Raw genomic sequence first — 282776 nt, 5'->3', positions numbered from 1 at the left:
ACAGTCTAATGAAGGTTAAGAGATGTAGATTTTTCTGGATATGTAAATTATGTATTTTATCTAAATTTCAGAGAAAATTTCCCAAGGTCATCAAAATCAACCTCTTCAGACTTTCCCATTGTGCGGTATTTACATGGAGAGCCTAGAAATTAAAACAGGGCAGAACGACCAACAGGGTTTTCCATTAGTCCTGAGCTGGGCAGAGAACCTCCACCAGCCTTTAAGAGAAGCAAGACCCTACTAAGCCGATGGGATGGTGGGAGTTACCCAGAACCACACAGGTCCCTGGTTCCTTTATTCAGTGAAGCTAGTGAGAAACTGGGCTAGACTGCCTTCTTAGAAGAGGAAAGCCTCTCCCTGACACCTCAGGATGCCTTCCACCAGCCCTTCCCCAAATGTTTGGTCCCACATCCTAGGGACCAACAGCCCTCCCATGCCTGAAAGGCCCAACTGGCACGGGGAGCATATGGGATGCAGAGAATCTAGGCAGGCAAGAACCGACTCTCCGTTAGATGATCATAGCAAAGCAGAACCCTGCTGGAGCACGCGGCAGGGCTGGTGGTGGAATAGGGGCATCAAATTAAACCTGCTGCAGGACGCCCAATCGTGCTGCCTCCCACAAAGGGCTCGAGCAAGGACCAGTCACCAGCTGAAGTCACCAGCCCGGAGCATCCTAAACCCGCCGGCCAGAGCTCTGAACCCGCACCCACCTGGGGCACACATCTCCAGTAATAGCCCAAGTAGAGGGTGGCGCCAAGGACTAAAAGCAGAGAGAAGGGCTCTGTCCAGGTGACATTCGGAGGGCTCTGGAAGGAGCTCGGCATCCTGGGTGGCTGGGTTCCGACTCCCAAGTTCCTGACTGGCCCCAGCGCCTGGCCCCGCGGGTCACACGCCATTGGGCCGCCTGTGCGGGCCTGGTCCGGGCCCCGCCCACCGCCGCGGCGGGCGTGGCGAGGGCCGCTGCCGGGACCCCGCCGGACGCCGAGCCGAGCCGAGTCACCTGCAAATGGCCACCGCGCCCGTCGCCGCCCGGGTCGCGCGCCCGCGCGCCTCCTGCTTCCGCCTCGCGGTCACCGGCGGTGCCGCCCCCTGCCAGGGCTGGCGGCCTCCCCCGCAGCCGCCATCTTGGTGGGAGGTGCCTCCGCGCCCCTCTCGAGCCCTGCCCCGCCGCGCGGCCTCGGCGGCAACCTGCTCGGGTCCCCCTGCTACCCAGCCACTGGCTCACAGGACGCAGCCACACAGGGCAGCATTCCACACAGAGTCACACACGCAGGGGCACCTGGTGGTTCAGTGGTTGAGCGACTGCCTTCACCTTAGGTCGTGATCCCGGGGTCCTGGGATCAAGTCCTGCATCAGGCTGCCCGAAGGGAGCCTGCTTCTCCCTCTATGTCCCTGCCTCTCTGTCTCTCATTAGTAAATAAATAAAATCTTTAAAAAAAATCAACACGGGTTAGAGTCACTCACACAGTGTCATCCTACACTGTTCCATATAATCCCTGTCAAGTACAACATGTATACTCATCACCCACTTTGTACCAGGCACTTGGGATACCTGGGGGATGCTGTTCCCTGTCATCACTGGAATGTGGAAACAAATATGTAATCGAATAGAGCAGTAGTTCTCAAACTCGGTTGAAGATTAGAATCCTCTGGAGTTTTAAAAACTCCCAGGGCCCAGGCCTCACACACACACACCCACCATAGTTGGTCTGGCAGAGAAGCCTAGGTGTCAATAAAACAGGAGTTCTCTGGAAGATCCCAACAAATAGTCAGGGTCGAATCCCTGCCATAGGGCATGGGGCTAGGTAAGGGAAGTACAGCTGCAGTGGGAGCACTGAGGAGGGTGCCCAAACTCCCTGGGTCAGAGAAAGTGTACCCAGATGTTAGATGATGATACATTTAAGGTGAAATAAAAAAAGGAGTAGAAGTTTCCCAGGCCATGGAGAGGTAGGGAGAGAATAGTTCCAGGAGCAGAAACGGCATAAGCAAAAGCCTGGATATAAGAGGCTTTTTTTTTTTTTTTTAAGATTTTACTTATTTATTCATGAGAGACACACACAGAGAGGCAGAGACACAGGCAGAGGGAGAAGCAGGCTCCATGCAGGAGCCCGATGTGGGACTCGATCCCAGGATCCCAGGATGACAACCTGAGCCCAAGGCAGACGCTCAACTGCTGAGCCACCCAGGCATCCCTATAAGAGTCTTCTTAAAGGAACCAAAAGAAATCTGTTGTGTCTGGAGCATATGAGATGGTCAAGAATCAGGCTGTGAGCAGCTACATAAAGGAAGTTAGAATTTAAACTAGGAGTGGAGGAAAGGCACCAAAGCGTTTTAAGAAAGAGTGGGCAACGTGGCCAGAATTGCATTTCAGAAGAATCATTCAGGCAGTATGGAGAATGGATTGGAGGAGGATGAGAATGGAAACAGGCCAGTTAGGCCTTTTAAGAGAACTTTGGTATGGCAGACGGCTGCCTAGACTAGAGGAAGTTCTAAAGAGGAGTGAAGATCTTTAAGATAGGAGGCAAGATTGATAGGACTTGGTGGTAGGTTGGATGTCAGAGGAGAAGGAGAAGTTGTGAAGGCCTCCCAGGTTTCTGACTGTATGACTCAGGGATGCATGGCAGTGCCAGTTCCTGGGGTAAGGGAACTGGGGAAGCGGAAGGTTTGAGGAGGAGGAGGATATGTTCTGACTTAGCTGCATAGAGGTTAGCGTGCTAGTAGGTGTCCTAATTTGTTTTCTTAGATTATGTATTTGTCTATTTGACATCCATTAATCGCAGGGCCAAACTAACAGCCAAAGTTGACATCTCATTTGCAATCCAGAGCCCATACTCTGAGCCGCTCCTTTGTCTAATTCTCACTCAACAAACCAGTATTTCCCCTGTCCTAAATCAACCCAGATCAGGTATCAGATAACTAGAACAGTCCCTATGTCCCAAAGTCTGCCTGAATGACTCAAACTAGCCAATCCTAAACTGTCTACCTTGCCTTGACTTACCTTTCGCACTTAATAAAGGTTGTGGCCTAAGCCTTTCCTCCTTGTTCCTTTCTTTCTTTGCAATGATTTTATTTATTTATTCATGAGAGACACAGTAGGAGAGGCAGAGGGAGAAGCAGGCTCCCTTTGGGGACCCCAAAGTGAGACATGATCCCAGGACCCAGGATCATGCCTTGAGCCTAAGGCAGACACTCAACCACTAAGCCACCAAGGTGCCGCCCACCCCTACCCCCTTGTTCCTTTCTGCCCACTACCTTGGGCTTCCCCCTGTCATCCTATGTAGTGAGCTGTGTCTCTTATTTCTAGGGGAACTGTAACATTAAAATTTTCTTTCAATGGCATTGGCCTCTCCATGTCGTCACTCAGTCACCTTTATAAATTAAAATCTAGGCACAGGGGGGGGGTCCCTGGGTGGCGCAGCGGTCTGGCGCCTGCCTTTGGCCCAGGGTGCGATCCTGGAGACCCGGGATCGAATCCCACGTCGGGCTCCTGGTGCATGGAGCCTGCTTCTCCCTCTGCCTGTGTCTCTGCCTCTCTCTCTCTCTCTCTCTGTGACTATCATAAATAACTAAGTAAAAAATAAAAAAAAAATCTAGGCACAAATTAGAGGATGTCAATTCCTTAAGTGGTCTGGAGCTTGGAGATTGGAATTTGAGATTTCGTAGTCATCAGCATTTAAATGATATATTAGTTTGCAGTACTGCCATAACCAAGTACTACGTGCTGGCTGTCTTAAACAACAGAAGTTTTATTGTCTTACATTTCTGGAGGCTGGAAGTCCAGAGTTGAGAAAGATCCGTTCCTTTTGACAGCTGTGAGGAAGCATCTGTTCCATGCCTCTTCTCTAGCTTCCGTAGCTTATGGGCGATCTTTGGCATTCCTTGGCATGTAGAAGCTTCATTCCAATCTCTGCCTGCATCTTCGCAGTGTGTGTGTGTACGGACACCAGTCATACCGGAGTGGAGTGGACCAACATGGCCTCATTTTCACTAATTATACCTGCAACAACCCTATTTCACATTCTGAGGTATTGGGGATTAGGATGGCAACATATAATTTTTGAGGGGTTCAATCCCAACCATAACAGATAGTGATGGAAGCTACATGAATAGATGAATATGTGAGCAGATGAGGAGGGAGAAGAGAGCCCAGAGGAACTCTGACACATAACAAAAATGAAGAAGAAATGCCGAGAGAAAGAATGGTGTTGCCGAAACCAGTAGAAACCATAATTCCAAAAGACAGAATCCAGCAGTGTCTACCATAGGAAGGAAGACAGGGTGACCTTGATGAAAGTCTGTTTGTTGTGATAGATGCTGATGGGAAGGAGCTCATGGAGAGGGAGAAGTTGAAGATTCTGGAGAGATAAGTTATTCCTTTAAAGAGCTAAGACCTTGGGCCAGTGGGTGAGGATGTAGTCTGAAGCATCCATAACAAAAACATCACATTGTAACAAAAGTAGATTAGCTCCATTTTGACCGCAAAGCTACACTCCCTGCTAGCAAAGGACCGCCACCATCGCCCTTAAGATGATCCTTTTCCCAGCCCCCTTCCCAACCGTGCCTCATAGGGAGCCACTTCTCAGTGATGCCCGCGGTCACAGCCACACACAATGACACCTTCCCTGGAAGCTGGCAGTCACCACTGTGCCTTGAGCATCACAGACGAGTCAGGAAGAGGTCCACCAGATACCCTGACACGTGTGCCACTCGTTATCCTCTCCTGTCACACACCTAGACAGTCATTCACACACTGGCCATACCCTCTCAAGGCCATCTTGTCGCTCTGGATACAGGGTCCCATACGCCTACTGTCACAAGTGCCTCATAGGACAGCCACAGCCACCCCAGTCACCATCACAGTGAGTTAGCGTGGTCCTGTCCTGCACATCTGGGGGCCAGCAGGCAGCGGCACCGGCAGCGTCACCGCCGCTGGACATGCTTCCCATACACACCAGCGTCACCATCTGCCCGCCGGTCTCTGTGTCTAGGTCTGTCTCTGTCTCTCTCCGCGAGACACACACACACACACACACACACACACACACACACACGCACGCACGCTCACCCCCCGCGCCGGGACCGGGACCGCGGGGACGACGGCCGCCGGGGCTGCGGAAGGCGGCGGCCCTGCCCGCGCCCGCTGGCGCTGCGGACTCTGCCCGGGCCAGGGCGGCGGCCGGCCGGAGGGCGACGTGGAGCGGCCACGTGGAGCGGCCCGCGGGGGGGAGGACCCGGCGGCCGCGGCGAGCCGAGGCGCGGCCAGCGCACAGCCTCAGCCGCCGCGAAGCCAGACCCCAGCCCTCGCCGCGCCGCCGCAGGTGGGTCCGCGCTCCGCCCCGGGGCGGCCGGGCACCGGGCTGGGCGGGCGGGGGGCCGGCGCCGCCACCGGAGCCCGCGGGGACGCGCGGGTCTCGGGGCGGGACCGCGGGGCGGGGGCGCCCTCCCGGCCCCCGGCCCCCGGGCTGCAGAGGCAGGCCCTCTGCGTGCCCCCCTGCGGCGGGAGGAGGTTCCCCTGGAGACCAGGTAGAGGGAGGGGCCGGAGAGAATCCTGAGCTCCCAGGTGTGATGAGGGGGGCTCACAATTGCCCACCCGCCTTTCCCTCCAGGGGCTCCTTTGTCCCTCTGACATCCTGGGAGGGAGGTTGGGGGCCGGCAGGAGTTTCATCCTCATTTGGCAGATGAAGAAAAGGGGGGCTGGGGAGGGGCCCCAGGTTATCGCCCAGCTGGAAGTGGCAGGGTAGAGATCAGCTCTCAGGTGTGGGACCTTTTTGGCTGTAGAAGCTCTCTCTCTTCTTTTTTTTTGGGGGGGGGGGGAGATGGTGTCTTGGGAGGCAGAAGGGGCCACCAGAGGGATAAGTTAAAGGTTAGGATTTGGTTCAAAATAATTTTTGGACAGTTAGACTCAGCGAGAAATGGAGTGGATGCCCTGTGAGGTGCTAGACTCCTGGCCTGGAAAGTTAAGCAAGCCGGAATGGCCATTGATGCTGTGGAAGAAAGTTTTGCACTGGACAGGAAGCTACCCAAGATCAAAGGCCTCTGCTGCATCCTAGATTCTCTGGAAATACTCAAATGCCCGTCATTCAACCTGCATGATCCCATTGCATCTTCCCCAGGCCCTTACAAGACAGATACTGTTACCCCAGGTCCAGAGAGAGTGAGACACCCACCCGGATCACACTTTCAGGACTGGGAGGCAGGATTTGTTCAGAGGTCTCATGCCAGGAGGGCTCTCTTCCCATGTGCTGGTGCACTGGCTTGAAGCAATCCGAGGCCTGAGAGTCACTGCAAATGTGAGTGTATGAATGTGAGTGTGTGTGAAGGATGTGAATAACTATTGAATTACATCATAACTGTTAACTATGACTTGTGGCTTTCAGGTGGTCTGAGGATAAATTACATCTGTGGGCATTACAGTTATAGGAGATGATTAGGAAGTGGTTCATAATGGCTTTATTTCTGCTGCTTACAAAAACTTTTGTAAATGCTGAGAAATGTCTTAAGGGTGAACAAATCATATTACACCAACCTCATTACACATTACTCGAGGTGCCTTTAAGCTTGAATTTCTTTAAACAGTAGAGGTGGATCACCTGTACCAAAAAGGACAGAAGCATAACTTAAGAGAATATTATTTAGATGGCATTAATAGTCCACATACAGTTATTTAAGCTTGTGACATGAACTGTAACCAGAGTGCTCAGGTTGTCAGGAGGGCCCAGGGTATTCCAGGTAGAGGGTAAATCAGCTTGGGCAAGAGCCCTGAAAAGTGAAAGTGAGAAGTATGTTGGGAGACTCCAGTAACCCTTCTGTTTGAAGCCAAGTGTTAATGTAATGGAGCCCTGGAAGATGAATATAAAATGGTAACCTCATAGCTGATTATACAAGGCCTTGAATGCCCAGCTGAGGACTCTGGACTGTAATAGAAATTGGGAGCCATTGAAGATTTTGTGGCAGTGGCATTCTAGCTAAGGAAGATTAATGTGGGGACGGAGGGTTCTTTTTTTTTTTTTAAGATTTATTTATTTATTTGAGAAAGAGAGAGAGAGAGAGCAAAGGGAGGAGCAGAGGGAAAAGGAAAGAGAGAATCTCAGTCTTCATGCTCAGGACACGGGGCTCAATCTCACCACCCCAAGATCATGACCTGATCCAAAACCAATAGCCAGATGCTTAACCAACTGAGCTACCCAGGCACCCCTGAAGGGTTCCTTAAATGGAGAAGCTACCAGAGGCAAGGACAAGAAAGATGCTACTACATTAATTTGTGCAAGAAGGAATTCATTATGTACTTACTATCCATTGTAATTGTGTGAGGTGAGTTCTGTTATTATCTCATTGTGTGGATAAAGTAACCGAAGTTCAATGAGGATAATTAACTTACCCAATTAACAGCCTGTGGTGGGGCTGTCCCAAAGCTCTGTTCTCTCTCCACTATACATACTTTATAGTTGTATACATATGATGGATGCGTTAGGACCAAGAGGAGAATAATGGTAATTCATGTAGGCAGGGTTCAGGATCAGATACACGCTTTCAGGGCCTAGGGCAAGAACAAGATTAAGAATTTCAAGATGGAGGGATCCCTGGGTGGCGCAGCGGTTTGGTGCCTGCCTTTGGCCCAGGGCGCGATCCTGGAGACCCGGGATCGAATCCCATGTCGGGCTCCAGGTGCATGGAGCCTGCTTCTCCCTCTGCCTGTGTCTCTGCCTCTCTCTCTCTCTGTGTGACTATCGTAAATAAAATAAAAAAATTAAAAAAAAAAAAAAGAATTTCAAGATGGAGGAATCCTTGGGTGGCTCAGTGGTTCAGCGCTGCCTTTGGCCCAGGGCATGATTCTGGAGTCCCGGGATCAAGTCCCACATTGGGCTCCCTGCATGGAGCCTGCTTTTCTCTCTGCCTGTGTCTCTGCCTCTCTCTCTCTCTCTCGCTCTCTCCCTTTGTGTCTCTCATGAATAAATAAATAAAATCTTTAAAAAAAAAAAAGAATTTCAAGATGATGGGGTGCCTGGCTGGCTCAGTCGGTAGAACATGAGACTCTCAATGTCAGGGTCATGAGTTCAAGCCCCACACTGTGCGTGGAGCCTACTTAATTAAGAAAAAAAGGAGAAAGAATTTCAAGATGGTGACAGCAGAGCATTACACTAAGCCAAGAACCCCTCTGAGAGGTGGGCTCCGTGTGACTACTGCCCAGTCACACACAGTTCTGATTACTAAGACAACAACCATCTTAAAACTTAGTGGCTGGAAACAATAACATGGATTTGTTCATGAGCGTGCAGTCTTGAAATTCTTTCTCCTTCCAGACTTCTTCCATGGTGGCTCAGGGCTCCAGAGGTGCATACTGGCCTGTGGGGAGATGAGAAAGAAGCAGAGCCAGGTCTATGTCACCTTTTATGACATACACCTGGAAGTCGTGTAGCTGTATTTCAGCTATTCATTAGAAGTGAGTGGCTAAGTCCAGATCGCATACATGGAAAGGCAAATTGGACTTGGTCCTTTGTGGAAAGAAGTGTCAATCAATTTGTAGACCTTTTGCAAACCAGCACATTTGGCCTAATGAGTGAGTGGATTAGTGGGATCTGAGGGGTGCTTCCCCTTTATGCCTGAATTGCTACTACCAGAGAGTCCTCTTTTAAAAGGCACCTGCTAGTGCATGATCACACATGAAGCCCAGATAATAGGTTTTGGCAGCTCTGAGGGATTTAAATTATTCCAGTCCCTCCAGTAGGCGCAGGTCCTGGCAGTGAACAGATGGGGTGGCAGTGCAGAAAATAATCTGAGGGTATCCAGTGGGGAGACCAGGAGGGTGGGTATGTGTGAAGCCACTGCAGAGGAATCCAGGAATATTTCCAGAGGGAAAAAGGCATTATTGGATGACCAGGCACTGTGCAGAATGTGTAGGATGTGTAAAATCGAACCCCACACCCCATGAGAGATGCTCTCGTCTGCCTTAGGTTGCAGATGGAGAACGTGAAGCACAGAAGTCCCACAACTACTGCATTTGAGAGCTGGAGTTTGGATTCAGGTGGCCTGGGGCTTTGGGCCCGGACCTACCCTTCACCTTTGGGCTATGCCACCTCATCCTTAGGAAGTCTGTGTTTCTCTTTCTCCCAATCATTATCTAACATTTGTATCTTTCCTTTATTTTATGTTTGCAAGCTTTAAGGAACTACAAGGATAAGTAATTCTACTTTGTATTATCATCTCACTTATAAGATAGTTCCTCACACATAGTAGGTGCCTGATAGTATTATCTTCATTCTACAAACTTACATCTATACTTGCCTTCCCTATGGATGCTCACCTTCTGGTCTTTGTCAACATAGGTCTTTGACATCTGGTGCTGCCAAGCTACCCCCTGTGGCATCAGTCCCAGGGTCTGTTCTTTCTGGCGTTCTCTGTCTGGCCTCTTCTAGCCAGCTGGCCCTCTCAGCAATTATATGTCTCTTGTTCCACCTTAGAGTCTAAAACCCTCAGCTGAACCCTGCCACCACCACCCCTGAAAACGCCAGCAGCACCCTGGACGAAAAGAACAGCGCCCTCTGACCCATGGACCCATACCCTCCTTCAGCCATTACTTCCTGAACACTCAAGCCCCCTGTGGGCAAGACCTTCTTCCTAATCCTCCTGGCTTAGGCACAGATGTCTTCAGCCTTGCAGCCTTGCAGCCTTGCAGCCTTTCCACTCAGTCAGTCCCCCGTAGGAAATCTCTCTCAGATTTGTCTTTGACCCCCTGTTGGGGTAGGCTGCAGTGAGCTCCCCGCTACAGAGAGAACCCGAGTAGTTTTAAAACCTACTCGCATTCCTCCAGTCCTTTATTCCACCTGTCCTGTTATACTTATGGTGTCTTTCATAATACAGAAGTTTAAAGCTTTTTTAAAATTACTTTTAAAGATTTTATTTATTTGACAGAGAGAGAAAGAGAGAGCACAAGCAGGGGGAGAGACAGAGGAAGAAAGAGAAGCAGCCTCCCTGCTGAGCAGGAAGCCCGACATGGGGCTCAATCCCAGGCCCCTGAGATCATGACCTGAGCTGAAGGCTGACACCTAACTGAGCTATCCAGGCACCCCTAAACCTTTGATATATTCAAATCTATTTTTTGCAATATTTATCATTTTTTAAAAAGTATTTGAAAAAGAGAGAGAGCAGGGGAGGGGCAGAGGGAAAGAAAAAGAAGCAGACGCCCTGATGAATGCAGAGCCCGACATAGGGGTTGGGATTGGTGTGAGAGACCGATTCCAGACCCTGAGACTGTGACCTGGTAGAAACCAAGAGCCCAACTGACTGAGCCCCCAGGTGTTCTGCAAGACTTATTTCTAAATGCTCCCTCATACAATGTGATTTGCTTAGCCATTGCCTAAATGTTAGACATTCAGGTTATGTTTCTTTGACTAATACGTATAACATGGTTATAAGTATCTTTATAATTTTTTTCCCATTTGAGCTCCTCCTTATGTAATCCTCAGGTTGGTATTGTTGGGTCAGAGTTTCATGGCAATCGGTGCACATTTGCAGGCTGCTTTCTAGAAACGTTTCGAGTTTGTAGTCCCTCAAACAATATAGGTTAATCCTCACTGATTCAATTTCTTTAATGGTTATAGGACTATTAAGACTTGCTATTTCTTTCTCCATCAGTCTTGCTATTAGGTTTTTCTAGGAAATTAGGTCTAACCTCTAAGTTCTAATTTCTGCTATTTCTGTAGTTATGTCCCCATGCTCAATGTTAATGTTGTTAAGTTGTGCCTTTTCTCTCTGTTCTTAATGCAAGTTGTCAGAGGCTTGTCTATTTATCAGTGTTTTTTTTGTTTTGTTTTATTTATTTATTTGAGAGAGCACAATCAGCAGGGAAGGGTAGAGGGAAAAGCAGACTCGCTGTCGAGCAGGAAGCCTGATGTGGGACTCGATCCCAGGACCCTGGGATCGTTACCTGAACCAAAGGCAGACGCTTAACTGACTGAGCCACCCAGGCACCCCTATTATATTAGTCCTTTTTATTTTTTATTTTTTTAAAGATTTATTTATTTATTTATTTATTATATAGAGAGGGAGGCAGAGACACAGGCAGAGACACAGGCAGAGGCAGAGGGAGAAGCAGGCTCCGTGCCGGGAGCCCGACGCGGGACTAGATCCCGGGACTCCAGGATCGCACCCTGGGCCAAAGGCAGGCGCTAAACCACTGAGCCACCCAGGGATCCCCTATTAGTCCTTTTTAAAGCAACACCAGGGGCAGCCCTGGTGGTGCAGCGGTTTAGTACCACCTGCAGCCTGGGGTGTGATTCTGGAGACCCAGGATCGAGTCCCATGTCAGGCTCCCTGCATGGAGCCTGCTTCTCCCTCTGCCTGTGTCTCTGCCCCCCCTCAAATAAATAAATAAAACATTAAAAAATTAAAAAAATAATAAAGCAACACCAGTCTCTGGCTTTATTGTTCTTCTCTATCACATTCTTAATTTCTGCCATCTTTTATTTTTCATTTTAAGCTTTTTCTATTTTACTAGCTTATTGAATTGGAAACTTAACTCGTGAACTTTTACCTAATATATGCTTTTAAGTCAACCCACTTTCCCTCTGATACTGCTCTGGCTACCTATCTTGTTTCTTGTCTTTCTATTTTTATTTTTTACTTGTTTATTTGAGAAGAGAGAGAGAGAGAACATGAGTAAGAGAGACAGGCAGAGGGAGAAACAGGCTCCCCACTGAGCAGAGAGGCTGATGTGGGGCTCAATCCCAGGACCCTGAGATCATGACCTGAGCCAAAGGCAGATGTTTAACCAACTGAGCCACCCAGGGGCACCTACCTGTCTTATTTTCATGTATATTTTCCCAGTATTTTTCCCAGTATATTTTCCCAGTATCCAATTCTAAGTATTTAACAGTTTCCATTATGATTTTCTTCTGTAATCCACATGTAAGTGTGCCTTTTAAATTTCCATATATGTGAGATTTCTTGAGATCATTTTTGTTATTGGCTTCTAATGTAATTATATGTTAGTCATATAATATGGTGTGAGACAGATTCTCTGATATGCACTGAGCCATATGCTCTGGCCTACTACTTGACAGTTTTTATAAATATTCCACATGCATTAAGAAGAACATGTATTTGCTAAGAGATTGAAGCGGTAGTCTCCCATTTGCTCATTAGCTCAGGCATATTAAATATTTTATTCAACCCTCTACATTCTTACTAATTTTTAGTCTGCTTATCTTTCAAATACTGAATGAGGTATGTTAAATTCTCCTCCCATGATGGCAGATTAGACTTTTTTCCTTGTAGTTCTGCTGTTTTTTTTTTTTTTAAGATTCTATTTTTTAGAGCAGCTTTAGGTTCACAACAAAATTGAGAAGGAGGTACAGAGATTTCCTATATCTCTTTTGCACACTCTACCCCCATACACACCTCCCCCATTATCAACATCCCAGATCAGCGTACATTCATTATGACTGGATGAACCCACACTGACACATCATCACTCAAAGTCCATAGTTTATGACATGGTTCATTCGTATACATTCTGTGGGTTTAGACAAATGTATAATCCATCATTATAGTATCATAGAGAGTAGTTTCACTGCCCTAAAATCTTCTATGCTCCACCTCTTCATCTTTTCCACCTCAAGCCTTAGCAACCACCAACATTTTGACTGTCTCCATAGTTTTGCCTTTTTAAGAATGTCATATAGTTAGGATCATACAGTGTATTGCCTTTTCAGATTGGCTTCTTTCACTTAGTAATATTCACTTAAATTCTTCTAGGTCTTTTTGTGGCTTGATAGCTCATTTCTTTTTAGCACTAACATTCCATTGTCTGGATATACCACAGTTTATTTCTCCATCCACCTATTGAAGTACATCTTGATGCTTTCAAGTTTTAGCAATTATGAAGAAAGCTGCTATAAACATCTATGTGAAGGTTTTTGTGTGGACATAATTCTTCAGCCCCTTTCAGTATATATGAAGGGGTGCAATTGGTGGATTTGCTAGACTGTATGGTAAGAATATGTTTAGTTTTATACGAAACTGCCTAAAAGTCTTCCAAAGTGGTTGTGCCATTTTGCATTCCCATCAACAATGAATGAGAGTTCCTGCTGCTTCACATCCTCGCCAGCATTTGGAATTGTCAGTGTCCTGGATTTTGGACATGCTAATAGGTGTGTAGTGTTATGTCAGTTTTTATTTTAGATGTTTCGAGCCTATGTTATTAGACATATACAAGTTCAGAACTATGATATCTTCCCAGGGGATTAAATTTTTATGAATTTTAAATGACATTCTTTTATCTATAATAATGCCTTTCACATTAAAATCTAGTCTAAAAATATAGTCTAATGTCAATAAAACCCTACTAGCTTTCTTTTGTCTATTATTGCTTTTTTTTAATTGCTTTATATATACTTCTGTCATCCATTTGCTTTCAACCTGTGTCTATACTTTTTAGGTTCATTTCCTGAAAATTGCATATAACTACTTTTTTTTTAAAGATTTTATTTATGTATTCATAGAGAAGAGACACAGAGAGAGAGAGAGAGGCAGAGACACAGGCAGAGGGAGAAGCAGGCTCCATGCAGGGAGCCCGACGTGGGACTTGATCCCAGGTCTCCAAGATCACGCCCTGGGCTGCAGGCGGCACTAAACCGCTGCGCCACCGGGGCTGCCCCAACTACTTTGTTTTGTATACATTTTGGTAATTTCTATTTCTTAGTTGACGAATTTAAATAATTTATAGTTTTGACTACTGAGAAACTTAGATATATTTTTATCATCTTATTTTATGCTTGCTATTTGCCTTCCCTTTTTTTGTAGTTTCTCTTTTCTCTTTTACAGCCTTCCTTTGAATTGATTTTTTTAAAAAATTTCATTCATTTTTTTTCTCTACTGGTTTATTCCATTTCTGGTTTTTTAGTGGTGATCCTTATGACTCTTGCATGACTATTTAACAAAGTCTATTCTATTTCCAAACAACTGTCCTTACCTTACATCTTAATGTTGTCCGATATTATAACTCAGACCATCTTTTTTGCCCCATATTAAAAAATAATTACCAGTCTATGTTTATTTATATTTTCCCAAATACTTTGTGATTTTTTTTTTCTGCTCACCATTTTTCCTTGCATTTCAAACCCTTCTGGGATCATTTTCCTTGTTCCTGAGATAGATCCCTTAGAATTTCCTTTAATGGAGAAATGTTGGAAAATTCTCTTATTTGTTGTTTAAAAATTTTTTTAAAGATTTTATTTATTTGACAGAAAGAGAGTACAGAAAGAGAGGGAGAGAGAGAAGGAGAAGCAGACTCCTCACTGAGCAGAGAGCCTGATGCAGGGATCAATCCCAGGATCCTGAGATCATGACCAGAGCCCAAGACAGACGTGCAAAACTGACTGAGCCACCCAGGCACTTCTAATTGGTTGTTTATTAAAATTGTTCTTGTTTCACCTTGTTCTTGAAGATAATTTTGCTGAGACTATAACTCTAGAATGGCAATTCTCCCCCATGCCCTCTTAGGGTGTTAAAATCAGTGATGCTGTTGAGAAGTCAGTGGTCCGTCTAATCTTCCTTTTGGGGGATTTGTCTTTTCTTTCTGACTGCTTTCAAGATCTTTTTTTCTTGGTGTTCTGTAGTTTCAGAACAGCCTTGGAGGTGTGTATCCTGCTTATTTAATTGGCCTGGGATTGTTGGGTTTCCTGGATGGAGTATTAGTATTTTGCAATAGATCAGCTGTCATTTCTCAGATAATAGTGCTTAGATCCAATTTTCTCTGTTATTTCCTCCATCTTCCATACTGCTTAACCTCTGTTTTTGACTCTATGAGCTACTTTCTGGATGATTTATTCATTAATTCTCACATCGTCTGAGTCTAACCTAAATTACTCATTGCATTTTAAAATCAGTCTCTTTGTGGGGCACGTGGGTGGCTCAGTCAGTTAAGCATCTGGCTCTTGATATCAGCTCAGGTCTTGATCTCATGGTTGTGAGTTCAAGCTTCACATTGGGCTCCAAGCTAAGTGTGGAACCTACTTTAAAAAAAAAAAGGTGGGGTGCCTGGGTGGTTCAATTAGTTAAGTCGGCTCAGGTCATGATACTAGGGTCCTGGGATCAAGTCCCTTGTCAGGCTTCCTGCTCAATGGGGAACCTGCTTCTTACTCTCCTCCCACTCCATTCACGCTTTCTCTCCCTATCTTGCTCTCAAATAAATAAATAAATAAATAAATAAATAAATAAAATATTTAAAGCAAAATTAAGTCAATCTTTTCATTATATTTCTGTAATTTATATTTAGTTCTTTTTCAAATCTTCTTGGCATTTTTATGCTCATATCCCTCTCCCATAGTTTCAAGTTTCTCTTTAATTTCTTTTTTTTTAAGATTTTATTTATTTATTCATAGAGACACACAGAGAGAGAGAGAGGCAGAGATACGGGCAGAGGGAGAAGCAGGCTCCACGCAGAGAGCCTGACGTGGGACTCGATCCAGGGTCTCCAGGACCGCGCCCTGGGCTGCAGGCGGCGCTAAACCGCTGCACCACCGGGGCTGCCCATCTCTTTAATTTCTTGAAACAAATTAATTATCCTTTATATTCTCTGTACAATAATCCCAATGTCTTTAATTTTTGCAAGTCTGGTTTCACCTGCTATTGGCTAGCTGGCTCTCACTCACAGTGTCTTAGCTTCTTGTATGTTTATGACTTTCTGGCTGGGAGGTCATGCTCCTTAACATGTTACAAAAGGAATTTGAGGCCTGGATTAGGAGCTGTGTTTCTCAGGCAAGGTGTATATATTCCTCTGCTAGTTGATTGGAGGTCGTCTCAAGCAGGTACCACTTAAAATAGAAATGATTTGCTTTAGGTTTTTGAATCACAGAAGTAGCTTAATTCAAGCCTTGAACCCACATTAGAGCAGGCTTGTTGCAAGTCCTCAGGGAAGACTTTATCCCTCCACCCAGCTTTTTAAAAAAATATATTTATTTATTTTTTTGTGAGAGAGAGAGAGAGAGAGAGAGAGAGAGAGAGAGAGGCAGAGGGAGAAGCAGGCTCCATGCAGGGAGCCCGACGTGGGACTCGATCCCGGATCTCCAGGATCAGGGCCTGGGCTGAAGGCAGCGCCTTCACTGCTGAGCCACCCGGGCTGCCCTCTCCACCCAGCTTTGAGGTCAAAATAGGCAAGGTTTATGCTGCCATTCTTTGTGGCACATTTACTTTTGTTCACCCTTATGATTGAGTCGGGCTGTTTGAATCCCAACTTTATGTAGGGAATCTCCTGTTAGTCTCCTCACACTGGGTGGGTCCAGGGCTTATCTCGGGGCTCCTCTATTGCACTAGGCATTCAGGTTGATAATGCAGATTCACCTGGGGTTTGGTTTGACAGACACTCTTAAAGCAAAAGCTGACCTCAAGCTCAGCGCCTCCTCAGAATTACCGTACTCAGAATTTCTTACTTTCTTACCAACTCAATGCATTTGAAAAGGTACTTTCTATTTTTATCCAGCTTCGCAATTACTTTCATTGGGATGTTTATCATCATACTCCCAGACATGGAGGTTTGGATATTTTTCTAAACGACCCTTTCACTGAGATGTGTCCACTGCAGTGGGACCTCGGAGGGCTCCCAGTTGGTGATACAGAGATCTCAGTTCCAATTCCTTCCCTTAGACAGGACTAATACTTGTCTTTACTCTTGGATGCGACAACCGAAGCTCAAGGATCTATATTGCCAACCAGTGTTTGTGAACACCTTTAGAGGAACTGTGGCTTCAGCACCCATTTGGCCATTGGGGATTATGGACACCAATAAACTGTGTAGACTCATGGTATCTGTAGAGGCCGTGTATGCAGAGAAAACTAAAGGCTGTTTCTATGCCTCTCGGTAGCTTCACCTTCTTGTGGACTTCCATGTTTCATAGCTTCTTCCTCAAGGTGACTCCACTTGCACAGCTACAGCTAGGCTCCCACATGTATCTTCCATGGGCCAGGTGCTCCCCAGCTCCACCTCACCTCTCTGAGGCAGTTGATTGCCATCCTTGCGGTCCTTCTGCAACTTGTTACAGTCATGGAGCTCTTTGAGAATCTGGCAAAAGCTACAGACATGTCCCCAGGAGAATTCCATGCCAGTCAGAATGTCGAGGACCATGACAGGGGTTCCTGATCCTCTGCCTAGACCATCAAGCACCTGGTGATTTGTCTTCCTAGAGATGGGGATGGGGTCTCAGGCTTCAGCTGTGGTGGGTGTGTGCTTCCTTAGGAGATCATATGATGTGCACATCCACCTGGGCCTCGTCAGTGAGCTTCATGCTCTGTGCTTCTGATAGATCCTTTCTCTGTTTGTTTTCATATAACCAAGTGCTTGTGTTGCCAATGGGCCTACACAGTGTAGGTCTAAAGGGAAGCTTTTGTTTTTTCCTTTCTACTGGGATTTCCTAACTGCATTCAGTGAACAGGTCCTAGGGCCACCATCGGTTTCACTCTGATTTGTTTCAATCCTTACCTGAGTTTAGACCTGTGTCAAGGAGTCCAAACCTCCGTACTCCTGAGAGGCTCAGAGGTTGAGTGTCTGCCTTTGGCTCAGGGTGTGATCCTGGAGTTCTGGGATTGAGTCCCACATCAGGCTCCCTGTGAGGAGGCTGCTTCTCCCTCTCCCTCTCCCTATGTCTCTGCCTCTCTCTCTATGTGTCTCTCATGAATAAATAAATAAAATCTTTTTTTAAAAAAAGGAGTCTGAACCTTTATGGATTTTTTCTTAGGTGAGTTTTGATAAATACAAGCTAACAATCTGCCTCTGTGTCCGTCTTGGTCTTTTGGCAACTCTGCATTTCTGATTTGGCCTTTTTCTTAACGTCTTTGAGCTAGTTTCCATCTACAAAATGAGGGACTAGACTGGAGTAGATGTACTTAAACCGCACTTCTAGGAGCACCTCAGGGGCTGGTGGGGGTGATGGTAGGGGGATGGGTGTGGGGAATGGGTGGGGCACCTCAGTGGGGGAGCTAAGGGGGGAGAGACCTCTGCCTGCTGAGCCATTTCCACCACAGCAGGTCTGCTTGATCAGCTTTACTCCAGTGGGTCTGGAGTAAGATTTGTTTTGGACAAATTCCACAGGAGATCGCTGAGGTCTGTGTGTGCCTCCTCCCTGAGCAGGAGTCCTGACACCTGGGCTGCAGGTGGAGGCAGGGAGAGAAGGCGCCTCTGACCCACTGATTCCCCCACTCTGTGGCAGATATTCCTTCCCCTTGACTCCCTAACTCTGTTCCTAGTTCCAGTTCCAGCAAGGATGCTGTTACCTTTGCCAGTGAGAATGTTAGTGCTGCTGCTGCCCCTGAGCCAGGCCGCTCCCAAGGATGGAACCGTGAGGTAACGGGCTTCAGAGGGAAGGGCCACAGGCTGGGATGCAGAGAGTCCCTGAAGAATCTGGGCCCCTCTGGGAGGGAGGAGGCTGAGTGTATGCTCCCTGAGCTCTGTATCTGCCCCCTGCCCCCAGCTGCTGCCACCCCTGCCTGTGCCTGTAAGAGCACTCATTGCAGAGTGGGTACCCACCCAGCGCGTATTTGCTGGGATTGATTCATCTGGGATTCAGGCGCTCAGTTCCAATGGGGTGTGAAGCCTGGGAAGAAGCTGCACTCCTCTTCTCAACAACTCATGTGGGAATGCCAGAGCCTTCGAGATCATTAGCATATCAATCCTATTTTGTGTGAACATCCCTCTCAAGGTGTTGGGTGTAAAGACCACATAGTAAGTTCGCTGGGTGGAGCGGAGGGACAGATAAAGGAACAGCAGCAAGGCTGGTGGCTGTGACAAAGGCTGATGCTATGGCTCCTGCCAGCAAACTGGCCTCACGGTCTGGACTGGCCTCACGGGTCTGGACTGATTTGGGCAAACTGGCCTCACGGGTATGGACTGATTTGGGCATAGAGGCAGCCCATCCAGAACTGAGAGCAAATCTCGGGCTTCAAGGACTGAGAAAGAGAGCCCAAGCAGATAGAAACTCTAAAACCAACATCTATGTCCTCACCTTGTGTCATGGGGCAAATCCGGTCTGTGGAAAACTGGGCGGTATCTTTGGGCTGAGCCAGAGACCTACCTGCCCTGGGGCCCCGGCCCTGACATAGAAGGGTGACTAGGATCCACATTGTCTGGCCACCCATTCACTGTTTTCTCGGGTTTCCAACTTGTTTCTACTAAGTGTGGCCTCATTTGGCCTCTGTCTAACCAGATGCTTTATTTGGGTTTTCCCTTAACATCTAAGTTAGGAATCTATAAAAACAGTCTGAGGGAGTAGGTTCTGCTTCTGAGACCAGAAGGGCCTCCTCCCCACAAGGTTTTTGGAAATGTGAGAGAACAACACCCTTTGGGTCTGGGGAACGCTGCCAGGAGCCTGAGGGTGGAAGGCTGGTAGGCTGGATCCTCCAGGAGGCTCTTTGCCAGGCTGGCGCTTCTCTCCCTCCTCCAGGCTGGACCCTGGAGTGCAGCAGCAGCCGCTGCCCAACCCCTTCCAGCCAGGCCAGGAGCAGCTTCGGTGAGTGGGCTGGCCTGGGGGGTAGGCCAGGGTCTGCAGACCAGCCTCTCTGGGGCTTACTTTCCACGTTTCTGCCAGGCTTCTGCGGAACTACCTCCAGGGACTGGAGAAGATGGAGAAGGAGCCAGAACACATGACCCGGGAGCAGGGTGAGGGGCTGGGCCCTGGGGGGTGCCTGGGGCAGCAGAGCCAGGACTGACCCCAGGCTCTCATGTGCCCTTGCCTCTTCCACCTGTTCCCGAGGCCTCTTCTGATCCGGCTTCTCTTCCTTAGTTCTCCTCTACCTCTTTGCCCTCCACGACTATGACCAGAGTGGACAGTTGGATGGCCTGGAGCTGTTGTCCATGCTGACCGAAGCTCTGGCACCTGGAGCTGCTGATTTTCCGATCGCAAACCCGGTAAGCCCTGGGGGCTCGGGTGCCCCTTCTCCCATGAAGGAGACTCCACTTCTTGGGGCTTCAGTCTTTTTCACTGTGACTCTTTCGGTGAATGCACTATAAAATAAGTGCTCTAAGCCTGCTTGGCAGGGCTGTGGAGACATGTGGGGAGGGTCAAGGCTCCTGGGAACATCTCTGTTCACTGCAGACTCCACAGCAACCATGTGCTTCCACAGGTGATCCTGGTAGTGGACGAGGTGCTTGAGATGCAGGACCTGAATGGGGACGGACTCATGACCCCTGCAGAGCTCATCAACTTCCCAGGAGAGGCCCCTCAGCACACGGAGCCCAGAGAGCCCCTGGAGCCACAAGATGTTGGGAGGCAGTCCTTGTTAGCTAAAAGCCCATCAAGGCAAGAGCTGCAGGAAGCCCTGGATCCCAGAGAAGATGGGGGAGGGGTGGAGGCCAAAAGGGAGTCCTCGGAGCCTGTACAGGAGGCTGGAGGACAGGCGGAGGCTGAAAGAGAAGCCCCAGGCCCCGGAGTAGAGGCTGGAGGACAGGTAGAGGCCAGGGACCTTGGAAAGGAAGCAGAGGAGCTTCCAGGGGAAACACTGGAGTCTAGGAACACCCCAAATGAGGTTGAAGGTCACGTTATTCAGCTGGAGAATGATGAGATATGAACCTTGACAACAGAGATTCGCACCCCTAGAAGTCTCAGTACCAGAACACAAGCCCCAAAGAGTGGGGTGTGAATGTTGGGACGAGGACCACCTCTTTGTCCGCTTCCTGGCCCCAGTAGTAGGGGCAGGTCTTTCTGTGCAGCTCAGGTAGACCCTAAGTTGAGGGGGCAGCTTTAGGGCCCAGACAACCAATAAAGAACTGAATGAACTCATCTGCTTGGGCCATCTACTCACTGGTCTGGCCTGCCTGGCCTCAGGGATACAGGGGTTTGGAGGCTGGACAGGCCTCATAGAGGGGCTTCTGCTTTCCCAGTGTTCCCAAATGGTGCTGAGACCCAGCAGAGCACAGCAGGGCACAGCCAGCTGCAGACAAGCCAGGAGAGAGAGCGCAGCCTCTCCCTGGGGCCCAAATGCTCCCCGTGCCCCTCCCATGGTTTTCAGACACCCAGTACCCTCCTGCAGCTCCAAGCCGGTCCTCCCCACCACCCAGTACATGCCCTCCCTCCCCATAATATTAACAAGAACTACCATTTATTGAGAGCCCAGTACACACCAGGCCTCATGCTGGGCATTTTCTATGTTGTCTGATTGTGCCTTTACAATAATTCTAAGACCAGGCCGAATTAGCTCCATTTGACAGATGAGGAAATTGAGGAAGACCGAGTCAGTAACGTACCCAAGATGACACCACTAATGTGGCAGATTTGAATTCACGTGTGTGGGACTGCAGAGACCATGGTTTTAACATACTCTGTGGCCTCTGTGGCCAACTCCCATATGAAAATTAGCTAATTCCAATATGACCTCAGCCCTGGTCTCTCACAGGGAGAGCAACACTGTGTCCTGGGGCACATCTGTGGCTGAAGCACAGCCTTAACTACAAGGCAGCTCCAAGGGTGGGGCTTCAGGCTCTGGGCGGGTCACAGGGGAGATATTTTTGGACTGTGAAGGCACTACCAAACCACAGAGTAGGCTCCCTGCCCATTGGTCTGTCAGGTTGGTTCAGCCATGTGGATGGTCCTGGAACTATGACTGGAGTCTTGTGACAGCCCAGGGGTCCAGAGATTTTTCTCGTAGCTTATTATTTGGAAGGTTCCCTGAGGTACAAGGAGATAAGTGTCCTCCCCAGCCAGGAAGGCTCATGATCTCTACCCATCCCCTGTGGCTCCTCTTCACCAGAACCAGCTGGGCCTCCCCCAAAGGCACAGCTGGTGGCAAGTCTGGGGTACTTCCTACTGCTCTGGTGTAGGCCACCCCTCCTCTGGGCCTACTCAGGGAGGTTAATTTGAAGAATAGAGAAAAAGAGGATGAAAGGCTGTAGTATCAAAGCCTCTGTAATATCCCCAGCCAGAGCAGTTCAGACATCAAGAACAAACAGACTGGCAGAAGGAAGCCAGGTCTGGGGCAGGAGATTTATTTGCTCTGCAGCTCAGTAGCATGAGACACCAGGACACAGGCGGAGCCTCCTCACAGCCCGCATCTGCCCAGAGAGCAGGGCGGTCCAGATGCCCGGCTGGATGGAAGGGAGAAGGTAATGATGGCCAGTGGTGCCAGCCTCCGGGGAGGGGGTGGTGTGAGCCAGCGCCCCCTGCCACAGGGTGTTCACACGATGCCTTCAAAGCCCTGTAGGCCACACTTCTTGCCAGCCACCTGGCACCCAAACCTCAAAGCCTCCTGCATAGTCTTCCCTGTAGGGACAAATAGCTGGATCAGCGTGGTCTCTGGGTAGGGGCAGGCCTCAGGCCCACGCTTCCTGCCGGGGTACTCACCCTGGGACAGGCTGAATATGACTGAGGCGTTGAAGGTGTCTCCGGCCCCCAGAGTATCCACCACCCGGGGTGGAGAGAAAGCATCTGAGTGCAGCAGCCGCCCGTCAGGACCCAGGGCATCAGCGCCTTCCTCAGCCCAGGCGCAGATAAGTGTAGCCCTGCAAGGCCCTCCATTCAGCTGGGCTGTCAGCTCCCACCTGGCCCCCAGTCTCACCCCCTCCCCAGGGCGCCCCCCCCACCCCAGTCTCACCCCCTCCCCAGGGCAGCCCCCCCACCTGGCCCCAGTCTCACCCCCTCCCCAGGGCAGCCCCCCGCACCTGGCCGCCAGTCTCACCCCCTCCCCAGGGCAGCCCCCCTCCACCTGGCCCCCAGTCTCACCCCTTCCCCATGGCAGCCCCCCACCTGGCCCCCAGTCTCACCCCCTCCCCAGGGCAGCCCCCCCCCACCTGGCCCCAGTCTCACCCCCTCCCCAGGGCAGCCCCCCCCACCTGGCCCCAGTCTCACCCCCTCCCCAGGGCAGCCCCCCTCACCTGGCCCCAGTCTCACCCCTTCCCCAGGGCAGCACCCCCCCACCTGGCTCCCAGTCTCACCCCCTCCCCAGGGCAGCCCCCCCACCTGGCCCCCAGTCTCACCCCTTCCCCAGGGCAGCCCCCCACCTGGCCCCCAGTCTCACCCCCTCCCCAGGGCAGCCCCCCCCACCTGGCTCCCAGTCTCACCCCCTCGCCAGGGCAGCCCCCCCACCTGGCCCAGTCTCACCCCTCCCCAGGGCAGCCCCCCTCACCTGGCCCCAGTCTCACCCCTTCCCCAGGGCAGCACCCCCCCCACCTGGCTCCCAGTCTCACCCCCTCCCCAGGGCAGCCCCCCCACCTGGCCCCCAGTCTCACCCCTTCCCCAGGGCAGCCCCCCACCTGGCCCCCAGTCTCACCCCCTCCCTAGGGCAGCCCCCCCACCCCCAGGGCTCACTCATTCTCCAGACCCAAAGCCTCCTCCTGGCTTCCCTTGCTCACCCTTTCCTCACACGACCGTACAAACCCCTCAGGGCCTCCACTGCTGACCGGTACCCTAAGTGCCTGGCCACATCTTTGCTGACAAACACCTGTGGGCAGTGGAAACGAGGCTGTGGGTCACTCTGACCTAGTCCCAGCTCAGTCACCACCAGTGGCCTAGCGCTGCCACTCCTCCAACATGGCGCCTAAATCCCCAACGTAGCATCTCACTGTCCCACAGGAATGCGTTTTCATACTTGCTCAAGATGTGCGGGGATACAGCCCTTTGTAAAATGTGACACAAAGTCCCTGGTTTATTTGGTCTAAGATCAACGAATTTCCTGCAATTGAAAACCCAAAGCGAGCCTTGGGCGCCATCTTGCGGTGAAAGCTACTACTGCCAAGTTACACCTCGGGCTCTCAGGAGCCTTTTGCTTTGTTTTGCTTTCCTAATACAACTCTGCCCTCTGGGTCTAGTTTCCTCACCTTTAAAACAAAGAGGGTGGGGGCTGTAGAGCTTACTCAACACCAGTTACACGTTAAGAGCTGCCAGAGAGAGTTTTGTTAAAAAAATACTTCGGCCAAGCTCCACCGCCAACCATCAAATAAAAACCCAGGGTGTGGCTCAGGCATCCACACCTTCCCGCAGCCACAGTGGAGGCCCAGCCAGCTTGGGCTATGATGCTAGGATTGTCATTCAGATTTCATTTCTATCCCAGCACTACCCAAATTTACCTTATGCGAGTCCCCTTCCTATCCTGCGTCACCCCTCGGTGGCTCCCCCAGGCTGCCGCCCACCCCAGAGCTGGAGGACACCTGAGAGAACTGTCCCATTCCCTCACTTGATGGGGCTTTCGGGGGTGGGAGGTGCGGGGGAGGCGGTGAGGAGGCCCAGGGAGGAGGTACTCCCATGCAGGGTGCTCTGTCCCTGGCTCTAGTAGCCCTCTGGCCATTCTCATACTTATGCGCCCACTGGGATGGAGAAATTTTGCTTCATGGCCACCACAGGAGTCCAAAGCTGGGGTCCTGCCTCTTTACCCCCCACCTGCCAATGCCATCAAGCAATTCCAGGTATGGTAGGCATTCCAGGTAACCAAGGGAATGCTTGGTTCCCTTTAAGACCCAAATGAGCTGGGATGCCTGGGTGGCTTAATGGCTGAGCATCTGCCGGTCATGATTCCAGAGTCCCAGGATGGAGTCCCACATTGGGTTCCCTGCAGGGAGCCTGCTTCTCCTCTGCCTCCTCTCTGCCTCTCCCTGTATTTCTCATGAATAAATAAATAAAATCTTAAAAAAAAAAAAAAGACCCAAATGAGCTGGATGTGGCAAGGGGAAGCTGCAGGGCCACTCACCACATCTCCATAGCCAAACAGCTGGAACAGCTCCTCTCGGGGCTTCTCCACCTCCACAGATACTTGGATTTTCTGACCTGGAGGCTGCGTGGCATTGTGCCGTTCTATCCGCTGCAGCATCTTTACCTGCTCAGATGCGTTCCGGCCCTGGGGGGGGGGGGGCGGCAGAGCAACTCAGGACCTGCAGGGCAGTGCCCAGCTGCTTCTGGCTCCTTCTTCCCTCCCCACTGGAACTCTGGGTGAGGGGGGACAGGAGCAGAGGTAGGCTGGGCTGGAACTCCATTCTAAGTTTCATAATTCTAGGGCAGTCATGGACCTTGGAGACCTTATTGACCGTCTCCCCCCATTTCACCGATGAGGAGACAAAGGAGTAAAAAAGAGACTCTCCTAAGGACCTATGATGAATTAAATGACAAGGCTAGGATTAGAACTCAGGACTTCTCCGAGTGTGGAGGAGGTGGGCAGTCTGTAACATGGAAAGCATGGGTCTTGGCCTGGAGCCAGCATACTGCTCCTGGTGCCTACATCCTGCTGTGTGAACCGGAGTAAGGTGCTTTCTGGGCCTTGATTTCCTAACTGAAAACACAGAAAGATGCAGAGGGAATGGATGGGGGGGGGGGGGGGGCTGTTGCAGGAGTCATTTATCTGGAAAGTACTTCCTGGCTCAAAAAAGTTAAGAAGCCAGAATACATAGAGGGGCTGGCAGGTTGAACCCCTCAAAGCATAGATAGGGTGGCAACTTGCCTCAATGTGGATCCACTTGAACCGGGTCAGATCAACCTTATCAAAATCTGTAGCAGACACATCTGGCAGGTTCCTAAGTCGTGGACAGAAAGCACAGAAAAGAGGCATGGTGAGGCAAGCCAGGGCCAGCATCTCTAACTGGCTGCTGGGGCCCCTATACCTAGTGCTGCCTGCAGCATGGCCAGGAACTGGATCTGCAACACAGCCTTCCGGGGCTCAGCTCCGGGAGAGGCCCTGTTTCAGGCTAAACTCTTGACCATTCCTTGCCCTACCCAGCTCCATCCAGAGAGGGGACTGGAGGCAGTCTGCTAGGGTGCCCTTCGGGTATTGTCCAAGGGTAAACTCAACTGCAGCTTGTGTCAAGAGGCCAGTTGAGTGTGCCTTGGAGACCACATCTCCCAGGAATACTCTAAGAGCACCAGGGACTACAATTCCCAGAATCCCCCCCCTTGCCAGCAGCACACACAGCTCCCAGCATGCAGTGGCCCAGTGAACTACAAAGGCCATGGCTGCTCTGGGTCTGGTCCTGTTCACTTCTGGCGTCTCAGCAGTGATGGCACCGCTGTTCTAGGGTTGGCAGCTCCATGTTGCAACCCTGAGGTCAAGGTTGGTGCTTGAGGTTGAGTTTATGTTTGGCTGACTTAGGTGGAGCCCCAGGAAGCGTCTGCCTTGACCAGAGACCTACACCTAACCTATGCCCTCCCCTCCACATTCTGTAGCTGAATCTAATTAACTAGCTGTGTACCTGGGCCTTTCTGAGGCTGCTTCTCCATTGGTAAGTGGATCCAAACCCACCAGACTGCTGGAGTTAGAGGTAATGTGTGTGGATATGTCTGCACTGAGGCCAGTGGGCAACAAATGTTTCTCCTCTGAGCTCCTCTCCTCTTCCTGTGAATACCATGTGGTGTCCTTGATCAAAGTTGCTACAGATTGATTGTTGCTTAATGGGCAGATGACTAGAATCGCCCAAGGTGAAGGTCACTGCCAGCACATATGCCCACTGACTTATTCACTGGGACACGGGGAGCTCAGAGACACTGGCCATAAGGCTTGTCCTGGGACAGTTGCCCCCTCTCCCCAGGTCCTGGAGTCATGCTGGGCGATAGGGACACCCTAAACCCCAGGGCCGCTGGGTGTGGACCACCACAGCCCTAACACAGTACCTGGAACACACTAGGTTCTTAGTAAACTACATGTCTGAGATTCTTCAGGAGGGAATCTGGGAGAGATGAGAAAAGTGGGGGTCCACAGGGCCTCTCCCTAGTAGCTTGGGACTTTAAACAGATTCCTTCCCCCCAGTTAACATGGCATCTGATGGCCCAATGTTCCCTCTGCCTTGGCAATGGCTGTGAGTTGTATGTGGCATTTGGCCTGGCTTCATTGTGCAGGGACCTTCATGGTGGGCTCATCTCTTCTGACCACCCAAACCCAGCTCTTTGGTGCCATGCTGCAGGCTGGCAACTCTGGGGCTGACCCTGGAAATCCAATGAATGGATCCCCTTTAGGGCTTAAGATGGTTTGAATCACAAAATCACATCTCCCATCCATCCTTCTCTCCTCGGAACAATTTCCCCACACCCACACCCAGCTTCTGATTGACCAATTATGGAGGAATCACATGATGAATTATGTTTTGGACAGGCTTGCCTGCCTGTGGTGTTGACCAAGGCCAAGTCACCAGGCAGAGCAAAGCACATCCCTTCCCACCTCACTTCTCCCTAATTGAAAACAATTGAGAAGTCACAGTTTGGCATGGGGACAATTTCTGGCACAAAGAGAGAGGCGCAGAGAGCTGGCAGTTGGGATGCCCACGTGGCAAGGGAGGGAATTGATTGGTGGGCTGTGCCAGGGTGAGGCCAGGGGGCCTTACGTGTCGTAGAGCACAATGGTGCGGGAGCCATTGGAGTTGTTGACGATGCAGCAAGAACAAGGGGTTTCCCCTTTGCCCTGCCATGCCACCTGAGACACATCCACGCCCCGCTGCCTGAAGTCAGCCACCAGGAAGCTTGGGGTGGAGTCCGAGCCAAGGGGAGGGCAAGGAGACACAGATTAGAGCCTACAAGGGGCCTGGACCTCTTGCAGGGAGGGGCAGGGGTGGTGGAGCACGTGGCCTCCGAGAGAAGAAGGGTCCTGTTCTGGGAGTTAGTGATGGCGGCGGTGGCTGGCAAGGCACAGACAGAGGTACAAACCTGTAGGCATGTAGGATGGTGCGGCTACCACTGGCCTTGTTGATGATGACCGTGGAGATGGGGACAGAGCCCGTGGTCTGAAAGACTGTGTAGTGTAGGTCCACGGAATAGCGGCGGAAGTCATCCAGGACAAAACTGCCAGGACGGAGTATCCCCGGGGGGAGGTACGGTTCGACAAAGGTTTGAGGATCTGAGGGAACGTGGCAGGGGCTGCTAGGGACCCTGGATGCAAGTGGAGGGGGGTAGGAAGGAACTGGAAACCACCACACTGTCCCAGGCTGTGTAAGGGGGCCGGAGAGGCAGGAGAGGGAGGGGTGCAGAGCCTGGAACTCAGTGAGAAAACCACTAAGGGACATTTCTTTTAGATCCTGATTGAAGTAACTTCAAACCCCAAACCTTTCAGTCTGACTCAAGCCAGAAAAGATGTGTTTAAGTTCATAAAACTTAAGTTCATGGGACTCCTGGGTGGCTCAGCGGTTGAGCATCTGCCTTTGGCTCAGGGTGTGATCCCGGAGTCCCGGGATCGAGTCCTGCATCGGGCTCCCTGCATGGAGCCTGCTTCTCCCTCTGCCTACGTCTCTGCCTCTCTCTCTCTCTGTCTCTCATGAATAAATAAATAAAATCTTAAAAAAAATCTTAAGTTCATAAAACTAGATGGGCTAGATCTGAGGCCTAGAGCATGAACCCTGTTTGAACAGAGCAGGTAAGGGCACTGTGGCCTGTCTCATGTAAAGCCCAGGCATAATTAATAATTACCAAGTGGTACTTTGCTCCCCAGCTGCCCTCTACACACTCATCCTCACTCTTCTTTCTGAATTCCCTTGCCCTGCTAATGTGGTTAGACACCCACCTACACCATGCCCAACCAGGAAGTGGTCCTGCCTTGGTGGGCCACTCATTGCCCTCTTCTCTCATGGCAAGGTGAACCCTCCAGCCAGTGAGCTGGCTCTCAGTGTCTGATGCTCCTCAGAGTGGGCCTGAATCCCTTCTGATCAGAGTGAGCAGGAGATAGCCCCTCGGGGATACTGCACACAAAGAACACCCCACATTTTCTGGCCCTCTCTGAAAACAGTGTCCTGTGACCACTAGTCCAGCCACTATCCTGACCTTTCTATGGCTGGGCCCCACTTTTGACAACACCAAAGCTGGACAGTACAAGTTGGGTCATCTCTCCTCATTTTACACCTCGAGGATCCTTTAACCACTAACGTGACCAAAACATGCAAACTGTGGCCTGGTTTTCCAAATGACTTTTTGTACCCACAGTGCCCGGCACATGGTAGGTATTCATTAAATGTTTGTTGAACACAGGGGGAGAATGTGGAATGGTGCACTTCCCAGTATTATTGTTCCATGAAGATGAGCCCACTACCCAAAGCAAGAGCAGCAGTCTTGCCTCTTATGGCCACTGATGAAAGTTAGCAAGTGACCAGCTGTTGGCTTCGGGTCCCTCTGTCCCACCTCACAGGGCAGGCCCTTGCCCCCTGATCTGTTCTGTGCCAGTTCACTGAGAAAGGGAATCTGGCTGCAGCTCAGGGGGCTGGGCTTTGGCGGCAGCCCCTCTGAAACCAGGGTTCAAAGGGCTATGCTTCACAGACCAGCAACCTGGCAGCCTGCCCTACTGCCCACAGTGGGCAAAGTGTGGGCCTCACCTCCCGATAAGTGTTTGCTGAATTGGCAGTGCCAGGGGTCAAAGGGCTTTTGGGTCCCTACAGCAGCTAACACAGAGAAAGTGTGTGGGTCATCATGGGCTGCTGCCTCACAGCTGGTGAGCTGAGGCCTAGGTCTGGGCCCAGCTTTAGCATGTGACTTCGGAGCGGGAGCGTCCTCAGGCAGGGTGTTCTTGTTACTTCAGTTAACAAGAGGGATGCAAGCACAGGCTCTGTCCCCTCAACTGGGAAAGAAACTATGGGCCTGAACCCTAGGACCATGGATGCTGGACATCCTTGAGGGAGGGTGGGTACAGCATGTCCCTGACTGCCTTCTGCTGCCAGCATAGCCAGGACCACAGGGAATCGAGAAGGGCAAGGTCATATCCGCCGCACAGTCTGTCGGAAGCAAGGAAGGTGGGAAGCTGAGCGGGCTCCGGGGATTGGCCAAGGAGAGGCTGTGGAAAGGAAGGCTTTAACAGGAGAGCATTAACACCTGAGCTGCAGATAAGCCACACTCGGGAGGGTCCAGGATGCTGGTGCTCCACTCTGTCACGCTGCCTCCCACCTAGTTCTGGTGGCCACAAACCATTTCTGATAGCCTGCCCCCCCTCCCCCCCAGGGTTAAGACTTCCTTCTTTTCCACCCACCCTCTGGGCAGGCCTTCCGGCTCCCTCCTCCACTCACTCGGCAACATGGCCCGGGGCCATCGAGCCCATGAAGGCACAGGGGGCTCCCAGCAGGGATAGAACAGTGCAGGAGTTGGATGCGTTGCCTCCACGCTGCCATCTCTGGGACAAGCACCTGCAAAACACGTGGAGGGTCCCTGCAGCTCCGGCAGGCTGGCGCCCGGGGCAGCAAAGCCCGCCATGGGGCCCAGGATGGGGAAAAGCTGGCAGATCTTCCTCAGAAAGCGTCTAACCAGCCTTCCCACTTTCACTCATTCAGGTCCATCCCAAAGGAGGGCTCCAGGGTGGGTGACCTCGTTCTCAGTCACAGTGACCCACCCCTCCCAGGAGCCGCTGCGCCCTGATTGCTGGAGAACTTCCAGCACCTCTCCTAAATGTGTCAAATCTGCTAACTACTCTGCCCTTGGGGGAATCCACTTCAATAATAACTCAGGGTAAAATGAGTAAGTCAGGGTGCCAACCTGGACATTGAGGTCATTTAAGTGGGGGCGGGGGGAGTAAACTTATACGACATGAAAGGTTAAAAAGATTATTGGATGAAGACCAGTTTCTCTCCATTTTTGTTTCCCCTTTTAGCTTTATTGAAATATAACTGGCATATAACATTCTGTAACATGATTTGAAATGAGCACATATCACATAATGATTACCACAGTAAGGTTAGTTAACACGGCATCTCATTACATAATTACCTTTTTTTTAAATTACCTTTTTTTAAAAAAATATTTTATTTATTTATTTGACTGAGCGAAAGAACACAAGCAGGGGGAGCGGTAAGCAGAGGGAGAGGGAGAAGCAGGCTCCCCACTGAGCAGGGAGCTGGGGATGTGGGGCTTGATCCCAGGACCCTGGGATCACGACCTGAGCCAAAGGTAGACACTTAACCAATTGAGCAATCCAGGCGCCCCACCTTTTCTCCTTCTTTAGTTTTTCTCCATCTTTACTGAAAATCTAACTAAGGTGTATGCTGAGGAGACTAACTGAAGATGCACTTGCAAGACCACATCGCCATCAACAATGAAGTATCAATGACTTATGCACATCAAACCACTTTAATGATTTCTCCCTGTGCCCCAACAGTGCAGGCTGCTACTTCCATGCTTCCAGTTCCAAAAAGAATAACAGTAGCCGCTTACAATAAGAACCACCAATTAGGGGGATCCCTGGGTGGCTCAACGGTTTGGTGCCTGCCTTTGGCCCAGGGCGCGATCCTGAAGTCCCCGGATCAAGTCCCGGGATCAAGTCCCACATCGGGCTCCCGGCTTGGAGCCCACTTCTCTCTCTGCCTTTCTCTCTCTGTGTGTGTGTGTTTATCATAAATAAATAAATAAATCTTTAAAAAAAAAGACACTAATTAAGAGAAATGAATGACACAGAATGCTTAGGCTAAGGTATATTGGCACACAAAATTTAACCCTGAAGTTCCCTTCAGTCTTGGGAAAAGGGGTCCGTGATCTCATTAGGAAGGATACTACTTTGTAAAGGGTCAAACAGTTCTCAAGCTATGAGCTTTAGAGAAATTTTTGGGCAGATTAGAATGGGGGAGTCTTGTGGGATTTGACTGACTCAGGATCACACCAATAGTTAGTGACAAAGCTGCTATCAGAAACCAGGTGGCCTGACTCCCAAATCACTGCAATGTACTCTGTAGTTTTGAATGGAAGTAATTAGGTGCCAGCTTGGATGAGGTTTTGAAGAAAGGGTATACACTTTTACTTTGTGGAAATCCTTCAAAGTCACACTGATACCCAACTTCCTGTGCAGAAATGCTCTGCTGAGGGACGCCTGGGTGGCTCAGCAGCTGAGCATCTGCCTTTGGCTCAAGGCGTGATCCGGGAATCCTGGGATCAAGTCCGCATCAGGCTCCCTGCAGGGAGCTTACTTCTCCATCTGCCTATGTCCCTGCCTCTCTCTTTCTCTCTCTCTCTCAGGAATAAATAAATAAAATCTTTTTTAAAAGGAAGAAAGAAGAAAGAAAGAAGAAGAAAGAAAGAAGAAAGAAAGAAAGAAAGAAAGAAAGAAAGAAAAGAAAGAAAGAAAGAAAGAAGAAAGAAAGAAAGAAGAAAGAAAGAAAAGCTCTGCTGAGCATGAGGATGCTTTGTGGAAGGCTCTTCTCAGCCTGGACCCTGGGAGGCAGGGACATAATTCAGGGCTCTGGCCAAGTTCCAGGTGGCAGCTCCTGAGGGTCCCCAGATGCCTGTGGAACACAGAGAGCCTGGGACAGGTGGGACTGAAATGCCTGGGAAGGACTGGGACCCCACTTGGGCTTGCTCATCTGGGAGACACAAGCGTCCAGGAGGTGTGTGTCAGGGGTGGGCCCACAAGAGAGAGAAGAGGAGGGAGGGAGACAGAGACAGAGACAGAGAGACTCTATGGACAACCCACACTGCTCTGCAGAGGAGCAAAACCATGGGTCTGGGGAGGAGCACCAGACCAGACCAAGAGAAAGCTACAAGTTCCATGCCACAGAAATGCCCTCCTGGGATTGCAGTGCAGCAGTGAGGTTCTTACCAAAAGCAAATAGAAGAGCCAATGAGCGACTCTTCAACTTCTACCAGACAACCAAGAAGTATGTTGTTTGCTGATTTTTGTAAAAGACTTCTGGTAAACTTTTGGAATTGAGCACCAGGGCAAAGTTGGTCATGGCATAGGCACCAGCTCTATCCATAACCCACAGCATTTCCAAACTTGCCTCTAGTGCCAGCAAGCCCTGAAGCTCAAATACCACTGTTTTAAGTGGTTTTTCTTTAAGATTTTTATTTATTTATTCATGAGAGACAGAGAGAGAGAGAGAGAGGCAGAGACACAGGCAGAGGGAAAAGCAGGCTCCATGCACCGGGAGCCTGACATGGGACTCGATCCCAGGACTCCAGGATCACACCCTGAACTGAAGGCTGCACTAAACTGCTGAGCCACCGGGGCTGCCCTGTTTTAAGTGTTCTTTTTGTTTGTTTGTTTTTTGTTTTAAGTATTCTTACACTCTAACTGCACATACTTATTATTGTAAGCTACCTCAAAATTTATTTTAAAAACAGATGAGATATACGTGGTAGATAAATTAGAAGTAAATGCTGGTGAAAGGCAAGTGCATGGGTCTTTTTGTTAAAAAGAAAGAAGCTGGAGGCGCCTGGGTGGCCCAGTGGGTTGAACGTCTGCCTTTGCCTGGGGTCCTGGGATCCAGCCCCACGTGGGGAAATCCCTGCTCAGCGGGGAGCCTGCTTCTCCCTCTCCCCTCTGGTCTGCTCTCTTTCGCTCTTCCTCTCTCAAATACATAAAATCTTAAAAGAAGAGAGAAGAAAAAAGCTGGCCCTGCACCTTACTAGTTGCATGCCCTTGGATAAATCACTTGATCTCGAAGAGTCTCTAAAGGCGACAATGATTCCTGAAACGGGAATTGGCGAACACAGTGCTATCCAAAGCCGGGTCTTATAATTAACGGCCTCAGTTCTTCCCCTGGGTCCTCCGGGGCGCAGGGCACGGGACACCAGCTCCCGAGGCTGGATTCTCACTGCGGGCCCCTGGCCCCGCGGACCCGGGGTCTTGGCTGCCGGGCTCAAACGCGGGGCCGCAGCGGCCCCTGGGGTCTCCGAGGGGCCCGGGCGCCCCTACCTGCTGTCCGTGTCCTCCTCCGGGTACTTGTCCACCACACTGATGATGTCCAGCACCACCAGCCCCACGCAGAGGATCTGCTTGTCTTCCATGGGGCTGCTCCCGGAGCCTTCTGCCCGCCTGGCCGACTGGGCTCCTCCTGGGCTCTGCCTCTTATCCCGGAGGATCGGGTCCCCTCTCCAGAGGCTGATTTGGCTCCTCCTCTGCGTCCCGAGCTCCTCCCCCAGGGAGCCTCCTGCAGCCAGGCGGGAATGGAGCAGGTCCCTTGCTCCCCACGCCCACCGATTCAATTGGGAGCCTGGGAGCGCAGACCCCGAGGCCTTGGTCCCCGACTTCCCCTTAGCAGGTGGCGTGGCCTTGCAGATGGCAACGCCTCCCACTTCCCGGCCTCAGTTTCCTCACTTGTCAGATAGACTCGGAGCTAATGCAAATCTCTCTGAAGCGTACCTAGCCAATCTTCTGAACGCAAAAGACGTGCAGCACAAAGGCGCCCTGTGCCCCTCCCTCTCCGGCACGGGCGGCTCGCGCTGCAGACCCGCCGCGAGGTTGAGCCGGGCCTCGCCGCTGCGGCCTGAACCCTCAGTCCCTGCAGCGCTCGCGCTGTCGCGGCGGCTGCGCCCGCCCCCGAGGCCCCGCCAATCCCAGCTCGAGGGAGCTGCTGGGCCGCTAGGTGAGCGGCGGGGTCACGTGACGGGAGTGGGGGGGGCGGCTAGCGCCCCCTGGCGGACGGCGGCGGAACCGGGGTTCGGTGGAGGAGCGCGGGGCCGCTGCGCCTCTCTCCGCCGGCGCGTGCCGAGGAAGTGCGCGCGGAGCCCCAGGGCCGGGGGTGGGGGCGACCAGGGTGGCAAACCCAGGGCTCCCCCCTCACCCCGTCCCATCTGTACTTCTGTGTACCCTTGAACACATACTGGAGCAGACGGTTTGTTTTGTTTTGTTTTGTTTTTTAGAAAAACCAAGTGTCTTTATTCCTGAATAGTTTGGTACGGCGGTGGGGGCCAGAGCCCCTCGGGAGAGCCCTGCCTCGGGCTAGGGACCGGCTGGAGGAGCTGCGAGGGTGCGAGGATCGGCTCCCCAGCCGTCTGGGCCCTGCAGGGCGAGCAGGCCAAAAGTCTGGACGTGGGGATCCCAGAGTCTCCGACCCGGGGCGCTCAGGCCGTGGCGAGGAGAGTGCTCTGGGCGCCTGCGCGGCACAGGTACTGGACGGCTCGCCTGGGGCTGGGGGGCCAGGACGGAGCCCCGCCGCCCCCGCTGGCTCTTTGGCCGGCGGCGTAGACACTTCGGGCTGGTCATGCCCAGCCGTCTGTCTACACCTGTTCTAGCTCCAAGTCCCCGTAGAGCAGGGCTCCGCTGAAGATGGTGAGCGGCTCCTCCGAGTGCGCCAGCTGCCCCATGACCAGGTCGATGCAGACCGTGTCTCCAGCCTGCAGCGGCAGGATGAGACTGAAGACGCCCAGGGCTCCGGGGCTCGGCTGGCTCTCTGCTATGGGCTTATTCTCCAGGCCCTCAGGTTCATAGCCACCAGAGTCTATGCGGGCCACGCCCAGGTTGGAGCGGGACAGCACGGCCTCCACTTTCTCGTGCCGGTGCCCAGTTAGCACCGCGCTCAGCAAGTAGCGGCCGGCCAGTGGTGCTGTGAACACGCCTGGGGACGGAGAATGGCAGTCAGGAGGGCCTGGGAGGTGTTAGGGAGCCCATCCAGAACTCCTGGACTAAGCAGAGACCTCCAGGGTCTTTTCACCTGTCTTCCACTAGAATGTAAGTTCCACCAAGAGAATTTGGCGCCTTGTTCATTACAACATCCCCAGGCCCCCAACAAAGAGCTGCTGAACAGAAGAACAGAAGCGCTCCTCCCCCAAAACCCCTTTCCCTTAGCCCAAGCTGTGGTGAGAATGAATAAATGAAGATAAAAGGGGTCTCCCCAAACCAGAGCATGAAAAGATACCCCTTGCCCGAGGGGGCAAGAATGAGAACACGTCACCACATAGCTTTGTGCTGGCTTGCCCTACGGCCCAGCCAGCCTGCTTCCAGGCTTACCAGTCTCTGGATCATAGTAGCCCCCATCGTTGAGTAGGACTCTGTCGAAGGGCACTGTGCCTGGTTCAGACCGTGGCAAACTCAAGGCAGCTGAAAAGGCCACCCGGGGCACAAAGGGTGCTGGTGCCCCCTCCACTCCTGGGTAGGGATAAGGTGGGGGTCAGAGTAGATACTCAGTGCAGAGCTGCCTGGTCCCCATCCCCTCCTGGGTCTCTCCCTCCAGGGCTGCCTGAGGCCTTCTGCCCTCCATCCAACCCCTCATTCAGTTTTCCTTCCTCCGACACCCCAGATGGGGAACTTACCCTGCTCTCCTTGGGGACCTGTGGGAAGAGGAAAGGGAGTGGTGAGATGTGGGGCAGCTCTAAGTCACTCAGCAAATATCAGCTGAGTCTCTTGCTGTCCTAGGTGTCATACAGACTCCAAAGCAGGAATGGGGGTATCAAGAAAAGGAGGAATAAGGTCCTTTCAGTTCAACTCGTCCCCAGCCTTTCACACCCTACATATCCCTGTGAGCTCAGCCTTAGTCTTCAATACAGCAGGAAGGTTACCACATTGAACCGGTCCATATAATGACTGTGCCAGTCCCTCATCACTGTCAGCCACGTAGGACCTCTCACTCCTTGCCCCTTTCCTCCTTTCTCTTTCAAGTTCAGAATGGAACGAATGTCAAGCCTAGGGCTGCTAGAGGTGTGGGGGAGCCCTGACTGCAGTAGGGATCTCAGCCCACATACCTGGTGGCCCGATGGGCCCTCTTTGTCCATCCTTGCCTGGAGGTCCTGAAGGTCCAGCAGGGCCTGGGGGTCCCTGTATCCCAGGAGGCCCTGGGGGCCCGGCCTCACCTGGGGGCCCTACGGTGATAAAATTAAGTTGAAGGGAAGCCATAAAAACAGTTTCCAAAGGACAAAGAAGGTTGTGGCTCCATGGGCAGGTGCATGGGGCCCCTTTGCTGCCCATGCTGGATACCTGGCTGGCAGGGCAGCACCCCACCCCTAACCACTGTCCTGTCTGAGCTGCCAGGGGAGAGTGGGGAGCTAGGAGCTTGGATCATCTCTTGTGGACACACCAACCCCCGGGACAGTGGTGGGCCTGCAATTCATGCTGGGTAGAATAAGGAGAAAGTATATAAGGTTATGGCTGGCTGTTGTGGAGGGGGAGAGGAAAAAGAAAGGACCAGAAAGGGGTCCCCCCACCTCCCACTGCACCAGTGCCCCCTCACCAGTGAGGTCCTTCAGACTGAGCTGGTGAAGCTGGTCCTCCAGGAGCAGCACGGAGCTGTTAAGGGCACTGAGCCGCCTGCCCAGGCCCGCCTGCCCCCCCAGCAGCTTCTCTAGCAAGGCTGCCTGTGTCTGGCTGGTGCTGTTGGTTTCCCGTAGCCCAGCCCAGAGCCCAGCTACATGTCTGGAAAGGCCCTCTCGTAGGCCCTGCAGTCCCCCAGCCACCGTGTCCAACCGCTCACAGACTCCTTCAAGGCGGCCCAATCGCCCCTCTAGGCTGGGGCACTGGCCAGCCTGTGCCTGTCCCTCTTCCAGGCCTCGGAAGCGCTCCTCGCTCTCCGTAGCATGCTCTGTGGCCTCTTGCTGCAGCCTGTTAATCTCCGAGATGATACGGTCCTTGGTGGCTCCAAGGTCAGCCAGGTCGGCACCCTGGCCCTCCACAGTGGTCTGGAGCTCATGCAGTGAGTCATTGAGAGAGCTGAAGGTGAGAATAACCTCAGAGAGCTCTCCTTGCAGGGCCTGTAGGGCTGAGCCAGAGCTCCCCCCAAACACGCTGAAGCCATCCAGAGGCCCTCTGCTTGGTCCCCCAACACCTGGGCCAGCCCCGGGGCCCCGTGGGGGGAGCAGGGGGCAGGAGCAGCGCTCCACACCATCCCGAAGGCGGCCCAGCTCCTCCTGGACACCACCACAGGCCCCACAGCCCTCATCCCCACGGGCCTGCAGTAGTCCCTCCAGTTGGCCCAGCCGTGCTGCTGTGAGATTCAGCTGCAGTGCAAACTCTGCAAGTGTCTCGTCCTGCGCGTCGACACGACCCTGGAGCTGGCCCACGACCCCTTGCAGTCTCTCCAGCGCAGCCTGCTGGGCCTCCCCGGCTGCTCCCACCTTGTGCAGGCCTGAGCCCACCAGACGCAGCTGCCCCTCGCTGTCTAGCACCCTGCGCTCCAAGGCACTGAGGATCTCACTGACCTGGGAGTCCTGCTCCCCGGGGGCCCCAGAGCAGAGCTGCCCACATGCCTGCACAGCCCCTGCCACCTGCTCTTCCAGCAGATCCAGCCGCCCACCCAGCTCCCTGCTCACATTGGCCAATAGTCCCTCCAGCCTTTCTAGTCGGCCCCGGGCAGCAGGCAGCCAGTGGCCCAGGCCCCCAGGACGCCCAGGCCAGCCCTCCTCCTGTCCCTCTGAGGGGCCCAGAGTGGAGTTGAATTGGTTCTCTAGGCGAGAAAGGCGGGACGCTAAGCTGGTGTAGCCTGGGGGGTGCCCCCCCTGCCCAGCCGCTCCCCCCAGCTCTGTGCCTCGCCGCCCACTCAGCACTGTCACGGAGCCGGCCACTACATCCAGCCTCCGCTCCAGCTCGGCTAGCCGCCGGCCCAGCTCGGGAGGGCAGCACTCCTGAAGGGGCCTGCGGCCCACAGCCTGCCCGGGGAGCTGCCGCTGCCGCTCTTCCACGGAGGCCAGGAGCTTCTCCAGTGCCCGCAGCCGCTCGCGATCCTCCTGCTGCTGCCGGCGGAAGCCATCGAGCCCCGCCAGGCACACGGAGCAGGACTCCTGCAGCCGCTGCTCCAGTTCCTGCAGCAGCTCCTCACTGTGGGCCGGAGGGACGGGGGCAGGGTTCAGGGCCCGGCTACCGCCACTGCCACTGCCACCGCCACCTCCGGTGTGATGGTTGTTGAGATGGCCCAGCTCCTGGTCATGGGTGGAGACACGGTTGTCCAGGAGCTGCAGCTGCTGCTGGATCTCACTGAGGGTTTCGTGCACGCCAGGACGGGCAGCTGCATCTGCCGGCTGCTGCCTCCCGTTGAAGGCCGTCTCCACGGCCCTCTGGACGTCTTCCGCCAGGCGCCCACTCAGTCCCTGCAGGACACCTCGGAGGCCCTGCAGCTCCTTTGTCAGGCTCTGCACCTGCTCCTCCAGCTGTTGTACCTTCTCTGAGTCCCCAGGACCTGGCAGAGAGGGGAAGGCATCAGACAGAGTGGCTGGACCTCAGAATTCAGTGAGCCCTCCTTGCAGGGCCTGTAGGCCTCCTAGGCCCTGCTCTCCCCAGCTCCGACACGAGGTCCTAGCTGATTTGGCCACTGTTAGCTGGGTAATTTGGGCAAAGACAAGACAGGGGGAACCTCCATTTACTAAATGCCTCTAGGCCAAAATTGTACGATGGCTTTCCCTCCCTTACAACAGACTCCACCGGACAGATACCACAGCATTTCCCATTTTGTTGACTGTGAGAAAGAGAACCAGAGGAGATTAGGGAACTTGGCCATATTACAAGTTTCATAAGTGGCAGAGACAAGTTTCAAACCCAGCTCATCCATCTGACCAGCAAGTCTACTGTCCAGAGTAGGTCTCAGAAGTTGTTTGCTTATCTGTGAAATGGCAGTATGGGGAGGCACAGTGGACCCCACAACAGTGGCTATTCCTGAGCAACATCTCTCCATAACACCACAGAGACAGACAAGGTTCCACGGGAAGGCTGCAGGGGCTCGAGCTGGATAGTGGGAGAGTCAGCCAGAAGTTCCTGTTTCCATCATTACAGCATGACTATCTCCCTGGCAGACAAACACAGCACATCCGCAGTGCCCAGGGCGCGTGCACGCAGGAAGGCCATGGGGACTGCTGCATTCTGGGACCTGCAGTCTCCAGAGGCCCCTGAGGGGCCTGGGACCTGTAGTTGAGTGCAGTGCATTCTAGGACTTGTAGTCTGAACTGTCTAATCCCTTGGTGACCAAACTTCTCGAAGGAATTCCCCCTTCCTCCTGCAGCCATTCTCAAGTAGGAAGTATCTCAGCCACATGTGGGCGTGTGTGAGCACATTCTCTTGCTCTGCCTTCTTTTTCTCTTGATCTCTCGCAATCTCAGTTTCTATCTGACTCACACATTCGCGCACGCTCACACACACACACACACACACACACACACACACACACACATGCGCAGGCAGAGAATCTCAGGGATCTCACTCCCTTCTGTCCCCTTCTTCTGACTGGGAGCATGGAGTTTTTCCCTCAGCAGCCTGGCCCCTCATTTTCCAGCCAGCACCAGCTCCCACTTCTCCCCTCAGAGGCTCCCCTACTCACCTTCCCCACCTAGTCCACTCAGGTGGCTTCCTGCGCTGGAGCCAGAGAGGTTGGGGCGGGCGGGCCGGGGCCGGGGCCGTGGGGTGGTAGGTGCAGGACCCAGCGCTGGGGCGGGACCCTCAGCACAGTCATCGCCCCCATACCCCTGACAGCACCTCCACTCCATATCCGACACAGTCTTGTAGGCCACTCGGTAGCGAGGGCGGAGGAAGCTGCGGTACCTGGGAGAGGCAGAGGAGGCTTCTTTACTCCTCCCTGTTCTGTCAATGGCCCTGGGTCCTGTCCTTGGAGATGGGCAGCTGCTGGTGGTGGACCCTCAGGCTGGATCCCCCTTACCATCCAGCATGTGGCTGTGCTCAGTTGACAGCTGTCAGCTTGCTGGCCAAGGGCCAAAACCCTATTCTTCCTCCCCCGTCCTATGCTGGAGCCTTGAACTCCTCATCCTGAGCCTGACTCTGCCCAGAGAAGGCATCTGGGGGCTGACAGGGTAGTCTGGTAACTTTGCTCTCAGTATCCACCCCCAACTGTTGCCTCAGTGTCTTCCCAAAATGGGTCTGAACGAAACCCCCAGTCCTGCCCCTTGGTACCTGCTTTGTACAAATTCCCCAAATTGGCTGCCCTCCTTCTGGCCTAGCCCAGCCCCCACCAAGTACCCATTCCCTAGGGCCAGGGCTCACATGATGCTGCGGGGACACTGGGGCTGGCCCCAGCCACAGGGCTGGTAGTCAGGCTTGACGAAGGTCTCCACTCCATCCTCAAGGACACAGCTCACTGTCCGGGTCACCACATAGGCACACCAGTTCCTGTAGGCACAACCCTAGCTGGGCCCAAAGGCCAGAGACACAAGCCCCAGAGGAGGGCCAGGGGCTACCAGAGAGGCTGAGGGAAGGTCAAAGGATGAGGGGCCCCTGGGGACCAGTAGGAGCCAGGGCTTTGGCAGGGGCAGCTCCCCCCCCGCTTTCCTGTGCAGTAGGAGTCAGTAAAGACTTTTCAAGACAGCGAGACAAGGCATAAAATGGAAAACCACAACTGCAAGAAGTTGATCCTCACGGCTGCAGGGTCCTGGGGAGCCTCTGAATTCACACATTCATTCATGTCCTTTTCTGTGTCAATCCCCAGCTTGGCGTGGCCTGTATGAGCCAGCTGGCTGGGTCCCTCTGGTGATCCCCTGGATGCTGGCTTCCACCCACCCCTCAGGGGAGAGGCCAGGGCAGGCAGGGGTCCAGCTCAGGGTTAAGTAGAAAATAAGCCATTGATGAGTCCTGCCCCCTTTGGGGTTTTCGTTCTACACTCTTGGCCCCATTCATGCTGGCCTTTGATCTGTGTCCGGGTGGAGAGCCCAAAGGAACAGAGCAGGAACGGTGTCAGAAAGATTCAAAAATTACTGGATGGGGCCAGGAAGCCCTAGGAAGGGGTAAAGGTCTGCCGGAGAATACCAGGCTGGTACTTAGCTGGCAGCTTGCAGGAAGGCCTGGCCCATGGCCCTCAGGTTCGTTTCCCTGGGCACCTAGCTACAGGTCCCACTGAGGTTAGAGGGGGACGGATCTATTTAGGGGGCCCTAGAAATGATCTTCAGGAAGGTGAGCTTGTGTGGAGCCACCTGATGGATGGGCTTCCTCTCCCCCTCTTCCCTGCATTAGGGCATACAGCCCCAGGGGAGGGTAGCCAAGGCGGGGGGCTGGGACACCCACCTTCTGACCCACCCTTCCCACCCACATCCAGCCCTGGGCTGGGACCCAGGCTCTTACCTGTGGCGGCTGGCAGGCCGGGGAGCGCTCTGGGCCTGGGGTTCCCCAGGACTGAGAGCCCCACCGCCCCCCGTGTAGAGGCTATAACCACGAGGAGGGTAGCTAGCTGCCCCCACGGCTGTAGTCAGCAGGCAGCAGAGGTAGCAGCTCCAGAGCGTGCTGGGGGCCATGGTGGGGTGCTTGGCCGTGGCCCTCAGAGGCACATCCCGGCCCGGCCGCTGGCGCCTCTGTGTGGAGCAGGGGATGCCGCTGCTCCAAGGGACGGCGCTGGCCGGGGGTCCTGTCCCCAGCTTCTTGCGGCAGCCCCCAGCCACACGCCTCCTACTCGGCAGCCTGGCCTGACCCCTCTCCCCCTCCTCTTTCCTCCTCAGGCTCCTGTCCCTCCCTCAGTTCCTTCCGCTCTCCTATTCTCTGCTTCTGAGGGGGGTTTGTTCTCTGTGCCCCCTGGCCTTCTGTGCCTGGTCCCTGCCCCTCTCAGATGCTGCTTCCTGGGCCTCTGCCCCCCCTCACCCCAGCAGGCCCTCCTCTGGCTTCCCTATCTGTTTTCCCCAATGACCGGATCCTGGAGGTGACAGGGCTTTGCCCCTGTGGCTGTTGAGAGGCGCAAGAGTGGCTGTGGGGCGGGCCCTGGCCTCCCGCCTCCCTCTCTCGCTCACTCCCTTCCCCCCTGTCTGGCTGGCGGTCCAGCCTCCCCCCTTCCTCCCCCCACCTCTCCAACCATCGTGCGCCACATCTGCTTCTTGTTAACTCCGGGAAAGAGAGGAAAAAAAAGGAAAAACAGAGAAATGCGGAGTTGCCGCCAGGCTTGGGGCCAGCCTCTCAGACGGGCCACATGGAGTGGAGCCGGGGCCAGAGCTGGGGAGGAGGCCCAGGGCTGGTCGCTGAGACAGGGAACCTCTCCTGAGAGAGAAGACCCGAGAATGGAGCCAGGAGGGGAGAGGAGGAGGGGAGGACTGTAAAAGGGAGAATGAACTCTGGAGGGCTCAGCAGGACGTCACTCATCATTTAGTCCAGTTGCCTCCTTTTACAGATGTGAATAATGAGGCCCAAAGCTGGAAGGTAACCTGTAGGGTCAAGGCAAGAGTGGGGCTCTGATTAGAATCTACATACCTGGGTTGGTGACTTGGGACAAAGAAGGAGAGGGGAGAGGGCTACTGGGCCAGAGAGGAAGAGGAAAGACTCCACTGAGGCAGGCAGGAAATTGAGGGACACCAGAAGAAGAAGAAACTAATCTGGAAATGAGGGTGCAGACTTCTGTCACGCTTGGAGAGAACACAGGAAAAGAGGATAAAGACTCAGTCTCAAAAAACCAAACAAATATGGATCTCAGGCTTGCTTGTCGTGGTGAAGGCCAGGCCATAAAGAAGGGGAGGGGAAGGGGAGAGGCAAACCAGGTGGTATCTAGATGTATGGAGCCCAGAGGAAGTCCCTCCCCAGCCTGGAGGCAAGCCTGAGAGCCTGTGGAGCAGGCGAGGAGCTCAGTCACACTCAGCCACCAGCCTGAGCGGAAAGCTCCTGTTGAGAGGAGTCCGAAAGTGTCAGCTGGCCCCTCTTCACCATCTGGCCTCTGCACTGTGCTAGGGCCCAGGTGTCCCTGTGTGGTGGGGCTGTTGCTTGCAAGAGCAAAGCAGAAGTAGCGAGAAGGGAGGTGAGCGAGCCATGGGTAGGCATTGTGGAGGCGCCCAGGTGGCAAAGGCACGTGTAGGACTCTGTTAGGAGCACCTGGGGCTGCTGGACACAGGCACTGAAACACAGAACCAACACAAAGTAGGACAGACAGCGTGCCAAGGGGGCCAGACAAATGGATGATGTGTTCTGGGGAAGGGGAGGGGAAAGGCAGCTGGATGCTCCGGGGAGTCAGAGTTGAGCCGTTGGAAGAGAGAGAGAGAGAGAGAGAGAGAGAGAGAGAGAGAGAGAGGCAGAACAGTGTTGGGGAAAGAAAGTGAAAAACAGAGATGGGGGAGGGGAGAGACTAGAGGCTGGAGAAAGAGGCCTGCCTCAGTTTCCTCATTGCTCAACATGGGAATCATAACAGCACCCTCCTTCCTAGGTTTGGGAGGATTAAGTGAATACATGTAAAGCATTTAGAATAGCACCTGGCACATGGTAAATGCTCAGTAAAAGTTAGCTGTTGTCAGGAAGTCAGAGAAGCTGATTGTGGAAAAATTGGGACAGGCCCAAATGACTGGTTAAGAGCTTGGATTACAAGCTTTTCAATAGGAGCTCGATATGCCTGCAGAAAGAAGATATGGCAGGCAAGAGCAATGTGCAGGGTTTTAGGCCCATGGACACTGGTTCCAGCTCCTCCTCTAAGTACTGTTATCACTTGGAACAAATGCCATGACTCTTCTGGAGGTCTGTCAGCTATTGTTTCAGGTGCCTTGGAAATGGCAAAGTGATGTAGCCTGGAAAGAGAAGGCCATGGTTTCCTGGGGACTACCTGGGTAAGGAGGGGCCAGAGAAAGGGAGACAATACAGAAGATTCTGTGGTTTGAGCCAGGGTGGGGAAGTCAAGGCGAGCAACAGCTCTGGAAAAAAGATGACCTTAGTTTGGACTTACTGAGTTCAAGATCAGAAAAACGTAGCTCGATGGCAATAAATGTGCAGGAGATGGTCAGAGATGTAGGTCTTGGTTCTGGGAACCATGTGCAGGGCAATAGTTGGAAGCCATTAGCACAGATGCCACCAAATCTTCATTGTGACTCTGAGTGATGTACCTCTGAGGTTCTCTGGCCCAGTATGGGATCTCGGTGGCTGGGAGAAATGTTGGCAAAAGAAAGGATGAGTGAAAGTGAATGTTCCAACCCACAGAAATGGACATTTGTGGGATATTTGAAGGAAACAGTCCCAAGAGATCCTGATTTGAGAGCTGCTGAGAGTGGGCAGTTGTTGCACTGTTCCTGGTCTCTGCATCAGTTCTAGGCCCTGGCCCTGTCTAGAAGCCAAGCCACTTCAGGTGGCCCTGGCTGCTGCTGTGAGTTTTCTCTCTTGGTTCTTGTGCACCCCCCTCCCTTCAGGCAGCCTCTGACAACCTGCAGTCATCCCAGCCATCTTGTCACTGCCTGGTTGTCACTCTTTCCTTAGGTTTAAGGGGGCGCCTCCCTTAAGTTTAAAAATCTGTTATATTTTAAGTGTGTCAAGCCAAAAATGTTGGCTTTGAAATACAATTGCAGTAGGTTGCATTTCATTTAGTCCTGTAATTAGGAGCCAAGACCTAGGGGCTGACATGAATATTTGTGATACCTCAAATAAATCAGTGGCTCTGGGTTCACTGGGGAGGCTTGAGGTGTTGGGCAAGCAGGCCGCAATGGAGACAAAGTTTAGACAAAATGCACTGGTGGTGGTGGTGGTATTGACAAGTAGCCACACATTTCCAAAGCAACTGACCAGAGAATTCCCAAGATCAAAAATGGCTAAGTCCTTGGGGGCACTAGGACAAGATCTATTTTATAACCTTTCCAAAATAGGGGATTTTCAAGGGCCTAGTGCCAATGGGAAATATTGGCTATGTTGGGCAACTAACTCATTCAGTCAGCCATCAGTGGCTGAGCAACGTGCTCCTGAGGCTGGGATAGCCCAGGTCGCCTGCAGTAAGGAACATTTCTTGTCTAATGCTCTCTGTCAGAGAACTGAATACTGGGAGGAAAAAATGGAGAATAATATGAATTGGGCCTTGGGTTATGCAAACCCAGATCGGAATTCAAGCTTGTGTGTACTCTTGAGCAAAAGTCCACTCCTACTCAAATGCATACATGTTCTTTTTCCTTCCAACTCTTCCCACAGGTACAATACTTTAAGAACCAATCCCCTTTCCCAGGTCTTGTTGCTTTCTCATTTCTCACCCTAATCCTAAACTCGTATCTTCTTGAAAATGTCACACAGGGACGCCTGGGTAGCTCAGTGACTGAGCATCTGCCTTTGGCTCAGGTTGTGATGGGGTTCCTGGGATCGTATCCCATATTGCCTTCCTCTGGGGAGCCTGCTTCTCCTTTTGCCTATGTCTCTCCCTCTATCTCTCATGAATAAATAAATAAAATCTTTAGAAAAAAGACAAGAAAATGTCACACTAACTGCAGAGATTAAGTCCGCATATGCCCCTCCCCCAAATTCTCTCCTTCCTCCAGTTCCCCCAAGGGTGAGGCTTTGCCCATCTTACTTCCCACATATTTTTCCATCCAAGCTTTCTTCAAGCTTTGTTAGTTCTTAGAGGAGTCTAGTTTAGTCCCGGGGACCATTTTTAATTTCGGTTCCTCCAGGCAGCAGGCCAAATGACCTATTCAAGACTGATAAAGAGTCGCTGACCTAGGCACAGCAAATTCTGGGAGGTGAAGGACATTTCTAGATGGTTCCAAAACAAATCCTTTTCCTCTTGTCCTTGACCCTAGGATAACACATCGAGTCCAAAGTTGGACACAGATTGTGGAATAGAGGAAAGTGGATCAGGTGACAGTTTTGAACCATTTGTAAAATCCTGGTCAAATCAATTACCTTCTGGGCCTCAGTTTCCTTCTTTGTAAAACGATCTTGAAGGCTCCCTTCAGCTTGGAAAGTCTAAGGTCAGTTGGTTTCAGGACAGCCTTGGAAATCTGAAGCACTTTCAAGGCCTCCCCTGTCATTTGTAGTCTAGGAAGCCTACTTTCCAGGGTCTAGTTCTGTCTTAACAGTAGATCTAAGTGTCTGGTTGGAATTGGATCTGCTTCAAATTTCCAGGAGCCACAAAGCACAATGTGTGTAATCCTTTAAGACCTAGACCCTCATTCTCCCAGAGCAGGGCTGGGAACAGACATACCACTCTGTGAGGGACATGAGGAAGTATACGACTGGGGTTTCACTATTGTGTGGAGGGGACATGGGCTTGGGATTCTAAATAGGAAACTTCTGGGAAATACTGGGTGGAGGCTGGGGGGTGAAATGGGGGAAGCCAGGGGGATTACAGACTGCTGAGACTGAGCTTAGAAGTCTCCGGGCTGGAGCATGGACAAACTGTTGATGGTGTCAGGCCAGGGAAGCCAGCTCTGGGCTAGTGCACCCCTAGCTCATGGTGCACACAGGCAGCAAGACAGTCCCCTGCCCCAGCTGTTCCAGTCCCATAGCGGCTCCTGTAGTTGTCCTTGGCTCAGAGAAGCAGAGGCGTCCCCTGAGCCCTGGCCCCCCTCTACCGCAAAGCAACTGGCTTCCATTACCCCTGACAGCTCCAGAGCAACAGCCCAGCCCCCGGCCCCAGCCTGGCTCCGTGCCGTTCCCTTTTATGGTGAAGCTGAGGGAAAGTAAGCAGTGAGGGGGGGCGGGGGGGGGAGTAGGATCTCCCTGGGGCAGAGGGCTGTAGAGCTCCAATACTTCTCCCCTCACCAGAGACCCTCAGACATCTACCCAGAGTTTTCTTTCTCCCCAGCGATCCACTCTGCTCAGAACCCACAACCCCTCTGGGTCGTCCCAGCCCTTCCCCCCCTTGCCCCTCCCTCCCTCCCATCCGGGGGGTGATTTCCCACTTGGCTCAAGTCCCACGGTTTGGGTTTTGATTCCCGGAGGGTCCGCCCTATTTCCGACGCCCACCTCCGGGGGTGGGGTGGAGGGAGCGAGCCCGAGTTAGGGAGGCACCGGTCAGATCACAGGCGGGATCGTTCCACTTGGCGGATGTGGGGGCAAAAAGGGGCGCACCGAGGAGAGGAGCACCCAGCCGCCCCAGCTCTCTCCCCAGTCTGCACCTCCTCTCACCCCCCTCTCCGCTGCGGGAGTCAGGGAGGGGACCCTGAGGGCAGGGCCCAAAGGAAGCACCTGGCTGGGCCGAGCCGGGAAGCGGAGGGTGGGCAGCAGCGCGGGGGGCCAGGGCAGGAAGGGGGGTCGGGCCGAGCGTCTCACGCGGCCACCCCGCCGCACCCTCGCCCTAGCCCGCCGCTGGGCTCCGAGGAGGCCGCCACTGGCCTGCTGCGTCCCCTGCCGCGCCAGCTGCAGCCAGCTGTGGCCAGCTGCGCTCCGCGGGCCCTAGACGCGCGTCCGCGGCCGGCCCGCCCGCCCCCTACGGCAGGCCGTCCCTCCGCAGCCCCGCCCCTGGCCCCGCCCCCTGCGATGCGCCGCGGGGAGCAGGCGAGACGGCGGGGCTAGAGAGCCCGTTCCGGCCGAGCGGCACAGCCGGAAGTGCCTGGTTTGGGCTTGCGCTCGCGCTACCAACTTCCGGGCCGGGACTCTTACCTCGAGCTACTGCGCAGACCGCGTCGCCGGGAGCCCAGCCGGTCAGGTGAGAAGCACGCAAGCGCGCTCCACAGCGCCTTGGCGGTGGCTGGTCCTGGGGGCGAGGACCGGCCCCGGCCTGGGCGAGGAGTGCTCCGGCTTCAGGCTCAGCCCCTCCTCTTCTTCGCAGGATGATCACAGACGTACAGCTCGCCATCTTCGCCAACATGCTGGGCGTGTCGCTCTTCCTGCTTGTCGTTCTCTATCACTACGTGGCCGTCAACAATCCCAAGAAGCAGGAATGAAAGTGGCGCTTTCTCCGCCCCAGGTAACGGTCCGGGGCAGTAGCGCCCAGCCCCCGGAGAGTGGAGTGGCGAGGCCGCGCCAGGGCCTGCAGGGTTCGAAACTTCAAATCAGAAAGTGTCGGGCCAAGCATGATACAGTCCAGAACTGAGCCCCCTTATCCGCACACGGTAGGGAGTGCCTTTCAGTGCCCTGCCCTCTACCCGTTAAACTGCTCCCTGCTAGAACGGGGGCGAGTTTCCTAATCCTTCTCAGCCCCCGTCTTCATGGTACCCCGATGCCCAAGTTGGGGGTTTGGATACAAGGAGGCACTGACACCAGTAGGAATAAAGGTGCTGAGGATGCTGTCTATCCAAGTATGAGGATTTGGGCTCTTCCCTTAAGTAGCCCTCACTTCTCTAAGGTTGTTTAGGCTTTTATTTAGGCAGAATGTGTGTGTGTGTGTGTGTGTGTGTGTGTGTGTGTGTGTGGTTGTAAAGATGGAGAATTCTATTTCTGTGTTCTGGGGCAAGAGGCACTGAGTGACGGGTTGGCTACTGTAGACCCAAGTCCTAGAGAGAAGCGGGGGTGTGGGGGAGCTTTAAGTGTGGGTCCGAAATGTAAAGGGGGAACAGGCTGGATGGGAGTTGATGCCTGAAGGATTTCTCCAGAGGAAAGTTGCAGTATTTTCCTTACCTTGGGTCTTTCCCCCTCTTTTCTAGGGTTCCAGGACATAGTCTGAGGCAAGATGGAGGGTATGAGGGGCCTTCCCACTTCACTTCATCCCTCTACCCATCACAACATACAAAGCAACTACACCTGGATTTTTCCAAACAACTTTTATTTCCTCAAAGTCTTCCTTAACCCTATGGAACAAGAAGCTGCCACTGAATAGGGCCCAGTATAGGGGATTTCTTTTCTACTCCCTCCCCCCAATATAAAAATATAGATATATATTTTTTGTGGTCCCAAAATCTTGTGCTGTGGGGGGGGGGATGGGGTAGCAGGTTCCTGCTTTGTCCTGTCTCAAGGTGATGCTCTGCAATGCCTCAGAACAGTGTGGCTGGCATCCAAGAAGTTATGGTTGTCACATGGAATCAACAGCTGAGGGAGGGGACTAGCACATTCCTCACTGCGTTCCCCATCTTGGGGCTATATCCTGGACATCAAGGTTGAGGCATCAGACCCGGGGGGAGACAGTGAGTGGAGGAGATTTAGGGACAAAACAAACCTCAGGTTGGGCCAAGGGCCCCCCGCTGTAACAAATCCGGGACTGGGAGTCAGATAGACTACAGGAAATAGAAAAGGCAGGGGCAGAGCGGGGCCGTGGGGGCCCGGCCTGAGGCAGCCTGCAACAGAGAAGAGAGAGGAATGAGGGTTGTGAAAACTCTGCCCCTCTTTTGGCCTGTTTGCCAGGGGATGGGAGAGATGAGATGGGTAAGGATAGAGAGATTGAGTACTGCACAGTGGGCTGATGCTGGAATGAGCCAGCTCCTAGGCCTTAGGCCCTAACAAGAAGTTGTTTTCTTGTCCGCTGGAGTGAAGACAGGCCATGATGGAGAAAAAAAAAAATCAGGGACGAGATTCTTAATGAAAGTACCTTTAGTCTTTGGGGGGGGGGGGGTCAGAGGGAGTAGGGAAGGAAGAAAATGATCCTGAATGGCAGAAATGGGAGTAAAGGGACAGAAGTGAGGTGGGGTGAGGGACTGGACCCGGGTGCTCACCCTGGTGCAGAGTGGGGTCCCGGCTCCGGCTCACTGCTCTCCCTGGTCCGGGGTATAGGGGATGTGGGGCCCGCAGAGCCGCTCATCCCTCTGCTAGTCGGCGGTGAGCCCCGGCCCAACCTGGGCCTAGCCTGTATGGATAGGGGGTGGGCTAAGAGGCTGTATTCTTCCTTTAACTGTTTTGCTTCTGAGTTTGCTTCTAGAATTTCCATGGGTAAGAGTGTAGTATAATAAGTGTCAACAGTCTGTGACTATTCACTCCAAGTCTTACTTAAGTAGGGGAGGCAGAAGATCCAGCATTTAATCTCCACAGCTGTATCATGGCTAACATTTGGCTAGACAGAGAAGCAGTGTATGGAAAGAGGTTGGAGAATCGGTAGATGCTCCCTCAGAGCCTTGTGTCCCTCAGCCCCTGCAAGAGCAGCTTAGGCTTCACCCATCGGCCTCTGCCTCTACCCAGCTTAAGCCAATTTAGCTTGGGGATCTGGACTGAATTGGAGTTGGTGGCACAGCTGTTCTTAGGAGCAGCAACCAGATGTGTTACCTGGGGAATCCGGGACCCCTCCTGGCGGGAACTCGCCTCGGGCAGGTCTGGGCAGAAAGAAAGGAGAAGCTAAGGGCAGGGGCAGGCAGAGCCAAAGCTAGCAGGCTGAGGTTGGGTTATATCTGGCAGGGACATGGGTGGACCTGGCTGAAGGGACTGGGGACACTGGACAGACAGAGGCACTCAGGCAGCAAGGTAGCTTTCTGATATGGTTGAGGGGAGAGGTTGTAAAGCAGTGCTGAGCATTTTCCCTCCCACTACCCAGATGAACAGTGCCTTGCTAGGCTCTGCCAGAGTTGTTTTGCTGGGGGCTGGGGAAGACCCAAAAATGTTACCTGCAATCGTGTCCTGATACAGGGGATCCGAGGTCCCAGCAGCCCTTTCCCAATCACCATGACAGCCTCTGGCTTGTCCCCTGAGGACATGAATGAGCAGCTGCTCCCTAGGAAACAAAGGAAACTGCTATCATGGGTAGTGGAGTGTGGAAAAGGAGAGGTAACTTCCTCTAGATCAGGGTTTCTCAGTCCTGGCAATATTGACATTTGGGGCTGGATAATTTTTTGTTGTGGGCGGCTGTCTTGTGCATTGTAGAATGTTTAGCAGCCTTCCTGGCCTCAACCCGCTAGATAGCATATCTTCTTCCCCTGCCCTGTCCCCATCAAAACAACCAGACATGTCTTTCAGACCTTGCCACATGTTCCCTAGTGGATAAAAGGGCCCCTGGTTGAGAGCATGGCATGCTCTAGTCTGGTCCAAGGGCTGTAGTAGCAACTTGGAGCTTGAATCAGAGCCCACAGGGCTGAACTGCTCTGTGAATTTATAGACCTTAGAGCCTATCCCATCCAAATGAGTGTTTAAGGATCATATTAGTACCCAAGATTGGTGGATTGAGGGCTACCCATTGAAGACAGTTGACAGGTTGGGAGTAGCAGGCTCTGAGGGAATTAGAGGATGTTAGACTGGAGTCTTATGTCTCATTCCTCTCCAGTCCTTTACACAGCTAGGGGTATAACTTAAAAGGAGACCAGGCAGCCTAGGTTTTATGTGGGTGATATGGTTACGCAGCATTTGCCGTGACGACAGGTGAAAGGCCTATGCCTTTTTTCGTTCTTCTGTTTTGTCTAATGTTGCCCAACTCCTGGAGTCAGGAAGCTCAAAGTAGCAGGTAGGGGATCCCTGGGTGGCGCAGCGGTTTAGCGCCTGCCTTTGGCCCAGAGCGCGATCCTGGAGACCCCGGATCGAATCCCACATCAGGCTCCCGGTGCATGTAGCCTGCTTCTCCCTCTGCCTGTGTCTCTGCCTCTCTCTCTCTCTCTCTCTCTCTCTCTCTCTCTCTCTCTCTTTCTCTCTCTGTGACTATCATAAATAAATAAAAAAAAAATTAAAAAAAAGTTTAAAAAAAAAAAGTAGCAGGTAGTCAGGTTCAACTTTGAAAATGAGGATTAAGTGAGGTAATGTGCTTAGAGCAGTGCCTGCCACATAGTAGACACTCAAGAAATGGTAACTATTATTTTATTATTCAAAGACAGTTCCAGCTTCCTGTACAAGGACATAGGTGCTTTAGGGGTTTAGGATAATCCAGGATGTTAACTGATGCTCCTGGTGTGCAGAGGGCCACCTTACATCAAGTCAAGAAAGATGTCCAGGTCAGGTAGCAAAGGAGCTGAAGGGACTGATTTAAGCCTCATAGAGAGACTGGTCTATACCCTTGGTGCTAGGGAAGGAAGGAGGCTGGCCAACCTAGATTTTGGTGGCAGTGGGTACAGACCTGATATGCTGAGTGAGCTGGGCAGCAGACAGGAGCTCATGCTGTGTGAGGAGACTGGGCTAAAGCTAGCAGGATTTGGGGATGGGGCCAGGCTGCTTGAAGTAGGGCGATGGGTCAGTGGCTGCTGCCGCCGTCTCCTGTCCTGGCTTCGGGGCTCTGAGCAGAAGGGACACAGGAGATTAAAGGGCAAATAGATGAGGCCCTGGTACTCCACTGCCCTGCTGGGGCCCCTGCTCAGAGGATATCGGCTCTCAAGCTTGTCCTTATACCAGCACCCCACTTCAGAAGTAAATCTAAGATGGGTAGAAAGACCTCTGACATTTATCCCAGTTATCCAGGCCACAGCCAGCTCTTACCCACCTCCGTGTGGCTAACCAGCCTACTCACTTGCCAGTTCATTCTTCTGGCAGAGAACTCACTGAGCTTGGCTTCTGAAACATAGCTCCTCTAGGTTCTCCTGCCTCTTAATTGCCCCTCTTCATCTCCTCTTCCTGTCCCTAAATGCCAGTGTGCCCCCGCCCCCACCCCTCTGCCTCAGCCCAGTCTACCCTTGGTCCCCTCCTGCTCTGGTATACTCTTAAACTCCCAAACTGCTCTCTGGCCCTTTCCCTAGAAAGGTCAGTGGTCTACTGGCATTTCTACTGGGTAGTTTCTCATGACTCCAGCAAAACTCATTTTCTCCCATCCTTTCTTCTGTTCTTATCTTGGTGAAAAATGAACTAGAAACCTTGTTCATCTTTTGACTCCTTGCTTACATTTAGATTTGTGTTTAACCAAATCTGGACAACACCACCTCTGCCTTTGCTTGGATTTCTTCTTCATTCTCCCTTGCCATGGCCAGTGTCCAGACAGAGGTCTTTGTCTCTCATTCAGGCTTTTGGGGAAAAAAAAATTCCTGCTGGTTGCCCTACCTCTTTCCTTTTACACTCCATCTTTCACACAGGTGCCTGAATGAAAACTCATTTGGTTTCAGGTAAAGGGGAGATACTGAAGGTCTTTTAAAGGATAAATTCTCAACCTTTTCATTTTAACATGGCCTTTGGCCTTTAACATGGCTCCATCCATTGTGGATTCAGTGAACCCATCATTGGTAGGATGCTGACTTGATCCTTCATACCTTCCACTGTAGCTCCTGTGGCTGCTAGTTGTGTGGCTCATCTGCAATGTCTGTCCCCTCTTCTAGTCAAACTTTACACATCCCATCTCAAATGTCACCTCTGTGAAACCTCCTTTACCATCACAGGTAGAATGAACTGTTCTCCCCCCTTCATTGTCCTTGGTTCACTTGAGTAGTAATTGTTTTATGGTTTTTGTTTCCTTAATGAAATGAGTTAGTACATGTAAAGTAGTTATGATAGTGCCTAGAAGTAGTATTCAATAAATCTTAACTAGTATTCTACTTGGAGCTTGAACCTCTTGAGGATAGAGACTTTGTCTTTTCCAGTCTATATGTCCTGGTGCCTACAAAATTCTGCCTAGAGAACTAGAGACTTTAGTAAAGGTTTTGTTTTCCTGAATAGCAAACACCCACTGTAGGCCACAGGCTGACTCAAGAATCTCTCTGAGTTCAAGGACATATGCTTATAACCTGTGTGGCAGTTCTCTCTGGTTCATACTTTGTGGCTAAAGCCTCACTGCCACAAGCTCTGAGAGCAGATGGTGGCTGGATGGGGTAGGGAGGCTTTCAGATTTGGCAGGCCCTTCCTCATCACAGAGGGACAACAGATGCTTATTGCTCTCAGACCAGATGAGCTGTTAACCTTCATGGAGCTGAATTCAGTGGAGGTCCCAGGATGCCAGGTGGCCCCCAACAAAGCAACATGTATCAGACAGAAAATACCTCTAATTCAGAAAGTAGGTGACAATAACTTCGTCTTGTCCAGCTATACTGTGCAGTAGCTAGCAGTGACAAGGCTACTTTTTGGAAGTCCCCAACCGGATTTTTAAAGATTGATACTGAAATGAATAAGGAACAGAAGAAAGAAAGAGATTTTAGGACAGAAGCTATTTTGGCTCTGAAAGGTTTGTTGAGATGCTGAGTCAAGAGTCAAAAGTAGAGCCAAGAGTCAAAATAACCAGACCTGTCAACTTTACATCAATAATAAACAAACCACAACAAACAGACTTTATGGTGCTAATAAGAGGTGACATAGCAGTGAAGGACAAGAGAAGTCAGAGATTCACGGCTTCAGGCAACCTGAAGCCTCTAATCACCACTGACTGAGAAATAATGTAGAACCCAGACCTGGGTAATTCTTTAGTAAAACAGTGATAATCAGGATAATGTCCAAATGACAGTGCATAATAGGCAGAAATGAACGTGAACTGGATGGAAATAGTGGGTTTCTAGAGGGTCTGAGGGAATACCTATACACAGAAGTATGCTGAAATTATGTTAAAGGATGAAGCCTCACCCACCCAGGAAAGGTAAGAAAGAGGGCAAGTAAGAAAGCAAGTGAAAGTTTTTGGAACATTTGTAGGTTGTAGCAAGAACTGAGTAGCGCTCTAGAAGGTAATGAAGCAAAACAGGCGTGTGACGTAAAAAGTGTCTGCGTGAATGTAGGTATTCTGGGAAAGATACTATGGATACAACTCAAGAATCCTGCCCCTAATGAGAGTTTAAGGAAGGGAGACCAGTTTGGTTTAGGAGAGAGGCCTAATATTGAAAGGATAAGGCATTTAAAGATAGCATTTTAATCCACACTTAGACCATCTTAAAACCTGGCTGGGCCTGCCTGTAAATTTGGCAATGTGAGCACACAGCCTAATTTCTCATGTTTTGACTTTTGGCCCCTGGTATAATCCAGGCCTACTCAGTCCTCGAGACTGTTTAAGGGAGGAGCCCTAGCTCTGTTTTATTTCTTGGTTCTAAGGTAAAGAGTCAGTGGCTTAAGGCTGAGTGCAGTGATATGTGTATCAGCTTTGCTTCCAGAGGTTGTGAGACTGTACTTTATTGTAATCAGCTAGAGATTCCATTTTGGAATAGTTCTAGGGTGAAGGTCTGAGGTAGAGGCAGACTGCCCTCACTGGTGCAGGAGTCAGAATGGATATTTTAAAAGTCTCATGACTTAGAAGAGTGGTTTTTCTGGCTTGGGCCTGGGTCTTGCATCATCATCCTGAGACATCTTTGGAACTGTCCCTACGTGTAGCACCTTAGATCTTCCCGAATTGCTGGGATGATCACAGACCGGATTTATGCCCTCTGAAGGGTGGAAAGGTGAGATAAGTATTTATTCGGCCCCCTGCTTCTTGCCTTTTATTCATTCAATATGTATTTATTGATCATTTAATAAGTGCTAGGTGCTAAGGGAATAAACAGATGTTAGGAGACATTACCTGCCCTCAAATAAGCTTTAATCTGCTCTCTCCCATGAAACTAGTGATGGTGCTCAAGGCATTCTTCCTATGCCCTCTGAGTCACTTTTCAAAGGAACTTCCACTCCACCGTGGGGCTTGAGCTGCTCTGCCAAGAGTGGCCTGGCAGCTGAGCCACGGCATGGAGGCAGCCAGGGAAGAGTTCTAGTAACTACAGTGGATGTGCCAGAGCTGAGAGGGAGGACAGTGGCGGTGGTAGGATGCCAACTGATGGCCTCCACTTTGACATCGTCCCTTGTCGTTTATACCAGGATCTCGCCAGGTAGACCAGTTTCAGTTATTGAGTGAGACTTGGCCTGAATCCAGGGCCAGGATGAGAATAAAGTACCTGGGGTGCATGATCTGAGAAGGTCTTGGCCTGACCCTGATCCTTGGGCGACCCACTGGCCTCACCTTCATCCTATGCCCTGCATAACTGCTAGGAGAAGCTGTCTGACTTAGCCACTCTCTCCCCAGCATGCCTGCCTTCGAGCTCTGTTTGTGTCTCCTTTTGTACCAGTATCTTAGGGGCTTTTGGCTTCCCTGACTCAGTCATTGGACTAGCTATTCCTTTGCCCTCGCCCTCTTCTGGAGCAAGAGCTGCTGCTAGCTCCTGCTGGATGGAAGCCTGACTGCAGAGCCAGGAAGGTTGCTGCTCAGGACCTGTTGTGCAGCTGGGGGAACTCAGTAAAGAAGCTCCTGTCTCTGTGGTCAGAGGATGGTAGGGGTCAAGGCTTCATCGGAGTCTCTTGCAGCCTACTGTCCCAGGAATATTCCCGTTCACCTGGAGTTCCTCTATACGTTGGCCTTCTAAAATGCCACTCTCCAGCTTTGAGGATAGGGCCTGAGATGATGAGACTATTCTCCTGAACCTCTGCCTTAAGCTTCTGGCTGCTTAGATATTTTCGGAAATTTTCTGGATAGCCCAGTCTCACCCTCTGTTTTAGCCAATAAAGGACAGTCATGAATTAAATGTATAGTTAAGTGTGATATGATTTTTATACATTAGTGGAAAAAATATACTAGTTTACAAGTCAGAAAAAAAATATTAAGTCACAATCTCAATTTTGGGTTTGGAAAGTATAGCTGCTTTATAGTTAGGTCTCAGAGATACGGGAGTTGTGTTCTTCCTATCTTAGAAGACACGGTGCCTGGGTGTGGCAGGGGCTAAAGAGCCGGATATGTCGAACCAGGAAATAGTGCAAAGCTACAGGACTGATCAACTGGACAAAGTTGTTTTTCTGAGGGTTGGTTGAAGATGCCAAGTCCAAATACCACAGTCTACATCGCAGGTCCCTATCCTAAGCCAGTCTTTTTTGGAGTCCTATTAGGGACTGTAGGAATTGAAGCAGCAAAAATTGTAGCACCTGAAGTCAAGATTCCAGCACTCTGACCTTTCACCTCCTTACAGTATTCCTGTTTGGTATCATTAGTAACCCCCTTTCCAACCCTCTATGACTTTAGACACATAGTTTGTCAGGTCTTACAAATATTTACGCAAGTCCCCACGTGTCTCTTATTCAAGCCAGCTCTTTTTTTCTGCTTCTTAGCTCATTGACCTGGGGGGGACATTGCTTATCACTAGCTTTACTTGAGTTTGTGGATGATGCCTAGATCCAACCTTTTCTACAGGCTGATTTTTCTGCCTGCAGGATATCTCCATATAGAAAGCCCACGACATCCAAGCATGTCTAAAATAGATAAACCTAGGGGCACCTGGGTGGCTCAGTGGCTGAGTGTCTGCCTTTGGCTCAGGTTGTGATCCTGGGGTCCTGGGACTAAGTCCCACATCAGGCTCCCCGCAGGGAGCCTGCTTCTCCCTTTGCCTATGTCTCTGCCTCTCTCTGTCTCTCTCAGGAATAAATAAAATCCTTAAAAAATAGATAAGCCTCAGCACTTTATTTCCAATGTCCTAACATCACCATGATTCTTTCCTTTGGCCTGTAGCCTTGAAGCTTTTAGTTGGCCCTTCTTCCACCATCATTGAACCTTGCCGCCTCTGTTTCTGATACGTATATTCACCTCCTTGCCCGTCCCTGGTACAGCCATTAGTCATCTCATATATGTACTATGGTGAGGATTCCCCTCCCCCTGCCTGCCTGATACATAGAGTTCACAGCTACTCTTCCATAAATCTTTTGTTCCCATCATCCTCTGAAGCACACAATCATTGCTGTATGTCTTAACTCATCATCTTTGTTTTCAAGACATTTCAACTTCTTCCTCCTACCTCTCTTCACCTAATTTCTGTGCTTGAAGGGCTTGGCCCTTTGAGCCAGCTAGGTATATTTGCTTCTTGTCCTCTCTATGTAGCAGCGCTGGTCCTGGCTACCATTCTCATCTCTGGAATGTTTTTATCAGGATGTATACTACCACACATTCTTCAAAACCATTTCTCGACTGAATGCTCTTTGGCTGATTACTTTTGAGTTTATCTAGGACGGTGGCTCCTCAAGTCCCATGTTATAATGAGTGTGTGCTTCTCTGTTCTGTGTACTGTCTTGGGTCTGTTTCCTGTAAGGAAATACTTACTTAGTCCCAAATATGCCCCTTTCTCTTAGCTATTTGGGGGAAGTAAAAAAGACACAAATACATGTCCCTCACTGAAGGAGCTTCATACAGCACTCTGCATTGAGGTGGGGGTGGAGCTGATAATAAAATACTGATTAAAAACTGCCTAGAGTCCTCCGGTGAGGACCTGGACTTGGAGAGGATTCTTTCCTATTTCTCTTTTGTAGTCAGGGAAGGGGAATTTAGGATGCTGACATTCCTTACCAGGAACTATGAGTGGAGAGATATGAGAGACTGACGCAAAAGAAAGAAAAGAAAAAAGGACAAGAAATTAGAGGAAGTTTGAATAGTAAAAAGTATGAATAACTCAGCTACTGATAGCTGTGAAATCCTGGACAAGTGACCCTTCCACAGCCTCTGTTTTCTCACCAGAAAAATGGAAACACCATCCATACCACAGGTCCTTGTGAGGATCAAATGAAATATATACGTAATACTGTTTTGTTCACGGTTTAATGCTATTTAAATACAGGGCATTATTCTTTCATACTGTCCTTCAAACACAGTGGACAAAAGCATCCTCTCCCCATGGTGGGGAGAATCTCAAGGAATGGGGCTTGGAACATACGTGGGGGTAACTGCGTTGCTTATCAGGGCTAAAACGTCTTCCTGGTCAACGATGCTTAGGACCACTGCTCTCTCTCCTGTGGCTGCTCTAACCAGTGCAGTCAGATTGCCACGCCCACTAGCCCAATGTGTGCTTTTGGTCTGTACCAGGGGAAGTGCTAATGAGGACAAGTGCAGCTTGAAGACCCTGCAGGACTCTTAGCTCCAGCTTACAAACCTCCATGCTCTGGCAGGATTTCTCCAGCCCAGAGGCCACGTACAATACTGATTTGGGAGTTCGTGTTCTAGAAGTGGCACTACAACGATCTCGCTGCACCAAAGTCAGAGTCACTCCCAAGGAATGGTTCCATAGTCCTTCCTCTTCTTTTTCCCTAAGGCCCACCTGTTTCTGTTACACATTTGAACCCAGAATCTCTTATCAGGCAGGGTGTCCTCAAGCCAGGCCTAGGGGTACTGATACCCAGTTGAGTGGCTGTGGCCACTGCTGGATGAGGCCAGACTGTTGCTTTGTAAGCCTCAAACAGAAGCTGTCTGTAGTTGTTCCATTTTTCTGTGGAAGAGCTGGAATCCTCATACCGCTGAGTAGGCTCTGAAGCCAGGAACAGTTTCATCCCAGAGAGACCTTGAATCGGGGTCTCCGGCTCTATATCGCTGCAGTCTGCAGTGTGAGGACATTTCCTTATACTGCTCCCTACAAGACAGCCTTGGCACCATCCCTGATGTGGAGGCTCTGCACTGGAATGTGGCCCTACTTCAGCTTGTGTTTTGTCCCTGGAGATCCCCCTGCTCCCCAGCATGTGCCAAAGTCCAGGTGCCCAGGACTCCCGCCTGGGCTATGCACAGTACTGCTCTGGAGCTGGAGCTCATGGCGCAGGGAACACCAAGGTCGCAGGAGAGGCTGCAGGTTCTGCTATAAACTAATTTTATTGATTCACCCCTTGGTCCCAGCCAAGCATATATCTTCAAGCTCTCACTTCCCCCAGCAGTGCCCCAAACAACTGAACACCTGTTGCAGGGGCTCCCAGACTGGCTTACCTCTGACGGGGCCCAGCACCCGGTGGCTGACCTTTTGAGTGCTAGAGCCCAGACCTGGCAGCCCTGTAGGCCGACTGCCATGAAAAGGAAAGCTGGGGGAGTTCTTCATCTGTGGAGAGTTCTGTTGGCTGCTGCTGCTGCCACCAGCACTTGTGCCAGTGCTAAAACTGCGTGCTCGGCTCAAGGGATTTTCAGAGCAGGAAACAGGCAAGCCGCTGCAAAGAAGCAGATGCCAGTTAACCCTGGGTCAGGGAGGTTGTGTCCCAAGGCTTTCCCCATGGTCTGATGCTCAGTAAAGCTTCACCCCTGGGGTAATAAGCATAGGGACTCACTGCAAGGGAGAAGGGAGAAATTTGTGTCCATGACAGTGTCTAACCTAGGGCATACCAGCTGATCTCAGAATGCCTCAGAGCCCTTGTTCACACATACCTGTTCTGCAGAAAGTGTTCTAAGAGCTATGGGGCTCTCTGGGCAGCTTTAACTCTCGGTGAGCTCCCCACCTTATTCCTTCAGTGTCAGCCCTTGGACCTGTCGTCACTCCCAACCGTTGGAAGCCAAGACCCGCCCCCACCTCCATCGCAATTAGATTTAATTCTGTGCAGGGCTCTGGAGCAGGGAATCCCCTAACCTGGTTTTCAGATGCCTAGGAAGTATGTCGCTTGAGGTAAAAGGGAAGAGGATCCCAGCTTCAAAAAAAAAATGCATTAATCTTACCAATTATAATTTACTCTGAAAATATTCCTTGGAACTCCTTGCTCTAGAGCCCTGTTCCACTTTCCTACCCTTTCCTCCTCCCGCCCTGCGGGTCTTACTTGGTACTTTTGGGTGGCGTGCGAGAGCCTCTCCTCTTGCTGACACTCACGTTCACAGTGCTGCTCAGGCCACGGCTGCTGCGCACGTGTTTCAGCATCCAGGCACGGAGGTTCGTGAGGCTGCTGTGCTCTGACAGTACGATTCGGGGCCACGGATTGCATTCGGCCATGTCCAGAGCTGCAATGGCCATAGCTCGTCCCACCTGTGGGGAGTCCCACATGGCTCAGTGTCTGGGTTCCCGCCCTAGGCCGCGGTGCTGGGGTGGGTTGCAGCAGAAGAGAAGGCCAGGTCAGGCCTCCGATATTCTCAGTGGGTAACCTACATTTTGTGCCAGTGCTGTTTATCTCAGCAGAGCGAAAGCTGCTTCCTGGACTACTGCTCGTTTTGGGCAAGAGCAGGTAGGTTTTCTGGCTGGTACCAGGAAGGGGTACTCCCAGCAGGAGAAGCTGTTTCCATCTTTTCTATAACCTGCAGCTCTTTCTACCTTTCTTGTGTGCCCAGGACCCCAGAGGTCAAGGCCAGTGTAGAGGTGATGCTTGTAAGCCCAGGAAGAAGGAAGATAAGCTCAGAGGCAAAGAATCTGACTCAGATGTGCTGGGGATTCTCTGTGGTATAGGGTGAGAAATAGTGCCTGCTTGTCTTCTCAGTACCGTACGGTCCAGGCCTGCCCCTTAGATTAGCTGAAGAAAGTTACTCAGTGGGGAGATGGTGACAGTGGGGAGCCTCTCTTCAGAGGACTGGAGTCAGGCCACAGGAGTAAATGCCCTTCTGGCCTTGGAGGTTCCCCCTTTCACCACGCACCCCACGTATCCATACCTGCTCAAACAGCTCCACAGTGTATCTGGAGGGGAAGGCCGGCAGGGGAGGGGGGCTGGCACGCCCGTTGTCATGGCAGGCGGCAGGGATGCTGTTCACGGAGCGCCCCGTGTTGTAGTTGCATTCAAGTGTGTAGCTAAAACACAGAGACTTTATTAGTGTCCTGCCTGGACAGAGTCAGAACAGAACCATCAATGGGGGACAGCCTAGGTGGTCTAAGAAGTAATCGCTTGGAAAAAAAAAAAAATGCATACAAACAAAATGCTAAGCCCTAGCCTCAGCACTGTTATCACATACCCAGGAAGTCCCCAAAAGACCAGAGTCCCAGACTAGGGACAGTGATGCTAATGGCAAGCCTGGCTTTTGAGAAGGCTTGGGCTACACCCCTGCTCTTCAGACAGTCCAGACTGGGTGTTGTTTTCCTTAGGGAAGGGGCTTCATCAGCTGCATCCCAGCTTCCAGCCAACCTGTGGATTATCCCTGAGGCTTTGTAGATTGCAACTCGGCCACTTCCCTCCTTAGACTGGCCATCTCTGCGGTCTCGGGCATACATGTTCTTCTCTGAGAAATTGCAGCCCTGGAAGTCGAAGTGTGCTGAGTTCAAGGAGATGAGCTTTGGATACAGCATATTTTCCACCTGTTTGGGGGAGGAAAAAGGCAACTCAGGAGAGATGGAGAGAAGGAAGAAATAGGCAAGGAAGAGATGGCAAGCAGGGGACCATGTGACTAAACCCACGGCGGATACCATTACAGCCACTGGCAGTCGGCAGTGTTCTTGGAATTCTCACTGTATGCCTGATGTTATTTCCAGGTGTTGGAAAGGTACAAGTCCGCCTCCTTTTAAGCCCTTAGCTTCTTCTCTCCAATAGTGCAAATTTTTTCCTTTTCCTCTGATTTCCTAAACTCTAGAATAAAGACTACAACACTGATAGCTTGACCTTCATTCAGAGGTCATGATGTAAGACCTGAGACACAAAGCCCCACTGCCATCCCTTCTTGGCCCTTTGAAGCTTGTTCAGAGGCAAGAATACCTCTTGCAGCCGCAGGCCTTCCTGCCAAAAGGCCACCTTCCCTCTGTCCGTGGCCTAACCTTTATCTCTTGACGTGCAACAATCCCCACACTCACATGATACTCTGTGGACCCCTACCTGGGTGCTCTCATCACTAAAGTTGTTTCCATACATAAAGCAGCCCCTTTTGGATGCATGTCCATGCAGGTCCACATAGTAAGCGACACCACTCTCTTTAGGGGGGATGGTGTCGGGGGCTGGCTGCTCAAGCTCAGCAGACTGTTGTGGCATAATCCACACACCGCTGGGCTTCTGCTCTGCTGGCTTGGTCTGTGTCCAGGCTTCAGGGTTGTCCCCATCAGATGCATGGCCAAGGTGAGCTTCATTTTGGAGATTGTTGGCCTTCTCGAGGTCAGAAAGGTGAGCATCAGGAGGGAGCTGAGGACTGTGCTGGTGCTCAGAGGGACTCGGGGGGTTCAGACGGGAGTGTACGTGGTGGTAGAGAAGCACAGCTTTGGCCCCATAAATGGCTGGGTGCAGGACCGCATCAGGCTTCAGGTACTGACGGTTCAGATTCACTCCACGTGAGTCTGTGCTGTAGGAAGACAGGGACTAGAGCAGGGTCGAGCCAGCTGAGCCAGGGGGGAGACGTGAGAGTGGACGAAACAGGGGCCATGGTAGACCAACTTACAGAGTGAGGCTCAGGTTGCATTAGGAAGGAAAGAATTGAGGACAGGCCCTCTCCTTGATCTGCTGTCACCCCTCCCCTAGAGACCTAAGCACAGCTCCCTCTACGCAGGTGAACCTGCAGTTATTCTAATTCTACTCCTTCCAGAGAGTTCCTCATGCGCCACATTCCTTCTCTGGTCCCTGGACAACGAGATAGGCTTGTCCTTGTTCGGATGCAAGAAGATTGGGAATACAGGAGAAGTTAAAGAAGAGGCTGACAGTATTTCACTGAGATAGAGGACACGAGGAGGGCTGGGAACAATCCTGACAGGCTGGGGAGGCTTCTTACCGGTAGTGGCCCCGGACCACACCATCAGGGTTCAACATGGGAATCAGCTTAAAGACAAACAGGCGACGCAGGGTTTGAGCCCGGGGGTCATCAGGTCGAAGGATGAAGTCCAGAAAGCCATTGAAGACAAAGCTAGATGGAGTCTCCCCAGGGTGTACCCTACTGCTTAAGAAGAATATCTGAGGTGGAGAGGAGAGCGGTCATTAGGCCAGTTACTCTATAGGTCCACTCTAACAGGATACTCTGGGCTGAGAGGAGGCAGGGGCGGGCAGGAATAGCCACTGGATTTCCAGCTGGCTGAGTCTGCAAGTGGAGTAGAAGCGGCCACGCTTGCCTCCCAAAGCAGACTAAGGATACCCAGAGATAACATGGCCTTAAGCTATCAGCAGGGTCTGAAGCTAAGGAAAGGCCAAGGTACTATCTTTAGGCTATTCACACTCACCCTCTTGCCTGTGAAACAGAATGGTCGGGGGGTGCCGGTATCAGGAAATAGCTGCTCTAGGCGGGGCTCTCGATCTTCTTGAAGCCCATGGCAGGAAGTGATCGTTAGCAGATCTACACGAAGTCCATCCAGAGAATAGCAAAGGATCTCCCGATGGTAATAGATGGTATCCAGGGGGCTGTGGAGACAAAAATCATTAAGCCAGGAGAAGTCCCTAAAGTCCTAATGAGGTGAGCTTCATCACCAGCCTAGGCTTTGTAGGATCTGGTCTTTTACCCTACCCTTTGGGACCTTACAGTCCCTTGTGATGTTAAATGAAGCTGAGGATTCTGCATTGCTAGAATGCAGAATACAGGACAGGATGAACTTATTGTTTTTTCCCCAGTTTATGGCTCCCTATGATAGATCACTTTGTGTAACAAGGGCTTGTCCTCTGTTGGGACAGAAAGAAAGGTATGCTGAGCAATGGCAGTGCTGAGTTCTGGATAGCTGATGGGAGCTGGGATATTAAGAGGCTTGAACTGGGCAGGTGGATGAGTAGAATGTAGGTAGTGGTATGGTGAGATCAAGGTCATACACATATTTGTCAAAGGTACCCAAAGTCCCACATTCTGTACAGAAAATAGAACTGGTGATGTTTTGTTTTAGGGCTCCTGGGGAAAGTTCCAGAAGTAGTAGAGGTGCTGTCTGGTCCAGGACTGTATGGCAGGAGTAAGGATGGGGTCGGCACCTGCTATGGGTAGGGTGGTTCTCCAGAAAGCGCTGGTCTAGCTGGTTTAGCAAATCCTGGCAGTCACTGTAGGAGAAGGGGTAGCAGAAGGCGAAGAAGGTGGTGGCCCCACGGCCCTCCACGAAACGGTGTACAAAGGATAACACAAACTGCGTCTCTGTCATCTGAGAAGCAGAAAAGGAAGAGGGAGGGGCCATTGGTGTGAGAACGAAGATCCCACTGGGATCACCAGGAACTGATCTTACACCCTTAGCACAGTTACCAATTTCCCTCCCTCTGGGATTTTCCATATGACAGTTGGCTCCTTCTAGCTTCCTGAGGCAGGGGCTTATCTTGGACTCCAGCAGATACCAAAACCTGGTGTGCCATCTGCCTGGCAGATGTATTGAGGCTCACTCCTCTTTCCTTTCCCTCCTCTACTTTTAGCACCCCAGTCTGCCTGTCCTCCTCATGGAGCACTTACCTCGAAGGTGGGCCGATCTCGAATGCGTTCCCAGCGCGGCCGGGTGGGCAGTGTGCGCACGAAGGGGGCCATGCCCTGGGAATACAGCTTGCTTTGCTTATTCATGTTCATAATGTTGATCTTGATGAGTTTCCCTGGAGTTCCTCCCCGGACACTGAAGTAGAACCAAGACCTGAGGGCCAGAGGAGGAGAAACGGGTTACTGTAGACTGAGGTTTGGAGTGAGGATATGTGGGACAGCTTGAGCAAACGAAATTGGGGAAGGCCTGTTCAGTCAAGGAGGAGGCAAGGAGAGAGGGAGGGTAGGGAGAGGAAGGGTAGCGATGGTGTAAGCTGTAAGAGAGCTAACTGAGCATGGAGTTGGGGGGACATGACATCCCCTCTTTTTTCCTCCTTCCACCCTTTACTGCTTTCTTCTTACCTGTTCCCATTCTCAAATTCTGTTTCAGCACAGTCTGGTCGGGTCCACACGTTGAACTCATAGTCAGGGGAAGAGGCAATGCTGCTGATGGGAGCTGATGCCCCCCCACCTGCTCCTCCTTCCCCATCGCTAGACACAGATTCCACCTTCTCCACGTGGGCTAGGTTCCCTGAATCAAAGCGAGAACTGAACAGCAATCCCCCACAGCGCAGCTCCATGGTGAGGCTGGGAAAGCATCCTCCTGCCCACTGTGGCCCTGAGAGCTGGGGGGATATGGGGGGTGGCGTAGGAAGGAGAAGGAAGAAAAATGAAAACAAGTGTTTTGGGTCTCCCAATAAAGCCGTTCCTAGGGAGTGCCCTGAAAAGCAAGAGGCTCTTTCCACCTCAGAAAAGGGAGACGTGGCCTTCCAGCAAAGGCTAAGAGAAACCACTTTTCTGTCCTCACGCTAAGGGTTATAACTGACCTAAAAAGGACCCCATTTTACTACAGCTTGGCTGTTCCCAAATGAACTACTCCGTGGCTTAACTATGTTGAGAAATGCTAGATTCGAAGCTTTTTGCAGTCCAAAGGTTAGGGAATAGTATTAGAGAGGTCAGATTTTCCAAACCTAGCCCAGATACACCCACCATAACCAATGGCCATCTTGAAAGTTGGGCCTTTCTGGATCTCTGGTTCCTAGACTGGCTCCTCGATCTCCAGCAGCGTGGAGCGGAGAGAAACAAGTTCCAAGTCTCTCCACTCCTCCATCCTCACAAGTACTGACCAGGCATTTGGTCTGTAGCTCCCCTGAGCCCTGGAAGGGCTGGTTCTTTCTTTTCTTTTGTTACTACCTTATGCCTATTATGGAAGAAAACTAGAGAACGGCGGCCTTTGCCAAGACAAAAGAAACTGGGCGGAAGGCACCTGCTCACCTGGAGACCGTAGCTCAATTCCAGTTAGGGCATGGGTCTGTTTCTAGCCCCCTCCCGCCCTGCAAAGCCCCGGAGTCCCTGAAAAAGCTACGAGGGCAGTAGCTGTGGGTGAATGATGGGTATTCTGAGCACCCCTAGAAAAGCGGCTGGCCGAGACCCACTTGGGGGCAACGGGTGAGTTCTCGCCCCTCGACCCCGACACATCCTCGCTTCACACTGACCGAGCTCGCCCAGGGCAGGGTGGGGTTCGGGGGCACGGAGGGGCGAGACAGACTCACACTCGAGGCAGGGAGCACCGGGGGCCAGGGCCGCGGCCACGGGCGTGGGGGTGGGCTGGGCTGGGGCTGGGGCTGGGGAGGCCCGGGCGCGGGGGCGGCGGGACCAGGCCGCGGGGCGGGGTGGCATTCCAGAGGGGCTCCGGGCTGAAAGGGGCTGACAAGGGGGCGGGGCCGCGGCCGGCGGGGCCCGCGCTCCACGCAGCGCCCCTCACCTCTCTCGGGGCCGGCGATCCCGCTCCCTCTCCCGCTAGCGAGGCGCCACCTCGGGCCCCGGCACCCGGGTCCTCCACCCAGGACCCAAACAAAACCCGAGCGCCGCGGTGCCGGGACCCCGCTCTGCCAGGAAACAAGAAGTCCCTCGCCCATTGGCCGTGGGTGCAGCTGGCTACCCGCCCAGTAAGGCTCGCTGCCATTGGTCAGCGCGCGGGGGTTCCCTCGCACGTTAGCGGGTACCTGAGCCAGTGGCGCTTGGGGGCTCGGCCGGCAGATTGGGCCGGAGGGTTCCATCGCATCTTCTCGGAAGACGGTTAACGGCCTGCCCGCCGGGAGGAGAAAAACACAAAGTGACCGGGAAATAAATTGTAAAAGACTCACCTGCAAAATTAAGGGACAGCGTGCGAAGCTAATCATTGAGCACCGTGTTCCTCTGTGTATCAGTATCACAAAACACCTTCCTGCGTCCGCAGATCTCCCGCCGTTCAGCGATCCTCTGATGCACGGGGCAAAAACCTCAGTGGAGGATGCGGGCATCGATCCCGCTACCTCTCGCATGCTAAGCGAGCGCTCTACCATTTGAGCTAATCCCCCGTCTGCTGCCACTCCTCTTCCCTTTGCCTTACAGGCTTCTCTGGGCTGGCCGCTGACCCGAGGATCGACCGGAATTCAAGACGTTCATACAGCAGAGTATAGTAGGATCATGGGCAAGATTTTTGTAACGCAGACATGTAATAATCACACGTAAGCAATAGTGATACACATCGTCGCATCTAACCCGCAAGAGCGCTGGATTGGATCCTGCCCACGTTACAACTGCACTTGGGCTTTACCGAACATCTGCAGTGCTTCTGCAAATGCACAGCGGGCCTTGGAGTGAAACTTTCTTCCTACGGGATAACTGAATTAAGCGGAAACTAAAAATATCGTACGAAGTCCTTCGAGCCGGAATCGAACCAGCGACCTAAGGATTGCCGCAACTCACACCACTACAGTCCTCCGCTCTACCAACTGAGCTATCGAAGGCTCCGCTGCTCTCGGCACCTGCCAGTTCCTCCCTAATGCTCACCAAGGCCGCACTATGACAAGCTCGGAACGCCTTTCGGCATAGCTGCCCCCCCCGCCCCCCTTCATAAAGGAGCTCGCTCCGCGGAGCCCCTCCGCGCTGCACAGAACAAAGGAAGCCGGGAACTGAAGACCGAGCGGAGGACCCGCTTCCCAACTATGGACGAAGGAAATGGGAAATACACTTCCTTTCCATTTCCCTGCTTTTTACCAAACAAAAAAGCGAGCGCAGCGCCCTCCTGCACCTCCTCGCCCCCCCCCCCCTCCGCCGTGGCTTTTATAGGGTTGAGGAGGTTTTGAGATCCCGCCCGCGCCCCCTGGCTGCTGGGCAGCCTTCGCCCTGCGCGGCGCGTACGCAGTGTGCTCCCCGGTTGCAAGGCGCAAGCCCAGTTTCCAAAACCGAGGGCTTACTTTCGTTATTTGCTCTAATTTTCCCTTCGGGCGCCAATAAAATCCTGCTGCTCTCCTGCTGTGAAGGACATTCGTTCGGTCAGTTAACCACGTGTCGTCAGAATCTATTCGTTCTGGCTGGAGCCTGAGCCGTGTGAGCCGCAGAGCTGCGGGCGGCGCGCAGGCCCCGGGCCGGCAGGGTCGGACTTGGCGGCCGGCGCCGAGCAGACCCGAGCGAGATGCACCCGAGCCACCGCCCTCCCCGCCCCCCGGCGCCCCTTCGCTCCTCTTTCCAGGGGCCTGGAAGGCCGGCCGACCCTCCTTTGCCCACCAAGTTCCTGGGGGCTCTGAAACTTAATACCCCCACTCCCCTGTGGAGCCTTGCTTAGGGGTGCGGCGGAGTGGGTGTGCGGGGAGACCCGGGTCGTCTCCAGCCCTGCGGCCCGTGCCACCCGGAGCCACAGACGCCCTGCGCAAATGCAGGTGGGCGGGGGATGGTTTCAGGCCCATTCGCAGCTCTGATCCTTATCTCTCAGGCTCATCTTTAAATCCGAGGTCTCTGAGGTCACTGGGCACAGCACGGCTTTCACCCTTGCGCCCACCCACAAAGCAGGAGGTTAACTTCTTCCCACCAATTTCCCCGTTTAACTTCGTTCTGTTGCTGCAAATGCCATCATTGTGTCCCAGAGCGTTAACTTGGGCAGTTTTCTTAGCTCGGTGTTTAGCGTGCTGGCTGGCTGGGTTTCTTGAGGGGAGGGGATGCTGGGAAAAGGAACATACTCCATTATGTTGCCATTTTTTTTTTTAAGGCGAGATTCACATAACGTACAACTTGCCATTTTAAAGTATGAACAAGTCAGTGGCACTTAGTGCATTCACAGTACTGTGCAAATTACCATTTCTCTCTAGTTTCCAAACTTTTTAAAAAAAGTTACCCCAGAAGAACACCCTGTACCCTTTACGCAATCATTCCCTGCCATCACTTCCCCCATACCCAGGCAACCACTAATCTGCTTTCTCTCTATGGATTTGCCTATTCTGGAGATCTCATATAAAAGAAATAATAAAATATGTGACCTTTTGTGCCTGATTTTTGTCACTTGTCATAGTATTGTTGCAACTCATCCATGTGACTCGGGATCCCTGCATGGAGCCTGCTTCTCCCTCTGCCTGTGTCTCTGCCTCTCTCTCTCTCTTTCTGTGTGTGTTTCATGAATAAATACATTTTTTTTAAAAAAAGAAAAACTCATCCATGTTGTATCATGTGTCAGCACCTGCTCCCTTTTAATGACTGAATAATATTCCATGTACTAATACACCATTGTTTGTCCATTCGTATGTTGATGGGCATTTGGGCTGTTTCCACCTTTTGGCTTTCATGAACAGAAGTGCTATAAACATTCGTGTACAAATTTCTGTGTGGAATTGCTGGGGTTTCTGGTAACTGTTTTAACTCCTTGAGGAACCACCAAACTGTTTTCCACAATGGCTGAACCATTCTACATTCCCATTAGCAATGCAGGAGGGTTCCAATTTCTCCACATCCTTGCCAACACTCTTCTGTATTTTTTTATTATAGTCAATATTTCAACAAATTGAGCTCAGTTATAAGAATTTTTTTATGGCATTAAAAATTCTTTGAAACCATCATTCAAATAGCCATTTCCCATTTTGGTTGTAAAATTGTTACAACAATTTTATTGTAATGTTCATCTTATTATTAGACACAGTTTACATCCAAATTTTAATTTATTCATACTACTATAATAAATGCTCTTGTACATAAGTCTTTGTCCATATTTCTCTTCTCTAATCTCTAGAACATATTTTCAGGAGTGGAATTCTTTGGTAAAATACTACAGAACTTTTAAACCTTTTGATGAATATTACCAAATTACTTCCCAGAAACATTACACTGATTTCTAGCACAACATTCACTGAGTATATTATCACTTAAAAGAAAAATCTTTGTTAATAGGCAAAAGTAAGTGGTAACTTATTTGAAATTTGTACTTTACCAATGAAACGGACTTTATTGTTTATTTGCAGTTTTCAATGAATCGTCTTTTTTTTTTTTTTTTTTTAAGTAATCTCTGTGCCCATGTGGGGCTTGAACTCACAACTATGAGATCAAGAGTCACATGCTCTACTCACTGAGCCAGCCAGGAGCCCCTTCAATGAATTGTCTTTTATCCATTTTTTTTTATTGTTATGTTGAGGCTTTTCTTGATTTGTAGGAGTTCTTTAACATTAAGGATGTTTATGTGATAACCTCAGTAAGGAAATGGAGGCCTTGATCAATGCACTGAGACCTAACAGACATGCACAGAACCTTCCACCCAACATATTCTTTTCCTGCACTCATGGAACATTCTCCTGGATGGGCCACATGCCAGGCTACAGAACAAGTCTCAATAAACTTAAAAAGACTAAAATCATACAAAGTATGTTTAATGCAAACTACAGACTTTGATAACAATGTGTCAGTGCCAGTTCACTGATGTTGACAGTGGAGGGCTGTGTGGGTGCACGGGACAAGGCATATGTACTTTTTGCTCAATTCTGATGTGAACCTAAAATTCTAAAGTCCATCAAAAAAGTAATAACTGATGTGCTAACGTAATAAAAATACATATATCAAGGCACATCCAACAATGTGTCTGAATTCAGGGTTTTTATTAATAAGCAGATTATTCAATATTCAACAAGTATTCACTCATAGCCCGAATGGTGGAAGCTCCCCCTATCTCATCTTCAAATTCCTTCTTATATTTCAAGTTTGGGGTGATGGAACTGCCCAGTAAAATGGAATACCACATGGAGAAAAGCAAGCCTTCATCTCCTCCAACCCATTAGGGAGCAGACCCATGAAGAATATGTAGAAAAGGATGGATCACCTTACATGTTCACTTAAACCCAAAGTCCTTTAGGAGAGAGAAGATTAAGATGCTCAGAGGTCAGATAACCATTGACATTTCCATGTAATTGTCAACTGGGTCCTTCTGGAATGGGGCAGGGCAGGCCTGTTTGTCTCTGTGGGAAACCCTCCACCCCAGGGGTGATGGCATTTGAGAGTGTACTGGTAATGCTGCAGGTGAGTCTAGCAATGCTATCAGTTCCTGGTAAGCAGATCACCCATCAAGCTGCCCGGCTATAAAGCTGGAGCTGTAGACTGGGCTCAAATCCAGAAACGTGCTTTGACTTTTGAAAACAAGTGGTTCAAATGATTCATGTGCTATGACTTGCAGGCCCATACAAGAGTCGGTCATAACTCAAGTTGGTAAGCGAGAACCAGACTCAAACATGCCAGTTTTCTGTGGAACTCCAGCTGTGTGAAAAGTAAAGTTACAATGTCCAGATGTGACCCTTTGAGGTGTCAGGTTACTTCTGTCCCTCCAATACATCAAGAGTCCTACTGTGAGAGCACACCTGTCAGTAGGAGTCTACTCTACTGGTCCACACTGGCTCAACTCACTGGCTCAGCTTGGATTCCTGGGCTTGGACAGGTCTGCAAAACGTGAAACATCTGCTTTAAAGGGCAGCGGGTGCAATGTTGGGACTACTTCTCTGACCCAGGAAAAATTTTGGACAGTTCCAGTATTGAGTCAAACAACTGTTTATCAAATAAAGCCAATTAAGGTGTTGGTGTCCCCGAAAGAGGCTGTAGAGACCCCAGCTGACCAAAGTTGATCAAATGTTGTACCCCAGGATTCTAGGTCAGAAGGTTGAAGGAACCCAAGGTAAACTTAGTACACACACTGGAAACCAGTGCACACGTTAGGCAACATTCTTGGAGTCACTGGATTGTAGCAGTCCAGCAGCCCTGGTGATTCAGTGTCATCAGGACAGGGTCCTCATTTTCCTTGTCCTGTGCTGTTGCCAACCAAAGACTCACTATTCCTAAGCACTGAACCTGTTTGTTCCTGATTGGGAAGAAGTGAGGTCTTGGGACCCTTGCAGTCCCACCCAGCAGCCCCACACCTTAGTTGCCAGGCGGGATTTTTCATTTTTTCCGGGACAATTGTCATGGTTACCTGCCACTAGGGGAGCCGGGGTTCAGTCCACTGTGCACCGCTTAACTCTCAAGCGGTAACACGGTTCTAGCCTAACAAGGAAAGGGAACACAAATGTGAGACGCTATTGTACTCATGACCTCACTTTGGGTCAAGATTTTTCTACACTTGCTACTTTATAGTCTTCCCACTGAGAAGTCAAGGCAGTCTCAGGGTGACAAGCGAATGGGAAAGTGGTAGCTGGCCATCATCCTGCTGTCCCATCTGCTAGAAGCAGGAAGTAACCTGTGGGAGCTGGAGTGGGCAGTGCACTGCCAGTACTGCTTAGATTTGAAACATTCAAGGAAAGAAACCTGAGGTGAGAGCTGAGTCTGTTCAGTTCTCTTAGTTTCAAGTCAAACACAAAAAGGGACTTTGGCCATAGACCTTAGACTCATGGGTCTCTTGGAGTCCTAAATCTTTCACTCATTGCCTTATAAAACCAATTAACACATTAAGGTCCTGGCAAGGAAGAGGACACTATGGGTCACAGAACAAGTATTCCCTTGGTTGACTCCCTCCTCTTTCCAGCTTCAAATACTTAAGCTAGGGGCACCCGGGTGGCTCAGTGGTTGAGCATCTACCTTCAGCTCAGGGCGTGACCCCAGGGTCCTGGGATCAAGTCCCATGTCAGGCTCCCTACAGGGAACCTGCTTCTCCCTCTGCCTCGTGTCTCTGTCTCTTATGAATAAATAAATAAAATCTTTAACAAGAAAATACTTAAGCTATCAAGTCAAACCTTGGGACATGAAGCACAGTGACAAGTGAAACAATAGGATTAGGGGAGCAAAAGGAGTGTCTGGAATCCTCAACAGGCCAACATTTAGAATGATGGGTGTGAGCTTTCCCTGCCAGAAGCTCACCTGCCGCCAGTGGCTACAACCCCCAGGGGGCAGGGGGCCAAAGGAGAACATGTGTGTGCCTGATATTCTGTTGTCCTGTTTACAACTATGGGAATTCCTGCATGGGGATGCAGAGAGGAAAGCTAGCAATCAAATCTGTGTCCTTTATTCCACCCAGTAGGTGTACCAAGGAACCATATGCTGAATCCTGTGTCAACAGGCTGCTGGAAGGTCCACTGGGCCCAAGGCACACAACTACTTGGGCTTTGCTCCCCAGACAAGTGGTAGGGGCAGGCAGCGGGGAGAAGCTGAACCAGGAGGGAAGGTCCCCAGGCACCGAAGGGGGAGAGGGGAGAGTAAAGAAGTAGGATGATGACGCAGAGGGCAGTGAGAGGCCTCAAAGGACAGATATTGGGCGTCCAGAGGTGAGAGGTCCTTTGGCCTAGTCCTCTGACAGGCCCATGCAGGCTGAGGGCCGAGGTGAAGTTGCCGTTGCCCACTATGATGCTATGTTCTTCTGGAGGCCTCTTCCCTTGTTCCACTGTGGCTAAAGTCTGGGAGCAGGAATCATTCATCAGAACGTAGCTGTCACTCAGTAGAACCCCACCTTCTGGGAGATGAGCTGTCTGGGGCTTTGGGAATGAGATGGAAAGAAGTAGAGAGCAGGAGATGAGAGGGGCCTACAGAAGGTTAGCAGCCTGAGGACAGAGGCTGGGAGCTACATGCAACAGGGCCCAACAAGTGTTCAGTGGGATCAGGGGTAGGAGGAGGCTGACGTATCTCTGGGCTCAGTCCCCATCGGAGATGGAGGAACTGGGGCAGAGGTAACCGGTCACTCCCTAGGAGGCAGAACTTAGGCACCAGGTACAAGAAGACTTCTGCAGAATGGCTGCCCTCTGCCTGCCAGCAGTCTCAGATGGCCTGCCCCAAGACAGGCCTGGTGGCCAGGGAGGCAGGGCCTATTGCTGGGATATCATGGCAAGTGCCCAGTCCAAGAAAGCCACGGTGATGTCCTGTAGGCAGAGCCAGACCCAGCGGGCAGCCTCACTGAGCTGTGTCTTCACGCAGTCCCAGGTCACTTCACCCCTGGGAGGAAAGCAGAACATTGGTGGGAGTTGGAAAGCAGTGCTGGGTCAGGTCACAGGGTTGCAGCTCAGACCCCTATCCTGCATCCCAGAGTGGCCGAGGGCTGCAGTAGGGCTCGGTGGGAGACTGGACAGAGCCTTGTCTCTGGGGAAGGGGCATGGGGCTCTCGGGCTCCTGCTGGAGCTTTGGAGGAGGGTCTCACCTGCATGCCTCATGGCAGTGCTCCTGGGCCCGGGCCAGGGCTTCCAGCAGTATGTGCCACAATGGCAGCAGCACATTCTGGTAAAGAAGCAGGAGCAGCTCCTGCAGAGACTGGAGCAGCTGGATCAGCGTATCAGGTACCTGTAGCTGGAGCACAGAGAGTGGAGAATGCATCCTGGCCCTGAGGACCTGTTCCATGTGAGGATGACATTCCAGCCCCTGGGGAGGCCAGCCCTTCTCTGACCTCCCTATCTCCAACTTACCCTCTGGGAGAGGCTAGCAAGGCTGTCACCAAACCAGGCAAGGTGGGAGGCACAGTGGGAAGAAAGGAAGCTTATTGTGGCATTGGTGTGGGCCCAGGCCAGCTGCAAACTGGGCCGCAGCATGGTCAGTAGGTGGGAGCCCCAGGCCGGCAATGTCTCCTCTAGCCAGCTGTAAGAGGCAATTGGGGGGAGAGAGGGAGGCTGAGTTTCCTCAGATGGCTCAGCTCCCCAAGAACAGCTGTGGGGAAGGGAGGCCTCGAGAAGGGGAAAGTGTAATCATTTCCCACTGATGCCGTCACCACTCTGAAAACCTGGCCCTCTCCCTGCTGCCTCGCCCCACCGCACCCCTACAAGGGCTCACCTGTAGCCCTGCAGGCTGTAGGAGTAGATCTTGGCACACACTTGCTGGCCAGCAGGCAAGAACCCAGATGATCGAAGCAACCGGCCAGAAAGGGAGGCTGAGTAAAGGGGGCCTCTGGTGAGCTGGGGGGTGAGGGGGGGGCAGGGACACTCCAGGCCCCAGAGCAGGTCCAGGGGAGCAGAACTCATGTGCTCGCAGGGCTGCAGAGCTGGCTCCGATCCACTCCAGAGCGCGCTTGCTCAGAGGGAGGGATGCAGGCCCATGGAGCTGAGCTCATTTCTCCTGCTGGGCCAGGTGTGAACTGGAGTGAGGTAGCCAGGTAAGTGTCAGGGAGCCTTGGGTCTGAGGGTCCACCCATCTACTTACCAGCTGTGATCTTAAGCTAACTACTAAATCTGACTCTCAATTTCCTCAGGAGTTAAAAAGGAGGTAAGATTTACTCAAGCAAGACTATGACTATGCAGACATCTCTACGGCAAAGCGGCAGTCCAATCTGAAGTGGTAACGTCATAGTTGTGGACAGAAAAGCCTGTCTGAAACAGTCTCTTCTGTAGTATCAGGGCAAAGCTATGTGTGAGGGCCAGGGGGTGCTACACCTAGCTCTGTGCCTCACCCTCACGTTATCTCCCTTGCCTGCCAATTCTCGCTTACCCTGGAAGGAGCTGTGTGACTGGAAGTCATGGCACAGGAAACCTATGGCAAAGATCAGCACCAATAGGAGTATCCGTGTCCAGGGCAGCCGGTAGCCCTGTGCCTGCTGCAAAAGGCCCTGTGAGGAGAAGGGGTGGTGGAGGGGAGCAGTGGTCAGAAGGAGGGGGTGGTCCTTCATCCGGAAGGAAGGCCTCAAGCCAGGCCTTCCATTCCAGGAAGAGGAACAAGCCCTCACACGACCCCAGAGACAGGGCGGCTCCACAGACAGGGGGGCCGGGGGTGCTGGTCAGAGGCATAGGCCGGTGTGTGGGTCGGGGAGGGCTGGGTGCTGGCACCTTGCAGGCTGTGTCGCAGGTGGCAGCATCCTGACTGTTGCAGCTGCTCTTCCTCAGCAGCTCCTGGTTGGTAAGCTTGAAGGATTGGATGGTTTCCTGCAAAGACTTCTGTGTCTGTAGGATAAGAAAGTCTGGGTTGAGAGGTTAACATTTAGTCTGTGAGGGAACTCTGAGCCTCCACCCTGCTTCACTGTCCACGCCAAATGCATGAGTACAGCGCCTTCTCAGCAAAGGGAGGGCAGTGGTTGAGGGGTACGAACCCAGAACCCAGACGAGGCTCAGCCTGCCATGTCCTCCCAGCTCCTCACCTTCTTGGGAATCTGCTCCCAGGACCTGAGCAGGTGTTCCAGCAGCAGGCTATGGGGAAAGCACAACCCCTTCCAATCAGGGGGCTCACTGGGCCACTCTCATCCTCCTGGCTCCCATTAGGCCCTGGCTCCTTCACTTCCCTCCCACAATGAGCAGCCTCCTAGAGGCCAACCTGGAAATGTTCCCACTCAATTTGAGAGGCACAAACTCGAAGGACAGTGACAAATGTTCCCCTTCTGCTTCTAGGCCAGGGACAGGCTGGGAAGCATGGATTAAGGCTTTTCCCTATGCATCAGAGGTGGACAGCCCCCCACCCCCACCTGCCTGGACTGTGACAAGTGCTTGGGGTACAACTGCCTCCAGACACTGGCGCTGAGGGGGTCCACCGTCAGACACTCGGTCAGGCTGCTCAGGAGCTGCACAGGGGAGAGGGGACAGGAGAGGCTGCTGGGGCGGGGGTATGGTGGAGGGAGACAGTGCCTCCCAGGCAACACTCCCACCCCAGAGGACAGAGAAATTGTGCCAAGACCCCAGAAGTCTGAGAGGCCACAAGGGGGAGGCTGCGGCTCTCAAGCTAAAGCTTGAGCTTGAAGATCATCTGTCAACAAGAGGCAGAACATCAGAGACCAGCCAGACGTGAACGTGCGTCCTTTTAGCTCTGTCCCTGTGAGGGTGGCCCACGAGTGAGTAGGTCAGGTGGCTGTCAGGAATGAGCTAAGGAGAGGCCCAAGACATGGGTTCTGTGAAGGCAGGGCCCCTGTCAGCAGGTAAGGACCTCTGCAGTGGCCTCCCATCATTTCCTCACCTCTTTCTTCATCTCAGGAGGGCAGCTAGGGGTGGCTCTGGACAGGAAGGAGGGGAAATACGTATGCAGGGTGGATTCCGGCTTCGCCCCAAATGCCAGCACCTTCAGTCGAGGGTAGAGCTGACACAGCTGCTCCTGCAGGCTGGGGTGGGGGTGGGAGGAGAGCCAGGCACCAGGTCTAAATGGAGCTATGTGATATGTCCCTTTTGCTTGGCTGACTTTCTGCCCTGCCTGTGGGAGCAGAGTCACTAAGGGCCTTATAATGGCTCAGAGTCTTTTTAGACTCAGCGACTCCTTGGAAAATCTGTTGGAAGTCATGGATCTTCTCCCCAGGAAAATGTCCATATGCCAATCACACCTGAGGGTCCATATAACTTCAGAGGGTTCACCGATCCCTTGAACGGTCAGGTTCAATGGGCAGGTTGAAAATCTCAGATTTTGGGTGGTTGGAGAAGAACGGACAAGAAATATACAGCCTGCTCGAGCCTCTGCTGGGATCCTTCACAGCAGGTGTGCCCCAGGGTAGTCCTACCTGGGTGTCAGGGAGTTGTTGGGCATGTAGGCAAAGTCCAGAAGTGGGAAGAAGTCCTTGGGGCCAATCATGCCAAAGCCCTTGGTGAGGTTGGGGTGCATCCTACGGGGGAAAGCAGGAAACAGACTTGCTGAAGACTACCAGGCAGGCTGCGATCCCAGCTGAGACCAACATCTAAGAAAATGGGCATACACTCAGCCTCATCCCTACCCCTTAATGGTTTCCTCTCTTTCCTTCCTCACCATCGAGTTCTGACTGGGAGGAGCTGGTCCTGGTTTCCCCACAGCTATGGAGACCAGGACCACAGCATCCTGTTTTGCTCAAATAGCTACTGTGGACACCATGGGCCCTCTTGGCTGATCCCCTACCCCCACCCCACCCCCCACCAATTACTCACAGGAGCAGCCGATCCAGGTACGCGATGGCAAAGGGAGAAAGAGACTTGATGCCCAGTACAGGCAGCATGATCCCCAGCCACACTAAGGAAACAAAGGTCAGGGAGGGAGCCTCAGGCTTGGACCCACAGGGGATGTTAAAGAGGAGCTCCCTGCCCCCAAGGCCATCCCTTTTTCTCCCCTACATCTTTCTTACCTTTCAGTCCTTCAGTGAGGTTGGTAAAACCTGCTTGACCCAGGGCCCACATGATTGTCAGACACTTTGCTGGTCGGCTCTGGTGAGACCTCAGCAGTTCCAGGAACTGAGGAGACCAGTGGGAAAGGCAGGTTGTGACAAGGCAAAGCACCAGGAGCACCCCCAAAGCCAGGTAGGAAGAGATACCAAAAGGGAGAGAAGGGACAGGCCATGGGGCGGTGCAGCACTGGGGCAGTACAGGGTTGTGATGCAGACCATGCGGTCCGGCACTGGGCTGTGGCCTGCACCCGTACTTGCCACTTAAACTAGTTCACTAATTAGGAAAGTCACTGAATCCCCCTGTAGTTCCATCTTCTCATCTATAAAGTAAGCATAACAGTAGCATCTACCTCATGCCTATATAAAGCAGACGCGGAGCAAGTGCCAGCAGTGTTACTGGTCTTACAGAGCTTCCACTGTCCCCTAATTAGGTTCAACAATATAGAATCTGCCCAGCCTCCCCAGTCCCAGTGGCCTCCCTTCTGGCGTTCCCACCACCACCCTGAGCTCACCTTGCCCAGGTTCATGGTGGCAATCTTGGGCTTGTCTTGCAGAACGGCCTGGATACAGATGCGGTATCCATGTAGTGACTCCCCTGGAGAGACAGGTGTTCTCAGACCTACATAGGTTACTTGGCATCCCAAAACCGAAATCTCCCTTCTAGCAGCTGTGAGCCCAGACCCAGGGCCAATGACTCCTAACTTCTTCCTCTCTTTCCTTTTTTTTTTTTTTTTGAAGATTTTATTTATTTATTTATGTGAGACACACACACACAGAGAGAGAGAGAGAGAGGCAGAAATACAGACAGAGGGAGAAGCAGGCTCCATGCAGGGAGCCCAACGTGGGACTCGATCCCGGGACTCCAGGATCACACCCTGGGCTGAAGGCAGTGCTAAACTGCTGAGCCACCCAGGCTGCCCTCTTCCTCTCTTTCCAAAAGAATATTGAGATTAGCACATTTCTTTGCTGGAATCAGAACTACCCTGGCAATCTGGAAGTAGGAAAAGGGAGTAGTAGGTTCCCAAGATGGGGTGGGGCTATCCCTCACAGGGGGGCACCCCCTCTCACCTGGTGTCTTATCCAGCTCTTGCAGCATAGTGAACAGACAGTGGTCAAAAAAGAGCTCCAGAGACCCCGCTGCCTTGGCCAGCAGCCCTCGGATGATCCCACGAAGCTCCCGGCTTACCAGGCTGTAGGGATAATCTGGGGCCAAAAGGTTCCACATGTGTGCTAGCATCAGAAGCTCCTGCCAGCTTTGAGAGCTCGGCTGCACTCCCTGAGAACGGCAAGTGCACGCAGAGGTCCCTGCGCTAGGCTGGCATCCTCCCTGTCCCAGTGAGGCCCACTTCCCCAGCCGTGACGATTTAAGAACAGCTTGAATCACGCACATAAATCAGGACAGTGGGGACCCCGGGCTCTGTTGCTAACTAATGTGTTTACATATGGCCCTTTCAGTATTTTCTCAAACTTGTCTGATTTTGAGGGACGTCGAAGAACTAACCATGTGTATGCTGGCTTAGTGTGGGCTCACTTAGAGGCGCCTGCAGCTTGTAGTTGAGATAGCTGGCCAGGTCCTTCAGCCACACGGAGGGGTTCCCAGAGAACACGCTCTGGCTCTTGTCCAGTTCCTTCTGCAGAGCTGCCACATCCAGCTGCCGGGACACAGGCCCCCACCGAGGTCAGTTACGAGTGAGTTTAGGGAAACAGGGTGGAGCTGGGAAAATGGGTGAAGGGTTGAAGGTAAAAGAGGATTTCTGCTTTTAAATGTGAAGTATGTGGAATGCCACAGTATTGCTGCATCCAGATATTTAGAAAACACAGCACACCTGGGATTGCTGGTCTCAAGACCCAATTCTCTCAAGCCCTTTACATGTGCAAGGGGACCAGATGGAAGATGAAAGATTGCAGCTTCCATGGGGCAAGGAACCACAGGTGTTTCTTTACCCCCACCCTGGTATCCCCGAGTTCTCGAGGCTCTCCTCGTACTAATCCAGGTTTCCCTACAGACTTATTTCCTGTCTGTCTTAAATGCAAACATTCTATCCCTTGGGGTTTCTGCCCTTTCCCAAACGCCTCCTCCCAGTCAGTGGCATCCCAAATTCCACAGGCCCCCAGTGGCCATCCCCCTCCTAAGCCTTTCATCTTCTCTATACCTCATGCTACTCTTGTCTCCCCACCTCAGGTCTAGGGACACTCACAGCTTTCAGCGCCTCTTCCAGGCTGCGGAAGCGACCCTGCTTCTGGTTTTGGTTGGTGAGGGTCGCCACCTTCTTAGTCTGCTTCTTGTTTGCTGGTTTCTTGGGCTCTGCAGCAGGAGGTGGAACTTGCTCCTTATTCTGTCGCTTGAGGATTCTTTCAAAGCCCCGCTCATAGAGGGTGCTTGTCGTCTGGATTGGAGCTGGGGTAATGACAGGCAGACAACGGGCGGAGGGGGGTCATGAGGGCCTCACAGGGACAGCGGTCCCTTCCCCCACATTGTCACCTCATTCATCTTCAGTGAAGAACCTGCCTCAACACCCCTTCTAGCTGTCCTGCTCAAGGAGCAGGGCAGGGGAGCCCTCCTGCTTCTTTCAGTCATGGCAGCTCCGGAGTTCACAGGCTCTTTCACAGAACCGGGCAGAGATTTCTTTAGAAAAACCAGAATATGTGGGAACTAGTGGAGATGCATACAGAGGGCTGGCTTCCTTGGCGAGTGTGGCTACCAGTTCTGGAGGGCAGGACTTTCCCATCTTGGCTCCAATGGGACAACTCTAATCAACAAGTGGCAAGCTTTCTGCAGTCCCCCAGGAGACTTTGGGGAAACAGGCCCCGCTTACAAGGCTTGGTGGGAGTCGAGAATGGAGAGTCAGCCTTCCCTCTGCCGGGCCTCGGGACGGCCTACCCGCACCCCACAACACTGCGAGTCACTCAAGGAGGCAGACGGTGTACCATGAAGGCGGTCTCTCCCCAGCTGGCAGACACCCGCCCTGACAGGCCAGGCTAGGGCCGGGGACAGCCGGTTGGAGCGTGTGTGCAGACCGCAGTCCCGGTCCCCTCTGACATGGGATCCTGCGAAAGGCATCTGACACCCCTGGGCCTCAGTTTACTCCTCTGCTAGGCGAGGGCAGCCCCCCTCCCAGCGCTGTCTACCTCCTGTGAGGCTCAAGAGGCAAGGCGCGGTAGCCGGGCGGCAGGAGAGCCCGGGGCTCCGGGGGCTGCCCGCTACCTCTCCGGAGGGGCAGGCCCGGGGCCGGTGGCGGTGGCGGTGGCGGCGCGGGCGGCCGGCCGGGTGGGTACTCACGGGTCAGGTCGTATTTCCACACACCGTTCGCCTCCCCGAGAGCCCGGCGGTCCCCTCCGCCGCTTCTACCGCTGCCGCCGGCCCCGGGCCGCCGCCCCTTCTTCACCACCTCCCAGCGCCCCCCACCTGCCCCCTTGGCTGCCATGGCTCCGACCCTCCCGCCACTGCCACCTCCCTGGGCTTTCCGGTCCGGCGCGGAGGCGCCGCGCTCTGCCACGTCTCCTCCCAGGACCTCGCGGCGCGTGTCGCCCACCGCAAGGCAGCCTGGGACTTGTAGTCTTTCGTTTTCGCCGGGTTATCCCTAGCGAGGTCGCGTAGGGGCTCCTAGTGAAAAACATCCAGGCAGAGGTGTTGCGATGTGAGGCTATTACATTGGAAAATTTTACCTGAGCACCTACTGGGTGAAGGTCACTGCATTAGGTGACTCGGAAATTAAACTGTTCTGGGGTTTCTTTTCTTTCCAGTGGTGCTGGATAGAATGGAAAGTTCTCCTTCCCTCCGGGGAGAGTTTGAAGATGAAATGCTTTTGTCCTGCCAGGAAAGTGCTAGCTTAGTTGTTGCTCACTAGTGGTTAAACTTTGAGTTATTGGGCTATAAAAAAATCTATTGTGGAAGAACAAGGGAGAGGACAGAGCTTGAGGGAAGGGGCAGTGTCGCAGGGCAGGAAATGGAGAGTTGGGGACCCCTTCTGATAGGAGAGAGAGAAGTATGGGGTTCTGGGACAGCCAGGGCTGTTTCCCCTTCCAGGAAATGGGAAAGAATGGCTCTGACTTCCATTGCAAGAGGCAGTCAGTCCCAAGTCCCAGATGTGACAGGGAGTAATCAAGAGCTCCAGACCTGAGGAACCAAACAGGTTAGTGCTGACATTCACTATCCCTGGAGGGCCTTCCTTGTAGTACTCTGGGAAACCTCAAAATTTAGAGCATTCCAGCAGGGGAGGATGAGGGGAGGAGAAATGAAAGTACTTTATTACAATTAAGGAAATGTGTTATTTCATGTACGCTCCTACATTTGAGGGTGAGATTCATACCTGCCACACTTAGAGGTGCAAGACAGACAAGCCCTTGTAGTAAGAACTAATAGAGGCCAAATTCCTACAGGATGAACAGCTTGAGGAGTGATGAGTTCCTTAGAAAGGAGATTAGAGAAAGCTTCCTGAAAGGTGGCATTTGAGATGGGGAATGGGAGAATTTTCACTGGTTAGGGATCAGGACAGCTGGAGAGAACAGGCCAGCTGTGTGGATTTATTGATTTAAACGAAGACCTACAGGTGAGACATGACAGGGTAAAGCTGGGAAACTGGATAGCAGTTCAGTGGGGGTGGTGCTTAGTGGGATTTGGGAGGTGAAGAAGGTTAGAAAGGGATCAGAGCCCTTGTGCTGTGGTATGAGCCACTATTTTGGAAAGGTAAGGGGGACTATGTGAAGGAGGAGGTGGGGTGGGGGAAAGGCAGGAGATGGGAGGTGACCAGCTCTTGCTGCCTCCTGCCTGTCCTCATACCCCTTCTGGTCTGATTGTGTCTGACTTTGCCTCAGGTCACTCTGAGATGGAAGTGCTTTGCCACGGACCATAACTGAACTGGTCATGATTCAATTCATTTTTCAGATCACTGGTTTACCTACTCAGAATCACAACAATATCCCTTTGCTCAACCTTTCGGTGTCATGTGTATGGTCACAGAAGAGATGCTGTTTTCTGAGGAGAAACAGAACAAGCTTTCCATAGAGGCAAAGAAGGGGTCTGCTTCAGGAAGATATATAAAGGGTGGGAGGGACTTCCTTTGCTGGCTTTTCTTGCATTGGTCTGACAAGTCATTGGCTGTACCTTGGCATCTAGGGGATAGAACTAGCTCACTTGTTTCTCCTGCAGCATTTCCTAAACACCTTCTCTACATAAGCACCTGGCTCTGGGCTAGGTAGAGCTGGAGTATTCGCCTCACTTGCTTGTGAGCAACTCTAAGCCTGTGTGAGAGACAAGTGTGTAAAGAGAAAATTACAGTTTACCATCCTAAGTGTTCTGTGAGAAAGACACACTTAGTATGAGGGTCCTGGGAAGAGGTGGAGGCGGCTGCAGTGGCTTTATGTCTCTGAACTTTGGGTGTTCCAAGAGCAGCCTTAGACACCTGCCATGGATGCGGGCTGGGGCAGGTACCCACTCAAGTGGGGTCTGAGGGAAGAATCAAAAGATGTGGGGTCAAGGAGGACAGGTGGGTGTCTAGTATGGGGGAAAGAAGAAGGGTTTCAGTGAGCTCACTGAAGCACAGTTTGACCTACTGCATTAGCTGCTGTTAACAAATCACCATGAACTGAGTGGATTAAAACAATACAAATTTATTGTCTTACAGTTCTAGAAGGCGAGGGTGTGTCAGGGTCTCATTGTGCTAAAATACCATGTCTGTAGGGCAGTGACCCTTTCTCGAGCCTCCACGGGAGGCTGTTTTCTTGCCTTTTTCAGTATCTAGGGGCCACCTGTGTTTCTTTGCTCAGGCCCCTTCTATCCTTGAAGCCAGCAACACCAGATTGAGTACCTTTTCACATGGCATCACTCCGATCTCCTCTTCTGCACCCCCTCCTTCCACTTTTATGGACTCTGTGATTACATTGGGCTCATCTGGATAACCTACCATACTCTCCTTATTTTAAGGTCAACTGGTTAGAGACTTAATTCAATTTGGAATCTTAATTCCCCTTTGCCATGTAACCTAATATGTTCCAAGTTGGGGGGATTACAATGTGGATACCTTTGGGGGGTGGCATTAGTCTGTCTACCATACCCACTTTGCTGGCAGGGTAAGGTCTTGGGCTGAAGATGAACTTTGGATAGCACAGAGCAACTACTTTATCCTCTTATAGTGTCTATGTGGACTAATGGAGGAAAGCCCTTTAAAAGTAGGCAAGGGGGGCTGCCCGTGGCTCAGTGGGTGAAGCGTCTGACTCAGGTCATGATCTCAGGATTCTGGAATGGAGCCCCCACATCGAGTGGAATCGGGCTCTGAGCTCATTGGGGAGTCTGCCTGGGATTCTCTGCCCCTTCTCTCTCTCTCTTAAATAAATGTATAAGTCTTAAAAAAAATTAGGCAAGGGAATTAAAAATCATTAAGATCAATAAAAGCAGGCAAGGAACCGGTTGGGGGAGAAAAACAGAACAGGGGCAGAACTATCTATGTTAGGGTGGGAGTCAAAAGGAGGAGGTGAAGTGAATGAGAAATGAACAGACATGAATTACTTCTTTAAGGCTTCTGTCTGGGGTCACCAGAGAAATGGTGGTAGTCTGGAGGCGGTGCCCACATGGAGCAGGGTCACGGAAGAAACACAGCCCCAATTCAGTCATATTCAGAATGGTGAGGAAACACCTACCAGGACTACCAGCCTGCAGCTAGAGAACATTCTGGAGGTCACACCTTTGTGGTCTTTGGGGATGAGCACTGAACCATGAGTAGGAGGTCTGGATTCTAAACCAGATTTTTACCACCATGAGCAAGTCATGTCACATGCAGGCCTCGGTCCCTTCATCAGTAAATGAGGGGGCTGATCTAGATGATGGCTCTGTTTGAATGGGCCTGGTTCCCACATTCATTTCAGGGTCCTCGGTCCCTGCTGGGCTTCCTTTGCTGGGGCACGCACCATGAACATAGGGCTGTGTGGGTCATGTGAAAGGCTCGCTGACTCCTGGCTCCCCTTAGAGCTTGTTGCCCAGAAGGAACCCCTCAGGCATTACTGTCCTGGGCTCCAGCACTCAGAGCTGCTTGCTCTTTGTAACCCACGCAGTTCTCCTTGTTCCCAGCTGGATCGCGATTGTGAGGTATGTGAAATTTGACAACGGGTGGGGGGCAACACGTGGCCTCACTGGCCCAAAGGAGACTGAAAGAAAGCACCTCGGGATGTCTGGGTGGCTCAGCTGTTAAGCGTCTGGCTTCAGTTCAGGGTGTAATCCTGGAGTCTCAGGGATTGAGTCTCACATTGGGCTCCCTGCAGGGAGCCTGCTTCTCCCTCTCTGTCTCTGCCTCTCTCTCTCTCTCTTTCTCTGTATCTCTCGTGAATAAATAAATACAATCTTTAAAAAAAAAAAAAAAAGAAAGCACCTCTTGGCCAGGCCACCCTGATACTTCCCCCACCCCCAGTCACTTTACTGGGCAGCCCATCGTCACAGCCATGGCTCCAAACTTTGTTCCTCCACAGGGACTGGGGGGCCTCCACGGCTTCCTTCCCTTAAAGCCTTCATACCAGTGTGGAGAGATGGGGACGAGATCAGAGCTGGGCTCTGAGGCCAGGCGCCAATGGCAGTTTCTAGGCCTGATAGAGGGTGGTAGTGGTGCTGTGTGCTCTACGCCATCTCCTCTAGAGAGGGGAGTGCTCAGGAGGAGAAAAGCATGGAGACCCAGGCTGTGGCTCAGTTGAGGGAGGGAGACCGGGCATGGACTTTTACCACACAAGTTTATTTAAATAAAAGTGAACACATATGCAGGCTAGGTGGCCCGAGGGGATAGAGGTCGGGTAGGAGGGCAGATGGGAGGCAGACGTACAGGAGGGTCCAAGCAGAGTCTGTGTGGTACGAACCAAGCTGCAGGAGGAGTGGAGGGGGCCTCGGGGCAGTGCTGGGCTTCAGTGCTGGGGGCAGGGGGCCAAGGGTGGGTGAACCTGGTGCCAGGAGGTCACTTTCATCCCTCACATGCTCCCCTCCTCCCTGACCACCAGGGCCTAAGGCACCCCCCCGCTCGGTCCCCTTATCCCTCTCCTGACATCAGCCTTCCCCTCAACTACTGGAAAGTCAAAAGACAAAATAAATAAGAATGGGCGAGTCCTGCCACGGCTCCCGGCAGCGGGGAAGGGAAGCCAAGCCAGGCACACTGCCCCGGAGCCCCGTGCTGTCGGCCCTGGGAAAAGAACAGGTAAAGTGCAAGGAAAGTCCAGTAAGTAAAAATATACCAATGACTTTGTCAAATATACAGCTGCTGGCTGTCAGGGGAGCAGGCGGCTGGCTGGGGCAGGTGGCAGCAGCACCCTCCGGGGAAGTGTTGGCCGACACAGCGTAGAGACAACGGAAATAAATAGGGGTACGGAGGAGTGGACAGAGGCCTCACCCGCTGGGCCAGTGCCCACAGGATGGGGCCTCTGCCTGCGCACCTGCCCCATCCCCACGAGCCCCGCTCCTTGCCTGACTCCCCAGTGCTGTGGGCACTGACACAAAGCACCCGGCCGGCCGACAGGCTGTAAGGAAAGGATTATAATGTGGGATGGGAGCAGGGTGGGGGGCACGGGCAGCCGTGCAGTCAGCCAGGGCCGGAGCCGCCCTCAGTACTCGTCCTGGTCTTCCTGTTGGTGTTCCTCGATCTCATCGTCCTCAGGGGGTGCAAATCCTTCCTGGAGAGTGGGAAGGAGAGGGAAGCGGTGAGTCAGGCAGGCCATGCAGAGGGGGAGACGGCTGTCAGGAGCTCCAGGGTGGGGGTGGGGGTGGGGGGGGCGAGGTCTAGTCCCACTTCCCCTGCTAATCTCTCTGTGGCCTTGGGCTCTGACTGCAGCTGGCTCTCCTCACCATGTTCCTCCGGCCCCTCGGGTGCTACCCCTCGTGGTCTTCACGGGGCAGGATGGGGTGGGGCCCAGGCGGCCTGGGACGTGAGCGGGTGAAGGCAGGGCTCACCTCAGTGGCATAGAGAATGCCAATGATGCCCGAGATAACAGGGCTGTTCTCACTTTCGTGTTCCTGGCAGATGAGCTCAATGTCTCGAAGTTTGCTGAAGTAGAAGTCACGCTCCTTCTCCAGCCCATCCACGGTCAGCTTCAAATCCAATAGCTGCTTGGGGACATGGTGTTCAGGCCAGAGTCCTGATCTCAGACACCCCTTACTGCCCTGATAGCTCAAGGGCCTGGCTGTTTGTCAAGCGCTCTCTCAGCCACCATCACCCATCCTGCTCACCTGCTGGTTGAGTTCAAGAATCTGGGCATCAGTCTCATGACCGCCATTCCGGGCTGATGGGGGATTCTTCCGGAGGATGCAGGATGGGGCCACATTGCTCAGCCGACCAGAGGTCTGCATATTTTTGGGGCCTGTGGGGGACGTCCTCTGTGGAACTGCCCAGGGGAGAAAAGCGAGATGGGACCATGTGAGCCCACAGCTCACCTGGCATGAGACGGCCTGGTGTGACAGCTGCAGGGGCAGGCCCATGCGAAAGGCAGGCACTCTTGCCCTCCCCTCTTATCCCACTCAAGAGGCAGCTACATCTAGGCCTCAAGCCATGGCCACACTGACACCACAGCAGCTGGACAGCTCTTTGGCAAGACTGGGAGAGCAGGGACTTCGGGGAAGTAAAGAAGGTATGAGGTATGGGGAGGGAGGAGAGCTGGCCTGAGGGAGAGGTGAGGGGAACTGGGAAGGCGAATTTGGGGAATGGGGCTGGAAGAGTTGGGCCTCTTGTACTGTCAGCCAGAGTCTGAAGAAAAGCAGCTGTTGCAGGGTCGCAGATCTGGCACTTGCTGGGTCTTTCCTACCAGAGGCCCCACCCTCCCCGTGGGTGACCTCAGAGTCTCAGGGCCCCTGCCTCTCCAGGCTCCCTGCCTCAGGATGGGCTCTGTGTTCTCTGCTGGGCCTGACTCAGGGACCCGGGCTCCTCCCCCGCAGGCCGGGCATGCTGTGGCCACTTGTCTTCTAGCTATGGCCGCTCCCTAGTCAGAGCCAGCTGCTTCTAACGCAAAGCAAGCAGGTGAATGGGGGGCAGGCCCAGGCGGGGCAGCAGCGCAAACGGAGGAGTGGCTCTGCTATGACGGGTTCAGATGCTGGGCTGCTCCTCTCTCTGCCTCTCCCCAACCCTTTTGCCCCCCAAAGGCCCTACTGCTTCTCTCCCTTTTCCTCTAGAACCTAGACAAAGCCTCCTTTCATAAGACTCATCTCTTGAGGACTTGGGGCTATGGGCCTTTGGAGTAGGGGAAGATGAGATCCCAATGGGGGAAGCTGGGCAAACTCCTGTCCCCAGGTGTCCAGTGGGCAGGGGATAAGGAGGGTGTGTGGTGCTGGCACCAGGCCCTTGGCCTGGATGGACCTGGACGGACCTGGACAGATGAACCGTGCCACATGCCTCCCTGTCGTCTCGAGGCACACAAGTTAGCTCACGCTACCAAAGCAAGTGCTCTGGGCCTCCCACCGCCACTGCCCCCACGACTGGTGCCGGTGTCTCTCCGTCTGTAGCCATCTCGGCAGCCCTGTCCTCCCTACTGTGACTCCCCCTGGTCTAGGCGGGCAGCAGGCGGCGTCATCTGAACTCCGTGATAACAGTCTCCTCTAGGCTGGCAGGGCCGGGCCGGTGGCCCAGGAGGCGCTCCTGGCTGTGGAGCCCTGCCGGCCCGGCCCCCCATATTCCCTCCCCCGGCTCGGGCACGTTACCTGCTGTGCCAATGAGTTTCTTGGATTTGTTGAAGATCTGATCACCTGGGTTAGGAGGTGGTGCTACGTCCTGGCCCTGCCGCGCCAGCAGAGGGTTGTAATCCTTTCCATCATAGTTTGCGTCAAAGAATTTCTTAAACCACTGAATAAACTCAAAATTATCTTGGAACTTTCCTTTCACTAATTTCTCTACGGGAATTATCTGAAATAGACCACACAAGCAGAGAACTTTAGCCACCTGCTGCTGTAGGGCTGCCTTCCTCTGTGAGAGGGCCACTGCTCTCAGGAAAGCCAGCCCCTGGGCTGCCACATCTTCCGCCTTCTCCACAGGAGGGGGCCCCCTCCCGGGGCACCAGAGCGAGTGGACAGCTGGTTGGGGCCTGGGCCCGGGATCCAGAGACAGCCATCTCCTCCAGGTACAGGAGGCACCGAGGGAGGAGGTGTCCCTTGGTGCTGCTGTGTGCATGGGGGGCGGGAGCTGCTGGCAACAGGGCCTACAGGCCGCTGAGGCAGTAGAGTGAGCCAGGAGACTTTTCTCAGGCCCTACAGAGAAGGAACTTAATAGAAGTGGTGGACTGAGCCTCAGGTTCTGAGACAGATAGGGTCTAGAGAGAAGGAAGGGGCAGGAAGGTAGTAGTCAGGAGGGGATGTCAAGTGTGGGGTTTTATACCATGCTTTGAGCTGGGGGGACATTCCCTCTGGAAGGAAGGTGGGTGTAGAGAGGCATGAGAGCTGGAATGACCCCAGCAGCCCCCAGCCCCGGCTGGCGGGCCATCTTCTTCCCCAGGGTCACAGAGCTCCTCAGGGCCCCCCGGAGCGCAGGCACCTACTTTATCAACACCCATCTTCTTGAAAGCTGCTTGCAGCACTTTGAAGTTGTGGATGTATTCATGTTCTAGTTTGGCCTGGAACTTCACCTTCCTCAGGTGCACACAGCCGGGGAAGAGCATGTCCATGAACTGGCAGTAGGCTGCCCCTGTGGAGAAGCACAGCTGCCTGAGGGTGCCTGGTGGCGCCTCTGCCCAGGCACCTGCTTTCCCTTCTCAGGCCCTCTGCTGGCCCGCTCCCCCAAACCAGCCAGTCTCTCCTCTCTCCTTGTCCTACGTGTAGGACAGACACAGCCAGGATGCCCCCAGCTCAGCTCTCCAGGAACAAGAGCAGTCACTCCCCATAGATGCGGTCACGTACCAGCACCATACCACACACTGCATATACGGCGTTCTAGCCTACCAACAACCCTAGTTTGAGAGGCCCAGGATCTCCATTTTATGGATGGGAAAACTGAGGCCTAGTGACGTGTCCAGGGTGGCAGTGCCAGGAGAGCCGAGGTTTGGGCTCAGAGTGGCTACACTGGACCTCGTGCTGTTGCCCTCTAGCTTCACTGCCTGTCCCAGCTCTGGATACCCCACTGCCCCTCCTGTCCCACAGCCCTTCCCTGAGCCTCTCTTCCTCTTTGCCTCTGAGTCTTTCTATGCCATGAGACCCTCATTTCCTTTACCTCCAAATGCTCTGACTGGTTAAGGGCTCTGCAGCTCTCCTCAATCCTAATTACAAACTGCATTTTCTGCTGTGGCCGTTTGGCCTCCCCCCTGCCATCCTCTTCCCTTCCCTCCCCTTCAGCAGGGTCCACTCTCCCCACTCCCAGGCTCCTACCTGAACAGAGCTGTTCTATCTTGGTATAGTTGAGGTGCAGGGAGTCATTGACCCATGCAAGCATATCATGGCGACTCAGATTTTCACTGGTCACGGATGTGGAGTACACATTGACGGCCATTCCCCAGCTGCAGAGAAGGAAGACAGGCACGGTCAACACCTGGGGGCCTTGTGCTGTTCTTTAACTGTAGGGAGAGAAGGAGCCAGAGAAACCCTGGGGAGGTGGAAAGCATCTTCCTCTAGACCCCCTTTGCAGTCTTGCCTCCTGGAAAACTTCAGGCATTTCCCGAGTGGCCACTCTATGCCAGCCGTGTGCTGAGGAACTGGTGGCGCGGTAAGATGTGGTCTCTGCCTTCGAGGAGTTTACAGACAGGCAAACCCTTACCGGGCGGGTGAGAAGGCAGTAAAAGCACATGCCCTTATAGGCAGCACAAAGGCGGAAGTGATCTCTTCAGCTTGACAAGGTCAGCGAAGACTTCGGGGCAGAGACGGCTGGAGTCTGGGAGAACTCAGAGTTTTCCAAATGTACAAGGGACGGGGTAGAAGGGTACCGTGGGCCCAGGGACTAGTGAAGACAAAGGCATGGCTGATTCTGGGACTCTTCAGTTGTTCAGCAGGCCCGGGGAGCAAGTTTTTGTGTTGGGGTGTGGTACAGTGAGGCTGGCAGGGACAGCCTGCAAAGGGCTTTGTTTTCCAAGAGGAGTCCAGACTTTCTGTTCAGACAACAGGAAGAAGCCATGAGAAGATTTTAAGCAGGCGGTAACCTGACCAGATTTGTGTTTTAGAAAGATGACTAACCTTTGTCTCTCCTTTGACTTCCAACCCCATATTTCTGTGGCAGGTTGCCTGCTGGTTGACCCCTAGGCACCTACATTCTGCTTATCTAGAACCTCCCCTCAATCCAGGCTTCTGCTCTTGTCTTCATTATCCCAGTGGACATGAGCACCAGTCACTCAGTCACACACTTAGGAACCTGGGGGCTGCTTCCCACCACCCTCCGATCCAATCAATCATTGCGTCCTGTAGCTCTGCCTTCTTAGTAAGCCTGCTCTTCCTACCCCTCCTGCTGCCTGGGGGTTTGCATGCAGGCTCTCTGGCGAAGGCCAAGGCCAGCAGTAACCTCCTCTGGCCTCCCAGCCTCCAGCCCAGCCTCTCTCCTAACCCCCCCCCCCCCCCGCAGAAGCTACAGAAAAGCGGCCTGAGCCACACCACTATACAGAGCAGTCATGAACGAGACACCCACTGGCTGAATTTGCCTTGCAGATGCGAACTGCTCAGCACTCACAGTGTTGGAAACATTTTTGAATTAGTGCCCAATATTTTAACGTGAGGACATTTCACACAAATGACTTGAGGTTTCTGGCTTCTTTTGGCAACCCTGGGCCTTTGTTTCCTCGCAGCAACCATGGCAGGATCTGGGTAGAGGCGCCCCCTTCTGGCCAGCAGGTGTGAGTGCCTCCTTACCCTGCCCCCAGAGGCACAGGGAGGCCAAGTGTCAGCTGCTGTTTATCACTGACTTGCACTGTTAGGAGGGAAATGAATCTTGTAACTAGGTCTTTATCAGAAGTGGAGAAATAGAAAATAGACAAAAGGACAGTGTATTTTGAGAATTCTGAGAGTGCTTATTTCCGGAGTGAATAATATTTCCCTAGGTTTAATACACAAAGTGTCTCTGTGAAGGAAAAATATGCCCAGACCATCCCCTGTGCCTGTAGGCATCTGCTCTTATCATGTGACCCTCCTCACCACTTATCAAACTCCTAAATGGGCCCCACCTCTCCAGCCCTCTCACTTTGCTCCCCAAGTTAGGAGCCACCAGCAGCTGTCTGGATTGCTGCCCCCTCTCCGAAATCCACTCATTCTCTGCTCCCATGGTTTTTAAACTCTGGTCCCTGGAGCAGCAGCAGTGGTGCTGTATGTGCTTTACTTGCTAGAAATTCCAATTCTTCAGTCCCACCCCAGACCTACTGAGTCAGAATCTGCACCTATCCAAGATGCCCAAAGAGTCTGCAGGTGCAAATTGGTGAAGCCGCTTTAGAGAGGAGGCTTGGTTGGCATTCACCAGGCTGTGCTCCCCTGCACCCTCGACCCCAAGGATACATAGTGGAACCTCATTAGATGTGCATGTAACTTCAGTTTTTGAGAAAAATTGAGAGAGAAACAAAAATTATTGTCTTGGGAGCTTCTGAGAAACATAGCCTGGCCCTTGAGGAGCTTACATTAGGTGGAAGGGACAGACCTATAAGTGATTTCAAGATAATTGACAGGCTGTGACTGAGCATGCTCAGGGTGCTATAGGAACAGAGAGGGGTAGGGCATGTCTCCATGCACGGGGTTGAGAGACAGTGTCTGGAGGAAATGATGCCCAAGATGAAAGTTTGAGGGGGAGGAGGAGGCCAGGCCAGAGGTGATGAGAGATGATCAGAAAGAGGAGAGGCACATGAAGAAGCATCATTCATAAAATTGGCTGAGTACCTTGCCTGTGACAGGCCTGGAAACCCCATTCCTGGTGTCAAAACTCCTACTGCCAGGGGGACAGGCATCTAAACAAATCCTGTGGGGAGAACAAGGGTCACAATACAGGGCACTGGGTTCAAAACCATTGTGTAAGAGGAGACCCAGTGCAAGGAGACTCCCTCAAAATTACCCTCGGAAATCTCTGGAATTCCTAGCTTCTGAGTCCTCAGAAGCTCCCAAGATGGTAATTTTTGTTTCTGTTGGCTTTTTGGCCTGCCTGGCCTCCCTTCCCCTGGGCAATGAAGGACAAAACAAGAGCGTTTCTCTCTCAATTTTTCATAATTGCAGAGACAGGGTTTAGGAGTTTCTAGGAAACTCACCTCAAGTAACATGGTAAGCCAGTGGGAATAGATGGATACCAAACTTGACAAAGAGACAGAATAGATGGGGTGGAGAAAAGTACAATTTATTTTGATGAGTATTTAGTTAGTGAGAAATAGGAAAGATTTGCCCCTGTCCTTAGGGTGTTTGTAGTCTTACTGGGAAGACAAACACAAAGGAGAATCGTAGAACCAAATACCCCCAAAGTGTGTGGTGAAAACAGTAGGTGTGACAGGAAGTCAGAAAGGAGAGCATGTAGAGTTAGAAATGCGCTTGACTGGCCCCTATATGAGTGGTCAGACCCTGCCAGACCCTAGGGGGCTTGCACAGTCCTGCTGGAGCTGAGTGCAGGGGGGACAAGCTATTATGGATACTGTTGGGGTGTATCCAACAGTATCCTTCCATGAGCTAGGAGGAGGATTATTTCTCCCTGAGGCCCCTGGGAGCAGGGTGATTTGGGGTTAGCAGGGGAGGGCTATGGCTTTGCATTCTGCTAGGTTTCAGAGGGTCTGAGTCGGTCAGGACTGGTTCTGGAAGGTAAAGGGGGGAGGGGGTCTTAGGTTGGCCCTGGGAGTTCTGAGTCACTTTAGGGATTTTTCTGTTTAGTGTATATGAGTTTCAAGGATTGATTATTGATAAAAGCAGAGGCATTGGTCCAGGTCAACATTAGTCCTTCAGGTTTTCACTGAAATCATTTTAGCTTCAAGGGTCTTCCATCCTGAAAGCATCTTCTTGGGATTCCACAGGACTGAACAGGTGATGGTTCACATTCTTTACTAGAAAAGCACATCAGTCTTTTGCGCAGAGACTTTCTAGTAGGCCAGAGTAAAGCCCAAGTACATGTGTGTGTGTGTGTGTGTGTGTGTGTATAACTATATACATATTATACAGAACTATATTATATATTATGTGTATAACTATATATAAGGTACTACGTATAAAATTTATTAGTATGTGTTTATATGTAACATATAACATATGTAGTGTATTATATACAGTTGACCCTTGAACAATACAGGGTTAGGGGAACTGATCCCCTGCATAGTTGAAAATCTGTGTATAATTTTTGACTCCCTCCAAAACTTAATAGTCTACTGTTGACCAAAAGCCTTATTGGTGACATAAACAGTTGATCAACATATATTTTGCATGTCATATGTATTATATATGTATTCTTACAGTAAAGTAAGCTAGAGAAAAGAAAATGTTATTAAGAAAATCACAAGGAAGAGAAAATACAATTTCAGTACCGTATTGTATTTCTCAAAAAAAATATCTACATATAAGGGGACCTATGTAGTTCAAACCTGTAGTGCTCAAGGCTCAACTGTATATGGTTACACACACACACACATACACCCACACCCACACATACACTCTAGGTGATTCTGGTGCATGATACTAGAATACCGTCCTCACCTGACATAGGTGGGTGCCTGGGACTGACTGGCCTACACTGTAGTGGCATAGGCTGGGATGTTGACATGTTTTACTACCTCCCTGGGGGGAAGTGTTAGCCATCTTTTTCCTTGATGCATAGGAAAAATTTCCAGTTTTCCTTCCAGAATACAACTAAAGACCTTGCCATCACGGTTCTAAGAGTCACCAGGAGTTACACAGGTATTTTAAAAATGCCAAAGTCTTCTCAGATGGGCTGGAAATTCCCAGTTCTGTCTGTGCCTCACGATGGGGGGCATTTTCCACACCTTTGATCACTCTGAATCTAGGGTTCCCCAAAGTGGCAACAGGGCATATAAGAAGGAAGTTGGGGAAAGAATGTCTCCTTTCAGGACAACAATCATGTTGTTACCTCTTATTGGGCTTTTTGGAAAATGGGCGGGGATGGGGTGGAGTGAGGTGGGAGGGTAGGGTGAGTATGGGTGGCAGGCTGATATTAGGAACAGAGCCATTATCTCCACTCAGGACTGGCTACTCTCTACCTTGGTTGGGTCCATTTTAGCTCAGGAGGACTCCTCTAAGGCACCCAGGGTTCGCCGCAAAGATTTTCTGTCACACTTGCTATTGAGACACAAAGAAACAATCTCCTGGCTCCCTTATCTTTTTTTTTTTTTTTTTGAAAAGTAAGATTTATCTATTTGACAGAGAAAGAGTGAGAGTACACAAGCAGGGGGAGTGGGAGAAGCAGGCTCCTCACTGAGGAGCCCAATGAGGGGTTCCATTCCAGGACCCTGGGATTAAGACCTGAGTTGAGGGCAGGCAGACACTTAACCTACTGAGCAAGATTTCATTATCCTTTCCTAGATTTGGCTCTGTAAATACAACTGAATTATGGCCAGCAGGTGGCACCCAGGTCCTGAACAAAGCCTTCTCTTAAACATTTCCCCCGTCCCCAAATCTCTCCCTAGATCAATTTAGAAAAAGAGCCCCTACCTTTGATGTGGCCCTCCAAAGAGGAAGCCTGTTTTTGTCAAAAGTTCATGGTATCAGGGCACAGGGGGTGCTTAGTCCTGACCTGGACATCCTATAAGAGCCGGACCAGATGGAATGGCCTGGAACGTTAGGTCTAAGAATCTGGACTGAACTATACTACCCTCCCTATTCCTCAAAACCACACATTAAACTCACCAACTGATCCAACTTCTGATGACTTTTTGTACTGGGTGTTAACTCAGACCTAGACGCAAAGTGGACCAGCTTCTGGGGACAAAGATATATAAAGCATTTACCCAAGCATCCGGCCCTACATGGCCCAACTGCCTTCAATTATAGCAGAGAAACAGTCTGAGAAAACTCTTTAAGTTAACACACCCATTACCAAGGGTTGCTTTCCCTCTTCCGAGACAATGGTAGGCAACCACACAAGGGGTCAGCCTCTGTTCCAGAAGCTACCATAGCAGGGTCTTTCCTATCCCTTTGTTCCTACCATCATCTTTGGCACATAGTAACCCTCAAGAGAAACAGTCCCTGACTGGATTTGTGGCATGTCACTTGGAGTGACACCTGAGTCAGCTGAAGATCCTGTTCCAGGATCAGACTGAGAATGTGGCCTTGGGAAAAGCCTGCTCTTCAGAACCTTGACTCGGGCTACCAGGTTTGGAGTCATGGGATAGACAAGTTGAGGAGGTGTAATCTGGTGATTTTGCTAAATCACTTCCTGTGCTAGGACCATAAGGTTCAGGGTACATTTACTGGCTATGGGAAAGGAGGTTATAGTTCTCATCAGGAGAGGCAGAGTTGCTGTCATTCTGTTGCCTAAGGCCTTGAAAGTGGTCAAGACTAAATCTTAATATCTCATGGTCAGAAGAGTTTCTAGAAACCATCCACTTCCTTCCCAGATACCTAGGACTACATTAAGTCTAGGGATTTATATTCTTAAATCATAAATAAGTCTGTATAACTCTTAAAGCTCACACAAATTCCAGTATTTAATAATGGTATCACGAGCCTAAATCTGATTTTGGCTTTTTGTTTTCAGGTCTTCAGTGGGAATCTATCTTCCACAAATATATCTTAAAGATAATTAAGGGGTCTCCAGTTCTTTGGTCCCTAGGAGAACTCCCTGCAGTTCCCAGGACTCTGCCCTCTGTCCAGCACGGCTATGAAAGACTACCAGGTCTTCCAGTTCTGCAGGGTACTGGGCATGTCTTCAGCAGCCTCTAAAAAGGTGCTATGTTAAGAATACTGATCTCCAGTCAGCACAATTGGATTCAAATCCTGGCCCTAACATCTCCTAGCAGCTTGGCTTCAGGCCTCAGTTTCCTCATCTATAAAATGGGGACAGTTCCCACTTCCTAGAGCCTTTATGAGGATTAAGTGAACCACAGATACCAAGTGCTGTGCAGAGCCTAGCATATCACACATTTTCAGTGTCACTGGGGCAGACAGTGAGAATCCAAGGGGGTTTGAGAAGGCAGGTACCCAACACATATCCAGCTTCAGATCTCCGAGCCCAAGAAAGGCAAGTCCAGGATGGGGACAGACCACAGAATGCTCCCCTTTCTGTCTGGGGACAGCCATCTGGGCTTCCCGCAGCTGGGCCTCTGACCACAATCCCTCCCCAGCTCTGGATTTCCCATCTATTGGGCTTTGTAGATGCCATCCTACCGGCCAGGAGAACTGGAACAGATGCTGTGAGATCAGAGGACAACTCTGAGGAGTCTGCCAAAATGTTTCCCGCTCCTGATGTGGGGCTATGCCCATTGTCACTGGGCTAACCCTTCCTGCCCAGGCCCAGGGGGGCTGAAGTCATCTGTCTGGAAAATCTGCAAAATCGCTACCCCTTGTCCCCCTGGGTCACACATCCAGGTTATTCTGGGGTTGCATGGAGGCAATACATGCAGGCAAGCATGGAGGGTTCTGAGGGGGTGGAGGGGCTCTGCAGGCGGGTCACAAAGCCCTGGCAGACCCAGCCAATCACCTTCTCTCATGGGGGGGGGGGCGGGGGACAAGGACCTGACTCATAGGGAGGCTCAGCCTCTCAAAGCTGAATTAGTCAAAGGTAAAGAGGGTGTAGGTGGCATAGTCCCAGGGCTGGTGGGTACGAGCTCATGCCCACTCCAGCACATTGGGCCAGGGATCTGGATGGTGTTGGTTCTGGTAGGGACTGGAGCTTTTCCAGGGTTCTGTTCTTATAATACTTTTAGGTCATGTGGCTATTCTCTAAGGTCCTGAACCCTGCTGAGGTACCAGCTACTAGGACACATTGTACTGAACAATGATCTCAACTCTTAAAGAGGCTTCTCCAGGCTGGTCTGGGTAATGCTGTCATATGCCTCGTAGCTGCTGTTCAGCCTCCCTCTCCCTGGCCTACTCTGGAGGGGTGGACTGCTGGCCCCTCAGTGGGTAGCCTGAGGACAGAACAGGGAGCAGGGCTGCAGAGGCTGCTGTAATGTGTTAAGGGGAGAACATTTGTTTCTGCAGCCCTCGTGTGCCTGATGTTTCCTTAATGATCCTTCATGCTTCAAAAGCAGGTCTGTGTCTCAGAGGACACATACAAGTCATGTCATTTTATCTTCCTTCTTTAGGCTGTGTGGCTTGCCCTTGTCATTGGCCAAGTGACATGTTCTCCCTACCTCTGGAACGAGTGGATCTGACCAGTTGTTTAGCTACTTTGCCTCAATCCCAAACTCAGCCCTCCTCTGCTCTCATACCTCCTCCTGCCCCGCAGCCAATCCCTCTCAGAATCTTCCAGCTTCACTTCCTTGCCTTTTTGACAGACTGCTCATTTTATCCTCTAGCCTTGCCATCAGAAAGTCCACAACAAACTTGACATGCGTCGGTGTTGGGTTTTCTGTTTTCTCAAGCAGACCGTCACTCTTCAGGTTCCCTAGAATCTAGCTGCCTGCCCTATAGGAGACAATGGGCCTCTCAGTGGGATATGCACTAGAGAGTTACGAGAAGGCCTGCCTTCTTTCAAACAGCTTTCAAACCCTGGTCTACCAAGGTTCCTGAAATTCCCACCACAAATGACACTCTTATGGATTATAGCCTTCATCTCCAAAAAGCCTTAGTAATTCTCTCAATTTTGAATATGAGGAAATAAGGGCTCTGGGTTCAAGTGACTTGCTCAAGCTCAAGCTCAAGCACTGGCAAGACCAGAGCATGAGCCCACCTAAAGCCTATGCTCTGACTATGCCACCACACTGGCAGGAAAAGCTATTTGATCTTGCACAGCCCCAGTGTGCAACACCTTGCTCTGATTTGGGCCCCTGAACATTGAAAGAAGGGAAAAGAAATTTCTTCTTTGTGTTTCTTTTTCCAAGCTACTGCAACACTGTCTTTTTAAAGATTTTATTTATTTATTCATGAGAGACATAGAAAGAGAGGCAGAGACAAAGGCGGAGAGAGAAGCAGGTTCCCTGTGGGGAACCCAGTGTGGGACTCGATCCCAGGACTCCAGGACCACGGCCTGATCCAAAGGCAGACACTCAACCACTGAGCCTTCCACATGCCCCAGCAACACTGTCTTAGTTTCAGTCACCAAGGATTTACAGCCTGCTGACATATGGTGCTAAACACTGTGTGAGGCACCATAAGGGCACAGGATCATTTAAAGACAAGGATCTTGTCCTTAAGGAGCCTTTGTTTGACTGAAAAAGTAAGAGTAATTCATAAAACAATAAGAGATCCCACAAACCAAAACATATGAAGTGCTCAACTGTGAAAATACATTTGGCTGTTAAATGCTCCAAGAGAGTGCAAAGGATGAGTGTGGGTTCAGTCAGATGATTTCTGGGGGAGGGTGGCACCTAACTTGGGCCTTTAAAGATGACACGATATCAAAAAGAAGTGAAGAGAAAATGGGAAATTAGAGCCGTGAGAAGTAAGTTTGTTGTTACTTTTATTTTTTAAAATGGGCCAAAGACCAGTGATTGAATCTTAGAGGAATCTTAGGGGATGTGATCAAGAGAGGAGATAGGAGACATAGGTGATGTGTCAGGAGCCAAGGGTGGGACTGGTTTCAAGGAAGGGTTATCTGCCCTGTTTAATGAAGTTTCCAGACCTCTGATGGAGAAATGGTCATTAGATTGTGCAAGAAGACATGACGAAAGTCTGAGTCATCTTGCTGGAAGCTGGAAACAGAAGTTACACCTGAAGACAGTTACGGAGTCCCAGGTTATTTACCCATGAGGATGCTGAGCGGGAAAATCAGGAGTCTGTCATCCAGGGCATTTGTGTCTGCTGCCACGGCAAGTGGGGTGGAGTAGCAAGTGACTTGCCTGCAAGGCGGGGACACTGTGCTGCTCTTAGTGAAAGCTGGAAATGGTATATATAAGATTTAACATAGACTTGTGCTCTTCATCTTCGCCAACCTGCCCATCCTCCTTCAGAAACCATATCCTGTTCTTAAGTCCTAGATGGTAGCTGTCCAAGGAGGCTCACAAGCACAACCTCACGGTCTTTCTTTTTTTTTCCTCACGGTCTTTTTCTTTTCTTTTCTTTTCTTTTCTTTTCTTTTTTAAAGATTTTATTTATTTATTCATAGAGATGCAGAGAGAGAGAAAGAGGCAGAGACACAGGCAGAGGGAGAAGCAGGCCCCATGCAGAGAGCCTGACCTGGGACCGATCCAGGGTCTCCAGGATCATGCCCCGGGCTGCAGGCGGCGCTAAACCGCTGCGCCACAGGGGCTGCCCCCTCACAGTCTTTCTAAAGCTTCTTACAACACTGTGTCATGAATGAAAAGAATGGGAAAAAATTTAAATATAATAATAAAGTCTTAACCGAATTGAACGTTTGGAAAATATTTTAAGTATTCATTTGACATTCCGTTTAACTGTGGCTAATTCAGAACCCCCTTTGATCTTTAGTTTCGTTGAAAATCTTGTTGAAAAGCACTCTATTGAGGCAGGATGGAATGCACAAAATTTATTACTAAGGACTTTCCAGAGCCTCTGATTCACTCACTTGCTTATCGCCATTTATGGAGTGTATGTTCTAGCACTAAACCCAGGTGCAGGGCCTATAGGAAGGAATGGGACCAGCTCTGGGTGTTCACGGACCGGGGTCCGAGCTAGGCCAGTGAACAAATAACCAAAGGGCTTTACATTATGCTACAACCCACACGAAGGAAGGCATGCTGCTGGAGCAATCCTGCTTCCTGGGCCAGAGAAGGCTTTGTAGAGGAAGCATAGTTTGATGTGGGTCTTGAAGGAGAAGGTAATCAAACAGAGAGTTAAGAGGAGAGAAGAATGGACTGGGAAGAGAGAGAAAATTACAAATAGTTCACCCCAGAATGCATGCTGGGAGCAGGAGATAAGGTTAAAAAGGTAGACAGAAGTTACATACCAGGAGCTCTGTAAAGAGGTTTAGAGGGGTATTTCATCCTGGGGGAAACCCAGCAAGGGATTTTTTCCCCCTCCTGGATATAATATATTTATAACAATACAAAAATATTTATAACAATACTATAGTTAAAAAACTGAGTGTAATTTCCCAATCAAAATTACAGTAAATGAAATTACAGTGATTAGAAACTGCATTAAATTTATAATTTTTGAGGCTTTATTTTATATAATTTTCTCAGTAAAAACTGAAGAGATCCCCAAGTGCTGTTTGCAGAAATCAGTGCCCTGTAAATTTTTGGAAACTATTTTGAAATAATTTTAGATTCACAATTGCAAAATAGGACAAAGAATTCCCATGTATCCATATCCAGCTTCCCCAATAACATCTTACATAATAATTGTGAAGGCTGGGAAGTTGACATTGGTACATTATTAACTAAGCTACAGCTGTTATTTGGATTTATTTATTTATTTATTCATGAGAGACACAGAGAGAGAGGCAGAGACACAGGCAGAGGGAGAAGCAGGCTCCATGCAGGGAGCCCGATGTGGGACTTGATCCCGGGACTCCAAGATCACGTCCTGGGCCAAAGGCAGGCGCTAAACCGCTGAGCCACCCAGGGATTCCCCCATTATTTAATTAGTTTTTACGTGCACTTTTTTTTTTTTTTGGTGTACAGTCTGTGAAATTTCACCACATGTGTAGATTCATGTAATTACAACCCTACTAGGATGCAAAATTGTTCTATAACTTCAGGGAAACTCCCCTGTGTGGCCTCTCTGTTGCCACACTTTGTCCCCAACTCCAAACCCTGGCAAGCACAGATCTGTTTTCTATTGCTATAATTTTAAGAATGCTATATAAATAGAATTATATAGTAATCTTTTGAGATGAGTTTTTCTCCCCCTCAGCATGATGCCTTTGGGTTCTATCCAAGTTGCTGCATGGATTAAGAGTCCTTTTTTGCTGCTGAGTAGTATTTTTCAAGCAATGGTACAAATATGGATATACCACAGTTTATCCATTCACCCATTGAAGGATATCTGGGTGTTTCCAGTTTTTGGTGATTACAAAAAACCCCATGAGAACTTTCATCAGTCTTTTCTTGCTTTGTCTATGAAGGTCTGGCTCTGGGAGAGCTCTCTCTCTGTGTTTTTCTGTCCTCTGGAACCACAAAGCTGGTTGGGATTTGTAGCTGGGAGGCCCGGGCATTAGATTCGAGGGAGAGACTGAGACACAGGTGTACAAGCAAACTCTTTGGACTGACTGTTTCCCAAACTATGGGTTTGCTCGATCTAAAGCCAAGTCTGCCCCTGTAGGCCAATTTCTTGCTTCTTACATGCATTCTGTAACCCAAATTTGTGAACTTATTTCATTATGGCACAATTTTATCAAGGATAATTTAGCATTATAGTGGTCAATTTGGGGAACCTTCGATATGAACAAAGTTGAGAGTGCTTTAGAACAAAAAGGGGACAAAGTTTCAAACATTCAATTGTTTGCAGGATTATTGGGGCTGAATCCATTAAGGTCCAGAATGGCCTGTCTGAAGTTCTACCCAAACTTGCATAATACCTTCTTAAAGCTAAAGGAGGACTAAAATAGTTAAAAGCATAATACAGAAAGGACTCATCAGACCTTGAGCAGTTCTTGTAACACTCCTATGCTTCAGTCAAAAAACTCAGTGGGTGGGGATATGGATTTACTGGGCCATAAACAGAATAGTTATTCCCTGACCAGAACCAAATACTCTCTTTTTAAAGATTTTATTTATTTGTGAGAGAGACACAGAGAGAGAGAGACAGAGAGAGTGTGTGTGTGGAGGGAGGAGCAGAGGGAGAGGGACAAGCAGACTCTACGCTGAGTGCAGAGCCTAATGTAGGCTCAATCCCAGGACCCTGAGATCATGACCTGAGCTGAAATCAAGAGTGGGATGCTTAACCGACTGAGCCCCCAGGTGCCCCCAGAACCAAATACTCTTTTATCTTTAGTGCCTCACAAAGCTGTATATATTACAGTTGCAGATATATGGTCTGCTTTCTTTAGTGTTCCTTTAGACCGAAAGAGTCAACATTTGCTTGCCTTCTTCTGGAAAAATCAACAATATACCTGGACTGTTATGCTCTAAAGATTTTCTGAGGTAGCACCTACTTTTCACAGATCCTCAACCACAAACTCAAGGACCTTAAAGTTCCACATGATTGTTCATGTGGATGACCTTGTGTTGTGCTCTAAAGACACCTAAACTCTAAGACTAATTCCAGGGATCTACTGATTCCTGTCTTCTTTCAGAAAGGGCACAATGTTTTCAAAGAGAAGTTACAATTTGGCTAAAGTAAAGTTCATTGCCCAGGACATGATTTATCCCAAGGAGGCAAATTCTATACTTTCGACAGACTATAGGCCAGTCACAACTTTCCAACATTTCTAAATCATCACATTTATAACCAAGTTCTCAGTATGCAGTTCTCTTCCTTAGGAATCTAAACATGAAGAGGCCTTTTGTGGATTAAATTAGCCCTTCAACATCTTCCCACTCTGGGCTTACCTAATTATCATAACCTTCTCTACCTATTTGTACATGTGAGGTCTCGACAAACCTTTGGTGTTATGACTCAACCTCATGGGAATCATCAGACATCAACAGTCTACTGCCGTGTCTCTTCTCCTGTGGCAAAGCCTACTCACCTGTCCTAAAGGCAACAGCCCAGCATCTAGGCTAGTGGAGGTTTCTGCACACTTGGTTCTAGGGCCTCCTTTATATCTGATGGCCCTTCACGGTGTACAGTATTTGTAGTTCACTAAAAATACACCACATTTCTCAGTAAGTAGGCTTACCACTAGTGAAATCTTATTATTTTCTCCCTTACAGATTTTTCTATTCATTGTGGTAATACTTTGAATCCTGCTACCCTATTTCTAGATGTCATGTTTTCAATGAGGCGAATGGTTTCTGTGGTAGGAAAAAGAGATCGTTAGATAATTCAAGAAGGAGAAAAACTGAGCCTCGATTTAAGAACTAAAACCCTAGCCACTCAAGGGAAATCAGGGTTGCTTTCTTTTCTCCTCAAACCTTTTCAGTTCATGCTTTACAAGAGGCCTGGAAAGTAGGGCAAATCTTACTGAAGGTGGAACTGACAAACTGCTGCAGGCCAGCTGTGGGAGTGAAAGAGAGAGGTCAAGGAGAACCCCACAGTTTCTTGCTGCAGCACTGGAAGGATTAAGAGAAGTACAGAGGAGCAGGTCTGAGGATGAAGTGAGACCATACACGAACACTGTGAAGAATACCGAAGGGTATTACAAAACGTCATCATTAATGGGGCATAATATTCCATGCTTTATTAAATCAATCTTCAGTAGGTGAACATTTCTGATATTGAGATAGGGCTAGAATTCATATCTGTGAACAATCTAGTTTTGTCTAAATGGAATACTATCCTGTGGGGAGGGAATTACTATGTCAAGGGGAGTGGCATCTTTTTTTTAATTTTTATTTATTTATGATAGTCAGAGAGAGAGAGAGAGAGAGGCAGAGACACAGGCAGAGGGAGAAGCAGGCTCCATGCACCGGGAGCTCGACATGGGATTCGATCCCGGGTCTCCAGGATCGCGCCCTGGGCCAAAGGCAGGCGTCACCCAGGGATCCCGGAGTGGCATCTTTTAAAGCCTAACAGCTTTCCAAAAAGATGGTTACCTTTGATTTTTCTTCCAGAAGCTTGAGAGCTCATTTCAATACACTGTCACCAACATGGAATATTATTATTTTTTAAAATGTGTTGATATAAAAAATGTGTTGATCTAATAAAAAACTTTTTTTTGTTCTTTTAAAAAGCATTGCTTTACTATTGAAGGAGAACATTATTTCTACATTTATTACCCACATAAAAGTATTTGTGAACTGTTTGGGCTGTAAAGTTTGAGGAACCCATAAGTCATCCATGTGGTTTAACAAACATCTGGAGATTTTTGATAGTAAATTCTCACTATTCACACCTTTACTGAAGATCTAGGGTCCTGGAATGCATTTTTCCTGGCCCCAGACATAGTTACTTTTTTATTTTTTTTTATTTTTATTTTTTTTATATATTTTTTAAATTTTTATTTATTTATGATAGTCATCACACAGAGAGAGAGAGAGAGAGAGACAGAGACAGAGACATAGGCAGAGGGAGAAGCAGGCTCCATGCACCGGGAGCCCGACATGGGATTCGATCCCGGGTCTCCAGGATCGCGCCCTGGGCCAAAGGCAGGCGCCAAACCGCTGCGCCACCCAGGGATCCCCATAGTTACTTTTTTAGTAAATGCCTGATATTCCATGTAATTTATTCTGAGCATGAGATATTAGATTATGTCCTTATATGAAGGTTTTGAAGATTCACTTAAGGAAATTATAAAATGAAAGAAAATTTTGTTGCTATACTGCACTTATGCTAAAATGTATTTTGATTTGGAAAAAGTGGAAGTTTGGTAACAATGAGAGAAAATGCATATCACCAGGGAACCAAGAGAAAGCTAGATATTACCTAATATATGTGCCCCTCATATTTTTGCCTCATACTTTGGGGAAAGAGGTTAAGAAAGGGAAAATGACTTAGGGTTTCCTAAGATTCTGCAAAAGTGGGAGAAATAGAGAATTAAGAAAGCACACTTTAACTGCACCACCAAACTAGGTAGTCTTATGGTGTATTTCCTAAGAAATATATTGGCATGTTTAGCCACATGTAGTCAGGCAGCATGTATACATCAAAAGACTCCAAAGAACCTAGCTGCAGCCCTGCCTTTCATAATCTTCTGGGCTCTGGGCAAAGGTTGGCGTCTCTAGGCCTCGGTTTCTTCTTATGAAATAGAAATGCCTTTTGGACATCACTATGTGTATGGCTTATGGGCACCCAAAACACAATGCTCCGAACAGACAATTCATGGAAGAAGTGTAAGTGGCTGGCATGAAATAGGAATAATGTTTAAATTTACCAATGATTTTTACATAGTTATGTTGCTGCCTTATCATGAAGATTGAGGCTAACCTACGTGGGGCACTCACACAGAACCTTTATAGTTAGAGCTATTGGTGAGAGGTTGGTAATGCAATTCTGACAGAATTTTTAAGTCTTTGACATAGAGCCAGTAACAATGGAATTTGGTAGGGAAAGGAGATTAGAGACTTTTCTACTATTAGAGTAAGTTGTGAGTGGGATCTATATTGTAGTAGGTATCTTATGAGGCAGCATTCTGTAATCAGGAAAAGGGAGGGGCCTTTAGCAGTGACTGGCCTGGCTTGTCATGATCCTGGCTTTAGCTGGATTTGTAATAATAGGTGTTTCATAAATTTTAGTTTCTTTTCCTTTCTTTTCTCTTGTGGTGGTAATAACTGACAGTAGCTCTGAACTGTGTCCTATATGGAAGGCTCTCAGATAACTCTGTTTCCTTCAGATAGTGCTTCTCACATTTTAGGTGTCACCTCTCCAAAGGTCAGGGTAAGGTCCTAGGACCACCAAAATAGAATCCTTATCATTTCCTTTCTGGAGCCAGAATTCTGGCATTTTCTTTTTTTTATTTTAGAGGAGTCATAGTGTGGTACTGAGATGTTCCTGCACTGAGCATGAGGGTTGCTTGGATACATCATTTGGTCATTTATCCACATGTGAACATATGTCTATACACATGAATATTGAAGCATCTACTCTGTACAGAGATGATCAGGCCAGACGATTCTTCTCTCATACATGGATAGCTCCTTGTTTAATGAGTAGGACTGTTCATAGTAGCCAACTGCTGACTAGTCAAAAACTGTTTCAAAGGGTAATGATGTCTCAGATAATTTACTCTTTTGACTACCTCCCTAGAAAGTTGCAGCTTGTCACAAAAGCAGCTTAATATGATGAAAATGCCTCCTGAACCTACTGATACTGTATTCTCAACCTTCTCTCAGTTCCAGATTATGAAGTAGGCCTGTGAGGCTACCCTACTTGAGGTATATCAGGTAAGAGTGACATGTGAGGATATAGGAGGGCTGTTTAAAAAGAGGCCAGATACCAGGTGCACCTCAATTCCAAGTAAGCCAGGATGGTGTTGACTTAGGACTAAGATGGGACCAGATGATGACTTCATAGTAGCAGAAAGGACTTTCAAAAAAGAGACAGATGAGTGAGGTATATGCTCACCAGAGACATCATGAGTCCCTGGCAATGCCTATCAAGATGAGGGCCTGCACTGGAAGCCTGGGAGCGCAGGACACCTTGCAAACCCACATGTCCAGGCAGCAATGGAGAAGGATGGGGAGCTGGCTAAAGCTCTCAGGGTCCCTGCTCTGGGCCCCCATAGGCTGCTGGGCACTTCAGAATCTGGTCAGGGATAGCTCAAAGTTAAATGCACACAATGGTCATAGGATAATATCTTGATGATGAACAAACAAACAGAAACCCATTGTTGAGAGTCCAGGGAAATGCACTCTTTTAGACACAGGTGGTAAGAGTGTAATTTAGTAGTCTTTCTGGAGAGGGCAATTTCAATTTTAAAAAAAGATATTAAAAGCCTTTACATTTTGTATATTCTTTGACCTTATTTCAACTTCTAGGACTTTTGTACTAAAGCAGTAATTATGGGTACATGTAAAACTTTAGATGTAAGCATATTTATAATGAAAAACTGGGAACATCCAAAATGATCAACAATAATGAACAGTTAAATAAATCATCATACATCTAAACTACGTAGCTGCTTAAGAGAGCATGCTGCAGGAGAATATGTAATGACTCTGGCACCGCTGGTTGGCTAACTCAGCAACTATTCCCTGCACTCTTGTCCAACAGAGGGATGAGAAACATGAAATATTTGCTTCCCAGCTTCTCTTACAGCTCAGCCACCTTGAAACATGAGGTAACACTCGACAGGCTAAGGAGGTGGAGTGTCCTTGATGATGTCCTTGAGCCATTCTACCAGCCTGTACCTCCACTTTCAGACTCCTGTCATGTGAGAAAAATGCCCCTATTATTTGTTTAAGCCACTGTTAGTTTGGATTGGGGTTTGTGCTGTTAATCAACAGTGCTAGTTGTCCTCTGAGTTTACTTATATCAAAACACATCCCAACTGATAAAAACATGGAAAGATGTTTACAATATATTAAGTGGGCGGTTTTATGGAGCAGAAATATACCAATAGGCTTAGATGAATAATGTGAGGATATGTTCTAAAACAACCATTGTGCAGCGCCTGGGTAGCTCAGTCAGTTAAGCATCTGCCTTTGGCTCAGGTCATGATCCCAGAGTCCTGGGATTGAGTCTTGTCTGGCTCCCTGATAGGCAGGGAGCCTGCTTCTCCTTCTGCCCCTCCCCCCTTATGTTTCTCTCCCCCCCCCATAAATATATAAAACCTTAAAAGAAAATAACCATTGTGGTTTTTACCTGACAGTAAGGTCATAGGGGATTTTTATTTTCTTCTTCAGGTTTATCTGGACTTCCTAAATTATTTTACAATTAACGTATATGGCTTTTGTGACACGGAAAAAACTCAATTAAAAATATTTTTAAAAAACAGGGGAGAGAAGTATGGAGGAAAGCTGTGGTCAGGCAGTCAAAAGTTCTTGACAAAAGTTGCCAAAATAACCACTTAAAGGTTTCTGTTGCTTTTCATCTGGGCGGTTCAGACTTCTTTGAAGTGGTGGTTCAATACCTTCATGCTAGTTTGTCTGGTTTTAAAAGGTCTGTGCTAGCTTCTCACCAGGCAGGGCGCATCCTCTGGGATGCCCAGGAGGCCATGAGGGGCTCTGAGCTCTTCTCAGCTCATCTCTCCTCTCCACTGTGGGCCTTGCTTCCCATCTCCCCTCTGTCTCTCATTTTTTGCTTTCTCATAAGCTTCTTTGCAGAATCAATTAAGATAACCTATCTGAAAGCACTTCATACATTACAAAGTATAACAAAGGGTAAGGTATTTTTCTTTGTACTTCATCTTTATACTTTGTCCTTCCTCTCTTCCCTCACTGCTTTAAAATCTTTCACTCTTCTCCCTCCTCTTTCTTCTTCCCTCGTTCCTTTTTCCATTCCTCCTCCTGTCTCCTCTGGCCATGGCATAACAGGAACACAATAGGCCTCCACAGCCCTGTACCTGTGCTTTGGTCACAGTATACTTCTGGTGAACATTTGTCTGATACTGTGAAGTACATGTTTTATTATTTGGATATGATGCAGACACACACACTTATGTGTAAAATCAGCCATCCATATAAATGAGTGGAAATGTGTTACTTGCATCTCAAAAATTAAGGTCTTGTGAAACCTTTATTTTTATGAATCAATAACTGAGGATTGGTAGAAAGATTAGTAGGTTGGAAAAATGGCTGGCGGATGGAGTCAGGATCCCAAACTGCTGTGACAGGTTATGGCAAGAGGCTAAACCATTCAAAAGAAATACACATGAGGTTCTGCACTTGGATCTTAAAAACCAAATGGAAGGAAGACATGTGGCAGAAGACATAAGGATTTGCAATGGAGTATGCAAAGTACAGAAGGCTTTGAGATGGATAGGAGCTTCACATGAGTTATCTTTGTGCAGCTGACAGAGGCTGGGGAAGGGGCCACCACTGACTGAGCCCCTGGCATGCACCTGCCCCTCCTGTGCATTTTATTGATCTCATCTGCTCTTCACAACTTGGGGAGGTCTCACTGGCCCCATTTTACAGGCTTTATGTCTACTTCTTTACAGACTACTGATAAACCAACCTCTGTTTCAGTGTCTTCCACTGCCCCTCATTAAACTTCCTATGACTGGCACCTGCCTGCCTTTCCAGCCTCACTTCCCATTGCCTCACCCCCTTCCAACCTCATGTTCCAGCTATAAGACACCATACCAGCAGACTCAAACTTGGGAGATTTTTTTTTTGAAGATTTTATTTATCCATTCATGAGAGACACACAGAGAAGCAGAGACATAGGCAGAGGGAGAAGCAGGCTCCCTGCGGGAAGCCTGACGCAGGACTCGATCCCAGAACCCTGGGATCATGACCCGAGCCAAAGGCAGATGCTCAATCAGTGAGCCACCCAGGCACCAAAACTTGGGAGATTTTTATTCATACTTTTCTTCTTTGGAAACGCCTGCACTTCCTTGACACTAATCTTTATCTGAAAAATGCCACCTAATCTCAAGATTCATCTCAAGTGTCAACTCACCTGGAAAGTTTTCCTTAATTCCTACCTCTTTCTACTGGGCTGGGTTAGGTTGGCCTTCTAAGTATTTCTGTAATACTGTGTGGGCATATAGCTTATGCAGACAGTACTTACTACATTTATTTCTTCTACTTTTCTATGAGCTTTTTGAGGGCTGGCATTAAGTCTTTGCATCCTCAATGTTTAGTATGGTGCCCAGCACATGATATGCTTTCAAATGTTAGCAGAACAGAACTGGGGCTCAGAGAGATTAAGTAACCTGCCCAAAGTAACACAGTTGGTTAGAACTGGCTTGAAGCTTGATAATAGATTATAAAGTCCTTCTAGGATGAGGAGGGTGATAATATTCCCCCTTGGAATACTGAATTCAGTTTATGGGCAGCATACTTCTAGAATAACAAAGTGATCATGATGGTGAATGTAATGAATATACTCCTACTAGGTCCTGAGAGGATCTGCTGGAGAAACTGGGGTTTAGCTTAGAGATGGAAGAAAAATTCAATGTGACCCGAGAACTATCCTTAATTACTTAAAGGGCTAAGAGTGGAAGAGTAAGAATTAGACTTCTCTGTGGCACAAGGGGTAAAACTATGATCAAAGTGTTGAAGGTACAGAAAGACATATTTTGATCCACTGAAGAAAAACTTCCCAGCATGCCTAGTTAAAGGCAGCAAGCCTATTCTAGGAAGGGGTGAGGTCCCATCATGGCAAGTTTTTAAGCTGAGCAACACCCAATGGGGATGTTCTAGTAATGTCAAGAACCAGCCTGAACGCTGAACTAGGTGAGCTTCTGTTTTTAGGTGACCTCTTCAGGTCTCTTCCATTAGATGCTGATTCTATTACTGTTTTGTATGCCCTCCCTAGCCCTTGGCAATCTCTTACTCCTCTATATTAAGTGAATTTTAGGAGTGTACATAGTTCATTTGGTGATTAAGTATATATGTAGCCTGCTGCACAATATTTAAGTTACCAATTCTTTAAATTGTCATTTAATTTTATTTCCCAACATACTCCCAAGCAGATACATGCCTCGAAGCCAGGGATCACATATTACATATTATAGATCTTTGGTCCTACATATTTACACTTGTTCAAAATAGAGTAAGACTGTTTTAAATGCTCACTTCGTAACTTGACTTTAATTTGTCTGTTAACAGGCTTGTCTTTTATCTCCTGAAAATTCCCTGGAAAGTAAGAATTAATTCTTCATTAGATACTTTTCCTCCAGGTATTTTGCTATTCCTTTCAAGAGCTTAAAAAGGAAACACTGCAGGGGGCAGTCTCTGCTAGTTAAGGAAACTCCTGTCCTTTAATGTCTTGTCTGTTTCTTATGGCTGCCCAAAGACCCTAGAGGCAGGAGCTCCTCCTTTTAGATCCACTAAGTTCCAAGAGGACCAAACACAGATAAGGAAAATAGAAGGAATAGAGGTGAGAAGCAGGCATGATTGGGCCAAGCAGGCTCAAGATACAACACTCCCATCTGCTGTCTTTTCATTATCTTCAGTGGCCCACATATCAGTGGTCCCCAAACAGGGAAGGCCTAGCAGTGTCTCCAGGGGAGCTTTTCTAAATACACAGATACATGTACACACACACACACACACACACACACACACACACACACACACACCTCTTAAAAAAGATGCAGGTATGTGGAAAAGCTCACCAAATTTTTTTTTTAAGATTTTATTTATTATTTATTTGGCAGAGAGAGAGAGAGAGAGAGAGAGAGAGAGAACACAAGCAGGGGGAGCTGCAGGCAAAGGGAGAGGGAGAAGCAGGTTTCCCAATGAGCAGGAAGCCTGATGTGGGGCTCAATCCCAGGACCCTGGGATCATGACCTGAGTCAAAGGCAGACACTTAACTGCTTAGCCAACTGAGCCACCCGGCACCCCTGCCCAAGTGGCTCTGATTACTCTCTAACCTGTTTGAGAAACACTTTTTTCTCCTAACCCTATCATTAAGGAAGAGCTTTCCCTTCCTACCCCATTAATTTTTTCATTTATTTCTTTCGATCAGTAAAAACTCAGATTATTTTATTCAATGGGTTATAATACATTACTCTCATTTGTTCTGAAGCTCAAATTGTCCTGGTATTGGTCATTGGGAGCCGTTTCCCATGTATTTTTCACACATTCTCATCATTCTTGAAGTTCTTTACTTTCTGGAGGTATAAGATGTTCCAGGCTCAACTTGTACTTTCTCTGCCTCAGACTTGAAAGAAGCCATTTCTCTAAAGATTCCTGGTCCTGGGATCCCTGGGTGGCGCAGCGGTTTGGCGCCTGCCTTTGGCCCAGGGCGCGATCCTGGAGACCCGGGATCGAATCCCACGTCGGGCTCCTGGTGCATGGAGCCTGCTTCTCCCTCTGCCTGTGTCTCTGCCTCTCTCTCTCTCTCTGTATGACTATCGTAAATAAATTAAAAAAAAAAAAAAAAAAAGATTCCTGGTCCTCTTAGGGAGAGTGAAACAAACAACTTTTGAAGACTTAAGCATCATATTAATGACAAAAGAGGACCAAAGCAAGTCAAGAAAGGACAAGAAACAGCCTGCTCTGTGATTGTGACTAATAAGCAGGGATCAGCAATCATGAGTTAGAGCCCCCTCATTCTTTGTAAGTAAAGTTTCACTGGAATGCAGCCATGTTCATTCACTGATTTTTATCTATGGCTGCTTTCATATTACAACAGCAGAGTTGAGTAATTTTGACTGAGATTGTATGGTTTGCAAAGTGTAAAATATTTACTAATTTGGCCCTTGCACAAAAAATGTCTGCTGATCCTTGCTAGCAAGTATTTACATGCTATAGATAGGATACTTATCAAGAGGAATAGTGTGACTTGGAGATATTGTAAAAAGATTAATATCTTTCCTTATGTCTCTCTTAAGATGTCACCAGGCAGTACCTTTATCAATGCAAAGATAAAATACAAAGTTGGAAAAACTGTCATATGGCATGCTGTAGAATCTGGTTGTAAAGGCAATTATAAACATCAGGGTTAGTTATTATGGAATCTAGAAAAAATGATGGCTAGAAAGTAAAACTAGGGGTGCCTGGGTGGCTCAGTTGGTTAAGTGGCTGCCTTTGGCTCAGGTCATGATCTTGGGGTCCTGGGGTTGAGCCCCATGTCAGGCTCCCTGCTCAGTGGGGAGCCTGCTTCTCCCTCTTCCCCTCCCCCTACTTGCTTTCTCCCTCTCTCACAAATAAATAAATAAATAAATAAAATCTTTTTTTTTTTTTTTTTTAAGAGGGATGCCTGGTGGCTCAGTGGTTGAGCGTCTGCCTTCAGCTCAGGGAGTGATCCCAGGGTCCAGGGATTGAGTCCTGCGTCGGGCTTCTGGCAGGGAGCCTGCTAGTCCCTCCGCCTGGGTCTCTGCTAGAGACCCAGGCGGAGGGACTAGCAGGCTCCATGCAGGAAGCCTGATGTGAGACTTGATACCAGGTCTCCAGGATCACGGCCTGGACTGAAGGTGGCGCTAAACCACTGAACCACCCGGGCTGCCCTAAATAAAATCTTAAAAAAAAAAAGAAAAGAAAAAAAAGAAAGTAAAACTATTTTAGTGCAATTTTAACATTGTCCAATAAAGTGGCACTCTGTTTAGTTAACATTGGTATTCTGATCACTAGGACAGCGTGTCTTCTAGTGGAGAGAGGAGAATTAATCAAGCTTGACCATAGTGTGGATGATACATCATTTCTTAACATTTTCCAATTCTACTTGTTCTGATTTCATGTTCACAAAGCAAGCTTTGATTACCTTTCTGATTGTCAAGTCACCATGACAGGAAAGAAGTATATTCCTTCCTATATTAAATTCACTTTCTGGTACAAATATGCCTGAGCAAAATGCGCTTTTTTTTTTTTCAAGGATCAGTGATCTTAAGGAGAACTGATCATTAAAGTATCACATCTAGGGGCACCTGGGTGGCTCAGTCTGCTAAGCGTTTGCCTTCAGCTCAGGTCATGATCCCAGGGTCCTGGGATTAAGCCCCACATCAGGCTCAGTGGAGAGCTGCCTCTCCCTCTACCGCTCCCCCTGCTTGTGCTCTCTTGTTCTCTGTCAAATAAATAAATAAAATATTTTTATTTTATTCTTTTTAAAAAAGAAAAGAATAAAAAAATAGATCTAAAGACCTGAGAGGGTCTGGCTGGCTCAGTTGGTGGAGCGTGGTGGAGCGTGAGACTCTTGATCTTGGGATTGTAAGTTTGAGCCCCACGTTGGGTGTAGAGATAACTTAAAAATAAAATCTTAAAAAAATACCTGAAAGGCTAGATCCTGAACTGTGTCAGTTCCTTTAGAACAAGCACACAATAAAACAGCCAAACAGCCAGATCATTATTATATTTCTTTCAAAGTGGGCAGATGCCAAAGTATGCTGAAATGTTGGACAGCTCCCACCCACAAAGATTAGGGCTCCAGCCAAATCCTGGGGGTATCCTGGGAGGGTTCCTTAAAGTCAATGCTCCCAATAAGTCTCTGTCTTTTGGGGGAAGCCCATCTCCTAGTCATAAGAGCATGGTTCTCAAGATGTCCATTATAGTCCTGGCTTTCCTGCTAGACATGAACTTATGAACCTGACTAGTGGCCAGGACCAAGCTGGGCCTAGAGAAGTAGGATAAAGGACAGGAACTGCCTTATCTTCTAAATTCAGCAAACAGAGTTAGTAAGGCTGAGAAGGGAGCAGAGGGCTCACCAGCTGGTCCTCAACTTGGCCATCTCACTAGCCAGGGACTCACACCCACATGCACTGAGTAATTACAGCAGAATGTATTAACATAAATTCAGTGGCAGAGGCAGCGTCTCATATTTGTATTCTCAGTTCCAAAGCATGGTTCAAAGTAGGTGCTTAATGTCTGTGAGATGACCTGTCCTCTTTTTCCCTCAAACAACCCATCCCGAACTCATAGAAAAGGTTCACATTAAAAAAAAAGAATCTGAAAATATTACTTTGTGAAAATAGTGTCCTGTTTCCCCTACATGACCTTAAAATCATATTTTTTGATAAAAACAGTGAATTGCTGTGCAGCCCGGGTGGCTCAGTGGTTTAGCATTGCCTTCAGCCCAGGGCCTGATCCTAGAGACCCAGGATCGAGTTCTGAGTCGGGCTCCCTGCATGGAGCCTTCTTCTCCCTCTGCCTGTGTCTCTGCCTCTCTCTCTCTCTGTGTGTGTGTGTCTCTCATGAATAAAATAAATAAAATCTTTTTAAAAAAGTAAATTTCTATAACTTTAGATACAAATGTAATAAATACAAACATATCTCATTTATTCTCCCTTAATTATAGGAGGAATAGGTTTTTGATTTCTCAAAATATTGAGATTAAACAATTACTCATATCCACTTTCTCATAGGAAGTTGGAAGAAAGGAAGGATGTGTGTGGGATGGTGGTGGTAGTGAAGGACGAGGAACCAATTCTCACAAGTATAGCCTAAGAAGGTCAAGGTTAAAGACCAGCATGGCTTATGATAGTTGTTTCAATAAGGGAGGGAAGGGAAGAATGCCCACTAATTCTGGTGGAATAGAAAATATGGACACAGTTGTTACCTGTCTACATTTGGCCTAATTTAAAGTTTAAGAATCTGATCTAGAAGTATAAGACAGGGAGTGGACGCCTAGAAGTTGCCAAGGCCTCCCAGGGAGATTGTTTAGGCAATCTCATTATTGCAGGATTCTGAAGGGACAGAGGTAGAAAGGAGATACTGAGGACAATGTGTAAAAATTAACCCATTTCATTTATTTCTGTAGGTTCTACAGGGTGAATGGGGAGTTTTATTGTTTTAAAAAACAGTAGATGTTGCTTTGGAACTAGCGGACATGGATCATAACTATGGAGTAGTGACTTTTAATGAAGTGAATAGCAGTGACCCACAGACCTTTTGTAGCCAATTACCATGTCCAAAGTCCTCTTCTCCCTACCACCACTGTCAAGCTCTTTATATTTATAGTGATCAAGGCTGTAGGCAGTATTGGTTCAACCACCATTATCACTTCCATTTTGCTATTGTCCTTCTACTAGGACTAGACATGCCAACTGATAGGCTGAGCCTCAGCTGCAGACTTGACCATCTCTGAGGTTGATTAACTAAGCTTCCCTAGATTCTGTTTTTAGATCTCTTAAATTCAGTAAGTATGCACCATGCCTGCATTGAGTAGCAGGGACAGTGCTGGGCACTGGTGATAGGCAGATGAGTCCTCTGCTATCAAGGACCTCACAGCTAAACTATGGAGAAAGACACACACAATGATAATGTCATATACAAGAGCTATAACATCAATCAATTCTTCCCTAGTAATTATTTGAGCAATTATTCTCTTGGTAATTACTTCAATTGTTATTGAATTTGAAACATTAAAGAAGTGATATTCAAACTCAAATAACATGGATGGGTATAAAATTTAAAAGTAGAGCTTCCTGATATCAAGTATATGTATTCTTCAGACCTTTTGTCTTTTTTTTTAAAGATTTTATTTATTTATTCATGACAGACACAGAGAGAGAGAGAGAGAGAGAGAGAGAGAGAGAGGCAGAGATACAGGCAGAGGAAGAAGCAGGCCTCATGCAGGGAGCCTGATGTGGGACTCGATCCCGGGACTCAAGGATCACACCCTGGGCTGAAGGCAGGCGCTAAACCACTGAGCCACCCAGGGATCCCTCTTCAGACCTTTTAATATACATATTCAAACCATAAACATATATATTTATTATATTGTTTAAATAAAATATTATTAAAATATTGTGATTTTTTTCCCTCTAAAAATATCATGGTTACTTTTCTATGCAGTGTACAGAGATTCACCTCATTCTCCTTGATGGTTGCCTACTCTTTTGTATTCAGGAATAGTTAATTTCTTTGAAAAGGTTAGGGAAAGTTTTGGACAAAAGGTGATTTATAATTGGGGCCTTGAAGTAGGAGTTGGAGTTCATTTAGTAGTAAGCAAAGCCAAGAAAAAATGCTTGTGATAGATAAAAAGTGGTTCAGGGTGTCTGGACAGCCTGAGCATATAAGAGAAGTTGGAAATACACAGTCTCTGGAGACCGCCAGTGGTCTGGTGAGGACATGTTGTCCCTCAGACTTTGGTGTGCATCAGGATTGCCTCGGGAATTTCTTAACACTGTCGCTGCTCCATCCCCTACCTTGAGATTGTGATTCAGTAGGTTGATATCCCCAAAGTCTTTGTTCTTACCCACTACACTAGACTGCCTTTCCCTCTATGAGTGTGTATTCACCTCATCCCTCATAAGGCAAGGAAGACAACTGGAGGCCCAGAAAGTCCCCACAGTAGCAGAGTAGATATCCTGATATCCTTATATTGTTCTTTCACTTAGCCATCTCATTCTTAGTCTTGTAGTATCTTCTCCTACACCAACTCTTCACTTTGTAGTTTTATATCTTCTTTCATTTGGGAGTTCAAAGTATTCCCAATGCTAACTCCATGATTGGACAATGGGAACTGGTAATAACCTCATTTTATAGTAGGATAAGCAGAGGCACTGGGGGTACTCCTACCATGTTGAGTCAAAACTGAAGCTGAGAACAGAATTCAAACCTGTCTCCTCTCATTCTGTTCATGATATTACTGCCTTTTCCATTGAATTATGCAGACCCTGGATCACTTTTCTCATTAATCTAGGTGATGTATGAAAAGCATCCTACACAGTGCCCAGCTCATAGCCCAGCTCCTTGACCACAACCAAGCAGGGGCTGCCCAGGGGCTCCTGAGCTTAGTGGATGTTTCTTGATGTGCTGCAAAACAGTCATCAGAAATTCCACATAGGTTTTTCTTCTAAGGGTGTTAAGAAAAGCTTTCAAATGCCATCAAACAATGCAAAAGACAAAGATAGTTGCATTTCAAGGCTTCACTTCTGTGTCAGTTTGGGAGACAAGGATGCTGTAATTACAGAATTGTTTATAAAAAAAAAGTTAAAGAGGTGAAGCTGTCTGCCTGGCACACAGCAAGAATGAATAATAAACCTGAGACTTCACCGTATGTGGTGGTGCTGAGCTAGAGCACAACTCTTCCCTAGGTCCAACGAGATGGAAAAAAAAGAGTAGGGTTATTCTGCTAAGGAGTGCCAGGGTCACATTTGGCTTTGTAGCCCTGAAAATCAAGACTGACCCCCCATGCCTCAAGAAGGAAAACTCTCTAAAGCAGAGGTTCTCTGCTTACGTGCTTTACAGTGCTCTAAAGCAGAGGTTCTCTGCTTTACAATTTTACAGTGCAGAGGAATCATCTGACTGGTCTATTACTGATGCAAATTCTTGAGTCCATCCCCTGAGAGAGACAGGTGTGGGCTATGGCTCAGAAGCCTACATTTTTCATAGGCTTTCCTATGGGTCAGTGGCAGGACAACACTAGAGACCACTCTGCTCTAGAGAACACATGCAAGATTTTTTCATTTACCAGTTCTGAGGCAGCACCGCTTTGTCACTGTGAACTATCAGTGGCCTGACCAGCATTAAGCTGAGTCATGGGAAAGCATAAATTTTTACACTGCAGTTTACCCTCATCTCCAAAAGCTTCAGTCTTTTTTCTGGTTGGATTCTAGAATGGTGTGATGGAATGAAGCAACTTTGGAAACAAATGTAAATATGCTGACTTCTATATGGATGCTGAAAAAAATTTCAGTGAAGGGTCACAGCTATTAATGCCCACTTAGCTAATTGGTTTCTTTTGCCAACATTTAAAAAGAAGCTTAATGTACACAATGTCCTTTCTTGAAGATCACATATACAAAGTTTTAGAAAGAGCTAGAGACTGGGACATATATTACCTCACAGCATCCCAGAATGCTGAGACACTGGAAGTCCTTGTATTAAAGAATCATCCAGGAGAAGCCTCCCTTTCCATCAAGTCAGGATGCTTGAAAGGTCCTATGAAAGAAACTGCTGCCCCATCACTGTAGCTGCTCAGACCAGTGGGCCAAAAGACACACCACATAACAATGGCCTCAGTCATTAGAATCCAGCCTCCAGCTGGCCCACCTGCCCACAAGGTGGGAGTAGGGTTGATTACAGAGAGATGCTCCAGGATGATGGGCTCTTTTTGTCCCCTGCCTTGAGCTTTATGTTCTAAACTAGAGCAAGTAATCAACAGGCTACTGTTTTCTAAAGTGAAATTCATTAATTGGAGTCTCAGACCTCTGAGTTATAAAAAGAGGAGCTGAAGCAGACTTAAGCCACTAATTATTTGGCAAGGTTCCAAGGCATTTACCATAACTTCTCATCATGTTTTGCAAGTATGCAGGGCACCTCTGTCTAATGCCTTGTCCTAGAAATGAGTTTGAGTGGTTAGGAACACAAACATTTCTGTCTTAAGAGACTCTCCCTTGGTCTCTTAATTGGTTGTCAAATTTAAAAAAAGATTCTCTAACTTGGGATGCCTGGGTGGCTCAGTGGTTGAGTGTCTGCCTTCAGCTCAGGGCATGATCCCGGGGTCTTGGGATCAAGTCCCACATTGGGCTCCCTGTAGAGAGCCTGCTTCTCCCTCTGCCTGTGTCTCTGCCTCTCTCTCTGAGTCTCTCATGAATAAATAAAATCTTTTTAAAAATTCTCCAACTTTATGTTCAATCATGAAAAACTTTCAAAATAGTCACAAGTGTTTTCTAGTAGATAATTTTAATGCTGAGAATTAATTCTCTTCCTCAGTCCCGACTCTACTTCTTTGAAGTTGGCATGCCTTTCATCTGTAAATATTAAAATGAACATTAATAATTAATGCCTTCTCATCCTTTCCAAGTAGGAAGTTTTATTTACTTCTTAGGCAGAAAGTATTCTTTCTCAGAGCTAGAGAGAGGCAGAAGCAGAATGCAGCTCTGCTCATGATGGTCTTGATGTAGATTCAAACTGCCTCAAGTCACTCCATCGGCCTTCAAGAATAACTGCTGAACTGTTCTCTCCTGAATTCTTGCCTGTGGATGGAAACATGTTCCAAACAGTGACTCTTCATCTCACTCTCCCTTCTGACCAACACCCTGCATGAAATGCTTCCATCTTTTATGACAGACCCATATATTTTTCACATGCCCTGTAACTCTCCCACTACAATGACCTTGCCCCATTACTTCTAATCCAAGTACCATGTACACTTCTTGTGATTCATTCTTTGGCTCATTTTCAGGGTGCTGTGTCTCCACAAGCTGATGGTTACATGAAATGCCCTATAGGCCCATTCAGCTTAGTCGGCCTGCTAAGCACCAAAGGTGGGTGCTATAGAAGACCACTCCCCAACACACACATCATCACCTTGAAAGCTTAAAGGGAGAAATTCATATTGCCTAGCTCACATCCATACCCCCTTCTTTTTTTAAAAAAAGATTTTATTTATTCATTCATGAGAGACACACAGAGAGGCAGAGACACAGGCAGAGGGAGAAGCAGGCTCCATGCAGGGAGCCTGATGTGGGAATCGATCCTGGGACTCCAGGATCATGCCTTGGGCCAAAGGCAGGCACCAAACTGCTGAGCCACCCAGGGATCCCCCATACCCCTTCTTTTTCCTACAGTTGACCTCAGCCCTTCTACGATTTCTGCCTAGAAGAACCTATGGGGGGGCATTAATGCATAATGGAAATATGCATTCCATATTTCTTACCTCTGCTCAAAGAAGCTTTCCTTGGATACTTTCTCACTTGAATGAGTTCATCCAATTTGAACACATGGGGATGTGGTGAATAGATCCACCATTCCTATTCACACCCTTTAGGATTATGTAGATTGTGGTAGGCCCTCAAAGATGTCCATGTCCTAAACTCTAGAACCTGGGAAGAGGTTACCTTAAGTGGCAAAAGCGCTTTGCAGATGTAATTAAGTTAAGGGTTTTGTGATGGGGAGATTATTTTGGATTATAGGTGGGCCTAATAAAATAAAAAAGGGTCTTTATAACAGGGGAGTGGGAAGGGTAGAGAGAAGATGTGATGATGGCAGTGGAGGTCAGAGGGATACAGGGCCACAAGCCAAGATGTGCAGGCAGCTTCTAGAAGCTGGAAAAGGCAAGGAAATAAATTTTCTCCTAGAGCCTCCAGACAGAACACACCTTGATTTTATTTATTTTTTAAAAGATTTTATTCATTCATGAGAGACAGAGAGAGAGACAGAGACAGAGAGAGAGAGGCAGAGACACAGGCAGAGGGAGAAGCAGGCTCCATGCAGGGAGCCTGATGTGGGACTTGATCCAGGATCACGCCCTGGGCTGAAGGTGGCGCTAAACCACTGAGCCACCTGGACTGCCCCACACCTTGATTTTAGCCTACCATAGTAGTTTCCTATAGCTTCTGTAAAAATTACCAGAAACTGAGTGGCTGAAAGCAAAAGAAATGTATTTTCTCACTGTTCTGGAGGCCAGAAGTCCAAAATCAAGGTGTCAGTAATGCTGCAGTCCCTCCAAAGGCTCTTGGGGGAAATTTGTTTTTGCCTCTTCTAATTTCTGGTGGCTCTAGGCATTCCTTGGCTTGTGACCACATCATTCCAATCTCTGCCTCTAGTCACACCATCTTCTCCTCTTCTCTCTCAAAACTTCTTCTGCCTTCCTCTTATAAGGAGACATGTTATTGCATTTAGGGCCCACCCAAATAATCCAGAATAAAGTACTCCTTTCAAGATCTTTAATCACACCTTCTGTCATAGAAGGTGATATTCATTCTTTTATCATATAAGGTAACATTCACAGGTTCTGGAGAGTAGGACTTTTTGGGAGCCACCATTCAGCCCACTATGCCACTGACACTGATTTTGGACTTCTGACCTCCAGAACTATACAACACATTTGAGCTGTTCTAAGCCACTAAGTTCATGGAAATTTGTTGCAGCAGCCTTAAGAACTTGTTCCAGGGATCCCTGGGTGGCGCAGTGGTTTGGCGCCTGCCTTTGGCCCAGGGCGCGATCCTGGAGACCCGTGATCGAATCCCACGTCGGGCTCCCGGTGCATGGAGCCTGCTTCTCCCTCTGCCTGTGTCTCTGCCTCTCTCTCTCTCTCTCTCTCTCTCTCTCTCTCTCTCTCTCTGTGTGTGACTATCATAAATAAAAAAAAAAAAAGAACTTGTTCCACAGGCTGATCCTATCTGCCCTCACGTGCATTCTAAGCTGTGAGTCCCTCTTCTCTCTCACTGGTGGAGGTTTCTCTGGGTTATGTTGATTGCTCAGTGGTCTTGGCACTGGTCCTGGCCAAACCTGAGGTGGTGGAGTGGGCCTCCAGAATCTACTTCTGCCAAGTTCCTTCTATGAGAATGGCTTCACCACTCAGACCCACAGTCAGAACTCTCCTTGCCTGTGTTTGTATATGGATAAATGAGATGTACAGAAGAGAATCAAGAACGAGAATATTGTAGAACATGTCATGAACTGGAAGGATGGCACAGGTGGGATTCTGATTCACTGGGGGAAGGCCAAGATCTTTCCCCAAGGGAGGAAAAGAGTTTCAATGGCACATGTCTCAACAACCTGTCTCAGGGCTGAAGTACATCAATCTAAATGATACTAAGCAGCTGATATCCTGGCTGGGAAAGGAAGAATTCAGGACCTAGATGTGTCTCTTCTACTTCTTTCCAGAAGTTTCAGCAAATACAGGCAGTTCAGCCAGTGATATAGGGGCATTTAGACACCTGTAAGCAAGTTGAGCTAAGCCAGAGATTTATTTTGATAAAAAACTAGTCATTGCCCCTATGTTTCCACTTCCCTACTAGCATGTGAGGGTGTCTTCCAGGGGAGAGTTCAAAACAAAGTTCCCCAACATGTTATGTCAGTGTCTTAGAAACAGTGTTACAGGGTCAAAAGCAAATGTAATGCTATCTGAAGCAATGGGAAGTGCTTTACATGTGTGTCCTGCACTGGGATTTAAAAATTACTGCTAGAAAAACTGCAAATGGACAGGATTATAATTTAGTTAAAAACTGGGAGAAAAGGCAATGATACGGTCACTTTAGTGACAGCACCAGGTTTTCTGTAGGGGGTCGCTTAGGGCTGGTGGTCTGGTGGGAAGGGAGAGCTAGAAGAGGGTCTTAAAGCTGCCTTTGCAGAATCAGTACATCTTTACATTGGAGTTGTAGGTTTCCCCAGGGTGGCTTTGGGAGAACAGCAGTGCCTAAGCCACCCTGTGATGCCACTGCCATCTGAGTGGAAGAATTATTATTTTAAAAAATATTTTATTTATTTACTCATGAGACACAGAGAGATAGAGAGAGGCAGAGACACAGGCAGAGGGAGAAGCAGGCTCCATGCAGGGAGCCCGACATGGGACTCAATCCTGGGTCTCCAGGATCACACCCTGGGCCGAAGGTAGGCGCCAAACTGCTGAGCCACCCAGGGATCCCTGAGTAGAAGAATTATAAATGGCTTTCAGTTTCTTTTTTTTTTAATTTATTCATTTATGATAGTCAGAGAGAGAGAGAGAGAGAGAGAGAGAGAGGAAGAGACACAGGCAGAGGGAGAAGCAGGCTCCATGCACCGGGAGCCCAATGTGGGATTCGATCCCGGGTCTCCAGGATCGCGCCCTGGGCCAAAGGCAGGCGCCAAACCGCTGTGCCACCCAGGGATCCCTGGCTTTCAGTTTCAATTGCTCTTTCCTATTTTTTCCAATTTTCTGGTATATGAAAAATAGCAAGATCCCATGTTTTTAAGAAGAAATAATATGTGTGTAGAAAAAAAGTTGGAATATTCAACAAGACAGCGGTAGTGATTCTCTTTGGGGACAAGGTCATGGAAGATGTCTACTTTCTCTTAATGTGTTTCTGTAATGCTTTAATTTTTTTAAAAAAAGTAGGCTCCACACCCAGCATGAGCCCAATGTGGGGCTTGAATCACGACCCTGAGATCAAGACCTGAGCTAAGATTAAGAGTTGGATGCTCAGCCAACTGAGCTACTCAGGTGCCCCCATAATGCTTTAATTTTAAAATACTTTTAAAGGCAATTTTGACTTATACTTGCCATTCAAAAAAGGCATTTTTGATGACTACTGTACACTAAAATTATGAGTTAAATACACATTACTCTTAGAAGTTTCTCTGAATATAAGGGCAAGTTAATAGTGATTTTCAAGAATTATTTTCATTAATGGAAAAGCTAATGCATAAATACAAATGAGAATGTATGGATTATGAGAGTGAGAGTGGGACAAGCAATCTAAAATTCCTGAAAGCGTCCTCCAGAGAAATAGCTGGTGAGCCAGCAGTCATAGAGAGATGCCTGTCCAAGCCCCTGCATCCCTATGGGGAAGGGACAGGGGGTGAGAGGCTTCTCAGTTGTTTCTCTTAGCTGGCTTCCTGCCTTCAGCAACCCAACTGTAGCTCAGATACCTGGGAAAACTTCTGAGAGAAGCTGACAGGCAGCCTCTTTGGAGGGGCAGTTAGAAGGGGCTGCCACTTCCAGAAAATCAAGCTGAATGCAATGTCTACATTAAGATGTTTCAGCTAACAGTTCTGGGAGTTCTAAAACAACTAGTTATTCCCTTGCCCCCACCCCCTATCCCCAGTCCTCAACCAAAAGAGATCATCTGTTCTAGGCAGCAAGTAATATAATTTTCGCAAAACAGCTAGATGATGGCAGGACCATCTGAGTTCCAATGATAAGCTTTAAAGATAAAGGGGCAAATTGGAGCCTCTTAAATACTCCTCACAGGGCCTGTGTTATCACTGGGTTCCTAGCACCCTCAAGAGTCACAAGTCCTCTTGAGTTATGACCTTTAGCATGTCTCAGAAGAGCTCTGAGCAGAGCGGTGCCTGGCTGGGTCTTGCTAATGGAGGCTTCCTGGCCATTGGAAGCTCTTTGGGATACAATCAGAGGCTGTTGCATCAGGAAAAGCACAGTCTACCTGCTGTTAGACTGGCTAGCTTCAGAAAGATGCCCTGGGAAGTAGATCAGTTCTCTGGAAGCGTTGGTGAGCAGGGTAGAGGTGCTGCAGGGAGAAAAGGATTTCTGAAGCCTACCCTTGGAACCTACTGGACTCCTAGGTCAGGGTCCGGTCACCCCACACCCAGGAGAGCCAGAAATGCACCCTTGGGAGAGGAAGTGCTAGACCAGTCAATTTTCTTTTTATGTAAGCACAAATTATGTGGTGGGTTTTGCTCCCTAAATGTCTCTGTCTTTACCTTACTGGAAAGTTAACTCTGCCCAAGTGAAGTCATATTGAAGAGAGTGATGGTAGTGGTATCTGCTATTTATTTCCCTCTGAGAGGAGCTGGTTTGAGCCTTCTTGGTTTCCAGTTCACTCCCATCCTAGAGAGGAGCACTCGGAAACCTGCTCTTTCCGGTCCTCTTGTCCATTAGGGATGAATGCGAGGGTTTGTTAGTTTATCATTCTGGTCACTGTCTACTCGCTCCTAGGAATGACTATGTAAAACTAAGAACTGCTGGCCACAAAACACACCTCAGAAAGCCACTCTTCAGTGATTACTTGTTGAGTCTCAACTATTTCTGGGTCTGATGGGAATGAGTAAGTCAGTCTTGGTCCTTGACTCATAGAACTTGTTGTTGAGTGAAATGAACAAACAGTAATATAATAATCATACAAATAGCTCTATAATTATAATCACATTAAGTGCTGTAGAGGAAAAATACAAGACTAGAGAGCTTTGAAAGCAATGGCTTTCAACGTTTTAGTAAAAAAAGACATTTTATATTATAATCCAAGAAATATATATATGCATATAGACATGGTTAATAACAATTCTTGCTCTTACTATGAACAATGCAGTCTGACATTTTCTGGCTTATTCATTTACAAAATTCTGGTTACAACCCAATAAACTGATGTCACAACCAATTAGTTTGGGATCCACAATTTGAAAAAGCCTGCAGGGGGGCCCCAGCTTGTAGTGGAGCTGGGGTGGAGGTCAGGAAAACACTTCCCTTAGGGAGTGACACTTAGGCCCAGACATGTGAGATTAAGGAGAGTTAGCCCAAAAAGGCCAGGAAAGAATGTTCCAGGGGAGAGGGAACAGCATATGCAAAGACCCCTCATTTTACAGAAAAGGAAATGAGATCAGGAGAAATGTGATTTGCTCAAGGTCACATAACTCTAACCCCAGGTGTCCTAACTCTAGGTTCAAGGCTCTCTCATGTACTGCAGCTGATCAGTAGTCCTCTACCTTTTCATTTAATAATTATAGGCCAAGGACTAATTATTCTCAACTAGGCTGCCTAGGAGAAAAGAGAAAAGAGGGTCGGCAGGAGGCTGTGTTTACAAAGAGCCCATTAAATTCTACATGCACGCTCGTTCCTACCCCACCTGGCTTGAGGCCTGCACGGCAAGCTGTTGGTCCCTTTCTGGTGGGGACTGGCAGGGAGCCATACTCCTGCTCGGTCCTGGCTTTAACAAAACGGCATTTACAAAATGGCCAGGCAAAGTTGAGTCTTAGCTGAAGGCCCTGGAAAGAGTACAGAGCACTGCCCCCCCCCCCCTTTTCCACCTCCCTGGGTTGATGCCAGCACCTGACTTTCCACGTGTGTTCCCTCCTTGCTCAGTTCCCTGCCATCAGCCCCTGTGACTGCTGTGTGCAGTGAGCTGTGTAAATGGCTAGGTCGTGCAGCCTGAAGGTAATGTGAATCCGGCAAGTAAAATACAGGCTGCAGTTATGGGTGTCAGTCAGGGTCAGGGTCAAAGTGAACAATCCAGGAGAATATGAGAAAAAGAGGGGTCAGGAGAGAAGGGCCTTTTTCAAAACAGGCAAGAAGAGAAACAGGGCTGCTATACACAGATGTATGGTTTGTATACTGCAGAAAGCAACCAGGGAGGGGGTCTGTGAAGATGACATGAAAGCCACACCATTCACAAAACTGTGTTCCTGGCAAGGGGCTGGATCTGCCTAAAGGAAGGGCCCTCACTGACAGAGGCCAGACAGGAAGGGCTCTGTAGGGCACCTGGTCAGAGGGTTGGAAACAGCCAGAACTACACAACATCACGCTGAAAATGCTGCCAGGCCTAGGGAAGGTTGATGTCCTCAGATCTGAAACACTACTGACATGTTGGTGTTTACATGCTGGTGGCTGAGTGCCATTCAGTAGTGACGAGCTGTGACCACAGGAGCTCCTGACTGATAAGCAGAGACACCTCACAGTTTTAACACTTATCAAGTCAGACTCTGGGATCCTCCTCCATCTTCATTTCTCCTTCATCAATCTCAGAGTAGTCCAACCATACCCTGAAGGCACAGCTCTACTCCTGAGATTTTAAATTAGTTAAAAAAAAAAAAAGTTACTGATGCAGCCATTGAGTGGCTCAGTCAGCAAAGTGTCCAACTCTTGGTTTTGGCTCAGGTCATGATTAAAGGGTCATGGGACTGATACCTGCATCAGGCTCCCTGCTCAGTGCAGAGTCTGCTGGACAGTCTCTCTCTCTCTCTCTGACCCATCCCCGTTCACTCTTGCTCTCTCTCTTTCAAATAAATAAATATTTTCAGAAACGTTACTAGTAATACATGCCCACACAAAAACACTGCAAACATTACACAAAGGTAAATAATTAAAAGTAAAAGCAGTCTCTTCCAAATTTTAATTTTTTTAAATTTTTATTTATTTATGATAGAGAGAGAGAGAGAGAGAGAGAGGCAGAGACACAGGCAGAGGGAGAAGCAGGCTCCATGCAGGGAGCCTGATGTGGGATTCGATCCCGGGTCTCCAGGATCGCGCCCTGGGCCAAAGGCAGGCGCCAAACCGCTGCGCCACCCAGGGATCCCTCTCTTCCAAATTTTAAAACTAAAATCTTCTGTCAATAACCTCCTTACTACTTATCTCTCATACTCTAAACCTGCTCTCTGTTCTCACTTGAACCTGTAATTACTCTGCTCCTCCTTCTGCTGACAACCAGCATTTCTCTTAGATTTGTAGCACTTCCCTCCGCCTCTGACCTTAGGGCCAGCTGCTTCAATGCCATCTTAAATCCTGCCTCCTCAGAAACCTTCCCGAACATGCCCCCGGCCCTTGCTGCTTGCCACTCTGCTGCTTCCCCAGGCTAGAGACTCAGAGACTTCAGAGACTCCACCTGTTAGGAATCCCTGGGTCCAAGTCAGCCCTTGGCCCTGAACAAGACATTTATTCATCTCTCATATGCTCAGGCTCATTTTTTACAGCAGTTAATTCAGACCTTCAAGACCTTATCCCCTACCTCAGCATGTGGCCTTGGCTCCATTTCACTGAGAAAAAAGTCTTTTCTTAGAAGAAACTCCAGTCACCTCCCCTGGGCTTCCCCCTGCAAGTCATGAGTAGAAAGAGCCATACTCTCTCCTCCTACCAGTCTCAAAGGCAGCCCTTGCCTCCTCTGCAAAGTGATCCCTACTGTGGTGTCCATAAGATCTTCCTGTTTTCTCCCTTTCTCTCTTGCATCCTAATTATTTTCCTCAAATAATTCCTTCTCCCTTCTACCATTACACATGTTCAGATCTCCTTATTATCAGGAATCATTCTAAGTCAATGGCAAACTCTTACTCTAATTGTAAGTTGGCTGGATCACCATGAAGAACAATGCATAATAAGACTAGTATAAAAGCAACAACACAGAAGCAACCTAAATATTCACTGATGGATGAATGCATAAAGAAAATGTGATAATATATAGAATCAAATATTACTCATTCATAAAAAAGGAGATCCTGCCATTTGCAACAACATGGATGGAACTTGAGGGCATTATGCCAAATGAAATATGTCAGACAGAGAAAGACAAAGACTTCTGTGTGGAATCTAAAAACACCAAATTCATGGATACAGAGAACAGATTGATGGGTGCCAGAGATGGGGAATGGAGGGTGGGAGAAATGAGTGAAGGTCAGAAAGTACAAAAGAAGTCAGTCCTGGTGATATAATGTACAGTGTGGTAACTTTGTCATCTACTGCATTGTATATTTGAAAGTTGCTAAGAGAACAAATCTTCAAAGTTCTCATCACAACAAAAAACAATTTGTAACTATATGTGTAGTGATGGATGTTAATTGGACTTATTGTGGCGATCGTTTCACAATACATACAAATATCAAATCACTATGTTGTACACTGGAAACCAATAGAATGTTATGAGTCAATTATATCTCAATTTAAAAACCCTGCAAGAAAAGACCTACAAATACAGAGAACAAACTGGTGGTTGCCAGAGGGAGAGGGGAGGGGGAAAGGGCCAAATGGGAAAAACAAAACAAAACAAAACAAAATCCAGCATTGTTTGTACTCTTCGCCTCTGTAATTCCACTTTATGGGATATACTCTGAAGAAATAACCCACAAAAGAACAATAGTGACTTGTACAGTGATGTTCAGAGCAGAAATATTTATACTTACAATTTGTAAAATGTTGGAAATACCCCAATTGCCCAATAATAGATTGGTGGTTTAGCATATTTTGCTATCAATATAATGGAACACCACAGAAGGAATGGGATATTTGTTTTTTTAATTTTAATTATATTATTTATTTTTTTAACTTTAATTCCAGTGTAGTTAACATAAAGTGTTATATTAGTTTCAGGTGTACAATATAGTGATTCAACAATTCCATGTAATTACTCAGTGCTCATCAAGATAAGTGTGTACTGAAATGGTATATTTGAAGTGACAAATACATGGATTATGCTGAAACAGAGAAATCTGCAAATGAAGCACATTTTAATACATAAAAATTATATAAACGAAAAGCACACACTCATTAAATTTTTACATACAATTGCTGATAAAGAATAGAATTACAATAATAAAAAAATTGATCTTGCTGCTTCTTCTGGTAATGACTTTTCTCCATTTTCCTGTTGCTGCTTTCCGGTGACCATCCATTGCCTCTGTTTTTTCTTTACTCAATTCCCTCTTTCACACTACCCAACCTGGCTTTCATCTCTAGTGTTTTACTAGACACCCTCAGCAATCATCATGATTTTTTTTCTGGATAGATCCTTGAGTCTAGGTAAGCCAGCAGCACTGAAGCTCTCTTCTTGACATCATCTTCTCTTTTCTCTTCCCTTGCTGCTGAACCATCATAACTTCCCCACATCTCTTTGCCTTCCTCCTAATTGTGGACAATTCTTGAAGCCTATTATCTGGAGCACTGGTCTTCGTGCTCTGTACCCCAGACCTCTGGAGAGAGCCCCTTTCAGGGAAGCCATCCCTCCTGTATCACTGACTCTCACATCTATAGTTCCATCCCAGCCTCACCCTTGGCTTCTGGTTCTATGTAATAGCTCCACTTGGGAGGCCTCCAGTTGTCACCTCTAGTTCTCCACGTCTGAAATGAAGCTTCTCTCCAAACTGTCTCTTCAACTTCCTAACTTCTGACTAATGTCACCAATATTGTCCCAAACTGCCACACCCTAAATATGGTAAGGGTGACCTGCTTATGGTCCCCATCACACTCACTCCTGGTCATTCCTTGGCAGACGCCTTGCCTCTTGGAAAGTCCTCTCTGCTGTCCTGATTCCTGAAAGCCTGCTTACCTTCAGGGCAGGCTCAGACTCTGCTTCCTTTACAGAGTCTTTTATAACTACCCCAGTTCAAAATGATTATTTTCCTCTCAGAATCCTTGTTGAATTTAGTTAACCTCTATAGCACTAATGACACACAATGCACTGTTCTTTCATTTCTTTTATCTGAACTGTCTTACTCATCTGTCCTCTGGTGAACAGGTCCTGCATCTGCCTACTCAGCCAGCCCCAGTGCATCTCCCTCTCTGAAGCCCTCCCAGTTCTCACAGGCCCAGGGTCACTCTTCCTTCTGGGTTGCCAAAGCAGCCCTTCCCATCACTGAGGGAGTTCCCATCTCCTTGTATTGTAGTGACTTGTATCATTTTTGTCCACCTCTCAGCAGAATATTAGCCAAGTTCCTTAAGGACAAAGACCACATTGTACAACAACAAGGCACCACAGATATGTTGCTGACATCTGATGTTGTCAAATATACCAGTCATTCCACACATGCATCTTATCTTCCAAACCAGACTACGATCTCCTCGTGGAGACAGGGGTTAAATCTCATTTCTTTTAAATCCCATAGTGACTAAGAATACAAAACAGAGAGGACCTGGGGGAGTATTTGTTGAGAGAATACTTAGAATAAAGCCTTGAGAAGACAACATATAAATTTATATGAATAACCTATAAACCTGGAAACTGTACTTTCTGGGGAATACAAGTCTTATCAAGTCTCAAAACACTGCACCTTGCTATTTTGGGGCCAGCATAACACATCTCTGTACTTAGCAGTGGTCCTGTCACTTAAAGGTGTTAATAGGATGCCCAAACTGAGAGCTTTCAGCTGTGAACCCTACCCATCTAAAATCAGAACAAATCAGAGACTAAATCAGAGTCCCTGATAAGTGGCAATAATCCGCAGGGAAGGGGGTGGGGGTGGCGGCTGTCTGCCAAGAGTCTGGAGCTGCAGAAAAGTCTGGCTACACAGCGCTTATTACACCAGGGGAGATAAGCCTTCAGTGAAACACTCCTCACATGGGAGGAGATATTTAATTTCATCCAGTGGTCCAAGGCCTGCCCCTTTGACATGGCACACCACATGTTAGTTCAACTATGATCTTGCTGACTCAGAGCAGCTAAGATTTCATTTCCTACCAATCAGGAAATCCCATTTAAATGACAAGGTGACCAGGACAACCACACCCTCAAGGCGTGATGAATGCCTCTCTGACAATCACTCTCACCAAGTGGGGAGCGTCTTCAGCTAGCCATACATACCCAAAGAGTTGCTCACTAATAATCCCAGGTGGCTAGGAAGGCTTCCACTTGTCTCCATCTGGGACAAGTGTTTGGGTAGTCGGAATCATCTGAAGAGGCAGATTCTGCTCAGCAAACATTGCTGGCAGCCCAGGCTGAGTGGTGTGACAGGCCACGTGGCCCCCAACTCTAAAACCTGGATCCGGGATCCCTGGGTGGCGCAGCGGTTTGGCGCCTGCCTTTGGCCCAGGGCGCGATCCTGGAGACCCGGGATCGAATCCCACGTCGGGCTCCCGGTGCATGGAGCCTGCTTCTCCCTCTGCCTGTGTCTCTGCCTCTCTCTCTCATTCTGTGTGACTATCATAAATTAAAAAAAAAAAAAAAAAAAAAAAAAAAACTGGATCCCCAGTGCTCTGACTTGAGCAGACACCACCACTGGTGGAGGGCAGGAATCGCGGTCCTCTGGGCTGGGCCATGGAGGCAGTGTACAATATGATGGGTGTGTGGATGGGAAAGATGAAGTGAGAGGACAGCTGCTGGGCCACCTCTCCCTTCACAGCCATTTCTGTGAACCTGGTGTAGCAAAGAGGGCCCTGCCAGTTTGTCCCTGCAGAGGGCTTCTGCCCATCAGGTGGCTACCAGCAGGCACCCAACCTTCTCTGTCCTTGGAAGAAAAAGGACCTCTGAGCTGACGGTTAAACAGAATACGGCCAAGGCAAAGAGAGCAAGGAGCCTATAGCAGGCTTGAGCACAGTCTTCATATAGGTATACAACCACCAAAACATGAGAGCAAGCCTCACATAAGATCCCCAAGACACGGGGGAACTGGGAATCCAGAAAGTCTGTATAGACACAGGGGAAGAAAGCCCACTCAAAACAGTAAACCCTGCTATACAGGGTTTTACTGAAAACTTCTGATAAATTTAAACAGCAAAATGTAAGAGGGAAAGAAGACTATCTTAAGATACTTTCTTTTCATAATTTTTTTTTACATCTCATTTGAGTCAAGAGAGATTACTTCTCTAGATGATGGATTTGGGCATTTCTAGGCCATGTTTTAAAGTTACACACCTACACAATAATACTCCAGGCATGTTCTCTGCCAAAGAAGAGATAAAGTAGTATCTAAAGAAACAACTTCAAGAAGTGCTTTTTGCTAATCATGACAACAGTGAAAAATAATAATAAATAAATTAAATATTCTGTGATTTTCCTTAGAGATAACTCACTCTACTACCTGGAATCCATAAACCACTGGTTTAAAAGTTTTATAATAGGGGCTCCTGGGTGGTTCAGTCAGTTAAGCATCTGCCTTTGGCTCATCAAGCCCCCTCAGGTTTCCTTTTTCTCCCTCATCCTCTGTCCCTCCCCCTACACCTGCCCCCTTGCGCGCACGCTCTCTCTCTCTCAAACAAATAAATAAAAATCTTTTTAAAAAGTTTTATAATAAAAGTTATAATTGCTTAACACAGAAAAATTGGGAAAATAGTGAAGAGCACTACCAAAAAACCCCATTCATTTATAATCCCATTACTTCAAGATGATCACTTATGGTTTGGCATATGCTCTTCTGGTACTTTTCCCACATTTTTCTTTATAAAAAATGGTATAATTCTTGACATACTACTTTGCATCATTTTTTCACTCATTATATGAAAAGTTTCTAGTATCAACAAATAGTCTTCTAGCAGATTTTTAATGTACATATAGTCTGTGTATGTGTGTGCACACACAGGTGCAGTACTTTATCTGGGTAAACCTGACCAAACCCTAATTGTTGATCCTTTGGTTGTTTTAACTGTTTGATATTATTAATAATCTTATATCAATAAAAATCCCTGTATAGTATTTTTATATATACTCTTGATTTTCTAAATATTCTTAGAATGACAATTTCTGATCTAAGGATATGTGTCCTTTTAAGGCTTCTGACATACATTGTCAAAATTACTGGTTAGCTTTGAAGCAATGCTTCTTGCTCAGTTATTTTAAACATAACACATAGTGGTATGTATTTCCCATATATAGGAAATAGTTTCAGGAAAAGAAAATAATTTTACTTGGAATTGAAACATCTTAGTTAGGTCAAGGTCAAGTCCTATTTACTTCAGGCAAATGAAGCATCCAGAGCTCAAATGCTAGTGTTCCATCATGACTGTTTAATAAAGCTGGGAGGCCACAATGCTAGTGAGAAGGATATAGGGCTTAGGCCAGTGTTGGCTGGTCAACTCAACACAGAGGAAAAACCATTCTTGGCAACAGGATTCCTCGCCAACCTTGGCCAACTGTCACAAATTTGTACTCTTGGCCAAAGGGAAGTTTAGGTGATGGAATGTGGATTACTCAGCATAATCCTCACTCCTGGTTAAACAAGCCGAAGCACGTGTCCAAATGCTAGGTGTGTCTTCTTTCTATAATAAATAGGACATCAGGCTAGGAAACACAACTGACCAACTCATGAGATTAAAGCTCAATAATATGTAATTATTTTGTCAGAGTTTATCAGAAACTTCTAGGAGAAGCAGTTAATAAATCGCTGTGTGAAAGATGTACTCTATCGGCCAGGTTGATCTAGAACACAGCTGGTGCTACAGAGTGTGTCAGCACTTAAGCTGGGGGTCCTTTAAACGTTAAGCCTTCTTGCTGTAAAGTAAGGGGTGTGGGTTTTTCATAAAGGTCATCTATTCAGATGGCATTTTATCCACAGTTGAAAATGCAATTAGCATATTGGAATAGTAATGATGACTTCAATCAGGCAAGAGGAGGGGACTGTTCTTAAGAAGGGAAGGAAAACAGGAGGAAGAAGTGGGGAGGTAGCAGGTCAATGAGGCAATCCTGGGCTGCCAGGGAAGCAGTCACTTTGGAGTTTTGTGCCCTTGCTTATGAGGCTGGCTTGGTGTGAATGGGGTTAGCCTGCTGGAGCAAAGGCGTCTAACCCTATTTGTCCTGTGCACTGAAGGCTCTAAGTAAAAGCAATGGCTTCTTTTATCAAAACGTACTCACTGAAAAACAGCCACCGCTAACTCTACTGGTCTATGTAAAATGACAAAAACATACATGCTTCTTATAACAATTCACATTCAGAAGCATATAAAGTAAAATTTCCCCTTTGAGTCTCCCTTTCCCTCCTCCACACCTAGATTCTACTCCCAAAAAGTAAAACCTACTGTGTTTATCTTTTCAGGTTTTAGATGCCTGTATCTGGGTATTTTATTCCCAAATGAAATTTATAGGAATTTAAGTTCATTTGTGTTCTATCTGAACAGCTTGCCCTGGCTCCTGGATTACTTGGTAGTCTCTGCCTTGACCCCACCTGGAAATGCTGCCATCCAAAATGATCTCCCTTTACCTCTCCTCACTAGAAAGGAGGTTTCTTTTTTTTATTTCCTTTTTTTTTTTTTTTTTTTTTTTTAAGGAGATTTCTTTCCTAAGATGGATAGCTCCTTTCCCTGGTCCTCCAGATCTCCTGGACAAAGGCAGAAACTGATGCAAGCAAGGTCACAGATAAGAGCTACACCTCTAACAGTAAAGAAAGTGAGTAAAAGCCATAGGAGCTTTAGTCACAAGGAACAGCTCAGAAGCTTTTTCATTTCAAATTAAACTCGCTTTCCAGACTGGCCTCCCCAAATGGAGGACTGACTGCCCCCATGACACATACAAACACACCAAGTCTGTGCTTTCCTAGGCAAGTGCTCCTGCCCTGCTAGTCTTTCAGATAACCAGGTCAGCTGAATACAGGGACACAAAGGGGCATTTCATATAGTCCTATTTAGGCAGTTGGAATAACACTGCAAGTACCAGGTCTTCATGGGACAACTCTTCTCTCTGTGCATGTCAAACATGATATAAGTGCTGCTGGGAGATGAGGGCTACTTGAATTGAGGGTTGAAGATGGACTTCAGTCATGAAAAAAAAGTGTGCCATTTTTTTAATGTTATACCCTAGCAATAAAAATAGTGATTGCTATGTCTTATTAAGCAGGCACACTATATACTTTCTTTCATTTAACCCTCATGATCACCCTGCAAAAGAGATGGTTATCATCCCAGGCTTGTGGGGAAGCAACTGACATGCAGAGGTTCCACAGCCCCACCCCCCATCCCACCCCCACTGAGGCCACATGGCCAGGAGGTGATAGGACCAGCATTTGAACTCAGGTCTGTCTGCTTCCAGAGGCCAGACTGTCTCACTTTCTCCAGGAGAGGGATCAGAAATCTCCCTGGGGCTTCCGGGAACTACAGAAGGTTCCAGTCTGGGAGCTGGAAGATAATCCAGTTTATTTTATTTTTTTTTAATTTTTATTTATTTATGATAGAGAGAGAGAGAGAGAGAGAGAGAGAGAGAGAGAGAGAGAGGCAGAGACACAGGCAGAGGGAGAAGCAGGCTCCATGCACCGGGAGCCCGATGTGGGATTCGATCCCGGATCTCCAGGATCGCGCCCTGGGCCAAAGGCAGGCGCCAAACCGCTGCGCCACCCAGGGATCCTGATAATCCAGTTTATTGCTCCTCTTGGCCCCTCTCAGTTCTCTGTCCCCTGCCTCCCAGGAGGCAGCAGCCTCACAGATGCCAAAAATTGAGAGGACGACAGGCACCCACCTTCACATTTGCTTTATATCAGATGATGCAAAGTTTTGAAAGGAAAACCTTCCTCAATTCAGAGAGTGTGTGAGGCAAAATTATTATTTTTAAGGTAGCAAGAATAAATATTTATTTTTTTTTATTTTTTTTTAATTTTTTTTTTTTATTTATTTATGATAGTCACAGAGAGAGAGAGAGGCAGAGACATAGGCAGAGGAAGAAGCAGGCTCCATGCCCTGGGAGCCTGACGTGGGATTCGATCCCGGGTCTCCAGGATCGCGCCCTGGGCCAAAGGCAGGCGCTAAACCGCTGCGCCACCCAGGGATCCCATGAATAAATATTTAATTAGACAGTGTGACACTGGATTTGACCTAGCTCTGCAAAATCTCCAACATGAAACAAATCCTTGTCTACAGGACTAATTACAGACTACTAAATTATTTTTATTAAAACCCTCTGGAATATGAAACATGAGGGATGGGACAATGTAGTACCGTAGACTAGCTCTAGTCTAAAAATTTGGGTTCTAATCCTGACTCAGCCACTAATAACCACCAACATTCATTTGTATGGTGTACATAGTTTACGTAGTTTTCACATACTTTCTACATTAGTTTTAGGCAAATCACTTAACTCTTGGTGTCTCATGCTAAAATCTGAAAATGAGAATATTGAGCTATATCATCTGAAGCTCCCTCAACTAACATCGTAGAAGTTGGGGCTGGGCATGTGCTTTAGGATCTTTACAAATATGTCTGTAAACAAATCAGGGAAGATGCATTCTGCTTGAAAAAATAGTATTTTTCTGTTTAGCTCCTGAAAGATGTTACTCAGCCAAATTCACGTATAGTTCGTAAGTCATTTGCTGCCAGCTAGTTGGCTCAGCTTCTGGAAGGTACTATAATAAGGTCTTGGGTTGGATTCCCACATAGGAACTTTCCTCTGTTCAATACCCAACTACTGTGCCTAATGGCAGTTGATCATCTTATACACATAACCCCATAAAGTGGGCTGGCTTGGGGGGAGGACTTGGAAGAAATCTGTCCTCACTATGCATGCACTCTCAGGAAGGTAAGTCAGTGATGACATTATCACACACCCAGAAATATCATATATATCACCCTTTCTCAGTTTTTTTTTTTCTTCCCTTTCTCAGTTCTAAAACACACAAATCCCTCCTTCAAGTCTTGCCACTTCTTGGCTATTTTACTGTTCCTGAGATTAGGATGTGCCTTAGAATCAACATATATATTTTGACTTGGTGTTAAATTATTTTACTAAAAACTGTTGCTAAATTGCTGGTGTGTCTTAGAATAAATGGAATATAATGCTACAAAACCACAACATAGATTACATAGATTTAGGTCTAACTTCATTCAAATCGTCCCTCTCTCTGTTCTTAACAATTATATTCAGTAACAACTGTATAGGCAATGTGCAAGACACAGGTATTAGTGTGTTTCCCAACAGTAGCCATTTAAAAAGCATTCCATCATTACCTCATAAAACACTGGTATAGATTTCAAAGGCAAATTAACCCATATAAAAATCACTGTGATGCTCTGAAAATGTTCCGTCCCAGAGCAAACTAGAAAGGGAACATTTTACTCACACCCTCTTCATCTATCTAGCCTTGACACATTTTCTTGCTTCTTAATTCACAACCCTCCACCCCAGTAATATTGCTGATTCCCAAAATACACTCAACCCAGGAGGAGCAGCTCTCCGGCACAGCTGTCTGCTCCTGCCCTGCCCGGGTATTTCGGTGAGCTATGCAACACAGAGGACCACACAGAAGGAATGTAACTGTAAGGCCCCACAGCTCCCATCGTCCCACAGGCAGGTGCATCCCGCCAAACCCCAGACTGGCATTTGAAACAGAAGAAACTGCATTGCTGCATGGGGGCTGTAGTTCTCCTGTACTTCATCTCTATGTTTAAAACTAGGGCAACAGCCGTCTTTGCTACTGTAAACTAATCTGATGGGCATGGGGGTGGGGAGTGGCTCTGAGAAGGCTGCCAATAGGCCATGATTGAGCAAAGTCAAGGAGCAAAATCATTATTCCTCACTGTTTGCAATCCCCCAAACTGCAAATTTAGTGGATCCTTCATCATGATTTTTAGAAGCAAACTATCTACTCCTTTGGCAGCCTGGAGTAAAAAAAATACAAAGCCTTTTGTAGGGTTTAACTGGCTGATATTTACACATATTTGCTAACAGTACACTGGAATCTGGAAGCCAAGAGAAAAAAAAAAGAATCAAAGGAAGTTGGCAGTGAGGTACATGGATAGTAGTTAGGAGTCCTCAAGTTGAGGCACGTTTATTAAGAGAGCTTCTGGCTGCAGGCACCAACTCTGACTTCAGCTTAATGTCTGCTGGAAAATGAAAACAATCTGGGATCCTCCAAGATAAGAGAATGCAGGGTGGGCAGGTGGATTGGTAGTAAACATAACCCAGGGACTTGTCCAAATATGCTAGAACCCCTATCAGTTGACAGCCACCACAAAGACTCACAGCTGCAGGAGGCTGAGGGTATAGGCCGCAGACCTATACCAGGGAGAAACCTGGGTTCTTCTTCTCTACACTGCACATGTTCTGTTAAATCTCACTGTCACCAGTTGGTTACTACATGGAATTTACAGGTACCAGAGATTAAGTCCTGGCCACAACCCCTCAACACAGAAACAGTGTAAGCACTTGCTATGAATGATATCAGGTCTCACATTATACCGGGGTTGTACCGCAAAAAAATAAAAATAAAAGGCACACTTGCAGAGTTCTGCAAGATGCTTATTCACAACAACACACCGGAAGCACAGTAACTTCAGCTCCCCCCCGCCCTCCACTACCTCTAGTCCCTCTCCTGGCACCAGCCAAGGCAATAGCCCAGCCCACTGGAAGGCCACCGTGCACTCACTAGCGGTTGTTCACTAAACAGTAGCTGATCATCATGCGGCTGAGTCCTTCTCAGCAAAATCTATCCTGAAAGCCCCACAAGCTCTTAGCAGCCAGTCAGAACTGTCCAGACCTGCTTCCTCACACCAGCCAGGGCAGAAGCATGTGGGTAAGGAACCTGAGGCCCCGAGGTTTGGGCAGGCCGAATGCCCCCCTCCCCCAAGTCTGCCCTCGCCCTCTCCCTTGTCACTCCTTTTCTGGCATATCACTGGGGAAAACCAGAGACGCCGGAGGTGTCAGGCCCGGGAGGAGTGCGGAGAAGCGACGAGGGCGGCCCGGAGGCAGCTTGGGGCGATGCGGGGGGATCGGCCCGGGGTGGAGGTGCGGCGGCGCCACATCTAGTGGGGAAGGAGCCCCCGAGGTGGGTCCGGAGGGAGGGCAGGGAGGGGGAGTGGCTCGAAGGCCTGCCGGCCGCCGCGGGGACCCCAGGAGACAGCGATGGAGCGGGAGAGGCGGCGGCGGTGAGGCGAGGTTGGGGGGCGGCGGCGCGGGTGGGGAGGCGAGGGGGGCAGCCCGGTTCCCCTCCCCCCAGCCCGGGCCCGGGCCTCCCGCTGACTCAGCCCCACGGCGTCGGTCGCCTCGGCCTGGACTCACAGTGCGCGAGGCTGCTCCGGTGGAGGCGGCGGGGCGGGCGACAGGCGGCGGGGGCGCTGCGGCTGCGGCTGCGGCCGGCGACTCCGGGGCGAAGGGTCCTAGCCGAGGCCGCCGCGGTCTCCGGCTTCAACGCACAGGGACTGCGGGGGAAGAGAGCACTGCGCAGGCGCGATGCGGCCAGCGCTGTCAGTCCGAGTGGGGCGGGGCCAGGGCACCCGCCGTCTCCAAGGCAACCGGGCGGCGAGGGAAGGACAGCCCCGACCTCCACCTTGTCTTAGCGACGGCGGCGGGGGAGGGGGGCGCGGGGGGCGACGAGAACAGTCCCTCTGCGTTGCCATAGCAACAAGGAGACGAGACCGCCTCATAAATTTATGGTGGTATCGAGGGAACGCTCTCGCCTTGTCACCATGGCAACCGGGAACAGCCCCTTCCTCTCCCCTTAGCAACATGGTAACAATTCCTCCACCGCGTCTAATAGGATTGCTCAGAAGGAACAACCATTTACACCTGATTCCGTAGTAGCCAGATGACGGATTCCTATCTGCCTCGCGGCTACCGCAAAGGAAAAACTGGAGCTTATTTCTTCTTTTTCGGCAACCCGAGACAACTAAGGCTGAACATCTCCTCGCGGTTTATGGTTTTTAATCACAGCCGGTTCTTCCTATTTCCAGCTTCTATTTTTTCCCTACCTGTGTTAAACATAGCTTTTCGTCTCCTACCAGAAGGTCTATACCTTTACCCCTAAATCGAGCTGACAAAATCGTCTATATACATATCACTTGAGGTTTTTTTTTTATCAACCCTTTTGTCTCTCTGCCAGTGTATTTGTAAGCAATTCTTGTTTCTTCATCTTGCCCATTAGTCGGTTGAGATTCTACTTCCTCATAACTAGTCCTTCTTCGATATTGTTCACTGGTGTTTCCAAATTCCCTACGGCAAGTCTGCTTTTATGGCTCTCCCCAGTTCTTCTAGATCCCTCTTCTCCCTGTCCAGTGGATCTCCCCAGTTCTTCTAGATCCCTCTTCTCCCTGTCCAGTGGATCTCCCCAGTTCTTCTAGATCCCTCTTCTCCCTGTCCACACGTGCTGTCTTTGTCCTTTAGTGCTCTACCCAGGGCTCCACTACCATCACCCTCTTTGTGATTTCATCAGCTTGGTTCCCTTCCCGCAGATGATTTACGGCTCTCCCTCCCTCAGCCCTCACTCCTACAGATGTCTGAGGTCACCTCTGTACCCACCTTGAACATACCTCTTTTATTACACACATCCTAAAGTATTGTCTTTGACTTACATGTGGGTCTCTCCAATCAGGCTGTGTGTGCCCCTTATGGACAGGAATTCTCTTATTCATCAGCTCCCCTCAGCATCTAGTACAGAATGTGACACATAGTAGAGTTCCAGTAAGTGTTGCTGTAATCAAGTAAGGCAAGGATTTTCTTCAAAGATTCTTCAAGACTTTCTTTGACTCCAAAGAAATGGGTGAAGGGGGTCAAAAGGTAAAAAGGTAAATAGAAAAAAAATGATTTTATTCTTTCTCACTTTCTCTGACCTAGCTGCCTCAGAGTCCCAATCAGCATTTTCTCTATGATCTTTGCACATATTTAATCTTTAATACTACTGCTATGATTATAACTTTATCACTCCCTTAGCTCTCCATCCTAATGCCAAAATTCTAGTCATTTATTATCTGAGACTCTGGCATTCTGTATTTCCTGAATCCTTGACTATATCTAGTCTCTCTTCTACACTATCCCAGATGTACCTACTAGAGTAAATTTCCTCACTGCGTACTGACCTGTCACTCTCCATAATCAGTGCAAGCTCTTCACACCTTACCACTCTATCATCTGCTGACCCAGCTTGGACTGAGCCCTCTAGGTGAACATCACTGGATTCTGCTGGGCTTGTTGACATACTAGAGATGCTGCATTCTCTTTGAATGACTCAGAAGTAAGAATTCATTCTTTTCCTAGTCTCCCTGTTTAGCTCCAAGAGATTCCATCCCAAGACTATTAGTGTCAGAGGACTCCAACTGAGCCCATTTTCTTGGGGGAGAAGGAGAAGGCAGCCCATCACAAATAGAATAAGAAAAGAGAGGGACACAGCAGGTGCTGAGTCAAGACCTTCTCCTCTTATCCAAGGTAACTCTCAGAAAGGAGAGGGCTCATTGTAGAGAATAATTCCCAGGATAAATCAAGGAGTTAGGAGAGTGAAAACCCAGGCTATACTTTTTCTAGCCACAGAGTTGGAGAATGGGAGTGGTTTCTAACTGTATCTGCCGGGTGTCTGCATGCTATAAAGATAAGGGGAAAATTTCAGGTTCAGTTTATTTTGCTTCCCCATTCTGAAGTTCCAGCTCAGATGCATGGTTGTAGGTGTAGACCTGGGTGATGTAGACTGCTCTGAGTAATCCTGAGAAGAGATTATGTCCTTGGAGCCCCACCTGCTTGCCACACATGGGGTAGAGGATCACTGTACAAAGAGTTCCTGCATGCCCTTCACCCAGATTCTCCACGTTAACACTTTACTATATGCCAGTTATCTATTGCTACAGAACAAATCACTCCAACTTAGTGGTTTAAAATGATAACCATTTCATCATCTCTGTTTCTGTAGGATGGAGATTCTAAAAGAGCTCAGCTGAGTGGTTCTGGCTGAGGGTATCTCCTGCGAGTGCAGTCAGATGGTGGCAGGAGCTTAAACAGCAGGAGGCCGGCTAGACAACCCTCTTTGTTCCTGTTGTCTCAGAGCTAGCCTTCTCACTACATGGTGGCTTCAGGGCAGTTGGACTCCTTATACGGTAAAGTTTTCAAGGATGAATATGATAGTGAATAAGAGAAACAATGCATCCCTTTTTATAACCTAGTCTCAGATATCACTTTTGACATATCCCTTTGTTTGGAAAAAAATCAAGAAGTCTATTTAAGATCAAGGGGAGGGAGCATAGACCTCACCTCTCAATGGGAAGAATGTCCAAGTCATATAATAAGAGCACGTGGATGGGAGACACTGTTGAAGTCATCTTTGGAAAATATAATCTGCCACACCCTACCCTCTGATGACAACAATCCACATCCCACTCGATGTGGAATACATTCATCCCTTCCCCCTCGTCCCCAAATTCCATTCCATGATAGTACCATCTTGAAGTCCAGGATCCCATCAGCTAAATCAGTCCCTCTGTGGGTATGGCTCCTCAGGTTCAGTTCCTTGAGTATAGCTCCTTAAGTATCAATTGTCTTGATCTGAAGACCTTGCAAAGTAAGGAAACCCACCGTGTGCCTCATGTACACTCAGCATACACTAGTGGCACAGGCCTGGGATTATTGCTATGAACATTATCATCTCAAAAATGTTGGAGAGGGACGCTTGGGTGGCTCAGCGGTTGAGCGTCTGCCTTCAGCCCAGGGCATGATCCTGGAGTCCGGAATCAAGTCCTGCATCAGGCTCCCTGCATGGAGCCTGCTTCTCTCTCCCTCTGCCTATGTCTCTGCCTCTCTCTCTCTCTCTCTCTCTCTCTCTCTCTCTGTGTCTCAGGAATAAATAAATAGAATCTTTTAAAAAAATTTGGAGAAAAACAGATGGCAAACATCAGTTACTAGTTCATAGCAATTCTGAAATTCAGCTGGGCACATGTTGCCAGTTCCTGATTTAGGGCTCAGACCCACTTACTTACATTTGCTTTGACCTGGATCTTTCCCCCCAGTAGGTTATAATCTTTTCCTATGATTATTTGTTTTGATACCCAATTTGTCACAGACTTGGGCAGTGAAGAAATTCCAAGTTGGCTCTTGTGCCTTTGGATTTGTTTTCATCATTCTTTGAACATTTGCTTGCTTTCTGACACAAGATGTTCCAGGCTCATCTTGTACCTTTCCTGCCCCACCCCTGGAATTGGCCATTCACCAGGGAAGCATGGGTCCTCCTGACTTTTTGATGTTCCTTTTTCCATTCTCCCTTGCTTCCTAAATCTGCCCTTAGACATTGATGATTCCCTGGGTTCCCATCTCATTTTTTCCCTCTCCTTCTTCTATACATACTCCCCAAGTGGTCTCATCTATTCTTGTGACTTCTGAGGCTGTATTTTCAGCCCAAGCAGCTCGCCTACTTATTAGACCTATATATGTAATTGCCTTCTAGATATCTCCAACTCTCTATTCCATAGGCACCTCAAATTCAGTGGGCTTAAATTAAACTTATTTACCCTTCCCCCACCAAACCCACCCTTCCTATATTCCCTATTATTGTTGATGGCATCACTAAGAGAAACCTGAGGATGATCTTATCCTACATCTCTCCCCAACTCCTTATACCAGAACAATTTTCCAATCCTAGCAACTCCACTTCTAAATGTCTTTCAGATATGACCCTTCTTTATCTCCATCACTTTTACTGTCTCTTTCCTGGGTTATTGCAGAGCCTCCCACCTGGTGTCTCTGCTTCCAACCTCTCCCATCTCTGACCCATCCTTAACACCACTGTTAAACGGCTCTTTCTAGAAGATAAATTTTATCACATACCTTCTCTGCTTAAATCCCTATGGCTGCCCTTCTCAAACTGGCTGAAGCAACCTCTGGCCATGGAGGATTCATGTAGGGAGTACAGACGGGAGCAGCTATAGAATGGTCACATCTTCCTTGAGTGTAATTTTTATTTGGAGGTTCAGGAAAACATTTTAAAATATGAAGACAAACAGACATATGATGAAGGACAATGATCACATGATTTTAAAAGATAAGACTTTTAAAGAGAGTTTGAACTCAAGATGCTTTCATGCCTGTACTTTAGTAGAAAGTTTAAGAAACACTGGTTTGGTTGGTGAGGATAAAAGGATAAAGTTCAGGGTCTTTCACATGGTGGACAAGCTGTATTATAATCTGGCCTTTACCAGCCACTTTCACTTCACCTGCCTCTTCTCTTATGCCCCCCAGCCTCATCACCTCTTGCCATATATGTCAACCACAAAAAGCAACCACTTGCAGTTACCTGGGCAAGCAGTTCTGCTTTGTGGCCAAGCCCATGTTATGAGGTTCATCCTGTTTGGAGTCCCTCCTTTCTCTTTATTAGGCAAAGTCCTACTCATTCTCCCAGACCGGCTTTCGTGTCATGTCCTCTGGGACCGGCTTTAGTGTCATGTCCTCTGGAACACTATCATGGACCTCCCCTGGGAGAGCTGACATGTTCTTCTTGGTACCAGGCACATTCTTCATCACGGTCCCCTATCACCTTGTATTACCATGCTTGTTCACTTCTTTCACCACCTAAGATCCTCACACTCAAAGACCACATTTTATTTAGCTTTGTATTCTTAGCACCTAACACAAAATGAAAAACAGCCAAGCAAGTTAAAAACAATCTGACCTTTCTGCACTCTTTCCAAGGTGACTGGGAAGGCAAGTAGTGGCAGGAATCTAGGTGAATGGATTAACTCTAACTGGTGGGGGGCTAGATGTTGGGTGGGAACATGCAGGGCTGCTCTGCCTGGTGGTGAGGTGCAGGCAGGGAGCTATGGTGCTGGTAAGTGTTACCAACAGTGTTCATTATTTATTTGAAACTCGCTAAAAGTGGAACAGGCTCTCAAATAGGATTGATCCTCACATGTAGGAAATCCTTGACATGGTTTTAAAATTTACAACTGTAAATATCAAAGTTTGCTGAGGGATGAGTTCTAATCACATGACAATAAACAAATGAGTCCTTATCTAGAGAGTGACTCTAGCCCTCTACCCTAGGAGAGTTGCATAAGCATTAGGGCTGATACTTTCTGGCTATGTGACCCTGAGCCTTGGTTTTTCTCATCTATTGTTGTGATCGTTAAATGAGATAGTATATGAAAAATGCCTAGCAATGACGCACACACAGTAAAATATTTACCCAAATAAATGGTAACTATGAGTAATAACTAAACTTTCACTAGGGTCAAGAGGTCACTTCACTTGATTCCTCCCTCAGTTATAACCTATTAAACTACATAGAAGCCTAAATAAATAAATAAATAAATAGGAGCCAATATGCAAATGTAGAATTTGCAAAGGTCTTAAGACAAACCTCCTGTGAACATTAATGATGTATTATACCCAGAATGAACAACAACTCTACACCAGTGGCTTAGATTGCAAGACGTTACCCTGCTTTTTGTGGAAAATGCCCACCATGACAATCAGATGGGTGATCAAGGCTGGGATTCATTGGATTAATTTTCTAGAACCTCCCTGATACCTCCTGAGGTTGGTATCATTCCCATTTTCACGATAAACAACTGAGGCCCAGAGATTAATGAACTTGCCTAAGATTACACAGCTAGTGAACATCAGAAGCATGGTTTTAACCTAAAGCCAACTCCAAAATCTGAACTTCTTCCACTCCTTTTGCTTCCTACACTTTCTGTACTATAATTATTTGTCAATATGTCTTTTCGCTAAGCTAATCTATAAATGCAAGAGCCACACTTGCTTCCTTTTTGTAGTATCTAGCACATACATGCCTGGCACATATTCCATAAGCATTTATGATGTGAAAGGTAGGATATGGTAAGCAAACCTAGAGTTGCCAGATAAATGCAAGATGCCTGGTTAAATTTGAATTTCAGTTAAACAACAATTACTTTTTTAGTATAAATAAGCCACACACACTACCTGAGACACATCTACATGAATGAAAACCTACAAATTGTCTGTTATCTGAAATTCAAATTTAATTGAACATCCTATATTTTTATTTGCTAAATCTGGTGACCTTAATGTAAACCTGGGATTGGCCCTGGGGGTTCTCCTGGTATAAGGGCTACTATGGCCCCTCACTCACACTCAAGACTGACCGATCCCCAGCTGCTCTGGGGCCTGGGATGGAGGCCATGGTAACCTGGATCTGTCTGCCCTTTTAGGGTCTTTCCTATTCTCCTAGGTTAGATCAGCTTGGCTCATTTAAGAGGAAAAAGCAGCCACTGATTAGCTTAAAGCGCCACCTGGAGGCTTTTATGGGTACTACTGTGGCGATAAAGGGCCATCCTGAGGACCCAGGATTTTAGGGAGCCAGAAAAGGCCAAACAAGGCAGAGACAGGGTTGAAAGAAGCCAGTCTAGCAGTGGAGAGGGGCAGATGAAGATATACTTTCTTGGAATTTTCAGTTTACAGCTGTCGCTTTGGCTGTCTAGGAACTGAAGGTGCTTGTCCTCCAAAGGAGGTCATTGCTTAGAGATTCACTTGCCCACCACCCTTTGCCTTTCAGTTATTCCTTGCTCCTATCCTCCCCAGGCTGGAAATCATTGGCTTATGAGAAGCATCATAACCTCCATTGTGGAGGCTTCGTGCTACGCTTTTAAGATGATGGTAAGCGGCTTGGAAAAACTGTCATGGGATGACAGGTGAGGGAATGGGAGCTGTTTGTCTAGCAGTAGTTCTCAGCACACCTAAAAACTTGTTAGAAACGCACTCTCAGGCCCCACAGTGGACATATTGAGTCAGAAACTCTGGGGATGGAGCCTGGTAAACTGTGTTTGAATAAAGCCTCCAGGTGATTCTGGCACATGCTGACGTTTGAGAACACTTACATGCGTAGGGTGGCAGGGAGAAGCCCACAAAAATGTGCAAATATTGGAAGAGCTCTTCCATGAATGAGATGGCTATTGTTCTGTGAACTCCCAGAGGGAAGAGCTAGGGGAAAGGGGCGCATGTTCCAGAGAGACAAAACTTTGTTTTTTAATTTAATTTTTTTTGAGAGAGAGAGTATGGGGGAGAGGGAGGAGCAGACTCCCCATTGATCAGGGAGTCCAACATGTGGGGCTCAATCCCAGGACCCCGAGATCATGACTTGAGCCAAAGGCAGAAGCTTAATTGACTGAGCTATCCAGGCACCCCAGAACTTGGTTTTAATTAAGGAGGTACTGTTGAACAAATAGAACTTTCGAGGAGTGTCATGCACACCTGGTGAAGGCACTTCTCTATCACTGGGCTGGATGATCAGTCAGGGATGGTGGTAGAAATCTCCAAACTGAGAATCCATGATGAATTCTTCTTGCAAATCCTCTCTTCTTCAGTTGTCTTTTATCAAGAGTGAGAGCAATGCCCTCTGGTCATTTCCAAGAACCACTTCCAGCTAGGTATTTAGAGCACATAGTAACCAAAGAGCAAATATGGGAGCAAATGGCTTTTCTTCTATCAGGATTTTCTCTGGACTGTTCCAACTGGACCAGTTGTTCTCTCGGCTGCTGCAATCTGCCTTTGAGAGGTTCTTCTTTTTTTATTTTTATTTATGATAGAGAGAGAGAGGGAGAGAGAGAGGCAGAGACATAGGCAGAGGGAGAAGCGTGGGATTCGATCCCAGGTCTCCAGGATCGCGCCCTGGGCCAAAGGCAGGTGCCAAACCGCTGCGCCACCCAGGGATCCTTCGAGAGGTTCTTCTACGACCATCCTTTATCCCATTACCTATGCAGAATCTGCTATTTCCTTCATCCCATATTTTTCCTTTTTTTTCCATTTTTTTATTATTAGTTTCTTATGTTGGGACACACCATCACAGACATTCCCAAGAAAGATTACAAGGAAAGTCAGTCTTTTCAAACTTGCATGTCTGGAAATGACTTTTCATTAACACTTGGTTGACAGATTGTTTGGGTATAGAACCCTAGGATGGAAATTATTTTCCCTCAGAATGTAGAAAACATGCTCCATGATCTTCCATCTCCTAATAGTTTGGCTGATAAATTAGGTGATATCCAATTTCTAATACTTCATATGCAGCTAGTGTTTCCTTCTCTTGCTAGCTCTCAAAGCATTACTCTCATTGTTTAGAAATGTCATGATGATGTCTCTTCAATCTGGAAACTCATCTTTCAGAAAATCTGGAAAATTTCTTCTATTATTTCTTCAATAAACTCCTTTCTTCCATTCTTCTGTACTCTTAGTTCTGGAACTAGTGTTAGATTGATCATCTAATCTTGTCTTTCCAATTTTTTTTTTTCTGGTCTTCTTTGTTTTTTTTTTTATAAGTCTGTACTCTCTGGGAGGGTTGTTTGTCTTGGACATTTTCATTTACTCCTTGATTCATCTCATTTTCCTCTGAGATAATTTGTTCTTATTTTTGTTTTGTATACTGTTTCTCTTTTGAGGGGTTTTCCTCATCTTCAAGACTAAGACATAAACAGGCTGACTGGAAGGTTTGAGCTCATAGATGGGGCATGTTGGCTGGGGTGTTTCACCACAGAATTGTATACAAATTGGCCAAATCATTGCAGGCCCCTCCAGATATCAGAATTTCGTTATTTTCTCCTTGGCCAACCAGCTTGCCCAGAAGAATCGTCAGATTCCTTGCCTGGGGGTATACAATCTTCTACACTGGCTATAGGAGGCCACCTGGAAAGGAGAGGCTGGGGGAAGCTGATCTCACTAGGCAGCACTTTCCCCTGCACTAAATCCACCTAACTTTGTGCTCTCCCTTGGGCAGCCTGGAAGGGAGTGGGACAGTTTCTCATCGAGGCTGGAGAATCTATGGGTCTAATTGCTCCTCGTAGATGACTTTAGCCAATCTTCTTGCTTCCAGTCCTTGGCCTTTGGAGATCCTTAGAGCCTTTACTCTGGATTCTTTCCTGGGTTCTGGAATGTGAATTGGTGGTCCCCACCTAGGCAGAAATTTCAGCTTCCCTTACATTGCAGTGTTAGCTATCATTTCTCCACACTTCTGTTGATAGCTTTCATTTGCTGTCATGTTATTTTCTGTCTCATTTTCTCTATGGCTTAACACCTCTTCTGAATGCCATTTTAGTGAGGATTTGAGAGGGGTAGATTTTGTTAATCTGCCATGTTTAACCATTTATCTACTCATTGCCTTTAAATTTCTTGTTTTATTTTAAAAGTATATAAGATCATGAATTTAACTCTATATACCACTTTAGCTGAATACCACAATTTTAATATTTCATACTAAAACACTTATATTTTGCATAAACATAATTTACTTGTACTTTTCTCTTTAATGGATAAATTATTCAGCACCTTACAGCGGTTCCTAAACATCTGGGTTTATTGATATTGTAGTTTATTTCTTTTTTTTAATTTATTTTTATTGGTGTTCAATTTACCAACATACAGAATAACCCCCAGTGCCCGTCACCCATTCACTCCCACCCCCCGCCCTCCTCCCCTTCTACCACCCCTAGTTCGTTTCCCAGAGTTAGGAGTCTTTATGTTCTGTCTCCCTTTCTGATATTTCTCACACATTTCTTCTCCCTTCCCTTATATTCCCTTTCACTATTATTTATATTCCCCAAATGAATGAGAACATATAATGTTTGTCCTTCCCCGATTGACTTACTTCACTCAGCTTGTAGTTTATTTCTAATTTAATTGCAATGTGGACAGAGAACAAGATTCGTGCAATATTGATGCTTTGGAATTTTTTGAATCTGCTTTGTGGCCTAGCAAATGATCAATTTTTATAATGAATTTTCTTGTTTTTATTGTAGTAAAAGACATAACATAAAATTTACCGTCTTAACTATGTTTAAGTGCACAGTTCAGTAGGGTTAAGTATATTTACATTGTTGTTAAATAGTTCTCTAGAACTTTGTCATCTCACCAAGCTGAAACTTTATTCCCATTAAACCTTTCTCCTTTTACTCATTCTTCAGCCCCTGGTACCTACCATTCTACTTCTCTTTCTATGAGTTTAACTATTTGTATATATATTCATATAATATGTGGGATCATACTTGTCATTTTGTGACTGGCTTATTCCACTTGACATAACGTTCTCAAGGCTCATCCAGGTTATAGCATTTGATAGAATTTCCTTCCTTCCATTAATTAAATAATAATAATTAATAACTATTAATATTATTAATTAATTAATTGTTTTTCTTCATTTTTAAAGCTGCATAGTATTCCACTATATACACATATTCACATTTTGTTAATCCCTTCATCTGTCAATGGACAGTTGGGTTGCTTTTACCTTTTGGCAACTGTGAATAATGCTTGATGAACATGACTGTGTAATATATCCTCAAGATCTTTCTTTTACTTCTTTTGGAAATATACACAGAAGCAGGATTATTGGATCATATGCCCTAATTCATTTTTGCACACTTCCTTACTTTCTGGCATTATGAAATGTTTCATCATGTTCATCACATGATGGAGTGGAATTGCTGGATCATATGGTAACTCTGTTTAACTTTTTTTTTTTAAGATTTTTTATTTATTTATTCAGAGAGACACAGAGAGAGAGAGAGGCAGAGACACAGGCAGAGGAAGAAGCAGGCTCCATGTAGAGAGCCTTACGTGGGACTTGATCTAGGGTCTCCAGGATCATGCCCTAGGCTGCAGGCGGCGCTAAACTTCTGTGCCACCGGGGCTGCCCTCTGTTTAACTTTTTGAGGAACTGCCACAGTTTTCCAAAGTGGCTGCACCATTTTATATTCCCACCAGCAGTGTGTGAGGATTCCAGTGTTTTATACATCCGTGTCAACACTTATCTGACTCTTTGATTCTAGCCATCCTAGTGGGAGTGACGTGAAGTCTCATTGTGGTTTTGATTTGCATCTTCCTAATGATTAATGATGTTGAGCTTCTTTTCATGTGCTTATTTGCCATTTGTAGATCTTCTTTGGAAAAACATCTATTCTGATCTTTTGCCCATTTTTAAATTGAGTTACTTAGCTTTTTATTGTTGAGTTACAAAGGGTTCTTTATGTATTCCAGATATGTTTTTTTTATCAGATATATGATTTGTAAGTATTTTCCCTGCGTTGTCATTTCACTTTCTTGATAGTGTCCTTTTGAAACACAGTTTTAATTTTGATGAACTCAAATATATCTATTTTTTTTGTTACTCTTGCCTTTTAGTGTCATAGCTATGAATTCATTGGTAAATCCAAGTTCATGCAGATTTATTCCTTTATTTTTTTTCCCCAAGAGTTTTATTGTTCTAGCTCTCACATTGAAGTCTTTGATCCATTTTGTAAATTTTTACATTTGGTCTGAGATAAATCCAATTACATTCTTTTTCATGTGGATTTCCAGTTGTCCAAGCACCATTTGTTGAAAACACACTTTTCCTCCATTAAATCATCTTGGCATCCTGGTCAAAAATCAGGTGACCATTAGCACTTGTTTTCTTTTTCTTAATGGACTCTCAATATTCTACTCATTTGGTTTGTATGTTTATTCTTATGCCAGTACTGCATAGTACTATCTTTTTTTTTTTAATTTTATTTTGAGTAATCTCTACATCCAGTGTGGGGCCTGAAGTCACAACCCCAGGATCAAGAGCTGCATGGTCCACCAACCAAGCTAGCCAGGTGTCCCCTGCATAGTACTGTCTTGATTTCTGTTGCTTCATAGTAGTTTTTCCTTGAAAAAATTTGTTTTTAAATTCTGGTATAATTAGTGTACAGTATCATATTAGTTTCAGGTGAACAATATAGTGATTTAACACGTGTATGCATTACTCAGTGCTCATCATGGTAAAGTGTACTCTTTAATCCCCTTTACCTATTTCATCCATACTCCCACCTACCTCCCCTCTGCTAATCAGCAGTTACCTTAATAGTAGCTTTTAAAATCAGGAAGTGGGGGGATCCCTGGGTGGCGCAGCGGTTTGGCGCCTGCCTTTGGCCCAGGGCGTGATCCTGGGGCCCGGGATCGAATCCCACGTCGGGCTCCCGGTGCATGGAGCCTGCTTCTCCCTCTGCCTGTGTCTCTGCCTCTCTCTCTCTGTATGACTATCGTAAATAAAAAAAATAAAAATAAAAAATAAAAAAAAATCAGGAAGTGGGGGATCCCTGGGTGGCTAGCGGTTTAGCGCCTGCCTTTGGCCCAGGGCGCGATCCTGGCGTCCCAGGATAGAGTCCCACGTCAGGCTCCCGGCATGGAGCCTGCTTCTCCCTCTCCCTGTGTCTCTGCCTCTCTCTCTCTACGTCTATCATAAATAAATAAATCTTTAAAAAATAAAATAAAATCAGGAAGTGGAAAAAAAGTATGTATCAATTATATTCAAATTTTTTAAAATTAAAAATAACATTACAATTCCAGTATAAAAAATAAAATCATGAAGTGGAATTCTTCCAACTTTATCCATCTCTCTCTCCAATCTTGGGGGCAGCAGTTTGCCCTCTATCCTCCAAGAAGTGTTGTTGCCTTTTTAGTCTGTTCAGCTTTTTACCTGGTTAAGTTAGGATGGAGTGGCAACTTCTAGGCTCTTTACATGCAGCACGGGACACTGCCATGCTCTTTATTGTAAACCTGTTACACTCAAAGTAAAGCATTTTATTTAAGAAAAAAAAAGTACACTCTTAAAGGTATGAGCACTGTGACCCTTTACAGATGTATATTTTGTCACTCCTTCAAATAGCCTTTTCCAATCTTGACTGTAACCATAATATCTACCTTCCCTTCTACAATTGAGTATCATGAGATCTTCTTTCCCCTTCCTGGGTTTTAAGAAGCCTCCTTCCTTTACTGGTCATAAGGCAATTCCTGGAGAGAGTCTTAGTTTATACCCATGGATCAAAGAAAGCCTATACCTTTGATTGTTAAGGAATTGAGGTATGATAGTCATTGCACTGTTACTTGGTAAGTGCTTAACTTCCTTCTTGGGTGCAGAGTCTCAGTAAATGACAAAACATAATTTTCAAATTTGTACCTGTCTCTTATTTCCCGCAACATTTTAATCTAGTCATGGCAGGATCTGGCACAACATGGACAGAGGGTGGAAGGCAGTTGCTAGATGAGGCCCAGGCATACACATGGTAAGACCCATTGAGGTCTTACTGTCTAGGCATCTTTCTTACCTCTCCTCTGCTGCCTCAGGATGCTGTAGTTAAGTTCCACTCCTGGGGTGTTTTTAGTTAAAAAGCTTACCATGGGGTGCCTGGGTGGCTCAGTCTGTTAAGCATCTGCCTTTGGCTCAGATCATGATCTCAGGGTCTTGAGATTGAGCCCCGCATCAGGCTCCTTGCTCAGCAAGGAGTCTGCTTCTCCCTCTGCCTCTCCCTGCTTGTGTTCTGTCTCTCATGCTACCCCCTGCTTGTGTTCTGTCTCTCATGCTCTCTCTTTTGAATAAGTAAATAAAATCTTTAAAAAAAGATCAGCCATATAAGGTAAATATCATAAATGAAGCTACACTCCCCTTTTCTTAAAAATTTCCCACATGATTTTTAAAAATGACTGAATGCCTGTTATCACCTTTAGGCTAGAACAGGGTTTTTTAAGCTTGGTGCTATTGATATTCTGGGTTAGACAATTCTTTTTTTTTTTTTTAAGATTTTATGTATTTATTTAACAGAGAGAGAGTGAGAGAGAGAGAGAGAGAGAGAGAGAGCACAGCAGAGGGAGCAGCAGGCAGAGGGAGAGGGAGGGAGAAGCCCTGACACAGGGCTCAATCCCAGGACCCCAGGATCAGGACCTGAACCGAAGGCAGGCCCTTAATTGACTGAGCCACCCAAAGACCCCAGGGTTGGACAATTCTTAATCGTGGGCTGTCCTGGGGGACAAAATTGCCCCTGGTTGAGAACCAACCAGTGAGCTAGACTGCCTTAATGGGTTACTTCAGCTCAACGGTTTGGAAGGGAGCCCTAGCCCTGATCAGATCATGTTAAACCATTATAAACCCCAACCTGTCCAATTTGTTTAAAAACTCTGCTGAATGGGTATGGCAGAATTTTACAAAACTACAATTTCATTCTTCTGACTGTGATGTCAGATGAAGGTAGGATGGCTATGAAACGGTGAGTTAAAATTAAGAAAGGCCAAATCCTTTCATAGCTTCCCACCCAGATACCTGGGAGAAATTACAAAACCATGTTATGGACATCCAGTAAAAACTATAAAGTGCTTCCAAGGCACATGCCTATGCCCTCGCCACTTAGATAAGAGACAGGCCTTGACTATCCATCAGCCCACAGTGGGAAAAGTTTAACTCTAAAAGCCTGGCCATTGGAAAAGTGAGTGAATAACTCTCAGTAACCCCCACAAGTGGTGCTTTGTCCTAAAACACCTTTGGTGGAGCTTCCAGATCTCTCCTTCTGTGAACATCAGGATTCTCTCATATAACTGAGGCTTTAGATGTCCTGCCACTGATGTGTCCTTTCCCTTGGGTCCTCCTCAAAGACATTGTTCCCCAGAGACTTCTGCTTCCACAGCAGTAAAGGGATCAGAGACTAGAGTCTAGTTTACTGAAAAGGATTGCCCCAGTGCCTTGAAACTTGGTGTCTTTTGGAATTGATCAAAAGGGACCAATTCCCCTCAAGATAAGGGGACTGAAAAGCTTCAGAGGATAGTTTAAACCAAAGAATTCTAATAAAGTGAGATGCACTGAGTAGCCAGTGAAATTTAAATATGCATCAATATAAGCAAGTGTTTTCCATTTTGAGGCAATCTTTAATTTACAGGTGAAGAATCTGTTTCCTCCCAAAGGGCCTTTGAGGGCTGTAATTCATATAACATGTTGTCGGTCTATGGAAAGAAAAATAATGTTCAGAAATCTCAGGGTCTCAAAAATGATCATTAACTTCTAATAGTAAAAATGTGAAGAATTTGCATTTCCAGGAAAATATTCAATGCATTTGTGTGATTCGAGCCAGAAAGGCAGTATGACAATGAGTGTGCAATTGCATAAAGCTAAAAAATTATGAAAATCAAGATTTAAAAAATTTAAATTCAATTAGTCAACATATAATACTTCATTAGTTTCAGATGTAGTTTTTTTTTTTAAGATTTTATTTATTTGTTTGAGAGAGAGAAAGCAAGAGAGTCAGAGCACATGAGTAGAGGAGAAGGGGCAGAGGGAGAGGGAGAAGCAGACTCCTTGCTGAGCAGAGAGCCTGATGTGGTGCTCAGTCCCAGGACCCCAGGATCATGACCTGAGCCAAAGGCAGATGCTTAACAGCTGAGCCACACAGGTGCCCCCGGATGTAGTTTCCAACAATTCATTAGTTGAATATAACACTTAGTGCTCATCACATCATATGCCCTCCTTAATGCCCATCACCCAGTTACCCATCCCCCCCACCCAATTAAGATATTTTTAAGCCAAATTTTCAGCATAGTCTTAAACTAAAAAAGACAAGTTCCTGATAAGAACAGGTCATGGGGCAAAGAATAATTTAAAGGCAAAGACTTGTACAAAGTTGGTAGTTGACCCAGTGATCTCCAGTCCCTTTGTTGGTAAGAGAATCATTTGTAATTCTTATTGCAGTTTTAAAATGCTGTTTCAAATTTGGGAATTTAGGATTAACTGCCTCTCAAATTAAAAAGATAAAATATACTATATAATGGTTTCAGTTGGGAAATTCAATGAGTTCGGTTTTTTAAATGTAATTTTGCCTCTCCCACCCCACCTCCCATGCCCAGATGAGAATCTAGGATGTGAAATCAGGAATTTTGAATATGGCATAACTGATTTCAACATGAATTTGAATTTCTGTAGTAAAATGAAATAGCTAAAGCATTTTTTTGTAAATATGATGAAAGGCACAGAGTTTTGATAGTAGTGAAAGATATTGAGACTGAAATGTGCTACAACTGGAAAAATGTGTCTTTTATCAATTCATTCACTAAAATTCAGATAATCCAAAATTATATAAATCCACAGAAAAGCTTCAACTTAACTTCCTGCATAGCATTAAAAGAATAATATACATTGGGGAGCCTGGGTGGCTCAGTTGGTTAAGCATCTGGCTCTTCATTTTGGCCCAGGTCATGATCTCAGGGTCATGAGTTCAAACCCCAAGTCAGGCTCCATGCTCAGGAGGGAATCTGCTTGATTTTTTTCTCTCCTCTTTGCCCCTCACCCTCACCCCACCTTTAAAAATATATATATGTTTCCCCAAAATTAGCTTAACTTTATCTGCTTAGTGTCCCAGAATTTCTAACTGGATTTTGGAAGTTTGAATTCACATAGCATTGAGGTAACGGATACTTGTATTTATCCAAAGGCCTCATGAAGTTGGGATTATATGGTGAAAATAAAAATAGTGTGCTTGTGCGCATGTGCATGAGCATACACGCATGCGTTTGTATGGGTGTAAATGTCTACATTTTGACACAGGAGTCAGGAGTTCATATAAACCCTGAAGAGCCTGTGTTTAATGTGAATGTTAATGTGTACCATTCTAAGACACCAGTATCTTCTTGATCTCCCATAATCAAAGACTTTACAACTTAAACCCTGAAGAGCCTGTGTTTAATGTGAATGTTAATGTGTACCATTCTAAGACACCAATATCTTCTTGATCTCCCATAATCAAATAAGACTTTACAACTGACACCGAATAAAAAAGAAGTCATAGCTAGGAGAATCATTTAGCAAATGCCTACAAAATTTAGTACAATACATAGTATGCTATATGTACTTTTTTGCTTAAGAAATTTGCATTTTGTAAAAAGAGAAGCTTGGAAGTCTTAAAAGGGAACTGTGAATTTAAAAGGCAATGCCAAGGGATCCCTGGGTGGCGCAGCGGTTTGGCGCCTGCCTTTGGCCCAGGGCGCGATCCTGGAGACCCGGGATCGAATCCCACATCGGGTTCCCGGTGCATGGAGCCTGCTTCTCCCTCTGCCTGTGTCTCTGCCTCTCTCTCTCTCACTGTGTGCCTATCATAAATAAATTAAAAAAAAAAAAAGGCAATGCCAAAATAAATAAATAAAAAGGCAATGCCAGACTTTACTCTGGTGGTCAAGGTCAACACCAATAGCGATAAATCATGCCAACAATATTGCCATCGATATGATGTGATAAAAATCACACTTTTATTTCTGTAGTCCTCCCCACAAAAACGCATAACACCAGCCTGACCACTTATTTGAGAAAAACAGCAGACCAATTTTAATGGAGGAGCCTTCTACAAAACACCTGACCAATATTCCTCAAAACTGTAGAGATCATCAAAAAGAAAGTCTGAGAAATCTCACAGCCAAAAGGAGCCCAAGGAGACAGGGCTGTGTCCTTGATGGGATTCTGAAACAGAATAAGGACATCAGATAGAAACTAAGGAAATCTGAATAAAGTACGGGTTTTAGTTAATGAGAATGTATCAATATTGGCTCATTTATTGTGACAAAAGTGCCACATTGGGGTGTCTGGGTGGCTTAGTTAAGTGTCTGCCTTGGGCTCAGGTCATGATTCCAGGTCCTGGGATGGAGCCCGCACTGGGCTCCCCACTGAGCAGGGAGCCTACTTCTCCCTTTCCCTCTGCCTGCTGCTCCCCCTGCTTGTGGTCTCTCTCTGTCAAATAAAAAAATAAAATCTTTTTTAAAAAGTGCCACATTAATATAAGATGTTAATAATAGGGAAAGCTGCATGTTATGGTATGCAGGAACTCACTGTGTTATCTTTTCAGTTTTTCTGTAAATCAAAAACTGTTCTAAAAAAATAAAGTCTATTTTTAAAAGAAAGCTATAGGAGGACAGAATTTGTTAAAATTTAAGGAAGCCTTAAAATACAAAGGCTCTAATGTATTCAAAAAAATTTAAAAGGAGGCAGGAAATTCATTTGGCTGGAACCTACGTATAAATCTTGCACTAATAACTATGTGGTTGGTGTAGATGGACCAGATAGAGGCAAAGTGAAAATCTGGTACATAATTTTGGAACTCTGAGCCACTTGAGTGGAGCGAGGAAGCAGGCCTCCTCACATCCTGTAGATGCCAAGACTCCCATCCAAAAAGCTCAGTGAGAACTTAGACTTGCCACAAGGATAGAATTGAGAAAATAAAGATTTTAATGAATCCAAACCATAGTATCAACAATTTTGCGTTGAGAGAATCTGTATGTATTTGGTATTTTGTGTACTCATAAAAAATAATGTGGGCCTGTTGAAGTGAGCACCTCATAACTAATTTAAAATATGTACCTTAAGACTTAGGCTTTGAGATGAAATCTATGTTTAGCAGGAAAACCTCTAAGTTCACTGTATTTATGGATCTAATTGGTTAGATTGGCAATAAGTATTTAGCACTCAGGAAAGTTTCTTTCTTTTTTTTTTTTTTAAGATTTTATTTATTTATTAATGAGAGACACACACAGAGAGAGGCAGAGACACAGGCAGAGGGAGAAGCAGGTTCCACGCAGGGATCCAGATGTGGGACCCGGGTCTCCAGGATCATACCCTGGGCTGAAGGCAGCGCTAAACTGCTGAGCCACCCGGGGTGCCCTCAGGAAAGTTTCTTAAAAAGGAAATAGAGGGACGCCTGGTTGCCTTTGGCTCAGGGCGTGGTCCTGGGGTTCTGGGATCAAGTCCCACATCAGGCTCCCTGTAGGGAGCCTGATTCTCCTCCCTCTGCCTGTGTCTCTGTGTCTCTCTCATGATTAAATAAATAAAATCTTTTAAAAAAAGGAAATAGAATTTCAAATGTAGTTAGAAATGTTATAAAGTGTTCAATTAAGTGGATTAATGGGACCAAAGTCCCCTTAAAATGAAAAAGTCCCCTTACCTGATAAGAGTTGGTAGACTTACAATTTTTAATGAATAATGTCTATAAGCTAAACTGAAACGCTTAGGAAAGTGCCCTAGACCTTCACCACTCTGCTGTATCCATAGCCACTGAGACTTCATGAAACTTCCCACACTGTGAAGGCTCAGGGATTGTCACAGGACACCCTTATCCCTACCCCCTGCAGAAGGACCCTTTTTCCCCACCTCCCATGATGCTCTGCCCCTCAACTTTTACTGGTAGAAAACTTTTAAACTCCTGGACAGGCTTATGAATGGCCTAAGGAATATATAAGCATGCATGAGGTGGCCATATAATTTACTGCCCCAGTCATGACATATATGAAAGGGGGCACTATGCATAATTATTCTGGACCATGAGACTTAACCCAGAACTGTTCTGGGGCAACCAGGACAAGATCCCTGCAGGTATAAATGTGTGGCTTGTGAATATACCAGGGGAAGAAATGAAGAATTCGGCTTCCATTGTAAGACACTATCAAGTCTCAACAGCATCAAGTCTCAACAGAATGTTAGATCCTGGGGGACGGGAGTCGTGAGGTGGCCGCCATGGCGGTGTCAGAGAGCCAGCTCAAGAAGATGGCATCCAAGTACAAATACAGAGACCTAACTGTATGTGAAACTGTCAGTGTTATTACTTTATACAAAGATCTTAAACCTGTATTGGATTCATGTTTCTAATGATGGCAGTTCCAGGGAACTCATGAACCTCACTGGAACAATGCCTTATAAAGGTAATATATGTATTCCAATATGCCTCTGGCTGCTGGACACATACCCATATGATCCCCTTATCTGTTTCATTAAGCCTATTAGTTCAATGACTATTAAAACGGGAAAGCAGGGGATCCCTGGGTGGCTCAGCAGTTTGGCGCCTGCCTTTGGCCTAGGGCGTGGTTCTGGAGTCCCATGATCGAGTCCCACATCAGGCTCCTTGCATGGAGCCTGCTTCCCCCTCTGCTTGTGTCTCTGCCTCTCTGCCTTTCTCTCTCTCTCTGTCTCATGAATAAATAAATAAAATCTTAAAAAAAAAATAAAACGGGAAAGCATGTTGATGCAAATGGGAAGACATATCTTCCTTATCTACATGAATGGAAACATCCTCAGTCAGACTTGTTGGGGCTTATTCAGGTCATGATTGTGGTGTTTGGAGATGAACCCCCAGTCTTCTCTTGTCCCACTATTTTGGCATCTTATCCACTGTACCAGGCAACAGGGCCACCAAATACTTCCTATATGCCAAGCATGCCAAGTGGAATCTCTGCATATCCATCTGGATATCCTCCCAACCCCAGTGGTTATCCAGGCTGTCCTTACCCACCTGGTGGTCAGTATCCTGCCACAACAAGTTCTCAGTACCCTTCCCAGCCTCCTGTGGCCACTGTCGGCCCCAGTAGGGACCGCACCATCAGCGAGGACACCATCTGAGCCTCTGTCATCTCAGCGGTCAGTGACAAGCTGAGATGGCGGATGAAGGAGGAAATGGATCATGCCCAGGCAGAGCTCAATGCCTTGAAATGAACAGAGGAAGACCTGAAAAAAGGTCACCAGAAACTGGAAGAGATGGTTACCCGTTTAGATCAAGAAGTGGCTGAGGTCGATAAAAACATAGAACTTTTGAGAAAGAAGGATGAAGAACTCAGTTCTGCTCTGGAGAAAATGGAAAATCAGTCTGAAAACAATGCTATTGATGAAGTTATCATTCCCACAGCCCCACTATACAAACATCCTAAATCTGTATGCAGAGGAAAATGCTATTGAAGACACTATCTTTTACCTGGGAGAAGCCTTGAGGCGGGGAGTAATAGATCTGGATGTCTTGCTGAAGCATGTGCGTTGTCTGTCCCGTAAACAGTTCCAGCTGAAGCCACTAATGCAAAAAGCAAGAAAGACTGCCGGTCTCAGTGACCTCTACTGAATTCTCTGATATCAGCCGGAGATTGGGCTCTTCTTAAAGCATTCATTTCTTCTCTTTCTTTCTCTTATCAGTAGGTGCCCAGAATAAGTTATTGCAGTTTATCATTCAAGTGTAAAATATTTTGAATCAATACTATATTTTCTGTTTTCTTTTGGTCAAGACTGGCTTTTGTTAATGAACTTTCTATCCTCTGTAAACTTTTTGTGCTGAATGTTTGGTCTGACTATGCTAAATAAAATTTGTTGCATTAAAAAAAAAAGGATGTTAGATCCTTTAAGGTTTTAGTGGGAAAGCTCTAAAACCCTTTCAAATGTGTTATCAGAGACATATCAAATAGTCTTTTATTAACCTAGCACTATAAGGTCTACCCTGTCTGCGTACCATGAAGTTTCTTCTTCATACCTGGGGTGTCATGAGACTCTTTCGTCACCACTGACTACAAGGCAATTATTAGTGTTAGGTTATACCCTTGTAAAAAAGTCCTCCTGTAATTGGGATAGAGAGATGGAGGGTGAAGTTTGCCCTGTCACTGGCTGGAGAGGTTTTCCAGAATGCGGGTAATCTTATAAACGATCTTCATAGATTACCTTATGTTCAAGTCTGTGGTCTTTTATTTTCCAATTACATACACACAAAGGCGTGCTGTGTGTTTCTGGGTATTTTATTTTTTTCTCTTCAAACCACCCAATACCATGCACATGGCCCGCCAAACATATAGCCATATAATTTTTCATCCAAACATTTAAAACAATGGATTTTTGGCAGTTAGTCAAATTCTGGTATGCTCTCCCGTTATGGGAAATCAGGGTAACACGGACACTTTGGCCCAGTCCCATCCCAAGGAGTTGGCATCCTTCACAGGCCAGGTAATAGTGTTTCCACGTGGTTCAGAAACCCCATCAGAGGGATGCCTGGGTGGCTCAATGGCTGAGCGTCTGCCTTCAGCTCAGGGCGTGATCCTGGGGTCCAGGATTGAGTCCTGCAAAGGGCTTCCTGCATGAGTCTTCTTCTCCCTCTGCCTATGTGTCTCTCATGAATAAATAAAATCTTAAAAATAACAGCAAACCCATCAGAGTTGGTCCAGGCAACTCATTGCATTACAGCCAAGTGCTTTGCCCCAGCGGCAACACCCCAAGTGTTTCTCTGTTGTGGCCTTATTTGCTCAGTTGTTTATTTGGTGAAAGGTGGGCAAATTCCTTTGCTGTCAACTATTTCATTCACTGCTTTAAATTCCCTTACTAGGGTTTTGTCTTCGGGGGGCTAATAAATACAAGTGGCCCTATTGTATGGAAGCAACGATTTCACTCTTCGATGTGGAAGACTTTGATACAGTAATCCCTTCCAACATCTGGCTGAGATCTAGAGGGAAGGTAGAGGAGTCTTGGTGCAGGTGGAATGGGTTGGAAGGTACAGTAGACCAATCCAAAAGGTGGGGTTCTGGAGAACCAGAGAACAGCCTGAAGGTCCTTCAGAGACACGCTGGCCTTGGTACAGCCTTCTGTCCTGTGATCTTATGAGGCCGTAGCTCCATCGCCCAAGAGTGCCACCATGTAAAGAGGGGGCTAAGGGTTTCCAAAGTGGTAGCCAAGAAAAGGCAACAAAGGGTAAATGGGTTAAGCCTAGTTTCCCCACCTTTTGTATGTAATACTTCCCCCAATTATCTCTGTTTTACTTCACTCAGCAACCTTGCCCTGGGAATCTAGTACCATAAGTCTTGGTTTTGTTCCCACTAGGAGGAGGACTGAGCACCAAGTGCTGGGTACTGAGGCTCCCACCTCCCAGCTGCTCTTCTCTGCAGACTCCGCTCAGGTCTCCCAGTGAGAGGCTACCTGCCCCGCAACATGAGTGAAGAACCGAAGCTGAGTTTTCTTAGCACGAGAAGCTTTGCCCCTGCCACCGTGGAGGACATCCCCTGCCAAACTCCCCTTTCTCTGAAGAAATACCACTGAGACCAAGTGAGAAGTAGCTACAGTTTAATACAAACCTGCACCAGAACACAATGTGTCGGGCTGTTTTGTCTTTGCCTCAAACAGGTGGCCAGAGCACAGGACCATGTGTCGTCTTGGGTTGACACAATCTTAGCACCATGACGTTTACAGAGGAGTGAGAAGTCACTTGGGTGCCGGAGGCTCCATCCCGACCCCAGGCTGTGCCTGCTGCCTGGGCAGCTGGAGGGGGTTTGGATTTTCGCGTGGTTCTGTGATTTCTGGGTCAGTACTGGAAAAGCCCTCATCACGGCATTGGCTTGACAGACCTGCTGTGGACTCCTAGCACTACACACGCGCACACACACACACACACACACACACACGGTAGCACAATTTTCTGGTAACTTAGTCCCACAAACCTAGAGAGCAGCTAAGGCAAGAACAACAGTATTTATTCAGCAAGTACAAGACCAGTTTGAGAGCTGCATTCAGTGCAACCAGAGACCCTTTTTGTTCCAGCCAGAAGCAGTGGGGCTGCTGATGGAGCTGGCTGGAGCTCTGCACAGGGGCAAGGAGTGGGGAGTGGGAGCTGACCGTTCATTGGGTCCCTTGAACCTCCTTCTGATTTTCATCTAGAAGCTCCTGGGCAAGGGTGGGGACTATGTAAGGATCGGGTGGGGTAGGGTGGGGGAAGGTGAGATGGAGGGGAAGGCCTAGGGTGGACCACTCCAAGATGTGATCTCCCAGAGCCATCCCATGGACCATGCATCTCTCAGGTGGAGGCACTCAGAGAAGGTAAAGCTTTCCTAGCCCAAGCAGGGATGCTCTGCCTGCTGGCTACCACCACTGCTCGGCTCTTTGGCATCTGCCCAAGGCCCATGACCCAGCAGAGGGCTGGGATGAAGAAGATGATGTGCATTGTATCATGTCACGGTTTCCCAGGCCCAGAGCCCTACCTACTGTCCCTGTGGCTGCCCCCCTCCATGAGTGTCTTTCTTCCCTTGCTCCCTGGGGTACTATCTCTGTCCTTTCAGCTCCTAAGTGAGGAGGATGAGCATGGAGGGGGAAGTGAGGATGTGGAGGCAGCTGAAATCACATGGCAAGGCCCCCACTATTTAACAAGTTCTGGCTCAGACAGTGAATATGCATTAGCTTGTTTATAAGAAAAATCTATCTACCTGTGCGAAACAAAGCAGAACACCTACCAAGGGTGTAAGTCTTCTGGAGGGTTAAATTCTCAGGTGGGATCTGCAAGAGATGTCACCCCACTCTTCCTTTCCACAGCTAGGGTAGACAGCCACGCTCTTTAAGGGTCATCATGGGCACTTCTGGGGTCAGAAGGCCTACTCTTTCTGGGCCTCGTCTGTGAAATGGGGAGAACAACGAATGCTCTGTCATGTGGAGCAGTTGAGGGCTCGTGTATGGAAGCGCTTTGAAACATGTAAAGCACTGAAGAAATGTGCAGGGTGTGACCACTAGCCCAAGAGCCCTGGCACAAGCCCCGGGTGCACAAAGCAAATGTGCAACATGAAATCACTCCTGTGATGGGGAGGTCGGGGGGGGGGGGGGGGGGCAAGGCTTAAGAAAGAAGGGCAGGCAGTCGAGTTGCTTCCCAGTTCACTCAGGGTGGACGGAGATCACCCAGCCTCTAGTGTTTCCACGGAAACCTCCTGGAGCTTCTGAGGCAGGGAGAGCCCAACTGGACGTGGGAGGAGAAGCAGGTACAGGTGAGGTGTTGACCACAGGGGCCACAGCACCTGTGCAGCATTGTGGGCTCTCCAGCTGGGTCTGCCCAGGCCTGGCCTCCCTCCCCCGCCTCTAGCCCACTCACTCCCTAGTTCCGCTCCCCCTCTCTTAGCAGGCATGAGGCCTCTTGCCAATCACACAGGAGGAGCAGCAGGGCCTCTGCCCAGTGGGGGGAGTTTCCAGGAAGCTGGGTGTTTGGGGGTGTTAGTGCTGGGAGTGGTCAGAGCCAGATATGGGAAAGGCTCCCCAGAGGCCCCCAGGGTTGGCGTACTGGGCATCCCCTAGGAATGTAGGAAACTAACCAGGAGGGGCAGGGACAGGAGGAGGGCCTGGGATGGGGCTGCGGCGGCCTGGAAGCCTCCAGGTGGGGAGGAGAGGGGCCCGTGAGGCCAGCACCTCGCCCTGCTCCTGGTCTGTGCCCTCGGCTGTCTGGTCGGTGTCGAGTGCAGCGTCTCTTAAGATCCACATCTACTCCTGTTTCTATGCTATGCTAGTGACACGAAGCACCGTTATTCTTCACAGGATGCACAAACAAGTCAAACCAAACCACTGCGCAAACCAAACGTGCAAAACAAAATCATGTACACGCGCCTGGCACCAGCCCCGTGCCCCGCCCGGCTAGCCCCTCGGGGCCTGTGACTCCCGGGGGGTGGGGTGGGAGGAGGAAGAAGCTGGCGAAGGGTGCAGAGTGTCCCAACCGCACCCACACAGGGGCCAGGGCCACGTTGGGAAACACGGGACACGCTGGGCGCGGCTGGGAAGCCGACACCTGTCTGACTGGGGAAAAGTGACCACAGAGCCTCCTTAGAGGGAGGGGGCCTTTCCCTCCAACGCGCATCTGCTAAAGTGCTCCGGACAGCTGGCGGGTCAGCCAGGGGGCAGGGCACTAAAGTCTGGGCTTTCCCAAAGCCAGCACATGGAGGCGGCTGTAGGAGGAGGGGCTGGGCCGGGCTCTATGCATTGGGCTCTGTGCATAGTGTGGGTTTCCTGGGCTCCCCAAAAGCCTGCCGAGGTCAAGGCAGGAAAGGACTGTGACGGGAGGAACACATCTCAAAGTGCCTGTTAGGGTTGGCTCGAAGCACAGTGAATCACGTGGCAGACATGGGGAGCTGCTCCCCGGGTCCCGTGGCCCCCTCAGGTGGTGCGCTGCCCGCTGCCCGGCCCAGCCTCTCCCGCCCCCTGCAGCAGTGGCCAGAGGGTGTGCGGGCTGGTGGCGGCGGTGCGTCCTCACTTGCAGGGGCTGGTCAGTGCCTTTACCAAATGCCGCTTGACCTGCCTCCGGGGGGAGCGAGGATCCGAGCCGAAGCTCGCTTTGGAACATGGTCATCAATTTGAGAACCTGCAGGGAAGGAAGCAGAGGGTGAGCCCGGCTGCTCACTGGGTAATAAACGCGCCGTCACCATCTCCTGGTGGAAGCTGGTAAGCCCTGTGTGGGTGTGATCTAGCCAAATCCTTGTAACTCCATCCCAGTTTTACAGATGAGGAAACCGAGGCTCAGGGAAGTTAAGTGACTTGCCCAGGGTTACAGAGTGTGTAAGTGGTAGAACTGGATTTGAACCCAGGTCTTTCTGATTCAGGGCCTCTGCCATTCACTGCCCTATGCTGCCACCTCTGCTGCTCCCAAGCCTGGACATGTGGTCTCCTGTGGTGCAGAGACCATGAATCAGCCCATTAGCACGTGGGCCTTTGTATGCATGCCTCAGTGAGCAAGAGACGGAGAAGGCTGGGCATTGTTCCTCCATTGCTCTGAAAAACCAAAGAACCACGCCCCATAGACCCAGCATCTTGAAATCTCAAGACTTAGGAGGCTTGGTGTCCCAGAGAGTTAATGGAACATTCTTCAGTCCAGCCCATCCAGAACAGACAAGGTGGGGTGGAAGAAAGGTGGGAGGATGCCTGATTTTGCTGAATTTGAGAGAAGTCCTGCGCTGAGATGTGGCAAGAACAGAAGCCACCAGCCAGAGAGCCCACAGCTCTGAGGGCCTCGTGGCTTCCCATGGGATTGGCTGCGGCAGGAGGGACCATGCCCAGGCAGGCGTGGGAACCGACCCCTCCTGGAGTGGCAAGGCCTGAGTGCCCACTGACACTCCAACCACGGATTCCTTTCTGACTCCCAACACATGGGTCTTGTCGCTAGTGGGAGTGGCAGTGGCCTTCAGGGTGGGGGAAGAGTAATCTTGGCAATGAGATTGGCTCTGAGGATGGAGAGGACCCCTCCCCACAGACTACAAGGTCCTCAAAACAGGAAGCATGTGTCTTTTGACCCAGGCTGCCCCCAGCACATTGGGGGGGCACAGAGGGAGCTCAGTGGGCAGACCTGCTCCCGTGGTACCCCTCGGCCTCTTGTGTTAGGACAGCTTGTGTAAGCCAGTAGTCAATATGTGCTGTGTGGAAGGATTTGGATCTTGCTCCTTTTACTGTTCGGGTCCCAGTGTGGCTCTTGTAGAGGGATGACAGGCCTCCGTCTGGTCTCCTTCTGAAGGCCGCTCAACGTGTTCACAGAGACCCAACCGTGCCCCTTTCGAGTGGATCCGTCAAAGCTGCCTGCAGGACCAAGCCACCTTACAGCTTCTGCTTGTGCTCCAGGAGGGCTACCGTGTTTGTGGCCATGACCACCACCTTTCACTACTGCAGGGTACCTGGGATAAATAAAGTCCCAGAGCACAGACACACCCCATATATTATTATATATGGTATTACCCATATTAAAATTGCTGGCAAAAAGAGAAGGTGCTGGAGGGTCAAACATGGGGTTGAGATGAGGGAGGAAAGGGAGTAAGGGAATCCTCTCTCTCAGAGGCTGGTGAGGAGCAGGAATGGGGACACAGAGACTACAATGGGGTGCAGTCCCATGTAGCACAGAGTGTTAACCCTTCTGAGCTCTAATCACCCCTGGGGCCCCCCACTGTGTACAGAGCCCTCAAAATGTTTCAAGGGAAAAAAATATCAGGACTTAGAAACATGGGGAGAATACCAGATAAGCCATGGCCTCTTGGAGTGGCTGGTGCCCAGGGACCGGGAGAGCCCTCTTGCCCCTCCTAATATTTGTGTGTCTCTAATGTGGGACCCAGCACTCATCTCCAAATGTGGGATAGGGGAGAGAGGGAGAAGATACAGAGGAAGAGCTGCGGAAGTCCCTCTGCCTGGGCGGGCCTCTGCTCTGGCTACCCCTCTGGGGCAGAGACGCAGGTGGCAATCAGAGCGGCCCCTGATCTTACCAGAGAGGCTGAAGCTGGATTCATGAAGATCCCTCATGCCCCCGTGTCGGGTGACAGGCCGGGTAGGGGTGTCGGCGAGCGGTGTTCCCATCTCTTTCTTCCCAGGATGCACGACGATAGCTACATCCCCCAGGTAGGGAGTGCGGTCCACTCCCTTAACCTTTAAGGTCTAGTGAAGGATGAAGGAGAAAATGGGAAAAGATGACGCCATCAGAGCCCGGGCACCAGAGTCTCCTGGATGGATGACAGGAGGTTGGCTGCTGCCACTCTTCTCAGGACCCAGATGACTATATGTGACAAAAGTTTCTACATCTGGAGCTCAGGGAGTGGAGGATTCATTTTTTTAAAAAAAATATTTTATTTATTTATTCATGAGAGACACACAGAGAGAGGCAGGGACATAGGCAGAGGGAGAAGCAGGCTCCCTGTGGGGAGCTCGATGCTGGATTTGATCCTAGAGTCCCGGGATCACGACCTGAGCTGAAGGCAGGCGCTCAACCACTCAACCACTGAGCCACCCAGGTGCCCTGCAGAGGATTCTTTTAACTCCTAATCCAGGTGTGTGTACATGCATATGGGGGCCCCTGCTGGCTCCCCCTCAATATTAGTGGAATCCTTTCCAAGGCAGCAGGCAGATTTCTGAGCAATGCTATCCCCTCACTGGCCAGGCTCCCAAGAGGCCATGCCTTTTGCTGTGATCTGACAACTTTGTGGGGATACAAGGAAAATATAGCTGATTTGAAGATGAGAATCCCCCAATGGCAATACTAGTTAATTTTGTACTCACAAAGGCAGTAAAGTTGAGCCTATGTTCTGCATCCAGATAGTTTGGGTTCCAATCCCAGCTCTGCTTATACTTGGAAGCTCTATGACCTTATGCAAGTTATCTAATTTCTCTGTACCTGTTTCCTTAGGATAATAATAGTACCTATTAATATTACATGTAGAACTGTTATGAGATCAAATGAATTAATAAACATAAAGCTCTTAGAACTGTTCTGGTGCATGGCAAGTGACATAAAGGATCAGCAGCTCTGGGGATCCCTGGGTGGCGCAGCGGTTTGGCGCCTGCCTTTGGCCCAGGGCGCGATCCTGGAGACCCGGGATCGAATCCCACATCGGGCTCCCGGTGCATGGAGCCTGCTACTCCATCTGCCTATGTCTCTGCCTCTCTCTCTTTCTCTCTCTGTGACTATCATAAATAAATAAAAATTTAAAAAAAAATTTAAAAAAAAAAAGGATCAGCAGCTCTAATTATGGCAGAGGTCACTGACATGTGCTTTCTCGTGTTAAAAGGTGCTACTTCCAGGAGGACTCAAAGTGAGTTTGAGCATGCACATAAGATCTGAAGGAGGAGTGTAGATGATCTACACCCCAGGCACTTGTTAGGGACATCACCTCAACCTCCTTGCTGCTTGCGGTTTACTGAAAATCTTGCTGAAACAATACACATGGGGAATTTCTTGAAGGATCTTCAGCCTACAAATTCCTTTATCTTCTCCAACAACAGATCTATCTTTTAGCTCAACCCTTTTGGTCTGAACTATTTTGGCCTTTACCAGGCTGCACTTTGGCATCCTGGCTTTGGCGGCTGGGGTCCTGGGGGGTGATAGGTTGGCACAGGCTGGCTGGTGACCCTGGCAGGCCACAGTTTCTGGCAGCCCCCTCACTACTGGGTGCACACCCAACACTCTACCAGAGATACTTTCTTCCCCGAGGCCCATGCTCTCTAGGGGCTGATCATACACAGTTTTTGGAAAATGAGTTTTGTTAGTTTTCTTTTTCTGCATATATACATTCTTTTACATAAAGACTGTGACAGAACAACAACTCAACAGGTTTTTTTCCTGGGAACCTTATATTGTCATTGTAATAAGTGCTTGAGATAAAGACCCTCTGGGTTGAATTTACATCAGTCCTGAAGCTACTGCTCTTCCACGGTGGCTGGCCCTGAGGAGCAGTGCTGTGAATTGGTATCCACCTCACACTTTTATGAGGCTGGCTTTTAGAAGGGCTTAAATAATAAATAAATAAATAAATAAATAATAATAAATAAATAAATAAATAAAATTAAAAAGAAGAAGGGCTTAAAATACCTCCTCTGCTCTCTGTTGACCCTATTTCTTGACTAAAATGTCCGTTTTGGAAGGACCACAAAACTGTCATCAGATATTCTTTTTTTTTTTTAATTGCAATAGAATTCACGTACCGTGAAACTTGCTATTTTAAAGTATACAATTAAAAAAAAAGTATACAATTCAGGGGCGCCTGGGTGGCTCAGTCAGTTAAACATTGGACTCTTGATTTAGGCTCAGGTCATGATCTTGGGGTCATGAGATCGACTCCACAGAGAGCTCCGTGCTCAGCACTGAGTCTGCTTAAGATTCCCCTCCCCCCACTTGCACTCTCTCACTCTTCCTGAAAAAAAAAATTAATAAAGTATACAATTTAGTGGTGTTTCAGTGGTGTATATTCACAACACTGAGCCACCACCTCTACCATCTCATTCACAAACATTTTCATCACCCAGAAGCAACCTCACACCCATTCCCCCACCCTCTAGTCCTGAGTAACCACTGATGGATTTTCTGTCTATGGGCTTTCTTGCTTCTGGACATTTCATATAAATGGAGTCATAAAATTGGTGATCTTTTGTGACTTGATTCTTTCACTTAGCATCCTTTTTTCAGGCTCAGGTATGCAGCATGTAGTATCTGTGAGAACTCCATTTCCTTTTCTGGCTGAATAATCTTCTACCATATGAATATGCCTCATTCTGCTTATCCATTCAACAGCAGAGAGACATTTGAGTTGTATCTACTTCTTGGCCTCTATGAGTAATGCTGCTATGAACATTATGTACAAGCTTTTGTGTAGACATATATTTGTATTTCCCTTGAGGACATACCCAAGAGTAGAACTGCTGGCTCATTTGGTAACCCTAATATATAGCTTTTGGGGAACTGCCCAACTGTTTTCCAAAGTGGCTGCACCATTTTACATTCCCGCTGGCAATGATTCAGGGTTCCAGCTTCTCCACATCCTAACCAACAAATGTTATTTTCCAGTTTGGTTTTTAAAATGACAGCCACACTTTGCCAGATGTTCAGGTGTATGAATGCCTCACTCTTACTGCTCCTGCCAGTACCCCCTCCAGAAGCTGGCTGAGGCCACCCGCCATTGTCCACATCCAGGGAGTAGACTGGAGATGGCCCCATTCATCTTGCAACAGACCCCGAGTTTTGAATTGAACACTGATAACTGAAGTCATTTTTTTTTTTTTTCAGGTAACCCAAGTCTGCTCCCCCACAGCAGATTTGGTCTTCGGGAAAGAAGGGTCTTTACATCATTCTGAGCACTCTGGGCTGTCACACAGGGAAAGCCAGCAGAATTGATCTTTTGGTGTTAACATGCCCTGCTTACTCTTACACTTTAGAGCATTGCATCTCAAATATCAGGCTTACATGCCCTCACTTCATCAAGACTGGGAATGAACCAGGCAATGGTAGGACCTCAAGGGCCAACGAATCAAAGCCAACGAATCAAAGGTGACTCAGTGGTCACAGACTGGTTCACGCTTCCCTCTTGTGCCTTCAGGAACCCAGAACTCTTGTTTGTCTGGCTACTTAAAATTGGATCTGAAAATCAGGAGTCCTGGCTGGCTTGGTCAGAGGAGCATGTGACTCTTGATCTTGGGGTTGTGAGTTTGACTCCCATGTGGGGTGTAGAGATTACTGAAGTAAATAAAACTTAAAAAAATTATATTTGATAATCAAAGATGGGGAATTAAAACTGGTAGTACTCGGCTCTAGCATTCCCCTTGTCCCAACACACATCCCCCTTCCAGCCCAGGAGAGCTGGACTATATTTGTGAAAGCTGTGGTTTTTGTCAGTGAACTTGTACAGTGGGGCTCTATGGAGGACCACACTCAGGGTGAAACAAGGTCTTGGTTAGAGGTCTTAGGAGAGCAGGAAGGCCTGTGCTAGCCTCCCATCCGACCTGGTGGAATCTTCCTTCCAGGACTGAGGCCTTACAGGCCAGCCAGAGTAGTGGATGTTCAGAGAACAGCTGGTAAGGCACAGGCTGAAGCAGCTGCTCCTAAAAGCCTTTGGGTGGTTCCAGGAAGGAACAAGAATGGGAACAAGGAGGGGAGGCCTGAGGGACTGAGTCAGGAAGTCTGGCCTTTGCATAAAGACTAGAGAACCAAGAGTTTGGCTGAAGACAAGAGGTCATGTAATCATTTCACGGCAAGTGTGCCAAGCCACAGGCAGCTCTTAAAAGGCCTATTCCTGGGATACTATTGAGCAGATTTCTAGAGCTCAGCAACATGGCAACTGAGTCTTTTTCGGTCAGGGTCCTTTATATTTCTGGTCCCTGCTGGAAGTCAGAGTTGATGGTGAGTAGAGAACACGGCACCTAAGAGTAGGAAGCTGATGCTGGTCTGGGACAGTGACTATGATATGGGGGGTGAGGTGGGGGTGGGGAGGTGACCTGGAAGAATCTAGAAAGGGTGCCCCCACCAGCTGCTACTTCGGGTCTCTGGCCAAAAAACACACACCCCATTTTACTGAGTCTCATCCCTGCACAGACAAGTGGCTGACTGATGAGGCTGAGCTGGGCAGCTTACCAGAAACTTTGCTGAACTACTTTCAGAACACATAGTGAGTATGTGCTGTGTATAGAGGATTGGGAGGGACTGGACAAAAGGAACAGAAGAATAGAACACAGGAGAAGATGAATGAGGAAATTAAAAAAAAAAAAAGGATTGACATCTCTTAAGTGTGCCATGATTCCAACCACAGCATCCCAGAGCCTAGGCAAGAGAGCTGCTGGACCAGTGAGGCACGGGCTGTGGGGCTCTCGGTCATGATAGAAGAACACTTCTAGAATATTGCCTTTTGCCAAAAGAAGGGGAAGGGAAACAGCATGATGCTGTCCCTGTATCAGATTTGCTCTTTGCTGATGATCTGGGACATCCACCCAGAGGCCAGGGCTGCAGTTCCCAGCACCTGGAGTTGTCAGCAAGAACTCAGGCCTGATTCTCCGGGGCAGCTCTCAATGATAAGGCTGGACCATCAATTCCCAAGCAATGAGGGAACAGCCAGTCTTCTTTTGGGTGACTTGTCTACTCAGAGGACAGAAGCCCTGGGGATGAGATGAAGCCCAAAGATTTAGTGAACAGGTGTTTATGGAATCCAAGGACTGGGTGGGACCCCTAAAATATGCACTATTACAGACGTGGTAAATCCTACCCACCTTACTACAGTCACAGGGAAAGGGAGGTTTCAGGGAAAGAGAAACTCCAGGGCAAATATGATAACCCAGGCCAAGCCAGGAATCCTATCAGAGGGCTGCCAAGAGTCCTCCTAGAGTAGACTTTGGGGACATCTCTGAGCATCTCGTGGGGACATCTCTGAGCATCTCGTGGTATTCCCCTAGCTGCAGGGGAATTAGCAACGGTTCTCACGACATTTTACTGTTATAGGTACCCCTTTCTGTTCTTCCAATTATTCCCATGGTAGCCATTCCAGGCAATAGGATTCAGTGGGAAAAACAGAGAACATCTTTGAGATTTAAAATAGCCATTCTAGAATTCCCCAACAGGGGGTTTTAACTTCTTTCCATATACCTTCTTCCCCTTTCCTCATCTTACCTTTTCTCTCTGGACTAGCTTCTTGTAGACAGTATCTGGGAAGGACCTCAGGGGGTAGAACTTGCCAGTGCCCTCCGCACACATGAAGACACCATTCTCGTACACGACTCGCCCCCGGCTGATGGTGACCAGTGGTACGCCATGGCAGCGCATGTTCTCATACAGGTTGAAGTCTCCTCCTTGCACCTGGGTGCTGGCTGAGATGGTCCTGGCGGAAAGGGAGTGGTGGGAGAGAAAGCTCTGAGAAGAGGTAAAGATAATTCATCTCAGTGGGAAGAGGAGATGCTCAGTGGGATGGGATGATGCTCAGTGACAAGGGGTGATGTTTAGTGGGAAGGGAGGATGCTCTGTGGGAAGGAATAATCCCTAAAAACTGGTTGTTGCCGACTGAATTGTTATCGTCTCCCAAATTTATACACCCCCAGTCTCTGAATGTGCCTGCATTTAGAGATAGGGTTTTTAAAGAGCTAATTTAAGTAAACTGAGGTCATAGGGTAGACCCTAATCCAATCTGACTGATGTCTTTATAAGAAGAGGAAACTGAGACACCAGACATGGACACTCATAGAGGAAAGACCATGTGAAGATGGAGGGAAAAGACAGCCATTGACAACCCAAGGAGAGAGGCCTCAGATGAAACCAACCCTGGTGAGCCCTGCTGATGCCTTGATCTTGGACTTCTAGCCTCCAGAACTGTGAGAAAATCCATTTCTGCTGTATAAGCCCCCCAGTCTGTGGTAGGGCTAGGGCAGCCCCAGGAAATTAATCAACTGGGATAAACTCTAGTGTTTATTTGCCTGTTTATTTAGATTTATTTATTTTTGAGAGAGAAGGAGAGAGCTTGGGCAGGAGGGGCAAAAGGAGAGAGACTTTCAAGTAGACTCTGCACTGCCCAGACCATGCAGGCCTTCAAATATTTGTTGAACTGAACCACACCTCAGGATCATACTTCTCTATGCTAGATGCAGTGCAAAGATGATAAGCTTGTGGAGTTTTGTAAGATAAGTTCCTTAAATACCCCTATCCCTCTAGCCCTGGAAACAAGCAGCAGGTTTTACTTTGTGGCTTCTGGATCCCACACCACCACGTCAGCATCAGCTCCAGGGATGATGCGGCCTTTGCGGGGATACAGGTTGAGAATCTTCGCTGCATTGGAACTGGTAACAGCCACAAAACGGTTCTCATCCATCTTTCCTCCAACCTGAAGCATTGCAAAAGTGTCAAGTCAACCAAACCCTATGTGTGCCTCAAACCCTTGGTCACCCTTGACTCTGGCCTATGGCCTTTCAGTTGATCAGAACAGTGGTGCCGAGAAGGACAATGATGTGGGGACCATCTCAGATAAGCCAACCTGGTTGGCTTGGTTCCCAGGCTTGCTCACTCCTTACTCCTTCATCAAGCAACAGTGGTGAGTGGGCACTTTGCATAAGGCTGTCTACCTGGTGGAAATTTACCTCCTGTTTGTACAAAAAGCTCTACTCATGTGCCCACTATGGATGGGTCAGGAGCCTCCCTCCATCCACAAAAGACATATATTTTGTTCTCTTGAAAAACATCTTACTGCCTCACCTACCAGTGAGAGCACCATGGACATCCCTCAAGGGGGATTCCTCAGCTACTCATGGGCCCCCGTAAGCTGGTGGCTTAGTCTTCAGGACTTCAAATTCTCCTTAGGTTCATACTTTGCTGTGTCTAATCTGTGATAGGTCAAGACCAAAAATACTTATTCTTCATGGGGAGAACAGGTGGTATTCAAATGAAGTCCTAGTCCTTATCTTTTTTGAAAAGCAATTAGACAAAATATATAAAGAACCTTAAAAATGTTCATATCCTTTGGCTCAGAAATCTGCTTCTAGGAATCTGTCCTAAAGAAATAATTAGAATGCTGACATATATATATTTACTCATGAACAAAGAAATTCTCTGCAGCAGTATTTGTAAGTGCAAAAATTTGAAACAGCTAAAAGTTCCAAACATCAGGGAAGGATGAACAAATGTGGTACTACCATTGGAGGAAATGTTATTAGGCTGGTAAAAAAGATGTTTTAAAAGAATTTTTACTGATACAGGCAAACAGGATACACTGCTATATGAAAAAAAAAAGATGAACCCAGTTATTATAATAACATATAGTACACACATAGAACCTGAAGGAAATATATCAAAATATTAATAATTTAATTTCTCAATATGGAATTATGGGGATTTTCTTTCCTAATATTTTTCCATACTTTCCAAATTTCTATAGTAGGCCATACTACCTTTCTGACTGGGGGGAAAAATGACCTTTTTGGTTTTGTTTTTAAGTGAAACAAGGAGCCATGATGCAGGCTTCCAAAGAATGAAAACTCTTGCTAGGACTTGAGCAGAGAGGGGTCTCTAGAACGTACCACTCCTCTCTCCCAGATGACGCTCATGCGGTCCTGCACGCCACTCACTCCATGTGGAATCTTGGTGAAGTCCTCCTTGCCCATAGCTTTCTGCTTCGTAGTGAAAGGCCGGTGATCTGATGCCACAATGTTCAGAGTATCACTGGATAGAGAGAAGGATGTGACTAGTAAGGGAGAGAGGCCAGGGTTCCAAAGAGTGGGGACAGATGCAGCAGAAAAGCCTTCTCTTGGGATCCAGGCAAAGCTGATCTCTAAAGTATGACCCCTGACAAGTTATTTCATCTGTGTGAACCTCAGTTGGCTCATCTGCAGAATGGGCATATGGGCTGAGTGTGACACCAACTGCCAGCGTCAGCCTTTGGGATGTCAACTTTTAAGGGTTAAGACAGAGGGCAGAGAAAAATTGAACTTAGAATTTTGCTCATTGAGGGGGGGTTTATAGCCACAAGCCCCCATACCAACTTCCCCTCATCTTCCTCAACCCCTACCAGTCCCTGTTGGTGATAAGCATGTGCTGGGCAAAACATTTACAGGTTCAATGTTTTTGAAATGTTATTTAGCTGTTAAAAAAGATGTTTTAAAAGAATTTTTACTGATACAGGCAAACAGGATACACTGCTATATGAAAAAAAGAGATGAACCCAGTTATTATAATAACATATAGTACACACATAGAACCAGAAGGAAATATATCAAAATATTAATAATTTAATTTCTCAATATGGAATTATGGGGATTTTCTTTCCTAATATTTTTCAATGCTTTGCTAAATAACTTGCAGCCATAGCCTTTCTTGGATGTGGAGTTCTACTGGCAGAAGGGGAAAGCAGGGCCAAGACAGAGAGAAGTCTGTCTTCATAAACCAGTCATGACATTCAAGTCAACTAGTTCATCACCCCTGCCCACCATGACCATCAGGCGGTCACTGAGTCTGGTGTCTGTGCAAGGTTGCGGGTGGCTTCAGCTCTCCGGGTGTTCTAGGCTAGCTAGGAACTTAGGGCAGAGACTCAGGAGGGTGAGACCATGCATGAGACAGCAGAGAACTTGGCCTTGTTCAGAGATCTCTGTAGACTGAGGACTCAGAGGTGGGGAGGAGCAGAGGGGGAAGGATGTCCACGTTGCCCAGGCTGGGGCAACGTCAGGAGAGAACACTGTTGGAGGGCACAGAGGGTCCAGGCTGCAGCATGGGGTCATGTGGGAGAGGGGGACGATTGCTGGGACTACACAGCAGGAGCCCTAAGAGTCTAATCTATTTGTAGGAGGTGCTAAAGCCTTGGGAATGCCTGCGGGCCATCCAAGCTGCCCACATCAGAAGGGGAATTTGGGAGCAGAAGGCATTCACTGGGTTGGTGACCAGGCATATTTGTTAAGCCCTCAGACGATTCGGGGTCAGGCTGCACGCTGCACACTGGGCTGACTACTGGGGGCCTGGCAGGGCTCATCAGTCACAAATGGTGCCAAATGACTGATGTCCTTGGCCAAATCCACAGTGAGATGACTTAGCTCTCCCTGTAGCACGGGCTGGTGTCCTCATTAGCCAAAGATGCTGCTCTGGGCCTTCTCAAAGATTGCAGGAGGGACTCTCCACAGAGTAGAGGGTTTGCTCTAGGGTGCCCCAGGGATGCCCACATACCCTGGGCCTGCAGAACCCAACAAAGTTTCACCTTCTTCTCAGAGGTCCTCCAGAAGCCCGAGGAAGGTTTTAGTTTGGATGCCTTTAAGAGTCATGGGCTGAGTATTAGGGACCTCAACTCCAATTCTTTAACCAAGTCTTACTGAGCAGCCACCTTCAAAAAAGACTCCTAGGTGCCCTTGGGTTAGGTGTGAATGAATGTGGTCACATTCCAGAAGGAATTTTTTTTTTTTAAGATTTTTTATTTGTTTGTTTGAGAGTAAGAGTGCAAGCATGAGTGGGGGGAGGAGGCACAGAAGGAGAAGGAGAAGCATACTCCCCGCTAGCTGGGAACCTGATGTGGGGTTCAATCCCAGGAGCATGAGATCACCACCTGAGCTGAAGGCAGACACCTAATGGCTGAGCCACCCAGGCGCCCTTTCCAGAAGGGCTTTAGAGGTCACCTAATGCTGCCCTGAATCTAGGAGATATGACACACCAAACCATACTCTTTAAAGTTTAAAACATGACTGGCTTTCTTAAGTACTTTAACATTTTACATATTCAGATGAAAAAACTTCTGGCCCCTCTAATAAATTAGATTTTTTACACAGAGAACAAACTGATGGTTGCCAAGAGGGAGGGGGTGGAGGGATAGGCAAAATGGGTGAAGGGGAGGGGGCAGTACAGGTTTCCAGTCACTGGGATGAAAGGCACAGATAGGGAATACTGTCAATGGCACTGCAGTAGTGTTGTATGGTGACAGATGGGAGCTACACTTGTGAGCCTAGCATAACCCATAGAGCTGTCAAATCATTGTTGCATGCCTAAAACTAATGTCACATCGTGGGTCAACTAGACTTCAGTTAAAAAAGAAAACAAGAAAGGAAAAATAAACTAGATTTTAAGTAAAGGATAAACTCTTACATCTGTAGATTGTGCTTTTTACCCTGATCTGATATATAAGAAATCATATCTGAAAGTAGATCATGATGAAGCAGCACACATTTTCTTACAAGAATATGGTAATTGGTGTCTGGGTTTTCTATCAAGTATTTTGTGTAATATCAATTATCACCAACAATGCGTCCTAAAGACAAAATGATAGTGACCATAAATTCCTGTAAATAACGAAAATGTTAAACAATGCTCCAAATTCTATAAAATTGCACACTTTTACAATATGCACTGATTTTAAAAAGGAATTCAAACTCTTCTCATAATAGCTCACATGAAATTACAATTCAACTTGAGTGAATTTATTTACATAATTTAAACTAAAAATAGGCTAGATATAAAACCTTAAATCATTCAATTAATAATACTCGCCCCACCCCCAGCCTATTTGAATTTGGGTAGGTGGAGGCCTTTACCACCCTTCTGTTCTTTCCATTGAATTGCCTGTGGCAAGCAGAGTGGTTTCAAAAAATTCTTTGACCTTGGAACTGAGCCCAAAGTATTACAGTGGGCTCTTGACACTTGTTTGTTTTTGTTGTGTTGATAATGATGATAAGGAGGCTGGTTTTTCCCAATGAGAAGCTTTTTTTTTTTTTTAAAGTAGACCCCGCACCCAGCAAGGAGCCCAACGTGGGGCTTGAACTCACAACTCTGAGATCAAGACCTGAGCTGCGATCAAGAGACGGATGCTTCAGCGACTGAACCGCCCAGATGCCCCTGAGAAACATTTTTTATAAGTAAGAGCTGACCTGACATTTTTTCCTCTCTCATACTCCCTAATTCATTTCAGTCTATAAGGGCCACTGCTGCTCAGTGTCACAGCAATACTGTGGGAGGGGAAATAATCACGGCACTGTGCTGCACATACACTGCCACTCCAGGGGCCTCCTCCCTCTGAGACCTGATTGACTGCGCCCCACACCCCACTTTAAGGTGTTAACACAGCAGGATGTCTGGTGGGGATTCTCCAGTTGGTGGCAACCAAGATGGAAACGTAAGGACATGCATGGATAGAGTAAGTGCCCAGTTATCTAAAGAGAGTCCCCTTTAGTTGGGGCTGGCCACTTCTCTCAATCATTTTCCTTATCATCCTAGGAGAGAGAGGTCAATCACCATCCCCAGGGGTATGGAAGCAGAACACAGGCAGGGAGACTGAAATGTTGCAGAATGGATAGCCCTGTAATCTTTCCTTCCTTCTTCTTTTTTGTGGTTTGCGTGGGCTTCCCTACTCTTTCCTAGCAGTTAAGGAGGGCACATCTCAATAGGTTCACCCATGGAGAACAGAGGTGATGGCAGTGGGCATCTGTCTGAGAGGTGGACTGGTGGACTGGCCCTGGGGCTCTGGGCAAGGAGAGCCAGTGGGGTGGGGACAACCTGCCCTCCCACCATAGACAATGGCAAAGCTGTGAGAGCTTTCACTGGGGCCCAGACACTCCAGAAGGTAGTCAGGCTTGAGCTGCCTTCCAGGATCTTTGTTTATGGGGATGCTGCTCGTTCTGGAAGCTAGAAGGTAAGGAAGGAAGAGGTCAAGCTGAAATCTATCTCCTGGAGCTGGGGATGGTGTAAGGAAGGCACAAGAGAGCCCTCACTGGGCCTGTGCCCTGCATGATGCTTGGGGGTGGAGAAGAATCCCCTGGCCCTGAATTGGGCATGGGGAAGGGAGGACGCTGATGTTTAAACTGGACTGGACTTTAATGACCAGAAGGGAGAGAAAGCAATGGATTTCACCCAAAATGTCATTAAAGGAAATAAAGAAGTTGCAAGCAGTTTGGGAACAGAACAAAAGCTATTCATTCAGACTGTTTGTTAAATCTGTGCCTTTTCTATTTGGATCACATGGGAAAAAGTAGTGTTAAAAAGAGAGGGAGCTGGAGAAAAGGAGATCTGGAAGGAAGGATGAAGGGAAAGCGGGAGAGAGGGCAGAAGGAAAAGAGTAAAGAGGAAAGAAAGAAGGGAGGAACACACAGGAGAGAAACCGCACATGAAGCAACGAGAGGAGGGAGAGGTGAACCCAGAGATAGAAAGGTCCACCTATATTCCAGGACACGTCAGAGGCCACATCCTATAGCCCTGCAAGGGTCTTCAGGGTAAGGAAGCAATGTCCTTTGAAATTCCGAATCGGCACTGTTCACACTGATAAGCTCTTGACTCTTACACTTCAGAAGCTCTCACTCCAACTCAAGTGGTCAGAGAAGCCCCATGGGATGGCAATTATCTGACAGGCTCTGGAGAAGGGAACCGGAGCTAAGTCCTTCCACGGGCACAAGGGAATCAACCCCAGGTCAGATCTGGGGCCTCTACGACATCACCTTGAAGATCTATAAATCCCCGGGGAGGCACATATTACGAGTCAGCGATGTGCTCCGGGGGCCCCAGCATTCTGCCGGGGTGCCTTACTTGGCCAGCAGGCTCATGAGGTAGGTTGAGGTGTTGGTGTCCAGTCTCAGGGGAGGCACTGTGACATAGGCCGCCGCGTGGGACCAGTCCTGGTGGTAGTAGTGTAAGCCCGTCAGTGTGGCATGCGCGGTGGTGGTCTCAGCCAGCACAACCTTCCCTGGAAGAAGGAAGGTCAGACCATAACTGAGAAGCCACTGAACTGAGAGCTCACTGGTCTGACTGGCCACAGGTGGAGGAGCCGAAGTCAGGGGGAGGGAGGGACTTGCCCACGCTCACGCAGGCGTTTGAGAACACAGAGGGGTTCAAGGCCAGGGCACTCCACATGGCTACTGCTGGCTCCAGACAAGGAGGACAGAAGGGCAGGGGTGCCGAGGAGGGGCGCTTGGAGGAGCTCCCTTTGGCTGGAGCACTGGTGCTGTAGGGCGCGGACAGGAGGAGGGAGAGACACCGGTGCAGGTGAGACACACAAGGGGCTGCCCCTAGGGGAGAGGTGAGGGGCCAGATCTTGAGGCCATACTGCCAGAAGGCTGGAAGCCCTTGCTCTAATTTATATCCCCAGGTCTGTGACCATGACTTTGTTTCTCCTGTTACCAGGACCTCACTGGCACCCTGAGCCAGGCCATGACCCACAGGTGCCCTGGGGCTCGGACATGGAGCCGGGTGGCTGTGAGGGAGGCTGGGCTCCTACCTGTTATTTCTCCAGGGCCTTCTCAGGCACCCCTTGAAAGGCCCGTTGGAACTGGTCCAGTATTTTATGTTGGTTACCAAGGCAACCACTAGTAAAACCCAAGAGGCCAAAAGGTAGCAATGAACAAGTTGCCTGAAAACTTGGAAAATTTTACCAGACCCAGGAGAGGTGACAGACATGCCTGTAAAGCTGTTAGGCAGACAAGTGTGCAGAGGAAACACTGGTTCTGAACACGGAGGCCGGGTTAGGGCAGAAGGCTTCTGAGGGTGACAGTGGAGAAAGGGCGGACACCGCGCTGGTAGGCCCCATAGGGCTGTGACCCCACCATGCACGCGCACTGTCCACTCCAGCCCCAGGACTCACCTTGCATCTTAGCAGCTGCAATAACATCGCCGGCCGAGATGCTGGACACGTTGACCAGGTAGATCGGGCAGTGAGTCTAAAGGAAAACCCAGTGGGAAGAGAGTGCATCAACCCCAGGAACCGGCTAAGCACTAGCCCAGCCCCGGGCAAACCAATCCTGGCCCCAGTGCCAACCCCTGCGTCTCTCAGCCCCCACTCTCAGGAATGCGGGGCAGCCCGAGCCCAGACCGCGTGAAGCGAGGAGGAGGCAGGCAGCACCCAGCACCAGAGCCCAGGGGCAATGTCAGGGCAAGATGTTGAGGGCTGAACCTCCCATCCTCTACCAGCCCAAATCAAGATGATTGATAACTTAATACAAGGGCCTATTTTCGTTCATGAGTGTGATGACCTAGAGACAGTCGAGGATTATACTGTATGAGGGCTGCTTTATCAGTAGATAGAATGCACCCTGGAGAAGAAACGAAATACAGGAGGTTCAGGGTTCGGAGTCTGAGTCAGACAGGATTGGTCTTGCAAATAGACACCTGGATTGTAGTATTGATGAGCTTGTCCTCTCTTCACTTCTCCAGGCATATGTTTGAACTAAAAAACAGGAAGCTGGGAGTGCCTGGGGGGCTCAGTGGGTGAGCATCTGCCTTTGGTTCAGGACGTGATCCCGGGGTCCTGGGATCGAATCCTGTATCAGGCTCCCCATAGGGAGCCTTTTTCTCCCTCTGCCTAGGTCTCTGCCTCTCTCTCTGTGTCTCTCATGAAAGAATAAATAAAATCTTAAAAAAAAAACAAAACCCAAAACCCAGGAATCTGGCCTTCTGTTGTTCAGATCTTTCTTTATTCTGGGGCAAGTTTCCATCAGGAAGTAACTGATATCATTACTACCATCGTGCCAGTAAAACAACGTCCTTGTCCAGTGCCCAGACTTGTAGATTGCTAATCGGAAATTTTTCCCAAATGTTATTGTGATGCCTTCTCTACTTATCAAAATGAGAGGACAGAGAGCCTAGGAAAAGGCCCAACATGTCATGTGCTTGGCACAACTTTACTAATTCTGAGATCCGCTGGACTTCCAACCTCTTGTGTTTTCTCTGGTGTTCCTAACACCACCCCTGAGGCTTACATCCTTCAGGGGGAGTCCATGGCTTTTCAGAAGAGAGGTTCTCTGAGCATGAGTGCCCACTAGAATCGGGGGTGGGCTATTTAAAACTGATGGCTGGGCATCATTCCCACATTCCTGATTCAATAGGTCTGCGAGGGCCTGAGAATTTGCATTCTTAAACTTCTAACAAATGTCGATGCTCCCAGTCCAGGCACTACACTGAGAAAACCGGTGTTCTAGAGGCGACAGTTCAGATTATCTGAGCAAATCGAACTCTTTAATGATTGTTTAGAAGGAGAAATAACCTTGGTCTAGTGCTCTGCTGTTTATAAAGTGCCTTTCCTTCTCTGCCTCCTTTGATCCTCACAACCATGCCGTGAGAAGTGTTATGACTAAACCAATTTCAGACAACAGAAGAGTCTATCAGAGTGGTTGAGTGACCTGCATACGTGGAGAGCTTATATTTGGTAAAGGCCTCACATCTCTTGCTCATTTCCCACCACCACACTGCATCTGTACCCCCTGACCCTGAGCGATACCAAGGAAAACTTCTAAGTGGTCCAGAGGCAGAGGCTTAAATCTCAGTTCTCAAAGCAAACATCTACTGAATTCCTCTACAGAAGACAGAGTTTGGTTGCAGGGAGGCTCTGTGGCCTCCAAACCCATCCTCCTCCTGTGGGAACCACTTCCACTTGAGCAGTGAAGCCAGACTCAGCAAGCTCAAGGGGGTGGAAGAGAGAGCAGACAGCAAGGACCTCCGCTAGGTCTGTGGGAAAAGCAGCATTCACCCAGCAAGCAGTTTTGAGGTCCTGAGAGTCAGGAATGATGTTGGCAGCCAGGACAGAATGGGACTCCGCTGTGTAGACAGAAGATTCTGGTTTCTGAACCTAGAGTCGAGAATGGTTTCAGGGGCAGGTGGGGTCTACTTACCCTGTTTGCAATGGTGATGACTCGGTGAGTGGCTTCAGCTTCCAGCTGTTAGAAACAAAGGACAGGAAGAAAACAAGCCTCACTATCTCTTCCAAGCAAGCCCACATCTGCTCGGGAGCCCACTTTGTCCAAAGTGTTGGTACATCGAACACAGAGTTGGAAGGGTCAACAGCACCCATAGGGGCTGCATCACAGGAGCACCAAGCTCCAAGCACTCTGCTCGCCCTGAGGGAATCCGAGAACTTAGTATCCCCAGCACATCCTTTTGGGATGCTACTCGGGCCTTAAATAAAAGGCAAGGAAACAAAAGCAAAGGGAAACCTAGAGTCCCATCTCTCCATGCTTTCTGATGTATTGTCTCCACAGCCACACAGCGCGGTAGCAAAGAACAATCCTAATATCAGGCTGGAAATTAGCCTAGACCAGGGTTTCTGAACCTCAGTACTATAAACATTCTGAGTCCAGTAATTCTTGGAGGTAGGGGCTGTCTGGGCACCCTGGGATCCTCAAGCAGCATCCCTCACCTCTACCCACTAGATGCCAGCAGTACCATCCCCAGGTGGGACAACCAAAAACGTCACTAGGCATTGCTGAGTGTCCTCTGGAGAGCAAAATCTCCCCCGGCGTGGAGACTTTAACCAGCAGATGATGTCAGTGATGGCTCATGCTATTAATACCCTACAGTCAAAGCCTTGCTCTTGCCCTCCTATAAGTGAACAAAGCCCAGTCCTGTGACCACCGCCCACTCCTGTTCTCACAGGCACACTCAGGGCCTTGCCCGACTGATGGCAGTGCCATCACATCCTGTCTCTGCTGTCTCTGGATCCTTGTGCCTCGTGAACATCCAGCCAGCATTCTGCACGGAAGGCTTTGAAGAAATGGGAAATAGCTTTCTCCTCACGAATGGCAGAGGATATCTGAATAGGGTCACAGGACAAGAAGGCACTATTTGTCCAATGTGATCCCGCCAGAGCAGAATTCTTTAGTGGGGGGGGGGGCTATGGGGGATGTGGGTGGATGCCCTGCAAAACTGCACAAGGACAAAACCACAGGGCAGAAGGATGGTGGGGCTTTTCATTACCATTGCCGTGGGTCATGGGGTAATAAGGGGCAGGGAGCATGGACACCTGTGTGCCTCTGGTTGTTGGTGGGAAGCATCTGAAGTTTTCCTCAGATGCTCAAAAGGATCTCATTCCAAAAACGTTGACTCACTCACTGGCTTATAGCCTGGAATTTCTTTTAACACATGAAGGTCCGGGCAGCCCGGGTGGCTCAGTGGTTTAGCACCGCTTTTGACCCAGGGCGTGATCCTGGGGATCCGGGATTGAGTCCCACATCAGGCTCCCTGCATGGAGCCTGCTTCTCCCTCTGCCTATGTCTGCCTCTCTCTCTCTCTCTCTGTCTCTCTCATGAATAAATAAATAAAATCGTTAAAAAAAAAAACACACACACATGAAGGTCCTTTCACTCTGTCTCCCCACTGCCCATTCAATTTTGGGGAAAGCAGCCCCTGCTGTGCTCACATTGTCTCCCTCAGATCCCTGAAATCAGAATTAAATCAGATGGGTCTGGTTTCCCCCCAAATGTCATTCCCAAGGAAGTCCAAAGCCTTTGGCTCAGGGCATGATCCCAGGGTCCTGGGATCGAGTCCTACATCGGGCTCCCCACAGGGAGCCTGCTTCTCTGTCTGCCTATGTCTCTGCTTCTCTCTGTGTGCTCTCATGAGTAAATAAATAAAATCTTAGAAAAAAAAGATTCTATGAATCCAGGGATGTCTGGGTGGCTCAGTGGTTGAGCATCTGCCTTTGGCTCAGGGCATGATCCTGGAGTCCGGATCGAGTCCCACATCAGGTTCCCTGCAGGGAGCCTGCTTCTCTCTATGTCTATATCTCTGCCTCTCTCTCTCTCTGTGTCTCTCATGAATAAATAAATAATTTAAAAAAAAGAAAGATTCTATGAACCCATAGGAAAGAAGCTGACAAAAGGCACAGAAAATTTTCCTCACCTCCTCTGGGCGGCTGATTTCGATTCCTTCTGGGCCCGTGATACCCAAATCTAGCGCTTCCTTGGCACCCTGAATAAAAGACAGAAAATTGAATGATACAAGAAAATCACAAACCCCAGGGACTCTCAAATATGTTGGACAGAGCCCATTGCAATAGACTTGGTATTTTTCTCACCTCTGTAGTATTCATCTCCCAAAGAGGGCAGAATCAGTACAGGGCTCCCTTGCAGTAAGACTCTCCTAGGTCTCACCTCCTTAAGGATGGAATATATTTTTTCCTCTTAAAATTACAGTTCTGTATCTAACCAGCAAGTTTGGGACGTGAAAGACGATTGGACTGAAAGTCAGAACTGCCCCACTGAAGTCTAGTCAAGTCTCTAGCTTCCAGCCACATCTAGATGAACCCTTTCCAAGTATCCTATTTAAGATCCAGGAGCACAAAGGGACTCATCTATCAGTGAGTAGACCGCTAATAATATCCCAGCCCTTCTGGAGGGCGGATGGTAACAGGAAAGCAGAGAGCTGACTCTCATTTATTCTGATGTCAAATCTCCTTAAAATATTTCTTAGAGGTGCTTCAAATTCTTTTGCTATAATGGAATTTAAATATCATATTAGAACTAAGACATTATCTAAGACTTAGAAACCATTTTGTACTGTGAAGAGTTGTTTTTTTTGTTGTTGTTGTTTTTACAGATAGTAGACAAGTTTGGATTTTCTGATTAAGATTTGTCATCTGTGGGGTTGTCAACATCTTGCACTTTCTTTTATAACTTATTTTGTCTGAACAAAATTGTGAGATGGGTGATGGGTGGTCAGGAATCTCCCCCCCACCCAGACCCAGTTATCTGTATTGGCACCCCAGCACCCCTCCTCCATATTCTCTATTCTCTATTGCCTTGCCTCGGCCACGAGCTCCCCATTCTCAGCATGGACTCGGGGGATCGCTCCAATGTCCTTGCAAGCATGCAACACTTGATACAGCTCGCTGTCCCGAAGCATATACAAGTCTTTGTAGGTCATGAACATCTGGAAGGAGTTGACACCCTTCTCTCTTACCAGTGTCTCCATTTCTGCTTTCACCTAGAGCAAAATGCAAAGGCAATGCCACGTGAGTACAGATGTTCAAGAGGCTGGCTGGCAGATGCTGGCTCAGGATGGAGATGTGGGCCTTATGACCACCAGCAACCTCACAGTATCATCTCACTTTTCACCCACCCCACAGGCTGCTGTGAGGTCATGTGAGCAAGCAGATGCAGAAGTACTTTGAAAATTGTCAAGTATGACACACATATAGGAACTTTATTGTTACTGTCCAGGCATGTTTCTGCTATTCCGTAGGCTTGTCCTATGTTTCTGACTCCAAGTTAGCCTTATTCATAAATGCACTAACACCTTTTTACTCTCAGGGCTTGTGCCCTCTGCCCCCTTAATAAATATGCACAATTCAGTAGAATAATGCTAAAAATCCTGAGACCCAAGGTGCCTGGCTGGCTCAGTCAGTGGAGCATGCAACTCTTCTTGATCTTGGGGTTGTGGGTTCGAGCCCCAGGTCAGGCTTGGAGATTGCCTAAAAGTAAAATTAAACAAAGAAACCCAATCTTGAGACTCTGGGGAAAATCTAATTTAGGAATATGATCAAAGCTACATGAATAAGGAGTTTCATCCCAACGTTACCTATATTAGGAAAAAACTGGAAGCAACATTGGTCTGACAATAGGAATATAAATTGAGGTTTATTTCGTTGATAGGACATTAGGTAGCCACCACACTGATGGTCATGAAGACCATGCAGCCAAACCAAAAATGCTCACATTGAGTAAAAGAGTTACTATGTAAAAAAAGCACATATGAAGAAAAGACTGGAAGGAAATAAGCTAAAACAATAGTGGTTGTGTTGGAGTGACCAGATGATGGGCTTCTTTTCTATTTTTAAAATCTTCAGTTAGAAAGAAATTATTTGATAATAACAAAAAAAAGAATTTGAAATTCTAGATGTGTGGAAGTCCCCACAACCTCTGGGGACCTAAGGATGGCTGGCCTGGCTTCAGTGTGGCTGAGAACTGGAATGGATGCTCTATTCCAGGCCAACTCCAGGTGGAGGGAATAGAGAGGCTCCAGGTAGGGTCATCCACCCAGGAGGGTGTCCAAAATAAACAAAACCCTCACCTGAGATAAGGGCTGACTGATATTTAGGGTGGTCTGTGCCTTTACCCAATACCAGGAGGGAGGTCTTCATGGTGTGAGGCTTGGAGGGGTCCGAGCTTTTCAGAAGGACCAGGTGAGAAATAACAGAGGAGACTGGGTGAGCTCCACACTCACAGCTAAAACCCAAGGGCAGAAGTACCTGAGGCTTTTAATTACCATCTGAGAAGGGAGTCAGGCCCTGTAGACCAGTCTCTAGAGCTGAAGAACTTTGTAAAATGTCTTAATGCTTATTGTTTTTGTTTTTTGTTTTTTTATTTATTTATTTTTGTTTGTTTTTTTAAAAGTAGACGATGTTATGCGCAAAGTGGGGTATGAACTCAGGATCCTGAGATCAAGAGCCACACGCTCTATTGACTGGGCCAGCCAGGTGCCCCAGTGCTTATTTATTTTTCTGATTCTAGGGCACCCACGGAGTACCGGCACATGGTGATTAACACGGAATTGATAAAAGAATGAGCATCCAGACTGCTTCCCTGGGATAACAAGCAGTAAAAGTCCAGAAGTGAAACAAAATATAAACGCTTGTCTATTTGTTTTGGGGAAGAGCAAGGAAGTGGGAATCAGGGAAAGGGGACTGGACTCTGGCCCTGAGGCCTGGAGCAGTGGAAGGACAGGAAAGCCAGAGGGCCACAGCGGCTGAAGCGAGAAACGGCTCAGCGGGAGCCAGCCTCAGCATGTGCCAGGAGCAGCCTCACGGTCCTCAGAGCAGGAGCTGGGCCCCCCAGCAAAGAAGTAGCCCAGTCCATTTGTACCAGGCAGCAATAAGCCAGTCAGTATCGGACCCTCTGTTCTGTTCTGAGCCCTCAGGACCAAGCTGTCACTTCCAGCATGACAATGAGCCTGACTCTTGCCAAGCCCACTATTCAGCAGCAGCCACTTTAGGGGTCAGCGGCGCTTACTGTAAAGTATTCCGTCAAATGCTTAAAAGAGTTGCTGCTGTGGTCTGAGCAAGGACTCAGCGCTCTCCACACCTCTGGTCTTAGGCCCTCTGTGTCTGCTGGAAAACTGGTCCTTTAAATTAAGCAGAATGAGTCTTCTGGTCCTCTTGCGGAACCATGTGTTTTTTCTCTTGGCATTTGGGGGAGTTGGGATGGTGGTGGTGCGGGTCCCACACTTTTGGGAGAGCACCCCACCCTAGCTGACTCTGACCAAATGGCGCCTGTGCCTGTTCTAAAAAGAACATTCATTCTTCTTTTGGGATTCCACCCAGCACCATTACCTTGGGTGCCCACCAGGTGATCCCCACGTGCAGGGCATAGTCACAGCAGACCTTGGGGTCCGCCAGACCCCGGCACTTCTCATAGGCATCCACAAGGGAGGTTTCCTTATCAGGCAGGACGTGGCCGATGACCATGGTGGTGCCTCCAACTAGTGCTGCCTGCAGGAGACGGGAAAAGCAGTCTCATTACATCCCTTCCCACAGCCAAGTCACCAATGCAAAGACACACAGAGTCCTTGGGTGGACATTCAGGACAACCACAGACCCTATCAAGCAAGAGGCTGTGAGTCTCCAGTGCAGCAATGCTTGGGAAATTGTAAGGAGCTGGACATACAGGAGCCAGTAACCTTTATCACCACTGTGGATCCAGCACAAACCCACTTCTTCCTTGTCATGGGTTCTAGCTCAGTGCTTTGGAAAAAACACTTAGTGTGTTACCCCAGCCTGAGGCCAGCCTTTCTTTTCCAGACTCCCCTCCTCCCACACCCAATGATTTTAGCCAATGTGAATATAGAGACAACACAACCAAATGTTTGATGTAACAAAATGTCTATATATAATTATTTAGTTATCCAGATGTATTTAAATCCTAATGAATAAAATGTTAATTTGGATATATCATTTTGTTTTATTCACTCATATTTCATGAAACGATTTTATTCCAAGTTTTCATGTGCACCTTCCACATGGGAGTTCTTTGTCTTCAGTTTTTCCAAGCATGTTGAGTTCATTTCCATTTATCTTGTTTGAGATCGAGTACTTTTTAGGTCACTGTATGGTTTATCAATGAAAAATTACCCTATTCACAATCTCCACAAGATACCACTTAAAAAGAAATCGTTAAAAAGCCTCATTTGTGATAAAAAAAAAAAAGCATAGCTCCAGGAATAATTACTAAATCTGTATTAAAGATTCACCTCGCCCATGCATACTTTTTTAACAACCAATTTGGTCGGCTGACCTGCACAAACTTCCAGAATGAGCATTGACCAAAGACTATTCCTGGCTAATGTTGTTCCCAAACAAAACTTCATCAAAACAGAATAATCAAGAGAGGGCTCTGCTACTTTCTGTATGCTGTGATAGAGGGTGACTCTTTTTTTTCCCAATGAGTAGAAGTTTAGACAAAACCCATCCTTCTATTTGGGTCCTGACAGTAATTTGGATCAGCCTAAGTTTGAGTCCTCGTTCACCACCTCCCAGCTGGATAATCTCAGCCACATTATTTAACGTCTCTGAGATGCTTTACCTATAATAGCTATCATAATAGTTACTTAGCCTCTCTAAGCTTTACCTAAATTAGTTCCCTGGCTGGTTAGTTGGGAAAATCAAGTGAAATGTCTTTAATAAAGTGGACTGAGTGAAGTCTGTCCTTATGCGTGCATTTAATTATCCAGACTTTGGCTGTTTATCTCTGTTTTCTGTAGAGGAAGAAAACGGGACAATGAAATTGTTTTAATGATTTCATGCTTCTCCAGTCACAGTCAAATCCTAAATCACAAATCAGAAACACTGCTGGGGGTTGGGGAACTGAAAAAAGTTAATTTAGTGGTCAAAGAATTAAAATGAAAACTCTTGCAGCATGGATTTCTCATGCTGATGTTGGCTGGGCCATGTCGGGAGGGCAGGAGTCCGACTTCTTGCATGGCTTAAAGCCACCAACAGAGGGCGGTGGTTCTGCGGTACACAGCGAGGGAAATGGGATGGGGGTGCAGGGAAATGAGAAGGGGAAGAGCAGCAGATTGTAGCTTTACTCGCTGGTTTCTATTTGTGATCTGGCTGGATGTGCTGGGCTGATTCATCCTTACAGCAGGTGGTTGTACTCTATTCTTCCCTGAAATGCATTTCTTGCCTTTACATGTAGACACAGGGGGTATCAGATATTGATATTTCATACACTAAATTGTTTTTATTTTATACACTTGTTTTACTGGTTCTAGATTGTCTTCCTCTACATCCCACTCAGTAGGTCTTTAGCCTTGGATAGAAAAAGAGGGACCTGGAAACAGCTGGAAACAGGATAATAAGAGAGCTGATACTGTTCTTAAGATCTGTGGGTCCTAGAGCTAGAGGAGAAAAGGAGGTCCCTATGCTAAATCTCTAAGTGGTTAAAAGTTACAGATCAAGCTAACTGTCAAACAGAATACATTCTATCCTCTTACCACTCTAACAAATATATGGCCGAGAAGGCCAGGCCTGAATTTAGAGCTCTTGGAGTCTTTGCAGCTCTGAGCTACATTATATGGGATGTTAACCTTCAGCCTTTGCAGCTGCCCCCTGCCCACATCCCTGATCCTGGGTTCATCCTGCAGCCTGCAGGTCTAAGATCTGCTCACTCCCTGCAAAATGCTACCCTTGGACCCAGGCATGCACACACAGGTAGTCTGGTTCCCAGCAGAAGAGATTCAAGCTTGCATAGGACCTGGAAGTGCTCAGGACCATTTACTAAGAAAGTCCAGGGACCCTGAGTCTAGAAGAGGACAGTGGGCTCTGGGTAGACACGACCCCTCTTGCCTGAACCTAAGGACAGTAACTGAAGAGTTCTGGTAGGTGTCACTGGATGGTGGTGCTGACTTTCTCACTTATTGGCTGGAATCCAGGGCCAGCTGTGTGCTCACTCTACACCTAACCTCCTGGGGGCCCAGAGAAGATCTGGTAGCAATGGATGTGAGAGCACCTGTAAGCTGGGAAGAGCCACATAAATATCTGGACTAATTATTTCTGCTATTACCTCAGGCCTCAAAGCACAAGTTTAACAGGATCAGCAAAGATTCAGGAGCCCAGACCAAATGCTGGATGTACAAGTATGTACAAGCACTTGTTGCCTCTCAGGCAAGATATATACAGAGCTGGCTTTTTTTTTTAAGATTTTATTTATTTATTCATGAGAAACACAAAGAGAGGCAGAGATGGAGGCAGAGGGAGAAGCAGGTTCCATGCGGGGAGCCCGATGCGGGACTTGATCCCAGGATCTCGGGATCACTCCCCGAGCCAAAGGCAGATGCTCAACCGCTGAGCCACCCAGGCGTCCCCAGAACTGGCTTTTAAAATATGTACAGTTCCAACCCACGGGATGAATGCTGACAAGCTCTGTCTTCCTTGGAATGTGATATCACAGATGTGACAGACCTTTTTACTGTCATCCCACACAGAAACAGCCTTGTAGAAATCAACAGAGAGCATGACCCAATCCTGTTCCTGAGGCTTTCAAAATGATTATGTTTACAAGTATGGGACTGCGTGACTGCTGAACGTTCCTGGCTTTATGCAAAAATGATGTTGGTTAAGCAAGCTGTGGACAATGTTTAATGGAAGTCAACAGAAATGATGTTCATGGAGTCTAAGTCATAACATGGAAAAAGGGTGATACTATATATAATGAGCGAAAAAGGCAGGATTCAATATGTGTGCCCAAGATGCTGAGAAGTATGTTTAAACACACAGGCACCCACACAAGGAAAAACATGGGAGGAAATATACCAAAACATTAACAAGGACTGTTTTGAGTGATGAGAATCTGAGTTATTTAGTTTCTCTAGTTTTCTGACATCTATTTAATAGACATTATTTATAATATTTATTTTATTTTATTTTTTTAATTTTTTTTAAAAATTTATTTATTTATGATAGTCACACAGAGAGAGAGAGAGAGGCAGAGACACAGGCAGAGGGAGAAGCAGGCTCCATGCACCGGGAGCCCGATATGGGATTCGATCCCGGATCTCCAGGATCGCGCCCTGAGCCAAAGGCAGGCGCCAAACCGCTGCGCCACCCAGGGATCCCTATAATATCTATTTTAAACAGAAATTGAGAAGAAGGTAAAAATTATTTAAAATTTAGTTAACCACGTGGGGCGCCTGGGTGGCTTAGTTGGTTATGTGTCTGACTCTTGGTTTCAGCTCAGATCATGATCTCAGGGTCCTGGGGTCAAGCCCCATTGGGCTCCCCACTCAGCGGGGAGTCTGCTTGAGAGTGTCTCTCTCTCTCTCTCTCTCTCTCTGTCCTTCTGCCCCTCCTTGCAGCCCCCCACATGTTCTCTCTCTCTCAAAACAAATAATAAATCCTTAAAAAAATTTAGTTAACCATGCTTATGTGTTCAAAATACTTTCTTCTGAAAATTATGAAATATTTCAACCATAAAAAATTATAGAAAATACTACAACACATAGCATGAACTCACTAGTCAAACATAACAGATTTAACATTTTTCGCTGTTTTAAAAAAAAAACATTAAAAAAAAAGGGGGGCACCTGGGTGGCTCAGTTGGTTGAGTGTCTGCTTTTGGCATCCTGGGATGGAGCCCCACATCTGGTTCTCTGCTCAGCGGAGAGCCTGCTTCTCCCTCTCCCTCTGCCTGCTGCTCTGCCTACTTATGTGCACTCTCTCTCAAATAAATAAAAATCTTAAAAAAAAAAAAAAAAGGGATCCCTGGGTGGCGCAGCGGTTTGGCGCCTGCCTTTGGCCCAGGGCGCGATCCTGGAGACCCGGGTTCGACTCCCACATCGGGCTCCCGGTGCATGGAGCCTGCTTCTCCCTCTGCCTGTGTCACTGCCTCTCTCTCTCTCTGTGACTGTCATAAATAAATAAATAAAAATTAAAAAAAAAAAAAAGGGAATCCCTGGGTGGCTCAGCGGTTCAGCGCCTGCCTTTGGCCCAGGGTGTGATCCTGGAGTCCCAGGATCGAGTCCCACATCGGGCTCCCGGCATGGAGCCTGCTTCTCCCTCTATGTCTCTGCCTGTCTCTGCCTCCTCTCTCTCTCTCTATCATGAATGAATAAATAAATAAAATCTTAAAAAAAAAAAAAAAAGAAATACAAGCAATCCAACCAAAGCCCTCCGTCCTGTTCTCTCTCCCCCTCCCCAGAGGTTGACATATAAATTGCCCTAAAAATATATAAATCTATATTTTATGCTTTTACTATGGTTTGTCTTGTTAATTTAAAAAATCTACACAAATGGTATCCTACTGTCCATACTTTTTTGCAACTTGCTTTTTTAAAAAACTCAATATCTTTAAGATCTATTTCATTCATTTTAATTAATTAATTAATTAATTAATTAATTATATGAATGCTCTTCCACGTAGGTGTTTAACTCTGAGTTCATGGACATTTACCACCACACATGGTGCTTGAGTATTCCTGCTCATACGTGTACAGTGCCCATATGGAGGCAGAAGTTGCCAGGAAGTGGATGTGTAGCTTAGTGGTGCAAGCACACCTCCAACTCTTACTACATGAGCCCAGGAGTTAACTACAGAGTTAATAGTGGATAACTTAATAGTGGATAAATGGACATTGGGACCATCTGTTTAATCAACAGACACAGCATTATTATACACATTTGGCAGGAGATGAAACATAAGTATTTCAAAGGGTTACCATGATTTGTTTTTGACATTTGTGATCTTCTGCTGGGTGAATCTGGATTTATTTGATGCCCAGTAATGTCACCTCCATTTGCTTCCTAATACAACACAATATACTTATTGGTAATCCACTTTCCAGGCATAAACTTGGGCAGAACTTGTACTGAAACTCAACCTACACCTGATAGAAATGTCACCTTCATGCTTTAGAAGTTCAGACCACTGCGGGGCACACAGGGTCTCCATAGGGACCAGGGCCATGCTCAGAAAGCTGGAAAGAAATTTCAGAAAAATATGATTTATTTGCTGACATCACAGTGTTGGAGAGAACAGTGTATTGGCCCTTCCTGCCTCTGTCAAGACAAGGCTCTCTGGAGAGTCACTTACCATCTTCTGCCTTGCTGCAGCTTGAATCACGTTTTGTTGGGTTCCCAGTAGCAATGGTTTTTAAAAATCTTCCAATTCCACACTCTCCATCCCTTGCCTCTGCCCTGCAACCCTTCCCCCAAAGCAGCAGCTTGTTCCAAGGTGGAACAACAGGTCAAGGCACAAACTTTGTGCTCTGCTATTGAGAAGGCACTTGAGCCAGAGCGAATCTGTGGGGTTTCTCACTGGGGAAGAGGGAGGGGCTTCCTGGAGCATATTTTCCTACAGGGCATAGACAAGGGGGTTTGTGTTGGAGGAGGTGATGGGAATAAAAAAGCAGGATCTGCTACTACCTAGGCCTATCAACCAGGGGCAACTCAATCTTTAAAAATGGAATGCTCTAGCACTGAGAATCAAATAACAAGTATTTGGATGTGTTTTGTAGACTAGTGAGCGCGATGCAAACATTTCCACATTTTCTAATGCAGCTGGGAAAGGCAACACTGGTTCAGCTAGATCTGCTTATCTTGGAATTGCTGAACTAGTTCTTTTGCTTTGCACATTAAAATTATCTTCTATCTTTTATTCACAATCTCCCAAAGTACAAGAGAAAAAAAATCACTAGCTTGGTGGTTTCTCTCTTGCTCCGAGTAACTTCCTTCACCATCAAGGATCTGTTGGATTCTTAAAGGCCCTCTGGAGAGCCAGCTCTGAAGCACCACAGTGTCTTGGGACTTGAGAAACTTACCAAAACAAGGACCTGAGCATTTCATCAAATGGGATGACACATGTATGGTGCTTAGAGCCATGCCTGGCACTTGGTCAGTATCTTTCTCATCCTGAAACACAAGTTCACCAGCCATGGGCAGCTTTTTGGGCACATGGTCTGTGGGGTCTCCCAGTTCCCTGCATGTAGAGAGGCTCTCCTGTTTGGGATTTAATGATTTGCTGTCATCATGTTAAAATTCTTCATAATTTTTTAACAAGGAGTCCCACATTTTTATTGACTAGCTACACTTGCCTAATCGAGGGTCATCTGGCTCTTAACAGGCTTACACTGAACTTCACCACCAATTCAGAAAGCTCACACTGGGGGCTCAGGACACTGACTCTCTGACAATTCCATTTCAGGCAAGTTGAGTGCAGACCACTGCTCCAGTCTCCTTTGGAGTCACTCCCATTCCTGTCTATCAATTGCCTCCTTTCTCTGAGGAAAACAAAAACAAAAACAAAAACAAAAACAAAACAAACAAAAAATTTAAAAACCACCCCTAATATTTCTGCAGGGTATCCCACTGCTGTGCGATCAGCTCCCTGGGGCCACCCTTTCTGTCCCTGTGGCTATACAGACAGCTCTCAAGTCTTTTCCTTACCCAAAATTTACAGCCTATTGAGCTCATCCTGCAGCTGAATGGCTTTCTCTAAATTGTATATTTGCAATTAATTGCACTCCCAAACTTCCTTTTACTCTCCACTCTTACCTTCTGGGTCCATGGCCTCTCCCACATCATCTGGAGGCCTGGTCGCACGTCTGACCTCGCCATGCTCTTACTCTTAGCATTACCAACATAGCTAAAACTCACACTACATTCTTTGAATTTTCTTTCTTTCTCTCTCTCTCCCTTTATTTTTTAAACTATTTCATTTATTTATTCATGAGAGGCACAGAGAGAGAGGCAGAGACACAGGCAGTAGGAGAAGCAGGCTCCATGCAGGGAGCCCGGACGTGGGACTCGATCCCGGGATTCCAGGATCAGGCCCTGGGCTGAAGGCGGCACTAAACCGCTGAGCCACCCAGGGTGCCCTCTCTTTTTCTTTTTAAAGATTTTATCCATCTATTTGACAGAGAGAGAGAAAGAGAGGGAGAGAGAGAGCACAAGCAGGGGGAGGGGCAGGAAGAGGGAGAGGGAGCAGCAGACTCCCTGCCGAGCAGGCAGCCCAACTCAGAACTCAATCCCAGGATCTCGGAACCATGAGCTGAGCCGAAGGCAGAAGCTCAACCTACTGAGCCACCCAGGCACCCCGATTTTTTTAATTTTCTGCAGAGGAAAACAGGCAACCTTCAATCCACAATATATTTTGGGAAAAGGACATTTTCCTCAACTTACCCTGCCCGCCATTTGCAAGCATATTAATGTTATATTTAGAGGCAAAATAGTATAGTGACAAGAATCAGGCAGATCCAGGTTTAGATTCTAACTCCATCACTTACTTGTAAGAACATGGGCAAGTTGTGTAATCTTTGAGCTCCATTTCCTCATTTGTAAGATGATGATAATAATATATACCCATGGCGTTACTCTAACTACATGAGATAATGCATGTAAAGCACTTAGCACAGTGTCTGCACATAGTAGGAGCCCAATAAATAGTAGTGTTTATTGGCAATATGTATAGTCTGTAGGTAGTATTAATGTACACACCATGTGCCCTCTACTACATGTACCAGATGCTCCAGAAGAAGCAAGAAATACAAACATCTTAGGTACTGAGAGTGATTGGCAAACAGGACAAGAAAAAGGTTCATTTTTAATAGAAATGACTTCAACGTACTATGAGAGTACAAGGCATCAAAAGTGACGTTCCTCTTGGGGTGCCTGGGTGGCTCGATCAGTTAAGTATCTGCCTTCGGGTCAGGCTGTGATCTCAGGGGTCCTGGGTGGGCTCCCTGCTCAGCGGGGAGCCTGCTTCTCTCTCTCCCTCTACCCCTCCCCTTGCTCGTGAGCTCATGCCCTCTCAAGTAAATAGATAAAATCTTAAAAAAAAAAAAAAAAAGGTAACATTCCTCTTGGTGGCAGCATCAAGTGCAAAAGGCCAAAGGAAGAGAAGGACATACTGGATAGGCAGCTTAAGAGCTGGCAGGTGGGCAAGACAGTGTGGGCAAAGTCAGGAGCACAGCAGATCTGTTTAGTTTGGGCTGAGGCAGGTCTAATTAGTACCAAACTCTGAGGACCTTGCTGAACACGGATTGCATCTGGTTGGCAAAGGTTTGCAACTTGTGTGCTACAGAGGTGGTGGTCCTGAGGGAGGGGCACAGTTCCAGAGGGGACGTGGGGCCTCACCCCCCTCCCTGGACAGCAGGCTCCGGAGCAGAGGAAGAATGTGAAGGCTGACTTCCAATACCCTGGCTCTGGAGTGCCAACTGCACTGTGACGGCCCTGCATTTGGGGACAGGGATGGGAGGGACAAGTGTGAAAGCTGTTTCTCAGAAGAAGCAGCAGCAGCCAGGTTTGATGCTGGAAGGGAAGGTGGTGTAAATAATGAGGGAGGTTTCATGCTTGCGTGGCTGAGAAAACAGTATGAGGAGAGGGAAAGGAGTTTTTGTTCGTGCTAAGATAGAGCCGATCGGGGGCCATCCAAGTGGAGACGAGCATGATTAATGATAACCAACACCCACTGAGCCTGTGCTCTGTGCCCCTTGAACTGCTACAACGACCCTGTGAAATAGGTACATTACTGTCCCCGTTGCTCCCATGAGGCAACTGAGGGTTGATCTTCATATCTATCAGGCTGGGAGGGACCCCTCTTCCCATCCATTCAAGAGGGGCGAGGAATCGAGAAAGGAGGAGATGATCAGAGGGTGCCTGGACCCTTGGTTCCAGACCTCTTAGCAAAACAGGAAATGGGAGTCAAATTCCCAGGGGCAAGGTTTGGAAAAATTAGAAGTGTGGCACTAAGCCCACACTCCTACGGGAGTTGCATGCAGAATCAGCTAGAGAGGGCTGGGCTCAGGAAGCTGGCAGAGGGCATGCAGAGGAAGCAGCCCGGGAGAGCTGAGGGAGTGGGGAGTCCAGAGGGCAGGGACGGCTGACGAAGGGTCCAGGCAGAGATCCAGCATGCCAATAAAGGGGGAGGCATCTCAGGGCTGGCCCGGAGTTTGGCTGGGGCTTAGAGTGACATTTGCATTTTTCTGTTTGTTAGCAGTGTGGGGGGACAATATCTCTGGTGGGAGAAGCCGGGACTCTGCAGCCTGGCAGACCCAGACCAGAGTTCTTCCTGTATCGCCTGTGGCCTTGGGTGAGCCAGCTCTGGCCTGAGAGGATGGGGGTGCCGTTCCTGGGGGGAGGGATCGCTGAGCGGGAAGAAGGGTTGTGGTGGACGTGCTGAGTTTGGGGGAGGCACACAGAGGTGTCTGAGCTGTAGCTCTAACAGCGGAATCATGGGTAACAGGTCACCTGGGGAGGCAAGGTGAGTAGGAGGAGGTGACCTGAGATAGGGCTCTGAGCTGCACACAGAGGACTGAGACGAAGATAAGACGAGGAAGAACACTGGGAAGGATAGCCAAGAGGTGGGAGGAAGACCAGGCTGGCCGGAGGTTATGGGAGAAGCAAGCCCTCCTACCAGGGCAAGAAACTCCCTGGCTCACCGGCTTCTAGAAGATGGGAGCTGCCCTAAAGGCTAAATGCCCGCCCCCCCCATCCCAACCTTGGGAGGCCTGAATGCCCCCTCCCCAGAAGTGACCAGGGCAGTTTGGGGGGTCTCAGGGCCAGTGAACAAACATCTGCTCAGGAAGCCCTGACGTAAGCCTGTCTGGCGCTGGCTCAACAGGTGGACTCGGGGCGCGCATAGCACCACCACCAGCGCGAGCGCTCTGCGAAGGGCCAGAGGGTCTGAGGTTCCATGTGAAGTCCTCATCTCCCCGCCTCCCTTCAGCCTCAGCAATAAAGAGCAGGCCTCACACCCCCCGTTGCAAGGAGCAGGCGGGTCATGCACCAGGTCAGGAGGCTGGCAACAGCTTTTCTCCTCCTTCCCCTTCTGTCTCAAATTCCTAAGTATAAAGGGGGTGCTGATTCTCTTGGAGGGGAGGGGGTGCTGCTCATGCAGCAGTGCTGGCAGCAGCACCCAGCACCAGAACCACCCAGCCGGCCTCATGTGCAGGGAAGGACGGTTCCTGAGCTCTGGGAGTCTCACCCCTGGAGGTACCCAAGGCAGCAGAGTCACCCCTATTACCTCATGGCCTTTGGATGAAACTAGACCCAGAAAGAATCTCCCAGAGAGCTGCACCCCAGCCCAAGCACCAAGTCCCTTCCTCCCACAATGCAGGGTGTGCTCCAGGAGAGGGTCAGCTGCACAGCAAAGTACTTCCCTCAACAAGTCTTCACAACAGGGGCACCTGGGTGGCTCAGTGGTTGAGCATCTGCCTTTGGCTCAGGTTGTGATTCCAGGATCCTGGGATTGAGTCCCGCATTGGGATCCCCACAGGGAGCCTGCTTCTCCCTCTGCCTATGTCTCTGCCTCTGTGTGTGTGTCTCTCATGAATAAATAAATAAAATCTTAAAAAAAAAAAAAGTCTTCACAACCACCTCTTGCCACAGAGGTTTTTATACCTTAGTTTCTTAGAGCTGGGCCAAGACTGGGAACTAGGTATTTTTACTCCAAATCCCATACTCTTCTGTAAATGCTAAGAACACATCTGATACCTATAAAATAGTAACTAAGCCCAAAACCTCATAGCCTGGGGTGATCTCACCATGCCTCAGGGTTTCCTAGAGGGAATACTTAAAATAGACAACTGATAAGGAAGTATATACATCAGCCCTAACATTTTCTGGCTTCCGGAACTAGGAATACGTGGATACCAACTGGAGGGAGAATGTAAAAGCACGCATGAGATGATGCACATTTTCATGGTTAAGACATTTCCTTTAAACCATGAAATGAATTGTGTTAATTCCCAGACATGGCAGATGGGCGTGTTGCAGGGATACAGAAGCAGCTTGCTCAGTACAAAGTGACATCACTCTTGCCGAAGCCAGCAGGCACCTGTGGCAGTTACCTCCTGGGCTGAGCTCACTTTCAGGAGAGAGAATAATATTTACTGATCACCTACTATGTGCTGTGCTCTTAACATTATTATCTTATTTGATCCTTAAGATGAGCCTGCAATTGAAAGCAAGGACTCAGACAGATATATGTGCCCATAGCAGCATTATTCCTAAAAGCCAAAAGGTAGAAGCAACCCAAGGGTCGAGGGATGCGTAGATAGAGAAATAAATTGTGATATATATAAATGTCACCTAGTCTTAAAAAATAGGAAATTCGGACCCATGTTACAATGCAATTGAAACCGGAGAATGTTATGCTAAATGAAATAAGCCAGTCACAAATGAACTAATACTGTATGAATCCACATAGATGAAGTACCTAGGGTAGTCAAGGTCACAGTGCCAGAAAGTGGAATGGTGGTTGCCAGGGGTTGGGGGGTAGAGGGGAATGAGGTCATATTAATGGGTACAGAGTTTCAGCTAGTGAAGATGAAAAAATTCTGGGGATGGATTTTTTTTTTTAATCTTTTTAAAGGGCAGCCAGGGTGGCTCAGTGGTTTGGTGCCTGCCTCCGGCCCAGGGTGTGATCCTGGAGACCCGGGATCGAGTCCCACGTCGGGCTCCCTGCGTGGAGCCTGCTCCTCCCTCTGCCTGTGTCTCTGCCTCTCTCTCTCTCTCTCTCTCTCAAAATAAATAAATAAAATCTTTAAAAAAAGATTTTTTTTTAAGATTTTATTTATTTGAGAGAGAGAATGAGCATGGGGAGGGGCAGAGGGAAAGTGAGAAAGCAGAGTCCCGGCTGAGTGCAGCGCCCGACTCAAGGCTCGATCCCAGAACTCTTGGATCATGATCTGAGCAGCAGGCAGATGTTTAATCGACTGAGCCCCACAGGTGCCCCTAGAGATGGATCATTACAGCGATAACATTGTGTATGTACTTAATGTCACCGACTTACACACTTAAAAATGGTTAAAACGGGAAATCTTATGTTATATTTTAGCACAATAAAGACTTTAAAAAATATGATATAGGGTAGAGGTTACTCAACTCCTTTTATAGATAAGAAAGCAGACTCAGAGGAAATCGCACAGCCAGACTGAATGAGGGTCCACCTGATTCTAGAGCCCCCACGTTTCCTTTACATTATGCTGTCCCTTCTAGAGCTCAGGATAGCCCTAGCCTGACTGAGGGGGCTCCCTGGCCCCAAGATTCCTCTGTGAAAAGATAGAGAAAAGCCCAAGTGAAATTGGACCTAACTGCAGTTTAGGAACAGAGGGGTAGGTGTGGCTTGAGCTTGAATTACAGGGCTAACTCTGAGAATTGTGCCAACATCCAAAATTATGAAATGAGCTCCGGGCTTCTCTCTAATCCAGAATGATTATCTTCACTGCCGAGCATCCAATTTAAATTCATTGTGTCTAATACAAAGCCACAGTACAGAGCAGGCTGTCTCCCGACATGCAGTTACCATGGAGACTGGAGATGATCCTCAAAGGGAGTTATGTGGTGGAGAGAACGTGGCTGCCAGCTTCTAAGAAGCCAAGGGGCCTGGGGAAACCATTCTAAAATAGAGCTGCACAGAGAGGCCCTTTGTCATCCTCCTGCTTAGCAAAGCCCCTTCTAATCCCAAAGCAGGAAAGTTTACAGGCAAGCAGGGCGCGACCATATTTATTAAAAGTCCAGGCTGCCCACGGATGCCAGAGAGGAGGGATTTATCCACCATCCACAAATCAACCACACGTAACCCAACTTGCTCTCCTGCCCCACGTCTACCCTGACGTGGGCGAGTCCTCATTCTGGTCCCAAAGCTAAGGATAACAATACCATCAAACTGCTGAGGGAGGCTGCCCTGGGGCCTCCCTGGATATGTGGTGCTCAGGAATGGGGCTGGAGTCAAGACTGGGAGGCAGGCACACCTGTCCCTGCACTGATAAGCATGGCAAATATTTCACTTTCTGAGACTCAGCTTCCTCACCTGGGAAGAAAGGATACTGAGATAATAGATAATAACAAGACCTGTCTGAGGTGGGGGAGAGGGGGCTTTAAAGATCAAAATAAGTGAATATTGGATATAACAGGTACTCTGACAAATGGGCCTGGACAGCTTGACACGTCCCTCTTGTAGGAGGGCAGGGGACAGAAGCTCATCAGTGGAGAGCCATGTGCCGCCAGGAGCCACCCCGGGGCCTGGGATCCCACAGTCCATCAGAGGCCCACCATGCTTCATTCTGAACCTTGTATTTTCCACACAGCAGGGAAAATATACTCTTTGATGGGCCATTAAGCCTAGGGCGTAGAGATTTGGAGCTAGTATACTTTCCCAAATGTGAGTTCTAGAGTATCTTAAACCAAGCAAGTGACTCAGGCCATCAACCCAGAAAAGAGAAGCTACAGCCCAAGCCTGGCAGTAACAAGGGATACCAAAAAGAATGGAAACAGGGCAGAGGGACAAGGAAAGGGTGGCAATGGCTCAGTGGTTAGAATTTCAGTCCACAAAACTTTTGTTTTTTATAGATTTTTTTTTATTTGCTCATGAGAGAGAGAGGCAGAGACATAGGCAGAGGGAGAAGCAGGCTCCCTGCGGGAAACCTGATGCGGGACTCAATCCTGGAACCCCAGGATCATGACCTGAGCCAAAGGCAAACACTCAAACATTGAGTCACGTAGGTGCCCCAGTCCACAAAACTTTTATCTTCCTCTAGTTCCCTCAGTCCTCCCCAGCCTCCCCGTATTTGCCACTGACTGACTAAGGCAGAGAGGGAGCAAAATGGGCTCTTCCCCATGATGTCATTACAGTTTACTGTAGGGTAAGATCCGAGTCACTTGAAGATACTAGATCTCCATCGGTATGTAGCCCAGTGTCATGAGGACAACATCCTCAAGGCCCTCACCTGGACCCCCAATACCCAGTAACATTTCTTTTAACACACACTATCCACACACACACACACACACACACACACACACTCATAGCTTTTTCCCCTCTCCAAATAACTTGAGAAAAACGTAAAGAAAAGTCTTAGCTTTTAGCTAACAGAAAGGGACCATGCTAAGGGCAGAGGATGTTTATCAAGTATTTGGTTAATGCACTCAGTTTACTGTTCTCTTAAGTTTTTGGTTTATAGCCTGCACTAAAAAAGTTTGCTCCCAAAGATGAAACAGCCAAGACAACTTTGAAAAAGAACAGGGGCACCTGGGTGACTCACTTGGTTGAACGTCTGACTTTTGATTTTGGCTCGGGTCATGACCTCAGGGTTGCGAGATCTAGCCACACTTTGGGCTCTGTCCTTAGCATGGAGTCGGCTTAAGATGCTCTTTCTCCTTCCCCTCTGCCCCTTCCCACCGCTTGTGCCTTTACCCCAAGGAAATAAATAAATAAAATCTTTAAAAGAAAAAAAAAAGCAGAACAAAGTTGGAGGACTTACACTATCTGCATTCAAGTCTTATCGTAAAGATATAAAAATCAAGACAGGGTTGTATTGGTGTAAAGTCAGACAAATAGATCAAAAGACTAGAAAAGTAAGTCCAGAAATAGACCCATACATAGTCAACTGCTTTATGACAAGGGATAATCTTGTCAACAAATGGTGTTGGAACAACTGGACAGTCAACACAAAAAACTGAACCTCAACCTCTACCATACACCATATACAAAAACTAACTTAAAATGGATCATAGAGGGGCGCCTGGGTGGCTTAGTTGGTTAAGCCTTTGGCTCAGGTCATGATCCCAGGGATATGGGATGGAGTACCAAGTCTCCTAGGTCCCTGCTCAGCTGGGAGTATGCTTTTCCCTCTGCCTCTGCAATCTCTCTTGCTCTCACTCTCTCTCAAATAAATAAATAAATAAATAAATAAATAAATAAATAAATATCTTTAAAGAAACACCTCAAAATGGAGAACTTCCATGTTGGTGAACACATGGACATGTGGGGACAGTGGTGCATCTGGAGAGGGCATGGAGGCTCCAGGTCTCGTGCCCCACCTCACCCTATGCATCTCTTCCATCTGGTTGTTCCTGAGTTATATCCTTTTATAATAAACTAGTGATCTAGTGGGAAAAAAACACACAAGGTACCACTACACACCTGTTAGAATGGCTAAAATTAAAAAGACTGGGGGCACCTGGGTGGCTCAGTGGTTGAGAGTCTGCCTTCAGCTCAGGTTGTGATGCTGGAGTCTTGGGATCGAGTCCTCTGCATCAGGCTCCCAGCATTATTTTAAATAATAATCTTTAATAAGATTTTAAATCTTAAAAAATAATAAAAAATAAAAAGACTGATCATAACAAGTAATGGCAAAGCTGTGGAAACTGAAAGGATACAAAACATTGCAACCACTTTGGAAACCAGTTTGACAATTTCTTAAAAAGTTAAATATACATCTACTGTATGACCTAGACACTCTATTCCTAGGTGATTAAGTAAGGGAAATAAGTACACGTCTGCACAAACACTTGTACCCAAATGTTCATAGTAGTTTTATCTACAAGAACCGAAAACTTAATAATGCTGAGTGGAAGAAACCAGGCCAAAAAAGGAATACATACTGGATTATTCCATTTATATAAAAATGTGAGAAAATGCAAATTAATCTATGTGATAGAAAATAGATCAGTGGTCATCAAGGGCAGAGAAAGGATTACAGGGACACAAATAAACCTTTGGGGTGATGAATATGTTTATGATATTAATGGTGATGGTTTTACAGTGTATACAAACTATACATTTTAAAATTTTATTTAAGAAAAATTTTTTAAGCTTTTATTTATTTATTCATGAGACACACACACACACACACACACAGAAGCAGAGACACAGGCAGAGGGAGAAGCAGGCTTTATGCAGGGAGCCCGATGCGGGACTTGATCACACAAGTCCCTTGCGGGACTCCAGGATCACGCTCTGAGCTGAAGGCAGACGCCAAACCACTGAGCCATCCAGGTATCCCTATTTTATTTTTTAAAGATTTTATTTTATCACAGGACCCTGGGATCACAACCTGAGCCAAAGGCAGACGCTCAACCACTGAGCCATCCAGGTGCCCCAAGATTTTATTTAAGTAATCTCTATACCCAACATGGGCCTAGAACTTACAACCCTGAGATCACTGACTGAGCCAGCCAGGCATCCCTCAAACTATACACTTTTAAAAATGTGACATATTTTATGTCAATTTGTTGAAAAAAAAAAAAACCCACATGGATTAAAACAAAAAAAGGTGGTTTCCTAGGTTATCTAATCATGATCTTCTTCATTCTATTCAGATTCCTCTCCAAAATAGAGTTCACAATATATATTGTCTATTTTTTAAAAGATTTATTTATTTGAGACAGAAAAAGAGCGAGCATGCACGAACACACGGAGGGGAGAGGCAGAGGGAGAGAGAGACCCCGCTGAGCAGGGAAGCCAATGCAGGGCTCAATCCCGAGACCCCGGGATCATGACCTGAGCCAAAGGCAGATGCTTAACCGACTGAGCCACCCAGGCGCCCCTAATTTTATTTCTAAATATTAATTGAAAATACTGTGGAGAGTTTAAATCTAAACATGAAAGTTATTATTTATGCATTAGGGGTTGGATTCATTAATCTTTAACGGTATTTCCAGTTCTAAAATTGTGTGTAAGGGGCAGCCCGAGTGGCTAAGCGGTTTAGCGCCGCCTTCGGCCCAGGGCCTTATCCTGGAGACCCCGGATCGAGTCCCACGTCGGGCTCCCTGCATGGAGCCTGCTTCTCCCTCTGCCTGTGTCTGTTCCTCTATGTGTGTGTCTTTCATGAATAAGTAAGTAAAATCTTAAAAAAAAAAATGTGTGTGTGACTGAGCATGTGTGAGTGTGAGAATGTGAAAGTGTATGAAGGGGAGTATGAGAGAGAAAAAGTGATCAGTGAGAAAGTTCTTACTATAGTTGGTCCATAGTTTTATCTTCATATAGTCACTAATTAAGGATCATTATAGCTCCTAATTTTTAATTAACAAGAAATAAATAAGGACCAGAAGGAGAAATAAATGTGCTTGGCTGCACTGATCACTTGAGGGAATGATGAGGCTGAAATCATCAGGGGAAAAGATCTACACACATTTCTACCTGCCAGTCAGTGCATCATTCTAAGACCTGCACCTTACATGCAATGCAAGCCGATGACCACCTCACATCAGAGGCAACTACAGCAAGGTTTGGGAAAAGAGATACATCAATTAAGATTTTTGAGGCTTTCCATAAAGCTATGTTCAAATATTTCAAACTATTAAAAAATATGCAAGCTTTAAGACAAGAAAAAGAAGAAAGAAAAGGAAGAAAAAAAATCCTTCACGTACTATATGTATCACTGAAATATACAGACAGCACATGATGTATTTTTCTTCTCTATTTTCTTTTTTTTAAATTCCAAAGGATGAGAATATAAAAGCAGAACTTCTTGTATGAGGTATGAAAGGTTTCCAGCATGTTTGGGATCACAGAGGGGGCATTTATTTCTATTCTGGAACCAAAAGTTTTGAAATGCAATAATCTCTGTATAGATAAATTCTTTGCAAACCCTATTCTAGAAATTGAGGAACTGCTTGGTCACCACAGGAGGTTTTTTTCCAATACCAGATGTAAAATTTATAAGAAACAATAGACCTCCTCTTACATTTGTTCTAAGTAGGGTCAACCTGGCCTACATTTTGCCTGGCCAATTAATGTAGATATAGAATGAAATTTTCTGGCAAGGTTTTGTTAAGCAAGGTAACTGATTTGAAGCAGGGCATCTTTTATAGCTCCTGATGCCTGCAGAGTTTATGACAGGTTATTTCTGTTTTTAAGAGAAAGAAGAGAGAAAATCATCTAGAATTCATTACTGTTACTATTAGACTCCATTTGAAATCTAAAACACACATAGTTAAACTAACAGTAGAAACAGAATCCAACTTTTTAGTTCCTATTGGATGCCTAACAGTTTAATATGTAGCTCATGAGAAAGCTATACAGATTTTCCAGGGGTTGGTCCTCAATTAGAACGACTGGGTGATTGAGTGATTGATTTAATGGACCCCCATATAATGCTTGGTAAGCACCAAGTATTATTTTAAGTTCTTTACAAAGAGTAACTCGACTAACACACATAAAATAATACTATATTCTCCATTTCCCAGAGAAGGAAATTGAGAAACAGAGAGAGATGAATTTGTCCAAATCATACAGCCAGTACATATGGAGCTGACAATCAGATTCCAAAGGTCTACTCCAATTTGTGCTCATTAGTACCACACTGTGCTGACATCCATACAAAAGATGTTTCTTGAACATCTATTCTATGTTTCAAGCTATGTAGCTCTATGGTGGGTCATGGGTTAAATAGAAATTGTGGTCTCTGCCCCTCAAATACTCTTCGATTTAACTGGAGGACAAAACTATGCAGGAAACAATTTGAAAACCCCAAGAAGACAAATTATGTCAGCAAGGGAGGAGAAAGTGGGATCCTGGATCTGAATTAGGTGGAGGAAAAATGTGACATGGGCTTGGTAGGCCTCGAAGGGTTCCCTGGACAGTGGGAAGGGACGGCAGTGGGGAGCATGGGATGTTCACAGGAAGAGAAAAAACCCCTGGCCGACACATGGGAATGTGCTGCTAATGAAGACTGGAGGGAGAGGCAAGATCAGATGGAGAGCTGCCCAGGGTGAAGGCCCAGAAATCTAAACTTGACATCTTAGACAACAGGGAGCCGTGGCAGGTTCTTCAGCAGAAACATGACATGAGGAACAGAGGACTGTGAAGTAAAGGGGGGCCAGGTGATTTTCTGATTTAAAAAATGTAAATGTGGGGGGATCCCTGGGTGGTGCAGCGGTTTAGCGCCTGCCTTTGGCCCAGGGTGTGATCCTGGAGACCTGGGATCGAGTCCCATGTCGGGCTCCCTGTATAGAACCTGCTTCTCCCTCTGCTTGTGTCTCTGCCTCTATCTACATATATATCTATCATGAATAAATAAATAAAATCTTTTAAAAAATGTAAATGTGGAACCTTAAAAAGATTTAAGTAGTGGGACACCTGGGTGGCTCAGTGGTTGAGCGTCTGCCTTCAGCTCAGGTCATGATGCTGGTGTCCTGGGATCAAGTCCTGCATCGGGCTCCCCAGAGGGAGCCTGCTTCTCCCTCTGCCTAGGTCTCTGCCTCTCTGTGTCTCTCATGAATACATTAAAAAAAAAAAAAAGATTTAAGTAGTTGAAGCAAAATCAGTGGAGTGGAGATGGGCCAGGGCAAAATGCCTATATGATGGCCATGGTTTTGCATAGGATTCCCCCACCACCACCATGGTAGGCAGCTGGTTTCACTCCCGGTGAAACACGCCCTGTACAGGCCCCTCCCATGAGTATGGAAGGGGCCGGGTGAATAAGATGAGACACCATTACCCATGGGTTATATGGTACAGCTGACTTTTTCTTTTTAAGATTTTATTTATTTATTCACGAGAGACAGAGAGAGAAGCAGGCTCCTCACAGGGAGCCCAATGTGGGACTCGATCCCGGAATACCGGGATCACATCCTGGGCCAAAGACAGATGCTCAACAGCTGAGCCACCCAGGCGTCCTATGGTACAGCTGACTTTAAGAAAGGGAGATGCTCTCGGGGGACCTGAGGCTAATCGGGTGAGTTCTTAAAGGGGCAGGGTTCTTTCTGGCAAAAGAGATTCTAAGTCAGAGGGATTTGATAGAAAAGGGATTCAAAGTGATAGAGTCTCTGTTGCTGGCTTCAAAGACAGAGGGGTGCACAGGGCAAGGAACGGTGCCAGGCTCGAGTTGCTGAGATGGGCCCTCAGCTGATAGCCAGTAGGGAATTGGGGACCTCAGCCCCCAAGCTGCAAGCAACTGAATTCTGCTACAAGCACATGAGCTGGGCAGAGGACTCTGAATGCCCGGAGAAAGCAGCAGGCCAGCCGACAACTTGATTGTATCCTTTTGAGACCCTGAGCAGAGAACCCAGTTACATTGTGCTTGGACTTCCGACCTACAGAACTGTGAGCTAGTAAGTGGGCATTGTTTTAATTTGTTATGAAGCAATAGAAAACTAATGCAACCCTGAATGGGTGCCAGGTCCCGCTGGGAGAGGCAGGAGAAGGGATGACCTCCAGGTGGCTTAGAGGGGGAAGCCACTTCATGAGGTACTCATGGAGATCTTCTTTGAGACTGTGGGGATTCAGAAAAGGAAGACGAGCCCAGCTGTGCTGATCCCAACCAGCACAGCCACACCAGAGGGCCACAGGACTGCGGGAAGATCAGGCATGGTGTGGTGGCAGCTGGCCCAGGAAAACCAGCTGGGAGGAGGGTGGATTCTGAGAGAAGACTCGTCAATGTGGCCTGTTGGCAAAGCCAAGGACACAGGCAGCACGGGCTCTAGATGGACAGTAGGACAATTTCTTTTTTTATTTTTTAAAGATTTTATCTATTTATCCATGAGACACACACACAAACACACACACACACACAGAGAGAGAGAGAGAGAGAGAGAGAGAGAGAGAGAGAGGGAGAGACACAGGCAGAGGGAAAAGCAGGCTCCACGCAAAGAGCCCAACGTAGGACTCGATCCCGGATCTCCAGGATCATGCCCTTAAAACCACTGCGCCACCGGGGCTGCCCAGTAGGGCAATTTCTTTGCAAAGCTGGATCTGAGAGACTGGAGGATACAGGAAAAGGATACATTTGAGTCTACGCCAGGCCTAGGTTGGATGCAGGTAGTCACCACCTGGGAACTGACATTTATCATATGTACACTCTGTGCCGGGCACAGTGGGAGGTGTTTCTCATGCGTCCTCATTTTATCCTCACAACACCCATTTGTAAATGGCAAAAAACTGTCAGCATCTAAGAAGGATGTTATTCCTCCAGGGACAAGTGGTGATTTCAAAAGCCACCATTTCAGGCAGGCAAGAGCTCACTCTGCTGTCTGCCCAATGCACGTCAGTTCTGGGATGACTTCATCTGGTCCAGGCAAAATTAGAGCCATCGTATCAAGGAAACCCCCTGTGTGCAGCTCGCCAAAAGCGAGGTGAAAGGGGGTGACTACCTTGCTCTGGGGTTTCAGAAGAGCCCCCGAGTGACATGGGAAAAAGACCCTCAGAGTGAGAAACCTGCATTATGGTCTAGTTACCTCTGGCACTTGGGGCAACTCATTGATTTTTCCATCAATGGGAGGATGGAACTAGATTTCTAAGGTCCCTTACAGCTTTTGACAGGAATGAGGACCCAAGTGAACTTGGGAACATCAATTAAATAAGCAAGACCATAGGGGCATCTGGGTGGCTCAGTTAAGCATTGGACTCTTGGTCTCGGCTCAGGCTATGATCTCAGGACCTGATGACCTGATCTTCAGGGAGCCTACTTAAAAAAAAAAAAAAAAAAAAGCAAAACCATAGGAGTCTGGGTCCTGATAAGCAAGAAGTGCTACTGCAGAGCTGAAAGACATTTTGGCCAGAATTAAACAGAAATGGACAGAGTACCAGAGTTAAAAAAAAAAAAGAAAAAAAGGAAGTGAGCAGCATTTAAAGGTTTAATTCCAAAACAGCAAAGTAGAAGGCAAAGTAGAAAAACAGTCTGCTGGATGGATAAATGGGCTCCTTGGTAAGGATGTTGGATGCATCCTAGCCAGATGACATCCTAGCCTGTCATATCTCAGGACTCTGCCAGATAGGGCCCAGTCCTCTGCAGTGAGAGAAGGGGAGGGAGGGTCAGGACCCTCCACTGGGGGCAGGATGAGGCAGGCTATCCAAACCTATGCCATTGAACAGCCCCTTGGCTGATCTCAGGCTGGCCAAGCACTCTTCTTGGATTTGGCTTCCCTTGAAGGGAAGAATAGATGTCCTGCTGATGCTGATTTTGAGTTAATGGGAGGTTGTCTCTGTGACCAGATGGCCCTGGCACAGATGAGAGAGAATCTCTGAGCCCTCAAAGAAGAGAGACAGACCCAGCCGGACTTCCATTTGATGACATCTCTACCATGGCCAGCTTCTCACTCTCTGGTGATGTCAATGGGATATAGAAAGGAGGGGAGAACACGGGGCCAGGGAAATCTAGGAAGTTCAAAGGCACTTGGACCCAGGCTGGGATTTGGGAGCCCATTGATCTGACCCTGGAATGTGAATAGGAGAGAAGCAAATAAATAAGACTGGCAAGGGCAAGGCAAAGCAGGCCCAAGCTTTTAAAGGGGATTCCAGTGTCAGCCTGACACACAAGGTGAGGGTCAGACCGGTAGGACTAACAGCCAGGACAATGTGCTATTCAAGAATGGAGAAAGTTCCTTATTAATCCACCTGCCGATGTTAGAATCATCAGGGATGCTTTAGATAAAATACTGATGGAGGGGCTCCTGGGTGGCTCAGTCGGTTGAGCATCCAGTTCTTGGTTTCAGCTCAGGTCATGATCTCAGGATCGTGGGATCAAGCCCTGTGTCTGGCTCCGTGCTCAGCCGGAAGTCTGGTTGGGATTCTCTCTCTCTCCTCCCTCTGCCTCTGCCCCCACTTGCTCCCTCTCTCTCTAAAATAAATAAATAAATCTTAAAAAAAAATACTGATGGGGAAGAGGCAGACCTAGAGACACAGATTTCAGTGATCTGGCCTGAGGCCTGCATACTGCTGTCATAAAAAAAATTCCCCAAGTCGTTCTGATGTAACTTGTTTCCAAGGGTTGAAAACCACTTGCCTAGCCAGTCGTTCTTAATATGTTTTTGGAGGAGCGGGAAGCAGAAAAGGCACCTGGAAGGTTTTTCCCCATTGCCCATGCCTGCCTCCTCTATCAACATCTTAGTGAAGGGGCTGTGCCTTTAGGTTAAAAAGCCTGATTCTGTTATTCTCACCCCGCAGTGGAGAGCCATTGGTGGGGTGGAGCTCAAGAGCCTGCATTAACGTTCTTTATTATGTAACATTAGCTTTACACAAGAGAATAAATATAATTTATCAGTAAGTTAAGCAGAATAATAATAAAAGACCTCATGACCCATCTGAAATCCTGGACCTTGAGAAACACAGTTGGTATCACTTGTTCTCTCTCCTCCCTCTGCCCCCTGCCTCCCCACGGGAGATAACCTCCTTCTTCAATGGGGTCTGCATGATTAACTAGCATGTGGTCTTGGCACTTTGCTTCCAGGAAACCCAGGTTCTGGGCCTGGGGAGGGCAGGGCCTGCAGGTTGGGAGGGAGGAGGCGGGGAGGAGGATCATAAGCACTAGAGGCAGAGCCAGGGGAGCCAGGCAGAGCCTGCCACGGCCTCTGAAAGCAGGCAAAGCATTTGTTAAAGTACTAGAGAAATCCCTTTAGACCCAGTACAATGGAGACCCAGATGCTCTCGGAAAAGCCAGGCTTTCAACTGTTTTGTTTTCCCAGCCCTGGCTGCCACCGCCAAACTGACAGGCACGACATAGCTTAGGGGGTGCAGAGTTCAAGGCCCCGCAGATCCTTCGGGCAAGAACAAAAAGATGCAACTTGATCTCTCTTTCTCTCTAGGCTAATCACTCGGGTGAGCCTTTCCTTAGGATTATTATTCTATTATAAACCCAGATGCTTAGAGCGAATCAATTGCTACCTTCCTTAGAATGTACAAAGTAGGTCAGTGTCGGTGTACCAGGGTGCACTGCCTCTGAACGAGTGCCACAGACCGTGTGAATAATTAAATCGACATGTCCCCCAGAGCAACGCTGCAACAGGAGAGCATTTTCTCTCCCTGGGGATCGTCAACCCCCTGAGGAAAGAGGAAGCCCAAGTACCCAGCTGTAGGAGCACCAAGGGGAAGGGGAAGGCGGGAGAGCAGGGGTGGGAGTACCAGGGCAGGAAATCAGCACTTGGGAGGCTGAGACAGAACGTGGGGCAGGGTCTATGGATGGGATCCAGGGGAAATTGAGTCAGGGGCTGTGTTAGGAGACAGATGCTCAACATGAGGGTTGGTGCAGAAGGATGTCAATATTCAATATTGCTTAGGGGATGGAGAAAGAACAAAAGGTTGGTTTAGGTGACATGGGTAGCCAGGGTGGCTTTAGGATCTGTGGGCCTTTAAACACTCCACAACTAGGGCCTGACACGGATTGGGGGGGCCTTAAATCACATAAGGGCTTTTATGTGTTTTCTAGAGGCAGCTGCTCCCGTGGATGAGAAGCCGGGAAAAGATCAAGAGTTATCCACCACCTTGCACAAAGATGCGTGTGCTGAGTTTTTCATTGGCTATAAAGAGCTAAAGACTCTCAGGGGAAAAGCTGTCACTCCTGGATAATGAGGTCCTGGCAGATGACAATGTGAAAAATAAGACAAAGAAGGCCAGCCTGCCCTCTGAGAGGCTGGTAGACAGCGTGGTGACAGTGTGGCATCCGACCTTGGCGACCTTGGACTAAAGATCTCCTTGGTGGGGGTAGGAGCCAGAAAGCTACAATTTTGGGTACAAGGCCTGAGCATACTACAGAATAGACCCCAGCAGGGATCTGAGGGGGTAATCACAGTTATGTTGATGGTAAATACTATGGCCTCTTTTACATTGCTGCTGGGAGTAGACATTGTTACAACCAGTGTGGAAAACAATTTTTGGCATCTCCTAAATCTGAGCACATGTGCACCCTACAACCCAGCAATTCCACTCCCAGGAATGTGCCCAGCAGAACTCTGTGCATACATTTGCTCAAAGATGTATAAGAACATCCATAGCAACAGTATAACTGGCAACCACCTAAATACCCATTGATAAGTACCGTGTGGTACGTCAAACTACAAAGCAGTAAAAGTGAATAAAGTACAACATGAACGAATTTCACAAAAATAATGTTGATATAAGGAAGATAATGTGAAGGTACAAACTACTTAATTTAATTTATATAAAATAGCACCAATCTATGAGGAATACACCAAAAACTAAAAACCATTAACTTCTACACTTTAAATGGGTCAATTGTACGGTGTGTGAATTTCAATTAAGCTTTTTTTTTTTTTAAACTATGATATTAGAAGTCAGGGTAGTAGTTACCCTCGGTAATGAATAATGACTGGGAGGGGGTTCAGGAGGGACTTTGATGCTGTCAATGTCTGGTTTCTTGATTTGGGTACTGATTACAAGGGTGTGTTCAGTTGTGACAGTTCTATATACTTACAATTTGTGCACTTCTTAGTATTTATGCTATGCTTCAACAAAAATAGCAACAACAATGACCACAAACCAAACAGGCCTGGCCTGGCCTGGCTCCAGTACATGGGGATTGGGAATGAGATATGCTCAGCTCACTTGCTCCAGAAAGGTCCTGCCACTAGTGTACACTGCAAGAGGACCCAGCAAGGTTATGGAGTGGGCCTCCCTATTTCATCAGTGAAGCATTACCCACAAGTCCTGGAGGAATTTTCAGAAGAGAAAGTAGGGAGGCTCTGCCTATGGCCTCGCTTCTCTGAGCTCGCCAGAGTAGGAAGATTCGGTCCCAGATGCTAAAGTATTAGTCTTGGGAGCATTCTTGCCTCAGAACAGGCTAGACCATGGCTACTGTGACTCCTCACAGCCCAGCTTTGTGGGGGTCCACTCTGTTGCTCCTGGACTGGAAAGGGAGCATATCTTCAGGGAGACCTACAGGGCCAACTGCCTGAGGTGGGCAGAACTGCCTCAAATTGTGGCCCCAAGGTCAGCCTCTGTCTGCCCCAGCCAGGCTCCTCAGGGGTGGGTTTGGAGAGCCATGTCAGTCACTGCCTAGTGGGGGCATCTGAACCTCTCTAGGAAAGTAGATATTAGGGGGAGACACTGGAGCATGGGAAAAGGCTCCCTGAGAACCCCTTGTAGAACAGAGGTAGGATTTTAGGGTGCAGGGTCATTGGAGATCTGAGGCTGTGGGCCAAAATAGGAGAGAGGACTGATTGTAGCCCTTGGGCCAGTAGCTAGTGGGGACCCCTTCCAAGTCCTTTGGAAGTTACACAGTGTAAGGGGCTGCCTCCAGGGTCAGGGACTTGAAATCCTGAAATTCTGACTCAATTCTGCATTTAAGAAAACCTTCCGGGGTGCCTGGGTGGCTCAGTCAGTTGAATGTCTGACTTTGGCTCAGGTCATGATCTTGGGATCCTGGGATCGAGCTCCACATTGGGCTTCCTGCTTGGCAGGGAGTCTGCTTGTCCCTTTCCCTCTTGCATCTCCCCCAGCTTGTTCTCTCTCTCTCTCTCTCAAATAAATAAATAAAATCTTTTTTTTTTCAAGGATTTTGTTTATTTATTCATGAGAGACACAGAGAGAGAAAAAGAGGCAGAGACAAAGACAGAGGAGAAGCAGGCTCCACACAGGGAACCCAATGCAGGACCCGATCCAGGGACCCCAGGATCACATCCTGGGCCTAAGGCAGGCACCAAGCCGCTGAGCCACCCAGAGATCCCCTCAAATAAATAAATAAAATCTTAAAAAAAATTCTCATAGGTGACTGAAGCATAGCTGGGTCCAGAGACCCACATAGATAAGCACCATTCACTTCTTCATTCAACAAACATTTACTGGGTCGCTACTCTGGTTCCTCTGGTCAGTGCCAGGCTGTCAGACCTTAAGGAGCCCAGGGTCTGTGTTCATGGAGAGGCTGACATGTGAAAGATAATTATAACGCGGAGGGATGACAGTGATGACAGAGGTTCTGGAGCACAAAAAAAAGGATAAAAGAACCCACATGCAATTTTTTTTTTGCAAATTGTAATATCCTCCTAATTCATTCATTTCACAGGCCTGGATTTTTGTATTTTGCATTCAGGAAGGTCCAGCAGCTCAGGCCCAGCTCAACAATTATAAATATTGTCCATTGCAACTCCCTCTGGAAGGAGAGGGTTTATTCACCTGTTTTTAAAAATAATGAAGAAGCTAGAAGAGATAATACAAGATAGCTAGCTATGTCTGTTTCATAATTACTGCCACTAAAATAATCTAGAAGAGGCATATCTATTTGTCACAATCTTTAAGGAATGGGTTTAGTTTATCATACACAAAGGAGTCCATCGGATCAATACCTCACTCCCCATCACGTACATGCACAATAACAAACACCAGCTAATTCTCTTCTTCTAGGTAGGTCTGCATTATATGACACAGAAATGTAAACATAAAATCAGTGTCCGGCCTCAGTACATAGGTAAGTGATATGATCTATAAGACTGGCCTACTATGTACCTCCTTTTTAGTAGTAATGGGGATCTATGACATCCAGCCTGGAATTTCCTATGTCAGTTGCCACCATGGCCCCATGAGAGTACCCTTCTTTCAGCAAACAGCGAGGGCATCCTGTTCACATGGGCCTACTCTGGAGCAGCCCCACAAACAGAAGAAGCCAAAGGGGAGGCACTTTCAGCAAACAGGAGCCTTACCTTGGTCCCATGGTAGAAGTCATCCACACACGTAGCATTCATGAAGGTCTGATGGAAGTGGGTGCTGGTGTCAATACCTCCAGGGATCACCAGCTTCCCAGTGGCATCAATCACCTTGGCCCCTCCGGGGATCATCAGCTCACGGCCCACCTGCTGGATGATGCCATTCTCAATGTAGACATCAGCCTCGTGGGTGCAATCATCGTTCACCACCTTGCCTCCCTTGATGAGAATCCTCACACTGCCTGAATTGGCAAGCATGTTCCTATGGACGGTGAGAAGAAGGGCACCAGTTAAGGCCAAAGTCCCTTTTCACTGTAACCAAGGTCCCACTGGTTCCTATCAGAGCGCAAACTCCATTGGCAGAGTAAGTGAGCAGGGAAGAAAAGGAAGTTTCTCCACAGCCTGAGAACACTGGTCCTACAACCAGCTGGAGTCAAAAACCTTCCACTGACCTCATAGTGGGACTTACTGGGAATCATGACACAGTGGCAGTAAGAATGATTCTGGGGACGGGATCCCTGGGTGGCGCAGCGGTTTGGCGCCTGCATTTGGCCCAGGGCGCGATCCTGGAGACCCGGGATCGAATCCCACGTCAGGCTCCCGGTGCACGGAGCCTGCTTCTCCCTCTGCCTGTGTCTCTGCCTCTCTCTCTCTCTCTCTCTCTCTCTCTCTGTGACTATCATAAGTAAATAAAAATTAAAAAAAAAAAAAGAATGATTCTGGGGCTCAAAGAAACATTAATGTCTACCTTTTTGAAATGTTGGGTAGGCTTGAAAGCAATTTATTATCTACTGTGTGGTTTTATTCCCAAAACATTCTGAGGAGCGGCATTTTACCAAGAAACTGAAATTGCAAGTAAGGAATTCATGGCTTCTAAACAGCCAAGTTAAACCCAGATGCCTTATATGACCAATGTCCCCATTAAACCATATGCTCCCAAAGATATCACAGGCTCCTGGGGCATGTCTCAGAGAGCCAAATTCCCTAAGCCACCCTGTTGCTTAATTTATGTCATTCTTCAGATAGATTCTGCATCAGCTAGCCCTCCCATGCTTGCCTCAAGGCCAATACCACACCAAAGCTCCACAGCTGGCTGTACAGTAAATAAGCTCATCTGCAGAGCTTTGGATAAGCACCTTCACTCAAGCTCCATCCCCAGAAATTCAGCTTTATTTGCTCCAGATTGGGTCCCCCAGAACCACTATTTTTAAAAGCTAGAGAATTTTACCATATGCTTAAAGAATTAATGCCAATCTCTTGCAGAAAGGAGAGGAGAAGGAAACGTTCCCAACTCATTTTATGAAACTCATTTTATTACTCTGATACCAAAGCCAAAGACAGTAACAAAAAAAGAAAACTATAGAATAATATCCCTCATGAGTATAGATACAGAAATTCTTAACAAAATATTAGCAAGTAGAATTCAGCAATACATAAAAAGAATTCTACAGCACGCAAAAGGGATTTATTTCAGGGATGCAATGTTGGTTTAATAATCGAAAATTAAAAAAAAAAAAGAAAATTTAATCAATGTAATCCACCATGTTAAAAGGCTAAAGAAGAAACATCACATAATCATATCATTTGATGCAGAAAAAGCATTTGACAAAATTCAACATCTATTCATGACAAAAGCTCTTGGCAAAGTAGGAATAAAAGTTAACTTCCTCACCTTAATAAAGAACATCTACGAAAAACATATAGCTAACATCAGACTTAAGCTTAAAAGACTGAATGCTTTCCCCCCTACAACTGGAAATAAGGCAAGGATGTCCACTATTTTCATTGCTGTTCAACAAAGGGAGTTCTAGCCAGCTATTAAAAAATGAAATGAAGGGCAGCCCAGGTGGCTCAGTGGTTTAACACTGCCTTCGGCCCGGGGCGTGACCCTGGAGACCCGGGATCGAGTCCCATGTCGGGCTCCCTGCATAGAGCCTGCTACTCCCTCTGCCTGTGTCTCTGCCTCTCTGTGTGTGTGTGTATCTCTCATGAATAAATAAATAATAAAGTCTTAAAAAAATGAAATAAAAGGCATATAGATCAAAAAGGAAAAAATAAAACCACCTCTATTTGTAGATGACATGATGGTCTGTGGAGAAAATCCCAAAGAATCTTTTTTTTTTTAATTCCAAACAAATCTTCAAAAAAAAAAAAAAATCTCCTAAACAAATAAGTGAATTCAGCAAGAATGCAAGATACAAGACCAACATACAGAAAGTTAGTTCTCTATATACTAGCAATGAACACATGTACATGCAAAAAATTCGAAATGCTTAGGCATAAATCTAAGAAAACATATACAGGATTTATATGCTAAAACCCACAAAATGCTGATGAAAGAAGTCAAAGATCTAAGTGAGTGGAGAAACATACCATATTCGTGGATTGAAACACCCAGCATAGTAAAGATGTCAGTTGAAAAATTGATATATACATTTAACGCAGTTTCTTTCTTTTTTTTTTAATTTTTATTTATTTATGATAGTCACAGAGAGAGAAAGAGAGAGAAGCAGAGACACAGGCAGAGGGAGAAGCAGGCTCCATGCACCGGGAGCCTGATGTGGGATTCGATCCCGGGTCTCCAGGATCGCGCCCTGGGCCAAAGGCAGGCTCCAAACCGATGCGCCACCCAGGGATCCCCCGCAGTTTCTATCTCAGCAACAATCTTTTGTAGATAGAGGCTAGCTTATTGTCAAAGTTTATGTGAAATGACAAAGCTAAAATAATTTTGACAAAGAAGATAAAGAAGGAGGAATTAGTCTACCTGATTTCAAGACTTATTAAATATTATTAAATAGCTACAGTAATCAAAACTGAGTGGTATGGATAGAGGGATAACACAAAATCAGTGGAACAGAAATAGCCCACGTAAGTATGGTCAACTGATTTTTGGTAAAGGTGCAATAAAAGAATTCAATGAATATAGTGTTTTTAGCAAATGATGTTGGATATCCATAGGCAAAAAATAAACTTGATTTAAATCTCAGATCTTATACAAAAAATCAACTCAAAATGGATTATACACTGAGTGGCCACATTTGACAACTAACCATTCTTTTCCTCTTGGAGCTCCCTTCCCTTAGCATTAAATATGCCCATGCCATGGAGGGGGATAAGGACTACAGAGAGATCTTGACCACTGCTTTGGAGGGGAGCAAGTCTTTGATAAATGGTGGTTGAAGGCAAGTTTGTGGAAACTTGTTAAGATCTTTGTGAGTAAAGGAAGCCATAAAATGGGCTGAGGACAGCATGCCTGAAGAAAGATATCAATTTAGGACAGATCTAAGATTTTTCAAACAACTAAGAGAGTCAAAGGAGAGATTAAAGATATACGAGGACAAGGGATTACTTGTGATATAAATTCTTGCAGAGTGGAAAAATGATGGCCATCATTAATGGAAGCCAGATCCCTGTCAACTTACATGGTTTATTTTATTTGATCCTTCTAGCAAACCTGTGAGGAAGATATTATTATGCCCATCCACAGAAGAGGAAACAGACCCAAGAGAGGTTAAGGTCAAGGCTTGTAGGAAGGAGATCTGTGAAGATGCAGAAGAGGTGGGAATACCCAGGAATCTGTTGTCTCTCTGCTCTGAACAGCTGGGGGAGGGGAGCTCCTGGGAGCAGTGAAGAACAAGAGGATGTGAGCAGAATGGGGAGATGTGGTGGAGCCACTGTGCGGCCCGAGATGTGAAGCAGAATGGACACAGGGAAAGGGGTCGGTGCTCAGACAGTTGCCATGATGGTGAGCTGATAATCAGATTCCTATCCAGGAAGCACACCCTGATTGGATCAGCAACCCTCCTGACCCTTAGGTATCTGAACAGAAATGATTTTCATTTAGACTTAGAAAAGATGGGACACAGTCTGACCAGGGGGAAGGAGACTTCACCATTGCAGGGTCTCCCTAGGCATGGATGAAGTCCACTTTTCTCCTTGGTAAACTTCTCATTCTTCAGGACCTAATTTGATTGTCCCCCTTTCTGAGAAGCCTTCCCTGGCTCTCTGGCCCTTCCCAGACTTCATGGCCCTGGAATCTATTTGCACCTCTGAACTAAGGTCCTCAAAGTCAAGAGCATTATCAGTGATCATTGTTTCTGCTCCCTCTTCAGCCCCAGCCTCCAGTATAGGATATTCAAAATCAGTAAACAAATGAATGAATGGGCTCATCCACTTGTTGAATCCCAACACAATCGAATGGGTTAAAGCAATGAGTGGTAGGTCATTCCATATTTATTTTCTGGGATATCTGGCAACTCTATGTCCAGGACAATGCTCAGCTTTTATCCCTATTCCAATACAGCAATTACTGTGGACAGAACAAAGAAAGCAATGGATTTATTTTCTTTTCCTCTTATTCTTGTCATTTTGTTGCCTGCCGCTTGCTAAGTTGGGAGGAGGCTGTGTCCCAGGATGAAAAGGCCTTAGACCCCGTTGAAAGAATACCCTCTGTAAGGAGATAGGCCAGCTCTCTGGAGATTTTAGCCCGCTCTCCTGGAATCTCCACACCCAGAAAGTTTGCTGTGCCTATTTAGGTTCAACCACAAGGCTCTCCTACTGTTAGGAGAGGCCGGCCCTTTGTGGGGCTGCTGCTGGGGAACAAGTTCTGTTCCCTTGCACAGCAACAGCTATTACCCAAGAACATCTGCTCCCCACCAGGTATGGGTCCAACCTCTGGGGAGAAGTGGCCCTTCCCCTAGTGAGAAAGGTACTAGGCAAAGAAGTGGTGGGGAGTGGTCAGGCTGGAGTGGTGGGGGGTGGGTAAGGTCAGGGGAGTGGAGATGGGAAGATGGGACAGTCCTAGCCACAAGCTTATTGTCTAAAGCTGGGATAGGGCAGCCCAGGTGGCTTAGCGGTTTAGCGCCACCTTCAGCCCAGGGCGTGATCCTGGAGACCCAGGATCAAGTCCCACGTCAGGCTCCCTGCTTGGAGCCTGCTTCTCCCTCTGCCTGTGTCTCTGCCTCTCTCTCTCTCTGTCTCTCTCATGAATAAATAAATAAAATAAAATAAAATAAAATAAAATAAAATAAAATAAAATAAAATAAAATAAAATAAAATAAAAATAAGAAAGCCGGAATAAAGCTGAGTAGATTTGATCTTTGGGTCCTAAAATCTGAAAACTGGAGTTTTCATTTAAGATGTAATTAGGAAATGAGTTTGCACTCAGGTGAGGGACACAACCACCCTGGTCAAAGGAAGCCCGGAACATCTGACAGATGCAATCTCCCTCTCTCTCATTACGAAGCCGAGGCCAAGTGTGACCATGAAAGGAGAGATGCGACTTCTCAGTTTGCACTAGGAGAGGGAAGTGGTGGTGGTAGTAGGAGTGGCCCAAAAGACACTCCCCTAAGCCCCTGTGCAAATCTATAATTCTCATCTTTTTTTAAAAAAATATTTTATTTATTTATTCATTCATGAGAGACACAGAGAGGCAGAGACATAGGCAGAGGGAGAAGTAGGCTCCCCACAGGGATCCTGGGATCACGCCCTGAGCCAAAGGCAGATGTTCAACCACTGAGCCACCCAGGCGTCCTTAATCTTCACTTTTAAAGCTGCTTTAGGGCAAGAGGGAAAGTAGGAATACTTATGCTGGGAAACTGCTTATTGTTTGTTACTGTTGTAACACTGTTACAGAGAATATTGATTTGCTTATTAATCTAGAATACATGCTCCAGAGTCCACACCCGGAGGGTGGGAGACCTGGGAGGGTGATGTGATAATCAATTAGTAGGGATTCCTGTCTGAGCTTTGTGGCTGGTATCAAAAGGCAAGGATGTCTTCTTCAATTAGAAATGAGAGCAATCGCTCTTAGTAAGCCATCACCCCGTGCCTGGCACTTCACATGTGTTCAACTACACAGCAACTCTGACAAGTAGGAACAAGGCCATAACCTTAGCCCCCTTTTTAAGAGGAGGAAACAGAAGTATTGCAAAGTAAAGGTCACACAATTCTGGAAGAAGGATCGGGTTCATATTCAGGTCTGTCTGAGTTAAAGGAAAGATTATGAGAGTTAGTTCTAGGTATAAGTGTTACAGGTGATTTTTACGTTCTTCACAGGTCCCCAAGATTATGACCTGAGCTGAAGGCAGATGCTCAACCACTGAGCCACCCAGGGGTCCCCTCTAAGGAAGGTTTTAAGGTTAAATGAGGTCATAGGGTGGGGCCCTGATCTAAGGATTAGTACAGAGGACTCCCTCCCCCACCTACCATTGTTATGGTCTTTGCCAAAGCACTGACCAAAAGGCCTTGTAAGAAAGGAGCCATCTATCAGCCAGGAGAGTTCTCACCGGAAACCTACCGCATTGACACTCTTGTGTCAGACTTCTAGGCTCAGGATGTGAGAAAATAAATTTTGTTGTATAAGCCACCCTACCCCACCTCACCCTCCAGTCTGTGGTATTTTGTTATGGTAGCCTGAGCAGACTAATACAAGAGCCTACAGTCCTGGCCTGGAGCCATAATGCCAACATGTTGGGGGTGTGACCCAGAACCTGGATGGATCTCAAGCCGCCTGGTGGAGCCACGTAAGTGAATGCTGTGAGCTCCACTCCCACCCTCTGGCAGATGTCCAGCTTCAGACTAGGGGCTGCTGTCATCAAAACTGCCTGTAGGCCTTCAGCCTTTTGAGGTGACTAAGTCCTCAGAACATGCAAGACTATGCTGGTGTGTTTGGATAATATCATAGTAAGGCTGCTTAATATACTCCCTCCTTGCTCGTGAGCTTTTGGAGAATATCTGTTTAAAATAAACATTTGTGGGGCATCTAGGTAACTCAGTGGTTGAGTATCTGCCTTTGGCTCAGGTCATGATCCTGGCGTCCTAGGATTGAGTCCTGTATCAGGCTCACTGCAGGGAGCCTGCTTCTCCTTCTGCCTATGTCTCTGCCTCTCTCTGGCTCTCATGAATAAATAAAATTTTTAAAAAACAAATAGAATGACCATTTGTGTGCACTAAATACTCTGTAACCTCACTCTCTTCAGCATCAAGCATTGATTGAGACAACCCTGAAGATGACACACGCCCTTGCTCTCTAGAGTTTTGGTCTAGTGGGCGACAGAGCCCCAGACAAAGTGACTAAATGGGTAAGGGGGACATTTCTTGCCTAAAGGCCTGAAAACTAAATTACCAGGTATTGGCTTAAACTGGGTGTCTCTCATGGAGTACCAGAGACCAGACCTGTGAATGAGTGAGAAGAGCTGTTTGGTGATGGTGAGATGGTCTTGGGACCCAGTATCTCTTTTCTAGATTTCCAAATTGTCTGGGTGGCCAAGATGTCTCATCCCACCTAGTCCCCCCTCACCACCGAGGGTTGACATTCATTATGCTTCTCACCTCCCCCAGTAACCTCATTAGTACCACATTCCTCCAGCTTTTCCTGCTAGTCTTTGCTAAACTAAACGAAGAAAAGATATTCTTGGCATCTTTTTCTGCAGGAAGCCTTCTGTCTGTGTACATATGAGTTTGTGAACATAATGGGAGAGGGGGTGGGTGAGTGGGGAAGATACCTGGCCCTCTTAGGAGAGTCCCTTTGAAGGGAAACGATTTGAGCACAATTGTTGAAATACATGCTCTTAAGCTCCGCAAATGCCACTGGCTATGACTGTCTTTCCCTCTATATTTAGAAACCATTCTTCTCAGTGGTCACGATTGGTATCACTTTTACTAATTCATGATACTTCTAATTACTCATTTATTTCAAACAGTTACCATGTAGACAGAGCCAATATCTGGCCTACTGGTTTACTGTACAGCCTTTGGACTAACATTTGTATCACTGCCAAAATTCATACGTTGAAGCCCCAATCCTAGTGTGATAGTATTTGGAACTGGAATTAGGTCATGAGGGGGTGGGGGGGAGTCTTCCTAAGTGGGATTAGTGCCCTTACAGGAAGAAACAGGAGATCTGTTTTGCACTCCCCCATTCCTCTCTCTCTCTCTCTCTCTCCACCCTCCCCTTGGTGCCCCCTTCTCATGTGAGGATACAGAGAGAAGGTAGTCATCTGCAAGCCAGGAGGAGAGTCCTCACCAGGAAATGAATTGGCTGACACCTTGATCTTGGGACTTCTCAGCCTCCGGAGCTGCGATGAGTCATTTTCCATTGTTTAAGTCCCCGGTCTATAGTTTTATTTATTTATTTATTCGCAAGAGACACAGACAGAGGGAGAAGCAGGCTCCTCACAGGGAGCCGGATGCGGAACTTGATCCCAAGACCCTGGGAACACGCTCTGAGCCGAAGGCAGACTCTCAACCGTTGAACCAACCAGGTATCCCTATGGTATTTTTATTATAGCAGCGAGAGCTGACTAAGATATTATATTAGACAGAAATAAACATTACAATCAAATCATCATTAAGTGACAATTGTGCCTTAAAATAAATGTCACCTCCTTTATGGACTTCCGGCTGTATCCCAAATTCCCACTTGTCTAACCAAAAACTTTGATCACCCAGCTATTTCGTCTCTGCACATGAAAGAATTCAAATCACATGGCTGTCCTCCCAGTCAGAAATGGAAACATGCCAGATAGTTTAATGGTATTAGAAGGAATAAATCAGAACTGTGGAATTCTAGAGCTGCAGGGATTCACCGAGTCTACCCTGACTTTCCCTTCAGTCCCTGGACTTTACCAACAGTGACCTTGAACAGAAGGGAAGCAGTCCACGACAGCAGGGTACTGGCCGGTGCACTGCAAATGTGCAGATCTTAAGAATTCTACAATTTATTTGGGGAAGCAATGATGCCTTCCACAGCAAGATGGTGGATATCTTTCACATGCCAGATTTATCCAACTGTACGCAGCTTGTATTCCCTAATTTTCTAATTCTGTGGCATGCATTCCTTATGTTCCTGAACCCATGCTGGGTGAGAGCCAAGGTGATTTGCAAGCCGGGAAAACAGCACTGTATATAGTGCAGTCTTCCTGCGAAAGCCTCTTTATGTTTAAAACAGTGACAATTACTGCTATTTGCTGTCTAATAACTGTCTTGCCAGATAAAGGAAATGTCCCGACCGCCCACCCTCCTGCTTCTTACTGCTGTGAGCCGTTCCAATGCAGAACCGCACAGGGGGCATCTTGCCGAGTGGGCAGCCAAGGTTATAGCAGCTGCTGCTTCCCGTTCATGAAATGCACACAGCCCCATGCTCCTCGAAGGCACGCAGTGCGGTCCTGCCAAGGAAATGCCAACCCCAACACTGTGTCTTGCAAACGCCTGCTTCTGTCATCACCTTCCCCAGCTCCCCTGTGCCTGCAGACGGAGGTGTGAGACACGGAGAGCCTTCACAGTCTGTCCTGCACAGCTGCCTCCTGCCAGCAGCTCAGCTGGAGGATGCCCGGGGGACTCTGGGGCTCAACAAAGCCTCGTGGGGCCAGAATGATGCAGAGGGGACCCTTCCTGCATAAAGACCTTAAACTAACTTGATAGGAACTGGTGTGTATGGCGTATATGGTGTGTATTTCCTTTTTAATAGGCATTGGTAGGATCCCTGGGTGGCGCAGCAGTTTGGCGCCTGCCTTTGGCCCAGGGCGCAATCCTGGAGACCCGGGATCGAATCCCACGTCGGGCTCCCTGCATGGAGCCTGCTTCTCCCTCTGCCTATGTCTCTGCCTCTCCCTCTCTCTCTCTCTCTCTGTGTGTGTGACTATCATGAATAAACAAATAAAATCTTTAAAAAATAAAATAAAATAAATTTAAAAAAATAATAGGCATCGGTTTAAGACTTACATTTACTCTTTTGGTCCAACCCACAGAAGAACGTGTGATTTTACAATATGTCACTGTGATATATCAAGGCACGTGCAAAGCAAGAGCTACACAACTGCCCTGTGACTTGAAGGACCTACAGCATGTAAGTCAACCCTAACAGCGAATGGGGTGCTAACGGGAAGGGTAAGGTAAGCCAGTTCTGGTCGCTGGGGACACACTGAATGATGTGGCTTTTCCTTTGCTCCAAGCAGATAAAGTGTGCCAAAGGATCAAAAGGCAATATATATGGCAGTGGTTAGGAAAAGAAAACAAAAATATGCAGCTGTTTTTCTCCTGCTGATCAGTACATAGAAAAGAGAAACAGAAGAATGGGAAAGCCGACTCTAGCAAAGATTGGGGGGCGGGGAGATGGGGGTGCATGTGAGTACAGGGTCCTGGGATGATCCTAAAAGGGATGAAAAATGAGAAAAAATAAAAGTTTGGCTAGAACACTACAATCAAAAAGGAAAGTTTGAGATGAGTGGGAAACAGTTAAGGCTTTAAGTTAATACATTTAATTTTTTGATAAAGTGAACTGCCTTTCTAAACAAACAGTAAAGCACCAAACAATTCTTAACTAATATTACAGGAAGTATACTTTTATAATTCTTTTTTTTTTTTATGGTAGTCACACAGAGAGAGAGAGGCGCAGAGACATAGGAAGAGGGAGAAGCAGGCTCCATGCACCGGGAGCCCGATGTGGGATTCGATCCTGGGTCTCCAGGATCGCGCCCTGGGCCAAAGGCAGGCGCTAAACCGCTGCGCCACCCAGGGATCCCTAATTTTATAATTCTTAATTGGCTTTACCAACTCTTGAGTTAATGTAAAATGGTATTTATAACATCCATGGGAGCAGGTATAAGGAAAAATGACAAAACACTTGTGAACTCACACCATTGTCATTACCCTTGACATCCCTGCACCTCTTTTGTTCCACCCCACTCCCAGCCTCAGACATAACCACTTCCCTAGTCAATTTGTATGAACTAAAGAAAATAGCAATTAGGCAACAAGTAAAAATAAAAAAGACAAGCTCATAGCTGTTTCTGCCACACGACCTCCTCTCCATGATCCATGATCCACATCCATGATCACACCTTACCTGCCTTATGACTGACTTCAACACCTAGTACCCTGCCACTTTCCAGGGTAAGCAGGAATCTGGAACCTATTCTATGTGAATAATGAGAGTGTGAGGCATTTAACATCCAAATGCCATGGACCATTCCACTGGAATGTTCCACAGGCACATACACTCAACCTGTCCAAAACCAGCTGCACCATCCCCAATCACCCACCCAGAAACCGGAGCCTCTTCCTAGACTCCTCTCCAGCCAGGGGAGTCTCAGTATTGGGGGCTGGTCTGCAAGGTGGGCCTGTTTTAAGTCACGTAGGAGTTTCGTGCAAAATGTTTTGAGAGATTCTGGAGGTAGAATCATGTGGGGCTCAGGTGTCTCCTAGGGGACCTGGAGGCAGAAAGGAGGGTCGATCATGCCAAAGTGTAGCACATGGACAGCAGAGGCTCCACAGGCTGTGGCAGATGTTATGTTCCCCTCTGAGACACACTGGACCTTTCAGCCGGTAGTCATAAGCCATAAGAGCCCAGCACCAAAGTCATGCTAAGAGGACAGGCAGGTAAAGATGACCCGATATGTCCATGGGATGGACATGAATGTGGAGAACAAGAGCTTCTTCTTGGAGAAGCTTAAAGAAACAAGGACAAGTGGGTTGAGTCCTCAGGCTAAGATCAAGTAAGAAGTCTTCATTCCACGGCTTCATCTGGCCTGGCCTGGCCCAGCACGGGTCAGACTTCACACACCAGCACCACCAGGGTGCAAAGGGCGAAAGCGAAATTCCAAGGGATTAGCCCAAGAGGGTGGTAAGAAAGGGAGCTGCAGAACACTTGTTTGAGATTAGCTGTGAGAGAAACCGGACAGTTGTGGGAAGGTGAAGCTGACAGCACATACAAGCGTGTGTGGCACTGGGACAGAAGAGGCTGGCTGCATTGTGACACCCACATGTGCCTCGGTGGGCATCACTGCCCATGCATGCAGTCTTTGCATCTCCTTTCAAGTGTTTGCTCAATGAGGTCAGGGGGCTTTATGTCTGAGGTTGAGGGAGACCCGAGTACCAGCAAAAAACAGGAAATCTCCTTCCCTGAACCCAGCTGCTCTAGGGCCCTGGAAGATGGGCAGCGAGGTGTACAGACACTGGGGACAAGAATCTCTGCCTCCTGACCGAGGCCTTGGCCAGAAAATACCAGGCTTTTGTGGCCAGTCATCACCGCCACCATCGTAGCCCTTCCCCAGGCGGACCTTCTGGCAGATTCCTCAGCCCTGCTGTGCTTTCCAGGCTCTCGCCAGCTGTCTCCAGGCCCCAGAAATAATTCCATCAGCTCTCTTGGAAGGCTAGCAGCTGCAGTGCAAGGGCCTCCAGCGGCCCACACCGGCTTCTTCCTAGAACCCCAGCCAGAGGGCGGAGGGGCCAGCGCCCCCTGCCAGAAAGAGGGAGGAGGACAACAACTCTTCCTGGTCTGAGACTCCCACTCTCGGGCAGGGGGTGGGAAAAAGTCATAAACAAGGGGAAGGAATGCATTTTCCTAACTACAGAAGTGTCCCAGGAGCGCCTGGCAGGCTGTCATAGAGCACCAGACTGTTGATCTCAGGGTTGTTAAGTCGGAGTCCCATATTAGGTACAGATTACTTAAAAATAAAACCAAGGGGGGCAGCCCGGGTGGCTCAGCAGTTTAGCGCCGCCTTCAGCCTAGGGCGTGATCCTGGAGACCTGGGACCAAGTCCCAAGTCCGGCTCCCTGCATGGAGCCTGCTTCTCCCTCTGCCTGTGTCTCTGCCTCTCTCTCTGTGTCTCTCATGAACAAATAAAATTTTTAGGGATCCCTGGGTGGCGCAGCGGTTTAGCGCCTGCCTTTGGCCCAGGGCGCTATCCTGGAGACCCGGGATCGAATCCCACATCGGGCTCCCGGTGCATGGAGCCTGCTTCTCGCTCTGCTTATGTCTCTGTCTCTGTCTCTGTCTCTCTCTCTCTCTCTGTGACTATCATAAATAAATAAAAATTAAAAAAATAAGGGATCCCTGGGTGGCGCAGCGGTTTGGCGCCTGCCTTTGGCCCAGGGCGTGATCCTGGAGACCCAGGATCGCCCAGGATCGAATCCCACGTCGGGCTCCCGGTGCATGGAGCCTGCTTCTCCCTCTGCCTGTGTCTCTGCCTCTCTCTCTCTCTGTGACTATCATAAATAAATAAAAATTTTAAAAAAATTTAAAAAATAATAAAATAAAATCTTTAAAAAAAAAGAAATCAAAATAAAATAAAAGTGTCTCAAACCCTGGGTTACCTGATAAAGTCTAGATTTGGGATAAATACTGAGTGGAAATACATAAAAATTCTACTTTTTCTCTTTTAAACTAAAAATTAGTATGAACTAACTACAGCCATATATATCAACTCACAAACAGTAATTGAAGGAAAGAGTAAGGCACAAAATAGTAAATATAGCCCAGGTCTCCATAACATTCAAAACCAGGCAAAAACTGACTACAGTGTGTAGGCATATATAGTCATAGAAGGAAAAAACCCAAGAAACAATGATCAGAATATTCAGGGTGGTTGGCTATCTCTGGAGGGCCAGGGAGGGGCTGTGTTTGGGAAGAGGCACACGGTGAGAAGCTTCTTGAGAGCTGAAAATATTCAAGTTTCTTACTTGGGAAGGGTGGGAGTTACACAGGTGTTTGCTTTAAATTACTCTTTAAATTAGACATATTTTCTGCACTCTTCTGTATGTATCTCATAAAACATTTGAAAATTTTTTAAAAAGCTGCATGTCAATATATGAAAATGACATGCCACATGTTACTACAATTATGTAAAAATGTTGCACACAAAAACAGACCAGGTGAGAATAACAAGGTCTGTGTTGATGGGATTATAGGCGATTTTACTCCTCTAATTTTAAAATTTTCTATATAATATTATATTGATTTTATAATGAAAAAAAATAACTACAGTAATTTAAAACCACATAAATAGCTTTATCCTATTTGGAAAAAAATGAAATAAGATGGAAAGATCCATCTCTTCCTTTCAGGAAATCTTACCATCATCCTGCCACCTCCTGGAAAGTTTCCTAAAAGGACTGTACTTTAGGATAAACCAATCTCCTTCCTTATTTTGACACAAATAGATTTCAGAAGGACACAGGCTTTTTCCCCCCAGTGATGTAAGACTCCTTCAAAGAGGTACCGGATACTTCATCTTGTGCTGAAAATGTGTTTTCCATCTCCCCCTCCCAAATGCAGTGCTTTTACCTGCCATTGACTTTCCATGCAGAACACTTCCGTCAGGTCAATGACATCCCCCTTCCTGTGCCTGCTTCTGCCAGCTGACTTCTTATGAACCTGGCTCATGCCCATCACTAAGGCAAATAGGTATTTTTACCTTAACCTGGAATTCTGGAGCCTGAAGAGCAAAACCTCACCAATGCATATAGCAATACCTGCCTAATGGAACCCAACTTTGGGGAGATAGACAGCAAGGTGCAGGGCGGGGGGAGGGGACACTATGCACTCCATCACCTCCTGTGGGGGACAAGTTCTCATGGGTGACACTTCCAGACACATGTGGAAAGCACTGTGCCTGCTGGGACTGGCAGCCAAGCGGGCACTCTCAAGAGACTTGAAGATTGGCCTGGGGTGAAAATGATCAGCTTCCCTCAACTGGGGAGTGAGGCCACTAGCCTGCCTGTGTCTATATTCCGGTGGCTTATTTTAGAGCAGCAAAAAGGAGCACACAAGGCAGCAAAGAGTGCAAGGGGGTAAGAGGAGGAAATGGAGTGGGCGATGGGTAGAACGGGGGCAGGTGCACTAAACTTGGCTTTGCCCTCTAGCCAAATGACTAACTGTTCCACACCCATCTTCTCAGCTGTAAAGTGGGTGTCAACACAGCCAGCACCATATTATCACCACAGAGCTCTTTATGTGTCAGGCTCACTCACAATTTCAAAAAATCTTACAACACCCCTATGAGGCAGTTAGACGTGATTATCCCCATTTTATGGATGAAGAAACTGGGTTGGAATTCCTCCATTCTAGACTGGAGCTCCTTGACAGCAGATCTCAGGCTTCATTTTATCCTTCTAAGGGCTTGGCATGCAGACAAGCTCATTAAATGCTCTTTGAAGGAAGTGAGGACTGGCCAAAAGCGATAGTGGGGTAAAAGCACTCTGTGTGTACAAAATATTAGCCACAGCAATGGGCTGTTAGCAATGGGAAGGAAGGCTTCTCCACAGAGAGTTCCATGCTGGTTGTGAGTGTGTCTGGTACAAAGGAACAAAGCTGGCGTTGTCTGGGTTGAAAAAAAAAAAAGAGGTAAAATAAACAGGTATAGGCCAAGAGTGGTCAGCAGATGAACTGCCTCAGGACCAAGAGGCTACACTGGGCTGGGCAAGCAGCTTGGGGAGCCAGAGTATGAGGTCTAGGAGTACAGAGCAAGAGGCCCAAACTTCTGAATGAGATCCACTGGGTATAGGATGACCTGGAGCACTCAGAGAGGGATCCTGAGTCTGGCCAGGGGATGGACACATGATTTGGGGTGCTTGTCCCCTTTTCTGATCTTCCTGCTTCTTTACCTGGCACAGGTGGAGTGGAGGCTGGGAGAACGGTGACTATGGTAATCCAGGCAGGGATCCCTGGGTGGCCCAGCGGTTTAGCGCCTGCCTTCGGTCCGGGGTGTGATCCTGGAGACCCGGGATCGAGTCCCATGTCAGGCTCCCTGCACGGAGCCTGCTTCTCCCTCTGGCTGTGTCTCTGCCTCTCTCTCTCTCTCTGTGTCTCATGAATAAATAAATAAAATCTTAAAAAAAAAAAATCCAGGCATGAGGATGGAGTGGGTTACACTGGTGGTGCCGATGGAATAGAAAAGGAAGGAGCAGGGCTGAGAAAGGACTGAATATTGGTGAATTCTCTAGAGGAAAGGGAAAACAGACTGGGGAAGACAATAAGAATAGAAGCATGGGCAAGCAGAGCAGAGCAGAGAGCTGGAGTGGACAGATGGAGCCCAGCTGTCAGGGCATGCCTGCAGTTTATGGAAACCCAGTGATGAGAGCCAATTTCAGCTTCTCTCTCTAGGAACCCTTCAGATCAGTCAGAAGATGGCAACTGACCCAGTCACCCAAGGTAAGGAGATGGCAGGACCAGTGAGCTACACCTACTAAATGCCAGTAAGTGCCAGGGGTCGTGAAGGCTCTTAACACATGACATTTAATTGAAACAACCTCACGATTGCCCTTGGAGATGATGGGCCATCTCTACTTGACAGACGATGACTGGAGGTAATGACTAGCCAAGGTCACACAGCTTCATGGAAAGGAACAGGAGTAGAGGTTAATTCTAAATGCCAAATAATACAAGGATCAAAAGGTCTGGACTGTGCTAATGGGCTAACATTCTGATTTCCTCGTGTGTTGAACATTCAGGAGATGTTTCAGACAAAACACTGTACTCAAGCATGATCTGTTCTACCTACTAAATAGGTTTATCTCTGTCCTCTTTTCTCTGAACCGACTGCCTCAGCTCTGGCCCTATCATCTACCTACATTAAGATATCACTATTACCTGGATACTTCTAATGGGTCCCCCTGAGCTTCCACAGTGTTAGCATATTGAGCTTGCTAAATGCCCATTGGATCACAGAAGCAGGCTTGGCACCTACACAATACTATACTAAGTGCCACATACAATGGAACCAACCCCAAAGTGGTCACAAGTTTGGAGTGGAAAGAAATGCATAAACAAAAATCTCAATGAGTTAAAAGAAGGGTTATGTCACTACGAGGAAGGGGGTAGAGGGAAGCACTTAGCATTGACTGGGATAGAGGACTTCTTCTCAGAGGAAGTGCCCTGAGAGGAGTCTGACCCTTGAAAGGAGTCTGAGGGTTGTTTATGAGTTCACCATGCAGGGGTGGAGGTGGGGAGCCAAACCTGAACATTCCAGACAGAATGCAGAGCAGCATGGTCTAGCTGGGTACCTTCAGGATGGCTGGTGTATGTGATGGGCTGAAGGGAGCCACACCATTCAAGGGCTAGTGGGACGTGCTCAGAGTATGGACTATAAGCCTTGCTGAGAGGGCAAGTAAAGACGTAACATCATCAGATTTGCATTTTACATAAAAATTCAAAGTGTAAACTACTAGAAGAAAACACAGAAAGATATGTTTGTAAATTTGGATGGGTTATGGCTTTTTAAGCGTAATCCAAAGCAGAAACCAGAAAAAAAAAAGGATCGATGCAGGTATGACTATGTAACAATGAAAAACTGTAATATATCAAAGGATGCTGCAAAATACTTTTAATAAAGACAAAAACCAGTTATGACATGTTTGCAACATAAAACTTAGGATGAATATCTGTAATATGTAAGAGTGTTTATAAATCTTAAGAGAAAGACAAGTACTCGAGTAGAAAAAATAGGCAATGGATATAAACAGGCAACCCGCAGGGATGAAGAATACATAAGTAGCTAATAAACAATGAAAAGATGTTTGTCTTTCTTAATAATCAAAGAAATGCAAATGAAAACAATGAGATTACATTTTTCACCTTCCCAATGGCACAGAAAAAGAGAACAATGCCCAGCAGGAGAAAAGCAAGCACTCAAATACACTGTTCATAGGAGTTCAAACTGATAAAACCTTACCAGAAGGAAATCTAAAAATTTCCATAAAAACTTAAAATGTAGGTTTTACATCTAGGAATTTCTTCTAGGAAATAATTGGACCATTGCACAAAAATGTATTATGAGGGTATTTTGTCACATTATTGTTTATAATAGCAAATACTTTGAGAACAAGCTTAAGGTGTGCCAATGTGAGGACTATTTAAATAAATAATGGCATATTAACACAACAGAAGGCTATGAAGCCATTGAAAAGGATCATATAGATCTTCAAGTATTGACAGGACTTTATCCACGATATAGTCCTAAATAAAGAAAACAGATTACAGAATAGGACCCCATGGTATGTGTATCTACTTCTGTATATATGAGATATCATATATGTTTGAATATATATGAATATGAAAGCTCACTTATACAAAAACCTTTCATCTATATATGAAAACTCCCTTACATACAAATGAACATTTTGCATAAAACACTGGGAAGATGATTCACTAAACTATTTTTATTGTATTTTTATTTTTTAAAATATTTTTATTTATTTATTCATGAGCGACACAGACAGAGAGAGGCAGAGACATAGGCAGAGGGAGAAGCAGGCTCCATGCCGGGAGCCCGATGTGGGACTTGATCCCAGGACTCCAGGATCACACCCTGAGCCGAAGGTAGACATTCAACCACTGAGCCACTCAGGTGCCCCGATTCACTAAACTATTAACTGCAGTTGTTTCAGAGAAAGGAATTGCAAATTACAGCAGGACTCAATCTCTCTGCACTATTTGATTGTAAAAATATCTGTATAGGGATCCCTGGGTGGCGCAGCGGTTTGGCGCCTGCCTTTGGCCCAGGGCGCGATCCTGGAGACCCGGGATCGAATCCCACATCGGGCTCCCGGTGCATGGAGCCTGCTTCTCTCTCTGCCTATGTCTCTGCCTCTCTCTCTCTCTCTCTCTCTCTCTCTCTCTGTGTGTGTGTGTGACTATCATAAACAAATAAAAAAAAATTTAAAAAAAAAAAAGGAAAAAAAATCTGTATAATAAACCAGATGTAGAGTCGACAATTACCCAAGTCAAGGAGGCAGGAGCACCAGAGTACACTAGAGAATACTCTGTGGAAGTCTATGCTGGGGCAGGCAACTCACTAGCAAGTCAAAATCTCTTGCACATTTATCTAACCACTATCATTGTGTACATATAATGGCCTATTAGATCCTTCTGCTTTATTTTTTTAAGATTTTATTTATTTATTTGAGACAGAGAGAGAGCACAAACGGGGTGGGGGGGAGTATGGGAGGGGCAGAGGGAGAAGCAGACTCCCTACTGAGCAGGGAGCCCAACATGGGGCTCGATCCCAGAATCCTGGGATCATGACCTGAGCCATAGGCAGATGCTTAACCAACTGAGCCACCCAGGTGCCCCACAAGGGCATCATTTTCAATGAGGAGAGCAAGTGATAGCTCCACAGATGAGAGCCCATAGCCCCGGTTAAGGCAGTGTCTTCTCAAATGGCTGCATAAAGGAGAACATCCCCTTTAACACTGCCCATCTGGCTGCTGCTTTCCTGGAATGAATGGTTGGAGAGATGGAACAATTGACTGATTAGGTTCAAGAGGCTTTACCGGGCAGTTGGGTCTGAAAATGTGGAGATACTTTCATTCACTTAAACAAAAAGAGGTAATGAGCCCTTCCCTGGAGCCCTTGCTAGGCAGGGAGCACCTGCCAGAGTAACTGCCAACAAAAGGGATGAAGTCTACATCTCTTGAAACAAGTAGACAGGAGTAAATGGTTGTCTGCCCACCTAATTCATCCTGAATGCCAGAATTTCCTTTTTTTTCTTGTTCACCTGCTTCTGCTAGAAGCGAGGCATTGGAACTGATGACAGACACCAATTACTTTTATAAATACCGTTTTTTTCCCTTTCTACATTTCAGAAAAGCTGGCCAGATTCCCTTGGTCCCCAGTCCCTGGCAGCCTCCTCCCCAGCCCAGGCCAAGGACGTAACCCTGAAGACCAACAAATCTCAAGACTAGAGTCCACCATGCTGAAGCTTCAGGTTGGGATACCTGGCGCCGAACAAGCCCTGACTGTGCTCCAAACCTTCTGTGGCTGAGGGTCAGACCCCAGACTCCACATCAGGTTCCCGACTCCCTGCACCCACACCCTGTTTGGTAAAGGGCCTTCTATCCCATTGGCAGTAGGCTGGCACACCCTTCCTGGTTGTTGCCTATTACCTTCTCCAGGGAGTGGAGGCCTGCCCATCCACGTTTGAGGCCTCTCCACCTGCTGGCACACTCTCCTGACACCAGTTGCCCCCTCTGATCACCTGTGCCCACACTCCTATCACCGAATTACTCAGGTATATAAGCATGTCCAAGCCCTTTGAAATGTACATTGAAAAGGGTGGTGTTTATTGTTTGTAAATGGCACCCCAACAAAGCTGACTTAAAAACAAATAAAAAACAAATAAAAGGGGTACCTGGCTGGCTCAGTCCATAGAGCATGCGACTTGATCTTGGGGTTGTGAGTTCAAGCCCACATAGTGCATAGAGATTACTTATCAACTCCCCCCAAAACTAAAACACATTTAAAAGAGAATTGCTAGGGCAGCCCCAGTGGCCCAGCAGTTTAGCGTCACCTTCAGCCTAGGGCGTGATAGAGACCCCAGATCAAGTCCCACGTTGGGGTCCCTGTGTGGAGCCTGCTTCTCCCTCTGCTTATGTCTCTGCCTCTCTCTCTCTCTCTTTCTGTCTCTCATGAATAAATAAGTAAAATCTTTAACAAAAAAAGAGAGAGAGAGAGAGGAGATCAGAAAAAAAAGAGATAGAACTTAATAGGAATTACATTTAGTGCTAAGCTTCCTGGCAGTCCAAACAGAAGAGAAGATGATTTGGGAAGGAAAAACTTTCTATTGCTGGATAAAAGGGAGGCTCTGATTTACCCAGTAGGAAAAGCTTTCTGAATCCCAAATAATTCACTGCTCTCCTCCCTCCAACTGAACATTTAAGAGAAAGTATTGGTCAGAATGTTTTAGAGAAAGCAGATAATTCTAGAAGGAATTCATTGGACTACTTTTTAAGGAGTAAGAAACATGATGGATATATTTGACTGCAGTTTTGCAGAAGGTGCAGAAATGCTTTCCAGGGCAGCCCTGGTGGCGCAGCGGTTTAGCACCGCCTGCAGCCCAGGGTGTGATCCTGGGGACCGGGGATCGAGTCCCACGTCGGGCTCCCTGCATGGAGCCTGCTTCTCTCTCTGCCTGTGTCTCTGCCTCTCTCTCTCTCTGTGTGTCTCTCACGAATAAATAAATAAATAAAGTCTTTAAAAAAAAGGAATAACAAAATTTAAAAAAAATGCTTTCCAATGGCCATATTTCATATAGAGCAAGTATCAACAAAAGGTTAAGGAAATACCACTAAATTTTTACTTAGTGATGACATTTCTATGGAGTGCTAAAATAATATAGTCCAATTATCAGTTTATATACAGTGTTCTAATCTATACTATAAAGAGAATGCAAATATGTCTTGTCTGTCCTTTAAGTGGTAATGGTAAAAAACAGGTGTCTAAACATTATTCCTCTAGAGGCACCTGGATAGCTCAGTTGGAAGAATGTGCACCTCTTGATCTCGGGGTTGTGAGTTTGAATTCCATGATAAGTATAGAGGTTACTTAAAAATAAAACCTTAAAAAATAAAAAATAAAAAATAAAACCCTTAAAAAATATATTGCTCCTCTAGTGGGGCCACTGCAACTCTAGCCATCACCTAAGCCAAATTCATGCTCCTTGATTTCCTCTTCCCTCAGTTTAGTGTTCCAAAATTGAGGAAAATGTGACAGGTGACTTTAGGACATAAACAGCACTGATTCATGAGCTCTCTTTTTATACTTCTGATTACATCAAGGAAAACATCTCAGTGGGTGGGTGTGCATCAGCTAATACCTAGCACTTGTGAATTTCCTTTCCTTTCTTTTTTTTTAACAAAGGGAAGAGCAAAGTCTAGTTTGCTACGGGAATTTAATAACATTGGCTTTCATTGTATTTCTTTTTCTAGCTATTTACGGCAAATGTTCCCATTTATGGTGTTAATACAATGTTTCACTTAACATTTAAGCAAATGTGTGAGCTATTTAAAGAAAAATATTAAGCATCAGCTCACAAATGGCATAATGAAAAATGGAAGGAAGATATATGCACATGACTCAGGGGAGGAGACAACCAGTGTTCACCAAACTTTTCCTGTGAAAGGCCAGAAAGTAAATGTTTTAGGCTTTGTGGGCTACGTTCAGGGTATGCCCACCATGTGCTAGAGCTGAGCTGTCAGATGAGGTAGCCATTAGCCCTGTGTGGCTACTGAGCACTTGAAACATAGCTAGTGGGGGATCCCTGGTGGCTCAGCAGTTTGGTGCCTGACTTTGGCCCAGGGTGTGATTCTGGAGTCCCGGAATCAAGTCCCACATCAGGCTCCCTGCATGGAGCCTGCTTCTCCCTCTGCCTGTGTCTCTGCCTCTTGCACTCTCTGTGTCTCTCATGAATAAATAAATAAAATCTTAAAAAAGAAAGAAAGAAAGAAAGCTAGTATGACTAAGGAACTAAAATTTTAATTTATTTTTATTTTATTTATTTTTAAGTGGGTAAGGCACTACACAGTGCAGCTCCAGCCCATCATTAAGAAAGTGTATATTCCATTCTAGGCTTAAAAGATAAATATCAATGGAAAGATAACTTCCCCTTCAACCTTCTTTTGACTTTCTCTGCCCCTACCAGTTCATCAAGAGTTGCCAATAAATTACATTTTGATGGCAAGTCATTGTCATTATAATCAGAAATAAAGCAGGGGTGACTTTTCTGACCATGATTATTAAACAGTATTTTCAATTTCCTTAAAAAATGGAATAAGAAAATTAAATCCTCAGGATAAAAACATGGAGGAAAAAGAGACAAATTGTGTTATGGTGGTATACCTACAAAACCTAAAAAAATTGGAAAGGTAACAAATAATAAGATAAATGTAATAAAATTTGTAATTTTTTTTCTACACTAGCAACCAGTTAGAAATAGCAACAGAAAAAAATGTTGTGTTCACAATAGTAAAAAACACTGTGAAACACTTAAGCATAAAAAGTAAAACACTGGGCAGCCAGGGTGGCTCAGCGGTTTAGCACCACCATTGGCTCAAGGTGTGATCCTGGAGACCCGGGATCGAGTCCCACATAGGGCTCCTTGCAGGGAGCTGGGTTCTCCCTCTGCCTATGTCTCTGCCTCTCTGTGTGTCTCTCGTGAATAAATAAATAAGATCTTAAAAAAAAAAAAAGAGTAAAACACTAAGAAGGGTTCAGAAAAGGCAAATCTAAATATAAAGTATTTTCTCTATTTTGATAGATTTGCTTAGCAGCTGCTCAGAACTGGGGGTGGGAATGCAAGTGACTGCAATGGGCTTGAGTTTTCTTTTTGGGGTGATGGAAATTTTCTAAAATTAAATTGCATGATTAAATTGCACAACTCTAAATAAACCATTGATCAGTGAATTGTGTAAAGTGTGTAAATTTACTGTATGTAAATTACTCCTCAATACAGCCACACACACACACACACACACACACACACACAGTTAAGGAAGGCACAGATTCTTCTAGAGCTACTCAAAGTACATAAAATGGGATCTAAACAAATGAAACAAATATATTCCTAGATGGGAAAATCTAATATAAAATTCTTCCAAAATTAATATATAAATGTAATACAATTCTTATTAGAGTTCTTAATGCATTTATTTTGAAATAGATGATAATGGAATTGAGAAGAGTCAAGAAGATTATGAAAAGGAATACTATAGGTTATGGAAAGGACTGTCCTAGGAATATTAAAAGGTGCTATATGCAATTACTATAATTAAATCTATGGTGTCAGCATATGACTAGACAAATAGATGAAAGGAGCAGAATAAGGTGCTTGGTAGCAGATTTCAATTAAATCTAACAAAAGTGATACTTCAATTCAGTGGAGATGAAATGATTCACTTAATAGATGGGGCTGACATCACTGGCGATTTGTCTGGAGGAAAATTAAGTCAGCTCCCTACCTTACAACATATATTCAAATCCATAATCCATCTGGAATTTACTTAAATGTAAAACATAAAGCAATAAAAATATTAGAAGCAAGCCCAGGAAACAGTGTGTACAATTTAGGAATGGGGGAGCCCTTTTAACTCAATCTGGAAATGCAGAAGCTATAAAAGAAGAGTCACTTTTCTGTCTTTATACACATCAAAAATTTTGGTAAAGTAAATGGTATCATAGAAATAGAAAAAGTTAATAGACAATAAATATCCTGAGAAAACATATGCAGTGCATAAGACAGCTATGAACTCCTATAAATTGATGGGAAAAATACAACCAAGAAAAAGATGGGCTCAGGATATCACTAAGTGTTATACAGAAGAGCAAGTCGAAAGGACATCTATGAAAAGATGTCCAAACTCTCCAGTGATCAAGAAGATGCAAATGAAAGTCATAATGAGGTGTCATTCCACATCCATCAAACTGGCAACAATTCCAGGGTGACATGTGACCTTTGGCAGGACTGGGGGTGTGGGAATAGTTGTGAGGGTGTTGCTAATGAATACATGAATTATCCAATGCTAAAAAAAAAAATTATCCAATGCTTTTAGAGAACAGTCTGAGAAGTTCTCTATTAAAATTTTAAAAAGCTCTCTGACTTGGCAATTCCACTCCCAGGACTCTATGCATAGGAATAGAAGCAAGAGAAAGAAGGAGATGGGTATAGAGACCCACAGCAGCAATGTGGGTAGGACAAAATGCCACCAAAATCCTGCAAACAAACCGAATGCCCATCAATAGGGAATGGTACTATCTAAAGGAAAACTGTTCCTCTACCCCCAACACTTCCAATGCTGACCACCAGGAGTTAGTGCAGACCCCCTCGGCTGGGGCTCAGTCCCACAAAACCGCTCTCACTGCAGATGCCAGTCACAAGGACCACGTTGTCACCTGTAATTCTGACGACCTGACTATAAATCAGAGGTTCCTGTGAACCCCTCCTCAAGTCTGATAATTTGTTAGAACAGTTCACAAAGCTCAGGGAAACTATTTATTACTACTGGAGACAAGTCAGGAACATCCAAATGGAAGAGATGCATGGGGGCCGGTAAGGACAGGGGACAAGAAGCTTCCATACCCTCCCCAGGTGCACCACCCTCCCAGCACTTTGCTGCGTTCACCAACGTGCAAGCTCTTCTAACACCTCTCTTTGGGGTTTTTATGGAGATTCCATTACGGAGACATGATTGATTCAATAACTGCCCATTGGTGATTAACTCAAATCTCCAGTCCTTTTCTATCCCAGGAGGAGGGATCGGGGATGGGGGCTCAAGTTCCAACCCTCTTATCACCTGGCTGGTTCCCAAGGCAATCAGCATCTCATTAGCATAACTCAGGTTTGGGGAAGGGGGCTTATAATGAAACAAGATGCCCCTCTTACCCCTGTCACTCAGGAAATTACAAGGGTTTTAGGAGCTCTATGCCAGGAACTGGGGATGAAGACCGAATACAGATTTCTTATTATATCACAATATTGCATTATCCATGCCATAGAATATCATGCAATTCTTTAAAAATCAGATCTATCTGCCTTAAAGCTTCTCCCAGGGGTGAGGTGCTTGGGTGGCTCAGTTGATTAAGCATTCAACTCCTGGTTTTGGCTCTTGGTTTCTGCTCAGGTCATGATCTCAGGGCTGTAGGATTGAGCCCCTGAACCCTGAGTGGGCACAGTGGGGCTCTGTGCCCAGTGCAGAGTCTGCTTTTCCCTCTCCCTCCCCTTCTGTCCTTCCCCCTGCTGGAGCTCACCCTTGCCCAGCGAGCTCTCAAATAAATAAATAAATAAATAAATAAATAAATAAACAAACAAACAAATAAATAAAAATAAATAAATAAATTTTAAAACCTTCTTCCAGGGGTGCCTGGTGGGCTCCGTCAGTAAAGCATGTGACTCTTGATCTTGGAGTTGTAAATTCAAGCTCCATGTTGGGTGGAGAGATTACTTAAAAATATAATCCTTACCAAAAAAACCAATAATACTTCTCTTAAGTTGCACTGATAAGAAAGACAGGTTGTAGAGAATATGTTTTACCAAAATGGTACTCCAATACACTTTTCCATGTCATCCACACACAGACATAATAGGATCCTATTCTGATAAAACGTATAAGGACAGAAAATATCCTTCTATCTTATTTATACACAATAATGTGTAGGAAGCAAAATATGGGTGAAAACACGCCTGTTTGTTTATACCGATTACCAGAGCGTGAGGAGGTGGCATTTAGTTGAAGAGGAGTGGGAAAGAGAGGGGAAAGTCTCTTTAACAAGAATTAGAAAGAGAAAAATGCAAAACAGGATGGATGAAGGGATGTGTGTGTGATGAAGATGGTCACCAAAATGTGAACGGTGGCTGTCTCCAGGAAGGGAGATTTCAGGTGACTTTTACTTTATTTCATTTACACTTAAATATTGTTTAAATTTTTCACAGTGAATATGTATTATTTATAAAGCCAGGGGAGGGGAAAGCAAGAACATCATTGTCACTGGAGCAAAACCTATCTGACCTTTAAGGCCAAGTCAAAGTCATTGATCCTCTGTCCCGTTGCCCTGCATTCTACAAAATGTGCTTTGTTTCTAATCCTAGAAGCCACACTGCAAGGCTTCAGGGACAAGAGGGCTCAGATAGGCTAGGCAGCTTGCCTGGCATCACACAGAGGATCAGCCAGTCTGTAAGGCAAGATCAGCACCCAGACTTAACTCCCATTCTCTTTCCTGCCTCTGCACTGTACTCTCACGATATGGGCTGTACTGGTCACAGGGTATTTACCTTCAGTCTGGCCAACCCTATGTGTCTGCCCCCCACCCCTGCCCCAGCTGTCCCTCACTGTCCTTGACTGCTGGAGGGGAGAGAACAGGGCATCACAGATGTATCTCCATGTGAACTACTGGACCCCTACCGGACACAGCCTTGTCAATGTTCACTACTGCTTAAGAGTCGAAAAACACAAACAGGGAAGCCCTGAGCTATGTTTTCTAGGCTCTTGAGGTTCTCTTCCCCCATAGAGTCTTTTGCATGGGTCACACTACTCATTACTTTAAATTCTTTTTTTCTGGGGTGCCTGGGTGCCTCAGTGGTTTAGCGTCTGCCTTTGGCTCAGGTCGTGATCCCCAGTCCTGCATCCCGCATTGGGCTCCCCACAGGGAGCCTGCTTCTCCATCTGCCTCTTTCTCTGTGTCTCTCATGAATAAATAAATAAAATCTTTAAATAAATTCTTTTTCTCTTTTTTAAGTAGGCTTCACGCTTGACATGGGGCTTGAACTCACGACTCTGAGATCAAGAGTTGCATTCTCTGCCAACTGAGCCAGCTAGGCACCCCTACCTTAAATTCTTTTCTTTTTAAAAAAGATTTTATTTATTTATTCATGAGAGAGAGGGAGAGAGAGAGGCAGAGACATAGGCCGAGAGAGAAGCAGGCTCCATGCAGGAGGCCTGATGTGGGACTCGATCCCGGGACTCTGGGATTATGCCCTGAGTCAAAGGCATATGCTCAACTGCTAAGCCACCCAGGCGTCCCCTTACCTTAAATTCTTATACAAGAAAATACATGGATTACTCCAAGCTCACCAAACTTAAAAGGAAAAACACAAACCTATATACACAACTTAGCTGAGAACAAAGGATTCTACAACTGGGAGGAAAGAGGGCATTTTCTGTGCTATTTATTGGCTATTTGGAGCATGAAGGAAGGATGTGCACAAAAGGTCCATCGAAGAAAGGAGAAACGAGACATTTTTAACACAACCTTAAGAGAAGAAAAAGCATGCATTTCTACACACGATTTTCTTAAACACAAGCACACCAAGCATAATATATTTTCAAACTTGTCATTGCATTGTCATTGGTTTTCATTAGGAAGGAAGAATCGCCGAGGGTGGTCTGGAGGCCCAGGGAACGGTCAGTCTGTGTAAACTCAGGCAGATAAAGACAGGGCCTCATTTTCCACTCTCTGGGCCTCCTCTTTGTCACTCCCCTGAGCACACAGACCCCCCAGAGGGGAAGAGCCCGGAAGGGACAGAAGTGCGGGGTGGGGGGGTAGGGATGGGCTCAGTTGCTCCTGACAACCTTCAGTCTGCCCCTCCCCCTGCTGCCCAAACCTCCTCCCTCTGACACCAGCCAGGCACATCCCCTCTACCTCCTAGGCCCCATCCTGCAGCTTCACACCTAACCTTGTGCCTGAAAGTTCTCTTCCCCAAATCCTGCCCTAACACCTTATAAGAAAAGGCCTTTGATGTATCCTATGGCCTGATCATTCTCTCAGCCTGAGGGCGACATTAGCTATATTCTGACTGTCACTCAGACAGATCCACAATTTGCAAGGCCTGGCCTCCTTCCACCCTCTTCTTCCCACAGTACTTAGCATGCCCCTGGCTAGGGGCAGAGGCACAGGCAATGTTAATCATCTTCCCCTTTAAGCATCTACTCAAATAATTCAACTTTTGGATTTTTATCTGCTCTAGACAGAAAGAGCTAGATGCTGCCAGAATTACTTAGGCCTGCTCTTTCAGATCAGGGCCCAAAGAGTGTGGCATGAATGAGCCTGGGAACTCTCTGGAGCACTTTCTGGAGCACGTTGGTGGGGGTAAACATTTTAACAGCATGTAATTTCCAAAATTATTTTTTTTGTTGTTTTTTGTTAAAGATTTTATTTATTTATTCATGAGAGACAGAGAGAGAAGCAGAGACACAGGCAGAGGGAGAGGCAGGCTCCATGCAGGGAGCTCGATGTGGGACTTGATCTCGGATCTCCAGGATCACACCCTGGAACGAAGGCAGGTGCCAAACTGCTGAGCCACCCAGGCTGCCCCAATTTCCAAAATTCTTGATAGCTTCATGTCAACACACAAAAAAAGGGTATATTGTGAATTAGAGTGTAGACACCACATTCATTCTTTTAAGATTTAAAAATGAGAACAGTCACTAAAGACTATACATGATTCCATTCATATGAAACATCTGGAACAGACAAGCCTGTAGAAAGTGGGTTAGTGGTTGTCAGGAGCTGGGGGTAGAGTGGTGGGGGGAGGCAGTAGGGGAGTGACTGCTGATGGGCAAGGGGTTTCTTCCTGGGGTGATGAAAATGTTCTAAGATTAGAGCATAGTGATAGGTATACAACTCTGTGAATACACAAAAACCACCCCGTATCCTTTCCAGGGGTGAACTTTATGGTATGTAAGTAACACCTCAATAAAGCTGTCAATTAGGCTTCAAAGATTTCCTACAAGCATCAGGGTGCTTCAGGCTAAGACCACAGGGCAAGCTTCAAGAAGCAGTAATAGGGAAAAATGGAAATCCCAGGCTGGTCTGCAAGTCAAGAATCAGGTTCCCAGGAGGGCATTTAGAATACAGGGATCAAGACATGTTCCCCCTGCTTCTGGTCAGCAGCTGAAACTGAACTAGTGTAAACCAAGGAAGGTACCAAAGGCACAGAAGCCAGTTTCTGGAGGCCGATCTGTAGCCTGTGTCAGAGCTGTACCACACGGCGTAAAGGGGGATGTGGCTTTCCAGAGCTGAGCACCAAAGGCATGGAATAGGCCAAGGGCAATGCAGGTGGCTGGCTTGATGTGAGAATAAAGGGACTCTCAGGTGACATGCGGGAACCTGCCTCAAGCTCCCTCAGATTGTTAACAGAGTTCATTTCCTTCTGGTCATAGGCTTTCAGCTGAAGGCCACTCTCTGCTCTGAGAGGGCACCCAATTTCTTGCCAAGTAGGTTTCCCCAACATAGCCCCTTACTTCATCAGGTGAACAAGGAGAGTCTCCACAGCAAGTATGCTAGCAAGACAGCATCTTGTATCACATAGTTGTGGGAATGACATCATCACCTTTGCCATCTTTTATTGGTTAAACGCAAGTCACAGGAAAGGATTACACAAAGGTATGAGCCCCAGGAGTTGGGGATCCTGGCAAGGGATACAGGAAGAGTCTGTCTTCACGGTCCTTACAGAGAGAACATGCCCATGAGTAAGCAGAATGTTAAGCAGAATGGAACTAATTCTACAAGATGACTTGGGGGTTTCTTAACCTGTCACCTGAAACCAAAGAGGGCAAAAATCACCAGACACTTTCTCTGTCCTGGTAACAGCTCACTGGAAGCTAAACTGTCCTGGAGGTTGCTCCCTTTATGAAATGATAAAATGCTTGTAGAAAGTTCTTCACTCTCATGTCCTATGACGCCACCTGGCCCAGTGCAGTTCAACAGCACCTGTCCCATAAAGGAAGGGACGGCAGAATGAGCCCTTGCACACATTATGGTGGGGGGTTCGTGAGGCCGAGTTAGTGCTTCTTCATCTTCTGTATCCTAAGATTTACACCAAATTTTCCTGAATAAAAATATTAGAAATTCTACTTGTTAATTACAGGAATGGGTCATCTTCACTTCTGGTCCCAGCACCTTTCTTTTTTTTTTTTTTTTTACCTTTCTTTTTTTGAATGGGTTACACATTCTGTCTCTTCAGTGGCTCGAAACCCCTATTCTGCGTGCTTGTGTCTTATTTTGGGGGGTCCTCCAAGTGGGGGCCCATTTGAGAACAGAAGCCATGGGCATGGTGCCAAGAATTAAACCCTTCTCAAGTTTTCTTGAGTCCCTAACAGGGTGAGCCAGAGCCAGTGAGAGCTGCCAAATTACTGTTATTATTGTTGGTGAGTGAGTAAAATGTATACATGACAAATATTTAAGTCATATAAATAGTCTTCTCTAGAGATCAGCACCTCATAGGTTTTGCTGTATTTCTTTGCATGGACAGTCTTATGTATATTTAAGCATATGTTTATCTATTTTGTATTGCACAAAAAAGCACGCCTTAAAGATTGCTCTGCCTTTCTTTCCATTGCGATATAAATTGGAAGTTGTTATACATCCGCCTTATTTTTTAATGGCTGCATAATATTTCTTGGTCAAGATGTATCAGAATGGGATGCCTGGGTGGCTCAGCAGTTGAGCGTCTGCCTTTGGCTAAGGGCATGATCCCAGCCTCCAGATGGAGGCTCTCTGCGAGGAGTCTGCTTCTCCCTTTGTCTGTGTCTCTGCCTCTCTCTCTGTGTCTCTCATGAATAAATAAAATCTTTAGAAAAAAAAGATGTATCAGAATGTACTGAACTAGCTCTCGAATGATGGGAATTTAGGTTTGGTCTAATTTTTTGCTAGTTTAAATAATGCTGCAATAATGGCCATTTGTATTTTTCATTGTGCACAGACGCTTGCAGATCTTTAGGATAAATTCGTAGAGGTGGTATTGCTGTGTGAAAGGATGTGTGCAGTTTTAATTTTGATAGGTAGTGGCCAACTGCAGTCTGCAGGTTTCTACTGGTAAGACACGTGACACTCCCAGCAGAGACACAGCATGGCTGTCACAGAACATCAAAGTGGTGGGATAACATCTAGTCTACATTTCCTCATCGTACAGAGGGAACGAAACCATTTTGACCGAATCTCTTATGTGATCTCTATTACCTCTGCACCAGCGATCATATTGTCCAGGCCATTCATTTGACAATCATATACCTTTGAGCATATTTTTACATATCTTTACATATCTCAAAGCACCTAACTTAGCACCTAGAGAACACCATTAGCTCTGCTTACTGAGTGCTTACCATGCACCCACCAGGCTCCATGCATGTATGCCACTAGTCTCCTCACAAACATTCTTTTAAATCACAAGAAAATCGAGGCTTGGAGAGATTGACTTTGCCCGAGGTCTCTTACCCCTAGAAAGTAGCAGAGTCAGAATTCAAATCCACCTCTCTCCCATGAGCAAGCTCTCTAGGAAATTGCTCTGTGCCTTACAGGCACTCAGGAAATATGGGATGTTCAAGCTTATTTCTAATAACACCTCGGTGCAATAACCAGTTATTGCATGGTTAGTAAACCTCTCACTTGCCAGGCTGCTCCAACATTCATCCTGGCAACTTGCATTCTATTCCCAAATATTTAGAACTTAACTAACTACTGAGTGTTCCTGATAACTTTGTGATCCCTCCACAATTTGGAGACCATTTCATGTCTTTCAAATGGCCAACTTTGGGTGCTACTTGCTATTAAGAAATAGTACAGTTTTACAGAATTGATAAAAATTGACTTTACTTGGGGTCCTCTGCCTTCCAAACTATTACTGCAGTCCTGTTTTTAATGACCAATCATCTCAGACCATTTTATGCCTACATTTACACAAATTCTTTGATGACCACCTTGCTAAGACTCATTAGAAAACCACAGGGAACTTTGTGAAGTTGGTCCGTAAGTCAAGGAATTAACATATATTTATGCATTTGACTTTATGTGGAAACTATCAGCTATTATGATTAAAATTGTATTATGATAAAATTGTACACCAAAAACTCATTTTAAGGGAATCTCAATTCTCAAAAACATATTACCAGCTGGGTGGTAAAATCATGTATGTGATTTCACAAAGATGTGAATAGTGTTTAAAATAATTGAAAAGAGGGGCACCTGGGTAGCTCAGTTGGTTGGGTGTTTGCTTTCGGCTCAGGTCATGATCCCGGGTCCTGGGACGGAGCCTCGTGTAGGACTCCCGGCTCAGCGGGGAGCTTAGTTCTCTCTCTCCCCAACCCTCTACTTGTGCTCTCTCTTGCTATCTCTCTCAAATAAATACAATCTTAAAAAAAAAAAAAAAGAATTGGACGCAATCTAAGTATTCATCTATGAGTAAATGTTTAAATATAACAGTGTACCTTCTAATGGAATGGTAGGTAGCCATTTAAAAGTTTACGTTTCTAAAAAATAAAATAAAATAAAATAAAAGTTTATGTTTCTAAATTAGGTAAGGACATAAAAATCTTTTTTTAATGTCAAATGAGAAAACAGAATATGAAATAATATGCATGTTGCAGTTACAGCTCTGTAAAAATTATGTGAGCATTATGGACAAAGGCTTGATGGAACAAGCAATCATTACATTAGCTGTATCAGTGAAACAGTCTGTAGGTGCTTTGTAATTGATTAAATATTGGAATATTATACATTTTATTTTATTAAAGATTTTACTTATTTATTTACTTGACACACAGAAAGAGAGAGCACAAGCAGAGGGAGTGGCAGGTAGAGGGACAGGGAAAAGCAGGCTCCCCACTGAGCAGAAAGCCCAATGTGGGGACTCCATCCCAGGACCCTGGGATCATGACCTGAGCCAAAGACAGACACCTAACTGACTGAGCCACCCAGGCGCCCTGGAATATTATACATTTTAGTTGTACAAATTAAGTCCTACATTATATCTAAGTGCTTTTAGGGATACAGAGTCCAAGCAGTAAACCCAGGTTTTAAAGAAATGATAAATCTTATCTCGATCACTTGCTTGTATGAGGACTTTTACAAACATGGCAGACCACGTGACAGGAAAAAAGTCTTTCTTAGGAAGAACTGGGGCTCTGAATGGGTACCCTTTATAGAAAAACCTGCAGAGTTAGGAATTCATGTTCTGTGGGTGGCCCAGGTTTCATTGCCATCGTCCTGTCATCATCACATCTACACTGCTGCCCTTGATCTACAAGGGCCATGTTTTCTGCTGCCATCTCACTGCCAACAATGAAGACCAGCAGTGAGATGCGTTTGCCTTATATGCACAATCTGAAGGCTACTGCTCTATCTTTGTGCCTCATCTATCCTGGTTTTCAGTAGTTGCAGAGGCTTTTTTCCATTATAATCCAGTTGTAAAAATCATGTCCATTTTAAATCTTTTTAGAAACCTGCAGAAAAAAAAAGGGATCTATGCTATAATTCTAATTCCCAAATAACAAGTCTGAACTCTGTGATTCCAAGCTGCCACATTTTAAGGGATTTTTTAAGCCACCGAAATTACACAATTTAAAATTGCTATTTGACTTGATATAAGAAATGCAAAATAGTTATCAGAAGAAAAAATACTTGTTAATCTTGTTCAAGGCTGATAAGACATCTCCGGAATGATCTTTGGACCCATTTTGCAATTATAATCTGAATCTCATCTTTTCCTTAAGGAACAGGAATAAGGAAATTGCTGTAGCAAGACTAAGGCTGAACCACAACCATTAGCTTAAAAAGGTGCACTTGAGCTACTGTGGAATGAGACACAGCTTCAAGTTCTATTTTTTGCTGAAGAATAAGAATTGGAAACCAAACTCTGATCAAGCCACGACATTATGCCAGCCTCTCGGGTTTCTAAAAATAGTTTAATCACAGCAGTGCATCCCTCAAAGTGTTTTTAAAAAAAACCTTTTAAAAAATGTTTTAAAATCACCATTAATCTTGCTATTTGGCACAGTCTACTAAAAAATAACATATGCAAACCCTTGACCCAGCAATTCTACTCCTAAGGATATACCCAACAGAAACACACATATGTTTACGAACAAAATATGTACTAGAATATTCACAATAGCACTATTCATGATAACCCCAAACTGGAAACCACCCAAATACCCATTAACAATATAATGGGAAGGGGTGCCTGGGTGGCTTAGCCAGTTAAGCGGCTGCCTTTGGCTCAGGTAATTTTCTCGGGGTCCTGGGATTAAGACCCACATTGGGCTTCCTGCTCTGGGGGGAGTCGGCTTCTCCCTCTCCCTTCATCCTTCCCCACTGCTTGTTCTCTCTTTCCGTCTCTAATAAATAAACAAAATCTTAAAAAAAAATAGCAACATAATGGATAAATAAACATGGTACATTTATATGATGGACCAATACATAGCAATGAAAATTAGCAAATGAAATCCAAGAGCAATGAGCAAAAGAAGCCACTCATTAAACAGTATCCACCATAATGATTCCACCTGTGAAACGCTGAAAAACAGGCATGGCTTATCTATACTCTTAAGTAGCCATGATGGTGGTTAGTGACGCAGGAGGAAGAGTGACTAGAAGGGGACTTATGGGGGGTGGGGGCCTGTGAGGGGGCACCTGGGTGGGTGGTGTGTGCAACTCTTGATCTCAGGGTTGTATATTCGAGGTTCATGGTGGGTGTAGAGATTATTTTAAAAAGTGTGTGTGTGTGTGTGTGTGTGTGTGTGTGTGTGTGTGTGTGTGTGTGTGTGTGAGGTGCCTGGGTGGCTCATTCGGCAAAGCATCTGCCTTTGGCTCAGGTCATGATCTCAGGATTCTGAGATCAAGCCCCACGTCAGCCTCTCTGCTCACTGGTGAGCCTGCTTCTCCCTCTCCTCCCCATTCATGCTCTCACTATCTCTGTCTCTCTCTCTCTTAAATAAAATCTGAAACAAAAAACAAAAAAACTCTTTAAAAAAGGGGGGGAGGGATCCCTGGGTGGCGCAGCGGTTTGGCGCCTGCCTTTGGCCCAGGGCGCGATTCTGGAGACCCCGGATCGAATCCCACGTCGGGCTCCCGGTGCATGGAGCCTGCTTCTCCCTCTGCCTATGTCTCTGCCTCTTTCTCTCTCTGTGTGTGACTATCATAAAAAAATAAATAAAAATTAAAAAAAAAAACAGACCTTAAAAAAGGGGGGGAAGGGATCCCTGGGTGGCGCAGCGGTTTAGTGCCTGCCTTTGGCCCAGGGCATGATCCTGGAGACCGGGGATCGAATCCCACGTCGGGCTCCCGGTGCATGGAGCCTGCTTCTCCCTCTGCCTGTGTCTCTGCCTCTCTCTCTCTCTCTCTCTCTCTCGTGACTATCATAAATAAATAAAAATTTAAAAAAAAGGGGGGGAAGGGGAAGACTTGGGGGTACTGTTAATATATTTCTTCATCTGGTATTGATTACATGGACATGTTTAGTTTGCAAAAATTCATTAAACCATACACGTATAATTTGTATATTTTCTGTATTTCTGTTATATTTCACTGAAGAATTTAAAAATAAAAAATTTTAAAAATACACTCTCACCTACCCCACCCTCCAAAAATCACCATCTTATGCATATGTATTGCCCACACACTTGGCAATAGGGCAAGCTTAGAACAATCCAAGTAACTTCAATAAAGTCGAGCTTCACATGCATTGGAAACAGACCTTAAAAAACATTTAATGAAAAAATTGGGAGGCTGTGTTTGAATTTTATAACAGAATGAACCTATCAATCCACAAAGACAGAAATCTGGATGAAACCATAAAAATGAGAAAGGAGAGAGCTTCTCTGTCAATAGTGGGTCATGCATGCTCTGCAGAGAGACAAAGGCAAGACCAGGACCAGACAAAAGCCGGAAGAATAAAGACCCAAAGCCTGAGAAACTAGAGTGAGCCCATGGTGGATCTGAAATCAACAAAGGGGCTGCCTGTCAATGGACACGGAAATGACACGAAGATGGTGTGGCCGAGTACTGGGCACTGCTGATGTGTGGGAGACACAGGAGCTGCGGCAGTAACAGACCCAAACATTTTTGCTGAGCCAATGAAAATGGATAGGTGTTGGGGTTGGGGAGTGACAGCACTCAATGCAGAATGCAGATACTCTTCTTTTTCCCAGAGAATCTAGTCATTCATAAAACCTCAACTGCACTTGAGCCAAATGATTTTAAAATTTAAATGGGGAGCCAGAGGTCTCAATGGTTGGAAGATCCTGAAAAATATTATTGAAATCATTCAGTCATTCTTTCAATATTATTTTTTTTAAGATTTTTTATTTATTCATTTGAGACAGAGGGAGAACAACAGAGGGAGAGGAAGAAGCAGACTCCCCACTGAGCGGGAGCCCCATGCGGGGCTTGATCCCAGAACTCGGAAATCATGACCTGAGCTGAAGACAGATGCTTGCTTAACCAACTGAGCCACCCAGACAGTCTGTATTCTTTCAATATTATTGACTGCTTACTTACTCTGAGCAATATTTCATCCTGGAAGCTACATGGATGAAAAAGAGGTCTAAAAACTATTTGAAACAAGGTGAGGAGAACCATTTTGTAATGGACTAGCCCATTGCTAAATTCTTTAGTTGACTGTCAACTTTACATCCACCAGGGAAGGTTCTTACCTTGGTGTAGTGTTCCAAAGCATGGACTCTGTGTGATAGTACCTTTTTTTATGTCAACTTGGCTATGCTATCATACCTCAAACACTCACTATAGATGTTGCTGCGAAGGTATTTTGTAGATGAGGTTAACATCTACAATCAGTTGGCTTTAATTAAAGGAGCTTTTCCTTACTAATATGCGTGGGCCTCATACAATCAGTTGAAAGGCCTTAAGAGAAAAACTGAGGTTTCCCCAAGGAAGAAAAAATTCTGCTTTAAGACCTCAACAATCAGGAGTGCCTGGGTGGCTCAGTTGGTTAACTGTCTGACTCTTGATTTCAGCTCAGGTCATGATCTCAGGGTCAGGAGATCAAGCCCGTGGTGGGCTTTGTACTGACCATGGAGCATACTTAAGATTCTCTTTTTCCACCTGACCCGCCCCCCTTCTCTCTCTCTTTAAAAAAAAAAAAAAAAAAGACACCTCAACATCAGCTCCTGGCTGAGAGTTCCAGCCTGTTGGCTTACCCTATACATATTAGATTTGCTAGACTCCACAATCACATAAGCCAATCCTTATCGGTTGTTTCCCTGGAGAATCCTAACTTATACAGACTACACAGACTCCTTGGGTTTGAAACTTGGCTCTGCCATGTATCTAGCTGGGTCATTTCTATACCTCTGTTATTTCAACTGTAAACTTGGGATAATAACAGTACTTAACTCATAGGAACTAGAACAACCCCTAGCACCGAGTAAATGCTTTGAAAGTGTTTGTTAAATACGTAATTCTGTGGTGCCAAGTTCATTTCTTAGCTGAAAAACCTGAGATATTTTTATTTCCAACAAGCTGCCATCAACCAAACATGATCGCTCTTCCCCATACCAAGATCAGAACAACCTCGGAGCAGTAGCACCTCACCAGTTACAGGTGTTTAGTAGTTCTTTTAGATGGTATAGGAGCAGGTGAGATGCCAGGCCAGTTCCACACATGGTGATGATTTGGCAAAGCTGGTATCAGAGCACTTCTGGAACATTCTTAATTACAAGTTCTCAGCTGCTGACAGCAGCTGTGCTTCAAGAGACTCAGACTCAGCACAGAGCTATTCCTACTATTTGCAAGGGTGGGAGTTCATAAAGGGGGTCCTAATCATTTTTTCTGTTCCCACAGTTGATACTGCACAGCAGCCTGCCCTGGCCCCTGGCAATTAAATATTAAATGAAGAAAAGAAATTCACAAAAAAAGGGGGCACCTGGCTGGCTCAGTCAGTAGAGCATGCAACTCTTGATCTCAGGGTTGTGAACTGAGCCTGACATTGGGCACAGAGATGACTTAAAAAAGAAAATCAGAAAAAAAGAGAAAGATTAAATGGGGAATCAAAATGTTTTTGTGGGCCTATTCTGGGGGAGATTGTGACAACAGTGATAACCAACATTTGTTGAGCACTTACTAGGTGCCAGGCACTACTCTCAATACTATTTAAACATTGTATAGGTGAAAAAACTGAGTCCTCAAGAGAAAAGTAATTCACCTAAGGATAGGCAGAGTAGCAGAGTCGGGATCTGACACCTGGCTTTCTGGCTTAGGTGCAGGCTCTCCCTCCTGGGAACACTGCCTTTGAGTCTGGATTGGGAAGAGGGGGTCCAGGCAGGCACACTAGAACAAGCATCAAACTAGGCTATGACTGATAGGAGGGCACAAGGGGAGCGCCTGGGTGGCTCAGACCCTTAACCGCCTGACTTCAGCTCAGGCCATGATCTCAGGGTCCTGGGGTCTCGAGCCCTGCTTAGGGGCTCTGCACTCAGTAGGAAGTCTGCTCCTCCCTCTCCCTTTGCCCTTCCCCTCGCCCACTCCGGCTCACACTTTCTCTCTCTCTCAATAAATAAATAAAATCTTTTTTAAAAAAATGGACGATCCGAGGGCTCAGAGGATTCTACAGTGAAGTGTATTTCTTTTAAGTTAAACAAGTTTCAAAGGCTGAAATAGAAGCCATCATAAACAATATTCCTTTTTTTTATAAACAATATTCCTTCATGAATTTCTTTTGTTAGAGTATATAATGTGTCCACTTTATACAAAAATACCAAATTTCATTGAAGATTTCTACCTTACTGTTTGAACCTTTCTTTCATTTTCATATAAAAAATTTAAGGCAGGGGCACCTGGGTGGCTCAGTCAGTTGAGTGTTTGACTCTTGGTTTCTGCTCAGGTCATGACCTCAGGGTCCTGAGAGTCAGCCACTTACTGGGACTCCACTCTCAGTGGGGAGCTGACTTGAAGATTCCTTCCTTCTGCCCCTCCCCCCACTCATGCTCAAGCTCACTCTCCCTCGCTCTCCCTGAAATAAATCAATCCTTAAAAAAAAAAAAAAAAAATTTAAGGCAAAGTGATCCTGAAATTATTTCTCATTTATTCACTAGCAGTGCAATGAAATCAAATATCTTACTTATTATTCTCATTTGATTTCATATTACATCAACTTCTTCCTACAGGTTTTCACAAGGACAAAGATTTTCTGTATTGTTCTCCTACAGGATCCAGTGAACTAAGTCTTAGAGGACTTTTCTGAAATTATTTTCTTATAGCTCAGGAAATAAGAAAGGACAGGATCAGATTCTATCAGAATTTGGTTAATTTTTATACCAGCAAGATAGAGAGGATCTTAGATTTTTTAAGTAATCTCTATACCCCAAGCAGGGCTTGAATTTACCACCCTGAGATCAAGAGTCACATGTGCTACTGACTGAACCAGCCAGACACCCTGGGGTCTTAGATATTGTTTTCTAGTAATACCAACTCATCTGGCTCTGTGTAATTATCTAAATCCTAATTGACTTCAGTGATGTGTTCAGTTATGATGGCCACTGGCCTACAATTCCCTAGAGCTAATGCAGGATCATGCTGAATCCTGGATGAGAGGAGCTGTTACCAAAGAGGGAAATTTTCCAGAGAGGCATGGCTGGAGGACAGAGGTGCGTACACTAAGTCTCCAAACTTAACTTTGACCAATTGTGTACTCTTGCCTTGCTGTGTAACTGTTCCCACAGGTGGAAATACACAGTGCATTGAGCATATTGAAACTATGCTGGCTTACATCTCCATCTTGGAGAGGCTATGCCGAAAATAGCCAGGTCTTCATGGCCTGTGAGCACCTTGTATATACCTAGCTGAGGTCCTCAAGGTCAAGGAGATGAGAATTAAGAATGGCACCCCAGAATTCTGGGACTCAGCTGCCTCTCCCTTCTGGGCCCAGTCTCTCAGACATTTTCTTTTCTTTTCTTTTCTTTTTTTTTAAACATTTATTTATTCATGAGAAACACAGGGAGAGAGAGAGAGGCAGAGACACAGGCAGAGGGAGAAGCAGGTTCCATGCAGGGAGCTTGATGTGGGACTTGATCCCAGGACTCCAGGATCACACCCTGGGCCGAAGGCAGGCGCTAAACCGCTGAACTACCCAGGGATCCCCCTCTCAGACATTTTCATAGGAGATAGGAGGGGGATGCTGCTTTCTCCCCATCTTCCCTTTAGAAATGGGCTGATCATATTGGTATTCCTCATCTCTGAACTCCCCAGGAGGAAAATACTGGTTGGGATGTTCACACAGGGCTTGGTAGCATTATATCCTTAAACAAATCCATAAAATAATCCATAATAATAATAAACCATAATATAAATAATAATAAATAATAAAAAAATAATAATCCATAAACCAATAAAAGATGCCCTCCTGAAACTTTTCCCTTGGGATAATGATGTGAAAACACATTTCCTACTGAAGCTTTTTCATAAGAAAAAAACCTTCATGTCAGATTTTAGGTTTTCTAATATTGAGATTCCTGGTTTTCATCTACTCTAGAGATAGATAGGTCTATTCGCTTAGCTTAAAACATCCAGTGAACAACATTCCAGCTAATCCTTTCAGACCAGTTTTGTAAATTCTGAGAGGCACCACCTCAAAACACCATCCTTGAAAAGCAGTAAGATATAGTCTACTGCTGTTTTCCTGTGGCCGCTCAGTATACTCCAGATAGGAGGCCTTCAGGTTGGCAACTATCAAATGTTCTGGACAAGAGCCAACAGTGACATCACAGCCTTATGCATCAACCTGGTTAAGAAAGAAAATCCTGGGGTTTCACCGCTAGACAGAGCCAAAGGCTCATCAGTTAACTTAATGGCAAATAGAAGTCTCAATGATTAGTCCTATGATGCTCTCTTTTATCCTTGCTTCCTTCACTCTTGGAATAAAAATGCTTCTGCCTTGCCCTCCCTTCCCACCTTTTCATTAAATGAATGACAATTTAAAAGTATAAACCCTATGTTTAAGAGTCACCTTTAATATAAGCTAAACAATGATCAAGGGAAATCTCTAAAACAGAATTTTAGGATTGGGCAGTCCTTTCACATGTCAAGATGCTGCAGCCTGACATGAAAGATGCTTACACCGCCAGCAACACTATGAGTGCATGGAAAGCTGTGTTGAATCCTTGTTTTGTGTTTCCGTTTCTGTTCATCTGCTTTCCCATGGGCAAGCAGCCACCTCCTATCACAGAGCCATCCCCATCTTAGGTCAGCAGGCAATATGGGCAAAATATGCAAAAGGATGGACACACTGGTTTGGGTGTGGTCACTGGCAATGGGAAGCTCTGGTCCCCTGGCTGCAGGCTCTAAAAGCCAGGAGCCGCACCCTTGGCGGGTAATCAATCTCCAAAACCACTTCTCCCGATTTCACCGCAATCCCCACCAACCCTGACTGCTCCCTCTGTGAATAAACAGCAGACCTTAGACGTGGCCAGCCTCAGCAGACAAAGCCAACCGCCCGAGGGAGCTCGCCCTGCACGGAGGCAATCACCAGGTCGCCGCGGGGCCACCACGCCGTCTGGGCTGCTGGTCAACAGCAGGAGGCAGGAGGCAGGAGGCGACGGCGCGGAGGCCAAGCAGGCATCAAAGCCGGCGGCGGCGGCTTCCTGCCCGACCCACAGTCTGGGGGGACGCGCGACTCACACCAGGGAATTAATGCAGGGGTTGGTGCTCCAAGATAAACCCCCAAAGACGAGGGCACGCCCGGAGATTTCTACGGTAGCGTTTTCTGCACCAGAAAACTGCACACTTGAGTTCGGGGGAGGGGGGGCCTAGTTCGGGATCCGGAGGATACCAGTGGCGGCTATTGTTCTCCAGGTCTCTCGGGCGGGAGACGTCCCCCATCCCGCCTCCCAGCCAGCATCTGCCACTGGACCAAGCCTTTCAGCCCCGAGAAGAAAAGGGTGTGCCTGCGGCGCTGCGGATTATCGCAAAACCTGAAGCGAGTCCCCACGGGCTGTGTCAGGCCGGGAGACAAAGCTCCTGGTGGGGACAGCTCAGCCCCGTCTCGGATCCGCCATCCTGGGTCTGTCGCCTGTCCAAGGGCCACGCCCAGCTGGCCACCTGGACCGCCAGGCTCCACGTCTGGAGCTTAGGGTCTTCAGGCCCGGGACTCGCCTCCCAGCCGCCCGCGCCTCCCTTCCGCGGAGACCTCCCTCCCCCGGGAGACCTCCCTCCCCAGAGGGACCCTCCCCCTGCCCGCGCGGATCTCCTCCCCCCAGGCGTCTACCCTCCGCAGACCCCGGCGGTCTCCACCCCCCAGCATCTCTCCTCCCATCCCATCCTCATTCTTCATCAGCCCCAGACTCGCTCCGCCTCGCGCCACCTGCACCGCACTCCTTCCCTCCCTCTTCGGGCCCGCCCCCCGCCCCCTCTCTTTGCCCCTCAAACCCTGGTCTCCACTTGCCTCTCTCCCCGGAGCCGGTCCACCTGTCCCCACCCAGCTTCCCCATCTCCCCATCTTTGCTCAGACTGAGGCCTGGCGTCCGCCTCTCCCGGTCCCAGCTTCTGTCTGGCTCCGGCTCTTGCCCCTCCCCGGCCTGGGGCGTCGATGTCGGTCGCCCGCCAAGATCGCTGCTGCGGGGAGAGCTCCCGCACTGGGCTCCAGCGAAGGCACCCAGCTCGGCGCTCGCTCTGGGCCGGGCAGCCACAGGCGGCCTTTGTGGTTCGGGCAGGTGCCTCGGAGGCAGCAGGCGAATTGTCCTTAGGCACCGCCGCGTTGGCCAGACGGGTGGAACGGGCCGTCGGGTCCGGTCCAGGCTGGGCAAATCCCAACCCGGAGGCGAAATGGACGCAGGGTGCGTGCACCGGTGGTAACGGGGGGCCACGGGCAGCGACCATCTAGGGATTCGGGCAGGACGGGCCCGTAGCCAGAGAAGCCCCCGCCCAGGCTTCCAGCCATTCAGTGCACCTCGACGAGCGAGGCTGGGCGCCTACTGTGTGCCAAGAGTGAAAGCCCTTCAACCAAGCCGTCGTCTCACCCCAGTTCTTTGCAATCCCACGAGCACGCTCGAAACGCCTACTATGAGCAAGGCACTGCACGGGGCTCTGTGGGCGTACAAAGAGGACTCGATCCCGACCCCAGTTTAGCCCCGATGGCCGCCCCACTCCCAAACCACACCTCCCGCCGCGTCCCCTGAGGCCGGGTCCCTGGGTGCACCCCTATCCCTGCCCTTTTGTGCGCCTCCCAGAGCAACGGAGGCCGTGAGAAGGATGTCCCAGCCCGGGGAAAATGAGCCCACCGCCCGCCCCGCCATCACGCACTCCTCCGGGATGCTGCGGCTGCGAGGGTCCGTCGGTCGGTCCGTCTCTCCTCGGTCTCGCCGCGGCGCGGGAGCTGCGGGTGCTCAGGGCGGCGGCGGCTGCACGCGCGCTCGCTCGATCGCCGCCTTGGAGCGCGCGGCGCTGGAGTCGGAAGCCGGGAGCTGGGGAGGGGACGTGGGTGGGGGCTGGAGGCGGCCTCGGCCAATCACCGACCCGACGCCTCCTCTCCAGCGCTCCCCACCTCGCGCTAGCAGGTTAGGGGGAGGCGGGCACAGGCGGCGCCCCGCATCTTCGCCGCCGCGCGCGGCCGCCGCCTTGGGACTACAACTCCCGACAGGCCCTGCTGCAGGGCCGGGGTCCGAGAGGGGAAGGAGAGTGAGGCCCGAGAACCCGCCGACCCCCCTCGCGCCCTGCTCCGCGTGCCTTTGGGTTTCCATGGTGACCCACGGCCCTTCACAAAGCCCCGGCGCTGGGACGCGCTGATGCACGAGTCCCCTGGGAGGGCTCTGGGGCGGGTCCCGAAGACACAGCACCTCCCCTCCCCCTGCACGACCCCACCCGAGGGGCTGAAACAATGCCCCGGCCGCCTCACCCGGTGGCTGCCGGGCCTGCCCTTTGCCGCCGGCTTCCCTCCCGGACCCAGTACGACGCCTTCGAAGCGGGCGCTCGGCGAGGTCGCACGCTGGAGAGGGCGGGGTGGGCGTTAGAGAAAAATATCCTCACGTAGGTACAGTACACAGTGGACGGCCACTCAGGGCCAACTAAGCTTCGCATCTGACCCCTCCAGGGACTCGAACCCCGGGTTCATTCTCTGGGCTGCTCTGAGCTAGAGCTTCTCCATCCAGAGCTCTCAGGTCCAGCCACCTGTCCTGTTTCTGACACCTTCTTTCAGGACACAGGGAAGTGTTTGGAAATGTTTTTTGACTCAACTTACACTCACCTTTTTTTCTTCACGTTTTAAACATAATTTAACTAAATCAACAAATCTAGAAAAGGAGAGGGAGGATTATCAGGCCTTAGTACCACCTCCCTAACCCCCTCTTAAGCCTTTACTGTAATCTTTTATGTAGTTGTAATAATAGCTTAGCTGTGGTTTAGTAATTTGCCTCTTTTCACTTAATGTCACTTCAAAGCCGTTTCTATTGATTAAAATGCACCAGTGAGTTCTCACCTCCAACCCCATCCAGAGTCCCTCCCGGGAACCCCAATGGGTTACTGCAGAAGCCCTCTCCTCCCAGCTTGAGAGAAGAGGTGAAGTTGAGGGAGTTCCCAGCCACCTTGCCTGCGCAGCCACAGCCAGAGAGGTAGTTCACACCTCTCTACAAGTTATTTTCAGCCAAAATGGTGCTTTACTTCTCCGGAGGATGCCCCACTCCTCCTCTCAACAAAACCCACAGGGGCGGCAGGGTGGCAGAGCCTGCAAAGTGAGGTGTCTACGGACCACTTTCACTGCCATCCTTTGCCAAGGGCTCAGGGCCTGGAGCAGGCCAGGCTGGCATTTGGGGAGTGCCCTGCTGGATTATTCACATTGAGTCTGCTTCTCCAAGGAGGAAGGTTTACTATTCAGCCCCCTGCCCCACACATCCTGAGTTTATGAAAGGAGCCCCCAGATGAACCTACACCAAAGCATCCCTAATCCAGGGAGCCCAGGATGTGGCTGTGAAAACTTGGGGAGAGGGGCTTGTCCTCCCACTGCTTCAGTTTAGGGCACTACCCTAGGGATTCACAGGCTGGCCAGGCTCTGCAGGGACCTAGGGATTTAGGCAAAATGGATTGAGCCTCAGGGAGGTGGAGTGCAGCCGCCCTCCTTACAGGCTGTCAATAGCTGGATCCCTGGGCTACCACCTTCCTTGGAAGCTACACTTTTTGCCTCAGGGGGAGGGAGTCCTCTAGTGGAGGAAACGTTTTTTGCAACATTTAGTGGACCTCAAATTTGGACTCCCTCCTTTGCTCTTCCGGGACCTGACTTCCCTGGTAAGAGAAAGAGCAGCCTTGAGGTCATCTGTCTGCTAGGAACATTGTTGAACGTCTCATCTAAACCTGAGGCAGTAAATGTCCCCAGTACTTGCTTTTAGCTTTATTTGTTTACTTTCAATCTAGGTTATCTCTCCTGGAAAGTAGAAAGGGCATAGGTCTTGGAGTCATACGTCCCTAGGTTGAAATCATTGCTCTACTTTCTGGATAATTGACCTTAGGAAAGTTACTTATGTCATCTGAACTTTAGCTCCCTACATAACTCGAGGATCATAGCACGTTTTTTATTTTTTTATTTTTATTTTTTTAAAGATTTTATTTATTTATTCATGTGAGACAGACACACACACAGAGAGAGAGAGAGACAGGCAGAGACATAGGCAGAGGGAGAAGCAGGCCCCATTCAGGGAGCCTGACGTGGGACTCGATCCCAGGTCTTCAGGATCACGTCCTGGGCTGAAGGCAGTGCTAAACCGCTGAGCCACCCGGGCTGCCCCATAGCACATTTTTTAAAAACTGCCATGATGATTGCATAAGGAAATACATATAAAGGGCATAGCACACTGCCTGGCATATAGCACACACTCAACAAATGTAGCTATAATCATTCATTTATTCAATAACAAATGGTTATGGAATAGTGGGGGGAATATAAGAATATGACATTGCTGGGACACCTGGGTGGCTCAGTCAGTTAAGCATCCAACTCTTGATTTTGGCTCAGGTCATGATCTCAGGGTCATGAGATCGAGCTCAACCTCTTACTCTGCCCTAGGCACCAAGCCTGCTTAAGATTTTTCCTCTCCCTCTTCCTGCCCCCACCCCCCTGTACATGCTCTCTCTCTTTAAAAAAATGACAATCCCAAAAAATAAAAAATAAAAAAATGACAATCCCATTATAAATTTTTATTTATTTATGATAGTCACAGAGAGAGAGAGAGAGAGGCGCAGAGACATAGGCAGAGGGAGAAGCAGGCTCCATGCACCGGGAGCCCGATGTGGGAGTCGATCCTGGAGACCCAGGATCGCGCCCTGGGCCAAAGGCAGGCGCCAAACCGCTGCGCCACCCAGGGATCCCGGCAATCCCATTATAATAGCTACAAAAAGCAGTATGTTGTGACTTTTACTATAAGGCTCATATGACCAGCTTTGATGAAGTAAAATAGGAATTCAGATGAGAGATAAATCAGTTCTGAACAGATCATCAGGAAATGGAGGAGCTTGATTTGGATTTCACCTGGATATTGATATGCTGGATGATTCTAAGCAGAGGTCTGAGATTCCAGGATGAAGAAGTAAAAATTTGTGGTTGGGGGAGCTGGGAAGTATTTGGAAGACAGCAGAGGAACCCATCATGACTTGAAAATCAAGTCTTTGAAGACAAAGAGGATAGTAGATAGACTGGTGTTGGGGCCAGACTTCTCAAAGCTGAGGGCTATTGGCTCTTATGAGTAAATGTGTTTAGGGTTCCAAATCACCGTAACAACAAGCTTCTGAATAATGGGTAAATGAAGAGTTATCATAAGAGGGGAATGAGTGTAGGAATAGTGGGTGTTTTGGAAACACATTGGATCCTTACAACTTCACAGGGCAGATAGCACTGGTCATTTCTTACAGATGAGGAGGTCCAAACTTATAGAAGTCAAGTGACTTGCCCCAAAAGTCACCCCAATATAAGCATTATCAGGGCTCCAAAACACATCTGCCTGATACAGAGCAGAGCCCTCTTGCCCCAGCAGAGAAAGCTGACTCTCCAGTGCAGAGACTATGGTGACCATGAATGACTCTCAAGGAGTCATGTTCTTTTCTCTGCAGTTCCAACCTGTTACTTCTCGAGGTGTCCTCTGAGAAAGGGTATTCTCCAACATTCCCAAGGAGGTTTGTATTAGATTTCTTCCTCGGCCTTCTCTTTTCACCTTTTCCCCCCTCATAGGTCAATGACAACCCTAGCATGGAGAACACATTGTGAAGTCTACTTAGCCACTAAAACAATTGTGAGCCAGCAGTCAAACTTCTATATTCAGGTCAGTGCCACAGGGCAGGAACCAAAAACGAGACGGGAGATGGATAAATGGATATTGAGAGAAAGACAAGAGAGAATGCCTGTAGAAGATCTAAAGGCATAGAGCTAGGGGGGCCCAGGTTGGCTCATTGGCTCAATTGGTAGAGTGTACTACTCTTGATCTCAGGGTTTTGGGTTCAAGCCTCATGTTGGGTGTAGAAATCACTTAAAAATAAAAGCTTTAAAAAAACAAAAAAAAATTTTTTAAAGAAAGGCATAGGGCTAAACAGATACACAAACAAGAGCAGTGGGAAATGAGACTAAGAGACTTTCAGGTCCCAGAGCTGTGGCCACCCAGCACAACACTGAGACACAGGAGGGGACAGGGGTGGGGGTGGGGGTGGCTGTGCTTGAGCTGAAAACATCAAAGTAAATGCCAGTGGCTTATCATTGCTCTTGAAATGCTGATGAGCTCTCCAAAAATTTAAATCATTCCTTTTGGCCTAGGAAACTTGTCCCCCCCACTTTTATTTTTAAGTTTCAAAGTTTAATTTTAAAAATAAAGTGTGTCTTGTCTTGGAACTAGAATAGCCACAAGCCAACATAAAGCAAGAATCGCTGGATGACTCTAGCTATCCTAGCCCCATAGCGGAAATCTATAATTTGAAATTTGCATTTATTTCACACCCACATGGAACCTATGAACTGCATGGTCTCACAATGCCAACATTATTCAGATAAGGATAAAGAGGTTTTGTTTTAAGCTGTTTTCTCCCTTAACAAGTCAACTTCATCTGGGCGTTAGCAAGAATAATAGTGACAACAAGGAACAACTTAAATATATACAACCACCTTCAGAGAACAAAACCGTTACTCTAAGAGTCAGATCTTTTTTTTTTTTAAGATTTTTTATTTATTCATAAGAGACACACACACACACACACACAGAGAATGAGAGAGGCAGAGACACAGGCAGTCAAAGAAGCAGGCTCTATGCAGGGAACCTGACATGGGATTCGATCCTGGGTCTACAGGATCAGGCCCTGGGCTGAAGGCAGGCTCTAAACCACTGAGCCACCCAGGGATACCCAGAGCCAGATCTTTGATCATCTTTTTGTTCCCTACCAGTCACACTCTGCTTTATTAAACCCCTGATGAAAAATGAAAAAAAAAAAAAAAAAAACAAAAAAACCCTGATGAGTGCTGATGAGCTGAAATGGGAAAGAATTCCCTCATCCTGTCACCAAGTTGGATTTTCACTTATAAGATGAGGCCAGGGGCGCCTGGGTGGCTCAGTTGGTTAAGTGTCTGTCTTCAGCTGGGGTCATGATCCTGGGGTCCTGGGATGGAGCCCCGCCCCCCGCACTGGGCTCCCTACTCAGAGGAGAGCCTGTTTTTTTTTTTTTTTTTTTTTTTTTTGAGAGCCTGTTTTTCCCTCTTCCTCTCCATTTGTGCTATCTTGGTTTCTCTCTCTCAAAAAAAAATAAATCATAATAATAAGTAAGTAAATAAAATGGGTCCAAAGAAATACAGCACTAAAAAATACCCATCACTGCCTCTACCTGATTTTTTCTGATATTATTTTATGAAGCCAACAGAAGAGTTGGCTATTTTTTTCTCTTTAGTTGCATTACTCAAAATTTAATAAGAATTAAAGTGAATATTGAACATTTCCTGCATGCTTTATATACATGATTAACTTAATCCCTGCAGCAAACCAGTGAGAAAAGTATCATGATACTCACTTTATGAAAGAGGGAAACATGGGGTGCCGGGTGGCTCAGTTAGTTGAGTGTCTGACTTAAGCTCGGGTCATGATCCCAGGGTCCTGGCATCCAGCCCTATCTCAGGCTCCCTGCTCAGCGAGAAGCCTGCTTCTCCCTCTCCTCTCCTGCTTGTGCCCTCTTGCTATCTCTGTCTCTCAAATAAATAAAATATTTTTTTAAAAAAAGAGGGAAACAGAATCTCAAAGGCAAGTGACTTGCCTAAGGTCCAACAGCTCAAAGGGGTAGAGCCCAGACCAAAACCTAGGTCTAACTCAGGGTCTGTATTTGTTCCATTAGACCACACTGCCTATTATCAAACATTTTATTTACATTTGCCCTTTTCTCAAATCCATAGTGGTTTTTGGGGATTCGTAGTGTAATTTTCAGAGTGGCGCCATCCCGTCTAGCTTGGTGATTATGTTGACCTTGACTAGTTTGCCTCCTTACCTTCACAATGAAAAGCCCCCAGGTGGGTGTTCTGTGAGGTCCCCAGAGAGCCATGCGTCCTGCTCTTCAGAGTTACAGTGTCTCCAGTGTCTAGGCATGCCTGGATGGCTCAGTAGTTGAGCAATTTGCCTCAGGGCATGATCCCCAAGTCCCTGGATTGAGTCCCACAGGGAGCCTGCTTCTCCCTCTGCCTCTCTCTCTGGGTCTCTCATGAATGGATAAATAAAAATATTTAAAAAAAAAAGTAAAAAAAAAAAAATAAAAATAAAAATAAAAAAAAGTTAGTGTCTCAGAGCACTTGGAATTGTCCCACAAGCTTGCATATTCTCTGTTGTTTTTTTCATTTTTTTCTCCCTGCATTTAGTTTGAGAAATTGCTATTGGCATCTTTTCAAGCACACTGATTTTTCCTCAGCTGTGTTAGTTAGGTCTACTGATGAGCCCATCAAAGATATTCTTCACTTCTGTTACGCTGTTTCTTTCTAGTACTTTTTGATTCTTTCTTAGAGTTTCTATCTCTCTGCTTGCAGTCCCCATCTGTTCTTGTTTGTTGTCTATTTTTCCATTAGAGCCTTGACATAACAATCATTATTACTTTAAATTCCCTATCTCATCATTCTATATCATAGCTGAGTGTGGTTCTGATGCTTCCTTTGTCTCTTCAGACGATATTCTTTCATGCTTTTTAAAAAAGTTTTATTTATTTAAGTAATCTCTACACACACCCAGCACAGGGCTTGAATTCACAACACCGAGATCAAGAGTCACGTGCTCCACCCACTGAGCCAGCCAGGTATCCCTCTTTCATGCTTTTTAAAACATGGCTTGTAAATTTTTGTTGAAAGCCAGACATGATGAATCAGGTAAGAGAAACTGAGGTAAGTAGGTCTTTAGTCTAAGGCTTTGTGTTAATCTGGGCAGGAGATGGGCTCTATTTAGTAATTGCTATGGCTGTGAGTGCCACAGGCTTGTTTCCTCTAGTTTCCTTGTTTTTTCTTCCTCTTTTATCTTTGGGTTTCCCTGAGAATTGCTTCCTGAACAGACTCTGTGATTTGCAACTTTCCCAATTATAATCTACTGTTACTATCCTGAAGTCTGTTGATGTGGTGGAAAGGTGTTGGGAAGGGAAGTGTTCCATAATATTGGGATTAAATCTCATTTTTTTAGTATCCCTGAGTCCCTGGGCTGTGGTCTTCAGAAGCATTTCTCAGCCTTTTTTCCTCCCCTCTCTTACATGAGACAGGGAGGATAGACAGGGTCAGAGCTGGCTAATTGCTCTTTCTTCAGGTAAGAGAAGAACTCTGGGAAGGTTCCCCTTGGATGGCTCTTATTATGAAGAATTCTCTGGGCTTATTTCCACATGATTACCATGCCAGAAACATAAAGGGGATCTTCTCCAGTCTTTACCATGAGAACCTGGTGGGGTTCCTGGAAGTAAAATCCATGAAAGGATGGGTTCTGCTATAGGCTGAATGTTTGTATCCCCAACCCCTCAATTTCATATTTTGAAATCCTAATGCAAAAAAAAGAAAAAAAGAAAAAAAAAGAAATCCTAATGCCTTATAAGGGAGAAATTTAGACACAGATACACAGGGAGAATGCCATGTGATGATGGAGGCTGAGTGATGCCTATAAACCAATGACCACCAAGGATTGCCAGGAACCACAAGAGGCAAGGAAAAAGTCTTCCCTAGCATCTTTCTTTTCTTTCTTTCTTTCTTTCTTTCTTTCTTTCTTTCTTTCTTTCTTTCTTTCTTTTTCTTTCTTCTTTCTTCTCTTTCTTTCTTCTTTTTTTCTTTCATCTTTCTTTCTTTCTTTCTTTTTTTTCTTTCTTTCTTTTTTTCTTTATTTCTTTCTATTTATTTGACAGAGAGAGAAATAGAGTGCCAGACAGCACAAGCAGGGGAACAGTGGAGGGAGAGAGAGAAGCAGGCTCCTTGCTTAGGAGGGAGCCCAATATGGGGCTCAATCCCAGGATCCTAGGATCATGACCTGAGCTGAAGGCAGACCTTAACCAACTGAGCCACCCAGGTGCTCCTAAAGTGACCTTAAAAGACCCAACTGCTATACTTCATAAAAGACAATACCCCTCAAGGCCTGAGGCAAAGATTGGATTACAACCACTCACTGTTAAGTTTTTCAAACATGGTATTTTAAAACCATGTCAATCTCTTTTACCAGTAAAAAACCCAAGTGGAGAATATGGAATTGTGTAAGATCTAAGGGCCATAAATGAAGCAGTTGTACCTATTCATCCCATAGTACCAAGTCCATATACTATTCTCACCCAGGTCCCTGGGGATGCTAACTGGTTTATGGCCCTTGATTTAAAAAACACCTTCTTTTGCATCCCTTTAGTGGGGGAAGGGCAGCCACAATTTGCCTTTGAATGGGCCTGACTTTCAAGCCCTCACAATTAATGTGGACAGTCTTGCCACAGGGATTTAGAGACAGTCCTCACTTATTGAGGGTGAGGGGTGGGGAGGGGGGGCTGCACTTAGCAAAGACCTCTGCGATATCACTTCACCTCAAGGGACTATAATTCAATATGTGGATGACATTTTAATCTGTAGTCCTACAAAGGAAACGTCTGATAAAAATTCTGTAACTTTACTTAATTGCTTGGCAGACAGAGGGTATCATGTCTCCCCTAAAAAGGCACAGATATCTAAGCAGAAAGTAAAATATTTGGGATGTGAACTAACAGCAGGCTGCTGTATTCTATCTACTAATATTAAAAAAAAACTATCTTATTATTCTTTTTATTTTTTTTAAGATTTTATTTTATTTATTTATTCATGAGAGACACACAGAGAGAGAGGCAGAGGCACAGGCAGAGGAAGAAGCAGGGAGCCCAATGTGGGACTCGATCCCGGGTCTCCAGGATCACACCCCTGGCTGCAGGCAGTGCTAAACTGCTGCGCCACCGGGGCTGCCCTATTCTTTTTATTTTTAAAAATTTTACTTATTTATTCATGAGAGACACACAGAGAGAGGCAGAGACATAGGCAGAGGGAGAAGCAGGCTCCCCACGGGAACCTGATACAGTACTTGATCCCAGGACCCCAGGATCATGACCTAAGCCAGAAGCAGATGCTCAACCACTGAGCCACTCAGGTGCCCTGAAGAAAGTCTATGAGCCCTCAAATACTAAGAAACTATAAGAAACAAATACTAATAAAATATAAGAAACAAATACTAATAAACTATAAGAAACAAATACTAAGAAACAACTCCGAACTTTCCAAGCCATGGCAGGCTTTTGCCACCTCTGGATTCCTGGATTTGGGCTCATAGTCAAGCCATTGTATGATTCAGCTAAAGGTCCTGATGAAGAACCTTTACTCTGTACTAAATCCCAGCGGATGGCTTTCAGAACCTTAAAAACTAAGCTCCTATCAGTCCCAGCCTTGGATCTACCAAATTTAGAAAAACCTTTCACTTTATATAGGGCAGAGAAACAGGGCCAAGCTTTGGGAGTTCTTACCCAAATATTAGGAAATGAAATAAGACCGGCGGGCTATTTTTCTAAGCCACCTGACAATATAGCCCAAGTGTGGCTGGCTCACCTCTGAGCAGTGGCTGCAACTGCCCTCCTGACAGAGGAAGCTTCAAAACTTACTATGGGACAGTCCCTAACTGTGATACCTTACACCTGGTCCAAAGTATTTTAGAATCTAAAGACCATCAATGGATAACAGGGGTGGGGGTGGAGTGTGTGGAGGGCAAATTACTAAATACGAGTCTATGCTTTTAAACACACCTAAAGTGGTTCTTAATATCTGCCAGATTTAGGGGCACCTGGGTGGCTCAGTCTGTTAAGCACCTGCCTTTGGCTCAGGTCATGATCCCAGAGTCCTGGGGTGGAGCCCTGAATCTGGCTCTCTGCTCAGCAGGGAGTAGAGCTCTCCTTCTCTCCCTCCCCCCTGCTCATGCACTCTCAAATAAATAAATAAAATCTAAAAAAACAAACAAACAAACAAAAAAAACATCAGACCCAGCTACCTTTATGCTTGGACCTGGCCATCATACTTCTTTTAAAAATTTTACTTATTTATTCATGAGAGACACACAGAGAGAGGCAGAGACATAGGCAGAGGAAGAAGCAGGCTCCATGCAGGGAGCCCAACGTGGGACTCGATCCCAGGACTCCAGGATTGCGCCCCGGGGCAAAGGCAAGCGCTAAACCATTGAGCCACCCAGGGATCCCCCTGGCCATCATACTTCTAAAGAACATAACTGTTCAGAGATTATTGATCTTGTTTATTCTAGCCGATCAGACTTAAAAAGATTCTCCTATTGATATCACAGATGACAGCTGGTTTACTGATGGCAGTAGTTTCATGGAAAAGGGGATAAGAAAAGCTTGGTATACAATAGTCAGTCTAACTCAGACTATTGAAACTAAAGCTCTTCCAGCAAATGCATCTTCCCTGAAAGCAGTTAACAGCTCTCACTTGTGCTTTACAATTGGCAAAGGGCCTCAGAATCAATATCTATCCTGACTCTAAATATGCCTTCCTAGTCCTACATGTGCATGGGTCAATCTGGAAAGAGAGGGGGCTATTATCAAGTCATAACTCTCCCCTTAAATATGGGCCTAAAATAGTAGATTTCTTAGAGGCTGTGCATGAACCCAACAAGGTGGCTGTAATTCATCTCAGGAGACATCAAAAGGACAGGGCCGTAGAATCTAAAGAGAATAACCTCACAGACTACGCAGTGAGGCAGGCTGCTCAAAGCCTGCATATACTGAGTCGCATACCAGTCTTGACACCAATAAAAGATACATCCCCAGTCTATTCAGATCAAGAGACCTGAGTAGCCCCGGAATGGGGATTTTCAAAAAAAAAAAAAAAAAGTACAGGACTGGTTTATAAATGATAGAGGAAAAATCTTTATACCCGAAGGCACCCAATGGAAACACAGGCAGCGTATGCATCAGACTACTCATTTGTATAAAAAGGCCCTGGAATAAAGCATTAAAAACCCCCTCAATGGGGGTGACTAGGTGGCTTAGTGGTTGTGTGTCTGCCTTGCCCTGGGATCAAGTCCTTGGTCAGACTCCCCACAGGGAGACTGCTTCTCTGTCTGCCTATGTCTCTGCCTCCCTCTCTGTGTCTCTCATGAACAAATAAATAAAATCTTAAAAAAACAAACAAACAACCCTTCATTGAATTAACTTAATCACTACCAGAGGGTGCTATTCACATACCTCCCCCACTTTTAAGGCTAATCCAAAGGTGGGGGACATATCCTGGGGAGTACTGGAAATTAGATTTTATGCAAATGTCATCATGTAACAGATATAAATACTTACTGGTTTATGTAGACACTTTTTACTGGATGGATGGAGACTTTCCCTTGTAGAACAGTAAAGGCCACTGAGGTAACAAAGACTTTGCTAAGGGAAATTGTCCCTAGATTGGGACTCCCTTGGTCCCTACAAAGTGACAACAGACCATCTTTTATTGCACAAATAACTCAGAAAATAGCTCAGGCCTTAAAAATTAATTACTATTGGGAGACAAATCAAGGAAACACACTGAAGATTGCTGGAGGGGAGGGGAGTGGAGGGAGTAACTGGGTGATGGGCATTAAGGAGGGCACTTCAGGTAATGAGCACTGGGTGTTACATGCAACTGATGATTTGCTAAACTCTACCTCTGAAACTAATATACACTGTATGTTAATTGATTTTAAATAAAAAAAATTAATTACTATTGACATTTGGCCTGGCACCTACAATCCTCTGTAAAGGTGGGAAAGGCTAACCACATCTTAAAACAGCATCTTACCAACTAAGCATTTAGACTTAAGAAAACTGGATTACTCTTTTACTGGCTTCTCCAAATGAGGATTGCCTCCAAACAACCAACAGGGTTAAGTCCCTTTGAGTTACCATGTGGAAAACCTTTTTTCATTGCAGACCTGTCAATAGATGGAGAGACTATAATGCTCTATTAAATTATTCACTTGAGGCTGAGTTAATTCATAAATCTCTAAATGAATATGCAAACCATATCCTCCTTCAACCTGATCTGACAGTCACTAGCAACCCACCCCGTGTAAACCCTGGAGACATGGTTTATTTAAAGGATTGAAGGTCTGATACAGCAGGGGATTTAATTCCAAGACGGAAGGGTCCCACGAGGTCATATTATGTACTCCCTCGAAGTAAAATTAGAGGGACGCTCTTTATAGGCTCCTATATCTAGAATAAAAACCTGTATCCCCTTCACAGGAAACCAATGAGCAGACTAATGTGTCTTCTCATTCCTGTGAACCATGGAAGATCTCAAATTTCTCTCTAAACAACAATAAAGAACTGAAGAAAAATTTTAGTTCACTATCAAAGGTCTTTTTTTATTCAGAGGTCTCTATCTTATTATAATACTAACCTTTTTCTGTTATCTTTTCTGGTGTCTCCCTGGCTGGTGCCAAGATTCTTTCATTACCCTAACTTCCAGATGAACCTCAAGGGGGTTCATATATGTTGTCTATCTTAGATTGGCTGCCTCTGCCTTTGGTAACTCCTAGATATAAATTCCCCAGCTGACCAATTTTGACCCAAAGGTAGGGACATCTTTATGCCTTTGTCCAGCAGGAAGAAGTTAGAGAAGATGAGGCCTCCCACCCTCAATGATCTTAAAGATTTAAGGGTCAAAATTGTTGGGGGTCGGGGGGATAATGTGGGAAACAAAGGAGAAGGAAATGTAGATAAAATTAAATGTCCTTAAAACCTGCAGCCCATTGACAAATAGTTGAGATAGGCAGATCATAACATTTCCTCCAGGAACCCAAGTCTTCTCTAACATATGAAAGTCCTTTTGGAACTTCCTTTATCTTTACTTCCCCCCACCCCAAGGTATATAATCAGTTGCTCCTCACAATCTCAGGGCAGCAGGAGGCAGCAGCGGCAGCAGCTCTTTCTGTCCACGGGTCCTGTTCCTGTGCTTTAATAAAACCACCTCAAAAAAACAAAACAAAACAAAAAAAAAACCACCTCTATGCACCAAAGACATCTCAAGAATTTTTTCTTGGCCGGTGGCTCTTGACCCCACCAACACACCAGCATTCAAAACACTACATCAAAAATCACATCAAGGGGCATCTGGGTGGCTCAGTGGTTGAGTGTCTGTCTTTGGCTCAGGGCATGATCTGAGGGTCCTGGGATCGAGTCCCATATTGGGCTCCCCTCTGCCTATGCCTCTGCCTCTCTCTGTGTGACTCTCATGAATAAATAAAACCTTAAAAAAAAAATCACATCAAGCTGAAGCCTGGGAGAGTGTAGGAATGAGTGCAGAGGGACAAAGGAGGGCACCTTGGGACACTTGGAGCAGGGGAGCTGGGGAGGGGAGGCTGCCGAGGGTAGGGAGAGGGGCTGTGGCAGAAAGGGGAGCTCCAGCTTCAGGGTCTTCAGAGTCTCGCTGTTGGGAGCTCCAACCCCGACGCTGAGTGAGCCTCAGCTGTCTTGCCTGTAATGGGGTGCTGACAGTACCCTTCTCTCAAGGTGAGTTCAAGGATGGCCGGCACAGCACCTGCAGTGGGAGACACCCCAGAATGAGACTGGTGTGTAGTGAGCAGTTGCAGGAAAGAGAGAAGGTGGAGGTCCGCTTGCCGGCTCAGGAGTAGTGCTGGGTGGAGGCCAGGGGAAGCCTGGCAGGGAGAGGAGGGGGCCCAGGCAGGTGGACAGGGGCTAAGAGGAGGACTGGCAGGATCCGAGAAGGTTTCTTCCAGCTTCAGGACATAGCTCCGGCCAAGTTTATAGATGAGGAGAAATGTCCCATGAAGGGCAAGCAGCTGAAAGCAGAGGGGAGATGGGGGTGTAGGATTGGAAAGGTGGGTCCTGGGGGAAGGGAGAGGGAACGGCATTGAGAACACAGAGGAATCTTGGGGGCCACCCTGCCAAGGAGAAAATACCTGACATGGCAATGTATGGAGGACAGCCCCAGTCTGGGGCTGGCTGGGGTCCCAGAGCCCTTAGGCCAGGACAGCCCTGGCCCTCCATCCCCACCCACATGCAGGGGGCCACTTCCATTGTGGTCAGCACTGGCTCCTTGGGATTTGGAGAGAAAGTGCTTGTGGAATCCTCAGAGCTGCTTGATACAAAGGCCTTCGGGGACTTGGCCCTGCCAGGGGTCTGTGCAGAACTAACACCGCATGCAGCGATGCCCTCACTTTGGAGAGGCACTCAAGCTCCCTGGGCTCCCATTTACCCATCTGTAAAATGGGGTCAATCTCACCTGTCTACTTCCTGGCATGCCCCTGGGGAGATATGCAAAAGCCTTTTGTAAATCGTAAAGAATTATAAAATTCCAGAGATTTGACTGATGTCATCATGGCTCCTAGGGGAAATGGGTTCTTTCTCCACTGGCTTCTTTCTCAGAAAGGTTTGTAGAAATTGTTTTGATGTGCTTTGATCTCCTTGGCAGAAAAGCCCCGAATAAATTCAAGATGTCACGGCAGATTCGTCTCTCTGCTGTGGAACTGAGGGTGACCAATTTTACTCAATAGCTTGTGACAACCTTTCGGAATTGCTTAAACCCCTGAGCCCCACCGCATCCTGGCCCCTGAGACTGCTGTCCCCCGAGCCATCCTCACGTAGCAAAGGGCTAGCTGGGAAGACCTTTCCAAGGCCAACACTCTGTTTCGTGGCTGTGCTCCTTGCTTGGTGGTGTGGAGAACAGAGGCAAAAGGAAATGTAGACAAAATGAAATTTCTTTACAACTTACAGCCCGTTGACAAATACTTGAGACAGGCAGAGTATGGCATTCCTCCAGGAACCCCGACACTCTTAATGCTAATGCTTTGCTAGAGGCAGAAAAACCTTAGTTTGACCATAGCTAGGCCTCTGGGATCCTGTAAGTCTTCTTTGATGTATGGAAATCTTTTTGGAAACTTCTTTTGTCTGTCCCTCCACAACTTAAAAGTATACAACCAATGGCTCCTCACAATCCCAGTGCAGCTCTTTCTGCCCATGGGTCCTGTCCCTGTGCTTTAATAAAACCACCTTTTTTTGGGGCACCTGGGTGGCTCAGTCAGTTAAGCGTCTGCCTTTTGCTCAGGTCATGATCATGGAGTCCTACATCGGGCTTCCTGCTCATCGGGGGAGTTTGCTTTTCCCTCTGATCCTCCCCCCTCATTCTCTCTCTCTCTCTCTCAAATAAATAAATAAAATCCAAAAAAAATTAAAAATAAAATTTAAAAAACCCAACCTTTTTTGCACCAAAAACATCTCAAGAATTCTTTTTTGACCATTCATGCCTGGACCCCACATCACATCACTTGGAAGCAGAGTGTCCACTCCTGGTGGTGGTCGTTCCGGTGATTTGGGTCTGTCTACTGCTCAAGCTCCCTTTCTGCTGCGACTCCTCAGCCTCCCTGAACGCATGGCTGTGGAACCATAAGGATAATAGCAGCTGCTTCTTTGGGGTGGCAGGTGTGTCCCCCACACCAATGTGTTCAGCCCTCACAATATCCAGTGAGAAGTTTCTCCTACCCCTAGATGCTGACTATGTGGCTTATAGGGAATGAGCAACTTGCCTGCAACACTGAGCTACAGTCAGAGCTGGGGTTCAAACCTGAGGCTGTCCCACACCAGGCTTACTTTCCTTCCTACTGGTAACAGACCACCTGGTATGGAAGATGGAGATCCTGACACCTCTCAGACCTGTCAGGAGGAATAGGTGCATATCTGCTCACATGAAAGCCCTGGGAACATAGAAGATTCCTTATCAATATGGTCTTTCTTTTTGTTTTATTTATTTGTTTTTGTATATTTTTTATTGGAGTTCGATTTGCCAACATATAGCATAACACTCAGTGCTCATCCCATCAAGTGCCCCCCTCAGTGCCCATCACCCAGTCACCTCAACCCCCCCACCCACCTCCCTTTCCACCACCCCTTGTTCTTTTCCCAGAGTTAGGAGTCTCTCATGTTCTGTCTCCCTCCCTGATATTTTCCACTCATTTTCTCTCCTTTCCCCTTTATTCCCTTTCACTATTTTTTATATTCCCCAAATGAATGAGACCATATAATGTTTGTCCTTCTCCGATTGACTCATTTCACTCAGCATAATACCCTCCAGTTCCATCCACATTGAAGCAGATGGTGAGTTTTTGTCATTTCTAATGGCTGAGGAATATTCCATTGTATACATAGACCACAGCTTCTTTATCCATTCATCTTTCGATGGACACCGAGGCTCCTTCCACACTTTGGCTATTGTGGACATTGCTGCTATAAACATTGGGGTGCAGGTGTCTTAGTCTTTCACTGCATCTGTATCTTTGGGGTAAATCCCCAGCAACACAATTGCTGGGTCATAGAGTAGCTCTATTTTTAACTCCTTGAGGAACTTCCACAGGTTTCCAGAGTGGCTGTAGCAGTTCACATTCCCACCAACAGTGCAAGAGGGTTCGCCTTTCTCCACATCCTCTCCAACATTTGTTGTTTCCTGTCTTGTTAATTTTCACCATTCTTACTGGTGTGAGGTGGTATCCCATTGTGGTTTTGATGTTCTTTCTTTTTATAATCATTTTTTTAAATTTATTTTTTTAAAGATTTATTTATTTTCAAGAATAAAGATTTATTTATTTATTTATTTTCAAGAAAAAGTGCTCTGTATGAACAAGCAGGGGGAGGGGCAGAGAGAGAGAGAGAGAGAGAGAGAGAGAATCTCAATCTGATTTCTTGCTGAGTGCAGAGCCCTACATGGGGCTTGATCCCACAGTACTGGGATCATGACCTGAGCTGAAACCAAGAGTCAGGCGCTCAACAGACTGAGCCACGCAGGCGCCCTTTTACAATCATTTTCTATTTTTTTTTTAAAGATTTTATTTATTCATGAGAGACAGAGAGAGAGAGAGAGGCAGAGACACAGGCAGAGGGAGAAACAGGCTCCACGCAGGGAGCCTGATGTGGGACTCCATCCTAGGACTCTAGAATCATGCCCTGGGCCGAAGGCAGGTGCTAAACCACTGGGACACCCAGGGATTCCCTACAATCATTTTCTAATTTAAATGCCTGTACAGATGTTGCCTGTGTGGTGGTCTAATCTGGTTTATTTTCCTTCAGATTTCTTCCTGGGCCCGTGGCCTGCTGTTCTTGCCACCTGAGAAGGTGGGCATGAGCTGTGAGGTTGCAGGCCTCTCTTCCCTCTTCCTACCATGAATTCTACAGTTCCTCCTACTCAAGATTCTCTGCCTGGGGGTTCCAGTGGAAAAGGCCCCAGATGAGCCTGGGACTCCCTCCCAAGCACATAGGGATCCATTCCTTCTATTTAGGACACACTGCTTCTACTGCTGCCCTGAATACCTCATGCCACATGTCTGCCAAGATGACAATTCGCCTTCTCACACCACACCTTCTCCAGAGTGGGCCCACAACCTCTTTCCTTTTTTTTTTTTAATTAATTTTTTATTCATGAGAGACATAGAGACATAAGCAGAGGGAGAAGCAGGCTCCCTGTAGACAGCCTGACATGGAACTTGATCCCAGGACCCCTGGATCATGACCTGAGCCAAAAGCACTCAACCACTGAGCCACCCAGACATCCCCTATGGCCCTTTCCATTGTCACAGCTTGCTTGTCTTTTTGTGGAAACCCTTGTAACAGCAAGATCTGGGTGGTACCCGAGGGCTGGATTCGGGTGCCAGGGCTGACATAAAAATTCCACAGATTGGGGGCACCTGGCTGGCTCAGTAGATAGAGCATGTGACTTGATCTTGAGGTTGTGAGTTCAAGTCCCACACTGGTGTAGCAATTACTTAAAAAAATTATTTAAAAAAAAACAACAAAGACGAAGTACCATAGATTGGGGTATAGCAGTAATTTATTCTCTCACAGTCTGGAGGTTGGAAGTTCAAGATCAAGGCGCTGGCAGGGCTGTTTCTTCTGAAGTCTCTCTCTGTGGCTTGCAGATGGCCATCTTCTCCCTGCATCTCCACATGATCTGTCCTCTAGACCCATCTGTGTCCAAATGTTTTCTTCTTATGAGGAGACCAGGCATATTGCATTGGGGCCCACCCTCATGACTTCATTTTACTTTGATCACCTCTATAAAGACCCTTTCTCCCATTTTAGGCGTATTCCAAGGTACTGGGGTTAGGCCTGAACAAAGCCCGTGACAAGGGCCAAAGGCATATTTTAACAAGATCTCGGAAGTCAGAATCCTGCAGAGTGAGGGCAGGACTGCAGGGAGGGAGGGGGCAAAGATCCCTTGACTCCTGCCTTGTTCCGAAGTACCTGGCTCTGGTGATCACTAGGGCTTCACCCCTTTTTTGCCTTGCAAAAAGGAAGGAGCCTGGAGTTCGCCCTGGGGTCCCAGAGAGTTGGACTCTGCTTTTCGTGGGAACAGGTTTGGGGAGCACAAGAACAAGGGGACCTAGGACCCCCTAAAATCTTGGGGGTGACTTGGTGCTTACTCATGTCATAGTCCAATGCTGTGTCTTTTCTCTATCACTTCTCTTCCCTCCCTGTCTTCCGGGCTGGTCATCTCCATTGCTGAGGTGGGACTAAGGAATCCGCCCCCCCCCATCCCTCTGCCCCACCTCAGGCCTGCAAAGTCTCCTTTACCTCAGGAGGGGAGTCTCTTTGCCCAAGAATTCACTTACCCTTCCTGGGCTTCTGTTTCCTTGGCTGTGGAATGGGGCTGGGAGGGACCCCGGGGGGTAGAGCCTAGCGAGCCCCAGGCCAATGGGAGCCCCTGGAAATCTCTTGGGTGTTCTTTTTTTTTCTTTTTGGGGGATTCTTGCTGGACAGTCCTCTCCTTGTCAATGTAGGTTCTGGGAGAGACTGAGAGACACTGGTTATCGCTAACCACCCCCGGAGCTGGGTGTACAGACCCATCTAGTTGCTCCCCCTTCCCCAGTACACCCTGTGGGGCTGGTGACCTTGGCTTTGGTGTGCCATAATACTGGTCCACCAGCTAGCATGGGAGTCACCCACGTAGGGCCTGCTCATCACCGCACCGAATTACCAGGCTGTCTTTTAACTGTCACACATACTTCTAATGTGCCTGGTATACCTCCCTGTAAGTTTTATTTTTAAAATTTTTTACAAGATTTTATTTATTTATTCATGAGAAACACACAGAGAGAGGCAGAGACAGGCAGGAGGAGAAGCAGGCTCTCTGTGGGGAGCCTGATGTGGGACTCCAACCCAGGACTCTGGGGTCACGACCTGAGCCAAAGGGAGATGCTCAACCGCTGAGCCACCCAGGTGCCCCTGTAAGTTTCAGCTGAATTGTTTTTCTATACTCAGTCTGTCAAGTCCGTACTTTACATAGTAAATTCAACTGCTCACAGCTTTACACATTTAGTGAAAAAAACCCAGTGGTTCAGTCTCAGAGAAGAAAAGAGGACATGGGGGTGGGGAAGGAGCTGAAGTGGTTGCCAGAGCATCTTGGTGCTGGGTGTGGGAAAGCCCAGAGAGAAGCTGAAGAAGCAGCAGGGCGGGAAATGAAGGTATGGCTGCCTTGGCTGGGGCGTGCCTGTTCCTTGAGATTTTACACAGCCTGGCTTTAGGAGTTGATTGTGAACAGCTCTGCTCATATAGAATTCCTCAGAGAACTGGAAAGCCTGGGGTGGTCCTGGGAAGCCGGCTCCCTCCACCCTCACCGTGGTCCTTATCCTACCCCTCCCCCAAGACCCATGAGGCCTGGGGACAAGAAGTTCCCTTGGGGGAGAGAAGTGCCTTTGAGAGAGGGGCTTTGTGTCTACATGAAACCTTCTTTTTCTTTCCTGATTTGAATGGCATAATCATAAATACTTCCAAACCAAGGAGATGGAATCTCTGATATTATAGTCAAGATGGATAACCCAGTGGTGACATTGGAACGGGTCTCATGACTGTCTTTTTACAAGAAAGCCTGTCATGTTAGGGAGGGGTGGGGTCTGACCTGTACAGCCCCAATAGGGGGAATTTAGAAATAGTTGGTGGAAATGACAGTTTTTTCTGGAGTGAGAGGTGACAGGGATGGCATAGGCTACCTTGGGAGGTAACAAGCTCCTGGCCACTAGAGGAATCTAAGGAGAAGCCAGAGGGCTTTGCAGGGGGCTAGCAGGGAAGAGGTTGTTGGAGAGAAGATACAGGCACAGGAGTATGGATAGATTGGCTGGATACTACATATATTCCAGAAGCTGAGTCTTTGATTCTCAGAAAAGTCTTTAAAAAAACAAATTTTATTTTGAGGCACTAACCACTATGCCTTTTGTGTCTTGTGGTAGGATCTGGGTCCCTCTGAGCCTGGCTGCTCCTGTTCCTTGCTGCTTTTCCTGAGGGGACGTTCCAGGTGAGTGTCATGCTATCATCATTTTAAGTAAGCTTTATGCCCAACGTGGGGCTTAAACTCACAACCCTGAGATCAAGAGTCACATGCTCTACCGACTAAACCAGCCAGGCAACCCAAGTGTCATGCTTTTTTTTTTTTTTAAAGATTTTATTTATTTATTCATGAGAGACACAGAGAGAGAGGCAGAGACACAGGCAGAGGGAGAAGCACGCTCCATGCAGGGAGCCTGATGTAGGACTCAATCCCTGGTCTCCAGGTTCACGCCCCGGGCCCAAGGTGGCGCCAAACCGCTAGGCCATCAGGGCTGCCCAAGTGTCATGCTTTTAATTAACAGCATAGTTGGGTTTTCAGTTCTCTGGGTGTCTAAACATTATATGATAAAATGGAGTGTGTACCATGTGCATGTACTTGTACATTGGGGAAACTGAGGAAGCTTGAAAGGCTGAAGAGACGTGGAGAGACACTTGATATGTGCAGGGATGGTTTCGTATGACAGAGGGCTGAATTACATTCTCTCACCACAGCCTTGGCTGGCATTTCAGGATATGGCCCTCTGCCTTGTACTCTGATAAGCCCTGCCTCCATGCAGGCTGACGGACACCTGGGGCTGGAGTGGCGTAGGGACTGTCCGGAACATAATGAATGTACAGTGAGAGCCACCTTGTGAATGCTCTTCAGCTCAGATGGAGACTCTGAAATGAAAGTCTCTCGTCTCTCTACTGGATCGAGCCGCATTTGGTTCTGTCTAAATGCCTCTACAGGCTGGGGATTTGGAATCGGTTGTACATTCTCATCAGTTTAGCCAGTGAGAACAATAGCTGTTATCAGCAGGGATTCAAACATATAAACATTGAGACCCACATCTGTTTTTTTCCCCCCAATTGGAAAGATGTGAAATTACATAATTTGAAAAACAATTTTATTGAATGTTTAAAATGACAAAACTAGCATTCTCTTTGCAAAATATTTACCGATACAGAGGTGCACGAAGGAAAGTTAATGATCTTCCTTTCCCAATCCCATGCCCATATAGACAGCTCGGGTTGGATCTTTCTACCCTTCTCTCTATATGCTTGCAGACATACACAAACACAAACTTAAAGTTACTTTGAAAGATAACCGCTATTTATTTATTTGAGAGAGAGACAGAGAATGAGCAGTGGGGAGAGGCAGAGGGGGAGAGAGAGAGAGAGAGAGAGAGAGAGAGAGAGAGAGAGAGAAGCAGACTCCCTACTGAGCAGGGAGTCCAATGTGGGGATCAATCCCAGGATGCCAGGATCATGACCTGAGCCAAAAGCAGGTGCTTAACCAACTGAGCCACCCAGCTGCCCCTATAATTTTCCTTTTTAATTATTTTTTAAAAATTTATACATAGAGAGGGGAGGGGAGGGGCAAAGAGAAAGGGAGAGAGAAACCCAAGTAGAGTCCACACTGAGCATGAAGCTCAATGCAGGGCTTGATCCCACAAAGTTGAGATCAGACCTGAGTCAGACACGTAACCGACTATACCGCCCAGGCGCCCCCCCAGTTTTCCTTTTTTACTTATTATATCATGAAAGTCCCTCCAGACCAAA

The 282776-nt window shown here is 47.3% G+C and overlaps 9 protein-coding genes, 2 non-coding genes and 1 pseudogene across 22 annotated transcripts in view; 3 read left to right on the top strand and 9 right to left on the bottom strand.

Annotated features, from left to right (window-relative positions):
• ABHD1 (abhydrolase domain containing 1) overlaps positions 1–1448 on the bottom strand; it is a 6123-nt gene extending 4675 nt beyond the window's left edge. For 3 of the 4 annotated variants that reach the window (XM_055327582.1, XM_055327585.1, XM_055327584.1), the window contains exon 1: positions 1–833. This exon is cut by the window's left edge. Coding sequence is in view for 1 of the 4 variants with exons in the window: in XM_055327583.1 (XP_055183558.1) it covers positions 711–896 (186 nt within the window). In the remaining 3 variants the exon portion in view is untranslated. The other variant, XM_055327583.1, reaches the window with a different exon arrangement.
• A 3540-nt stretch (positions 1449–4988) lies between these two features.
• On the top strand, positions 4989–20765 carry CGREF1 (cell growth regulator with EF-hand domain 1). Of its 2 annotated transcripts, none has more exons than XM_055326923.1 (6): positions 4989–5318; positions 18238–18334; positions 19431–19496; positions 19575–19645; positions 19770–19894; positions 20110–20765. In XM_055326923.1, the coding sequence occupies exons 2-6, from the start codon at positions 18255–18257 to the stop codon at positions 20551–20553; spliced, it is 786 nt and encodes a 261-aa protein (XP_055182898.1). In that variant the 5' UTR covers positions 4989–5318; positions 18238–18254; the 3' UTR covers positions 20554–20765. The 2 variants fall into 2 exon arrangements, with proteins under 2 accessions (XP_055182898.1, XP_055182899.1); XM_055326924.1 differs by lacking the exon at positions 4989–5318 and adding an exon at positions 13585–13681.
• A 1181-nt stretch (positions 20766–21946) lies between these two features.
• KHK (ketohexokinase) lies at positions 21947–34114 on the bottom strand. 4 transcript variants are annotated; one of them, XM_055327080.1, is made up of 9 exons: positions 33541–34114; positions 29930–30046; positions 27594–27728; positions 27275–27409; positions 25405–25477; positions 24661–24807; positions 23330–23418; positions 22323–22480; positions 21947–22241 (listed from the first exon to the last, which is right to left on the bottom strand). In XM_055327080.1, exons 1-9 carry the CDS (start codon positions 33630–33632, stop codon positions 22156–22158), a joined length of 1032 nt encoding a protein of 343 aa, XP_055183055.1. In that variant the 5' UTR covers positions 33633–34114; the 3' UTR covers positions 21947–22155. The 4 variants fall into 4 exon arrangements, with proteins under 4 accessions (XP_055183055.1, XP_055183057.1, XP_055183056.1 ...); XM_055327082.1 differs by lacking the exon at positions 27275–27409; XM_055327081.1 differs by lacking the exon at positions 27594–27728 and having other exon boundaries at positions 33541–34110.
• Positions 34115–34470: 356 nt separating this feature from the next.
• EMILIN1 (elastin microfibril interfacer 1) lies at positions 34471–42202 on the bottom strand. Its single transcript, XM_055327079.1, has 8 exons — positions 41608–42202; positions 40537–40662; positions 39860–40080; positions 36791–38728; positions 36306–36422; positions 35877–35894; positions 35575–35712; positions 34471–35182 (listed from the first exon to the last, which is right to left on the bottom strand). Exons 1-8 carry the CDS (start codon positions 41775–41777, stop codon positions 34845–34847), a joined length of 3066 nt encoding a protein of 1021 aa, XP_055183054.1. The 5' UTR covers positions 41778–42202; the 3' UTR covers positions 34471–34844.
• A 5764-nt stretch (positions 42203–47966) lies between these two features.
• Positions 47967–49013, top strand: OST4 (oligosaccharyltransferase complex subunit 4, non-catalytic). The gene is made up of 2 exons (XM_055327078.1): positions 47967–48103; positions 48780–49013. Exon 1 carries the CDS (start codon positions 47967–47969, stop codon positions 48078–48080), a length of 114 nt encoding a protein of 37 aa, XP_055183053.1. The 3' UTR covers positions 48081–48103; positions 48780–49013.
• An 82-nt stretch (positions 49014–49095) lies between these two features.
• AGBL5 (AGBL carboxypeptidase 5) lies at positions 49096–66516 on the bottom strand. 4 transcript variants are annotated; one of them, XR_008664706.1, is made up of 15 exons: positions 65333–66516; positions 64913–65084; positions 64450–64613; positions 63720–63897; positions 63278–63456; positions 62398–62854; positions 61717–61886; positions 61250–61385; positions 60433–60635; positions 59621–59835; positions 52094–52249; positions 50661–50767; positions 50326–50372; positions 49782–49912; positions 49326–49406 (listed from the first exon to the last, which is right to left on the bottom strand). XR_008664706.1 is itself a non-coding variant. In XM_055327075.1 (14 exons), exons 1-14 carry the CDS (start codon positions 65548–65550, stop codon positions 49238–49240), a joined length of 2655 nt encoding a protein of 884 aa, XP_055183050.1. In that variant the 5' UTR covers positions 65551–66516; the 3' UTR covers positions 49096–49237. The 4 variants fall into 4 exon arrangements, 3 of the variants coding, with proteins under 3 accessions (XP_055183050.1, XP_055183051.1, XP_055183052.1); XM_055327075.1 differs by lacking the exon at positions 50326–50372 and having other exon boundaries at positions 49096–49406; XM_055327076.1 differs by having other exon boundaries at positions 49331–49912.
• A 740-nt stretch (positions 66517–67256) lies between these two features.
• TRNAA-AGC (transfer RNA alanine (anticodon AGC)) lies at positions 67257–67329 on the bottom strand. Its single transcript has one exon. It is a non-coding gene; the product is annotated as a tRNA-Ala (tRNA).
• Positions 67330–67671: 342 nt separating this feature from the next.
• TRNAY-GUA (transfer RNA tyrosine (anticodon GUA)) lies at positions 67672–67761 on the bottom strand. Its single transcript is given in 2 exon segments — positions 67672–67707; positions 67725–67761. It is a non-coding gene; the product is annotated as a tRNA-Tyr (tRNA).
• A 5473-nt stretch (positions 67762–73234) lies between these two features.
• Positions 73235–81708, bottom strand: TMEM214 (transmembrane protein 214). Its single transcript, XM_055327559.1, has 17 exons — positions 81538–81708; positions 80456–80655; positions 79759–79909; positions 79326–79460; positions 78770–78852; positions 78219–78324; positions 78025–78106; positions 77628–77729; positions 77096–77237; positions 76615–76706; positions 76290–76338; positions 75982–76095; positions 75647–75764; positions 74996–75092; positions 74635–74803; positions 74373–74518; positions 73235–74170 (listed from the first exon to the last, which is right to left on the bottom strand). The coding sequence occupies exons 1-17, from the start codon at positions 81680–81682 to the stop codon at positions 74044–74046; spliced, it is 2058 nt and encodes a 685-aa protein (XP_055183534.1). The 5' UTR covers positions 81683–81708; the 3' UTR covers positions 73235–74043.
• A 4243-nt stretch (positions 81709–85951) lies between these two features.
• MAPRE3 (microtubule associated protein RP/EB family member 3) lies at positions 85952–140218 on the bottom strand. Of its 2 annotated transcripts, none has more exons than XM_055326912.1 (7): positions 140066–140218; positions 90565–90692; positions 89742–89887; positions 88912–89113; positions 87451–87605; positions 87175–87327; positions 85952–86897 (listed from the first exon to the last, which is right to left on the bottom strand). In XM_055326912.1, exons 2-7 carry the CDS (start codon positions 90683–90685, stop codon positions 86829–86831), a joined length of 846 nt encoding a protein of 281 aa, XP_055182887.1. In that variant the 5' UTR covers positions 90686–90692; positions 140066–140218; the 3' UTR covers positions 85952–86828. The 2 variants fall into 2 exon arrangements, with proteins under 2 accessions (XP_055182887.1, XP_055182888.1); XM_055326913.1 differs by having other exon boundaries at positions 88957–89113.
• Positions 140219–160055: 19837 nt separating this feature from the next.
• On the top strand, positions 160056–161424 carry LOC129510717 (tumor susceptibility gene 101 protein-like; annotated as a pseudogene).
• Positions 161425–164040: 2616 nt separating this feature from the next.
• On the bottom strand, positions 164041–260861 carry DPYSL5 (dihydropyrimidinase like 5). Its single transcript, XM_055326911.1, has 13 exons — positions 260718–260861; positions 217646–217910; positions 189833–189991; positions 187309–187488; positions 186406–186474; positions 184401–184445; positions 182378–182453; positions 181327–181483; positions 176361–176502; positions 175029–175171; positions 173971–174178; positions 168317–168485; positions 164041–166437 (listed from the first exon to the last, which is right to left on the bottom strand). Exons 2-13 carry the CDS (start codon positions 217904–217906, stop codon positions 166352–166354), a joined length of 1695 nt encoding a protein of 564 aa, XP_055182886.1. The 5' UTR covers positions 217907–217910; positions 260718–260861; the 3' UTR covers positions 164041–166351.
• Between the last annotated feature and the right edge of the window lie 21915 nt (positions 260862–282776).

Source organism: Nyctereutes procyonoides, unplaced genomic scaffold, assembly GCF_905146905.1.
Source record: "Nyctereutes procyonoides isolate TBG_1078 unplaced genomic scaffold, NYPRO_anot_genome, whole genome shotgun sequence".
Classification (NCBI taxonomy): domain Eukaryota; kingdom Metazoa; phylum Chordata; class Mammalia; order Carnivora; family Canidae; genus Nyctereutes; species Nyctereutes procyonoides.
The sequence above is the reverse complement of the archived record's forward strand: the minus strand, read 5'-3'. Positions and strand labels throughout refer to the sequence as shown.

Bases quoted from the DNA above. Each gene is read 5' to 3' on its own strand.
- CGREF1 (XM_055326923.1), top strand. From the start codon at position 18,255: ATGCTGTTACCTTTGCCAGTGAGAATGTTAGTGCTGCTGCTGCCCCTG. The intron at 18,335-19,430 runs GTAACGGGCTTC...TCCCTCCTCCAG, and splicing joins CCCAAGGATGGAACCGTGAG to GCTGGACCCTGGAGTGCAGC. The intron at 19,646-19,769 runs GTGAGGGGCTGG...TCTCTTCCTTAG, and splicing joins ACACATGACCCGGGAGCAGG to TTCTCCTCTACCTCTTTGCC.
- KHK (XM_055327080.1), bottom strand. From the start codon at position 33,632: ATGGAAGACAAGCAGATCCTCTGCGTGGGGCTGGTGGTGCTGGACATC. The intron at 27,729-29,929 runs GTGAGTGGAGGA...CCGTCCTGGCAG, and splicing joins GCCCCGGGCCATGTTGCCGA to TTTTGTCCTGGATGACTTCC. The intron at 27,410-27,593 runs GTTTGTACCTCT...CTCCACCCCAAG, and splicing joins ACCATCCTACATGCCTACAG to CTTCCTGGTGGCTGACTTCA.
- EMILIN1 (XM_055327079.1), bottom strand. From the start codon at position 41,777: ATGGCCCCCAGCACGCTCTGGAGCTGCTACCTCTGCTGCCTGCTGACT. The intron at 40,081-40,536 runs GTGAGCCCTGGC...TGCCTCTCCCAG, and splicing joins CAGTGTCCCCGCAGCATCAT to GTACCGCAGCTTCCTCCGCC. The intron at 38,729-39,859 runs GTGAGTAGGGGA...CCTCTCTGCCAG, and splicing joins GAGTGGACTAGGTGGGGAAG to GTCCTGGGGACTCAGAGAAG.
- OST4 (XM_055327078.1), top strand. From the start codon at position 47,967: ATGATCACAGACGTACAGCTCGCCATCTTCGCCAACATGCTGGGCGTG.
- AGBL5 (XM_055327075.1), bottom strand. From the start codon at position 65,550: ATGGAGCTGCGCTGTGGGGGATTGCTGTTCAGTTCTCGCTTTGATTCA. The intron at 61,386-61,716 runs GTTGGCTGGAAG...TCTGTGTTTTAG, and splicing joins GCCTCAGGGATAATCCACAG to CTACACACTTGAATGCAACT. The intron at 60,636-61,249 runs GTATGGATACGT...GACTCCCCACAG, and splicing joins CTGTGGAGCTGTTTGAGCAG to GTGGGACGAGCTATGGCCAT.
- TMEM214 (XM_055327559.1), bottom strand. From the start codon at position 81,682: ATGGCAGCCAAGGGGGCAGGTGGGGGGCGCTGGGAGGTGGTGAAGAAG. The intron at 80,656-81,537 runs GTGAGTACCCAC...TCATTACCCCAG, and splicing joins GTGGAAATACGACCTGACCC to CTCCAATCCAGACGACAAGC. The intron at 74,804-74,995 runs GTGAGCCCTTGT...TGCCTCTTACAG, and splicing joins TACAGCCTGCAGGGCTACAG to CTGGCTAGAGGAGACATTGC.
- MAPRE3 (XM_055326912.1), bottom strand. From the start codon at position 90,685: ATGGCCGTCAATGTGTACTCCACATCCGTGACCAGTGAAAATCTGAGT. The intron at 89,888-90,564 runs GTAGGAGCCTGG...GCTTCTCCACAG, and splicing joins GATAGAACAGCTCTGTTCAG to GGGCAGCCTACTGCCAGTTC. The intron at 87,328-87,450 runs GTGAGCAGGATG...GTCCCCAAGCAG, and splicing joins TTCTTGAACTCAACCAGCAG to CTATTGGATTTGAAGCTGAC.
- DPYSL5 (XM_055326911.1), bottom strand. From the start codon at position 217,906: ATGCTTGCCAATTCAGGCAGTGTGAGGATTCTCATCAAGGGAGGCAAG. The intron at 186,475-187,308 runs GCAAGGCAATAG...TCTTTTATTCAG, and splicing joins ATGGGGAGCTCGTGGCCGAG to GGTGCCAAGGAAGCGCTAGA. The intron at 182,454-184,400 runs GTAAGTAGACCC...GTTTTCCTTTAG, and splicing joins TCATCACCATTGCAAACAGG to ACTCACTGCCCGATCTACCT.